Source organism: Vipera ursinii, assembly GCF_947247035.1.
Source record: "Vipera ursinii genome assembly, chromosome: 1".
Classification (NCBI taxonomy): Eukaryota; Metazoa; Chordata; class Lepidosauria; order Squamata; family Viperidae; genus Vipera; species Vipera ursinii.
The window spans coordinates 348,815,527-349,103,884 of NC_139512.1; the positions used below are offsets into that span (position 1 = coordinate 348,815,527).

The 288,358-nt window shown below is 42.8% G+C and overlaps 3 protein-coding genes across 3 annotated transcripts in view; 1 reads left to right on the top strand and 2 right to left on the bottom strand.

Moving 5' to 3' along the window:
* Positions 1 to 7,658: 7,658 nt before the first annotated feature.
* Positions 7,659 to 187,757, bottom strand: KSR1 (kinase suppressor of ras 1). The gene is made up of 20 exons (XM_083350342.1): positions 186,867 to 187,757; positions 91,407 to 91,547; positions 62,170 to 62,317; positions 58,530 to 58,995; positions 56,869 to 56,873; positions 44,535 to 44,595; positions 41,654 to 41,737; positions 40,032 to 40,093; positions 38,704 to 38,810; positions 37,162 to 37,330; positions 32,701 to 32,742; positions 30,565 to 30,619; positions 29,452 to 29,503; positions 28,654 to 29,036; positions 25,879 to 25,975; positions 24,878 to 25,011; positions 19,705 to 19,836; positions 16,230 to 16,365; positions 14,510 to 14,643; positions 7,659 to 8,366 (listed from the first exon to the last, which is right to left on the bottom strand). The coding sequence occupies exons 1-20, from the start codon at positions 187,161 to 187,163 to the stop codon at positions 8,288 to 8,290; spliced, it is 2,784 nt and encodes a 927-aa protein (XP_083206468.1). The 5' UTR covers positions 187,164 to 187,757; the 3' UTR covers positions 7,659 to 8,287.
* A 23,462-nt stretch (positions 187,758 to 211,219) lies between these two features.
* Positions 211,220 to 230,487, bottom strand: WSB1 (WD repeat and SOCS box containing 1). The gene is made up of 9 exons (XM_083348938.1): positions 230,333 to 230,487; positions 226,886 to 227,054; positions 225,430 to 225,698; positions 223,226 to 223,357; positions 222,370 to 222,470; positions 219,399 to 219,571; positions 218,015 to 218,128; positions 214,579 to 214,686; positions 211,220 to 212,495 (listed from the first exon to the last, which is right to left on the bottom strand). Exons 1-9 carry the CDS (start codon positions 230,370 to 230,372, stop codon positions 212,336 to 212,338), a joined length of 1,266 nt encoding a protein of 421 aa, XP_083205064.1. The 5' UTR covers positions 230,373 to 230,487; the 3' UTR covers positions 211,220 to 212,335.
* Positions 230,488 to 260,711: 30,224 nt separating this feature from the next.
* Positions 260,712 to 288,358, top strand: part of NF1 (neurofibromin 1) — a 232,623-nt gene continuing 204,976 nt past the window's right edge. The window contains exons 1-4 of the mRNA XM_083379640.1: positions 260,712 to 260,983; positions 275,306 to 275,449; positions 276,832 to 276,915; positions 287,410 to 287,600. Of these exons, the coding sequence (XP_083235766.1) occupies positions 260,924 to 260,983; positions 275,306 to 275,449; positions 276,832 to 276,915; positions 287,410 to 287,600 (479 nt within the window). The 5' untranslated portion in view covers positions 260,712 to 260,923. The remainder of the gene's footprint in view (positions 260,984 to 275,305; positions 275,450 to 276,831; positions 276,916 to 287,409; positions 287,601 to 288,358) is intronic.

A 288,358-nucleotide genomic window follows, 5' to 3' on the forward strand; every position in this document is an offset into this window, starting at 1 on the left:
TCCAAGGTCCCTTCCAACTCTGTTATTCTGTTCTACTCTACTCTCCCATAACTGGTGGCATGAGACTGCATTTGAAATACTGAGGGGTGTTCACAGGGATGAACCTGCAGCTAATTGCTTTCCAAATTTAGCCTGGGGGGGTGGGTGGAATCTTGCAAGCCAGAGCCTTCCAGTATGATCAAAAGAGGTAGACTACAATCTCCATAACCCTTAGCCTGGGAAGGTTGGTATGAAGCCACTATAACCACTGAAAATTGCTTATTTTTCCTCAGTTTGCATTAGAAAGCCACTGAGAAATGTTTCACTTTTTTTAAAAAAGCATTTCAGCTGCAGAGATTTCAGCAAGTTCTTTCAGCCGATATAGAGCAGTCATTTCCTGGAAAATAAAGTTAACATTTGGCCAAAACCAGACATTACTAAATCAACACATGAAACAGCATGTGACCAGGTCAAAGGATTATTCTTCAAAATCCCATTCTCCTTTAAATGATTATTGCCCATCTCTACAGTTTCAGAGGCAGCAGCTGCTTAATAATCTAAAATTAGTGAAAACTGGAAAAGAGGTCTTTGTTTTTCTGCTAGAATAAAATGGCAGTGTGTGCTGAGCCTGCTTTATAGTTCAGAAAAGATTTGGGGTAAATTTTTAAAATAGTTTTGAAAACAAAGCAATGATATTTCAACATATAAAGAACGGTTCCTGGAATTGGATATGTCTAGTTTAATGAATGAGCTATGGTCTTCCCAAGGGACGCGGTGGCTCAGTGGGTTAGGACGCTGAGCTTGTCGATCAGAGGGTCGGCAGTTTGGCGGGTCGAATCCTGAGTGCCGCGTAACAGAGTGAGCGCCTGTTACTCGTCCCAGCTACTGCCAACCTAGCAGTTCGAAAGCACGTAAAAAATGCAAGTAGAAAAATAGGGACCACTCCGGTGGGAGGGTAACAGCGTTCCATGCACCTTTGGCGTCTAGTCATGCCGGCCACATGACCACGGAGACGTCCTCGGACAAGCACTGGGTTTTTGGCTTTGAAACGGAGATGAGCACTGGCCCCTAGAGTCAGAAACGACTAGCACGCATGTGCGGGGGAACCTTTGCCTTTACCTTTATGGTCTTCCCAGTTGCAATGTATGGCTGTGAAAGTTGGCTCATAAGAAAGGCTGAGCGCCAAAGAATTGAAGCCTTTGAACTATGGTGCTGGAGAAGACTCCTGCCAGTCCCTTGGACTGCGAGGCGATCAAACTGGTCAGTCCTAGAGGAGATCAACCCTGACTGCTCTTTAGAAGGCCAGATCCTGAAGTTGAAACTCAAATACTTTGGCCACCTAATGAGAAGGAAGGACTCACTGGAGAAGAGCCTCATGCTGGGAAAGATGGAGGGCAATAGAAGAAGGGGACGACAGAGAATGAGGTGGCTGGATGGAGTCACTGAAGCTATAGGCGTGAGCCTAAATGGACTCCAGAAGATGGTAGAGGACAGGAAGGCCTGGAGGAACGTTGTCCATGGGGTCGCGATGGGTCAGACACGAGTTCTCAACTAACAACAACAATAACAAGTTGTTATAAAGAAGGACGAGGGGTGACCTGATAGCAGTCTTCCAATATTTCAGGGGTTGCCACAAAGAAGAGGGGGGGTCAACCTAAAGGCAGGACAAGAAGCAATGGATGAATACCAATCAAAGAGAGAAGCAACCTAGAACTAAGGAGAAATTTCCTGACAGTTAGATCAGTGGAACGACATGCCTCCAGAAGTTGTGAATGCTGCAACACTGGAGGTTTTTAAGAAGACTGGACAACCATTGGTCTGAAATGGTATGTTTCCTGTCTGAGCAGAGGGTTGGACTGGATGACCTCCAAGGTCCCTTCCAACTCTGTTGTTCTATTCCAGGGGTGTCAAACTGCCAGCCCACGGGCCAGTTGCATCATGCGGAGGCCGCTCCCACCCCAGTTCCGGTAATGAAAAAAAAAAAAGTAGTGATACGTCGCAACATGTCACGTGACATGGTGAGTTTGACACGTGTGTTCCATTCCATTCCATATTTCTATTTCTATTTTGGTTACTTCAGTTATTTATTATTATTATTATTATTATTATTATTATTATTATTATTATTTATTAAACATATACCGCCCTTCTCCCATAGGACCCAGGGCGGTTCACAAGGCAATTAAAACAACATTACAATACAAAAATTAATAACAATTAAAATAGATTAAATTTTCCTTAATTAAAATCTAAAACCCCTATGACTCTGATTAAAAATCCAATTACAATAAGTTAAAAATTAAAAAATTCCTCTGTCCTGGCCGGAAAGCTCAAAGAGCCAGGTCTTCAGGTCCCGGCGGAACAAACGAAAATCAGGGGCAGTCCTAAGCTCTACGGGTAACTGGTTCCAGAGGGCAGGCGCGCCCACAGAGAAGGCCCTCCCCCTGGGTGTTGCCCGCCAGCAATCCTTTGCTGGCGGCACCCTGAGAAGGCCCTCCCTGTGGGAGCGCACAGGACGAAGGGAACTTGATGCCGGCAGCAGGTGTTCCCTCAGATATCCCGGACCCAAGCCATTTAGGGCTTTATAGGTCATCACCAGCACCTTGAATCTCACCCGGAGGGCAACCGGAAGCCAATGCAGCTCACGGAACAGAGGTGTTATATGGGAGTATCGGGAAGCCCCCATCACAACTCGCGCGGCTGCATTCTGCACCAGTTGAAGCCTCCGAGTGGTCCTCAAGGGCAGCCCCATGTAGAGAGCATTTTTATTTTTATTATTTCTTTTATAACATACTTGAAACGCTAGCAGTATCCCCCAGCATACCACTTTTTTAAAGCGTTTATTGTTGACTGGTGGCTATTGCCTACCTGTCGCACACGGCTGGGGGAGAGAGGGACTGGACTGTGCGAGTGGCAGGCTGGCATGTGTGCAGCTTGACTAGTTGGGCTGTATGTGCATGCACGTGAATGCCAGTCTGCCACTCGTATGAGTCAACCTGCGTGCGTGCACAGGGCACCACTCATGCAGCCCAGTTTCCCTCTCCCCCCCCCCAGCTGAGCTGTCAAGCCGCAAATGTTGGGGACCATTGTGTTACAGGCAATCCTCATCTAAACAAACATTCAATTACCAACTGTTCAATCTTACAATGGCACTGAAAAAAGTGACTCATGAGTGGTCTTCACACTTACCACTCTCAACATCCCCATAATCACGTGATCAAAATTTGGGTGCTTGGCAACCAGCATGTATTTACAGCAGTTGCAGCATCCTGAGGCCACCCTTTATGATCTTCCCAGCCAGCCTCCCACAAGCAGAGTTAATGGGGGAAGCCAGGTTTGCTTATTGATTGCCTGTTTCACTTAACAACTGCAGGGATTTGCTTAACAAGCATGGCAGAATAGGTTGTAAAATCGGGTGTGACTGACTTTTAACAATTGTCCCTTGACTGTCCCAAAGGTGCTCTTCAGAACTGAAGAAGCTTCTTGGATGAGAAGTTAAACGTCTTCAAGGAAACAACCAAGGAAGTACAGCTGCCTTTTGGAAAAGCACCTTTGGGGTAACCATGACCTGGATGATTGAGAGTCTCCATAGACCAGTGATGGCGAACCTTTTAAAGACCGAGCATCCAAACTGCAACCCAAAACCCACTTATTTATCGCAAAGTGCCAACACGGCAATTTAATTGGAATACTGAGGTTTTAGTTTAGAAAAACAACTCATACATTAACATCTTTTGTCTTAAAAGAAAAACACAATAACAAAGCTTTCAATGATAGAAACAACTTTTTACTGAAAGTTTGCATTTGGCATGCTTTTGAACAATGAATGTGATTTTTGCTGTTGTATGCATGCTGATAATTTGTCTAACCTTGGCTTATACTTTGTAAGTTTGAGAGCAACACATGCAGCACTCAGGTGATCTGTTAGTCTGTTTCTGGTGTCAGATTTGATATAATTCAAAGCTGAAAACAGTGTGCTCGCTCCGGAGGCTTGTTTTGGCTAGGAAGGGGCTTGAGAAATGGCCTTTTCCTGTGAAAAGAGCGAGGCGCACGTGCCCACAGAGAGGGCTCCAAGTACCCCCTCTGGCACGCATGCCAAAGGTTCACCACCACTGCCATAGACAATTGCCTTGATTAACAATAGAAATTCTGGTCCCATTTGTGCATGTAGATCAAGAACTACCTATATAACTTCGGGTTGGAGGCAGGCTGCTGTTGTAATGTCTTTGCAAACTATCCATGCTGCCTTCAGGCACCGGCTATCCTTTGCCTTATATTTGTCACAAGTCTCTAGGCCAGCGTTTCTCAACCTCAGCTGTGTAAAACTTGCCGATTTTAAAAAATTCTCTCTTCCGCCTTCATTAGTTCCCTATTCCTGGAAGGCTTCGTCTTCACAGCTTAGGAATGCATTAACTTTTATAAGTTCAGTGTCCATATACCAGGTAGATGCAGAGACTTTGATGTTTTAAGGAGACAAATGGATGTCTTATGCGTAAGGCTTATAAACATACATAAAAGGACTATCACTTTTGGCCTTGCCCACTTTGAAAGGGCCCCAGGAACCACAAAGAGGATCATGGCAAATTACTTGAGCATAAGGTACATTTTAGTCCTCCAGTTTCATTGTACGGCTGTTCAGTTCATTCAGAAATATTTGCCAAAGGATTATTTTTAAGGGTTTGGAAATGTAAGCACAAAGTCTCTCCTGGGCCATCTCTATTTTCAGACTTGTAGATATAGCAATAGCATTTAGACTTATATACTGCTTCATAATGCTTCACAGCTCTAAGCGGTTTACAGTGTCAGCACATTGGCCCCCAACGATCTGGGTCCTCAGTTTACCGACCTCAGAAGGATGGAAGGCTGAGTCAACCATGAGCCAGTCAGGATCGAACTCCTGACAGTGGGCAGAGTAAGCCTGCAATACTGCATTCTAATCACTGCGCCACCACGGCTCATATCCAGAGATCCCTACAGTGGTGTCTTGCGGTGATGTGTGTATCAAGATAACTTCCAAAAATGATGGGATTGTATCTTTTGTATCATGAGGTTGGCTGTGAGAACAGAAGTTGAGTTATTTTACCTGTGATATCGCAAAACACATGTCATTTGCCCTTTATGGGTTCCCATGGATTCCCCCCCCCCCCAAGATCTAAAAACGCAGTATTTTTGCACAAGATAAAAAAGATAGCAGCTCCTTTTCAGGAATGAGGACCCAGATTGTTGGGGCAATTAAGCTGACTTTGTAATAATGCCGCTTGGGGGTGTGTGAAAGCCCTAATAAGCAGGCATATACATAGAATGAAGGCTACTGCTAAGCTTGTAAGCCGCCCTGAGTCTTCAGAGAAGGGCCGGATATAAATGGAATTAAAATAAAAAATAAAAAAAATTGCTGAAAACCATCTGAAGTTTTCTATAGAATCCTCAACTCCCAACTATACTTATTCTAACCCAAGTTACATTTCAGTTACATTCCAAAGCCACAGAAACAGTCAGCATTATTGTTGTAAAAAATGTCATCACACGTGGTGTTTCATCCAGAGCAAAATTTTATTCACTCAAAGAAACTCTAAAATATCCAGAATTTCATTAGCATAGAACGTTCTTTTTCAGACTTTTTTCCTCTGAACAGTTGAAAAAAAAATACAGAACTCTTTGTTAATACTAACCATTTTTAAATTAAATTAATAGCCATTTCAGAAGACAAAACTTAGTTGATAGAAAATATTTATATATTTATATATAGGCATGTGTATTTACTGTACAAAGTTTACATTAAGAAAAAAAGTAAATTTTCTCCAATATTACAGACTTAAAAGTTTACGTACAGGGTTTAAATGGTGATTAGGGAGACTCTTGATGTGCAGATGTGCTTCCCTTTAAAAAGAATCAGAGAGACATGACCTCACAATGTCACAGTGCTAATTCTTTTTCTTACAATCAGCATAAAAAGAATAATTAACAAATGATAGCACAGTTTTGTTTCTTGATTTGTTTTGTGTGTGTTCCTGTGAAATATTACCTTAAGATGAGGGGAAAATGTGATTCCTTCTCTTTACTTTCTGGCAGATGTGTCTCTGGATATATAACAGTGTAAACAGAAGGGGTTTATAAGAGTGGAATCTGCATTGAATGTAGAGATTTGGGCTGCCATGTGAACCAGGACACAGAAATTCAGTTGAGCAAGGACATAACCTAAACTTTGTTAAGTGTTTATTATAATAATTACAATTAGTATGATTTCTCTTGCTGTATTCTGTAATTTTCCTTCCTGGCATATTAAAAATAATAATTGTAATTTGCAGGTGACTTCTCTAAGGAACTGGCAGGCAGAGACAGTCAGACAGAAATGGCTTGTAACCTCAGGTCAGTATTCCTTTACCTTGGCACCTTTAAGATTTGTGGACTTCAGTTCCCAGAATTCCCATGGCTGGCTGGGGATTTCTGGGAGTTGAAGTCCACACATCTTAAAATTGGCAAGGTGTGGTGTTTAATGTCAAAAATGGACTGAGCCCATAATGTCACCTGTGAACCACACTTCTCAGTATATCCAGAACACTCCATGTTTCATTGATCGTACAGATAGAAACATGTTTATACCACTTATATTACTTCCATTCTATGTTTCTGAATGATAAATCCAAAGAATGTTTCAGAAACAAAGGGAAAATAAAATATTGCACCAACAACCTAAAAATTGGGTATAGACAGTAAGCTAAAGCCAATATACCCTGCTTAATATTTATTGTGTTCATAAAAAGGGCAGCTCTGAATACAGAGCTTCCACATTCCTCCACAAGGGGGCAGGAGAAACATGGGTTTAGATCATGGATAAGATTAGGATTGGCGCATGTTACTCCAAATGTGTTTAATCAGACTGTTATCCCTCGTCAGGAGGCCAGGATGATGGGATCTAAAGTCTAACAATACAGAATCTGGAGGGTACAGGTTTCTCTATTCGTGCCTTAAGGTGAAGTAGTTGTTACTTAGGAGAGGGTGGCAGCTGTGTAGAAGAGTGCAGGAACTATACACATGCACACACATGATTACCTCAACCCCCACCCCACTCTTGCCCTCTGATATTGGAGAAACTCTGCTTCCAAACCCATCACATAAATGGTGGTTTACACAGTCTGAAATGAAACAAGACTGGGAGATCACAAAGGAAGGGATTGAGTGGTTAAAAAGATTCCGGAAATCGATAGTAAACCACTTTGTTTGTGGCAAAAAAAGTGACAGGAATGCCGTGGTCACCAGCATCCCACACAATTCTTCTTCTTTACACAGGATTAAAGTTCAGATGGCAATTTTCAGAGGTACAGCCACAACCCATATCAGGTCTCCAGGTAAGATGGCTTTAGGGCATGTATTTTATTTCAGGCTCATTTTGAGTTTGGCAGCTTGAGAGATGCATATACTGTACAGGCTCAGAGGTCCTGTCTACCCAGTAGGATTATCACACTTTCAAACTGCACCCTGGCGGGGGAGGTTGGAAAAAAGGGCCCATAGTTTTCCAGGCCTTCCCCAAGCTGGAATGCTCTTTGGAGGGGAGAAACAGTGTCCTGCAGACAGCTTAGATCAGAGGTGGGGAACTATGGACACTTTATGACTTGTGGACTTCAACTCCCAGAATTCCTGAGCCAGCCAAGAAGTCCACAAATCATAAAGGGGTCTTAGCGCTCTCTCTCTCTCTCTCTCTCTCTCTCTCTCTCTCTCTCTCTCTCTCTCTCTCTCACACACACACACACACACACACACTCTCTATGCACACACACACACACACACACACACACACACAGACCTCTAAAACACTACCATGCCTGCCCTCAAGGCCTATTTTGTCAGTCTTTCAGCTTGACAAAAGGTCCTCTCTCAACGCAAAATTCTTTTGCTTCTTTGCCAACAAAACCCAGGTTTGTTGTAATCCTACGGTTTAAATAGTGCCCGAATAATTTGAAATAAGAAAAGTGATACTGAAAATGCTTGGTGTTTGTTTGTTTGTTTGGGGGGGGGTTTGTGGAAAAAAAGACATCTTTTTATCACGTTTATTATTAACCGTTAATCCACACAGAAAAAAAAGTAATCCAAATGTAAACATTTCAAGAAGGAAGCCTCTGACTTAAGCAAACACATCAAACGTCCATATTGCCAGGGCAGTGTGGGGGCGGGTGGTCCCGCCATCTTCTCCTTCCGTGACTTTGGGGATTTTCCGTTTTAAGATCGCAGGCAGGTTTTTCCCAGGCGTGTGAATGGCACAGAGGAAAAAAAACAAAACCACAGGAGCCAAGGACCATTAAAACACAGCAAGCTATATCTTTTGATTACTGGATTCCAGATCTCCCAGAGCAAATCGTTCAAAACGGATAACCATTTTGCTACTGTTAAGGCTGAAGGAGAGGAGGAGGAGAATGGAAATTAAAACAGTTACATGTTAATTTCTACAGTAAAATGAAATGCCAGTGAACAAACAGGTTCTAATTTCCAACGCAGAAAGCAAGACATGACAGCTCTCCTATAGAAAATGTGCATGCACTTCAAACGTTTTGAACAACTTTGTCCCATAACATTTTCTCATTAAAAAGTAATTTTCAGGATAAGAAAACCTCCATTCACATCCCTCTCTTACAAAAAGGGCCACTCTAGAGTATTTGTGAGTCTTGGGGCACTTTTCGGTCTGGACTACAGGTAGTCATTGACTTATGGCAGGGGTCTTCAAACTTGGTTCTTTTATGACTTGTGGACTTCAACTCCCAGAGTTAGCGGCCCAGGTGTGTAGCATAATAGGCAAGGTATGAAACATTTAACAAGATGGTAATACAGGTAGTCCTTAACTTACGACAGTTCTTTGTGACCGTTCAATGTTACAACAACACTGAAAAAAGTGACTTAAGACCGTTTTTCACAGTTACGACTGTTGTAGTATCCCATAGTCACATGATCAAAATTTGGATGCTTGGCAATTGACTTATGAAGGTCACAATGTCTAGGGGTCATGTGATTATCTTCTGACAAGCAAAGTCAATGGGGAAGCCAGATTCAATTAACAACCATGTTACTCACAACTGCAGTGATTCCCTTAACAACTATAGCAGGAAAGGTCATTAACTGGGGCAAAATTCACTTAACAACTGTTTCACTTAGCAACGAAAATTGGGGGCTCAATTGTGGTCATTACGTCAAGGACTGCCTGTGTAACAATGGTGTTGTGTCATCGAGACTTAATTAGATTTTTCTTTTCTCTTCTGCCTTGAGTTTCCTTTGCTTGCTATTTCTTTTTCTGTGCTCGACACAACATTGTTTAGAGGTAGTCGTTGACTTCTGAGCAGTTGCTTAGCGATCATTCTAGGTTATGATGGACATAACTTAGATTCAAACATCTGATGGCCATCCGCCACCCAGCAGTCGTGTGATTCTATTTTGGGTGTTCAGCAATTGGCCCACATCGACAACCATTTCCAGTGTGTCCGCAGTCACATGACCACAATTTACAACTTTTTTTGCTGGTTTCCAGCAAAAAAAAACCACCCACTGCGGACAATGGTTTCACCTACTGTCTGCAGTATTTGCTTAATGACTGCAGAGTTCACTTTACATCCACCACATTCACTTAATGACAACGGGAGGAAGTGTTATAAAATTGGGTTGGTCACGTGGGTTCCATGACTTACGTCTATCATGACATACGATGGAAATTCTGGGCTTCATTACATTTGTAAGTCAAGGGCTAACAGTACCGTGAAAGGAAATTATTATCTATGGGCTACATTTACATATGAACACAGAAATGGATGCTGTATTTTGCTGCATGCTTTACTCACTATTATCTATGAAAAAATGTGCCCTGGCTATTTAGATGCCCAAGAACCCACTAGTTTTCAGACTGGGGCCTTTCCTTTTGAGATCCTTTATGGAAGAAAAGCTGGAAGACTCTGAATTTCCCATGCTCTAAAAGGCATCATATCATCAATTCAAGGCCTTCTGCAGCCGATTAGCTAAATGGGTGTCATCAATCTCTCCACTGCTTTCTGCTATGAGAAGATTTCCAGGGAGGAAAAAAATGTCATGGGTGAAACTGGAACTGTTGAAATATTTAGGCTGCAATGGTATCCCTCTTACTTTAAAACAGACATAAATAGATTTGGATACATCAGAAGCTCAGAACCGAATTGCGGATTCCTCACTGCGTTCTGAACTTGCTTACAGACATTTCATGACCCAACCAGGTAACATCATCAGTGCTAATGAGTGTGGGGTTTGCTCCCTGTTCAGTCCTCAATAGACACATAGAAATAAACCACATTTAAACACCATTCAAAAGAGACAATAAAAACATTAAGTAAACAAAAAAAAACCAGTATGCATCCTCTCCAGCAACTAACACCCAGATAAGCAGGGATAAATACCAGACAAACAATCAAGCAAAAAACAATAGTCTAATCAAGGAACTACCAAGGAGAAACCACTTCCCCATCTGCACTGGTAGGTCAAACTATTGTATATAGCAATAGAAATTGCAATAGCACTTAGACTTATATACCACTTCACAGTGCTTTACAGCCCTCTCTAAGCAGTTTAGGGATGCGGTGGCTCAGTGGGTTAGGACGCTGAGCTTGTCGATCTGAAGGTCGGCAGTTTGGCGGGTCGAATCCCGAGTGCCACGTAACAGAGTGAGCGCCTGTTACTCGTCCCAGCTTCTGCCAACCTAGCAGTTCGAAAGCACGTAAAAATGCAAGTAGAAAAATAGGGACCACTACAGTGGGAAGGTAACAGCGTTCCGTGCGCCTTTGGCGTCTAGTCATGCCGGCCACATGACCACGGAGACGTCCTCGGACAAGCGCTGGCTCTTCGGCTTTGAAACGGAGATGAGCACCGGCCCCTAGAGTTGGAAACGACTAGCATGCATGTGCGGGGGAACCTTTACCTTTACCTAAGCAGTTTACAGAGTCAGCATATTGACCCCAACAATCTGGGTCCTCATTTTACCAATCTTGGAAGGATGGAAGGTTTCCTGCCTGAGCAGGGGGTTGGACTAGATGACCTCCAAGGTCCCTTCCAACTCATTATTATTATTATTATTATTATTATTATTATTATTATTATTATTATTATTATTATTATCAACCTTGATCCATTGAGAATCGAACTGCTGGCAGTCAACAGCCTGCAATACATTCTAACCACTACACCACCACGGCTTTATATAAAAAGGAGACAAACCCCACACTCACTAGCACTGATGATGTTACCTAGTCACGTCATAAAATGTCTGCAAACCAGCAACCAGGCTCAGAGAACAAACACCAAGGACAATACAGACATAAACAGGACTACACTGGAAATTAGTAAAACGACTGCATGTTCAAATTCCCCATTAAATTGTTGTTCCCATTTCAACTGGACAGCCATTTAAAAATGTTCTTGCTTTTAATACAAATAATAATGTACAAACTACAATCTTAAAAAAAAAAGTCCTCTTCCCCCCTTTCTCTTTCACGCATGCAGTAATGCTTCTTCCATTTACAGAAAGGCAGAATATACATTAAAGTGATAAACAGGAACAGTATACAATATTCTAAAAGACAATGGAAGTGAAACATGCAAAGATATATACCACTTTTGACACAACGAAAAATTAGCCAACTCAGCACTTGTTACAATCACTCATCAGTTCAGGTTTTTGTTTTTTTTAAGACTTGGTCTTAATTTATCCCCTGGCTGGGTGGGATAAAAATTTATACATTTCTAATTAGCTCCACTGGAGCTGTTATGGAAGAATCAACACAGGTTTTTAATGTCTCTCTTGGCTGGAAGTCAAATGCACACTAGAGTTCAACGTGTCTTTATTTCAAAACTCGCCTACCAAGGACAAGCACACAACGCTGTTAGGTTTTTGCCTTTTGTGCTTGCTTACATCTTGCAGACCGGGCTGGTGGTAGGAGTGCAGAGAGTGTGTGTGACAGAGAAAGCACTGGGGGTGGGGGGTGGGGAGGTGAGTTGCTCCAAGGAGCAAGGCGGTTGCGCTTTCAGGAGTGGGGAAATTTCATGTCGTCGAGTGTTAACAGAGAGGCAAGAGTTCTTAACAGACAGGTTACTTCAGTTGAGCAGCCCACACCAAGAAAAGAGGCAGGATGGGAGAAGGAACCGTTAGCAGCATCAGGGGCACTCAAGAGTTAAAAACAGAAAGCAGGTGCGCACACACAGCTTGTGTGCACAAGGTCGGAGCTGCTGGGTAGATTAGTCACAAGTGCTCATGCAAGAAGAAATTCAGCATTGCGGGCCAGGAGCTACAACCTGTAAGAGAGAAGGTAGAAGGAAAACATACAAAAGAGAGGAGAGTTAGTTCACAGTCCAAAAGGTTAAAAGGTCAGAAACACGGGGGGGGGGGGGGGAAGAGATTTGTGTGTTTAGCTATTCAGAGCTCATTTTCCTAACTGAACTGATTCCACAGAAACGTGGGTCTCAAATGGTCAGATTTTTTTTTTTTGCTCTGGGCCAGAGGTCCGAGGAGAAGAACCGCCAAGGTCAAAATTCTGTTTTGTACTTGACTGCACTGAAAAAAGCTGAACGTTAATGCCTTCTTTTTTTTTAACCCCTTTGCCCTACACCTCTCTTTCACCTTTTTTTTCCTTCCCCTCCTTTCCTATTGTCTTTGTTTTCATTTTATCTCATGAAATTAATACATTTATTAAACTATTAATAAAATTCTTGGGGGGGAAAGACCTCCTTCTATGAAATCCTAGGGAAAAAGAGTACAGGTACTCCTTGATTTATGACCATAATTCAGTCCAAAATTACTGTCATAAAACATATCGGTCATTAAGTGGGTCACCATGTGACTGTGACTGATTTTGCAACCTTTTTTTTTTTTTGCTGTGGTGGTTAAGTGGATCACTGTGGTTGTAAAGCCAAGTTCGCCATGCTGGGAACGTCACTGCAAAAGGAGGACAGCCACAGAGGGCAGACAGGAAGTCCACCATGCTGGGAAGGTCACTGCAAGAGGAGGGGGACACACCATAGAGGGCAGACAGGAAGTCCACCATGCTGGGAAGGTCACTGCAAGAGGAGGGGGACACACCATAGAGGGCAGACAGGAAGTCCACCATGCTGGGAGGGTTACTGACATAGAAAAAATAACAGACAGAAAGTTCTTCCCAGCCAAAACAAAATATTACATAGTAAAATCACGTGGTTTGTTTGGGACTCCTCCTTTTTTGTACTCGTTGCCCCTCCCAGAAACAACCCCAAATACTGAGGTATCACTGTATAACAAGTGAACCCAGATGCTGCTTCTCTGATGTGAAATGATGGGAAGCTCAGAAGCAAGACTAATGTTTCAGTGATGCAGGGAGGACATTGTGTGTGTGTGTGTGTGTGGTGCATGTTTCTCACATTTTGTCAGATGCCACAATATTTGTTAGCAGCATGAGAAAAGGGGATTACAGATAGTTCTCAACTTACAGTCACAGTTTTGGGACCAGAATTTCTATTGTTAAGGAAGGCAGTTTTTAAGCGAGTGGCACCTGATTTTACAACTGTTTTTGCCCTGACAAAACTCTGCAGTCGTTAAATGAATCAGGCAGGCATGAAGCAAATCCAGCTTCCCAAATGGACTTTGCTTGTCAGAAGCTGGCTGGGAAGGTTGCAAATGGCGATCTCATGACCTTGGGGTGCTCCAAGCACTGTAAGTACATGCCGGCCGCCAAGCGCCTGAATTTTGATCACAGGAGCATGGGGATGCTGCAACGGTTGTTAATTGCGAGGAGTGATTGTCACATTTTTTTCCAGTGCCACTGTAACTTTGAACAATTAGTAAACAAATGATGGTAGATCGAGGACCACCTGTAAGACAGATACCGCTACCTGCATTTTGGCTAGGAGGGCTTCTATCCAGGCTTCAGGGATGTCCACAGCGTTGTCTCAAAAGTCAAGGTGGCAGTTGAAGCTCTGGTTGTTTTTTATGTGCACTGCACATAGGCAGTGTTTCCCAATCTTGGCAACTTTACAATATGTGGACTTCAACTCCCAGAATTCCCCTTCCTTCCTTCCTTCCTTCCTTCCTTCCTTCCTTCCTTCCTTCCTTCCTTCCTTCCTTCCTTCCTTCCTTCCTCTCTCTCTCTCCCTTTCTTCCTGCCTGCCTGCCTGCCTGTCAGCCATTCAGCCAGCTAGCTTCAGGGATGAAAAAATTACTTTTTAAATGGCACAAGACTCTTTGGAAAACTCTGTCTTGGTGCAGTCACACCCACACTGACAACAAATGAAAGTGAAATAAAACGTGATTGGTGGGAGGAGACAGAGGAGGCAGATTTAAAGTTGGATGATATTATGATTTGTTTAAAGAAGTCCCACTTTATTAAATAGCCACTTTATTTGGGAAACACACACAAGCCTTTCTTATTATTAAGTTGTAATAAATATGGAGGTGTCTATCGAACCTGCCACCCTGGGACCATGACTCATTTCTTCATCAATCAAAAGCCTAATAAAAATGCAATTTTGGGAAATGGGTGAGACAAGGAGAGACAATACGTACTCAGCTGATTTCCAGAAGTGTCCTGGGTGAGAAAGCCTCCGGTTAAGCTTTGGCAATTTTTCAAGCATTTCCATCAAGAGGGTGAATTTGGGCCGCTCAGCCACATCAAAAGCCCAACACGCCGAAAGGATTTCCTACAAGATGACAATCATCTTTTTTTAAAAAAAATAATCCATAGCATCCTTGGAAAAGAAAGCCATTCCAATACAAAGAGCCCAAACGGTACAAGGTTTTTTTTAAAAAAGCCTGGGTTAACTGCAAGCAGCCCAAATAAGTTGCTCTACAACAGGGATCCAGCATGTCAGCAACTGGTCCGCACAAACAATCAAAGCCCCATCCGCAGGAGGCAGGCAGCACACAAAACCACACACCCTCCAGTCCACAGAAAAACCTCCCTCCATGGAACTGCTCCCTGGTGCCCAAAAGGTTGCGGACCTCTGCTCTACAACATCTACAATCCTTTGTGGCAATGGGAGTTGTAGTTCAAACTATCAGTTTGAAGATGGAGGCTTCTAAGAGCTGCTTCTTAACAGGCCTGACTTGGAAGGAATTGCAAAGTCACAGGCTAAACCTGGAGATTTGATAGACTGAATGTAAATGCAGAACTTCTGCTCAGTCATGTCAACAAATCCAGGCATTATTTGGATACAGAAAACATGAGCCCCCACAAGGGGAAAAGGAAGTCAGAAATCAGGCTGGGGATGTCACTGTCCTGGGAAACTGGACGGGGTGAAAAAGGAGAACCTACAGTTGGTCCTGGACTTACGACTGCCAACGGAGACTGGAATTTTTGTTGTAAGTCATGATGGTTGTAAATTGAGGCACCCACACGACTGATCTGAATTTAGTTGGGTTTTTTTTTTGCCGCAGCCATTAAGTGAACATGGCAGTCGTAAAACAAACACTGATTAAGTGAACATGGCAGTCATTAAGCAAGTCAATGCATTCCTGTGAGGGTTTTTTTTTTTGCCTGAAACCAGCCTTTCTGACAAAAAAAAAACCTTAATCGTATCACATGACTGTAGAATATGGCAACTGGTCATAAAGGCGAGCCAGTTGCCAAGCACTTGAAATGGAGTCACGTGACTGTGTGGGATGCCATTGTTGGAACTCCGGAGCTGCGTCGTAAATATAGCCAGCCGTACCAACAGGCTGAAAAATAGCTTTTATCCGTGGGCTGTTAGGCTTTTAAATGGGACATAATCTCTGTGAACTTATGCAGAATTGACTTGGGAGGCCGGTGTGTGGTGTAGTTGGTTCACATGGTGTGGTGGGATGGAGGGTTTGTTGTCACTGTGTGTTGGGGGGAGAGAGCACGGGGGGAGGCTCAGCTAATCTCAATGTACACATGTTGTACTTTGACAATAAAGTTTATTATTATTATTACTGGTTGCTAAGCGATTGATCATTACGTGTATTGCTAATTATTTTAAAGAGGATAGGATACAATGTGGGCCACCTTGAGCTCCTCAATGAAAAGGGAAGTGTAAACCAAATTAATAAAAAGGAGGCATATTTGGATGCCCAAAGAAAGGCTCCTGGAGGTTTGAGAACTGAAATTCAAGTCCCACCTGATAAATGAGACAAAGGTAGAATTTGTGAATGGGAAGCGCATCCTTTGGTACCCTAGGCTCCAGCTGGTTCTAAGATTCCTGGATCCCACTCTGGGACTCCATGAGGTGGAGGTTTGGCCAGGAGGGCAGAGCCCACATCCACTTACCCCGACTTCTTTCCCCAGGCTACTGGCTTGCAGGACTTGCTTCATTCCTTCACCGCTTCCGATCTGCCAAATCAAGGCCTCCGCTGGCTGGCTCTGAAAGGGCCATTCCCTGGCCTGGAGCTCGTACCACACGGTCCTGAGAAGCAAAGCAGTTCCAAGGTGAAGGTCTGCACTGTTGACAGCCAAGTCACCAAATAGGCAAGCAGGCAGTGTTCGTTCATTCATTCATTCATTCATTCATTCATTCATTTGTGTGGGCTCCTTTAAAAATCAGCCAGTGGAGCAGAATGCTACATGAAGTAGCAAATTCTTTGCTAGAGGTCTTCAAATAGAGGCTGGAAGATTAATTCTCACAGGGGTGAACACTGTGTTTGCCACTTGAACTTCAGTAGAAAAGGTGGGGGTCTAAATAAATCATATGCCAGGCCAACCTGATTGAATTTTGTCTTTTTAATCTTTTGGCTGACAGAATCCTGAAGGTGGCACAAGCTGCTGCAAAACACTGCTTTTCTGCTGGCTTTCCAATGGTGTGCTGGCTGGTGGTGTTGGGAATTGTAAACCAAAACATCCCATTGGGAATATTGTTTAACTAGCTGGAGGCAAACTTTGGAAACCAGTACTATGAGAACATGCTCTTGGCATTTTCATAAAATGACTACCAACTCCATATACCAGGAAGCAAACCACACACCCCATCTAGCTTCTGGGCAAATGAATTGTCCAAGATGCTTAATTCTGTTCCTGAATTAACTCAGTGTTCTAGCTTTGTACAATACACTGAACTATTAACTATACAGTGGTAGCTTGGTACTCAACTGCTTTGAAACTCATTGAATTTTGTGGTGATACTCATTGTTTGTTTGGTGTTCAGCAAACCAAACAGCTGTCTTATGACTCACTACATTATTCCTTATTGGAAAAATTTGGTAATTATTGTTTTTGTTTACTCATTGCACCTTCCAGAATCAATTTATAGGTATCACTGTAAACCTCAGAGTCTAGATCAGGGGTCTTCAAACTTGGCCCTTTTATGACTTGTGGATTTCAACTCCCAGAATTCCTCAGCCAGCTTTGCTGGCTGAGGAATTCTGGGAGTTGAAGTCCACAAGTCATAAAAGGGCCAAGTTTGAAGACCCCTGGTCTAGATTATCAGGACACATTTTAACAAATAGAAAATGCACAAATGACGCCGCCAGGTTTCAACTAGCTGACAATTAAGCTGACACACAAATACAGTGCCAATAAACTCTAATATCAATCACATATGTTTGAGACAAAGTGTAATTGCCATGTTTTTGACACATTGTCCTTGGAGTTTTCCAACATACAGACCTCATATGCAGGTAGTACTCGACTTACAACAGCTCATTTAGTGACCATTCAAAGTTACGTCACTGACAAAAGTGACCTAGGGCTGTTTTTCATATTTACAACCGTTGCAGCATCTCCGGTGGTCATGTGATCAAAATTCAGATACTTGGCAACTGATTCCTATTTATGACGGTTACAGAGTCCCGGGGTCATGTGATCCCCTTTTGCGACCTTCTGACAACTAAAGTCAATGGGGAAGCCGGGTTCACTTAACAACCGTGTTATGATTTTACCAACTGCAGTGATTCATTTAACAGCTGTGGCATGAAAAGTTGTAAAATGGAGCAAAACACGCTTAACAAATGTTTCACTTAGCAACAGAAATTCTGGGCTAAATTGTGGTCGTACGTTGAGGACTACTTGTATTCTGCATCCTGATGCTCAAGTATTTTGCTTCTGAAATACACCCCTTCCAGTCTGCGGCCCATCTCAAAGTCTCGGGTGGTAAGTCCCCATTTCTAATTCAGCCAAGGATCATAATACTGAGAACTGTACTACAGGTAGTCCTCAACTTGTGACCACAATGGAGCCAAAAACTTCTGTGCTGAGACAATTAAGAGAGTTTTGCCCCATTTTATGACCTTTCTTGACACAGCTATTAAGTGAATCACTGTAGTAGTTAAATGAGTATCACACTTGTTAAGTGAATCTGGCTTCCCCACTGACTTTAGTTGTTGGACAGTTGCAAAAGGGGAACAGAACAGTGCAACCATCATAAATGTGAGTCAGTTGCCAATAGTCTGAATTTTGATCACATGACCATGGGGATGCTGCAGTGGTCGTAAACTGTGAAAAACGGTCATAAGTCACTTTTTCCGGTGCCGTTGTAACTTTCTATGGTCATTAAACAAGCTGTTGTAAGTCAAGGACTGCCTGTATAAACTATGAAGACAACTCTTAATAATTTAAGTTAATAATAACCAGTAGACAAAATGCCAAATATAGTCTGCACATCTGGCTGACTGTGTGACAAACTATAAAAAATTTTAAAAACCGCCTTAAGTTAGACCACAATTGGGACTGTGTTAGGAGAGAAAAAGCTATTTTTTCCTTTTTAAAGAGAGTTGAAGTTTCCCGGAACAGCAATTTTCAAATGTCATGACTTTTGAAATGTCATTAATTTTCACAAGATGTAAAATATAAAAATCAGTGAATGCAAGTTAAACACCCACACCCACAGATGCAAATATTTCACTTGATTTTTGAAAACACGTTAGCATCTTTCCCAATCATTTTTAACGCTTAATTGCATCGCATATAATTGCTCAGTGAAAGGGAAGATCACCTGACTGCCGCAGCAACCCAGCCACCCTGAGGCAGCCACAGCTTCCCCAAATTTCAGTCCCTTGGGAATCATAGGTCCTCCTATTTTGGACGCATGCTGTAACTTAGCTCATTTGAGGTACATGGTTCAAAAACTGTTGCCCTAGGCCCGGGGTAAGCAACCTTGGCTCTTTTATGACTCAGGGACTTCAACTCCCAGAATTCCTGAGCCAGCACGGCTCAGCTTGGAAACCTCTCCCTTTCCCCTCAGCATGGTTGGCTCAGGAATTCTGGGAGTTGAAGGCCACGAGTCATAAAAGAGCCAAGGTTGCCTACCCCTGACTTAGACTTATATACCACCGCATAGTGCTTTACGACACTCTCTGAGCGGTTTACAAGGTAAGCATTATTTGTATATTGCCCCCAACAACCTGGGTCCTCATTTTACTGACCTTGGAAGGATGAAAGGCTGAGTCAACCTTGAGCCTGTCAGGATCGAACTCCTAGTTGTGGGCAGAATTTGCCACCAATACTGCATTCTAACCACTGCGCCACCAGGATTCCTGGAGGTCCACTGGTTAGAATTCATGATTGTATACAACATAGTAAGATTTTTCAGGGCATGATTTGGGGTGCCATCAAGGCACTGATTGTGTCTTTCTCAACATTCTCCAGCCAAGTTAAAACTGGGCTCTATGGGGGGTCTTCAGATCATCCCCCATCCAAGCGCTAACCCCTTCCAGACCTGCTTAGCTTTCCCCAGATGGCCACACTGTGTTCTTTCCAGAAAGGCAATATATCTTGAGAAGAAGCACCTGCTGTGACCTTTTCTCCTTCTTACCCAAAAGCATAGACATCAGCAGCTTTGGAGAAGGGCAGCTTATCTTCACCTTTCCCTGGAGCCATCTCGCGCACAATCTCTGGAGCCAGGTAGCACAGCCAATCATGGGGCAGCTTCAGTTCATTTTCACGCCTGATGTCAGAAAGGGGGAGATTAAAACAGGGACGGGCTGTAGGAAGAGCTGGCATAATTCAGCAAAGACTGGTTCCCAAACATGTAATTGCTGCACCAACAAAGAGATACCCTGGATGGTATCACTTTACACTCCTACCATCGGGTAGGAGATATAGGAGTATAGCCAGCCGCACCAACAGGCTGAAAAATAGCTTTTATCCGTGGGCTGTTAGGCTTTTGAATGAGAAATAACTTTTGTGAATTTTATGCAGAATTGACTTGGGAAACCGGTGTGTGGTGTAGTTGGTTCACATGGTGTAGTAAGATGGAGGGTTTGTTGTCACTGTGTGTTGGGGGGTGGGAGCACAAAGGGAGGCTCAGCTAATCTCAATGTACACATAGTTGTACTTTGACGATAAAGGTTCATTTCAACAAATAATTCTCTACCATGGTGCTTCTCAACTTCAGCAACTTTAAGATGGGTGGTTGAACTCCCAGAATCCCCCAACCAGCTACATAGTTGCTGAGGTTGAGAAATACTGCTTTATGTCTTAAATCACATGAATTTCTCCCTAGTTAATAGACTAGACTAGACTAGAATACTCTTTATTGGACAAGGAATTTGTCTTCAGTGCATAAGTCTCAGTGTACATACAAGCAAAAAAGTGGTAAGTCATAAATCATAGTTACAATCATTAATCCTGAAGCTTAGTTTCTTGATGTACTCTTCCTAATGAGGAGCAAAACAGGTCCTGCTCATCTGTCCAGATCTGCATCATGCTTCCCATCCATCATGCTCCATAGCTCACTGACCTTCCTTCCCCCTTTCAGGGTTGGGTGTTACCAGCCCTAGGCTCCATCTACCAGGAATTACCTGTCTATAAGGGCAAAAAGGGGATGCCTGCAGACTGATGCAACTGCCACAACCCAGGGGTCAAGCCCCCACTTTAAGTGCTGAAATCCTAGATCCAATTTTTAGTTTAAACCAATGGGGTGGAAGGAGATCTTTTAAACACTCTTTCTCTCCCATTCAAATGACCTACTTAACTAAGGAGACATGGTTTAGCTATTCAAATAAACATGGGGGCAAGCTTAACTCCTTGTTATTATATGACCAGTTCATTGGGGAGTGAGATGATTTCTAGAAATGGGGGACCTTTATGAGAATGCCCACTTCCCTTGCCTTTTAATAAAATAACAGAATAACAAGAGTTGGAAGGGACCTTGGAGGTCTTCTAGTCCAACCCCATGCTCTGGCAGGAAACCCTATACCAGGGGTCAGCAACCTGAAACAGTGAAAGAGCCACTCGGAACCGGTTCCCTCACAAAAGGAAAAACTGGGAGCCGCAAAAAATGTGTGCGCATGTGCGTACATGCGCGCATGCGCAGAACAGGGTTTGACTGAAGAGTGGAGCCAAGGCGAGATATGCACCTACCCTGCATATTTGAATTGATTGGTTGAACTTTTTTAGTCCCACTTTTTTTTTTTTTTTTGGACTGCACATGGCAGAGGACTGGGAGCCGCAGGAGACGGCTGAAAGAGCCGCATGCGGTTCCAGAGCCGCGGGTTGCAGACCTGTGCCCTATACCATTCCAGACAAATGGCTGTCCAGTCTCTTCTTAAAAACATCCAGTATTGGAGCATTCACAACTTCTGGAGGAAGGTTGTTCCACTGATTAATTATTCTAACAGTCAGGAAGTTTCTCCTTAGTTCTAGGTTGCTTCTTTCTATGATTAGATTTCCACCCATTGCTTCTTGTCCTGCCTTCAGGCGCTTTGGAGAATAGGTTGAGCCCCTCTTCTTTGTGGCTGCCCCTTTGATATTGGGGCTATCAGGTCACCCCTAGTCCTTCTTTTCATTTTAGTGAAAAAGGGGTACAGATGGGGAGGGGATACATAAGAGTCTCTTAAGCTTCTCCATAGCAACATCGACTCAAACCTTGTCACTGATTTTTTTAAAATTTTCTGCAATCACTGATCAGCCAAAAAATGAAAATGATGCATTGATGGCATAGAAAGAAAAATCCATTGAGGACAAGAGCAGATGGCCAGGTCATCTGTAAGGTAGAAACACTGGACAATATTCTGACTTTTGCTTCTTAAGATGCTGGATAGTGTTGCCTCAAATTTTAGGCTTTAATATCAGCATTTTAAAAGATGACATTAGCATTTTTAACATGGTAGTCTGGGCCTCTGTTTTTTCAAATTTAAGAAAGCATGTTTTTTTTTCCTTCTTGGCCAAGGCCATTTCTTTGGTGTGCGAGAACTTGCTTTCTTAGGAGCTACACTACACAATAGACAGTTTTTTCGGAAAGTCCTTGAATACTTTCAAGAAAGATGCAAATCTAGCTGGGAGAGGGTAATGTGACCCATAAATTTGTCACTTGTGGAATGTTATCTAGAATCAATGTTTTCTATTGTTCTAACTTCACATGCAATTAGTATCTTTTCCTGTTTGATCGTTTGCTTACTGAAGTATCACATATACAGAATCTATGTATATTTGTTTCTGTACATACTCTATAAAAAGGCAGGAACACCTCGCCCCACCCCTTAATAAATGCTTTTTCCTTTGCCCGAATGACTTGGTGATTTGTATTTTCAGATGGACATAGAAGCTCCTTTGCAAAGGTTAAAATATCTCTCTCTAAGACAGGAGTAAAATTCTTTTTTTTTAAATGGAAAAGTTTTACAAAATTTTTAATAATAACCCCCCCTCCCCATCAACCCTCCCCCCTTCCCTCCCCCCCCCCCGGACTTCCCAAAGCAGAATACAGGGTATTACATATAGCAATCTTATGCAAGCATATGCTAAGTATCTATTACAACATTAGCAAACCTTCCACCCTTTAACTCCCTTATAACAAAACTAAAGTAATTATAATAACACTTCTATAATTGTTAAGAATTATTCATATGCTATTTGAAACTTTTTAGTCCCATATTTGTTCTGAATATAATCAATCCATCTTTTCCATTCCAAAATATATTTTTCTTGTGACTGTTCTTTCAAATATGCTGAAACTTTTGCAATTTCAGCTACGTCCATTACTTTAAGTATCCATTGACAGGAGTAAAATTCTTATTGTGCCTAATTCAGGTGCCTATGTAGCCCCTACCACTCCCATTCCTGAAATGTGTCTATCTGTTTGAATTCCAAGTCTTAAAAATTTATTCCAATAGTGAATTTTAGCCCTGCAAACAAAAATTAAACATGTTTCACTTAAACCTAAGCACTTTGATAGCAACTTCTTTACTTGGATCTATTACTGAGGGGGCGTGGATCCCATTGAATTCAACAAGAGGGTTTGAAACAGGGGCTAACAGTCTTTGCATTGAATCAGTGGCACTTAAGACAGTCCTTATTTGGTCCAAATTATGAGCCTGAAAATACAGAAGGCTGTTTTCAACCAAAATGAGTGATAAAGAACAAGTATATCTTGTTCTTTCTCGGCAGCGAGCTGGAAACCAACAGTCTGGGGAAAAAGTCATTGGCTGCGGCAATCAGATGACGAGTCAAAAGTAAGCTATAAAGTTAGCCGCATCTCATAGAAAATTTAAAATATATGACTCGATGCACATCACACAAGTTTATCAGCATTTTATGTCTGTTGGAATGCAGTGGCTTTCCAGTAATACAATAACCAAGTACATCAGATTAAAAAAAAAACCTAGTCATATCATAAGGCCAGGCTGTAAATTTGAAAGCAGCAAAACTGAGATTTAAATCCAGGAGAATCAAAAAAGCACTGGGGAATTTCTATTTCTATGATATGATAGCACATGATATGGTGATATGGTATGACATGATAGCAGTATTCCAGTATTTGGGGGGCTTCCACAAAGAAGAGGGAGTCAACTTATTTTCCAAAGCACCAGAGGGCAGGACAAGAAAAAATGGATGGAAACTAATCAAGGAGAGAAGCAACCTGGAATTAAGGAGAAACTTCCTAACAGTGAGAACAATTAACCAGTGGAACAGCTTGCCATCAGAAGCTGTGGATGGTTCACCACTGGAGATTTTTAAGAAGAGACTGGACAGCCACTTGTCTGAAATAGTATAAGGTCTCCTGCTTGGACTATTCACTGGAAGATCTCCAAGATCCCTTCCAGCTCCATTCTGATTAGATAGAAATGTCATCATTATGAGACCCTATCACTGAGAAGATCCACATTTTTATTTCCATCTCATCTATGTATATCAAGACCTGAATCTGCAAATCTTTCCCTATGAAAATCCAGGCGAAGTCCATACAGGATGAAATAATTTCCTAATCATAAATGGTTGAGGCATTGAAGATCAGTATCAGTTTATTTTTTAAAATAAACCTTAAACGAAGAAGAAGCCACAGGGCCAATGTTTACATATCCAACCATGTTAATATAGGTATGCTGGCTGGAGAATTCTGGGAGTTGAAGTCCACGCACTGGTGGACAAAGTTGCTAGGACTGACAACCACTGATTTAGAGGCTGCCCCAATTCCAAATAACTCTGGGAGGTTTGCAAAAATAAAAGTAAAAATACAGATGTTATGAATTCAGAAGAAATAGAGGTAGTCCTCTACTTACAACCATAATTGAGCCTGCATTTGGGCTATTAAGTCATGACAGTAATAAGATCACCATATCACTACATCTAATTTTATTATCTTTTTTGTGGTGGTCATTAAGCAAACGCCATGGTTGTTAAGCAACCCCATTGTTGGTTACGGGATGGATTTTTGCTGGAAACTAGAAGTAAATGCTAATTTCTGACAAAAACATAGTAAATTGTGGTTATGTGTCCATGGGGCACCGCAAACAGCTATAAATGTGGGCTGGCTGCAGAAACCAAAATACACTCATGTGGCTGCAGTGTGTATATGTATGGACACTGGAACCTTAAATCCAGGCCATAAATTCCTTTTTGGGGGTCCACTGTAACTTCAAACAGTTGCTAAGTGACTGATCAGAGACTACCTATACTTTGTCGGATGGATTCTGGATTCCACAGCTAAATCAGAGATGCAGATTTTGAACCTGACAGCTAAGAGAAACCAACAATCATAGGAAACCCACCTTCCTTCTTGAACCACGCCAGAAATTCCAAACAGGCCAAAGTCAGTGATCACCACCTTTCCATTTTCATAGAAAATGTTCTTGGATTTGAGATCTTTGTGCACGATCCCTTTTGCATGAAGGTACCCCATGCCCTAGGGTGAAAAAATAATAATAATCATACACATGTGTATGCATGGGAGGAAAAAAACACGTTAAAACAGAAAAATATAAAATTGTTTCGATCCTGCTTGGTGTTAAACAGAAAAAACATACAATTGTTTCAATCTTGCTTCAGTGCTTATTCAAAATCCACTCAACTGACTGATTCATTACACAGGTGAGTTGTGGTGCTTAGCAAATTGTGTGACGTTAGTCGCTGTAAACCACAGTTAATAGCTTTGTCTGTGAATTCAGATTTATTTTATTATATTTATTTGATTATTTATTATCAATTACCAAAACAGGGTTAAATGGCTTTAGCTTAGCACAGTGATGAAATACCTAAACAATGATTCAATGGTTGTTTGTTTTGAAGGTCCCCAGCAAGCAGCAGATCTGTGATTCACATTATTTTAAGACCTCGCCACAGCCAAGAATCATGAATACATATCTAGGTTTGAGGCCAATGAATAAGTCTTCTGGCTTGGGTCAGGGTTATGATTCTGCTCAGGAGATTCAAAGGGAGAGAAAATAGCCTTAAATTAGTGTCTTTTTCCAACCTTAACCAATTTAAGATATGTGGACTTCAACTCCCAGAATATCCCAGCCAGCACTGTAGTCATTACACATCTTAAAGTGTTTGGGATAAACTGCCTTGAATAAATACTGTGTAAAAGGAGAAAGCAATTGGGAAAATAAAAAAAAAACTTTTAATGTATCTAAATAAAATCCGGAGACTCTTTTACAACTGGAGTCCAGCGCAATGAAACTGCTCTCCTCCGCCAGAATGAAGCCTAGGAAGATCAGCTGCCTTATTCAGAAGACACTCAACACAAATCCCTCTGCAGACTCCTTCTTACCTTAATAATCTCCTGAGCTATTTGCCTGGTCTTGTTGATGTCCAGAGGTGTTTTAGGATCCCTGACTACTGAGTGAAGCGTCCTTCCTTTGCAGAAACTAAGGAACAGAGGCAGGCAAAATAGGTTAGAAAGAAAGCTTAACAACAATTGGCATCTGCTGTAGAAGCGGTACAGGTAGTTCTCGACTTATGACCGCAACTAGGACTGGAATTTCGGTTGCCAAGTGATGTGTTTATTAAGTGAATGATCATATATGACTGATTTTATCGTCTGTCTCTGTCTGTCTGACTGTCTGTCTCTATTTATCTATCTCTATCTCTATCTATCTATCTGTCTATCTATCTATTTATCTATCTATATCTATATCTCTCTATCTATCTATCTCTCTATCTATCTCTCTATCTCTCTCTCTCTCTCTCTCTCTCTCTCTCTCTATCTATCTATCTATCTATCTATCTAGTGCATACAACCCGCCTTGCCTACCCTACAAGGTTCCATCCAAAAAAGGTGCCGGAACTCCGTTCTGAGCGTTCTATGACAAAAAAGCCCTGTATCTATCTATCTATCTATCTATCTATCTATCTATCTATCTATCTATCTATCTATCTATCTATCTATCTCTATTTCTATCTCTCTCTTTCTCTCTCTTTCTCTCTCTCTCTCTGTCTACCTACCTACCTATCGCATTTTTGAACTGCTCATCTTTTTTTTTTTAATCCCATTTATATCCCGCCCTTCTTCGAAGACTCAGGGCGGCTTACAATCTAAAGCACAAATCAATGTGCTTAGCAATCTTCCTCAGATGATCGTTTTACCATGGTTGTTTAAAAAAAGATCACATAGTAGTTACGTGAATCACACGGTCATAAAGTGAATGCAGCTTCCCCAGGTGACTCTGCTTGTCGGAAGCCTGCTAGGAAGGTGGCCAATCACAACCAGGTGATTGCAAGATGTTGCAACTATTGTAAATGCCAGCCAGTTGCCAAGTGCCCAAATTGTGATCAGGGAAGCAGGAAGGCGGTGCAACGGTCATATGTCTGAGGTTGGATCATAAGTCACTTTTTCTGAGGCCGTCATAACCTGAAATCGCCATTAGAGGAAGAGTCATAAGTTGAGGGCTACCTTTACACATCAGAGGGATGGGAGGAAAAATGAGTTGGAGGACAGGGCTAAGCAACTCCTTAAAGAAGCTATGTCTTTTCCTGGGGACGCCCAGCTGCCGTCTGCAGCTGGAATACAATCCAGAAGATTCTTGAGTTAAGGAGATGTTGAGCAATGATATTTTTGTGCCCACACAAGCGCTGAGTGGCTTTTTCCCCCTTCTAATTTTGACCTCTACACAGCCTGTTTCATACAATTCCAATATATACCTTCACCCTGACACATCAAAGCTAACTAGCCATGTTCACCATGAAAACACAGCTTGCCCCCCCAACAGAAAACTATGCCAGTTTAACTATGCCAGTAGAATACATCATGGATGATATTCTCACAATTCTACATTTTAAAAGATTTCAAAGCAAATTGCTATTGCAACCACTCACTATGGAAGTAAAATTATACCTTAAAAATATACAGACCTAAAAGAAAATCTCCAGTTGGCTTATGATAAGTACTTAACACTGGCACACTGCAACAATTATTTTTTAAAAACTAGAAATTCCATTATCATTAACCCAAAGTAATAACACAATAGAATTCCTTTCAGCATAGATTGCATAACATTTTGCAAGCACTGATACATTTTATCTGTAGTTTGGTATATTGCCATTAAATGATTAAATATGCAACGCATTTAGGTGTATATCAGCTTAGTCTGTACATTTTTTAATTTTTTTATTGTTTTCATTTTGGTATTACAATTTTACAACTAAGCTGTTGGGCAAGTACATGTTACCATTTTTCTTTTAATTTGATTTGATTTTGTATATTGCTTTCTTTGTATCTCTTTTTTTAACTGCAACCCAATTATTTCCCCTTTTTTAAAAAAATCAGGGAAAACTAGCTTTTCTGAGTTTGCAAAAGATATTACAGGTTCTTTTCTTGAGCATATTCAGCACTTCAGGCTTTCGCATCTCAAGGAAGACTCATATATCACAGAAATTAACACAAGCTCCTAAAAACTCAGCATAGCTGGATATAAAACAGTAGTAACATTTTTATCAAATCTTGGCTGGAAAATGGCTCATGAGCAAAACTCCTTCTTCCTCCTTGTTTTTTGAAGGTCGCTATACAAAATGTTTGTACGGTGACTGGCATTGCCACTAACCCACCTTTAACTTAAACCCAATATACAACATCCAAGCTGCTATGTCTGATGAAAACTAACCATAGTTAAACTGAATTCATACATTTCACTGAAGCATTTCCTTGACTTATCATGACAATTGGGACCAAAATTTCCATTGCTAAATAAAGTGATTGTTAAGTGAGTTACATCTGATTTCGCTATCTTTTTTTGCCATGGTGCAACTGCAAATCACTGTAATTGTTAAGTGAATCACGCAGTCATTAAGAAAATCTGGTTTACCCCATCGAGTCTGCTTGTCAGAGGTAGGCTGGGGAGGACATGAATTCATTCATTCATTCATTCTCTATAGCCACCCATGAGTTAATGACTCAGATGGCTCATAACTCAGAAAATATATTACAATTAAAATCCTATCCTTTGGTGCTCTTGTTGGGTTACATTTTCTAATTGTTTCTGGCATGATGACGAGATGGTGGCCATACAAATTGAAAAGGCCTGAGATTGACCAAGATGATGATCCTTACCTGGTAATGATTGCTAGATGCGGGGGGTTCATGCAAGCACCCATAAAAAGCACCACATTCTCGTGCCTGGTTTGCCGGTAGTTCATCACTTCTTTCTTGAAGAGTTTCAGGTGATCCTGGTTGTTCCCGTCTATCTGCAGCAAACGGATGGCTACCTCGCCATGCCACCTCCCCCGGTACACCTTGCCCCACCGTCCTTGGCCAATAGGGTCACCCAGTTCAATCTGCTCAAAGGGAATGTCCCATTCCTGCAAATAGACGCTGGTTTGGCTAGCCTTGCGTGAGATCATCCCCCGCCATCGTGATCGCCGGGTTGGCAGGTCGTCAATCTCATCTTCATCGTCCTCAGCTTCCAACTTGTTTTGTTCTTGGTCATCCACATGCTTGGGAAGAAAGGGGGAACAATTGCAGTGATGATGAACACACCAGGCTTGGAATCCCACCACATTTTCCCCAAATGGAACCAACTGTGCAACCGAATCTACTTGGGCTATTCTTTATCCCAGGGTTCCTCAATCTTTTAAGATATGTGGACTTCAACTCCCAGAATTCCTCAGGTTGAAAAACACTGCTCTTCCCTAGGTCATTCCCTATGCCTCTTACGTTCAGCTTCCATGGTTACCTACATATTCACCAAACGAGCTATAATCAACAAAGTAGATTAATTGTAGCTCAGGCTGAAAGGAAGGGTCCTTGGTGCTCACTGAGCTTGGTTGTTTTCTTGCAGACATTTCATTACCCAAACTAGGTAACATCATCAGTGCTAGTAGGGAGGACTGCTAGCAAGTGGGAATTTACCTCTGTGTCCCGTTCTTCAACTCCATCAGTCTCTAAGGACACCTCAGCATTGCTGGAGAGAAGAAGAAGAACAAGACAGAATGCATGAACTGATCGAGCAAGATCATCATTATTCTTTGAATGTCCGTGCTGTCAACTCCATTCAGACTCATGTTGCGGAAGAATTCATTTTAAATATTGTATCAAGATAATGCTGCAGCAGATGAGTTACAGGAGGAAGGAAACTCAGAACTGAGAAGACAATTCAGTAGAGTGGTTCCAGTGCTGGTAAGGTTGATACGTGTGCTATGTATTTGTACACTTTTGAGAGCTTTATTTATGCAGGATGTATAACACAACCTTGCTACAATAGGTATAGGTATTTTTTTACTCTTGAAGGCCATTTTTCTCTCCTCTTTTTTCTACCTGCCCTCTCAGCAAGTGTTACTAGGAAGATCCAATCATTCTGGTCAGAACGTATTGCATGCAGAAAGTTGGTGTTTTTTTCCCCCTAATTAGGACAGGGGTCTTCAAAGTTGGCCCTTTTATGACTTGTGGACTTCAACTCCCAGAATTCCTCAGCCAGGCACGCTGGCTGAGGAATTCTGGGAGTTGAAGTCCACAAGTCATAAAAGGGCCAACTTTGAAGACCCCTGAATTAGGCTATAGTAAACACAGGACTTTGGATTAAATGGGGTTCCTCCACTATAAGCCATGAAACCCTCTTTTCACAGGGTACATTTCCTATCCGAGCAAGATAAATTAAGTACAGGGTTAAAGATATCTCATTAAAAAGATTTTGAGTAAGGTTGTCCCAGTACAGCTGGCTGTAGCATCTGGCAAATCAGGTACCCAGATCAAATATTTAGAACTGAAAAAAGAATGTTGTTATATTTGCTGCTGACCACTAGGAGGCACCATACAACTGATTTTGTCCTTGTACTGGAATTTGTAAGAGCCTTCATATATTATATTTACAGTCCTCAACCTATTACTGTAATTGAGCCTGGCAATTACATTCATAAATCACTTTTTTCAGTGCTGTTGTAATTTTGAATGGTGGCTAAACGGCTGGTTGTAAATCAAATACTACACGTACAGGAAAATACAGGAGACAAATAAAAAGAGGCTTACTTAGTACTTTCCGTAGTTTCAGGAGGCTGCGTTATTTGTGGAGTAGCAGGAATTTCTAAAAGAAAGAATATATGGGGAAAAATGGGCTGACGTTCACAATTCTCAAGTTCTCACTCTTTTTAGTAATTCAATAGTATACATCAAAGAAATATTTAGCTGTAGAGAACTAAAAAGTCAAAATGTATAACCCACAAAGCCACCGGATAAAGCTTGCTTGAGGATGGACTAGGTTTAGTTGGGGGGAATCACACAAGCTCTATGAGCTCCTATCTAGAAGCAATGAAATATTTAATAAAGGAAAGTATTTGTAACTCAGGGTTGAGATGAGGAGTCCTTGTGTGAGCCTGGTTGTTTTCAGACCAACAATCAAGAAGTAAACAATACCAGGCCACTAGAACAGGGATCTTCAAAATTGGCCCTTTTATGACTTGTGGACTTCAACTCCCAGAATTCCTCAGCCAGTATGCCTGGCTGAGGAATTCTGGGAGTTGAAGTCCACAAGTCATAAAAAGGCCAGGTTTGAAGACCCCTGCACTAGAATATAAACCGAGAGCAAATCCCATTCCTTTCTAGTACCGATGATGTTACCCAGTTGAGTAATGAGATGTCTGCAAGAAAACAACCAAGCTCAGAGAGTACCGAGGGCCCCCTCAATGATGGATTTATTGGTTTGTTTTCACATGCAGGAATCTTCCAAAACGGGGTTTCCTCTACTGCAGACATGTCAAACACAAGGCCCGCGAAATGGTTTCATGCAGCCCGCGAAGCCATCCTGGAAACAGTGAGGGAACGGACCCACTGCTTTGGCCCTGGCCCAGAGACTCTCCTCCTGCCAGAGACCCCCAGATCTGTCCCACTCCTGCCCAGGCCCCCATAGGCACCCTTGAGGCGAACGATGTAGAGTGCCATACGCACTCTAGCCACGCCCACCCAGTAGGCCACGCCCACCTTGGCCATACCCACCCAGCCCCTTGAGGGCAACCGCAATGCTGATGCGGCCCTCAATGAAATTGAGTTTGACACCCCTGCTCTACTGCATTAAAACTATGACTTTCAATCTGAAAAACCATCAATCTTGATGAGTGGCATTCACTGGAAGAGAGGGGAAGGGTCAAAAAAGGCAATATGGCGGTGTAATGGTGTTGCAAACCCTGTCTGTTCAAACCCTGGTGTTGCAAACCCTGTCTGTGTGGGGCTTGCATTATGACACCACATCTGCCCTCTTCTCTTTCTGACACCATCCTATGGATACAACAGATATTAGCATAGCACTACTTTTATGCACATTGTCTACGTGCCATTAAAACTCTCGTCTCTCTCATCTTTAATCGGGAGAAACAGCACAACAATTTTTGAACCAAGGTACCCCCAAACAGGTTAACTTACAGAACGGGTCTAAAATGTGGGACCCCTGACTCCCCTGGAGTTGAAATTTGGCGAATTTTATAAAACACTTCATGGCACTGAAATGACCACCAAACAGTTTATGACATAATACAAAATGTCATAAAACATTTCTTGTGCTAATGTTCGTGCTATACCAGGGGTAGGCAAACTTGGCTCTTTTATGACTCGTGGACTTCAACTCCCAGAATTCCTGAGCCAGCATGGCTCAGCGTGGAAACCTCTCCCTTCCTCCTCAGCCTGGCTGGCTCAGGAATTCTGGGAGTTGAAGTCCACAAAAGAGCCAAGGTTGCCTACCCTTGTGCTATACAGTCCAAAATAGGCTATTTCCAAGGCAGCTGCATCTCTGAATGTATCCCAACCTTTCCAGCGAAGTCAGCACATCAGAAGCTCTGTCACTGCTGGAAAGACAGTGGTATGGAAATATCTCTCAAAGGATAACCCAGCACCTCACAAGTTCTCAAGTTGCTCATAACAAGGAGAGGGAAATTTATTGAATTGATTTGTGCAGAGGAAGGTCAAAGATCATACTTTATCATGTTGCAATAACCACACAGCTATAAAACTTTCGACATAGAATAAGAGGAATTGGAAGAAATGATGTCTCAAGAAAAACGCAACATGCAGAAGAGAAGTCCGTCCCTCTCTCTTGCTCTCTGTGCTTACATAAAAAGACCTTTGTAGGAGAACAAAGTGATGTCTGAGCAGCTACCTGTGAGAAGATGGACTTACCTGGAAAGATAAACTGTTGTCTATGCTGAATGTAGTGAGCGGCTGTTTATTTTGGTTTAGGCAGAAAAGGAGAAGAAAAGGAAAAAGGAAAAAAAACAAAATAAAAGGTCACGGCAGTTAGCACATGAGGCGATTAGTGTGTGTGTGTGTGTGTGTGTGTGTGTGTGTGTGTGTGTGTGTGTAGTAAATTAATCCCAGTTCAAGAGTTAGTAAACTACAAACAAGCAACCGGTGAGAGTGCTTTTGAGTGGAGGCAGTTAGAGAAGCATGCAGACAGTTGGAAAATGCTTGAGGCAGAAAAATAATAGTTTATAGTTTATTATAGTTTATAGTTTATTAAATTTTTATACCGCCCTTCTCCCGAAGGACTCAGGGCGGTGAACAGGGCATATAATAAAAATACAGAAATACAAAAGTTAAGAGAAAATTAAATTATTGCCCAAATAAAACAGTAAAAATATACAAATATTAAAACCCTAAGTTAACTCCCCATCAGGCCAGGCCAGCTTGTTCAAATAAATGGGTCTTTAGGCCGCGCCGGAAGGAGCGGAGATCCGGGCTCGCAACTTGGGAATCCTCCTAGATTCACGGCTTACCTTAGAAGACCACATAGTAGCCGTGACTAGGGGGGCTTTCACTCAGGTTCGCCTGGTGCGTCAGTTGCGGCCCTATCTGGACCGGGATGCCCTGTGTACGGTCACTCATGCACTCGTGACCTCTCGTCTTGACTATTGCAATGCTCTCTACATGGGGCTTCCCTTGAAGACCACTCGGAGGCTCCAACTGGTACAGAATGCGGCCGCGAGACTTGTCTTGGGAGTTTCCCGGTACTCCCATGTTACACCTTTGCTCCGCGAGCTGCATTGGCTACCAGTTGTCTTCCGGGTGAGGTTCAAGGTCTTGGTGATGGTTTTTAAGTCCTTACATGGCATGGGTCCGGAATACCTCGGGGACCACCTGCTGCCGGCGTCGACTCCCCTCCACCCTGTGCGTTCCCACAGAGAGGGCCTCCTCAGGGTGCCTCCGGTCAGGGAATGCCGGCTGGTGGCCCCCAGGGGGAGGGCCTTCTCTGTGGGCTATCTCTAGTGGAGAAAAAGACTTGGGTTGTATTGCCCCAATTCTCAAAAAACAAAACAACACGAGTTCCTTTCCCCACCTTTTCTGCTACCCACGGGGAGTCCTTGACTTACAACCATTCATTTAGTGACCATTCGGACTTACAACAGCACCGAAAAAAAGGGATTTACGACCGTTTTTCACACTTACGACTGTTGCAGCATCCCCACGGTTACATGATCAAAATTTGGGTGCTTGACAAATGGCCTGGATATAATGACAGTTGCGCTGTCCTGGGGTCATGTGACCTTTGTGACCTTCGACAAGCAAAGTCAACGGGGAAAGCCAGATTTGCTTAACAACGGCCCGATTCACTTAACAAATACAGTGATTCACTTAACAACTATGGCCAAAAAGATCATAAAATGGGGCGCAACTTTAACAGCTGTCGTGCTTAACAACAGAAATATTGGGCTCCATCGTGGTCGTAAGTCAAGGTCTAACTGTACTGCCAGCAATAACCCCTGACATTTCTTAAGCTTCTTAACCGAAGGGACATGTCAACCATCATTATCTTGAATGTGCACTTTTAATCAAGATACTTATGGTGAGATGGATTTTTTAAGTGTAATATAGGTAGAGCCATGAGTTTTTTTTCCTAAAGATAAAAGATGCAAACAGACTTAGAGTTATAATTGAGACTGAAATTTCTGTTGCTAAGTGAAGTGATTTTTAAGTAATCAAGGAGAGAAGCAGTCTAGAACTAAGGAGAAACTTCCTGACAGTTAGAACAATTAACCAGTGGAACAACTTTGCCTCCAGAAGCGGTGAATGCTCCAACAGTGGAAGTTTTTAAGAAGAGACTGGACAACCGTTTGTCTGAAATGGTATAGGGTTTCCTGCCTGAGCAGGGGGTTGGACTAGATGACCTCCAAGGTCCCTTCCAACTCTGTTATTATTATTAAGTGAGTCACACCCAATTCTACAACCTTTTTCCCATGATTGTTAAACAAATCACCACAGTCATTTGGGGAAGCATGTAGTTATTAAGCAAATCCGGCTTCCCGCTTTTACTTTGCTTGTCAGAAGTTGGGAAGGTAGCAAACGGTGGTCACAGGAGCTCAGGATTTTGCAAAAATGCCATTTGCCAAGGGGCTAAATTTGATCACATGACTTCAGGAACACCGGAACAAGGATCCTAAGTCACTTTTTTCAGTACTGTCGTAACTTCCAATGGCCAGTAAACTAATGGTTATAAGTTAAGGATTACCTACAGTACTTGATATAGGTAGTCTTCAAATTACAATAGGAATAGCACCTAGACTTATATACCGCTTCACAGTACTTTACAGCCCTCTTCAAGGAGTCTACAGAGTCAGCTTATTGCCCCCAACAATCTGGGTCCTCATTTTACCGACTTTGGAAGGATGGAAGGCTGAGTCAACCTTGAGCCAGTGAGAATCGAACTGCGGAACTGCTGGCAGCTGGCAGTCAGCAGAAGTAGCCTGCAATACTGCTTTCTCTCCACTGCGCCACCACGGCTCTACAACAGTTCATTTAGTGACCAAAGTTACAACAAGGAGTCTACAGAGTCAGCTTATTGCCCCCAACAATCTGGATCCTCATTTTACCGACTTTGGAAGGATGGAAGGCTGAGTCAACCTTGAGCCAGTGAGAATCGAACTGCCGAACTGCTGGCAGCTGGCAGTCAGCAGAAGTAGCCTGCAATACTGCTTTCTCTCCACTGCGCCACCACGGCTCTACAACAGTTCATTTAGTGACCAAAGTTACAACAGCACTGAAAAAAAGTGACTTATGATCATTTTTCACACTTACGACCATTGCAGTATCCCCGGGGCCACGTGGTCAAAATTCAGATTCTTGGCAACTGACTGATATTTATGACGGTTGCAATGTCCCAGGATCATGTGATTTACCTTTTGTGACTTTCTGACAAGCAAAGTCAATGGGGAAGTCAGACTGACTTAACAAGCGGGTTCCTAACAAATGCAGTGATTCATTTAACAACTGTGGCAAGAAAGGTCGTAAAATGGAGCAAAACTCATTTAACTGTCTTTTTTCAGTACCAATGCTTAGCTCAGTACTGTCTTGCTTAGCAGGAAAACTTTTGGGGCTGAGTTTTGGTCATAGTTTGTAACGTTTGGTTTTTCCAGAAATGGAAAAACATCAGTGTATTTTACAAGGACACAAATTCCCAGATAACATATGGGAAAAGAAATGTATTACAGCAGAAGGTCTTATGAACAGATACCTGCCAAGAATATAAGAACACTGTTCTATTCCACAAAAGTTACAGCCAACTTTGCTGAGCAGACTTGACATTTGAGTGGTCTGCTGGAGACTCACCACAAAAATGCCAGCAGGAAAAAAAAAAGGGTTTGTGGCAGGATTTTTAATTGCATACATCAAGTAGCATAACACTTAAGTTTTTTGTTTTTGTTTTGGGCACTCTTGGAACAAGCTAAAGGCGGATCATTGCCATCATCAAAATTGCAAGATGGGCAGCATATAACTTTAATAAATAATAAATGTGGGTTGGGCAGCTTTATTGTTTACATCTGAACGTCACCCAGAGAACTCTTGTTAGCGGGTGACTGATAAAATAAATGTAAAGCAACGTTTCGACGAAATCCCATCCTTCATCATCAGGCTGGTGGCTTCAGCTTCCTTCTTCTATATATATATATATATATATATTAAGACAAACAGGTTGCATCTTTACTGAATTTTTATTTTTATCTCTTCTTGGGCTGGGCAGACTACACAAAAGGCAATTCACCACTAATAATAATAATAATAATAAGTTGGAAGGTATCTTGGAGGTCATCTAGTCCAACCCCCTGCTCAGGCAGGAAACCCTATACCATTTCAGACAAACGGTTGTCCAGTCTCTTCTTAAAAACTTCCAGTGTTGGAGCATTCACCGCTTCTGGAGGCAGGTTGTTCCACTGGTTAATTGTTCTAACTATCAGGAAGTTTCTCCTTAGTTCTAAGTTGCTTCTCTCCTTGACTAGTTTCCATCCGTTGCTTCTTGTCCTGCCTTCAGGCGCTTTGGAGAATAGCTTGACTCCCTCTTCTTTGGGGCAGCCCCTGAGATACTGGAACTCTGCTATCATGTCACCCCTCGTCCTTCTCTTCATTAAACTAGACATACCCAATTCCAGCAACCGTTCCTTATATGTTTTAGCCCCCAATCCCCTAATCATCTTTGTTCCTCTTCTCTGTACTCTTTTCTAGAGTCTCAACATCTTTTTTACACCGTGGTGACCAAAACTGGATGCAGTATTCCAGGTGTGGCCTTACCAAGGCATTGTAAAGTGGTATTAACACTTCACGTGATCTTTGGCAAACCTGGGCTTTTTGCTCTTCTGAAAACAAACTCACCTGGGAAGTTGAACCGGCTGTCCCGCTGGCCCATGGGAGATGGGTTTGGGGGCGGCGTTGCGCTGGGGGGGTTGGAAGACGGGAAGGGGGCTGGAGAAGACGGTGTGGAAGAAGTGGTAGAAGACGGGTTGCTACTGGAGTCGAGGTGATTGATTGCTGTCGGATGATCCTGTCAGAGATCAAAGCAACACAGAATTCTTGGATATCAGAAACTTCTGAGGAGATGAGACAAAGCTCTCTTCTTGGCTTCCCTTCCTTTGACAGAAAGCTTTGTTTTAAAACTCCGAGATCAAGCCATAACTGGCTATGTCTGGCCAACCCTTTAAGCCAGGATGGGCAACTCACAAGATACTTAAACCCTAATAATAATAATAATAATAATAATAATAATAATAATAATAATAATAATAATAATGATGATGATGATGATGATGATGATGATGATGATGTTGGAAGGGACCTTGGAGGTCATCTAGTCCAACCCCCTGCTCAGGCAGGAAACCTTATACCATTTCAGGCAAATGGCTGTCCAGTCTCTTCTTAAAAACCTCCAGTGTTGGAGCATTTTAAATCCTAAGATGACTAACTCAATAGATCAGGGGTCCCCAACCCCCAGGCCATGGACCAGTACCAGTCCATGGCCTGTTAGGAACTGGGTTGCAGAGTAAACTGCACGAGAGGAATCTGGGTTGTGCATTCCTCCTCCCCCCCACCACACACACACATCCCGGTCTGTGGAAAAACTGTCTACCACAAAACCTGGTGCCAAAAAAGGTTGGGGACCCTCAGTATAGATTACAATGCTGCTAAAATCTGGCAGCTTGATACAGGTAATCCTCAACTTACAACCATTTGTTTAGTGACCGTCTGAAATTACAACGGCACTGACGAAAGGGACTTTGCTCCACACACTTGCAACTGGCACAGCTGCAGTCACATGTTCAAAATTTGGGCGCTTGGCAACTGGCATGTACTTACAATGGTTACAGCATCTTGGAATCGTGTGATTGCCATCCGCAACCTTCCTAGCCAGCTTCTGACAAGCAAACTCAAGGAGGGAAGCTGGATTCACTTAACGACTGCTTGATTCACTTAACAATGGCAGTGATTTCCTACCAACCTTGGCAAAAATGTTGTAAAATTTTTAACTGGGGTTTTTAATTCTAGGGATGATTTAATCTTTTTTAATTTGTTTTTAACTTTTGTATTGGTTGTTTTAAATGCCCTGTAAACCGCCCTGAGTCCTTCGGGAAAGGGCGGTATATAAATTTAATAAATAAATAAATAAATAAATAAATAAATAAATAAATAAATAAATAAATAAATAAATAAATACATACTGAGTGTGACTCACTTAACTACCTTGCTTAGCAACAGGAGTTCTGGTTCCAACTGTGGTCATAAGACAAGGACTACCTGGGCTAGCTTTCAGTAGCACAGGTTTTACTAAAATGTGTCTGCTAAACACTGTGCGGTGGATTATAACTTTGTCCTCACCCCACATGGCTCTGTGCATGTTCTTTGTAAAACTCAATACTGTACCTTTTTAGCTTGGGCTTTGGGGAGGGTCCCAAACTGTGGTTCTAAAGGCCGGTCCACCGGATTATTGATATCGGAAGGGACACTCTCTGTTCTCCTTAACCGTGGTACTATTGAAGCAGAGAGAAGAGAAAGTCAGCATTTTACTTAGCCTTCTTAAAACTACAACAGCAACATGGAATTCAGAATAACAGAGTTTGGAAGGGATCTTCCAGGATCTTCTTAGTACCGCTTTATAAAGCCCTAGTAAGACCACACCTGGAATACTGCATCCAATTTTGGTCAACATATCACAAAAAAAAGATGTTGAGAGTTTGGTAAAAATTCAGAGAAGAGCAACTAAGATGACCAAAGGCCTGCAGACTAAAACATACGAAGAACGGCTGCAGGACTTGGGTTTGGCTAGTCTAAAGAAAAGAAGAAATAGGGGAGACATGATAGCAGTATTCCAGTATCTGAGGGGCTGCCACAAAGAAGAGGGGGGTCACGTTCACCAGAGCACCAGAGGGAAGGGCGAGAAACAATGGTTGGAAACCGATCAAAGAGAGAAGCAACCTGGAATTAAGGAGAAACTTCCTGACAGTGAGGACAATCAACCAGTGGAATAGCTTGCCTCAAGAAATCATGGGCGCTCCATCACTGGAAGTTTTTAAAAAGAGGCTAGACAGTCACTTAACTGAGGTTCTTATGCTTGAGCAGGGGGCTGTACTAGAAGATTTCCAAGGTCCCTTCCAATTCAATTCAATTCAATTCTACTCTACTCTATTCTACTCTACTCTACTCTACTCTACTCTACTCTACTCTACTCCAACCCTCTGCTCAAGCAGGAGATCCTATACCCTTCTAGAACTATGGCTGTCCAGTCTCTTCAGTGTCACCTCCAGGGATGCAGCACCTACAACCTCTGAAGGCAAACTATCACACTGGTTAATTGTTCTCCCTGTTAGGAAGTTTCTCCTTAATTCCAGGCTGCTTCTCTCTGTTTCCATCCATTGCTTCTTGTCCTGCCTTCTGGTGCTTTTAGAAAATAGATCGACACCCACCCACCCGCCTCTTCTTTGTGGCAGCCCCTCAAATACTGGAACACTGCCATCATGTCACCCCTAGCCCCTTCTTTTCACTAGACTTGACAAACTCCATTCCTGCAACCGTTCTTCATATGTTTCAGCCTCCAGCCCCCTAATCCTCTTTGTTGCTCTTTTCTGCACTCTTTCCAGAGTCTCTACATCTTTTTTATAATATGGTGAGCAAAACTGGATATAACTGAACATAAACAGCAAGTAATCCGGTAAGAGGAAGAAAAATTGACAAAGAATAAAAAAAGCACTTACTGGGTAAGAAAGATATTCTACAAGGTGGGGCTTCTTTGGTGCATTTGTTATGACATTTTAATCTGCAAAAGGGAAAAGATAGATTAGGGACAAACTAAGCTAAATGGTGGACAGAGAAAATGCTCCCACTGTTTTTCTCAGGAGAATGCAGGAGGCACGGGGTCAGTGTGTGAAGCTGGGATTGGAAAGACCAAATTCAGCCACAGAACTTGGCTAGGAAGCTTTGTGGGTGTCCAGCTCAATCTCCTGAAGCTGTCTTAGATTGAAATTCCCGTTAACCCCAACTAGCATTGATCAAAGCTCATCCAATGACTTCTGTCATTAAATGGAAATAAGAATGCTTGTTTTTGTGAACCTAAGCCAGCATCCTAACCATTACATTATGTTGGGGTTTTTTTTTGTTGTTTTTTTTTTTTGGAAGCCATGGAAAATATAAGCATCATAATCTAACAGTGCTTTTCAATCTCAGCCAGCCTCCTGGTGACTGGGGAATTCTGCGTGTTGAAATCCACACACCTGTACGGTAAAGATGCTGAGGTTGAGACACCCTGATCTAACTTCCTAAAGTTCTACTTTTAAAAGAGTTCTACTTCAACAGTTCTGATTTACCTTCTTAACCTCATTAGCAGTCTTTCCAGTAACTCATTCAAGTCAGTTTCCCAAAAAAAGGATCAATCCTGTAAAGGGCAACTCAACTCATATGCATCAGCTAAACCAGGGGTAGGCAACCTTGGCTCTTTTATGACTCGTAGACTTCAACTCCCATACGTGTGTGTGTGTCTGTGTGTGTGTGTGTGTGTCTGTGTGTGACAATAATGACTTTTTTTTACTTCTTGTAGAGTGCAACTGCATCATCTCCGCCTTTAGAAATCAACCATCCTAAAATCCCATTTTGCAATGTCTCTTTTTCTTCCCTTGAATGCTCGGGGAAAGTTACACAGAGTACTTTCAGCAGCTCTTGCTTCTAATTGTTATTCTCACCCAGTGATCTCCCCCCCCCCTTTGACCATTTTAAGTTGCTCCACACAGGCATTTGCCAAAGCAGAGACTTTTATTTGAACTGATTAATCACCACAGTCATTCAGTGATTCATTCACTTTTGACTCTCTTCTGGCAGAAAGGCAAAATCTTATAATTACAGGCCCCAGTCCTTTGCTTTTTACTATTCAGGGCATTGTCGGTCAAAAAAAAAAAAAGCTTTCATTTTTTCATTCTCTTCCCAGGCTCTCTCATTTAGCAAAATATAAACTTTTGACTAAAGAAGAAACATTGGTTTGGGATTCTCCCCCAAACTCCCATTGATTTGTACACAACGAGTGAGTGATCTTTAGGAACCTGGCTGCCTTATATTTTTCTCTCTACGATCTCTGCTTACTCAGCAGGTAGGCGTCATTTCGTCACTCGCTGGGCAATCAGCAGCTTTTACACAGCAACTCTTATAATCAGCAGCTATTCAAGGGATGGCTGCGTCTGCTCTAGAGCTGAGTGAGCAGTCTTCAGAATATGCAGCTTCTGTAGTCATTCTCCTCTCTTTCTGTTGCTGGCGTTCTCGTTTTGCTTGCGGTATTTTTATAGATTATAATTTTCCATTGCAAGGGGGAATGCCCTTATCACCTGCTTACCTGCAGTGTTTGCATTTTACTCCAAACATCATGCTTTTCTGACACACTTGGCACACCTGAGAGAGCCAGGATTTTGTAGAAAACCTGAAGGAGAGGAAACAGAACACAGCTGTAAAAGGTGGCGCTGAATTAAACAAAACAATATTATTGGTGAAAGATACACAGGCCAACGACGAGGCCGCATATCAAAATACGGGTAAGTCCTCGACTTACAACAGCTCATTTAGTAACCGTTCAAAATGACATCCCTGGGAAAGTGACTTATGACTGACTTTTTTTTCCACACTTATGATCGTTGCAGCATCCCCAGGGTCACATGATCAAAATTTGGACACTTGGCAACTGGCTCTTATTTATGACGGTTGCAGTGTCATGGGGTCAGCTTTTGCGGCTTTCTGACAAGCAAAGTCAATGGGGAAGCCAGATTCACTTAACAGCCGTGTTACTAACTTAACAACTGCAGTGATTCACTTAATAATTGTGGCAGGAAAGGTCATAAAATGGGGCAAACTTCACTTAACTATCTTGTTTAGCCACAGAAACTTTGGGCTCAGTTGTGATCGTAAGTTGAGGACTATCTGCTAAGCTTGTAAGCCGCCCTGAGTCTTCGGAGAAGGGCGGGATATAAATGGAATTAAAATTAAAAAAATAATAAAAATAAATAAATAAATCTGTATTATGTGGCTAAATTCTCTGGGGAATGTTTTGGCTTTATTCCTTCCCTACAGAAGACCTAATATTTTAGAGCAGTCTTGTAAATCCAGAAAATAAAAATACTAGTAGAAAGTGGAGCTCCATGGATGTTATAGAATCAAAGTCAAATCTATCATGTCAGATATATTAGACCGTTCACTGATCAAGAACCAATTTTTTAAAAAAAATTCCATTTATATCCCGCCCTTCTCCGAAGACTCAGGGCGGCTTACAAGCTTAGCAGTAGCCTTCATTCTATGTATATGCCTGCTTATTAGGGCTTTCACACACACCCCAAGCGGCATTATTACAAAGTCAGCTTATTGCCCCCAACAATCTGGGTCCTCATTTTACCTACCTGGGAAGGATGGAAGGCTGAGTCAACCTTGAGCCTGGTGGGATGCGAACCTGCACTAATTGCAGGCAGCTGGTGTTACTTAAGGAGGCATTAGCCCACTGCTCCACCAAGGCTCCAAATGCTGTACAGTAGTTAGGTTTTGGCCTGTACCTTGTATCTGATGTAACCATCTGTGCATGCAAACTGAACAAGTCACCAGGAGCCTATGTAATGCTGCAAGGATTTCTAGGATGCTTCTTCGTATTCTTATACCGGGTACTTTCAGGAAGGACTTTTAATGTCAAACTAACCAATCAAAGCTGTCATTTCCTTCCCTCTTTCCTTAAAAGGAAAACAATAGATGATGAAGGAAGAGAAGAGTCAAAACAGAGGACAACCGTATCTGAAACCATCGCAAAACACCCGAAAACTCCTAATAAGCAGTCTTTAGATGGGAGTTTGTCTCAGCATAACCTGCCTTATTTCAGATTCTTATAGACCAGTGTTTCTCAATTGTGGCAGCTTGAAAATATGTGGACTTCTAACTCCCTGACTGGGGAATTCTGGGAGTTGAAGTCCACACATCTATAACCACGGTTGAGAAACACTGTTATAGAAGCCTGCCAAGTTTTCTCCACTATTGTTTTTGGGTTGTTGCTGGAGAGAGAGAGGCTTAACAAAAGCATCCATTAAACAAGGGAAGAGTAATGTGAAGTTCCTAATCATGGATAGTATGAGGAGTCCCCTATCAGAAAGCAACCCCCAGATAAATGCCCTTAAATCCACAATGCAAAAAAACAAAAAAAAAACCAGAGCAGACTCCTTTGCAACTATTTCAAAGTCCCTGAATCTGAGTACTTAATTTTGGTAGAAAGCATCCAAAGCTTTGCTTAGAACAAGAGCAGGCAACCTGTTGACCAGGTCGTACTTCGGACTACAGATAGTCCTTGACTTACAACCATTCATTTAGTGACCATTTGAAATTACGGTGGTACTGAAAAAAAGGGACTTACAACCAGTACTTGCACTTTTGACCACTGAGGCATTCTCACAGTCACTTGGTCAAAACTTGGGCGCTTGGCAACTGGCATGTACTGCAGTGTGCCGGGGGGGGGGGGAAGAGGGGGACATGTAATTGCCATTTGCCACCTTCCCCGCCAGCTTCCGACAAGCAAAATCAATGGGGAAAGCTGGGTTTGTTTAACGACTGCCTGCTTCACTTTACTGCAGGGGTCTTCAAACGTGGCCCTTTTGTGACTTGTGGACTTCAACTCCCAGCGTGCCTGGCTGAGGAATTCTGGGAGTTGAAGTCCACAAGTCATGAAAGGGCCACGTTTGAAGACCCCCTGCTTTACTGCAATAATTCACTTAACAAACCATGACCAAAAAAAGTCATAAAATTGGGCCCAACTCACTTAACAACCACTTTGCTTAGCAATGGAAATTCTGGTCCCCATTGTCCTTGCAAGTTGAGGGCTACCTGCGTAACTCTCACAATTCCAGACTATTTCTCATAACAGCTTGGGCTGATGAGTTTTGCAATACAGCATATACCTGGATTAATTAACCCCTCTTCCTTCCCAATTCCGCCCCCCCCCAATAGCCAAATGCACAAGAAAAGTTGTATAAGCAAAAAATGCCATCAGTCTCTTAAGATGATGGTGCTTGTACAGGTAGGTTTTCTTAGGCGGTTCTGGTTACTTCAAACGTTTCTCCTCCCAGCATATTATGCAACTGAGCTGGGAAATTATTCCAGCCCCACCCAGGTCAGTCAAGGACTTGCAGGTGGTCCAAATCACCATGTGACAGAAGCTGACTGGACCTGCATGTTCAACCTTCTGAGATACTTACCTGTGTGTTACAGACAGACCGATATCTCTTCGTACTGTTTGGGGTGATCCCTGGGGGAAATCTAGGAAAAAGAAGATTTTAAACAGTCGACATATTAATTGACGTCAATGTCTTTTGTCAAATGGCCTGAAAGTCGGGAGGGCCATTGAGGTAGAAGCAAATGCGGCAACTTTTCACAACTCGCCAGAATTTCTGATACAAGTCATCCTCAATTTACAACCATTCGCTTAGAGACCATTGGACGTTACAGTGTCCCTGAAAAAAAGTGATTGCAACCAATCTTCAAATGCGTGACCATCGCAGCATCCCATGGTCACCTTTATCGAAATTCAGGAGCTGGGCAATCAGCATGGATTTATGATGGTCACAAAATCTCAGGGTCACCTGATTGCCATGTGTGACTTTCCCTGCCGACTTCTGACAAGCGAAGGCAATGAGGGAAGCCAGATTTGTTTAATGACCAGGTGGTTCATGTCAAGGTATTGGTTTAACAGCTTATGTGATGTAAGGTGTAGGATGTAATGTAATGATGGGAATGACTCAGCAAGGTCTGTGTCTCTTTAAGAGCCTTTGTATAAAGCAGGGGTCTTCAAACTTGGCCCTTTCATGACTTGTGGGTTTCGACTCCCAGAATTCCTCAGCCAGGCACGCTGGCTGAAAAATTCTGGGAATCTAAGGCCACAAGTCATAAAAGGGCCAAGTTTGAAGACCCTCTGGTATAAAGGGAAGGCTCTGCTGATGTGTTCTCTCTCTTTTCCGTTTCCTGCTGTAATTGTGGTTTGTAGGATCCTGCTGTATTACATGTGTATGTATATTGTCACTGGTGTACGATATTGTAGATAGTGTAAGATAAACCAGCGTTTAATACAAACCACTGTTTACTGTGTTTACTCCTGGATTATCTCAGCGCAATAACAATTGCAATGATTTGCTTAACAACTGTAGGGAAAAAGGTTGTAAAATCAGGTGTGTGGGGGGTGTCATTTAACCGCCTTGTTTAGCAATGGAAATCCTGGTCCCACTTGTGGTCGTAAGTCGAGGACCACCTGTATACTGTATGTCAATTAACTTTCTACCCAGGAAGTAAAAGTTGGCCAGAAGGGGATGGGGACAGAACCCTTTGAGGGACAGGGAACTGGAGGTTTTAAGTTAGGAAGTGGGTGCCTTAAGCTTTGCAAGGTTTATAACACCATTTTGTGTTGGGACAAATCCTGGGAATTGAAGGCTATCCATCTTAATTAAACTTTACAAAATTGAGGGAAACTCTAAAAAGTTTCTAGCAGATTTTTTTCCCCTTCACAACTCTAGGTGGCACCAAATTCTCATTTCTCAACCTCTTCTGGTACTGTATGTCTATTTCTCAATAGAATTTTCTTTTTTTAAAAAAATACTTTTTTCCCCCCAACAGTGGTGGAGGGGATTGCCAGCCCAGTCAGTTGCTGGAAATCTGAGAGTAGCTAGCTCATTTTCCATAAATCCATCAGATTGTTTCAAATAACAAGTGCTTCCACAAGCAGAAGCAACAGGTCACCTTAGATTAAAATAAAATGAAAGAATAACAATTTTGAAAGGGACCTTGTTTCTAATCCAACCGACTGCTCCAGGATATTATGTACCATTTCAGACAAATGGCTGTCCAGTCTCTTTTTGAAATTCCAATAATAGAGCACCCACAACTTCTGGAGGCAAGCCGTTCCATGGCTCACTGTTCTTACTGTCAAGAAATTTCTCCTTAATTCTAGGTGGCTTCTCTCCTTGATGTGTTTCCATCCATTGCTTCTTCTCCTGCCTTCAGGCACTTTGGAGAATAGCTTGACTCCCTCTTCTTTGTAGCAACATCTGAGATAATGGAACATTGCTATCATGTCTCCCCTAGTCTTTCTCTTCATTAAACTAGACATACCCAATTTGAGCAACCGTTCCTTGTATGTTTTAGCCTCCAGCCCCCTAATCATCTTTGTTGCTCTTCTCTGTACCCTTTCTAGAGTCTCGACATCTTTTTTACATTGCGGTGACCAAAACTGGATGCAGTATTCCAGGTGTGGCCTTACCAAAGCATTGTAAAGTGGTATTAACACTTCACGTGATCTTGATTCTATCCCTCTGTTAATGCAGCCTAGCACTGTGTTGGCTTCTTGGGGGGCTGACGACTACAGTCAATTTTCAGAGGCAACCTTTGTACTTTCCAATCTTTTTTTTTTTTTGCAGATCTCCCTTTTCATTTTATAGCTAGCACAATCAAGCTGAGGCAGGAGAATTCACAGGACGTTCACGAGTGGAATAATAAAAAAAGGCTTTACAGTGAATGAATATATTTGGAATTTGTAATGTCATGAGACGAACTGCAAAGTTTTGGAAAACTGTCTATATTTATCTTCAATGTGGTGTACGATTGGTATGCAAAATACAGGAAGTCTTCGACTTACGAGCACAATTGAGCCCAGAATTTCCGTTGCTAAGCGAGACAGTTGTTAATTGAGTTTTGCTCCGTTTTATGACCTTTCTTGTCACAGTTGTTGGGTGAATCACTGCAGTTGTTAAATTAGTAACATGGTTGTTAAGTGAATCTGCCTTCCCCATTGACTTTGCTTGCCAGAAGGTCACAAAAGCGGATCACATGATCCCGGGACTCTGCTACAGTCATAAATATGAGCCAGATACCAAGCATCCAAATTTTGATCACATGAACATGGGGATGCTGCAAGGGTGGTAAGTGTGAAAAACGGTTGTAAATAACTTTTTTCAATGCTGTTGTAACTTCAAACGGTCACTGAATGAATGAATGGTTGTAAGTCAAGGATTACCTGTAGTCGTATTTCCAAATGAGGACAAAACTATAATGATCATCTGATAATCAACAGAAATTCCTAAAATTATCCTTTAGCCTAAAAGGAAGATCTGCATCAGTCTAAAAGGTAGGAGAGAAATCTGATCTGAATATTAATACACTTGCAGAAATAAAATATAGAAGTACTGTAGTTGCCCCAATTTCAATAGAACCAGAATACAGGTAGTTCTCATCTTATGACCAATTCCTTAGCGGTCATTCAACATTACAACAGACCTACGTGGTGGTTATTTATGACCCCCCCCCAGCAATCACATGATTGAATTTTGAGCGCTCAGCAACCAGGCTGCATTTTTGGTGTTTTATGATGGTTTTGCTGAAAACTTGGCATTTGCCATTGCAAAAATGGTCATAAAATCAGGTTGGTCACAAAACCAATTGGTGACTGTCACAATTGTTTGTACTTCCTTAGTTGCAGGAGAGAAGCTCTACTCTAGTCAAGTGAAACCAGCAGGATTCTCCAGGAATGTCAACATGCTCTAGTAGAATACAGGTGGTCCTCAACTTATGACCAAACATTTGAGCCAAACATTTCTGTTACTAAGTGAGACAATTGTTCAGTAAATTTTGTCCCATTTTATGACTTTTTACCACCATTGTTGAGTGAATCACTGCAATTGTCAAATTAGTGACACGGTTGTTAACTGCATCTGGCTTCCCCATTGACTTTGCTTGTCAGAAGCAAAAAGGGAATCACATGTCCCAGGGACACTGCAACCGTCATAAATGTGAGTCAGTTGCCAAGCCTTCAAATTTTGATCAGGTGACCCTGGGGATGCTGCAACGGTCATAACCATGAAAACCGGTCATAACTCACTTTTTTCAGGGCTGTTGTAACTTCAAACAGTCATTAAACAAATTGTTGTGAGTTGAGGACTACCTGTATTGACTCCCTATCAGAAACATGTCCCACAGATTCATTCCCAGACTGATTGATTGGTTATGTATCGCCAAGTTTGTTTGGACTCTCAGCAAAACAGACAGATTTTCTGCATTAAGATCAGTCCCTAACCCAATCTTTCAACTCTTCAAACAGCTCAATCTCAGATTTTATTCCTAGTGTTTTCCCACAAATTCAGGGTCTGCATTCTTCGGATTAGCCAGGTGTTGATCCATTGGTTCTAACAGGAATTGACAAACTGGCTAGTCAACTTACAACAATTTGTTTAATGACTGTTTGAAGTTACAGTGGCCCTGAAAAAAGAGTGGGTTATGACAATTTTTCACGCTTACGACCACTGCAGCATTCCCACGGTCATATGATCAAAATTCAGATGCTTGGCAACTGACCCATGTTTATGACGGTTGCAATGTCCTGGGGTCATGCGATTGCTTTTTGTGACCTTCTGACAAGCAAAATCAATGGGGAAGCCAGATTCACTTAACAGCCGTGTGTTACTAACTTAACAACTGCAGTGATTCATTTGACCAGTATGGCAAGAATGGTTGTCAACTGGGGCCAAGCTCACTTAACAAGTTTCTCACTTAGCAGCAGAAATTTTGGGCTGAATTCTGATCATAAGTCGAGGGCTACCTGTAACAGAATAACAGAGTTGGAAGGGACCTTGGAGGTCTTCTAGTCCAACCCCCTGCTCAGGCAGGAAACCATTTCAGACAAATGGCTGTCCAGTCGCTTCTTAAAAACCTCCAGTAATGAAGCACCCACAACTTCTGGAGGGAAGTCGTTCCATTTATTAATTGTTCTAACTGTCAGGAAATTTCTCCTGACCCTGACGTCATGGGCTGAGAGTGTGTGAGTGGACCAAAGTCACCCATGTGGTTTTCATGCCAAAGGCAAAACTTGCAAATGGCTGTAAATGTGGCCTGATTGCTGAGCTCCTGACGTGCAGGAGCAGGTGGGGTGAGTCATGTCGGAACTTCAAATCCAAGTTGTAAGTATCCCCAGATAGGTCTGTCAGAACAGTTGCTAAGCAACAGGTCGTAAGTTGAGGACTAACCGCGTAAACCAGCACATAACAATTCTCAACTAGGAGGCCCAGCAAGATTTTTTTTAAATAGAATTTTTTTCTAACATTCCCATCAGACCAGCTCTATAGCGCCTCCTGTCTGTTGGTATTGCTGTGGCAGCTGGGAAAGCCCATTCGGGCAAACCTCTCACATCTCTGCACAAGATATGATGCTTATAATAAACTAACAGTGTGCCAACCTGGTGGAATCTTATAATTATCAGCAAGCAGAATGACCGTTTTTTACTCAGTGAAATGAAGAGGGGAAAGCTGTGGGGGGAAACTCTTATAAAATGGAGCAGATCCTGGATGCCAGGCAAAGCAGCAGCTTTGCAGATGGACTGTCAAATATTTTATTTCTTTTTTTTAACCTCTCCTTTTGTATCAGTGTTTCTCAACCTTGGGGAAGAATAGGAATAGGAATAGGAATAGGAATAGGAATAGGAAAGGGAATAGAATAGAATAGAATAGAATAGAATAGAATAGAATAGAATAGAATAGAATAGAATAGAATAGAATAGAATAGAATAGAATAGAATAGAATTCTTTATTAGCCTTGGTGGAGCAGTGGGCTAATGCCTCCTTAAGTAACACCAGCTGCCTACAATTAGTGCAGGTAGGCATCCCACCAGGCTCAAGGTTTACTCAGCCTTCCATCCTTCCGAGGTAGGTAAAATGAGGACCCAGACTGTTGGGTGCAATAAGCTGACTTTGTAATAATGCCGCTTGGGGTGTGTGTGAAAGCCCTAATAAGCAGGCATATACATAGAATGAAGGCTACTGCTAAGCTTGTAAGCCGCCCTGAGTCTTCGGAGAAGGGTGGGATATAAATGGAATTAAAATAAAAAAAAAATAAAAAATAAGTGTGACTGGACACACACAAGGAATTTGTCTCCAGTGCATAAGCTCTCAGTGTACATACAAGCAACAAGTGATAATTCATGATTATTATCATCATAAAATACATTCATCATAAATATAAATAAATGAACAAAGATGTGGATTCAACTCCCAGAATTGCACAGTCAGCCATACTGGCTAGGAAAATCTGGGAACTGAGCTCCACATCTTAACGTTCCCAAGGTTGAGCAAGACCTCTTTATATAGTTCCTTCATTTCTTCAGCCACCCAAAACAGCATTTCTTACTACATAATCGCTATCAGACCCAACTGCCAAAAACACAGCGAATCCACACCTCAATCTCATTATGAAGCATTTCAAAGCTCTGAACCATAAAATCATAAGCTCAAAACCACAGATGTATGTGAAATTAGCCTTCTTTGTATTTATATGACTAGGAGCAGAACTAGGAGCCCTTAGGTGACAAAATTGTGCTTTCAGATATATGCATTGCATGTTCCTGCATTAGCAATTTTAACACCTAAAGGCTCAGTTTACATTCATAATCATAATCATAACAGTAAAGTTGGAAGGGACCTTGGAGGTCTTCTAGTCCAACCCCCTGCTCAGGCAGGAAACCCTATACCATTTCAGACAAATGGCTGTCCAGTCTCTTCTTAAAAACTTCCAGCGTTGGAGCATTCACCGCTTCTGGAGGCAGGTTGTTCCACTGGTTAATTGTTCTAACTGTCAGGAAGTTTCTCCTTAGTTCTAGGTTGCTTCTCTCCTTGACTAGTTTCCATCCGTTGCTTCTTGTCTTGCTTTCAGGTGCTTTGGAGAATAGCTTGACTCCCTCTTCTTTGGGGCCGCCCCTGAGATACTGGAACACTGCTATCATGTCCCCCCTCGTCCTTCTCTTCGTTAAACTACACATACCCAATTCCAGCAACCGTTCCTTATATGTTTTAGCCTCCAGTCTTCTGATCATCTTTGTTGCTCTTCTCTGTATTCTTTCCAGAGTCTCAACATCTTTTTTTATATCGTGGTGACCAAAACTGGATGCAGTATTCCAAGTGTGGCCTTACCAAGGCCTTGTAAAGTGGTATTAATACTTCATGTGATCTTGATTCTATCCCTCTGTTAATGCAGCCTAGCACTGTGTTGGCTTTCTTGGCAGCTGCAGCACACTGCTGGCTCATATTGAAGTGATTGTCCACTAGGACTCCGAGATCCCTCCTGCTATTGGGACCCTAAAGTGGCCTGGACTTTTTCTTGAAGACTGTACTTTCTATATAAGATTAAGCAGGGATAGGGAGATTTGAACTCTTGACAAGCCAAACCCTAATCTTAGCTAGAGGAATGCAACAGTAGATGCAGCATGAAAAACAAGAAGCTAGCTCTCAGGCAAATGCATGCAATGTCCTCAGGCTTGATATTTCGGGAATGCTACTGTTTTCAAATGGGTGTTCCTCCTCTTCAGGTAGGATCCCTAAGTAGGTTGGTAGGAATAACAGAATTGGAAGGGACCCTGAAGGTCTTCTAGTCCAACCCCCTGCTCAAGCAAGAAACCTTATACCATTTCAGAAAAATGGTTGTCCAATCTTTTCTTAAAAACCTCCAGTGTTGGAGTACCCACATTTTTTGGAAGCAAGCCGAAGATGATGATGATAATGATGATGATGATATTATTAATAATAATAATAATCTCACAGGAAATTTCTCCTTAGTTCTAGGTTGGTTCTCTCCTTCATTAATTTCCACCCATTGCTTCCTCTCCTGTTCTCAGGTGCTTTGGAGAAAAGGTTGACCCCCCCTCCTTTTTGTGGCAACAGGAATGGTTATTAGTGGTAGATGCTGGGTGCCTTGACACAAAATACTAACTTTGGTTTAGCCACGGTTTATTAAATCCACCATAATGGGCAGGGTTCAATCCATATGCTATAATTCACAGACCATGGTTTACAAACTACAATAGCCGCTTCAGACAGTATGCTATAATATAAGGAAGCAGACTGCATTAATGCTTAGCCTGTATACATAGCCTTGCAGATGCTGCTAAACTACTATTTCCAGAAGCTTCAGCCACAGCCCTGGATTAACCATTAAGCAAAATAAGACTCTGTTTAGGGCATTAAGGAAAGGGGGGGCACCCCAGAGTTATTTACTTATTAAACACATTTGCATAATCGCCCAACTCATGCATGGTAACTCTGGGCAGCTTACCACATTAAAATTCCACAATGTGAAAAACCTATAAACTACCCAACCCCATTTTGATATAATCTAATATTCTAAGATAAAGGTAACAATATCTAGCTGACTTTTGCTGACTTTGAAGAATTAAGCAAGGTCAGAACTACTTGGTAATTGGAAAAGAGACCAACCCCCAAATCCCAGAAGTGTGTACTAAATTCAGGGGTTTTTTTAAAAAAAAATGGAAAAAGCCATTGGCAAACCACACCCATATTCTTGCTAAGAAAACTGGCAGTTTCTATGTTATCAGTTATCAGGGTTGAGGTAACTTTAGCTGTCAGCATCATTCTCAAGGATGTGGCATTCAAACTCTTTTTTGTCTTGATCTCTTTGATCCCTCTGTTCTCAAATTCTTTAAAAACTTGAGTTGTGGCATTCTTGGTGTTAGTCTCTGAGCTTGGCTGTTTGCTTGTAGATGTTTCAGGATCCAACTAGATCAGACATGTCAAACACAAGGCCCGGGGGCCGGATCCGGCCCGTGAAGTGGTTTCATGCGGCCCACGAAGCCATCCTGGAAACAGTGAGGGAATGGCCCCCACTGCCTTGGCCCTGGCCCAGAGACCCTCCTTCTGCCAGAGACCCTCAGATCTGTCCCACTCCTGCCCAGGCCCCCATAGGCACCCTTGATGTGAACGATGTAGAGCTGGCCACGCCCACCCAGTAGGCCATACGCACTCTAGCCACGCCCACCCAGTAGGCGACGCCCACCCTGGCCACACCCACCCGGCCCCCCTGAGGGCAACCGCAATGCTGATGTGGCCCTCAATGAAATTGAGTTTGACACCCTTGAACTAGATAATATCTACGCTCCCTCACACTGATGATGTAACCTGGTTGGATTGTGAACCCTCCGCAAGCAAACAACCAAGTTCAGAGAGCACCAAAAACACCACAGTTCAACCCTGAGCTACAGATTTCTACTGAAAAACTTGAGTCAGAAGTAGGGGTACCTGAAGATTTGTCAGGCAGAAATGGAGTGAATATCCCCACTGCTACAGCAGGTAGAACATAACCCTTATTTCCCAGAAACACAGTTTTAGGAGAAACTTCCTAAAATAAAAAACTACTTGGTAGCTGATTAAGTACAGCGGGGGTCCCCAATTTGTGGGCCTCAGCCCAGTAGTGGGCCATGGCCTGCTGGCCACTGGGCTGCGGGATAGGCTGGCCAGTGTGCACATGTGTGCACGCACACCCCCTCACTTGTGCCAGCGCTGCAGGGCACAAAAATGGGTCGCCGCTGTGCCTCGGGGTGCAAAAACGGGATGCTGCCACGCCTCGGGGTGTGAAAATGGGCTGCCACCGCGCTGCAAGGTGCAAAAATGGATGCCGCCACACTGTGGGGTGCAAAAATGGGCCGCCGTCACACTGCAAGGCGTAAAAATGGATGCTGCTGGCAGAAACAGGCCACTGCCACGCCATGGGGCACAAAAATGGGTCGCCGCTGCTCTGCAAGGCACAAAAAGAACCGCCACCATGCCATGGGGCACAGAAACAAGGCGCTGCGCCAGGCAAGAATGGAGCAGGGCTAGTGACTATCACACGGGTGCTAGGCATGCCCCGTTTGCGGCATGTGAGTGCTCGCGGCCTCCGTGAGCATGCGTATGCACGCATGTAAAATGTTTCCCCCTCCCTTTTCCTCCAGTCCGCCAACTGACAATGGCCCTTGACTTACAACAGTTCATTTAGTAACCATTTAAGTTACAACAACACTGAAAAAAGTGACTTATGACCGTTTTTCACACCTATGACCATTGCAGCATCAAAATTTGGCTGCTTGGCAACTGACTCATATTTATGATGTTTGCAGTGTCCCAGGACCATGTGATCCCCTTCTGCGACCTTCTGACGAGCAAAGTCAATGGGGAAGCCAGATTGACTTAACAACTGTGGCATGATAGGTTGTAAAACTCAGGAAAAATGTCTCACTTAGCAACAGGAAATTTTGGCTCAATTGTGGTCATAAGTCGAAGACTACCCGCATTTAGAGTTTTGAAAAATGCCCGCTGTGCTTAGAAAGAGGAATTGCTAAAGATCACTGTAAACAGCACAAAAGAAATGAATCCTGTTGGGCTACCCAGTGCACCAAGCAACGTGCAAAATGACTTCTACTCCATCCATGGGTCCGATCTGAAATTCTCTTCCTCTCAAAAATGCACTTTGAAAACAATTTCCCTTTTATCAGCTTGAAAGAGAAGCCTTAGGGGAAAAATAAGACACAAGAGAATGCCTCTACTCCTCTCCAAATTTAGTCAAGCTTGAGTAGATAATCATCTGGTAGGAACATTGTAACTGGGTCATTCAGTGTAAAGCAGGGGTCTCCAACCTTTCCAGCTTTGTGGACTGGCGGGGGTGGGGTGGGTGGTGGGTGAGAGGAGATGGTTCTGTGCAAGCAGCGGGTGCAGAGATGGAGCACCGATCACGAGCGCAAGACAAATCTGGGAGCCCTCCAAATGAGTGGTCTTCAATTCCCAGAATTCTCAGCAACAGCTAGCCTAGTTGACGAATTCGGAGAGTTCCAAGTCCATATAGTCTTATTTAATTCTATTTTAAAGTGTACTTATTGTATTGTTTTAACTCGCCCTGTAAACCGCCCTGAGTCCTTCGGGAATAGGGCGGTATATAAAAATCAATTAAATAAATAAATTAATAAATATACTTCGTAGGGGGCCAAGATAGCATAAGGTATGGGAAGGCAACTGCCAAAATTTAAGAGAAGGACCGTCAACATTCCAATTTAAACCCCAAAGGGCCAAAAAGGTAAATTAAACCCCAATGCAAACTTGCTGTGGCAAACTTCATAGAGGTTCCATAGTTTGGATACATTCCCTCTAGAGATCTGTGTTTTTCAAACTCGGCAACTTTTAAGTTGTGTGGGCTTCAACCCCTAGAATTTCCGACCTGGTAAGTTGGCTAGGACGCTGAGCTTGTCGATCAGAAGGTCAGCAGTTTGGCGGGTCGAATCCCGAGTGCCGCGTAACAGAGTGAGCGCCTGTTACTCGTCCCAGCTTCTGCCAACCTAGCAGTTCGAAAGCACGTAAAAATGCAAGTAGAAAAATAGGGACCACTACGGTGGGAAGGTAACAGCGTTCCGTGCGCCTTTGGCGTCTAGTCATGCCGGCCGCATGACCACGGAGACGTCCTCGGACAAGCGCTGGCTCTTTGGCTTTGAAACGGAGATGAGCACCGGCCCCTAGAGTTGGAAACGACTAGCATGCATGTGCGGGGGAACCTTTACCTTTTTAAGTTGGCTAGAGAATTCTGGGAATTGAAGTTCACACACCTTAAAAATTGCCAGTTTGAAAAACACTGCTCTAGACATTCCCCAAAGATGAGAAGAAAAATAAAGCGACAAAGAAAAAAAAAAGAATAGTTCCAGTCCTGTTGATTTCTCTGAGATTGAGGTACATACCCCCTTCAGCCTTCTGAAAAAAGCAATTAGTAATCTGCCAGAATTTGAAAGATGCCCCCTACTCCAAATAAGGTATGGTGGACCCCGTACGGGCAGCATCTGGGCTAGCTGCAGATCCCTAGTCAGACTCCTGAGCATTTCACTGTTAGAAATAAAGGGATGGGTGTACACAGGTGGTCCTTGACTTACAACCATTTGTTTAGTGACTGTTCAAAGTTGCAACAGCGCTGCAAAAAAGTGACTTATGTCCAGTCTCCACACAACCATCATACCATCCCCCAAAGTCATGTCATGAAAATGTGGGTGTTTGGCAACAGGCACGTATTTACGACATTTGTAGCATCCCAGGGTTTGCAATCTTCCCAGCCACCTTCCAACAAGCAAAGTCAATGGGGAAAGCCTGATTTTCTGAACAAGCACATGATTCACTTAATAAGCGCAGTCATTTGCTCAACACCCATGGTGAAAAAAAGGTCATAAACTCAGATGTGACTCACTTAACGATCGCCTTGCTTAGTAACCAAAATGGTGGGCTCAGTTGTGGTCATAAGTTGAGTATTACTGTGTCTTGACTCTCCGAATATTAATACGCATATTTTCAAATACAAATTTCTTGGCTAGATTAATCAAAATAAAAGCCAAACACAATTCCCATCCTCAGACTCGCCCAAGCAAATAAACCAAGGCATGTGTGGTTTTATATTATGGCCTGGTTCACACAACATATTAGATTCCCACAATATGCTACATCACGAAGAACCCAACACCATCTTGGAGAGATTCAAGTTTAAACATGGGTATATCTTGATAATCACTGAAAGTATGAAAGAAGTCAGAATACAGGGACTTAAACACTTTGGGGAAGTACTTTGTTAGCTTTCTCTCCTGCACTTATTTTTTTTAAAAAAGCTGTTATTAAGAAACAGTTGGTCCTACTATTCCGAGGTCAACTTTCTGCAGCTTTTTCACCCCCTCTGGAGCAGGAATAAAGTTTTCCAAAACAAAGCATCTCTTACCAAATCTAAAAAGACACAAAAAGAGAGAAGGGAGAAAAAGTGAGTCACAATCATGTATCATTCATGTTAACGTACAAGAATCACCTTATATTGGAGTCAAACAATTGAAAATATCTGACTCAGGACAGCCTCTCTGTCAGATTTCACAAGAAGGAGATTTTGCAGCTCTCAAAATGCTTAGGGTCAAATCTGAGACTATTTGCATGTGAGTCAGAACAGTGTTTCTCAACCCCCAGTCACTTGAAGATGTGCGGACTTCAACTCCCAGAGTTCCCCAGCTAGCATTGCTGGCTGGGGAATTCTGGGAGTTGAAGTCCGCACATCTGCAAGTGACTGGGGGTTGAGAAACACTGATCTGAGCAAAGCAATGAAAATGCACATATATCAATCTTTCCTGGGCATACTTTTGTTTTCCGATCTAGCTAATGGATTCTGAAGACAGCTAGTCCCTCATTTACGACAGTTTGAGGTTACAATGTTGCTGAAAAAAGTGACTTATGACCCATCCTAGAAGTTACAATCAACCAGCCATCCTTGTGATCGTGTGATTGAGAATCAGATGCTTGGCAACCAGCTCGCATTCACAACGGTTGCAGGATCCTGTGATTACGGGATTGCAATTTGCAATTTTCCCAGCCAGCAAAATCAACAGGGAAAGTTATAAATTGTGATAACAGCAATAGCATTGTAAGTTTATATACTGCCCCATGGTGCTTTACAGCATGTTCAAGCATTACTGGAATATTGCCTTCAACAATCCTGGGTCCTTATTTTACTGACCTTGGAAAAGCGGAAGGCTGAGTCAACCTTGAGCCCCGTAAGGATCGAACTCCAGCCTGTGGTCAGAGTTTGCCTGCAGTATTGCAGTTTAACCACTGAGTCCAACAGGGTTTAGTTGTGATAATGTGGTGCCTCTCTTTAACAACCACAGTGACTCAGGTAATGACTGTGGCAAAGCAAGTCATAAAATTGGGTGCAGTCACATTATGCCTCGCTTAATGATGAATTTTCCAGTCCCAATAGGGGCTGGGGGTGGGATGACACGAAGAGAGCAACCATTGGAACTGGGTTGTAAATATTCCCAGGGAAGTCCATTGTAATTTTGAATAATCACTAAGCAACCACTCTTCTGGCAAAAACTGTCCATTCGGATGAATGGATTTACACTTACAACCATGTGTTCTACTTAACAACCACTGTGAAAAAGGTCTCAACATACAACCCTGTAACGACTTACAACCAGATTTCTGGCCTCACCACACTTGTAAGTTGAGGGCTACTTGTCAGTCATTCTAGGTGGCCACACCCACTTCAAATAAACACCATTGATGACCCAATGAAAAACAGTGAAAAATAACACAGTTCTTAACACGTTTCCTGAGAGTCGGAAGTGAATTTTTCCCAGGCTCAGGAGCAATGCAGAAGGCTTTGAATGGGCTATGCCAGGGGTAGGCAACCTTGGCTCTTTTAGGACTCGTGGACTTCAACTCCCAGAATTCCTGAGCCAGAATGACTCAGCATGGAAACCTCTCCCTTTCCCCTCAGGATGGCTGGCTCAGGAATTCTGGGAGTTGAAGTCCACAAGTCATAAAAAAGCCAAGGTTGCCTACCCCTGGACTATGCTAATATGGATAGCAAGGAGAGGAAAGAAGGACTCTTACTTCATAGGAGGAACTTCATCTATCCGATTGCCGAGTTGGGACTCATGAGATTTGCTCCTGGTGAGGGTTGGGAAGTTAGGCAGCAGCTGGAAAACCTTTCGGCTGGGTGGAGGTGGAGTCCGTGGTGGCTTCCCTCTCTTGAGCTGGGGGGTGGTTGGTGGGGTAATGGCAATGCTGTGAGGAGTTCTGAGGTTCCACCGCCCACAGTGAGTGGGGAAAACAAAGGATTCCAACAGGTTATCGGCAAAGGTAGGGGGACCTTGACTCGTAGGTAAGTTGTCTGAAGAGGGGATGGTGGAGATGGAGACAGAACGGGACTGTGGGCCGTTGCCTTTCAAATGGGAAAGGTTGCCTTGTATCCACGTGAGCCCTGGAGGGCAGGGGGAAAGTTCAGAAGGGGGCATCAGACTGGTTTCCCGGCAAACATCAGGTGGATTCCACATCAGATGGTCTTTGTGCTCTCCACCTGCATGGAGATATGAAGACACAGTTCATGAAAAGCCATACATGAAACAATGAGGCGCACAGGGGACACGACAGACTAAGGCAAGCGTTCCTGAACCTTGGTGACTTCAAGGTGTGTGGACCAGCATGCTTGTGTGGAGAATCATTATGTGGGCGTGCTTTCTGGGGAATTCTGGAAGTTGAGGTCCATGCATTTTGATGTTGTCATGGTTGACAAAATGAGTGGACCACGCATGAAGGGTTAATACATGAAAAAGTATAAAGTACTATTAAAGTACACTTTACAATGACTGGGTAAGACCACACTTGGAACATTCCATCCAGTTTTGGTCACCACAATATAAAAAAGATGTTGAGACTCTAGAAAGAATGCAGAGAAGAGAAGCAAAGATGGTGTTCTGTTCCAGCCTACGACCAGCCCTGTTTGAGTGTCAGGGACAACCCCTTTTTATAGTCAACAAGCTGGAAAAAACCCAACCAAATTTATTTACAAAGAGTTCAAACAAAAGTTAAATGAAAAGTTCAAACAAGACTTAAACCAAAAAGGTTAAACAAGAGTTAAACAAGAATAACAGACCAGGACTCTAGCAGAAGATCTTCAATCGGTTGCCTTCAGCAACCAGCACCTCCCACACATTCCCCTTTTATCAGCAGTCCCAAGGCGTGGCTTCTCATTGCCTTCTCCTGAGTTGCCTCATTGCTTTCCTCTATTCTGTTCTGCTAGATTGCCTCCTGCTCCTAGTGTCCCTGAACAGAGCCAGCTGTGTATCGTCTTCTTCCAATCCCTCATGCTCACACAGCTGAGTCTGAGGAGGAACAAGACGGGAGGGGCCAGGCTGAGAGTTCTGCAGTGCATCAGACCCTTCCTCTGACACCAAAGGCTCTCCAAACCCCTCCTCCTCCTCTTCAGAATCATCCGGCTCAGCTGCCGGAACCACAGGTTGACGCTGAATCACAACAGATGATTAGGGGACTGGAGGCTAAAACATATAAGGAACGATTGCTGAAATTGGGTATGTCTAGTTTAATGAAAAGAAAGATTACGGGTGACATGATAGCAGTGTTCCAATATCTAAGGGCCTGCCACAAAGACGACACAGTTAACCCATTCTCCAAAGCACCTGAAGGCAGGACAAGAAGCAATGGATGGAAACAAATCAAGGAGAGAACCAACCTAGAACTAAGAAGAAATTTCCTGACAGTGAGAACAATTAATCAATGGAATGGCTTGCCTCCGTAAGTCATGGGTGCTCCATGACTGCAGGTTTTGAAGAAGAGATTGGACAACCATTTGACTGAAATGATATAGAATTTCCTGCTTGAGCAGGAGTTGGACTAGAAGACTGCCAAGGTCCCTTCCAACTCTGAAATTCTCTTATTGAAAAACACTGGACTGAGGAGGTGGATTTGGGGGGGGGATGGCAACTATAATTTCACGCTAACACCTACCTGTCTTGCTACAATTCCATCCTCTACCCTTTAGTGGAGAGGTGTTCAAACCTGGCCCTTTTATGACTTGTGGACTTCAACAACCAGAATTCCTCAGCCAGCATGCCTGGCTAAGGAATTCTGGGAGTTGAAGTCCACAAGTCATAAAAGGGCCAAGTTTGAAGACCCCTGCATTAGTGTCTCTTGTATAGAGACAAGTGAGTCCTTGATTTAAATGCATAATGGGCTGTGAGGATAAAGAAGATGAGAGGAAAAGCTGCAGCCTACACAACAGTCAGAGAAGAGATAGCTCACAGTAGGAGCAGGGTAGAAACAGCGTCTCAGAAGGGAACAGCCTAGTTCTCTGGAAAGGAGACGCAAGAAATATTTTCAGACTTACCCAATCAAGTTCATACTAATGGTTTCAATAGAAGAGAGTATCTGTAGCTCAGGGTTGAATTGTGAAGTCCTTGATGCTCTCTGAGCTCGGCTGTTTGCTTGCAGACGTTACCCGTCTAGGCAACACCCTAATAGTTACTTAATAATACTTACTTAATAATAATACCCTAACTAGGTAATATCCTAACCAGGAAACTAGCAAGATGAACAATCAAGTAAAAGACAATACCTTAACTGAGGAACTACCAAGGAGAAAATCCACATTGGCAGGACAAGCAATGGTTATATAAACAGGGAACAAACTCCACCCTTTGATGATATTACCTAGTTGGGTCATGAGACGTCTGCGAGGAAACAAACCAAGCTAGGAGAGCACCAAGAACCGCCACAGACATAGACAGGACTACTTTGTAAATCAGTAGGATGACTTCCTGTTTCAATCCCCCCCCAATTAAAATGTTGCCCCCATTTCAAGTAGGCATGGCTGAGGAATTCTGGGAGTTGATGCCCAAACATCTTAAAAGTCACCAAAGTTGAGAAACACTGCCTTAATGCATGCCACGATAGCTGAAGGCATGAATAAAGTCTTAAAAACGGAAGTGGGGAATCTTTTGTTGTTTTGCCAAGAATCATATTCTTGGGACGGTGAGGGTAGAGAATAGTCCAGCTAGGGCTTCATGGGGATTGTGGGAGATTCTGAACCCAAAGCAGGCAGCCCTCCATAAAGTAGGGGAATAGGAAACCCAAAATAAATAAATAAATAAAAACATTTAATTTCACTTCCCTTGAATTTAAATTAAATGTGGTTAACTGGACTATTTTTTCCAATCAATTTTAATACATTCTCCTTCTTCCAGGTTACATATTTTGATCAGGTATTATTATTATTTGGAACTTGGGAGGTTGGGAGCTTTCATGAGCTCCCTTGAAACTCCCTGCCTCCTAGTGTTCAACCCACCTTAACTCTTCCAGCCACACCTTCCTAAAGTCTAACCTGCCCATGTGCAAAAAAAAAAACAAACAAAAACAAAACCCCACCCCAAAATAAAGAGATGGAGGGGATTTTGGAGGACTTCTAGTCCAGTTCAGGCAAACAAATCCTGAACCATTTCAGACAAATGGTTGTGGAGTCTCTTCTTAAAAATCTCCAGTGTTGGAGCACCCACCACTTCTGGAGGCAAGCCGGCAAGTCGCAACTCCTCCCGCAGCCCATTTTTCACACTCCCCTCTTCCCGCGGCAGAGCCCCAGCTCCTTGTGAACTCAAGGAAAACGTCTCCCTTCCCAATTCCCCTTCTCTTCTCCTCCCGCCTTGAAAAATCCCCATTGTCCCCAGAAGCCTTTGTTTACCCATCCGCGTTGCTTTCCGCAAGCAGGTGAGGGCTCCGTTCAGCCGTGAACATTCTTCCATGCTGGCCCCGTATCTCTTCATCGTGTCTTTGACTTTGGAGTCGTTCATTTCCAAGAAGGCATCGAGGGTGAGGTCCTCTGGAATCCTCTGCGGGAAAAGAAGGGTGGGGAGGGGGGATAATTTCAGATAATTTCCTTCTCCCCACCCGCAGGAAAGTTTTCAGAGATTAAGTTGAGGGTTGCTCTCTGCAGTATTTGGGGACTGAATGAGTCACCCTTTGTGGACAGGCGATGATGAAGGGTCTGACCAGGGTCAAAACAGAGACCTCTACACAATGCATTCAAAGCATGCAGCAGCTGATTTGGCCCGTAATCCTTCCTGCATTTCTTTCTCTCTCACGCTCTCTCTTTAAAACAAGAATAAAGGAAGAAGGCACGGCTTTTGTTGCTGCTCAAGAGTCCAGTCACTTCGGCTTTCGGGCAATGACGAAGCAGAAGCGGGAAAGGCTGGCCGAGGTTCATGCACCATCAACCCTACGCTCTCCCCTACAAGCAAAAGAGCGACATTGTGCGCTGACCTTTGTCGGAATCGCAAGGTTGCCAAAACTTTCCTCCCAGCATCGCAAATAGCTAGATGAGCCTGTTACAGCCAGCTTGCAGGAGCACATGCCAAATGCTTTAAAGAGGCTTGGGGCATGTCTGGCTGGATGGTATGGGTGTTGTGCTCCAGTGCAGTTGGAAGAAACAAAATTAGGGGAAGCAGACTTTAATCAGCCCAATAAAGCTGGGGTGGGGGGGAAGTTTCAATAATCTAAGACTGAAGCTGAGCTAGGGGTTGGTTTCCACCTTCCAGAAATAACAACAACAACAACAACGATGATGATGATGATGATGATGATGATGTAACAGTGATACCCATTGTCATCAGGGCACTGGGAACTATGTCCAGAAACTTTGCAAAATACATGAAGAAATTGCAGCTTCCTGCAATAACTCCAGCAAAGCTACAAAAAACTGCGTTACTCGGAACATCTTACATTTTAAGGAGATACCTGGTTCATACCTGGGATGCTGGCAGCAACCCGTGTCAACCATTAGTGCCAGTCAATTTGAGTGTTCAGTTGACTGAGTTTCATGTTTTATGAATAAAGTTTTTAATAATAATAATAATAATAATAATAATAATAATAATAATAATAATAATAGGAATATCTACAGGAAATACCATTTGCCTGCAGGCAGGTACTGAGGGAGACCACGAAATAGGCAAAGTGATAGAAAATAAAGAAGCTTAAAGGCTTGGCAACTTTAGAATTCAAACACACCTGCCACACAACACCCCAGAGTTAACAACTGTCGATAAGATAAAAAAAAAATCTGGACAGTGGATATGGAGAGATCAGAAAGATAGTAACAATTCTAATAGGTGTCTTGGATGCAAATTCCAAAACTTCTGCAGCACCACTTGAATTACATCTGTACTGACAAAATCACCATCAACCAGTTGCAAAAGGCAGCTTTACTTGCAACAGCTTACATCCTGTGACAATATCTTAAAACCATAAAACATCAACATCTGCCTATACTGGGTCCTTTGGAAGGACTTCTAAAGGTGGACAAAAATGCCATATCCTCTAAAAATCTGGCTGTGTGACAAACCATAATTATAGGGTGATCTATAGTTAGATTCAGTCAAAAACTGGGGGAAATAATTCAAGTCCTAACCAAGGACCTAGGAATTATTGGTAGCATCTGAGGATATAGATCAGGGGTGTCAAACTCAATTTCATTGAGGGCCACATCAGCATTGCAGTTGCCCTCAGGGGGCCGGGTGGGTATAACCTGGGTGGGCATGGCCTACTGGGTGGGCGTGGCTAGAGTGCGTATGGCCTACTGAGTGGGCATGGCCAGCTCTACATCGTTCGCATCAAGGGTGCCTATGCGGGCCTGGGCAGGAGTGGGACAGATCTGAGGGTCTCTGGCAGAAGGAGGGTCTCTGGGCCAGGGCCAAGGCAGTGGGGGCCGTTCCCTCACTGTTTCCAGGATGGCTTCGCGGGCCACATGAAACCACTTCGCGGGCCGGATCTGGCCCCCGGGCCTTGTGTTTGACATGTCTGATATAGATAGTTCCAAGTAAGTTGTTATTCTTTTTTTAAAAAATAGGGCATTTGGGTCTAACAAATTTAAAGTGTCCAAACATCAAGAGAGTTCTATAGATATTGCTCCAAGAACTCCAGTCATGACTGGTATAACAGCAAATTTCTTTTTCTATCAGCATTCAACTTTGATCTGCACGTCGTGATATTTTGTAATTTTTTTCAGATTGCTTTTCCTAAGTCCCAGGTCACTTAGTATACCAACAATGAATCAAACCGTCTTGTTATATCAGACATGTTAAGAAAATTATTCATAATTATTATCACTTACATAGGATCTGACTCCCAACAACTCTAATGCTAGAGGCCAACATGAAAACTAAAATTGATTTATATGAAACTGGCTTTTAAACATAATTCAAATCAATGCATTAATAAGATTACTCTCCAAAAGCAGGCAATTAGTATTATTTAATAGTCTCTCCTTCGGCCCATTGATAATTACAATTTCATAAGGGCTCTGGGAAGCCTTGAGGGGCTTGTGTACATATGCACGCGCATACACACACACCAGCTTCAGTTGTACATCTCAGCAATAAATGTCTATGGAGATTCTCATCGTCCAAATCATGGTTGTCCCAAAGGTGCTTTTTTCAAAAGGCAACTGGACTTTGTTTTTCCTTGAAGACATTTTGATTCTCATCCAAGAAGCTTCTTCAGTTCTCCAGAACCAAAGTGCTCCAGAACTGAAGAAGCTTCTTGGATTGAGGAGCGAAATGTCTTCAAGGAAAAACAAAGTCCAGTTTGCCCTTTGAAAAAGCACCTTTGGGACAATCTTAGCTCCAAGTTATTATTATTCCCTCCAATTTGAGAACCAATTTGTGAGAGGGAGAGAAAGCCTTTTATTTTTATATTTTTTTTTATTTTAATCCCATTTATATCCCGCCTTTCTCCGAAGACTCAGGGCGGCTTACAAGCTTAGCAGTAGCCTTCATTCTATGTATATGCCTGCTTATTAGGGCTTTCACACAAACCCAAAGTGGCCTTATTACAAAGTCAGCTTAATTGCCCCCAACAATCTGGGTCTTTCCGTAGGCCACCGACCCAACCAACTAATCAGTGCAAAGTGCAGATGGGATTCAAAGTGAGAGCATCCAGGTCCGTCTCACAAGGACCGAACTGCCTCAGCTGTCAAAATACAGGCTTTGCCTTAATACATGAAAGCGCAAGGCGGGAGTCTAGAAAGGAATAGGGCCGTGTGCAGCCCAAAAGCATGCCAGGGAGGGTTAGATAACTGAAAGCAGGCCAAGATCCAAGTCACGAAGCTAAGGAGCTGCAGCGTGTGCTAGAAATCTGTTCTAACACCAGATGATGCAAGAACATGGCTTAATGTATGCTGTACTGTCACAAAACAACAGCTTTTTGCTTCCAGAAGGGGTGGTTTCCCCACTCCCCTTCCTTTCATCCCCTGAACAAATAACAAAAAAGAAAGAAAGAAAAAGCCAGCCAGAAGGCATAGAACTGGAATTACCCACCCTGAGCCACATCAGTGAGCTAAAGCAGTGTTTCTCAACAACTTTTAAGATTCGTGGACTTCAACTCCCAGAATTCCCCAACCAGCATGCTTGGTTGAGAAAGATTGACTTATACGCTGGAAGGATAATGATGATGAGTAACAGAATAGAATAACAGAACAACAGAGTTGGAAGGGACCTCGGAGGTCTTCTAGTCCAACTCCCTGCTCAGTCAGGAAGCCCTATACCAGGGGTAGGCAAACCTTGGCTCATTTATGACTTGTGGACTTCAACTCCCAGAATTCCTGAGCCAGCATGGCTTAGCATGGAAACTTCTCCCTTTCTCCTCAGCATGGCTGGCTCAGGAATTCTGGGAGTTGAAGTCCACGCGTCATCAAAGAGCCAAGGTTGCCTACCCCTGCCCTATACCATTTCAGACAACAAGGGTTGTCCAGTCTCTTCTTAAAAACCTCCAGCATTGGAGCACTTACAACTTCTGGAGGCAAGTCGTTCCAGTGAAGGTTGACTAAAGTGCCGAGTGCCCGAAATGCAGTCACGCAACCAGGGGACCATTAGGATTTTGGAACCAGGTCACAAATAATTTTTTTTGGGGGGGGAGGGGGTTCTGTTGCAATTTTCACTGGTTGCAACAGACTCCCCCCCCAAAAATATTTATTTATTTATTTATTTATTTTAATTCCATTTATATCCCGCCCTTCTCCGAAGACTCAGGGCGGCTTACAAGCTTAGCAGTAGCCTTCATTCTATGTATATGCCTGCTTATTAGGGCTTTCACCCCCCCCCAAGCGGCATTATTACAAAGTCATCTTAATTGCTCCCAACAATCTGGGTCCTCATTTTACCTACCTCGGAAGGATGGAAGGCTGAGTCAACCTTGAGCCTGGTGGGATGCGAACCTGCACTAATTGCAGGCAGCTGGTGTTACTAAGGAGGCATTAGCCCACTGCTCCACCAAATAGTATTTACAAGCTGGTTCCAAAGTCCTAATGGTTACCTGGTCACATGACTGCATTTCGGGCACTTGGCATTAACAGCTCTTTGCAGCATCCTGCAATCCCATGACTTCAATTTATGGCACTTTTGTCAAAAACCCTGTTTAGTTCTGGGCTTTGACAAAAACACACCACAGCCAACAATGGGTTAATGATCGACCATGCTAAAACACTGCGGATTCAACCATGGTGTTGTTAATGACCACCATAAAAATAGTAATCAGTCACATGATGAACCACTTTATTACCCTCGTTACGATTATGATCAGCTCCATTCTGGTTGTAAATCGAGGACTACTGTACAGTAGTATGAAGTCAGGAAAAAAACATAACTCAGGTGATCCTTCATCAAGCTTTGCATATTTTGCAAATATAGGTAATTATCTGTATCTTGGCCGGTTAGTTTAATGCTCAGCGTAGGGTGATTCCTGAAAATGGGTTACTTCAGGTTAAGTATGTTGCTTGGAGGACAACAGACACACCCCATTATTTGAGTAAGGCACTGACTATCCTGGATAATTCAGAATAAGAACTGGAAGGGACCTTGGAGGTCTTCTAATCCAGCCCCCTGCTCAAGCAGGAGACCCTATGCCATTTCAGACAAGTGGCTGTCCAGTCTCTTCTTAAAAATCTCCAGTGATGGAGCTCCCACAACTTCTGGAGGCAAGCTGTTCCACTGGTTAATTGTCCTCACTGTTAGGAAGTTTCTCCTTAATTCCAGGTTGCTCCTCTCCTTGTTTCCATCCATTGTTTTGTTGTCCTGTGCTTTGGAAAAATAAGTTGACCTCCTCTTCTTGTGGCAACCCCTCAAATACTGGAATACTGCAATCATACCACCCCTAGTCCTGTAGAATAGAACGGCAATGTCTTCCCACCAAACCAGAAGATGGATTTTCCCTTCTTGTCAACCTGATTCAATCCTGTGTAAGGTATTTCAGCTTCCAGATATAAAGGCCAAACTGCAACATAACCCTGAAGTGGTTTGCAAGTGGCACCTCACAAGAAAGAAAACTGGCTTTGCCACAAGCACGCATTTATCTAGGCCAGGGCCAAACTGGCAGCACCCACATGGAAAGGTTTACATGCCTTTAAGAGGGATTAAGAGAATATTAAAAGGAGTGCCAATGTTGCATTTTTACCAGCAGAGCAAAGAATACCCTTAGAAGCTGGCTGGTAAATATCCATGCACAGTGGAGTACTGAAAGGGACAGACTGAAAACGGAAAAACAGAGAGGAAGAAATTGACAAAACAGTTTTATCTGCCCCTTCCATAAACATACACTTATTTATTTACCTGACAAAGTAGGTTAAGAAACAGTGATGGGCCCCAAGTCACCCCATTAGGGATATGCCAAACATTTCACTGCAAAACATTTACAGTCCAAACGTTTGGTAAATGGCACATTTCAAGCGCAAAGTGGAGTGGTTTCAGAATTTTTTGCCAGAGCTTTGAGCTAGACAAAAAGCTATCTTGGGTATGAAGTACCGTTGGTTGTGTTTGAGACAGGTCGCTTTGTGGTCTTAAATTTGAAACAGGTTGTTTTATGAGTTTGGAGTTATTGCCCATCATTTCCAAGGATGAAAGTGGATGTGCCCTTCATTTTGCCTGCCCTAATGCATCACTGCTTAAGGGCTGCATACCACTGCAGAATACCGTAATATGCCCTATCACCCTACGCCTAATCCTTGGTGATCTCCAAAACCTAAGCAGAGAGGAACCTTGTTAGTTTCTGCATGGGAAACCACCAAAACATCTCCAGGCTCTTGGTCAACGTTTCTTAAACTTGGCAACTCTTTTAAGATATGTGGACTTCAACTGTCAGAATTCCCCGGTCAGGCATATATCAAAACCACAGCAAATGACTTCCATTTTATGACCAAGAAAAGTGTATGGACAAGACCGTGAAATCTTCAGAATCTAAGGTCAACTCAAAGGCGACTTGGTAGATGATGCTGGATGACAGTCACACCCCATAAAATCACACAATCAGCCACCAATCAATGAAATTAAAAAGTAGCATGAGGCCGAAGAAGTCAAGGGTAAGGAGGGCGGCGGGGGAGAGGGATGGAAGAAGAAGAGGATGTAAGATGGTGGTTTGGAACCACGTTTGGGCACCAGGGACCAGTTCCATGGAGAGAGATTTTTCCATGGACTGGAGAAGGTGTGGTTTCGTGTGCTGCCTGCATCCGGGCCGGTTTCTGGCACGCCACAGACCCATTCCAGTCCACGGACTGGAGGTTGCGGACCCCTGGTCTAGAGCAGGGGTCCCCAACCCCCGGTCTGTGGACCATTACCGGGCCACGGCATGCCAGCAACCAGTCTGCACAAACAAGCAAAGCCCCATCCCCACACAAAAGCACACACCCTCCGGTCCACAGAAAAAACTCTCGTAACTGGTGCCCAAAAGGTTGGAGACCTCTGGTCTAGAGGTTACGGCTCCAGGTTAGAAATCATGTGGGAAATAGTAGGAGAAAAGAGTATTGTTTGCCACGTTGAGTTGTTTTAAAAAATAATAAAAGCAGGATATAAAACAAGTAAATAAAAAATGGAGGGAGAAACGGCACCAGCAAACTAAAATCAGGGATTGAAAAGTCACTGAAATTGTTTTAAAAAATGTCTAGACAAGATTGAACATAGAACACAATCTCAGAAATATATCGTAAATAGTTTCAGATAGGAGATTACCATGAAAACCATAATTGTGTCTAGCTGGAGAACCTGCTCCAATCGACTCAACTGCCGCTTTCCTGATGTGCTGGACAATTCCTGCCTTTACCAGCTTAATTGCATATCTTCTCCGGGGATGAGGAGAAAGGTAATGCAAACATCTGGAACATTCCAGTTCAAGGAACACTGATTAGTCTGTTCATTAACATAATTATGCGTGCTGAAAAACTGGCAATCTTCACATTTCATGAGCTAATTTTCTCACATAATCGGTTGCCAGAACTGGATCCTGGAACATGTTGTTAATGCTTGCCAATGGGCTGGCTTGCACCCAGGATCTTAAAAAGATCTGCTACCGATATCAAGTTTGCAGAGGAGGGTGGGCGTACAATAAGTACTCATGCGAATAGTTGGTTTTTGCTCACTCCTATGTCTATACTTATTAAAAAACTTTCAATGTGCAACTTTTGTTTTGGAAAAAGAAAAAAAAATCAGCCAATACTGTCAGCCCAGATCTAAGGACCTTGTTGGTTTTCCTGATGAAAATACACGGTCATGGAAAGATGGCTACAGCCAAGTTCTTTGCAGAGTTGACATACCCCCTCACTATTGTTTTGTCTAAGAGCATGATTTAATAGGGATATACAGCATGGGTCATAGTAAGGAAAATTGGGGGGGTGGGAGGGTGGGGGGAGTAAAAAAAAGTTTGAACTGCTAGGGCTTCTGAGCAATCCAGGAAGATTGCTGGTTACTTAACAACATTAGGCTAGAATACTTGCTCAGCACGCTTAGTAATGCATTCGAATTTTGTGACTGCTGCTTAAGTATCAAAGGTCAGAATTCAGGCTGAGCAGAATCTGGGACACCTGTCAGCCCAAGAGGAATGCACTCTTCATGCACACAACCACACACAACTGCAATATTCTATCTCAAGCAAGCTATTATTAGCAAACAAGATCAGTACCAACTTTGAGAGCTGTGCAGAAGCCTCGTTCTTATTAAGACTTGTCCCTGGGCTACGCTGCCCCAGCTAGTAATTGGGGGAGCTCAGAGGAAGCATCTCATGCAAATATGTTCCCTGAATCTAGAAAGCTAGCATACAGAAGACAGAGAGTAATGCTGGCAAAGACTTAATCCTTAGTATTTAGTTTGCTAAATTATTCCAAAGGGAGGCTGGTAGGCTTAGAAAACTTCTAAGCTAAGAAAACCTATATTGAGAATGCTTGTAATTTAAGGAAGGAGAAAAATTCAAATGAAGACTTAATCCCTGATGCTTGCTTTTCTAAATTCAGGACTGCTGTTTCAGGCCCTTGCTCTTTTTAAATTTGGTGGGTCATTCAAATCAAAGGTTCCCCTCTTGCTCAACCCATCCAAGTTTCATCACAGGAATTTTAGAACATCAGAATGGAAAATAAGGGGAAAAATTTAAACGCAGCCAAGGTGATTATATTTAGATTTTCCTAGTGACTTTAATTTGGCAGGCTGACAGGGGCATTCTGGGAACTGAGGTCCCTACATCTTACAATTGCCAAGATTTGAAATAGACAAGTGGTCTGATGAATTTACCATCTAAGTGTAGGTCTATTATTATGAAGGAAAATCCCACTTTGGGAATCATTAGGAACAGATCTACCAATATCAGAATGCCACTATAGGACAGTGCAGCCATGTTTGGAAAGGTATATAAAATTTAACTCAGCATATCTCAAAAAGGACTTGGTGTGTTTTTCAAAAGAAAGAGAAATCAGGTAAGGAGCTTCAGCAAAAACTGCATCTCTAGCATCGGAAGGATGTTTTAATATCCTTTAACTGGAATTTACAGTCTAGGTCGGCAGTTTGGTGGGTCGAATCCCGAGTGCCGCGTAGCAGAGTGAGTGCCTGTTACTCGTCCCAGCTTCTGCCAACCTAGCAGTTCAAAAGCACGTAAAAATGCAGGTGGAAAAATAGGGACCACTACGGTGGGAAGGTAACAGCGTTCCGTGCGCCTTTGGCGTCTAGTCATGCCAGCCAGATGACCACGGAGATGTCCTCGGACAAGCGCTGGCTCTTCGGCTTTGAAACGGAGATGAGCACCAGCCCCTAGAGTTGGAAACGACTAGCACGCATGTGTGGGGGAAACTTTACCTTTACCTTTAGATTCCAGCACCTGGGCTTTCTACAGTCTATTCTGGGTACATTATCTTTATAAATTACTTAAAGGAGGGAATAGAAGAGACAGTCATGAAATTTATGGATAACACAAAGCTGGAGGGATTCCTAACAGCTCAGAACACGGCCTCAAGTTTCAAAATAATCTTGAGAGACTTGAACCTTGGGCCCTATCCAACAAAACAAGGTTCAATGTTGAGAAATACAAGATCCTGCACTTAGGCAGGAAAAACCAGATGCACAGGTACAAGATAGGCGGGAGCTGACGAAGAAGAATCTGGGTATCTTGGTAGATTAAGCACAAGCCAGCAATATGCAGTTTTGGGCTAAGTCAACAGAGATATAATGTCAAGATCATAGGAACTATTAATATCACTCTCTGCTGGAACACTGCCCAGTTGTGGTCATCAAAACAAAAAGGATGCTGAGGAACAGGAAATAATGCAGACAAGAGTGAAAAAGGTTATAAGAGGCTAAGAGGTCAAATCCTATGAAGTGTGCTGCACTGCAGTGTGCTGCAGCTGCCACAAAAGCCAACACAGTGCTAGGCTGCATTAACAGAGGGATAGAATCAAGATCACGTGAAGTGTTAATACCACTTTACAAGGCCTTGGTAAGGCCACACTTGGAATATTGCATCCAGTTTTGGTCACCACGATGTAAAAAAGATGTTGAGACACTAGAAAGAGTACAGAGAAGAGCAACAAAGATGATCAGGGGACTGGAGGCTAAAACATATAAGGAACAGTTGCTGGAATTGGGTAGGTCTCGTTTAATATCTCAGGGGCTGCCACAAAGAAGAGAGAGTCAAGCTACTTTCCAAAGTGCCTGAAGGCAGGACAAGAAGCAACGGATGGAAACTAATCAAGGAGAGAAGCAACCTAGAACTAAGGAGAAATTTCCTGACTCTTAGAACAATTAATCAGTCGAACAACCTGCCTCCAGAAGCTGTGAATGCTCCAACACTGGAGGTTTTTAAGAAGAGACTGGACAGCCATTTGTCTGAAATGGTATAGGGTTTCCTGCCTGAGCAGAGGGTTGGACTAGAAGACCTCCAAGGTCCCTTCCAACTCTATTGTTGTTGTTGTTAGATCAAGGGGAGAGATGATAGCAATCTTCCAATGCTTGAAGGGTTGTCACAGGGAAAAGGATGTGGACTTATTCTCCAGTGCTTCCAAGAGTAAGAGTAAGACAAGAATCAGTGGGAAGAAATTTTACACTACAGACCTGAAATAAACAGGAATTTCCTGATTCTACTAAGGTGTGGAATAGTTTGTCTTCTGAAAATTATGTGCTCTATCTCTTGAGGATTTCAAAGAAAGTTCAGAGGGACATTTGTCTGAAGCTGTGTTTTTCAACCTCAGCATCTTTAAGATATGTATAGACTTCAACTCCTAGAATTCCCCAGCCAACACTGGTTAGGCCAATTCTGGAAGTTGAAGTTCACACAACTTAAAGTTGCTCAGGTTGAACAATAACGGTGAAGGGTTCTTCCTGGGCAGCAGGCTAGATTAGAAGACCATTAATGTCTTTTTCCTAGATTCCTGTTACCTTAACCACTATGGCTTTGGGTAAGAGATTTTAGCATTCTTCTTTAATCTATGCAGAACAATGAACATTCAAGTCTTGAGTTTGGGTTGTGTCTTTAAAATAAACCATAAAAATGAGTTGGCTAATTTGGGAAATTCTGTGTAAATCACTACAAGTAATCCTCAACTTATAACCATAATGGAACTTGGCCATCACTGTTGTAAGTCACGATGGTCATAAATTGGGTCACCCAAATCACTGAGCCAATTTTATGACTGTTTTGCAGCAGTCGTTAAGGGAACACCACAATAGTTAAGCAAACCAATGTTTCCTGTGGGTTTGTTTTGCTGAAAACCACGAGTCCATGCCAGTTTTCAGCAAAACTGTTATAAAATGCGGTCATAAACTCTTTTAAGTAAATTTACATAAATTGTAACTTCAAAAAGTCACACAGCAATAGCAATAGCCCTTAGACTTATATACTACTTCATCGCGCTTTATAGCCCTCTCTAAGCAGTCTAGAGTCAGCAAATTGTCCCCAACAATCTGAGTCCTCATTATACCAATCTCAGAAGGATGGAAGGCTGAGTCAACCTTGAGCTGGTCAGGATCAAACTCCTGGCTGTGGGCAGCATTTGCCTGTAATACTGCATTCTAACCACTGTGCCATCATGGCTCAAAGCTCCCTCTAATCAACACAAATGAATTTGCCCAATCAGACAAAAATGGGGTTGATCAGTTTCTGGCTTGGGATGCAAACATAGTCATTATCCACTTATTTCTTAGATTTGTGTTTGTCTAGTACAGCAGAGCGCAGTAGCAGTGAAACTTCTCAAAAAGAAAGTTCAGAAGTACAAACCTATCTAAAAATAATTTTTTTTTTACTTGATATGGTTTCCCTGCTTTGGAAATAGGGGAGATTGGTTGCAGTTGTCTAATTGTACAAGCAAAGTTATATCAAAGGTGTCTCTAAGTGTCATATCCTAGGAGCCAACACCAGTACTGATCATGCGGTATGTAAGACTGATGGATTGGTTTCCTTTTGCCAACAATTCAGAAGTTACTTGCTAAAAAAAAACCATGATGTAAATCAGTGTTTCTCAACCTTAGCAACTTTAAGGCATGTGGACTTCAGTTCCCAGAATTCCCCAGCCAACTTTGCTTTGCTGGCTGGGGAATTCTGGTAATTGAAGTCCACATGCCTTAAAGTTGCCAAGGTTGAGAAACACTGATAGAAATAAAAGAAGATCTAAACCTCACTGATCAAATTTAATAAGAAGGTCACTGGAAGTAGAAGGCAATGAGACAAACATTTCCAAACTAACTTTGAACACTGAAGTCTAATGAAGTTTCTTATCAGAGAAGGGGCGGGGGGGGGACAACTTTCAATGCTAAATGTGATGTTTCTGGTACCTGCCATTCTCCCAAATTATCTCACTTCCGACCATTGCAATCTCCCCAATGAATCCAGCTATCAAATACAAAAAACAAAGGGGGAGAAATATTGAAGAGTTCACTTGTTCAAACATGCCTTTGGGTTTTTTTAACTGCTTGGAACATATCCCAATACAACATGTACAGGTAGACAGAGAGAGAGAGAGAGAGAGAGAGAGAGAGAGAGAGAGAGAGAGAGAGAGAGAGAGAGAGAGAGAGAGAGAGAGAGAGAGAGAGAGAGAACAACAACAACAAACATATCCAGGGAAGGATCAGAAGGGACGTTGGAAGATAAAATAATCCGCATCGGGGGTTTTTTTTGCATTATTTGCTTCCTTGCTCAATCTTGTTTCATTAATTAAAATCTCAACAGAAGGTTGCCAAGGATGGAGTTTCGGATAAAACTGTGTTATAGAATAAGCAGAGGATAGAACAGCTTTGAAGGGGGGAAAAATCAGTTTCACCATCTAAAGAACTTCGCCTCCCCCCTCCCGCCCATTCCTTCAGTCTAAAATTAGCTAATTGTGCCGCTGAATCTATAGCACTCGATTTGCTTCAAGTCTGTATTTAACGCTTCACAATTATGAATAGAACTAACCTAGAGAGAGAAAAAATGCTCTTTTTCCAAGTGATAAGGCCAGTTAGGGGACAGCAGGCTGATTACAAAACACTTGAAATTGGATGTATTAGTACAGGGGTCTTCAAACTTGGCCCTTTTATGACTTGTGGACTTCAACTCCCAGAATTCCTCAGCCAGCTTTGCTGGCTGAGGAATTCTGGGAGTTGAAGTCCACAAGTCATAAAAGGGCCAAGTTTGAAGACCCCTGTATTAGTAGATGGTTTATTAGTGATTTGTTTTTATAGGCAGCCCTCCAATTACCACACAAATGGGGCCATAGCTGGATTCCCCAATTGGGAATTGCTGGTTGCGGTGCCCAAATTTGGATCACATGATCACGGGAATGCTGCGATGGTTAAGTACGAGGACCCATTGTAAGTAATTTACCAATTGAACGTTTTCAGTGCAGCTGTAACTTTTATTGTTTGCTAAACAATAAATTCACAACTCTCCTTAGAAGACCATATTGTAGCTGTGACTAGGGGGGCCTTCGCCCAGGTTCGCCTGGTGCGCCAGTTGCGGCCCTATCTAGACCGGGATGCCTTACGTACGGTCACTCATGCGCTCGTGACCTCTCGTCTTGATTACTGCTACGCTTTCTACATGGGGCTACCCTTGAAGACCACTCGGAGGCTCCAACTGGTACAGAATGCAGCCGCGAGAGTTGTACTGGGAGTTTCCCGATACTCCCATGTCACACCTTTGCTCTGCGAGCTGCATTGGTTGCCAGTTGTCTTCCGGGTGAGGTTCAAGGTGTTGGTAATGACCTACAAAGCCCTTCATGGCATGGGTCCAGAATACCTTGGGGAGCACCTGCAGCCGGCGTCAACTTCCCTCTGCCCAGTACGCTCCCACAGAGAGGGCCTCCTCAGGGTGCCACCGGTCAAAGAATGCCGACTGGTGACCCCCAGGGGGAGAGCGTTCTCTGTGGGTGCACCGGATTTATGGAACCATCTTCCGGTTGAGCTCCGGATGGCGGCCGATCTCCGCTCCTTCCGGCGCGATCTTAAAACCCATCTCTTTAAACAAGCTGGCCTGGCCTGATGGGACGGGGTGGGATTTTTATAAACGACTTTAATTTTAAATTTGTATTAATTTTATGGGCATTGTTTAATCATGTTTTAATAATTTTAATTTTTGTACCTAGTTTTTATGTACTGCCCTGTTCACCGCCCTGAGTCCCCTGGGAGAAGGGCGGTATATAAATTAAATTAATAAATAAAATAATAAATAAATAAACAAATGGCTGTAAGTCAAGGACTACCTAGAGTTGTACAGATAGTCCTCGATTTATGACCACAAATGAGCCCAAATTTTCTGTTCCTAAGTGAAACCTTTGTTAAGTGAATTTTGCCCCATTTTGCGACCTTTCAAGCCACAGTTGCTAAGTGAATGACTGCAGTTGTTAAATTAGTATCCCAGTTGTTAAGTGAAACTGGCTTCTCTGTTGACTTTGCTTGTCAGAGGATCGCAAACAGGGTATCACATGATCCTGGGACACAGCAAAGGTCATAAATTTGAACCAATTGCCAAAGATCTGGATTTTTGTCTCATGAGTACAGGGATGTTGCAAAGGTTGTAACTGTGAAAACTGGTCATAAGTCACTTTTTTTACTGCCATTGTAATTTTGAACAGTCACTAAATGAACTGTTGTAAGTCAAAAACTACCTGTACATCATTCATCAGTGGTGAGAGGCCACCAGGAAATCCCATGTTGTAAGCCAGACTGGAAAGTCAAAAGCCCATCCAAGGACCTTGGAGCCAGTGTCAAGCACTCCTCTGCTGCTGGCTAAAAAATACAGATGGTCCTCAATTTACGACCGGTCACTTAGCAACTATTTGAAGTTAGGATGGATATCCCACAGCTGCTTACAACTCAATTTTGAAATGACAGCTGGGGCACATGATCACATTTTGGATGCTCACCTTTATGGCCATTTACAGCATCCCATGGTCACATAACCATTTTTTTTTTTGGTTTCTGGTGTTTATTTTCAGTTTCCAGCAAAAAATGCCCATTGGGTAAAACAGATTCACTTAACAACTCTAACATATGCTTAGCAATCACCTGAAAAAAAATGCCCCAAAATTTGGACCAGTCACACAGTGGCCTGTCTAACAATCGCAATACCTTATCACTGTAATTCCAGACATGATTATAAAGTCTGCCTATAGTTCCAAAAACATGTATAACACATGTATAACAAGAGCAATAGTGCATAGACTTATATACTGCTTCCTAGTGCTTTACAGCCTTCTTTCAGCGGTTTATAAAGCCAGCATATTGTCCCCAATGATGTGGCTCCTCATTTTACTGACCTCAAAAGTATAGAAGTCTGAGTCAACCTTGAGTTGGTCAGCATCGAATTCCTGGCAGTGGGCAGTTAGCCTCAACTTACAACTATTACTTTAGTGACTGTTTTAAGTTACCACAGCATTGAAAAAAGTGCCTCATGACTGTTTTTCACACTTGTGACCGTTGCAGCATCCCCATGGACATGTGATCAGACTTGGCAACTGACTCACATTTATGACAATTGCAGAGTCCCCGGAGTCATGTGATCACCACCTTTTGCAACCTTCTGACAAGCAAAGTCAATGGGGAAGGCAGATGTTAGCAGCATTGACACCAGATTCACTTAACAACCGTGTTACTAATTTAACAACTGCAGCAATTCACTTAACAACTTTGGCAAGAAGGGCTGTAAAATGGGGCAAAACTCACTTAACAGCTGTCTCAATTAGCAACAGAAATTTTGGGCTCAATTGCAATCGTAAGTCAAGGACTTCCTGTACTGCATTCTAACCACTGTGCCAGCAACATATGCTTCGGTCTCTGTTAAAAACCTGAGCCAACTGCTGAGGGGAAAGCCAGTTTTATAGCCTTGTGGAAGGCCAGCAATTTTGCCTACAACCACTTTGTGAGGTAGACAAAACAGAGAGAGACTACTAGGTATTGCATCTGTGGGCCAGCTCCCTCTTATTTTAATCCTAAAGCAATCTTATTTAGTAAGCTGACCTGAGGGAAACTGATTGATCCAAAATCCCACAAGAATGAGCTCCACTTTTTAAAATCCTTTGTTATATATATATATTAAAACAACCTAGCAGTAAGCTTGCATCTTATGTCTCCTAAAGAAAAGAAACGAAGATTCCTCTGTGGTGCTGAGAGTGTTTCCCTTAGGTTATTGCAATAAGATGAATGAAAACCCAGGTCCTAATCTCGCTATGTAGGGTTTTAGTCAGTCCCTGTTTGGAATACTGGGTCCAGTTCTAGAGACCTCACTTTAAAAAGATATGGATAAGATTTTATCCAGAGATGGGGTACAAAATGGTGCAAGGCCTGAGGGACAAAACATATTAGGAGAGATTGGAGGAACTGAAGGAACCTGGGAAACAATACATATTGGAGTGGTTGTCCAATCTCTTCTTTAAAGTTTCCAGCGATGGAGCACCCAAAACCTCTGAAGCAAGCTGTTCTACTGATTAATTGTTCTAACTGTCAAGAAATTTATCTTTATTTCTTGGTTCTCTCCTTGATTAGTTTCCATTCATTGCTCCTTGTTCTGCCTTTGGGTGCTTTGGAGAATAGCTTGACTCCGTCTTCTTTGTGGCTAAAGGTAAAGGTAAAGGTTCCCCCGCACATGCGTGCTAGTCGTTTCCGGTGCTCATCTCCGTTTCAAAGCCGAAGAGCCAGCGCTTGTCCGAGGACGTCTCCGTGGTCATGTGGCCAGCATGACTAGACGCCAAAGGCGCACGGAACATTGTTACCTTCCCACCGTAGTGGTCCCTATTTTTCTACTTGCATTTTTACGTGCTTTCGAACTGCTAGGTTGGCAGAAGCTGGGACGAGTAACAGGCGCTCACTCTGTTACACGGCACTCGGGATTCAACCCGCCAAACTGCTAATCTTCTGATCGACAAGCTCAGCGTCCTAAGCCACTGAGCCACCGCGTCCCTTTGTGGATACCCCTTAGATATTGGAAGACCGCTATCATGTCTCCCCTAGTCCTTCTTTTCATTAAACTACTAGACATATTCAACTCCAGCAACTGTTCTTCGTATGTTTTAGCTCCCAGTCCCCTAATGGCAACAGCGATAGTACTGCTTCTCATCTTACTTTACAGAAATGACTTCACAAAAAAAGTGTAGCGCAAGCTTCCAGCAGAGGTAATGGGTCAATTATCAGTAACTGAGTTTAAACATACTTGAGATAAAGACATGCACATCATCCAACAAAAAATAAAATAAAATAAAATTTAAAAAATAGATATAAAAGAAACTCAAAGGGCAGACTCAATGGACCATTAGGTCTTTTTCTGCCATCGCTTTTCTACGTTTCTGTCTTCTTGCTGCCAGCCACCACCTTCACCATTATTCCACTCTATTCATAGAGGGCTGGAGGAATAGAGGGATGAGCAGATTTTGGTGGTTTCACCTACCTCAAGAACCGCAAAATCTGGGCAGAGAAGGTCTCTCACACTCCGCAGCGTGACGGGCTGAGTGTCCTTCGTGCTGGCAGGAACTTTCCCAGTGGCCCAGTTCCATAAACACTCCATTGTTCAAACTGCAATCTCTCCCCCAAACTAAAGGATCTGACAGCCAGTCATTAGCCTCACTTTAAACATAGGCTTTCCAAATTTAAAATGGAAAGCAAGCAAGCCACCGTTTGAACAGGGCAGAGTTTTCCCACCCCTGAAATCAGGAGCTGCTCGGAAAACATCGGCCTTGGAAAGACTAGCCGCTCTGGGATCTGTGGAGTCAGCAGATATTTTAAATTGTAGTCAACCGGCTATTTATGAAAAAAAAGGGGGGGATGGTCTCGGGGCTTTCCAACCTGTCTGGAAGATTTATTTTTGGAACTGGCTGAGCAGAAGGGAATAAAAAAGCATCCCGATGCTGGAAAAATAAAAGGGCACAGCAAACGAGGAAAAGGGCTGATGGTCTGGAACGCAGCTCTCTTTGCACCTTCCCAGCTGAAGATGACGATGTTATTCATTCAGCTGAGTCCGACTTTCGGCAATTCTGTGGGCCACGTTTCTCCACTTCTTCCTTGCACTATTTCTTTTGAATTTTTCTACGCTCTGGCTGGTGTCAGCTTTGATGCTGTCCAGCCACCGTGTTCTTTTACTGCTGGGTTTCCTTTTAGCGCTAACTCTTCCCTCCACATGATGTGGCAAACTAAGTGAGACCCCTTTTTTTTTTTTTTTGCCTTCTAGTGACAGGTCTGGTCTTCTGAACCTGCTCTGGGGATATTTGCAAAAGGGTCTGCACTGTTAAGGAAGTGGAGATTGTCCTGGACCGGAACAAACACTGACTGGACATAGGTGGTGAAAGTCCCTCCCTGAGAAGCGGGATGCCCCAAAACCACGACCGGTACCCAAGGCCCACAGCAGCACTCAACTGCTTGCTTCAAATGTGGAAAGGAGGGGAATCGCACAGCCAAGTGCTGAGCCAGCCATGCGGGGAAGAAACCAACCCTTAAGCCCACAAAGAAACCCACCAAGCCACCGCCACGGACCTGGAGGGAGTACAACTCATAGATGTCTCTGGAGATTCTCAGTCATCCAGGTCAGTTGTCCCAGTGGAGATGGACTGCTGAATCTTGTCCAACCAATCCAGGACAAGATTGAGCAGTCCACCTGCATTTAAAAGACAAAGGCTACACTTTGGAAGACAGCAAAGTCCACATTTTGGACAGAGAGAACCGCTGGTTTGAAAGAGGGGTCAAAGAGACCATCTATGTCAAAATTGAACAGCCCTATCTCAACAGAGGGGGAGCGATTCAACATCATCTATCTCCAGTCTACAACACGGTCCTTACAGCAGTTCCAAGAAGGCTCCACACCCATTTGCACCACTCAGGTGTCCCTGAGGACACAAACAAACCTCCACGTGGCCTCAATGACTCTCTAAAAGAATGCAAATGACCAGCTGTCTTCAAGGAGTATAAATCCTGCCATTCCACACCATCCAGTCAGAGTGGAAGAAGCTTCTTTGGATGAAAAGCAAAACGTCTTCAAAGAAAAACAAGAAAGTCCAGTTGCCTCCTGAAAAAGCACCTTTGGGGCAAGTCGTAGAGTTCTCCCAACTGTCCATGGGTGGTGATGGAACTCCGACCAACCCAGCGGAGGGCCCTGGAAAAATCCGATACCGACTCCGACGGGAGACAGCTAGAGAGACCAGTGTGAAGACACACAGAGCTTTCTAAAACGGACATGCATAGAAAATGGGTCAAAAGTAAAAAAGAAAGAAAAAAAAGCAGTCAAGAAATATGCTGCACGGTTACTGGTGGGACAATATTGGAAGAAGGATAGTTTGCCCACTATAGAAGAATGGGTGTTTAAAGTTTCGAATCTTGCAGAAATGTCTAAGATTTCTGCTTATTTGAAAGATCATTCACAGGAAAGATATATTTCAGTTTGGAGGAGATGGATAAATTATATTCAGAACAAATATGGGACTAAAAAGTTCCATTTAGCTTATGAGTAGATTTTAGTGGGATATTGTTATTGGTACTTTGTTTGTAGTTATGTTAAAGGGGAGTTAAAGCACATTATGAATTTGGTTAATTGTATATTATGCATAATTTTTATTTAGAATATGATTATTGTAACTATAATCCTGTACTTAGCTCTGGGAAGTGGGGGGGGGAAGTGGGTGGGTTTGGGGTGGGAGGGATTTGGGGATATATTGTAAAATTTTGTTTTTGTAAAACTCTTTAATTAAAAAAAAAAGAAATATGCTGCAGACTGACAGTTGGAAAGCCTTGGAAAAATACTCAGATCTATGCCCTCAAATATCAGAAATGTGCAAGTCATGGTTTTCCCTGTGATGTTCTCTGAAAAAGAAAGTTGGACTTGGAAGGAGCAGGATAGGAAGAGTACAGGTAGTCCTCGACTTAAAAAGGTTTGTTTAGTGAGTGTTCAAAGTTACAACAGCACCGGAAAAAGTGACTTGTGACCATTTTTCACACGACCGTTGCGGCGTCCCCAGGGTCACGTGATCAAAATCCAGGTGTTTGGAAACTGACTCATATTTATGATGGTTGCACTGTCCTGAGATCATATCATCATCTTTTGTGACCTTCTGACAAGCAAAGTCAATGGGGAAGCCAGATTCACTTAACAGCCAAGTTACTAACTTTTATATACATACATTCATACACACACACGGAGGGACGCGGTGGCTCAGTGGGTTAGTACGCTGAGCTTGTCGATCAGAAGATTGGGAGTTTGGCGGGTTGAATCCCGAGTGCCACATAACAGAGTGAGCGCCTGTTACTCGTCCCAGCTTCTGCCAACCTAGCAGTTCGAAAGCACGTAAAAATGCAAGTAGAAAAATAGGGACCACTACGGTGGGAAGGTAACAGCGTTTCGTGCGCCTTTGGCGTCTAGTCATGCCGGCCACATGACCACGGAGACGTCCTCGGACAAGCGCTGGCTCTTCGGCTTTGAAATGGAGATGAGCACCGGCCCCTAGAGTCGGAAACGACTAGCACGCATGTGCGGGGGAACCTTTACCTTTACCTTATACACACACACACACACACACACACACACACACGTGTGTGTGTGTGTGTGTGTGTGTGTGTGTGTGTGTGTGAAATGTTAACTATTTACATTACCTTGCTAGGCCCCAAACATGGGGCAAATCTGACCTGGTCTGATGGGTTAGGGAGGGGTTTTAATATATTTTAATTATTGTTTTAATTGCGGGCATTTATTTAATTCGTTTTTAACTTTTGTATTCTGTTTTTATATTTATTGCCCTGTACACCGCCCGGAGTCCTTCGGGAGAAGGGCGGTATAAAAATGTAATAATAAACAATAATAAAAAATCTTTATTTCCTGTTTTCAGCCTACCTTGAAGGCCATCAAACAGGCAGTAGTCACACCGGACAGCTCATATACTGTATTTGTGTAAATTACTAACAAAGAATTAAGGGAGACTGAAATGCATTTCTAACTTATTAGTTTTCATGGCTGACTGATGAAAACTAATAAGTTAGAAATGCATTTCAGTCTCCCTTAATTCTTTGTTAGTAATTTACACAAATATATATAAATAAACATAATCACCTTGATATTTGATAAACAGTGTGTTGTCTGGGTTTATATTTACAAACAATCAATAACAATTAGTTTCTATAATTCCATAATCCACATAGTAGCTTTCCTTGATTTTCCCTTCTTCCAATAATATTCTCATTTATCAACCTTAAATTAGTACATTTCTTAGTATTTTAATAGACAACAATTGAGTATAAACATTTTTCTAGTATTTCTACACGTGTTACTAACTTAATAACTGCAGTGATTCACTTGAACAACTGTGGCAAGAAAGGTCTCAAAAGGGGGCAAATCTGACTTAGCACCTGTCTTGCTTAGCAACGGAAACTTTGGGCTCAACTGTGGTCTTAAGTTGAGGACTACCTGTACTGAGGCCTTTGAACTTTGGTGCTGGAGAAGACTCCATGGACCGTATCATGGACAGTCAAGAAAACAAACCGACGGGTCATTGAACAAATGTAATGGCATGTGGGAAGGCCTTGGGAGACAGTAAGGCTGACGTCAGCCTCCTGAGGTAGTCCAGACAGGAGGCATCCCCAGAAGAACTAAATATATTTTACAGTAAGTTTGCATTAACAGAAACTTGCAACTCTGAAAACACTTTTCTCCTCTGTTGTCTTTCCAGCCCAAGAAACTAGAAGAGGTCCCTTCTGAGATTTTTGCCATGACCGTATTTCTGTTGGCGGGTCTGAGCTGCCTTTTATCAGAGCCTTTTCCCCGGGATCATTCCCGTTACAACAAAACAACCCAGAGTACTCAGTCGAGGTACAAAAGATCTAGCTCAAATTATTCTATTTTGGACACATTATACAAAGACCCAACTCTCTGAAGAGGTGAAAAGGAAAAAAAAAGAAAGCAGAGTGACCAACCACAAGGTTGAGGGACTCAGTTACAGCACAATGGGTGCACCATTAGAAGACTCAAAATATCTGAATAATAATAATGATGATGATGATGATGAAGAAGATGGAAGGGACCTTGGAGGTCATCTAGTCCAACCCCCTGCTCAGGCAGGAAATCCTATACCATTTCAAACAAATGGCTGTCAAGTCTCTTCTTAAAAACTTCCAGTCTTGGAGCATTCACAGCTTCTGGATGGAGAAAAACTTTCAACACATAGTCCTTGACATATGAACATAATGGAGCCTGCCCATTACAATAGTATGTCAAGATGGTCATAAAATGGGTCGGTTACATGATCGACCTGATTTTACAATGTTTTTTATGGCAGTTGTTAAGCCAAGTGTAAATGTTGAGTATTACCTCTATGTGGTCACTAAGAGTAGACCTCAACTTCCTGAACAAATTGACATTAAATTTTATATGGCAAGGGGAAAAACCAAGGATTAAAATGAAACATCTGCAGGATGTTAAAGAAAATGGGGGTTTTGGACTACCAGACTGGGAAACATATTATCATGCAGCAGCATTAACTTGGATTAGAGAATGGATAATTTTAAAGAATAAAAGATTATTAACTTTAGAAGGCCATGGTCTGCAATTAGGATGGTATGCATTCCTATGTAATGAGAAGCAAGGGTTATATCAACATTTTCAAAACCATCGGATTAGACAAGCGCTACTTAAAATTTGGAGTAAAATTAGAAAACAAAATTACATTAAATTACCAGTCTGGTTGTCCACCCTTGAAGCGATAGTCTACCCAAATTTGTTTAATTTGGAAAACAGTACTACATATAAGGTTATTACGAATGAAATGGGAGAACTGAAATCTAGACAGGAACTAGAACAACAAGTGATAAAACTGGAATGGTGGGCTTACCTACAGATACAAACACGATATGATATAAGATATAAGATATAAGAAAGAGTGGGGGATAAATATTCAAGAAACTGCATTGGATAAAATTTTATTGGGGCCAGATGAGAAACAAATAAGGAAATTGTATAGTTTGCTATTGGGGTACAAAATGTTTGAGGAACAAGTTAAAGAACCAATGCTGATATGAGCTAAAAATTTGGGATTTGGCATAGATTTTGATATCTGGCAAACTCTGTGGGATAGAAATAAAAAGATAACGCTGGCCTCAGCTTATAAAGAAAATTTATATAAAATGTTTTATCGGCGGCATCTCCCCCCAGCACGATTAGCCAAAATGTACAAGACAATATCCCCTAGCTGTTGGAAGTGTTCCAAAGAATTAGGTACTTATCTTCATGTTTGGTGGTCCTGTAATAAGACGCAAAAGTATTGACAAAGGATTCGGACATGGCTAGAGGAAATATTAGGATGGAGAGTCGAATGTAGACCAGAATTTTTCCTGCTTGGCATAACAAAAGAGAAACATAGCAAAGAAGAGTTATATTTAATAATACATATCATCACAGCAGCGAGAATGACGTTCACCCAGAAATGGAAAAACAGTGAAATACCGGAAGAGAGTGAAGTGACAAGTAAAATTTGGGCGTGCACAGAAATGGACAAGTTAATTTTGGAAATTAAAAATAAAGACCAGTCAGATTACTACAAAATTTGGAATAAGTTTTACTCATGGTGGGAACAGAAAGGAAGGTCACAACAGAAACACACAGGATGCTGATTTCACATATTACTAGAATAAGGTGGTTGAGAAGATTGAATATTCTATAACTGTATATAAATGATATGTACATAAAGTGTATATATGTATATAAAACACAAAAATGATGTAATGACAAGAAGGATTGTCAGACCATCAACACCTTGTCCAAAGTTTTAAATAATAAAATTTGTTATAAAATAAAAAAAAAATTTAAAAAAGAGTAGACCTCAACTTGATAGCACATAATCAATCCATCAATTGAAAAAGGGACGTATAAATAAAGACGGATAGAAGAAAATGACCAGAAATTGTAGAGATTAAGCTGAGGCCTGCAAGAAATGTCTCATACAACAACAACAATTATCAAGGTACAGAAGGAAAGGCAAAGAGATTTTGGAAAGGGGTACATTGGCAATGGATGAGAGCAAGAAGGCAGAGTGCGGTAGCTCACATTTTTAATCTCTCTTTTCTCAGGAGAAATGAAACTGTGGCTGGCCATTGTTGTGCGCCTAGTGGGAGGGAGCTGCAGCTCAGAACAGACCGAGAACGCATAAAAGAACTCTTAGCTAATTTAAACAAATGCCCGTCTTGAGGGCCAAATGGTTACATCATAGTGTACTGAAGGAACTAGCAGAACTGCTAGCTGTAATCTTTGCGAAAGAACTTGCCAAAAAAAAAAAAAACCTAGGAGTGCAAACACATTAGCAGAAGGAGTCAGAAAGATTCTAGACAGACTTCAACTATGTGCTAAAAAGAATGAAATTACTAAGAGGAAATATAAAATTCTCCACCAGGGAAGAGAAGGGAAGGATTACCCAGCTGCTTTCATTCCTAGGACAGGATTAGAACTCACAGTCTCCTGGTTTCTGGACCAGCCTCTTTAACCAGTAGACCCCCAACTCCCCCACAAGCCATAGCCCACTATCGGGCCTTGAGCCGATCAGAACCGGGCTGCAGAAGTGGCAGGCAAGCAGGTGTGCATGTGTGCATCCCTCTTGCACAAGCAGTGGGTGAGAGCACATGTGCACATGCTTCATTTGCACGAGCAGCGGGAACGGAATGATCCTTTCTGTTCACACACACACACACACACACACACACACACACACACACACACTAGTCCACAAAGGCTGAAAGGTTGAGAAACTCTGTACTAGATCAAACTAATCTAATCTAAACTAAACTAGCAAATTAGTCACAGAAGCACAGAAGTAAACTGACAGCTATCTACAGATATCAAAACACCTAGAGTTCCCTTTGGTGAGATGGGCAGCTCTATAAATTTGATCAATAAATACATGATTAATAAATCAAAAGATTACTGCATACCAAAGGAGGTAACTTGTTTTCTATTTTTCAGAGACTATGAATAAAATCTATAGGGAGGTTAGAAGGAAATTTCCCAGTAGTAGGAACTATTAACAGCCGAATACACTGCCTCGTGAAGTATGTTCACTCAGCAGAAGTCTTCAGAGCCTGGATCTGCACTGAAGGGAAGTTAGACTAGATGACCTCTGAGGTTGTTTCTAATGAAAATTAGTCTACATGTGATTTGTTGCCAGTTATCACATCTGTATAGTCCAGTATGACTCTATTGAAGATTCACACACAAGTTCCTTGTTTGGAGCTTAAGATGTTGTGCAAACCTAACCAACTATGTTTTATTCAGCAAACAATTAACAAGCCATGGCTCAGCATGCTATAGAAACTACATCTAAACCTCACTGCTTAAAAGAAGTGTATTCTTTTAAAGCAGCATTCTGGGCTGGCTGAGGAATTCTGGGAGTTGAAGTCCACAAGTCTTAAAGTTGCCAAGTTTGAAGACCACTGTTTTAAAGATTGAAAACAGCAATTCTGAGAAAGGAAGGCTAATGAGGATTTATTAATATGGTGAAGCTGGCAAAAGCCTTGTTACTGGACAAGGCAACCATCCTTGAGACACTGGAAGTGTGACTAGCAGCATTTTCTGTGAAATATTGTTGGGGGATGTATGGCACAACTCTAATTAAGTACTGTGCAGTAATCTTTGATTTATGACCACAATTAGGACCAGAATGTCCATCGAGAAGTGATGCGATTGCTGAATGAACCCAATTTTACGGCATTTTTACCACAGTAATTAAGCGAAACACACAGTGGAATCTGGCTCCTCCCACTGACTCTGCTTGTGGAAAGCTTCTAGAAAGATCACTTGCCTCCGCAGGCTTGAAGGGCTAGAAACTTGCCATTTTCCTCCCAACAGAAAAGCAGACATTCACGAGTTAAATTCCCCAGCTATCAGCCACTCTTTCTGCCCAGTTGTAAAATAAACATAAGGATTAGATCTTAAGAGTTCGGGAAAATGTGTTGCTAAACAAGATTAATTTTTCCCCTAGTGGAAAGTTGAGCAGGGAAATTGGTTAGACGTGATAACATCTCACGCATTCTGCTGATGTGTGTCTTTTACTTGAAAACCCAGGAAGAAGTCAACAAAATTGTGCAAAAGCTGTCAGACCTCATCCCGCAGAAGGAAAGGCTGACATGAAATACAATGCATGACGATGAACAGATATCTTTCCCGCTGCGCTCTTCCAAATAAAAGAAGACGTGTGATAGGCAACTGGAAAAATTACCTTGCAGTGAATGCTTGTGTGCATTCCAACACTCTTTTCCAACACCCTTTTCATGCCAACACCTTTCAAACCACTCTGAGGGAGGGGAAAAAACCCCACAAAGTTTCCTCTTTAGAAAGAAATTACCGTGTAAAGCCTCGTGGAGGGAACATTACACTAACAGCTGCCAGAAAATCCTGTAAAGTTTTGGTGAGGTTGAAAAGCAAACTCATTCTACGGACAACAAACTCTGGAGATTATGTATTGAGGAAGAAACTATGTCATAAAAACAGACGACCAAAAAAACAATCAAACCTCCCCACAAAAGCCATAAGAAGGCATAAGAAATCAGGGCATTATGCACTGAATACCTTTCTGCACAAATAGAAACGTTACAGTTAGTCCTCAGCTTATAAACACTATTGGGACCAGAATTTTTGCATTAGAATAGAATAAATAATAACTCTGTTTTTCACTTTGAATGTACGCTAGTCGGCATACATTAAAATGAAATTTTGTTGCATGCAGTTCTCAAAGGGTCACCACCTCCAATATACACTACGTAAATATGACAAAAATAAATACAGAATTATGCATATACCCACATATATTATATGACACAGAGAGACAACACAGTCTAGTTCTGGTTATGTATACATATGCATGGCGAGAAAAATGAATCTTGCGAGTTCACCTGACGGATGGCATAAATTGAATGTGTCGTTGAGGCCACCTGGAGGTTTACCTGTGTCCTCAAGGTCACCTGAGTGGTGCAAATGGGTGTGGAGCCTTCTTGGAACTGCTGAAAGGACTGTGTTGTAGACTGGAGATAGATGATGTCCTACCCCATAACTCTGTTATTCTACTGTATTATTCTATTGCTGAGCAAGGCAGTTGTTCAGTGAGCAGTGCTCAATTTTACAAACTTTTTCCCCATGGCTGTTAAGTGAATCACTGCAGTTGTTAAGTGAATCACATGGTCATTAAATGAATCTGGCTTCTCCCATTGACTTTGCTTGTCGGAAGCTGGCTGGGAAGGTCAGAAATAGTGATCGTGTGATTCTGGGATGGTGCAACCATCACAAATCCCTGCTGGTTGCCAAGTTCCCAAATTCTAATCACATGACCACAGACAACCTTTTTCAGCGCTACTGTAATTTCAAATATTTTATTTATTTTATTTATTTTAATTCCATTTATATCCCACCCTTCTCTGAAGACTCAGGGCGGCTTACAGGCTTAGCAGTAGCCTTTATTCTATGTATATGCCTGCTTATTAGGGCTTTCACACACACACCCAAGCGACATTATTACAAAGTCAGCTTAATTGCCCCCAACAATCTGGGTCCTCATTTTCCCTACCTCGGAAGGATGGAAGGCTGAGTCAACCTTGAGCCTGGTGGGACTCGAACCTGCACTGATTGCAGGCAGCTGGTGTTACTTAAGGAGGCATTAGCCCACTGCTCCACCAAGGTTCAATAGCCGCTAAATGAGTACCGTATATACTTGAGTATAAGCCGACTCGAGTATAAGCCGAGACCCCAAATTTCACCCCCAAAAACTGGAAAAAGTTGTTGACTCGAGTATAAGCCGATCCGCCGTTCTGCAAGCCTCTGCCGCCAGCAGAGGCTCGATCCGCCATTTTGCAAGCCTGAATACACAGTCGCCGGGTCTCCGTTCCTCTGTGCCCTGCCTGCCTGCTTCTTTCCACAGCGGAAAGAAGCAGGCAGGCAGGGGGCGGAGGAACGGAGACCCGGCGACGTTTGGGGAGGTTTGGGCGCCTCTCCAAATATCCCCAAACGTCGCCGGGTCTCCGTTCCTCTGCGCCCTGCCTGCCTGCTTCTTTCCACAGCGGAAAGAAGCAGGCAGGCAGGGGGCGGAGGAACGGAGACCCGGCGACGTTTGGGGAGGTTTGGGCGCCTCTCCAAATATCCCCAAACGTCGCCGGGTCTCCGTTCCTCTGTGCCCTGCCTGCCTGCTTCTTTCCACAGCGGAAAGAAGCAGGCAGGCAGGGGGCGGAGGAACGGAGACCCGGCGACGTTTGGGGAGGTTTGGAGAGGCGCCCAAACCTCCCCAAACGTCGCCGGGTCTCCGTTCCTCCGCCCCCTGCCTGCCTGCTTCTTTCCGCTGTGGAAAGAAGCAGGCAGGCAGGGCGCAGAGGAACGGAGACCCGGCGACGTTTGGGGATATTTGGAGAGGCGCCCAAACCTCCCCAAACGTCGCCGGGTCTCCGTTCCTCCGCCCCCTGCCTGCCTGCTTCTTTCCGCTGTGGAAAGAAGCAGGCAGGCAGGGCGCAGAGGAACGGAGACCCGGCGACGTTTGGGGATATTTGGAGAGGCGCCCAAACCTCCCCAAACGTCGCCGGGTCTCCGTTCCTCCGAGCCCTGCCTGCCTGCTTCTTTCCGCTGTGGAAAGAAGCAGGCAGGCAGGGCGCAGAGGAACGGAGACCCGGCTTCGTTTGGGGAGGTTTGGGGAGGTGCGCGCGCACCTCCCCAAACCTCCCCAAACTTCGTCAGGTCTCCGGACGGCGGTGGCTTGGGAGAGGTGAGCGCGATCCCGGAAGCTCCAAAGCCTCGGCCGCGCACAAGTCCTTGGTAAGTTTTTTTGTTGACTGGAGTATAAGCCGAAGTGGAATTTTTCAGCCCAAAAAGTGGGCTGAAAAATTCGGCTTATACTCAAGTATATACGGTAGTTATAAGTGGAGGGCTACCTGTATAGCAATTGCAACAAAATTAAAGTTCTTAAAGCCTCCAGCTTGCCTCCAGAAATTATGAGCGCTCCATCACTGGAGGTTTTTAAGAAGAGACTAGACAGTGACCTGTCTGAGACGGTATAGGTTCTCCTGCTTGAGGGGGCTGGACTAGAAGACCTCCAAGGTCCCTTCCAGCTCTATTCTATTCTAAAGAGAGAGTAATATTAAATAAAAAATAGGAAGTCACCTATATCCATTAACCATGACAATTATTCAGTTATACCCATGAGAAAACCACGGACTTTGTTCGTCTTACCTGGATGACGTCCTTCCGCAGGTTAACTAGATATAACCAGTCGCTAAGCCTGGGATAGCTGTTCAGCTCCACCGTCCTGTCATTTAAAGGGAGGCTGAGCTTGCACTGTAACTGGATACTAATATAACGGACCAGTTTCACCTGTGGAAGGAGGAGAGAAAGATTAAAATGGCTCCAAGAAGTGAGTCCGAAACAGCAGAATGGGAAGGAACTGGCACGGATTTCATCACATTCACAAACTGAAGTCAGGCGGCCTTTCAGTGTCGCTCATTCTGCCAAGGGTTAGCAGCGCATCAAGGTATTTTATCACTGTCCCTTTGCTTGGGGATCAATGCTCAGCCTCAGGGTCTATGGAGATTCTCAGTCGCCAGGTCATGGGTGTCGCAAAGGTGCTTTTTCAGGAGGCAACTGGACTTTCTTGTTTTTCTTTGAAGACCCTCTAAAACAGGGGCGTCAAGCTGCGCCCACCCCATTGCCGGCAATGGCAAAACTGTCCCGATACGTTGCGCGATGTCACGTGACGTGGCGAGTTTGACATGTCTGCTCTATGACCATGCAAATGACCTGCTGTCTGCAAGGAACATAAACCCTTCCATTCCCCACCATCCAGTCAGAGCTGAAGAAACTTCTTGGTTGAGAAGCGAAACGTCTTCAAAGAAAAACAAGAAAGTCCAGTTGTCTCCTGAAAAAGCACCTTCGGGGCTCAGCCTCAGTATTCCACGTGTGTAAAATGGGAATGATTGCATTTTTATAACTTGGAGAGAAAACGTAAGTGGTGTTACATTCCTTCTTGTCAAGACAAAAAACATGTGATCCAGTTGGATTTCTTGATGTTATTTTCCTTCAAAACTTTTTTTTGCTTTCTCACCCTCCCATCTCCCTTTTCCTGTCTTAGCTTTTAAGCAAATACAATTACCAGGCCCTTCTGAGTACCTACAGTTTCAATTCTACAATGTGATCGCTTGACTTAGGAGATGCTGCATCTTTTCTGATAACAGGAGCAAGTAAATTTTCTCCTGGTTCAGCAAAATTAATCAAAATATTATAAATATATGCCTATATGTTTATACACACATAGAAGTGTATGTGTACGCACACACTAAGTAACACCTTAAAAAGTAACGAGCTTAAGATCAAAACCTCTATAACAATTCTGATATGAGTTGTAGTGGTTTCTTTTCAATGCTATACTCAATTTTGGATAAAAAAGCAATATAATTTTATGCTTATAATATTATCAACTGAATTGTAACTAATATTTTTTTCTATTCTCAGTATTCTGCTGTTTAAATACAATATTAATAATTTTTAAACACATTATACAATCAACGTATAGAAACAACACAAATGTACTAAGATTTATAATATCATAAAAAGGGGGAAATAAGTAAGGTATCCTGAAACTGCCTTGATTGGATTTCCTGAGATCAGGACTAGGAATAGAGTACTGTACAGGTAGTCCTCAACTTATGATCACAATTGGGACCGGAACGTCTGTCACTCAGCAAGGTGAGTTATGCCCAATTTTACAAACTTTTTTGCCATGGTCATTAAGCAAATCACATTTGTTAAGTGTCTTCCCCCATTGACTCTGCTTGTTCAGAAGCTCCCTGAGAAAGTTGTAAATAGTAGTCACATGATCCCTGAGATGCTGCAATCATTGTAAATACATGTTGGTTGCAAAATGCATGAATTTGATGTGATGGAGGGATAGTACGACAGTCATAAGTGTGAGGATCGGTCATAGGTCACTTTTTCAGCACCACTGTAACTTTGAATAATTGCTAAACATACGTCGAGGAATATTTGCACTTCCCAATGGTGGAAGAATTAAAGTCTACAACATTGGGAAAGAGCGAGCTGAGATAAGATACCTCCAACTAGGCATTTGTTGATTTGTTCTGTGATTTTAGAAGCCACCTTAGTCCGTAAGACTCTGGACAACTTCTAAGGTTAAAAGCAGAAAAACCATAAGACAATTATAATTCAGACTGCAAGCATTGGTAAGATAACAATAGTGTATCAGAGGAAATCAACAGGGGCTCGGCATCCACCCTAACCAAGGTCTGTTGAAGGAACAAAGGTTTTCAGGCTGCCTTGGAACATCATCAGGGTAGAAGCCACATGATGTCTGGAGGGATGCAGAGGGCAGGTTTTGCAACAGGGAAGAGAGATGATGATAATGATGGTTTCCAATCCTACAAAGTTAATTACAGTTATTATCTTTCATTCTAGAGACTGGGAGAGAGAGAGAGAGAGAGGAGAGAGAGAGAGAGAGAGAGAGAGAGAGAGAGAGAGAGAGAGAGAGAAAGCGCCTGCAAGAGTATGTTGCAGTGTTTAAGGGTATCTACTGTAGTTAGGTGACCTTGAATCATGGCTGACCCCTGGTGAGGATCTAAACCAGGGGTCTTCAAACTTGGCCCATTTATGACTTGTGGACTTCAAGTCCCAGAATTCCTCAGCCAGCGTGCCTGGCTGAGGAATTCTGGGAGTTGAAGTCCACAAGTCATAAATGGGCCAAGTTTGAAGTCCCCTGATCTAAACAAATACCATACACATCACAGTGTTTTTCAACCTTGACAAATTTAAGATGTCACAATGTAGGCCTGCTGCCTGGGGGATTCTGGGAGGTGAAGTCCATCCATCTTAAAGTTGCCAAGGTTAAAGAATACTGTTCTATCTGTTGCAGTTCCAGGATGTTCCAATCAGTGGTGGGATTCAAATATGCGAACAACTGGTTCTCTGTGTGGATGCCGCTTCCGGAAGTCCATTCTAGGCCTGGGCAACAAAAAAAGTAGCTACTGGTTCTGCCAAAGTGGTACGAACTGGCTGAATCCCACCACTGGTTCTAATGATATTCCCAACACTGTCTTCCCTTCTCCTTCGCTCAGCCTTGCCAAGCATAATCAGTTTTGCTAGCTCATTATCTCTTTGCATGACATGTCCAAAGGCTTTTCCTTCTCAACTGTCACCTCCATGAAGCCATCAGCTTTTGGCTGGCCCACCACCAACTGACAACCATCTCCAGATTTAAACTTTGAGGGCATCTACCTTCTTTCTTTCTGCTTTTTCTCAATGTGTAAAGTAAAATCTTGAAATCAACTATTGTGATTTATTAAAGGTAAAGGTTCCCCCGCACATCCGTGCTAGTCATTTCCGACTCTAGGGGCCGGTGCTCATCTCCGTTTCAAAGCCAAAGAGCCAGTGCTCATCCGAGGATGTCTCCGTGGTCATGTGGCCGGCATGACTAGATGCCAAAGGCGCACAGAACGCTGTTACCTTCCCACCGTAGTGGTCCCTATTTTTCTACTTGCATTTTTACGTGCTTTCGAACTGCTAGGTTGGCAGAAGCTGGGACGAGTAACAGGCACTCACTCTGCTATGCAGCACTCGGGATTCGACCTGCCAAACTGCCGATCTTCTGATCGACAAGCTCAGCGTCCTAACCCACTGAGCCACCGCGTCCCTTTGTGATTTATTACGCTTCCATATTTGTGCAACTCAAGATAGCACACATAATGCTTCCTTCTCCTATTTTCCATACAACAACAATCTTAATAAGGTTGAGAAAAAGAAGCTAGCCCAAAATTACTCTGTCAGCTTAAGGGAGAACTAGGATTGGTTGTTGTTTTTTTAGTCCAACAATTTGCCATTATAGCAAACTAGCTCTCTGATCTTCGCTGTTTATGAAAAAGACCAGATGAGAATCCTATACAGGAAGTCCTCGACTTATTACGATCATATTGGAGCCTGTCCATTATGGTCATAAGTCATAAAAGATCATAAAGTAGCTGAGCCATGCAAAGAACCTGATTTTATGACCTTTTTAGCAGTGTCATTAAGCAGCTCTGGTTGTTAAGCCAACAACCAAACCCATTTTTCACAAAGGGTCATTTTTGCCAAAGGCTAGAAGTAAATGTCAGTTTGGGGCAAAAAATGTCATAAACCACAGTCACATAAATGTGGACCTGTTGCCAAGTGCCTGAAATGTGTCACATTGGGGGGGGGGGGAGAGACAGAACCTCAGAACTGGGCTATAAATTCTATAAAATATGAATATATTTTTATGACTATAAGCTGCCCAGAGTTACCTTATGGCAAGATGGTCAGCCAATAAATTTAATACACAAACAAACAAACAAACAGCTAGCAAGCTTGGGGGGGGCGGGTCCGTTGAGGATTACCTGTAATACCGTAAGATTATTAGCCTCAATCCAATTTATATCATAGATTCTCAATATTTCAAGTATTTTTTTTAACATGGAAACTTCTCTATTCGCTATCCTTTGCAACTTTCCATAATGTGGGCTGTTAAAGTTTTTGTTTTTTTTTAAAAAAAAAAATAACATCACCACAGGGATGATTAAAAAAAAAGAGGTCAACTGAGACTACAACGCTGAAGCTCCACCCTCTTTAATGTATGACATATTGAAAAGGGGACAGGGCTTTTTTTGTGTGGTCACTGATGCCATTTTGACTTTTTGGAGCAGTTTTGTAGACACACCTGTCTAACCTGGTTTTTAAAATCACAATTTTCCTAAATGAATCCCTTTGTGTACAAAATTTTGACTTGATAAGAGGTTGACAGCCCAAATCTTTGCAGCCCACAAAAAACATAAAATAGGGAGATGGGGAGGATAAGGAAATGGCTTCCGATCTTCTTGACAGAGATTATATGCAAGTTACATTTATATTTTGCCTTCTGTCTTAATTTCATTCTTTTCATAAGCTAACCTCTCTGATCTTCAAACTCATAAATCACATGCTTATTTTTCTCTTTTTTTCAGCAAAAAATCCATAAAGGGCCAACTCATAACTTTTTCTCATGGCTTTTGCACTATGTCAGCTTAGGAAAAAAACAAGTTGCATAGTCATATCTGAAATCAAATACTCTTCCCCCTGGGGCAATTAGAAAAAAAAAATCTGAAATGACAAGCTACAAATATCTTCTTTGTTTGATAAATAACATGCTCAACTTTTCCTATGCCTATGGCCATAACGTTTTTCCTGTGCTAATTTTCCAGTAATTTCAGTAAGAAAAGCACACGGCCCTCTAGGCCAGAATAAATGTGTCAGGCATTAAAATGTTATAAGACCACTTTTATTTTGTTTGTGGAAAAAAGTTTCAGTTGCCCTAAAGGAAGTTTGAAAAAAAACAACCATGCAGAGACCTTCTCAGTGTTATCTGATTTTCGTGAACTAATTGTTTTTTTCTTCCATTTTGTTTTCTGCATCTCTTTCCCTACTCCTCCCAAACCAACTAGACCAGGGGTGTCAAACTCAAGTTCACTGAGGGCCGCATCAGCATTGCGGTTGCCCTCAAGGGGCCGGGTGGGTAATGGCCAGGGTGGGCGTGGCCTATTGGGTGGGCGTGGCTAGAGTGCGTATGGCCTACTGGGTGGGCGTGGCCAGCTCTACATCGTTGGCATCAAGGGTGCCTATGGGGGCCTGGGCAGGAGTGGGACAGATCTGAGGGTCTCTGGCAGAAGGAGGGTCTCTGGGCCAGGGCCAAGGCAGTGGGGGCCGTTCCCTCACTGTTTCCAGGATGGCTTCGCGGGCCGCATGAAACCACTTCGCGGGCCAGATCCGGCCCCTGGGCCTTGTGTTTGACATGTCTGAACTAGAGGAAAACTACTTAAAGGCGGCTTGAATCAAATTTCTATCATCTGGATGGACTTACCCAAAATCCTCTTTGTTGCCTGCCTGCCAGGAAGCCAGGGTTGGCCAACTACTCTCATTTGCTAAGTCCAATTCCAACAATATATGGAATCATTCACAAGTGATGCTTTATGACATCATCGAAGTCTAGAATCTCCAGTTAAAATAATCCAGCACGCTCTTGGTTCATCTGAAACAACTAAGAAAGTTGGATCTGGTTACTAATGGGTAGAAATTAGGAATAATCAGGACTATAGGTTATTTCACAGCCTTTCCTATGGGAGTAGGAACCTAGTGATGGGTAAGCAAGTCTGGACTATGGTAGACCGTAATGAAAGTTCTTGAGAACTTCATGGCACCAGGTTGGAGAAGACTGAGCTAGATCTAGAAGGAGGAAAGTTTGAGTGCTCCAGAGCTGAAACTGTTTAAACAGGTCCTTCTCAGAGTAAAATTGAGGTGGGAAGTAGAAAGACAGAGGCAAGGTTTTATTTGTCCTGGGTTTATGGACAGAAAACCCAGGTGTCTTCCTTCCATTTTCCAATGCAAACAACTCAAGCTTGCTTTAGGGTCCACACTAAAATTTTCATAAATTTCCTCTCTCAAAAGGCTGAAAAACCACACACCAATTTTCAGTAACTGAAGCCACAAGTCTTTCCGGGGAGGGTGGGGTGAGAGAAAAAAAGGTTGGGGGGCAGATGGTACTCCAGGTTGCCCCTCCCTGATTTAGACTATAACATTTTAAGAAGAAATTCTGCATACCTCTTTCTTTTGCAAAACCATCATGTTTGGAGATGTTATCTGAGAACTGGATAGGACTTGCTCATCAGAACAGAGACTCACAGAGCTGAGAGAACGAGTGAATGACTTGAGCAAACTGCCAGGATATTAAACTCCCACAGATCTTGCCCAGAGTCAGCTATGGGAAGAAGGGAAAGCTGCCTATTTAGATAATAGCCAACTGTCAGCCCTTCGAGGTAGACCCAGCCAGGAACCACACTCCACAAGACTGCTGGAAGTCTAGTTTACTGACATAGACTAAAGCAACAGAATCTTGAAAAATCTGCTTGCATTTTCCCTTCCTTTTAGACCTAGGAAATTAAGACAGCATCTGTTTGAATTTCTTTTTAATGTTTTCTTTGTTCCCCAGGCTTAAAATATATATTTATAACTGTCACCACTTAGTTTCTCCAAGATTCTATGGCTCTCAGAATAACAGAATAGGAAGGGACCTTGGAGGTCTTCTAGTCCAGAGGTCCCCAACCTTTTGGGCACCAGGGACCGGTCCCATGGAGAGAGGTTTTTCCGTGGACAGGAGGGTGCGTGGTTTTGTGTGCTGCCTGCATCCCACGGATGGGGCTTTGCTTGTTTGTGCGGATCGGTTGCTGGCATGCCACAGCCCAATACTGGTCCACGGACCGGGGGTTGGGGACCCCTGTTCTAGTTCAACCTCCTGTTCAAGCAGGAAACCCTATACTATTTTGTACAAATGATTTTCTAATCTCTTCTTAAAAACCTCCAATGATGGAGCACCCACAACTTGTGGAGGCAAGTTGTTCCACTGATTAATTGTTCTATCAGGAAGTTTCTCCTTAGTTCTAGGTTGCTTCTCTCCTTGATTAGTTTCCATCCGTTGCTTCTTGTCCTGTCTTCGGGCGCTTTGGAGAATAGCTTGACTCCCTCTTCTTTGTGGTAACTCCTCAGATATTGGAACACTGCCATCATGTCCCCCCTCGTCCTTCTCTTCATTAAACTAGACATACCCAATTCCAGCAATTGTTCTTCATATGTTTCAGCCTCCAGTCCCCTGATCATCTTTGTTGCTCTTCTCTGCACTTTCTCCACAGCACTGCAAAAAGCATAGCCAGGACAGTATGACCTGGTGTGGATCAGGGAGGGGAAAGGACGGGGGAGGCAAAGGTTTGGATCCTCCAAATTTCACTTCACATGGATCTTATGGAAGTATAGAAATGTATACGGTGAATTTGGCTACATACATTCACTCTCACCTCAACCTCCCTTGCTCTAGTTCAGGGGTAGGCAACCTTGGCTCTTTTATGACTCGTGGACTTCAACTCCCAGAATTCCTGAGCCAGCCATGCTGAGGGGAAAGGGACAGGTTTTCATGCTGAGCCATGCCAGTTCAGGAATTCTGGGAGTTGAAGTCCACGAGTCATAAAAGAGCCAAGGTTGCCGATCCCTGCTCTAGTTGCTGCACTACATGAAGGGAGCATCCCAGGTCAGGTGGAATGTAAATTTAACAAATAAATGCTGCTAGATGACCCAGGACCTACTGTGACATGCTTTCAGAGATATTTCCTTACCAGATCCCTCAATGCTTTCAACAATGCAGAGATCCTAATATACTGTCTTCACTGGATTCCACTTGGGGTACTTTCAGAGACACATCTGCCTTGAAAATAGCCCATGTTGAATAATCTAGCACAGTCAGCATGGGAGCTGTTTTATGACATTTTGTATTACATCATAAAATGCTTTGTGATCATTTTTATGTCCTGAAATGTTTTATAAAATTGGCCAAATTTTATAAATTTGCCAATTCCATTGTGAGTTATAGCCCCCAGATTTTGGATGCATTCTGGACACATTTTATAAGTTAACTCATTTGAGATACCTTGGTTCAAAAATTGTTACCTTATGAGTTTTAGTAATATATAGATGGTGGTGAAAATGCTGGATTAGGAGATAGGAAATAGGACTAGGGGAAATTTAGGTTTTTAGTCCCCATCAGCCACAGAAGCTCCCTGGTGGAAACTTGACTCAATGTCCCAAAGGTGCTTTTTCAAAAGGCAACTGGACTTCCTTTGTTTTTGCTTCTACATTCAAGAGGCTTCTTCAGTTATTTGAAGAAGCTTCTTGGATGAGAAGCGAAACATCTTCAAGCAAAAACAAAGTACCGTATTTTTCGGACCATAAGACGCACCTGACCATAAGACGCACCCTGTTTCTAGAGCAGGAAAACAAGAAAAAAAATATTCTGAACCAAATAGTACCGGTATACTAGGAAGGAAGGAGGGGAGAGAGAGAGAGAAGGAAGGAAGGAAGGGAGGAAGGGAGGGAGGAAGAGAGAGAGAGAGAGAGAGAGAGAGAGAGAGAGAAAGAAAGAAAGAAAGAAAGAAAGAAAGAAAGAAAGAAAGAAAGAAAGAAAGAAAGAGAAAAAGAAAGGAGAGAGAGAAAGAAAGGAGAGAGAGAAAGAAGGAAGGAAGGAAGGAAGGAAGGAAGGAAGGAAGGAAGAAAGAGAGAAGGAAGGAAGAAAGAAAGGAGGGAGGGATGGAGGAAGAAAGAAAGAAAGAAAGAAAGAAAGAAAGAAAGAAAGAAAGAAAGAAAGAAAGAAAGAAAGGTAGGTACCGGTAGTTTCTTTTCCCTGAATAGGTTTTCTAAGATGCAGAAGCAATTTCAAACAATTAGCAGTATTATCTTGCAAATGGGAAATCACTTCCAATAAACTTCGCAGAAAAACCTGCAGGGACAACTCCTCACGGCTTTGCTGGGGCAAGTCGCCTATGAGGTTTAGTTCAGCAAAAACTATTTCTTTAGCAGCGACGTAAAAGAAAGAAAATGTGCGCGCGCAGGGAGGGGGAGGCAGTCAGAAGGCATGGCAGGCACGTCTGTATTTCCTCCCCTGCCGACCAATCACACGGGCGGGGCGGAGAATTCCACGTCTTCATTCAATCACGTCTCTCCAATGGAGCTGATGGACTGCGTTGACTGAACGGGAGACAAGTGTTTTCGCTTACCTTCGGACCATAAGACGCACCTCGTTTTTCCACCCACTTTTGGGAGGGGAAAAGTGCGTCTTATGGTCCGAAAAATACGGTAAGTCCAGTTGCCTTTTGAAAAAGCGCCTTTGGGATAATCGTGACCTGGATGACTGAGAATCACAATAGACATCAATAGTCAATCTCCTTCAATCCAAGGCCCAACAGGGTGTAGGGTTAAGATGTTAGGCTTAGGACAGTAGTAAGTACCAGCACCAAGAAGGAAGCCCACTAAACTACTGCAGTTTAGTTACTCTCAACCAACTTAAAGAGTAACTGTTATGAAGAAAATTGGGAACGCTAAGCATATTACCTTTGAATGAATGAATGAAAGGTGGAATACACATCTAATATACATTTAATAAATAAATAGTCATTAGTGATGTTTCTCAAGAGAATTTGGAAAGTGAAAACATCCTGTGTTAAATCTTTACATGCCTGTTAATGCCTCTGACACAAATATCCACAATGTGTTGCCTTTCATCACTTTCAGGCTAACATCCTTACGAAGAATGAAAATGTTTTTTCTCAGAACTGGGTAAAGATAGTCTTTCCCCATTTATCCCCATCATCCAGCACCATTTACCGCTTTCTGTGTTTCAACATTTCCTTCCACGTTGCCTACTTTTTCCAGAGACCCCATGGCTATTGAATTTTGCTTCTTAGTTAAATGAAATGGGGGGGGAAATAAACACTCCTCAGCTTCACATAGTATTTTATAATTTAATTAATCTTCTTAGGAACAAGCATCTGGAACCTCTAGATTTTATCTAAAACTAAAATCTTAAAAGTAAGATTTTGTCCAGGTAATGATTTAACAGCTAACCAGCTTATGTAATGCAAGATGTAAGATGTAATGATGGGAATGACTCAGCAGGGTCTGTGTCTCTTTAAGAGTCTTTGTATAAAGGGAAGGCTCCGCTGATATGTTCTCTCTCTCCCGTTTCCTGCTGTATTAGTGTATGTATATTGTTCCTGGTATATGATATTGTAGATACTGTAAGATAAACCACAATTTAATATAGACCACTGTTTACTGTGTTTTCTCCTGGGTTATCTTGCGCAATAAAACTGTGCACCCTCTGTCAGATTTTACCTAAAATTAAAAGTAAAATCTTAAAAGCAAGATTTTACTTAAAAGTCAGTGCAGTCCTAGGCTTCTTTAACACAGGGATAAAACCAAGACCACATGAAGTGTTAGCACTACTTTCTAATGTCTTGGTAAGACCACACTTGGGTCGAGTTTTTGTCGCCATGATATCAAAAAGATGCTAAGACTCTAGAAGAGTGCAGAGAAGAGCAGCAAAGATGATTAGGGGCCCAGAGGCTAAAACAAATGAAGAACGGTCGCAGGAATTGGGTTTGTCTACTTTAATGAAAGCAGTGGCATAGCGTCGGGGGTGCAGGGGGGGCCAGCCGGACCGGGCGCAACATCTGGGGGAGCGCGCTCGCACTCGCAGCTCTCTGCCCCTGCCTGGCTCACTCACTCTCTCTAGCGTGTGCTAAAATCGAGTGCTAAAATCCACAGGTTAGGGGGCGCAAATTACTTGCCTTGCCCCGGGTGCTGACAACCCACACTATGCCACTGAATGAAAGGACTAGGTTTGACGTGATAGCAGTCTTTTAATATCTAAGGGTCTGCCACAAAGAAAAGGGGGTCAACCTATTTTCCAAAGCACCTGAAGAACAAGAAGCAATGGATGGAAACTAATCAAGGAGAGAACCAACCTAGAACTAAGAAGAAATTTCCTGACAATTAGAAAAATTAATCATTAGAATGACTTGCCTCCAGAAGTCATGGCTTCTGACTGAACAACCATTTGTCTGAAATAGTATAGAGTTTCCTGTTTGAGCAGGGGGTTGGACTAGAAGACCTCCAAGGTTCCTTCCAACTGTTAAGGTTGATGCTGAACTTGGAGCTTGTTGCAAGCCCAGCAAACTGGCTCTCCCTGCCTGTTTTTTTTTATTTCTTGTTATGAGAACACACAGGAAACTGCCTTAGAGCAAGTCCAACAAGCTGAATATGTCTCTCTTGTCTACCGAATTTGTCCAACCTAGCAATTTTCAGAGTGCTGGGACAACAATTTTGCTAACATATCTGGAGTGTTCTCAAACAGATGCAAAATGTGATTATCAAAGTGTGTTTTGCACAAGCCATAAAACTGATGAACACAATTGCTTCTGTTGCTTCCTTGGGAGTTAGAAGAGCCCATGAATATCTTCAAGAGGCCTCATCTTTGCTTCCTGGACAGAAAGTGCACTCTAAAGTACGAAGATTGAATTTAAAAGCATGTAACAGCAAGAGAGGTTGTGTGTGTGTAAGAGAGAGAGAGAGATACAAAAAAAAAGACAAGAGAATGAAACTAGCACACCAACCCACACTATGTTGCTTTTCCAAACTAATCTGCAAAAACTTCTCAGTTCTCCATCCTATAAACTGTATGAAGGTATAGCCCCCCCCACTTGCCGTCCACTTTTTCTATTTAGTGGTAGACTGCTGTTAAATTTGGAGGCTTACATAATTTTCCCACCCAGCAAGCTTGCCTTCAAAAGCTGTGGATGCTCCAACACTGGAGTTTTTTTAAAGAACAGATTGGACAAGCATTTGTGTGAAATGGTTTAGTGTTACCTGCCTCAGCAAAGGGTTGGACTAGAAGACCTCCAAAGTCCCTTCCAGTTCTGTTATTCTGTTAAGCTTATCCAGAGATAAAGCCTTACCACCTTGCTCTAATTCCCTGCTTTGTTTAATACATTTACTATATAGAGCAATGTTTCTCAACGTTGGCAACTTGAAGATGGGTGGACTTCAACTCCCAGAATCCCTCAGTCTACCCACCTTTATGTTGCCAAGATGCATTGTTTAAGTTTATTGGATTTATATACCGCCCTTTTCCCGTAGGACTCAGGCTATTTCTTCCATCAGTTCCAGGCACCACAAATTTTATTTCCTTTCCCAATTATAGTTCCATAACAAGATTTGGCCAAAGGTCAGCAACCAGACTCTGCAGTCTGAACCACAAACGCCCCATTTAATTTCTCCATGAATATCTGCACTTTTATCGCATCGGGCACACTGGACCAGATTAGGAAATACAGAAGAAGTAGCAGATCTTAGCTAATCGCAGAATACAGTTATAAACTAAACATCGGGATGGTCATATACATAAGAATTGAGCCTTTAGCCAACCCCATTCTATCCCAGTTCAGAAGTCAACCTCAAATAGGACTTAAAAACAGTTCTTCTATCTTCTCTTCTGTATCCACTGAAATAAGCAAAGTGGCAACTTCTCTATCACTCTGGGCCACCATCGGTTTAGCCCCCCCCCCCAAGCACCCCTGTTCCTCCTGAGATTGGTACACAAACCATCACATCACTTCACAAGCAATTCTCAACTTCAGGTTTCAGCCCAGCGAGTTACACAGCCTGGCTAGCTAAGGAATTCTGAGAGTTGAAGTCCACATGGCTTAAAGTTGCCGACTTTCAGAAACATTGAGGTTACAGGTGGCTTCAGCTAGTATCCAGGTAGACGAGATTTTCTACTCTTCCACTTCAGAGACCCAATGAAATCACTTTCGGCTGAAACCTGTTATCACACCGTTGCTGTGCCTGCAATCTTGCAATCCACATCTCTGAAATTGCAAGCAGAGATGGTGGAAAGCAGGGGAAGAAGTGGGTCTGGCCCATGGACATTCTCATGGCTTGGATTTGGGGTTTCACGGCAGTACTTTCAATCAATCAATCAATCGGAACAAAGCTGTAAGAGACCTTGGAGGTCTTCTAGTCCTAGCTCAAGCAGGAGACCCTGTACCATTTCAGACAAGTGACTGTCCAGTCTCTTCTTGAAAACCTCCAGTGGTGGAGCAGCCACAACTTCTGCAGGCAAAGCTGTTCCACTGGTTAATTGTTCTCACTGTTAGGAAGTTTCTCCTTAATTCCAGGTTGCTTCTCTCCTTGATTAGTTTCCATCCATTGTTTCTTGTCATGCCCTCAGGTGCTTTGGAAAATAAGTAACTTATTGGAAAATAGGTTACACTCAAGAAAGTGTAATAGGTTGAGCCCCTCCTCTTTGTGGCAACCTCTCATACGCTGGAACGCTGCTATCATGTCTCTCCTAGTCCTTCTTTTCTGTCGACTAGCCAAACCCAAATCCTGCAACCACTCTTCATACGTTGCAGGATTTGGGTTTGGCTACTCTAGAGAAAAGTAGGACTGGGGGGGGACATGATAGCAGTGTTCCAGCATTTGAGTGGTTGCCAATTTCCCACAGAGGAGAGGGTTAACATGTTATACTTTCTTGAGTGTAATGTTCCAAAGTATGATCCATAACATTCCCCAAAACACAGTTCTGTTTTATTGGAAGAGGACATCCGTGCCTTGCACCAAGGAATAAAAACATGGCTCATCTTTTTTGATCCAATACGGATAATTTTCGACTTACGACCACAATTGCCACTGCTAAGCCCAGGGGGCTGTTAGGTGAGTTGTGCCTGATGTGATGACCTTTTTTTGCCATGGTTGTTAGGTGAATCACTGCAACTGTTAAGTGAATCGCACAGTTGTTAAGTAAATCCAGTTTCTGCTATTGACACTGCTTGTTGGAAGCCAATTGTGAAGGCTGCAAATGGCAATCACATGATCCAGGGACACTGCAACCATCATAGATAGATGCTGGTTCCCAAGTGCCCCCAAATTTTGATCAACTCACTGTGGGAATGCTGCCACGCTTCTATGCGCAAGCAACGGTTGCAAAACATTTTCTTCCTTGCCGTTGTAACTTTGAACAATCGCTAACAAATGGTTTTACGTCATGGATTACACGTACAAGGGGCTCCATTCCACTTAACAACAGAAGCAACAGAAGCAGAAGCATGATGAAAGACCCAATAAAAAACAGAAGCACCTAAAAAAAAACCAATCCTGCATCCCCCATCTTTAGAAGCCCCTTTATACAAAGGGCCTGCCTTAACAGAGGTAGTCCTCAACGTATGACCACAACTGAGCCCAAAGATTTATGTTGCTAAGTGAGAAACTTGTCAAGTGAGTTTCGCCCCATTTTTCTTGCCACATTTTGTTAAGTGTAATCACTGCACTCGTTAAATTAGTAACATGACTGTTAAGTGAAACTGGCTTCCCCATCGACTTTGTTCGTCAGATGGTCGCAAAAGGAGATCACGTGACCCCGGCACACTGCAATCGTCATAAATATGAGTCAGTTGTCCAGCATCTGAATTTTGATCACATGATCATGGGGGATGCAGCAACGCTCATAAGTGTGAAAAATGGTCATAAGTCACTTTTTCCGGTGCCATTGTAACTTTGAACAGTCGCTAAGCAAAATGTTGTAAGTCAAGGACTACCTTTATAATGGGGTTACCTAGAAGCCAAAAGATAAAATCCTCACCGCCCCCGTGGCTATTATTCTACCCAACTCCCTCCCAATGATTCAGGGCAATTTTAATCACACTGCAGTCTTGGCAACTTGCATTTAAGCAAGTCAACTTCTAAACTAATTCCTTAAACTAACTTCTCCCTGTTATTATACAATACGTTACTGTGTTTTTGTGGGTTTTTCTGCATGGCTGGTCAGCCCGTGCTCTGGGACGTTCACATCTTTTATTTATTTATTTATTTATTTAGTTATATTTATATACCGCCCTATTCCCTAAGGACTCAGGGCGGTTTACAGGAAATTAAAAAATCCAAAATACAAAAATTAAGAACCAAATTAAAAAATATTAAATTAACCCTGTAGTCAATTAAAAAGAACCCCAAATTAAAAATTCCTCCTCAGTCTGGGCCCGAGAGCTCAAAGAGCCAGGTCTTCAGGCCCCGGCGGAATGATCGAAGGTCGGGGGCAGTTCTCAGCTCCACCGGCAGCTGGTTCCAGAGGGCAGGCGCTCCCACCGAGAAGGCCCTATCCCTGGGTGTCGCCCGCCGGCAGTCTCTTACCGGCGGGACCCTGAGCAGACCCTCCCTGTGGGAGCGCACTGGGCGAAGGGCATTTGATGCCGGCAGCAGGTGTTCCCTCAGATATCCCGGACCCAGGCCATGTAGGGCTTTATAGGTGATAACCAGCACCTTGAATTTCACCCGGAGGGCAACCGGAAGCCAATGCAGCTCGCGGAGTAGAGGTGTTACATGGGAGTATCGGGAAACCCCCATTACAACTCGCGCGGCCGCATTCTGCACCAGTTGAAGCCTCCGAGTGGTCTTCAAGGGCAGCCCCATGTAGAGAGCGTTACAGTAGTCCAAACGGGAGGTCACAAGCGCATGAGTAACTGTGCGTAGGGCGTCTCGGTCCAGATAGGGACGCAACTGGCGCACCAGGCGAACCTGGGCAAAAGCCCCCCTGGTCACGGCTCCTATATGGTCTTCAAAATTGAGCCGTGAATCCAGGAGGACGCCCAAGTTGCGAGCCCTATCGACGGGGGGTAACACCTCACCCCCCATCATTAAGGATGGAATAACTTGGTAAACCCGAGATGCCGATATGCACAGCCACTCAGTCTTGGCGGGATTGAGATGAAGCCTGTTTCTCCCCATCCAGACCTGAACCGCCTCCAGGCACCGGGACATCACGGAGAGGGCATCACTGGGTTGGTTCGGGGTGGAAAGAAAAAGTTGGGTATCATCAGCGTACTGATGATACCCCACCCCAAAACCACGAATGATCTCGCCCAGCGGCTTCATATAGATGTTGAACAGGAGAGGCGAGAGAACCGACCCCTGAGGGACTCCACAAATGAGAGACCTCGGGGCGGATCTCTGCCCTCCTGTCAACACCGACTGCGAGCGGCCCTGGAGGTAGGAGGAGAACCACCGTAAAACAGTGCCTCCCACTCCCAGCCCCCTTGATGGACAAGAAGGTCTTACGCAAAGACCTTTTGCATTAGTTACCCATTTAAGTTACAGGAAAGACTGGCTCTAAAGTAGGGGAAAGGAGAAAGCTGCTTAGGCAGTGGTACACTGGGAAGTCCTCCACTCCAGGGACATTGTCGCACTGCTCGGAAAGGCACTGAGGCATTTATCAGATATATTTGCGGGCCCTCCCAGCAACCGTTCAATCTCTGCCTCTCCCTTTGCATCCTTAGCCCAAACTGGCTACGAGCCAGATGAACATGGCCTCCCTGCAGAAAAGGTTAAATCATTAAAAGGAAACACTGGAACAGTTAATTAATTAATCAGTGGAACGACTTGCCTCCAGAAGTTGTGAATGCTCCAACAGTGAAAGTTTTTAAGGAGAGATTGGACAACCATTTGTCTGAAATGGTATAGGGCAGGGGTCGGCAACCTCGGCTCTTTTATGACTCGTGGACTTCAACTCCCAGAATTCCTGAGCCAGCATAGCTGGCTCAGGAATTCTGGGAGTTGAAGTCCACGAGTCATAAAAGAGCCGAGGTTGCCGACCCCTGGTATAGGGTTTCCTGCCTGAGCAGGGGGTTGGACTAGAACAGAGGCCCCCAACCTTTTGAGCACCAGGGACCGGTTCCTGTCAAAACAGGTTTTTCCGTGGACCAGAGGGGGTGTGGTTTTGCATGCTGCCTGCATTCTTGTTTGTGCAGAGCGGTTTCTGGCATGCTGCAGACCGGTGACAGTCCACGGACAGGGAGTTGAGGACCCTTGGACTAGAAGACCTCCAAGGTTCTACTCCAGTTGCCCTCCGGGTGAGATTCAAGGTGCTGGTGATGACCTATAAAGCCCTAAATGGCATGGGTCCGGATTACCTTAGGGAGCACCTGCTGCCAGCATCAGCTTCCCATCGTCCTGTGCGTGCCCATAGGGAGGGCCTCCTCAGGGTTCTGCCAGTTAGAGATTGCCGGTGGGTGATTCCCAGTGGGAGGGCGTTCTCTGTGGGTGCGCCCGCCCTTTGGAACGAACTGCCGATGGAACTTCGGACTGCCCCCGACCTTCGCTCGTTTCGCCGGGACTTAAAAACCTGGTTGTTTGAATTGTCTGGCCTGGACTGAGGGATTTTAAATTAGATTATTAAATTAAATTAAATTAAATTAATTTTAAATTTAATTTTAATGTTATCTTAATTTTGTGGGCTTGTATTAATTTAATCTTATTTTATTCTCTCTTTTTGTATTGTTTTTAACTTGCCCTGTGAACCGCCCTGAGTCCTTCGGGAATAGGGCGGTATATAAATTCAATAAATAAATAAATAAATAATACTCTACTCTATTCTACTCTATACTATACTCTATACTCTACTCTATTCTCTATTCCAGGGCTTTTCAACCTTTTCAGCCATTGTACCACTTTTAGGATATAACAACATCCGAGTATCACCAGTCGCCTAGCAAGGTGTCAAAAACTTGATGACCAAAAAAAAAAAGGAAAAAAGTGATGAAGTACAGGTAGTCCTCGACTTACAACAGTTTGCTTAGTGACTGTTTGAAGTTACAATGGCACTGAAAAAAGTGCCCCCCAAGCCACAGCCGAGCAAGACACCTGCCTGCCCGCCTGGTGGCGCTCTTCCTCCTGTCCAAGGGTTTCATTGTTGTGAGCGTTTCTGATGATGATTGACAGCGGGGGTGGGGTTTTTATTTCTCCCATCTGCTGGGTGGTTGCAGCAGGTTTGGTCACTTCACATGACCCTGGGACACTGTGACCGTTATAAATATGAATCAGTTGCCAAAGATCTGATTGTAAATGACAAGACCCTGGAGATGCTGCAACATTCCAGCTGAATGGTGCTTCTTCTGGGCTCAAAAGCGCCAGGATCAGTGCCGAGCTCCAGCTGGAGCCTGATGCTGATCCTGGCGTTTCCGCTGAGCCCTGACAGCCCTGCAGTTTCAGCCATGTCTCGGTCAGGCTTTTGAGGTGCTGCCACCGGTTCAGCTTATTCCCTTCCCCCGCTACCACTTTTCTAGGATGGTCGCATACCACCTGCCAGGTGCCAATGTACCACAGGTGGTACCGTACCACTGGTTGAAAAGCCCTGCTTCTATTCTATTCTATTCTATTCTATTCTATTCTATTCTATTCTATTCTATTCTATTCTATTCTATTCTATTCTATTCTATATTCTATATTCTATATTCTATTCTATATTCTATTCCATTCTATATTCTATTCCATTCCATTTATTCCTATTCCTATTCTATTCAAAACTTGCAAGCATTGCCAGTCTTCATTTCTTTCGTCTTTCGCTTGATTGCATTTATTCACTCCTATAGGAAGTTAGAGTTGTCAATGCAGGTACTCCTCGACTTAGAACCATTCATTTAGTGTCTATTTGAAGTTACAACAGCACTGGAAAAAGTTATTTATTACCATTTTTCACACTTACGACCGTGGTAGTATCCCCCGATGGTCATGTGATCAAAATTCAGATGCTTGGCAACTGCTTCATATTTATGAGAGTTGCACTGTCCTGGATCATGTGATCACCATTTATGACCCTTCTCAGCTGGCTTCCGACCAGCAAAGGTGGAAGCTGGATACCCTTAATGACCATGTGGTTCGTTTAACAATTGCAGTGGTTCTCCTAACTGCTGTGGCAAAAAAAGTCATAAAATGGGACAAAACTGACTTAACCACTGCCTTGCTTAGCAACAGAAATTTTGGGTTCAATTGTGGTCATAAGTTGAGGATTCCCTGTATATTTCTGCTGGATTTTTCCAGTCCAGATAGCTGTATTTTGGATGTTACATACAGGTAGTCCTTGTTTAGAGAGAGGAAGGGAGGGAGGGAGGGAGAGGGAGAAGAAAGAAAGAAAGAAAGAAAGAAAGAAAGAAAGAAAGAAAGAAAGAAAGAAAGAAAGAAAGAAAGAAAGAAAAAAGAGAGAGAGAGAGAGAGAGAAAGAAAGAAAGAAAGAAAGAAAGAAAGAAAGAAAGAAAGAAAGAAAGAAAGAAAGAAAGAAAGAAAGAAAGAAAGAGGGTGGATGAGTTTGAGGGAGGGAGGGAGGGAGGGGAAAGAATGGAGGGAAGAACAGGGAGAGACAGAAAAGGAAGGAAAGAAGGGAGGGAGGGAATAGGGTCACACATATAGACACCACAGATCCCCTCTAAGCCTTAAAAAAGCAGATTATAAAAACAAAGCAATACATTCCCTTCTGCTTGTTAAGTCAAACTACGCAAAGAAAATCTTTCTGTGCCAAAAATTTCAAATAATAGCATGTCTATAAACACAGAGGATTGAAAACATCTGTCGAAAATGTAGAAATACACAATGAAAGGGGCAGAGGACTGTTCCTAATTGTCTCAATGGCATATTTCTTAATGGAAATTGTTAGCTATATCAATTGCTTCTCTCGGTGAATAATTATATTTTCTGAAATGCATATTTTACCAGAAAAAAAAGTTCACAAACCAAAAGATTTTCCAAGTGACACTTACTGAAATGTCAGAGCTCATTTTCGAAGGGTTGGGAGGAGGACAGATAAAATACAGTAGTTTAAACTAATACAATTGACAAGGTAGAAAACTGAATTAGCTGCTCTGGTTTTCAGGCTACTGTGCTATGCATTGACTCAATTTATATGTTGCACGTGCTAGGGTCTATTTAATCATGCTGTAGTTTATTAAATAAAATTCAATTGGCTGAATTCGCATATGTCTGTAATATTTTTCAAACTGGGCAACTTTAAGATGTGTGGACTTCAACTCCCAAATTCCCCAACTAGCATGCTCAGTGAGGAATTCTGAGAGTTGAAGTCCACTCATTTTAAAGTTGCTAAACTTGAAAAATATTGCTCTGTATTATCAATTATAATATCAAGCCACAACAGCTGGTAAGGCAAAGCCAGCTAAATGAAATTATCGCTTCACAAAGGTTTTTCAACTTTGCTGGGCTGGATAGCCCATTTCAGATTAGGAAAAAGATCTTAAGGGCTTCATACCAAATCTCTGAATCAAGATCATGTGAAGTGTTAATACCACTTTACAAGGCTTTGGTAAGGCCACGTTTGGAATATTGCATTCACTGTTAGTTGCCACGATGTAAAAAAGATGTTGAGACTCTAGAAAGAGTACAGAGAAGAGCAACAAGATGATTAGGGGACTGGAGGCTAAAACATATAAGGAACACTTGCTGGAATTGGACATGTCTAGTTTAATGAAGAGAAGGACAAGGGGTGACATGATGGCAGTCTTCCAGTATCTCAGGGGCTGCCACAAAGAAGAGGGAGTCAAGCTATTTTCAAAAGTGCCTGAAGGCAGGACAAGAAGCAACAGATGGAAACTAGTCAAGGAGAGAAGCAACCTAGAACTAAGGAGAAATTTCCTGACAGTTAGAACAATTAATCAGTGGAACAACCTGCCTCCAGAGGTGGTGAATGCTCCAACACTGGAGGTTTTTAAGAAGAGACTGGACAGCCATTTGTCTGAAATGGTATAGGGCAGGGGTAGGGAACCTCAGCTAAAGAGCCGAGGTTGCCTACCACGGGTATAGGGTTTCCTGCCTGAGCAGGGTGTTGGACTAGAAGACCTCCAAGATCCCTTCCAACTCTATTGTTGTTGTTGTTGTTTGATCATAGTCATGTGATCAAAATTAGGATGCCTGGCAACTGGCATGTGTTTATGACGGTTGCAGTGTCCCAGGGTCATGCAATCAATTTTTGCTACCTTCTGATAAGCAAAGTCAATGGGGAAGCCAGATTCACTTAGCAACCAGGTTACTAACTTCACAACTACAATGATTCACTTAACAGGTCTGGCAACAAAAGTCATAAAATGGGGCAAAACTCATTTAACAAGTGTCTCATTTAGCAATATAAATATTGGGCTCAATTGGGCTCATAAGTCGAGGATTACCTGTGCTGTTAGGAGGGAAGTACACAGTGTGCCAATGTCTAGTCTTAACCATAACACCAAACTAGCACCAACTGAACTACAAATAGTTCTCAACTTAGAACCAATTGTTTAGCGATCATTTGAAGTTACAACCACACTGAAAAAAAGTGACTTATGGATGGTCCTCACAATTACGACCATCGCAGCATCCCCAAGGGCACATGATTAAAATTTGAGTGCTTGGCAACTGGCATGTATTTATGACAATTGTTGTGTACTGGAGTCATGTGAATGCTATTTGCAAACTTCCCAGCCAGCTTCTGACAAGCCATGTCCATGGGGGGAAGCTGCATTCGCTTAATAACTATGTGATTCACTTAACAACCATGGTGGTAAAAGTTGTAAAATCAGGCGCAACTCACTGAAGAATTACCTTGCTTAGCCATGGACATTGTGATCCCAATTGTGATCCTAGGTCGAGGACCATCTGTATTTTGATACTTCTTGCAATAAGCATAACTGAAGGATCTGTATTCTTGCTTCAGTGCTTGTTAGCTTCTACTTCTGATATACTGTAGACTGGGAGAAAATTTATTCGTTTATTAGATCTATGTGCTGCCTATCACATCTCCACCCTGACAACATGTCTCCAAAGAAAACACTGGGTAACAGCTACACACCCTAGGACCAATTCATGTGGCTGATAGTCATCTATTAAAAGGGTTAAGAAAGGGGAATGAAGATGCTACAGAAACGTTGAGGGCATGCCTATGACAACAGGCGGAAGGGATGTTCAGTGTGAAAAGATTTCCACTATGTGGGAGAAGAGAATTTAGGATGCTGTGCATGAAGAGTCTGTCTTCTGTCTATCTATCTATCTATCTATCTATCTATCTATCTATCTATCTATCTATCTATCTATCTATCTTTCTATATACAGTAGAGTTCCCCCATGTTTTTTGGACTGGTGGGGGGGGGAGGGTGGTTTTGTATGAGTAGCCAGCAAGCGCATGCACAATTTCATTTGCGTGAGTGGCGTGAATGTACACCTGCTGCTGACTTAGAGCGTGTGTGCACCCGCTCGCCTGTAAGGATGCGTGTGCTTGCCAGGCATTTCCGCAGCCCAGTTGAAAACCTCTCACGGCCCATAGTGGGCTGTAGCCCATAGGTTGGAGACCCCTGAACTACAGTATATCTACTTTTATCCATCTCCATTCATCCATCCATCCATCCATCCATCCACCCACAATATATCTATATCTATATCATCTATATCAACTATCCTATATCATCTATATAAATATCTATTTGTCTGTGGGTCTGTCTATCTCCCCTTCATGGATTACTGCCTTGTCGTGGTGAAGGGGCTTGCGTAATTCAATGAAGCTGTGAGCTATGCCGTGCAGGGCCACCCAAGACGAAAAGGTCATAGCAGAGAGTTCTGACAAAACGTGATCCACTGGAGAAGGAAATGGCAACCCACTCCAGTATCTTTGCCATGAAAACCCTATGGACAGCACCAAAAGGCAAAACGATATGACGCTGAAATGATCTCAGTTTGAATCCAAGGCAAACCATTCAATATCACGGTAGTCCAGGTCTATGCCCCAACCACCAATGCTGAAGAGGATGAAATTGACCGGTTCTATGAAGCCCTAAAGCACCTTCTAGAACTAACACCCAAAAATGATGTCCTTATCATCATGGGGGATTGGAATGCTAAAGTAGGAAGCCAAAAGATAACCGGAATAACAGGCAAGTTTGGCCTTGGAGTACAAAATGAAGCAGGGCACAGGCTGATAGAATTTTGTCAAGAGAACACGATGGTCATAGTAAACACTCTTTTCCAACAAGCCAAGAGACGGCTCTACACATGGACATCACCAGACGGTCAACACAGAAATCAGATTGACTATATGCTCTGCAGCCAAAGATGGAGAAGCTCTATACAGTCAGTAAAAACAAGACCAGGAGTTGACTGTGGCTCAGACCATGAGCTTCTCATTGCAAAGTTTATGCTTAAACTGAAGAAAGTAGGAAAAAGCACTAGGCCACTCAGGTATGAATTAAATCATATCCCTGTTGAATATACAGTAGAGGTGACAAATAGATTTAAGGAATTAGATGTGATAGACAGAGTGCCTGAAGAACTATGGACAGAAGTTCGCAACATTGTACAACAGGTAGCAACCAAAACCATCCCAAAGAAAAAGAAATGCAAGAAAGCAAAATGGCTGTCTGAGGAAGTTTTGCAAATAGCTGAGGAAAGGAGGGAAGCGAAAGGCAAGGGAGAAAAAGAAAGATACGCCCAATTGAATGCAGAATTCCAGAGAATAGCTAGAAGAGATAAGAATGCCTTCTTAAATGAACAGTGCAAAGAAATAGAAGAAAACAATAGAATAGGGAGGACCAGAGATCTTTTCAAGAAAATTGGAGAGATGAAGGGAACGTTTCATGCAAAAATGGGCATGATAAAGGACCAGAATGGCAGGGACCTAACAGAGGCAGAAGAGATTAAGAAGAGATGGTAAAATTACACAGAAGAACTATACAAGAATGAGCTTAACATCCCTGATAATCTTAAAAGATGATGCAGTAAAAGTGCTACACTCAATTTGCCAGCAAATTTGGAAAACTCAACAGTGGCCACAGGATTGGAAAAGATCAGTTTACATTCCAATTCCAAAGAAAGGCAGTGCCAAAGAATGTTCAAACTATCGCACCATTGCACTCATTTCTCATGCTAGTAAAGTTATGCTTAAAATCCTACAAGCTAGACTCCAGCAGTATGTGGATTGAGAACTACCAGAAGTACAGGCAGGATTTTGAAGAGGCAGAGGAACTAGAGATCAAATTGCCAACATACGCTGGACCATGGAGAAAGCTAGGGAGTTCCAGAAAAACACCTACTTCTGCTTCATTGACTATGCTAAAGCCTTTGATTGTGTGGATCATAACAAACTGTGGCAAGTTCTTAAAGAGATGGGCGTACCAGACCATCTTATTTGTCTCTTGAGAAACCTATATGTGGGCCAAGAAGCAACAGTGAGAACTGAACACGGAACCACTGATTGGTTCAAAATTGGGAAAGGAGTCCGGCAAGGCTGTATACTGTCACCCTGCCTATTTACGGTAACTTATATGCAGAGCACATCATGAGAAAGGCAGGGTTAGAGGAATCAAAAGTTGGAATTAAGATTGCCGGAAGAAATATCAACAACCTAAGATATGCAGATGATACCACTCTAATGGCAGAAAGTGAAGAAGAACTAAAGAGCCTCTTGTTGCGGGTGAAGAAGGAGAGTGCAAAACTTGGATTGAAACTTAACATTAAGAAAACCAAGATCATGGCATCCGGCCCTCTCAATTCCTGGCAAATAGATGGGGAAGAAATGGAGGTAGTGGCAGACTTTATTTTCCTGGGCTCCAAGATCACTGCAGATGGGGACTGTAGTCAAGAAATTAAAAGATGCTTGCTCCTCGGGAGGAAAGCAATGACAAATCTAGACAGCACACTAAAAAGCAGAGACGTCACCCTGCCAACAAAAGTGCGTATAGTCAAGGCTATGGTCTTCCCAGTTGCAATGTATGGCAGTGAAAGTTGGACCATAAAAAAGGCTGAGCACCAAAGAATTGAGGCCTTTGAACTATGGTGCTGGAGAAGACTCCTGCGAGTCCCTTGGACTGCAAGGCGATCAAACCGGTCAGTCCTAGAGGAGATCAACCCTGACTGCTCTTTAGAAGGCCAGATCCTGAAGCTAAAATTCAAATACTTTGGCCACCTAATGAGAAGGAAGGACTCACTGGAGAAGAGCCTAATGCTGGGAAAGATTGAGGGTAATAGAAGAACGGGACGACAGAGAATGAGGTGGCTGGATGGAGTCACTGAAGCAGTAGGCGTGAGCTTAAATGGACTCCAGAAGATGGTAGAGGACAGGAAGGCCTGGAGGAACGTTGTCCATAGGGTCGCGATGAGTTGGACACGATTTCGCAGCTAACAACAACTGTCTATCTATCTATCTATCTATCTATCTATCTATCTATCTATCTATCTATCATAGATAGGGAACATGACAGTTGTGTTCAATGAAAGCATAGTCTTATCCTAGCTAAGATAATTGCATAATAAACACAGAATTACTGCTTCAGGCAAAACTATGCAGTTTTATTTATGCTCATTCAAAACATTCCCAAGATAACTTTCAATGTTAGAAATCCTCCCCAAGCAACTCACAATAAAACTCCATGCTATGAAAACCACGTAATGACAAAAAGCACTCAGTACTGATAAAATCCCCAGATGAAAAGAGTGAAAATTTTTCACCCAGTCAATACAGTACTTAAAAAAAACAAGACATAAATGCAGTTCAAACTAGAATAGATTTATACAGTTCAACATAATAAAAATATTTTCGAGTTTTCTCTTTAAAAACTGAATGGAGCCACTGCAGAAAATATGTTCAGATGCATTGATGGTTGGATGAATGGATGAATAGATATACTGTGGATGGATGGATGGAGATGGGTATAGATGTACTGCAGATAGACAAGACAGAGAGACAGACAGACACTAGACAGGCAGACAGACTCCTTATGCACAGAATCTACAGCACCCTAATTCTCTCTCTCTGCACATTGGAAATCTGATCCAGGTATACCTTTAATATTTGAGTTTTCAGCAACCACTGGGTACACTATCTGAAACCTAACTTTGCAATTAAATCAAGGCATTCAGACTATATGCATTTATTTTGCAAATTGTCCAGTTCAGTTTCTGTCTCCATTATATCCATGATGCACAGAGTGATACAAAAAGCCTTGCAAAAATTTAAATTCCTCAATCTTTGTGACTAGTTATACCCATCAAAAAGAAATACAGTTTTTAGATTTAATTTGAAAAGCAAACTTCCAGCTGTGTGACTGGTAAAGTCAGCAAAAGAGCAGAGCAGGGTGTTTGGGGATCAACAGATAATGGGAAGATTTTAAAAATTACAGAAAACATGGGTATTGTTCTGAATCATTTACAGAAACGTAAAATGGCCATAAAAAAGGCTGAGCACCAAAGAATTGAGGCCTTTGAACTATGGTGCTGGAGAAGACTCCTGTGAGTCTCTTGGACTGCAAGACGATCAAACCGGTCAGTCCTAGAGGAGATCAACCCTGACTGCTCTTTAGAAGGCCAGATCCTGAAGCTAAAACTCAAATATTTTGGCCACCTAATGAGAAGGAAGGACTCACTGGAGAAGAGCCTAATACTGGGAAAGGTTGAGGGCAAGAGAAGAAGGGGACGACAGAGAATGAGGTGGCTGGATGGAGTCACTGAAGCAGTAGGCGTGAGCTTAAATGGACTCCAGAAGATGGTAGAGGACAGGAAGGCCTGGAGGAACGTTGTCCATAGGGTCACGATGGGTCGGACACGACTTCGCAGCTAACAACAACAAAATGGCCAACTTTAGCACAATTCTGCTTGTGTCCAAAAAAGCAAAAGCAAAAATCCAGCTCCTATAATAGTTCAAATATTAATATTTTGTTTAGTTTGCAATCCGATTTAACAGATAAATACAGACATGCAATTTAACTCAGGATGGGCTGCCAAAAATCTTGGTTATTAAGCAGAGCAGATCTGATAGCTGGAAGTCAGGGTTAGCTTATGTGGGCAAAAGAACCAACCTGATCCCATCTTTTCTGATTAACAAAGGGTATTAAAAAGCAAAAGCTTTTGTGAGTTGAAGCTCATTGATTGATCAAGTCATTTTTGATTCTTAAAGACCACACAGATCAATTTTCTTCATGATGATCAGTCCCTACCTTGTGTTTCAATGGTACCCAACATTGTACAACTAGTCCTCGACCTTCAACGGTTCATTTAGTGACCGAAGTTACAATGTCACTGAAAAAACTGACTTACGACTGTTTTTCACACTTATGACCACTGCAGCATCCACATGTGATCAAAATCCAGATGCTGGGCAACTGACTCATATTTATGACGCTGTCCTGGGGTCACGTGATCCTCTTTTGCGACCTTCTGAAAAGCAAAATCATTGGGGAAGCCAGATACACTTAACAACTGTGTTACTAACTTAACAGCTGCAGTGATTCATTTAACAACTGTGGCAAGAAAGGTCGTAAAATGGAGCAACATTAACAACTGTCCCATTTAACAACATAAAATTTTGGGCTCAATTATGGTCATAGGTCGAGGATACCTGTGCCCGCATTACCACTCCACAGGTAGTCCTGAACGTACAACCATTCGTTTAGCGACCGTTCAAAGTTACCAGGGCACTGAAAAAAGTGACTTAGGGACAGGTCCTCAAACTTATCACTGTGGTCAAGTGAGCACAATTCCCAGAATTCCCCAGCCAGCAGACATTTTAAAGTTGTCAGGTTTGAAAAACACTGACTCAGCGATTCCACGCATCTGACAAAATCAACTGGCAGCTCACAAAACTTTTTCATAACAAGGGTACGAATGAAGAGTTTATGAACTCTTTTCGTAAAATTCGTTAGTCAGAAAAAGTCCTTCTAAACTCTTGGTTTTTCCGTGGATTAGAAATAAACGGGTAATACAGAAATACGATATACAGCAGAAAAAAGTATGCCATAATTAAAACAGAACATAAAGTAGGGAAGTGAAGAAAAATATAATTCAAATGTTGTAATGCATAAATTAGAGGCTGGGAGGAAGGGGATAGGTTTATATTTTACCAAGAACAGCTTAATCCACACAAAAATCAAGAAGGATCAGTGAATTTGGGGGGGAATATACATTTTCCAAAGTATTCTTTAACTGCTCTCTGAGGACTGAGCAGACATTATGGTCACAGAGTGAATATTAAGTCTCTTTTACAGGCAGGCAAACAAATTAAATAACAAATATTTATTCTTCAGAATGGATAATAAAACAGAATATCAAGGAAGAGGCTCAACCAGCTGTGTGACTCACCAACCCTGAGCACTGCAACATTTTGATGCAGCACCTATTGGTTCCTGCCCCAACATATTTGAGGTTATCCAAGCATTGCAACACAACCCTAAAACTACCCAGGAAAACCCAGACTTGAGAAAAAAACACACCAAATATTGCCAGTGTTTGCAACTGTGGCCAAGATGCATATTTTCCATTTGTAATATGCCCATTAAAAGGAGCCTTTTTTTTAAAGTTCCACTTTTAATTCTCAGGGTGACGCAAGAGTTATGCAGAATGGAGGAATCATCACGTGATTTTATTTTATTTTTTTAGCAAGAAAATAGCTATTTCCCCCATTGGGTAAATGCCATGGTAGTCTCCAAAAATACAGCTCTAGTTTGAGAGCTTTGCCTCATTTGCAATCATTCACTCCGCTTCTCTGGTCAAATAGAACAATGTTGGTATTTGATTCCTCCATTTGGTCCTTGTTGCATCTGCAAAATACAGGTAGTCCTCGATTTACAACAGTTTGCTTAATGACCGTTACAAAGGCACTTAAAGAAGTGACTTATGATCGTTTTTCACACTTACGACTGTTGCGGCGTCCCCATGGTCATGTGATCAAAATTCATATTTATGATGGTTGCAGTGTCCCAAGGTCATGTGATCCCCTTTTGTGAACTTCTGACAAGCAAAGTCAATGGGGAAGCCAGATTCACTTAACAACCGTGTTGCTAACTTAACGGCTGCAGTGATTCACTTAACAACTGTGTCAGGAAAGATTGTAAAATGGTGCAAAACTCACTTAACAACTGTCTTGCTTAGCAGTGGAAATTTTGGGCTCAATTGTGGTTGTAAGTCAAGGACTACACTTATGTACCATTTACATTCTCTGTCAAGAACAGATACATGCACAGCACAAGCCAACACATCACTAATCTTACCACAAACATTTCTTACATACATTAAGCATGCGGGGTGTTAAAATGACCTTGTCTTATAGGCCACACTTAGCAATCACAATTGGGACCAGCAACTCAGTCACTAAGAGAAATATCACATAAATACGACTGACTTACGATGTCATTTCCAATTGGACAATAAATAAGTCACCATGAATTATTAAGCAAGACATCATGTAACTGCAAATGGCAATTTTACTGCCAACTTCTCCACTCACTGTACTTGTCAGGAGATGGCCATGAAGCATGCAAATGCTGATCAAGTGTCTGTGCGACATTGCAATGGTCATAAATGCGAGGACTTATGATAAAATTATTTCTTCAATGCCCTCATAACTTCAAAGAGTTCCTAAACAGGCCTGATGTTAAGGAAGGTTTTACCCGTACTCCTTAATAAGTCTTAAACCATTCGCTAAGCATTCATTTAATTCATTCAATCAAATGCTTCATTTCCATCATCTAGTGCTATCACATTCAGGAGCCAACCTTAAATTCTATATTTACACATTTAAAACAATGTTCAACTCATGCTTATTAATGCTATTGCACCCCTTTTTCTAAATCAACAAATATGCATAACATTCCTGCTTTTGTCAAAAATCCAACTGGTGCCTCCCGCTTTGTCTGGTACACGATCACACTGCGCTTTCCAAACTGTGCTGTTTTGTTTTTTATGATATCCCTTTTGATCATAATAGCTTCACAAGTGCACCTTTAACCCAGGACACAGAAACATATCAAGCTGGCAGGAATAGCCAATACTCCAGAAGATAGGCTTAAGATACAGGAGGATCTGGACAGACTCGAACACTGGGCACTATCTAACAAAATGAAATTCAATTGTGAAAAAAGTAAGGTTCTGCATTTAGGCAGGAAAAATCAAATGCACAGGTATATTATAGGTCAGGGGTCGGCAACCTGAAAAAGGAAAAGAGCCACTGGGAACCGGTTCCATCACACATAAAAAAAGTGGGAGCCGCATGCGTGCGTCCATGCACGCGCATGCGCAAAAAACATTTTGCGCATGCGCAAAATGGGTTTTTCTTGCGCATACGTGGACGCGCGCAGTTGCCATTTTTTTATGTGTGATGGAACCGGTTCCCGGTTGCGCGACGGCGACGGCCCGTTTGCAGAGCTACCGCCTTCGGCAGCCTGCAAATGTGCCGTGACAGCTTTCCCAAAGAGCGGCGCCACTGCCCGTTCGCATGGAGCTGCGTGCGCACCTCTCCAAAGGTTTGGGGAGGTACGCGCGCACCTCTCGGAATGGGCAGCGGCGCCGCTTGTTGGGAAAGCTGCCGCGGCCCGTTTGCAGAGCTGCAAACGGAGAGGTGCGCGCGCACCACTGCCCGTTCAAAGAGGTGCGCGCGCACCAGGCGGCTGGGAGCCACAGGAGACGGCTCAAAGAGCCGCATGCGACTCCGGAGCCATGGTATAGGTGGGACCTTGCTCGATAGTAGTAACTGTGAGAGGGATCTCGGAGTCCTAGTGGACAATCACTTAAATATGAGCCAGCAGTGTGCTGCAGCTGCCAAAAAAGCCAACACAGTGCTAGGCTGCATTAACAGAGGGATAGAATCAAGATCACGTGAAGTACTAATACCACTTTACAATGCCTTGGTAAGGCCACACCTGGAATACTGCATCCAGTTTTGGTCACCACGATGTAAAAAAGATGTCAAGACTCTAGAAAGACTACAGAGAAGAGCAACAAAGATGATTGGGGGACTGGAGGCTAAAACATATAGGGAACGGTTGCTGGAATTGGGTATGTCTAGTTTAATGAAGAGAAGGGTGAGGGGTGACATGATAGCAGTGTTCCAATATCTCAGGGGCTGCCACAAAGAAGAGGGAGTCAAGCTGTTCTCCAGAGCACCCGAGAGCAGGACAAGAAGCAATGGATGGAAACTAGTCAAGGAGAGAAGCAACCTAGAACTAAGGAGAAATTTCCTGACAGTTAGAACAATTAATCAGTGGAACAACCTACCTCCAGAAGTGGTGAATGCTCCAACACTGGAAGCTTTTAAGAAGAGACTGGACAGCCATTTGTCTGAAATGGTATAGGGTTTCTTGCCTTAGCAGGGGGTTGGACTAGATGACCTCCAAGGTCCCTTCCAACTTATTATTATTATTATTATTATTATTATTATTATTATTATTATTATTATTATTATTACTATTACTATTATCTATTTCTTTCTTGGATTCCATTTAGTAATTTATTCTCTTTTTTCAATTGCTCTTCTCACATTCCAAGGTGCAAGTTTCCATAATTATAGTGAACACCAATGGATCCATAAGAATCTGATTCCATACTCCACCATGTCTTTGGTCAATTTCAGCTTTTGCATGCAGTAAAATTTGTGGTGGAATCGGGCTAAAGGAATAAAGAGGCATTCCAGCATACAGGCGCTTCATTCTATGGGTGAAAATGACATAGAGCATAGGCTGTAGGAGATGATCCAGCTGAGCCTGAGGGAGGAGTCAAACAGATCATAAGTCACGAGTCCCTGCACACTCACAAGAGATCTAAGTCTAGCCAACCTGAATGCCTCTGTCAAGGTTGAATTGCTAAGATGCTTGCTAACCTCTGTTGCTACTCAACTTGCCATAGAAATAGGGGTGGGGGGGAGAGAAAGCCTGGGAAAAGAAATGGCAGTGTCAAGAAACCGTCCCCAGACCATGAGATCCAAGGTCATCAAAAACAGGCATCTGACGGAGAAGTGGACCGTTCCCATAACAAACCGAAAGGATGTGATTGGGCTACACGAACACAACATGGTGGGTGGGGATTATGGAAAGCCATTGTTAGCTAACCAGAATTTCGTGTGGGAAAACTAGAGCTGATTTTGCTTCTTCACTGCCGATATATGTATTCAATAAAGCTGATCTCTTATGGCACCTTAAGACCATAGAGTTTCCTCAATGTTGGATTCGCTAGCCGGACGGTTGACAGCCTTCCTTATGTGCCGTTCATTTTCCTTAGCGATCAGTTGGTCAGGTTCTTGTAGAGCAGGGCTTTTCAACCAGTGGTACGGGTACCACCTGTGGTACATTGGCACCTGGCAGGTGGTACGTGACCATCCTAGAAAAGTGGCAGCGGGGGAGGGGAATGAACCGAACCGGTGTCAGCACCGCACAAGCCTGAGCAGGAGATGGCTGGAGCTGCAGGGCTGTCACGGCTCAGCAGAAGTGCCAGGATCAGTGCCGCTTTCCAGATGATCGGCGCTTCTTCGGGACTGTCAGCTGGAGCTTGGCGCGGATCCTGGTGCTTCTGCTGAGCCCTGAAGAAGCACCAATCATCTGGAAAGCAGCACTGATCCTAGTGCTTCTGCTGAGCCCAGAAGAAGCACCAATCAACTAGAATGTTGCAGCATCTCCAGGGTCTTGTGTTTTAGATTCAGATGCTTGATTCATATTTAAGACAGTCACAGTGTCCCAGAATCATGTGACATGACCAAAACCTGCTGCAACCACCCAGCAGATGGGAGTAATAAAAACCAAACACCCCCACCCCACCCCACCCCCACTGCCAATCCTCAACAGAAAAGCTCACAATGAAAACCTCGGACAGGAGGAAGAGCGCCGCCGGCCGGGCAGGCAAGTGTCTTGCTAAGCTTTGGCTTGGGGGGGGGCACTTTTTTCAATGCCACTGTAACTTTGAACAGTCACTAAATGAACTGTTGTAAGTCGAAGACTACCTGTACTTCATCACTTTCCCCCCCCCTTTTTTTTTTGGTCATCAAGTTTTTGACACCTTGCTAGGCAACTGGTGGTACTCGGATATTGCCATATCCTAAAAGTGGTACAATGGGTGAAAAGGTTGAAAAGCCCTGTTGCAGAGAGCTTAAGCTTGCAATCAATCTTTTATTATTGTTATTATTAAAGAGTTTTACAAAAACAAAATTTTACAATATATCCCCAAATCCCCCCCACCCCAAACCCGCCCACTTCCCCCCCCCCACTTCCCAGAGCTAAATACAGGATTATAGTTACAATAATCATATTCTAAATAAAAATTATGCATAATATACAATTAACCAAATTCATAATGCGCTTTAACTCTCTTTTAACATAACTACAAACAACATACCAATAACAATATCCCACTAAAATCTACTCATAAGCTAAATGGAACTTTTTAGTCCCATATTTGTTCTGAATACAGTATAATTTATCCATCTCCTCCAAACTGAAATATATCTTTCCTGTGAATGATCTTTCAAATAAGCAGAAATCTTAGACATTTCTGCAAGATTCGAAACTTTAAACACCCATTCTTCTATAGTGGGCAAACTATCCTTCTTCCAATATTGTCCCACCAGTAACCGTGCTGCCGTTATCATGTTCAACATCAAGTTAGTTTCTTTAACATCACAATCTACAACAATACCCAATAAAAACAATTGAGGAGAAAACTTTATCTTTCTCTTAAAAATCTTTTGAATGTTCCACCAAATTTTGATCCAAAAAGCTTTTATATTTCTACAAGTCCACCAGAGGAAGGCAATGGGGCAATCAATCTTTATACTCATTCGAACTGGCTAAATTTCCTGATTCCCCCGACATTGAGGCCGGACTAATGAAACCTTCACCTACCTGTTTCCAAGGGAATGCAATCAGCCTGGCAAGATTATGGTAAAATAACTGGTCAACAATAAAGAAACTGCTTTAGCCTATTCACAGAGTTATTATTCTAGTTCTTAGCTCCCCAAAAATTTTTTTTAGTAGAATAGAAGATGCAAGGAGTCCTTGAAGTACAACCACAATTGGGACTGGAATTTCCATCACAAATCATTGTGGACATATGTTGAATCGGACCCAGTTTTATGACCATTTTTACAATAGTGGTTAAGCAAATCACTGTGGTCAAGTGAATCAGCGGTCATTAAGCGAATGCCACAGTGGTAATGCGAACCCATTCTTCCGAATTGGTGTTTTTGTCATAAACCAGCAAAACAGGTCACAAATTGTGATCACATGACTGCAAGACACAGCAACCAGTCATAAATGCGAGCCAAGTGCCTCAATTGCAATCACATGTCCATGGGGATAATGCAATAGTTGTAACTATGAGGACTGGGTGTAAATGCGAGGAATGAATTTTTTTTTCAGGACCACCATAACTTCAAATGACCGCTAAACTAATGGACATAAGTTGAGGACTGCCTGTAGTAGATTATCTTTACTCAGACCTATACCTAGTAATGCACTGCTAAATATTCAACAACTGCCTCTGGCATTTCTATAGCCTCTATGATGCCAGGCTGCTAGCCACAGAAAGAATGATTGGCACACCAACACTGGAGGGTTTTTAAGAAGAGAGTGGACAGCCGTTTGTCTGAAATGGTATAGGGCAGGGGTGTTCATACTTGGCACGTTTATGACTTGTGGACTTCAACTCCTAGAATTCCTCAGCCAGGCAAGCTGGCTGAGGAATTCTGGGAGTTTATTTTATTTATTTTGAAGACCACAAGTTATAAAAGGGCCAAGTTTGAAGACCCATGGTATAGGGTTCCCTGCCTGAGCAGGGGGTTGGACTAGATCAGGGCCTTTCAACCTTTTCACCCATTGTACCACTTTTAGCATATGGCAACATCCGAGTACCACCAGTCGCCTAGCAAGGTGTCAAAAACTTTATGACCAAAAAAAAAAGGAAAAAAGTGATGAAGTACAGGTAGTCCTCGACTTACAACAGTTTGCTTAGTGACTGTTTGAAGTTACAATGGCACTGAAAAAACTGCCCCCCAAGCCACAGCCGAGCAAGACACCTGCCTGCCCGCCTGGCGGCACTCTTCCTCTTATCCGAAGTTTTCATTGTTGTGAGCATTTCTGTTGAGGATTGGCAGCAGGGATGGGGTGGGGGTGTTTAGTTTTTATTCCCCCCCGTCTGCTGGGGGGTTGCAGCAGGTTTTGGTCACTTCACATGACCCTGGGACTCTGTGACTGTCATAAATATGAATCAGTTGCCAAGCATCTGAATGTAAATCACAAGACCCTGGAGATGCTGCAACATTCCAGCTGATTGGCGCTTCTTCTGGGCTCAGAAGCGCCAGGATCAGTGCTGAGCTCCAACTGGAGCCTGGCGCTGATCCTGGTGCTTCCGCTGAGCCCTGACAGCCCTGCAGGTCCAGCCATCTCTCGCTCAGGCTTGTGTGGTGCTGCCACCAGTTCAGCTCATTCCCCTCCCCCGCTACTTTTCTAGGATGGTCACCTATCACCTGCCAGGTGCCAATGTACCACAGGTGGTACCCGTACCACTGGTTGAAAAGCCATGGACTAGATGACCTCCAAGGTCCCTTTAAACAACATTGTCGTCGTCGTCATCATCGTTATTGTTATTGTCTGCCACACCACCAACCAGAAGCTAAATGCATTTTGGTCACATAAACCAAGGAAGGCACTTATTCCAAAAGTTTAAAGCATCTGGACTAAAATAGACAAAATAAGCAATATACGTAATTCAATGCTGAGCACCTTTATGAGCTGAGAGATCCATTATCCAAAATAGTGACCGAGTTTTGAAAAGTATGTTGGTGGAACAATATTTCAGGATCAAAAGGCATGTGCACATGTGCACTCACCCACCCATAGACGAATGCAGGATTCCCGCCAACATTAAATATTATTTATTAGCTATTTATACCACCTCAGCAACTGGCAACACCTGGTCTAGGCTTGGAAGCTAAGTGGAGTCAGGCCTGGTCAGTATTTAGATGGGAGACGATGTCATGGAGACCAAAAATTACACTGGGAAATCTTAAAAAAAAATAAAAATCCCAGAAGGCAGTAATTAAAACCATTTCCGAATCGCTGCCAAGAAAATTATACGGGTATATTCAAGGAGCTACCATGGGTCAAACTCTGAGGGAGCTGATTTTCCTTCCTTGCTCTTTATACAATAACTGAGCAAAACTTTCAGTACACAAGCTTAACTTTGAAGGAAAAAAAACATGACGTCAAACCAACAGAAAAACAACACACACCACAGGAGGGCAAAGTTTGCTGACATGATTTTATAACTAACTTTAGAGATTTTTGTTTGCTGACCTGGTTTCTTCCAAAAAATAAAAAGCTACACTAGGATTTATTTATTTATTTATTTATTTTTAATTCCATTTATATCCTGCCCTTCTCCGAAGACTCAGGGCGGCTTACAAGCTTATAGATTTCAGAATAGATATTAGAATCCAATCCTTGATTTAAATCGACTTCAAAACAATAACAAAACTTCAAAGCAAGAAACCAGAAAAGGCCCTGGGGGAAATGCAACGAATGTTCACAAACACACTCACACAAACACACACACCCTTCGACATATGGATGTCAGTCGGGTTTTTTAAACAAGGTTTTTTGATCTCAAATATGTTCTGTTCAAAACTGAAGACCAGAAACTTCTGAACTTCAAAAGGAAAATACACTCGGTAGCCAATGAGGTCAAGCCAACAATCTCACAGCCTCAATTTTCCACTACTGAGAAAGATCTGCCATGTGTTTTCACACACACACACACACACACACACACACAAAGGGGCTGGGTTCATCCAAGAAGCTTTAACCAATTTAGTGAACTTCTTAAGCGGCTGAATGCATTCAAGATGCTAAATCTGTTTAGGATTAACACTAGTTAGGTGTTTGTCGGCTTAGTCTGTTGGGCAGACTCATTATTTTTGGGGTTGAAGTACAGATAGTCCTCGACATACAACAGTTCATTTAGGGACCGTTTGAAGTTACAATGGCACGGGGAAAAAGTGACTGATGACCGTTTTTCACACTTATGACCACTGTAGCCTCCCCATGGTCACGTGATCAAAATTTGGAGGCTGGGCGACTGGTTCATATTTATGGTGTTCGCAGTGTCCTGGGGTCACTTTTTGTGACCTTCTGACAAGCAGAGTGAATGGAAAAACCAGATTCACTTAACAACCGTTTTACTAATTTAACAACCACAGTGTCTCACTTAACAATTGGGGCATGAACGGTCGTAAAATGGGGCAAAATTCACTTAACCAATGTCTCCCTTAGCCACAGAAATTTTGGGGTCAATTGTAGTCTTAAGTCAAGGACTATCTATACTGCGTAACTCCAGAAAGTGGATGAAGTCAGCCACTGTGGTTAGTTAGCCATGCAGTCACGGCTGTATCTTTTTCTAGGAAGATCTTAAAGCCAATAAACAGCAGAGATGATAAAACAAGATTTTTAAAACCCTTAGATTTTACTACCAAATAATTACAAAAACGTTCCAGGTTTCTCCTATTCCTGCTGAATTATGACCATTCTAAACCCATACAAGTCTGCATTAAACCTTCTGATGAATTCATGCGTAGGGCATGGTGGTTACCATCTTGGCACTGCAGGATTTCAAGCTTCCAGGGTTATCTGGATGCCAGCTAGTCAGCTAAGTAGGATAACAACTAACTAACTCCACTTCTTTCCCGCCCTTAGCATCCAAAAGTACAGGTTGTCCTTGACTTACAACCATAATTGAGCCCAAAATTTCTGTTGCTAAGTGAGACATTTCTTAAGTGAGTTTTCCCCCATTTCACAACCTTTCTTGCCACCGTTAAGTGAATCAGAGCAGTTGTTAAGTGGGTAACACGGTTGCTAAATGAATCTGGCTCCCCCATTGACTTTGCTTGTCAGAAAGTGGTCAAAGGGGATCACATGGCCCTGGGACACTGCAACCGTCATAAATGTGAGCCAGTTGCCAAGTGTCCGAATTTTGATCACGTGACCATGGGGGATGCTGCCAGGATCGTAAGTGTGAAAAATGGTCATAAGCCAATGATTTGCAGTGCCCTTGTAACTTCGAAAAGTCACTAAACAAACTGTTGTCAGTCGAGGACTACCTGTACTGGAAAATGATAACCCACTACTATGACTATGACATTCCAGGTTTCTCCTATTCCTGAGAAACAATGGTTGGAAACTGATCAAAGAGAGAAGCAACCTGAAATTAAGGAGAAACTTCCTGATAGTGAGGACAATTAACCAATGGAACAGCTTGCCTCCAGAAATCATGGGGACTCCATCACTGGAGGTTTTTTAAAAAGAGACTGGACAGTCACCTGTTTGAAATGGTATAGATTCTCCTGCTCAAGCAGAGGGCTGGACTAGAAGACCTCCAGGGTCCTTCCAGCTCTATTCTATTCTATTCTATTCTATTCTATTCTATTCTATTCTATTCTATTCTATTCTATTCTATTCTATTCTATTCTATTCTATTCTATTCTATTCTATTCTACTCTACTCTACTCTACTCTACTCTACACCACACTCTATATACTATTTTTTTCTTTCCAACAGGAATGGACCAAAACAGAGAAAGTGGCTTATAGCAAGTGATAATAGTAACTCTTTAAGGATTTAACACCAAGGTCAAAACAAAGAGATTATTGTGTTTGAACAAACAGCCATTGCCTGCTCTTTGGGCTTTAAAGCATCAAAGAAGGCTTAACAGTCCAGATGTGGGCGAGTCGGCTAGAAGGCAGGGAGTAACTTCTACGTTAGGGTTGACTCCTTAGCAGGTTTGGGGAGTTGAGTTATCTCAGTGCAAAGGACAATTATTTAAAAAAAACCACAGGTGTAAGGATAGATGGAAATGACCTTGGGCAGGGATAGGCAACCTTGGCTCTTTTATGACTCGTGGACTTCAACTCCCAGAATTCCCGAGCCAGCCATGCTGAGGACAAAAGGAGATGTTCCCATGCTGAGCCACGGTGGCTCAGGAATTCTGGGAGTTGAAGTCCACGAGTCATAAAAGAGCCAAGGTTGCCTACCCCTGACCATGTGGAAAGAAGGAAAGATATGCTGCCCAGGGGACTATCGGAGAACAGAGGGTGTAGCTCCCAGCTACATAAGCGGCAGAGAAGGAAAGGATCCTCCCTAACTTACCGGTATTAGGCTATAAAAAAAGAGGCTGGCAGCAGATCTGAACTGTCAAACGTGCAAGATTCTGTTAATGTAGCCTTACATAAAGTTGAATTAACTCATTAGTCTGCTTCCTGTCTGGCCTACCTAGGAAGGCTGACATCAGGTTGCTAACCCACATTGATAAAGCTATTAAATAGGAGTAGAACTTGAGAGTCTAGCTCAGGGGTAGGCAACCTTGGCTCTTTTATGACTCGTGGACTTCAGCTCCCAGAATTCCTGAGCCAGCCATGCTGAGGAAAAAGGGAGAGGTTTCCATGCTGAGCCATGCTGGCTCAGGAATTCTGGGAGTTGAAGTCCACGAGTCATAAAAGAGCCAAGGTTGCCTACCCCTGGTCTAGCTTTATATTTCTGTTCAGACTCAAATGTCAACCAAACAACTTTGAACCAATTTTTTGTCCAGCCAGGTTACTTACTGACATTTTAAAGTGAAATCTGGTTTTCCTGAGACCTTTGACTTAAGCAGATGCACAAGCTCAGATGATCTCAGTTGGTCTTAAAACTGGATCAGACCTGATCAGTACTTGGATGGGAGCCATCAGGAAATCTCAGAGCTGATTGTGCCCATTTAAGACAGAAAAAAAAAACACAAAGGAAAATGAATTTCCCAGAAGAAACTATAAACCCCCTTTCATATCAATATCAACAAAATTACAATGTCAGCTCGAGAAAGAATTTACTTTTATGGGAGAGGCAAGACTAAAAAAAACAAGCAAGTACAACCATGCTGGGACACTAGGAATAAAAAAAAACAAAATACAAAATCCTCCATAGAATTTGGTGCAACCCAAATTACACAAAAGTTTGCAACACATTTGAACAAGTCAGTGACAAACCTAGCAACTGCATTTATAGTACAAATACTCCTCAACTTACCAGTTGATTAAGTCAGCATTTCCCGACCTTAGGAACTTGAAGATGCGTGGACTTCAACTCCCAGAATTCCCCAGCCAGCTATGCTGGCTGGGGAATTCTGGGAGTTGAAGTCCACGCATCTTCAAGTTCCTAAGGTTGGAAAACGCTGGATTAAGTGAACGTTTGAAGTTACAACGGCACTGAAACTTTTTTTACACTTAGGACCACTGCAGCGTCCCCTTGGTCACATGATCAAAATTCAGACGCTTGGCAAATTGACTCATATTTATGACAGTTACAGTGTTCTGGGGCCATGTGATCCCCTTTTGTGACCTTCTGACAAAGTCAACAGGGAACCCAGATTCACTTCACAACCCTGTTACTAACTTAGTAACTGCAGTGATTCACTTAACGATTGTGGCAAGAAAGGTCATAAGATAGGGCAAAATTCACTTAACATCTGTCTCACTTAGCAACAGAAATTTGGGGGGGGGGGTCAATTGCGGTCATAAGTCAAGGATACATACAGTGCTTCTTTTGTAAAAGAAAAAGGTGCCGGAACTCACACATGTCATACAACCCGCCTTGCCTACCCTACAAGGTTCCATCCAAAAAAGGTGCCGGAACTCCGTTCTGAGGGTTCTATGAGAAAAAAAGCCCTGGATACATGTATAGATGTAATCCTCAACTTACAGTCCCAGTTGGGACCAGAATTTCCATTGCTAAGCAAGGCAGTTGTTAAGTAACTCACACCTGATTTTAATGACCTAATGGAAGCTGACGGGGGAAGGTTCACAAGTGGATCCCAGGATGCTGCAACCATCATAAATACATGCCAGTTGCCAAATGCCTGAATTTTGATCTCATGACCGTTGGGATGCTGCAAGGGTTGTAAGTTGCAAGGACTACTCTCGTGAAGCACTTTTTTCCAGTTCTGTTCTAGCTTTGAATGGAAAAGGGGAAAAACGGAAAAAGCTTTGAACAATCGTCCTAGCAAATGCCATTTAAAAAGTGGGCAAACTTTCAAATTCTCTAAAGCTCAGAACATAACCAGATGTTACAGAAAGCAACCAACAAACTCAGTTGTTTCAGACAAGATCTCAAATTAAGGACCTTGATTAAAAGCACTGATCAAACAGACGACTACTGAATTAAATAAATATAGCAACTGACAGAGCCCTTTTTCACAGCCAGCTGAAAGAAGTCACTCAAAACACTGGGTTTGGGATTGTGTTTTAAATAGTTAAAAACTTTTGCAAGAACGCTAAATCTGATTTCAGAATTAACTGATATTCTGAATTCTCACAATAGGGTAAACTCTTGATTTTCAAGAACTAGGTTTAATGGACATTGGATTCAACAGACCAAATTCGACTAAACTTTCCCCAGAAGAACAAGTCCAATATTTCTGAACCAGGATGGGCAACCTGTGTAATAATATAATTATCGGTCCCCACCCTGTTCAATATCCTCCCCCCCAAGTGAGGCAGGGCCCCTCCCCCCAAGACTCTCCTGGTCTTCTATAAAGGAATTAAAACATGGCTCTGCAGCCTTGCATGGGGAGCTCAGAGGAGCATGCAGCTGTGGGGCTGGTTGGTACCCAGAGAAATCTCCTTTCACCTTTGTAACTAAGTTTTGACAGATTTTAATCATCTTTACCTGCTTTTCAATTCTAAAGTTCCTAAACTTTTAATATTTATATGCTGTTTTTATATTTTAACAATGTATTGTACACTGCCCACAGTCCCACCCAGAGGGAGATGGGTGCTTCAGAAATGTGAAAAATAAACAAACTCTTCCTCCATTAAGTTATTTTTCTTCACCTCCAGAATGGCACAGTAAATGACATCATTTATATCGTACCTACATAACTATATTTTCATTTTTGCATAAAGAACAATTACACGAACAACATAAATTACGTACATCGAATGGATATATTTTTTAATGCAATGGCCTCCAACCTTTTGAATGTCAGGGACCAGTTCTATGGAGGGCATTTTTTCCACGGGGAGTGGTGGTGCATGGTTTCACGCGTTGCCTGGATCCTGCGCATGTGCAAATGGGATTTCGCTCACTTGCATGGCCTGGTTCCTGGCAGACCACAGACTGGTGCCACAGCCCAGAGGTTGGGGACCCCTGCTTTAATGGACATCCTTTCCCCCTCCCCACAATTGATGCATTGCATCAATCTTCTACTGTACACCGAATGATAAATTATACTGGACCTGATTTTACAATCTTTTTTTTTGCTGCAGTTGTAAAGTGAATCGCTGTAGTTGTTACGCAGGACATCACATGATTGCAACTTGTGACCTGCTGGCTTCTCTAATGAGTTTTTCAGAAGCCAGCTGGAAAGGATGCATACGGTGATCATTTTGACCTGGAGGCTATGCCAAGCATCCAAATCATAATCATATGATGATGGGCATGCTACAATGGTCGTAAGTGTGAGGACTGGTCATAAGTCATTTTTCTCAATGCCATTGAATGGTTACTAAGCAAAATGGTCATCATCATCATCATCATAATTTGGAAGGGACCTTGGAGGTCATCTAGTCCAACCCCCTGCTAAGGCAGGAAACCCTATAACATTTCAGGCAAATGGCTGTCCAGTCTCTTCTTAAAAACTTCCAGTGTTGGAGCATTCACCACTTCTGGAGGCAGGTTGTTCCACTGGTTAATTGTTCTAACTGTCAGGAAGTTTCTCCTTAGTTCTAGGTTGCTTCTCTCCTTGACTAGTTTCCATCCATTGCTTCTTGTCCTGCCCTCAGGTGCCATGGAGAACAGCTTGACTCCCTCTTCTTTGTGACAGCCCCTGAGATATTAGAACACTGCTATCATGTCACCCCTCACCCTTCTCTTCATTAAACTACACATACCCAATTCCAGCAACCGTTCCCTGTATGTTTTAGCCTCCAGTCCCCCAATCATCTTTGTTGTTCTTCTCTGTACCCTTTCTAGAGTCTCGACATCTTTTTTACATCGTGGTGACCAAAATTGGATGCAGTATTCCAGGTGTGGCCTTACCAAAGCATTGTAAAGTGGTATTAGTACTTCACTTGATCTTGATTCTATCCCTCTGTTAATGGAGCCTAGCACTGTGTTGGCATTTTTGGCAGCTGCAGCACACTGCTGGCTCATATTGAAGTGATTGTCCACTAGGACTCCGAGATCCCTCACAGTTACTACTATTGAGCAAGGTACCACCTATACCACAGGTCTGCAACCCGCGGCTCCAGAGCTGCATGCGGCTCTTTCAGCCGTCTCCTGCGGCTCCCAGTCCTCTGCTATGTGTAGTCCAAAAAAAAAAGTGGGACTAAAAAAGTTCAACCAATCAATTCAAATATGCAGGGTAGGTGCATATCTCGCCTTGGCTCCACTCTTCAGTCAAACCTTGTTCTGCTCATGCACGCATGTTTGCGCATGCGCACACATTTTTTGCGGCTCCCAGTTTTTCCTTTTGTGAGGGAACCGGTTCCGAGTGGCTCTTTCACTGTTTCAGGTTGCTGACCCCTGACCTATACTATACCTGTGCATTTGATTTTTCCTGCCTAAATGTAGAACCTTACTTTTTTCACCATTGAATTTCATTTTGTTAGATAGCGCCCAGTGTTCGAGTCTGTCCAGATCCTCCTGTATTTTAAGCCTATCTTCTGGAGTATTGGCTATTCCTGCCAGCTTGGTGTTGTCTGCAAATTTGATGAGTTCCCCATCTATCCCCTCGTCCAAATCGTTAACGAAGATGTTGAAGAGCACTGGGCCCAGAACAGAGCCCTGGGGCACCCCACTACATACTTCCTTCCATGTAGATGCGGTTCCATTGAGGACCACACGCTGAGTACGGCCTGTCAGCCAGCTACGAATCCATCTGGTGGTGATGCTATCTAACCCACATTTTTCTATCTTATCAAGTAGTAGGTTGTGATCTACTTTATCAAATGCCTTACTGAAATCCAAGTAAATTAAATCTACAGCAGTCCTCTGGCCCACTAGTTTTGTCACTTGGTCAAAGAATGTAATAAGATTTGTCTGGCATGATCTGTTTTTGACAAACCCATGTTGACTTTTAGTGATGACTTTGTTTGCATCAAGGTGTTCGCTGATTTGTTGTTTATCTTTTCCAGAATCTTCCCAGGTATTGAGGTCAGGCTGATAGGTCTGTAGTTTCCAGGATCTATTTTTTTTTCCCTTTTTTGAAGATGGGAACTACATCAGCTCTCTTCTAGTCCTTTGGTAGTTCCCCAGTGCTCCAGGATCTTTGAAAAATATAGTTCAGTGGTTCTGAGATCATGTCTGCCAGTTCCTTGAGAACTTTGGGGTGTAATCCATCTGGTCCTGGTGATTTGAACTCGTCTAAGCTGGATAGGTGTTCACTTACCATTTTGTTACCTATCTTAACTTGCGTTTCTATTCTGTTTTTTATGGCACTGGTTTTAGTAGATTGGACTGTTTTTTCCCTTTGTGTAAAGACAGATGCAAAAAACGAGTTAAATAGTTCTGCTTTCTCCCTATTGCTTGTCACCTTCTTGCCACTTTCCCCCACTAATGGACCAATCATTTCCTTAACTTTTTTCTTGTTTTTTTATATGTTGAAAGAAGCTTTTTTGTTATTTTTGACTTTGGTTGCAACCCTTAGTTCATTTTGAGCCTTAGCTTTCCTCACTTCATCTTTGCAGGCGTGGGCTATTTGCTGATATTCTGACTTAGTTATGTGCCCCTCTTTCCAATTCTTATACTTGTCCTTTTTATCTTTCAATTTATCAGAGAGTTCTTTATGCAGCCATGCTGGTTTCTTTTGAGAGCTGTTATTTTTCTTCTTTGTTGGTATTGTACTAGACTGGGCCTTTATTATCTCACTTTTCAAAATTTCCCAAGCTTCTTGAGTTGTTTTCCCCTTTAGGATTCTCATCCATGGAATTCTTCCCAAGGACTCTCTAAGTTTATTGAAATTAGCTCTTTTAAAGTCCAAGACTCTAGTTTGGCTGTGTTCTATTGCTTGTGCTTCCAGAATGTTGAATTCCAATATTGCATGATCACTTCCCCCCAAGGTTCCTGTGGCTTCGACATTTTCTATCATTTCATCTCTGTTTGTGAGAATTAAATCCAATATGGCTGATCCCCTAGTTCCCTTCTCTACTTTTTGGGAGAGAAAGTTTACAGCACAGACAAGGAAAGGTGCTTTGGTACACACAGTCTCAAAAATCAGCGCCCTAATCTGCTTCTAACCCAATTTATTCTCCTGAGTGATGCAACTGGAAACAGGGAATGAGGAAGCAAAACATTCTGGGTGTTAAATGAGGATATGGATATGTAGAAAGCTAAGTAAAAACCGGTCTTGTTGGCACTTCAGTGGCAGACTTCCAGAGAATCCCAAAGCTGTAAATTAACTGAGACATTAAAAAAAAAATCCCACAAGCTAGGGACTCATCGCCAGCATACTGTGCCCAAGAAATCTGCATGGAAAGAGCCATGGAATTGCCCTCAGGAGCACAACTAGAGACTTTATTGTACTGTTACTATTTTTCCCCCTCACGTGCTTAGGGCATCCTATGACATAGGAGAGCCCAATTTCTACTATCTTCAGAAGTTGGCCAGCCTTCAACCCAAGGCCTGCATACCAGTTTTGACTATTCTCTTAGAGATTCCACCGAAAAAACAAAATAACAGAATAACAAAATTGGAAGAGACCTTGGAGGTCTTCTAGTCCAGCCCCCTGCTCAAGCAGGAGACCATATATACCATTCCATACAAGTGGCTGTCCAGTCTCTTCTTGAAAATCCAGTGAGAGAGCACCCACAACTTCTGAAGGCCAGCTGTTCCACTGGTTAATTGTTCTCACTGAAATTTCTCCTTAATTCTCTCCTTCATTAGTTTCTATCCATTCTCGTCTTGCCTTCTTGTGCTTTAGAATCTACAGGGCTTTCAACCAGTGGCACAGGTACTACCTGTGGTACATTGGCACCTGGCAAGTGGTACGCAACCATCCTAGAAAAGTGGTAGTGGGGGAGAGGAATGAGCTGAACCGGTGGCAGCACCGCACAAGCCTGAGCGAGAGACGGCTGGAGCAGCAGGGCTGTCAAGGCTCAGCGGAAGCGCCAGGATCGGCGCTTCTTCGGGGCTGTCAGGCCTCAGTGGAAGCACCAGGATCAGCGCCGGGCTCCACCTGGAGCCCGGCGCTGATCCCGGTGCTTCTGCTGAGCCCAGAAGAAGCGCCGATCAGCTGGAATGTTGCAGCATTTCCAGGGTCTTGTGGTTTACATTCAGATGCTTGGCAACTGATTCATATTTATGACAGTGACAGTGTCCTGGGGTCATGTGAAATGACCAAAACCTGCTGCAACCACCCAGGAGAAGGGGGGGCGGAATAAAAACCAAACACCCCCCACCCCACCCCCGCTGCCAATCCTAAAAGAAATGCTCATAACAATGAAAACCTTGGATAAGAGGAAGAGTGCCACCAGGCAGGCAGGCAGGTGTCTTGCTCGGCTGTGGCTTGGGGGGAACTTTTTTCAATGCCATTATAACTTCGAACAGTCTCTAAGCGACCTGTTGGACTACCTGTACTTCATCACATTTTTCCTTTTTTCTTTTTTTTTGGGGGGGGGGTCATTTTTGAAAACTTGCTAGGCGACTGGTGGTACTCGGATGTTGCCATATCCTAAAAGTGGTACAATGGGTGAAATGGTTGAAAAGCCCTGCTTTAGAAAATACGTTGACCCCCTCTCTTCTTTGCGGCAGCCCCTCAAATATTAGAACACTGCTATATCACCCCTAGCCCTTCTGTTCACTTAGAATATAGACATACCCACGTCCTGCAACCATTCTTCATATGTTTTAACCTCTACTTCCCTAATCGTCTTTGTGGCTTTTTTCTGCACTCTTTCCAGAGTCTCAACATTTTTTTTACAGTATGGTGACCAAAACTGGATGCAGTATAGTTAAAGTGAAATGTTAAAGTGGGACCAGGAGAAAATCTAAAGTTGACTGAACATTATTTTACACACAATTAAAAGAATTCTATCAAATCCATATAATCACTTCCTGGATATTTCATTATTTATCTCTTCTCTGATACATTTAAAAATTACTATTTAATGGTAAACTTTGAAAGAGCATTGAGGGGGCCACAGGATGCCCAAAGAGCTGCAAGTGATCCAGCTACATCCTATAAGATTCTTCTCACAGAATTCCTAGCCTGGAATCCTAGGAGTTGAAGTCCAAGAAAGCTGATTAAAAATGGCTCTGCTGTAATACCATTTAATCATTTAAAAGTATGTGATCATCTGCTAAGCATGCCAACACCACAGGACTGAATTTTATGGCCATCCTGCCCAGATGAGTAAATCATGTTGGAAAATGTGGCATTTTGCTGGAAAATGGGAGACCTCTGAGAACTGGGAGTGGAACAGTGAGCAGCAGAAGGGAAAACACACACCTCTTTCCAATTACACACTTTCCATAGACATCCTTTGTAGCAAGCCATAATCACTTTAACCGTAGTTTACTGAACCAGTCCCCTTCATGGATTACTGCCTTGTCATGGCGAAGGGGCTTGTGTAATTCAATGAAGCTATGAACTATGCCGTGCAGGGCCACCCAAGACGGAAAGGTCATAGCAGAGAGTTCTGACAAAACGTGATCCACTGGAGAAGGAAATGGCAACCCACTCCAGTATCTTTGCCATGAAAACCCTATGGACAGCACCAAAAGGCAAAACGATATGACGCTGAAAGATGAGCCCCTCAGGTCAGAAGGCGTCCAATATGCTACTGGGGAAGAGCAGAGGGCTAGTACTAATAGCGCCAGAAAGAATGAAGCGACTGGGCCAAAGCTGAAAGGACGCTCAGCTGTGGATGTGTCTGGTGGTGAAAGGAAAGTCCGACGCTGTAAAGATTTTTTCTCCATAGGAACATGGAATGTAAGATCCATGAATCAAGGAAAGCTGGACGTGGTCAAACAAGAGATGACAAGACTGAACATCGACATCTTAGGTATCAGCGAACTAAAATGGACAGGAATGGGTGAATTTAATTCAGATGACCATCAGGTATACTACTGCGGGCAAGTATCCCTCAGAAGAAATGGAGTAGCCTTCATAGTCAATAAAAGAGTAGGAAAAGCAATACTGGGATACAATCCTCAAAATGACAAAATGATCTCAGTTCGAATCCAAGGCAAACCATTCAATATCACGGTAGTCCAAGTCTATGCCCCAACCACCAATGCTGAAGAGGATGAAATTGACCGGTTCTATGAAGCCCTAAAGCACCTTCTAGAACTAACACCCAAAAATGATGTCCTTATCATCATGGGGGATTGGAATGCTAAAGTAGGAAGCCAAAAGATAACCGGAATAACAGGCAAGTTTGGCCTTGGAGTACAAAATGAAGCAGGGCACAGGCTGATAGAATTTTGTCAAGAGAACACGATGGTCATAGTAAACACTCTTTTCCAACAAGCCAAGAGACGGCTCTACACATGGACATCACCAGACAGTCAACACAGAAATCAGATTGACTATATGCTCTGCAGCCAAAGAGGGAGAAGCTCTATACAGTCAGTAAAAACAAGACCAGGAGTTGACTGTGGCTCAGACCATGAGCTTCTCATTGCAAAGTTTAGGCTTAAACTGAAGAAAGTAGGAAAAAGCACTAGGCCACTCAGGTATGAATTAAATCATATCCCTGTTGAATATACAGTAGAGGTGACAAATAGATTTAAGGAATTAGATCTGATAGACAGGGTGCCTGAATAACTATGGACAGAGGTTCGCAACATTGTACAAGAGGTAGCAACCAAAACCATCCCAAAGAAAAAGAAATGCAAGAAAGCAAAATGGCTGTCTGAGGAAGCTTTGCAAATAGCTGAGGAAAGGAGGGAAGCGAAAGGCAAGGGAGAAAAAGAAAGATACGCCCAATTGAATGCAGAATTCCAGAGAATAGCTAGAAGAGATAAGAATGCCTTCTTAAATGAACAGTGCAAAGAAATAGAAGAAAACAATAGAATAGGGACGACCAGAGATCTTTTCAAGAAAATTGGAGAGATGAAGGGAACGTTTCATGCAAAAATGGGCATGATAAAGAACCAAAATGGCAGGGACCTAACAGAGGCAGAAGAGATTAAGAAGAGGCGGCAAAATTACACAGAAGAACTATACAAGAATGAGCTTAACGTCCCTGATAATCACAATGAGGTGGTCACTGACCTCGAGCCAGACATCCTAGAATGTGAAGTGAAGTGGGCCTTAGAAAAGCTGAGCAACAACAAAGCTAGTGGAGGTGACAGTATTCCAGCTGAGCTATTCAAAATCTTAAAAGACGATGCAGTAAAAGTGCTACACTCAATTTGCCAGCAAATTTGGAAAACTCAACAGTAGCCACAGGATTGGAAAAGATCAGTTTACATTTCAATTCCAAAGAAAGGCAGTGCCAAAGAATGTTCAAACTATCGCACCATGGCACTCATTTCTCATGCTAGTAAAGTTATGCTTAAAATCCTACAAGCTAGACTCCAGCAGTATGTGGATCGAGAACTACCAGAAGTACAGGCAGTATTTTGAAGAGGCAGAGGAACTAGAGATCAAATTGCCAACGTACGCTGGACCATGGAGAAAGCTGTATACTGTATACTGTCACCCTGCCTATTTACGGTAACTTATATGCAGAGCACATCATGAGAAAGGCAGGGTTAGAGGAATCAAAAGTTGGAATTAAGATTGCCGGAAGAAATATCAACAACCTAAGATATGCAGATGATACCACTGTAATGGCAGAAAGTGAAGAAGAACTAAAGAGCCTCTTGTTGCGGGTGAAGAAGGAGAGTGCAAAACTTGGATTGAAACTTAACATTAAGAAAACCAAGATCATGGCATCCGGCCCTCTCAATTCCTGGCAAATAGATGGGGAAGAAATGGAGGTAGTGACAGATTTTATTTTCCTGGGCTCCAAGATCACTGCAGATGGGGACTGTAGCCAAGAAATTAAAAGACGCTTGCTCCTCGGGAGGAAAGCAATGACAAATCAAGACAGCACACTAAAAAGCAGAGACGTCACCCTGCCAACAAAAGTGCGTATAGTCAAGGCTATGGTCTTCCCAGTTGCAATGTATGGCAGTGAAAGCTGGACCATAAAAAAGGCTGAGCGCCAAAGAATTGAGGCCTTTGAACTATGGTACTGGAGAAGACTCCTGCGAGTCCCTTGGACTGCAAGGTGATCAAACCGGTCAGTCCTACAGAAGATCAACCCTGACTGCCCTTTAGAAGGCCAGATCCTGAAGTTGAAACTCAGATACTTTGGCCACCTAATGAGAAGGAAGGACTCACTGGAGAAGAGCCTAATGCTGGGAAAGATTGAGAGCAAGAGAAGAAGGGGACGACAGAGAATGAGGTGGCTGGATGGAGTGACTGAAGCAGTAGGCGTGAGCTTAAATGAACTCCAGAAGATGGACAGGAAGGCCTGGAGGAACGTTGTCCATGGGGTCGCGATGGGTCGGACATGACTTCGCAGCTAACTACAACAACAACTGAACCAGTGTGCAATAGCTGATGCACAACATTGAGCTGTAAACCAAACCCATAAAGTAGGCTATTTTTATTTCCTTCCAATTAAGAGGCCTCAGCCTTAAAACATTTGAATACATTTGTGGAAGTTTTTAATTGTAAATTCAACACCACAGTTCAATCTTTTTCATTGCAAACTTACTTTTCTCCCAAAGTAAGTAAAGTAAACCTACCAACCGAATTCATGAGTTGCATAACATGGCCCGCTGACTTGAGTTTTGCAGATTGTGCGAATCCAGCTAATATATGTGTAAGCCACCATTCATAGCTTCTTAGCCCAGTGTTTCTCAACTTTGGCACCTTGAAGTTGTGTGGACTTCAACTCCCAGAATTCCCCAGTCAGCATGCTTCAAGATTTACTTTAACTCCCATGCTAGTTTATGAATTCTGGGGGTTGATATCCACACATCTTCAAGTTACTGAGGTTGAGACCTATTCCACAAATGACAGCTTAGTGCAGCAAGTAATCTAGCTGTGAATCCAGGTGTAATCTTTCCTGATCAAAAGCATGCTTTCCTGGTCACAAGGCTCCTTCTTTGAACATAAATATACATTTGATTGCCCTACAAACCAGCATACCATGCTAAATTAACAAAGGATTAGATTTAATTAAAGTAGTATTTTCTCCTACATAACTTTGAACCATTTACTGATGAAGATTTTCTGCTCTTAATGGAAAGTCGTTGTTGTTTTTCAGAAAAACCATGCTCTGTTTAGCGTGGCTGAAGGAAAGTGGAAAATGTTTAATGAACTGCACATGCAATAAAATAAAATCCATGAAAGCAAGAACAAAAACAGGAAAATGTGGGGGTTTTCAGAGCTTTGCCCCCCCTCGTGTTATCACCCACAAAGACAAAAACCCTGCCCACCCCCCACCTCTTACTGAAGTCTCACATTCTTCTACAGTACATTTGTACTCTCTCAGATGTGCCTTTCCTGTTATTGAGGCCCCGCACAAGTTTTTTTCTCGGCCCTGCACGCCATCCCATCTCAAAAGCAGAGGGACAAACACACACTTTGGGAATGTTTAGAAGACCGACCCCCAGATCCGGGTTGCAAAATTCCAAACGAGCACTAAAAAGAGCTGCAAAAAACTATGCAAAGGACTCCCCAAGCCCATGCTGCTACCTGCTGATCACCTGGATTTTTGCAGCCCTGTGTTATTTGCTCCTAAACAACAACAACAACAACAAAAGATTCACAACAATGAATTCAAGAATTATGTGTTCCCCTCGCCGGGACAGGGGATTCCAAGAGCTGTAATCTCACCACCCTGCCGGCGCGGGCGCATAAAAACCCAAACTTCTAAAATGGAAAGGTGAGATTGTCTCCCACTTTCCTTGGAGCAGGAAGCCGAGCGGCTCAGCCCTCATGAGAAGAATACAAAGAAAGCCCAAAGCACAGGCACTGCAATGAGTCAGAGGTTTACTCCCACAAGCTAAAACCCTGCAAACTCAGCCAGGCTCCAAACATTCAAGAGATTTCTGAACGGGCAGCCTTCACACAATGTCCTTTGACTAAGAAGTGGATCCATGCCTCGTCAGCCCCTTCCTTCTCTGATCCAGCCGCCTCTCCCAGATGCTGGAGCTGCAGGCGTGGAGGGATCCCAGAGTCACAGCCCCTTAGGAGGGAGAGCGAATTCTCTTCTGTTTGGGTCTCTTACCTGGCACAAACCATGGCTTCTCCCAGCTGTTAGTAAGTGGCTGCCCTTCCCACCAGGAAGTCCACCGCTTGAGAGATTTACCTGGACTCTCTCCCAGATGCTGGAGCTGCAGGCGTGGAGGGATCCCAGAGTCACAGCCCCTTAGGAGAGAGAGGGAATTCTCTTCCGTTTGGGTCTCTTACCTGGCACAGACCATCGCTTCTCCCAGCTGTCAGTAAGTGGCTGCCCTTCCCACCAGGAAGTCCACCGCTCGAGAGATTTACCTGGACTCCTGGCTCCAACTGTATAGCAGTTTATCAATGGCAGGGCAGCTAGACCGGTCCAACCCTGTCAGCTGTGTCGTCACAGCCAACCCCCCCCTCTCCGCCCTTCTTCCTGTTCCCCCCACTGCTACCGGATCAGCATGAAGTCAGTTAGCAGATCTCAGCCAGCTTTGTCTGCGGGGCCAAATGGTTCGGCTCCCTGGGGAAAGAAAGAACCAAAGCAAGCCAGGCATCCTTTGGCTCTACCCGGTGAAGCTCAAAAGGATCCACTCGCGTTTTTTTCTTGCCATGGGCCTGGAGGATTCATAGTCCTCGTGCTGTCACGCCAGAGGGGCTGCGTGACGACCCCTTTGCATCGGGAAAGGGTTGGAAGAGAAAAGCAAGGCACCGGGAGGTGTCAGTCACGCCGAGTCTCAGGAATTCAACTCTGCCTATAAAAAGGGATGTTAATCGCTTTCCACCCAGAAGACAAAGAATAACTCGGCCAGCTGTGTGAGTAGGCAGACAAAGGGAAATGTTAGGTTCTTAAAGGGTGCACAAAGATGGAAAAATACAGAAAACGCTTACAGTGAGTAATGGACTGTGAAGATGGTAGAAATTGCTGAAATAGCTCGGGGGGGGTGTCTTCAACTTGGCCCTTTTATGACTTGTGGACTTCAACTCCCAGAATTCCTCAGCCAGTAGAATTTTCTCTGTTTTCAGCAAAAAGTCCATACAGGTAGTCCTCGACTTACGACCACAACTGAACCCAAAATTTATGTTGCTAAGTAAAACATTTCTTAAGCGGGTTAAGTGGAGTTGAAGTCCACAAGTCATCAAAGGGCCAGGTTTGAAGACCCCTGAGCTACACAGACCTTCTCTAAAGGGATTAGGGAAGGAACAATTCTGTAACTACTTTTATAAAAAAAAAAGTCTGAAAACACCTTACAGTACAGGTAGTCCTCAACTTACAACAGTTTGTTTAGTGACCATTCAAAGTTACCACAACACTGAAAAAAGTGACATTATAACCAGTGTTCACACACATGACTATGGTAGCATCCCCAGGGTCACGTAATCAAAATTCAGACACTTGGCAATTGGGTGATATTTATGACGGCTGCAGTGTCCCTGGGGTCACGTGATCCCCCTCTTCTGTGACTTTCTAACAAAGTCACTGGGGAAGCCAGATTCATTTAAGAGCTTGTCTAATTTAACAACTACCGTGATTCACTTAACAACTGTGGCAAGAAAGGTCGTAAGATGGGGCAAACCCGCTTAACAAATGTTTTACTTAGCAACATAAATTTTGGGTTTAGTTGTGGTCGTAAGTCGAGGACTACCTGCATGGACTTTTTGCTGAAAACAGAAAATTCTACTGTTTGGCAACTGACTCATATTTATGACGGTTACACCGTCCTGGAGTCACGTGATCCTCTTTTGCAACCCCATTGACGAGCAAAGTCTATGGGGAATCTGTGTTACTAATTAATCGCAGTGATTCACTTAACAACTGTAGCAACAACTGTAAAATGGGGCAAAACACACTTAACAACTGTCTCGCTTGGCAATGGAAATTTTGGCCTCAATTGTGGTCATAAGTCAAGGACTACCCATCCTGTAAATTCCACTATTCTGACTTTATTTATCAAATTTGTATTATTCTGGAAATGTAACCGTTGCCAGTTATGTTTGTGCGCCAGCGTTTGGCCCAATTCAGCAATTTCCTCCCTTCCTCCCCCAAAAGAATATTAAAGGAAGGCATTTTCTCTCCAGCCACCAAGCAGAACATTCCTGTCTTCTCTCAGCATACTTTCCATGGAGGTGAGGTAATTGCTCCCTTGTGTCAGTGCAGCAGTGAATAATTTATTGGCCTCTCTTGGCTGACACTGATTGAAAGAAGAAAGACCATCTAATTAAAAGAGATGGAGGAGAGGGTAGATGAAATCCATTAGAAGAATGGATGGACAACCACAGTCTACCAGCCAGCCAAAGCATTTCCGAATCCAGAAATGATAAAGAAAGACTGGCATAAAAGTACCTAGCGGCAGGATTTCTATCACCTACCAGTAGATGTTTTCTGTTCAAGCAAATACCAGAAACTGAAAGCCAGCCTTCCTTCCTTCCTTCCTTCCTTCCTTCCTTCCTTCCTTCCTTCCTTCCTTCCTTCTTTCTTTCTTTCTTTTTCTTTCTTTCTTTCTTTCTTTCTTTCTTTCTTTCTTTCTTTCTTTCTTTCTTTCTTTCTTTCTCTTTCTTTCCTTCCTTCCTTCCTTCCTTCTTTCCTTCTTTTTCTTTTTCTTTCTTTCTTTCCTTCCTTCCTTCCTTCCTTACCGCCCTCCATGTTTTTCCTTTCCTTTCCTCCCTCATGCCCTCCCTCCCTTCTTTTCCTTCCTTCTTTCCCTCCCTCCATGAACTTCCTTCCTTTCCCTCCAATCCCTCCCTCCCTCCCTTCCTCCCACCCTCCATGTTTCCCCTTTCTTTCCTTCCTCCCTCTATGCTCTTCCTCCCTCCCTCCCTCCTTAAAAATGTATGCATTGCCAATTTGCAAGGCGGCCCACAATCACTTTTTCTTCAGTCACTTTTTTCCTAAGTTGCAACCCCTCCTTCTCAACTGATGAGAGAGCTGGCTGAGCAGCATACATTACCTTTTCCAATTCGATAATGTAATTCTTAGGCACGCGTCGCTACATGGAATAAAAATTGTGCCAGCATGTGTGCTGAAGATGGAGCAGGGCACATCACATTTATATCAAACTAAGTTTTTGCCAAAGCCTTAGGCCGCTCTTTAGCAGATCCTCCCAGTGCTGAGCTCCACAAATTCGTTCCTTTCTCCACAAATAGATGTTTGGGATAAAGAAATCATCTTATCTGTGATTTACTAGCTTAGAAGTCACAATTTTGAGAACTGTGAGGTTATCGGTCTTTTATGAACAAATCTAATCTCCTCAAGGCAACAGATGCAAAATCCTTGATTATCTAAAAGTAAAGACTCTGCTGAGTCAAGCTCAACTCTTTTGTGGCAACAATAGCTAAGTGGTTTTGCATAGCCTTCTTACGGGATGTGTTTTTTTTACTCCCTGGCTAGTCCCAGAATTTCATGGAAGTATTGTCATTGTATATCAGAAGTTCCAAGCAAAGAGCTTTTTTTTTTTGGCAAGTTCAATAGCCCAAAGTCCAATAAATTTAAAAACATCCAAATATTTAATAAATCCCTCTAGTATGACTCCAAGAACTCTGATTGTACTGGTATATTGTTTTCAATAGTAGTAGCAGTATTGAGTGTACATGCCACCCGTCAGGCTCATGGTGGTTTACAACAAGGATCCCCAATCCAGGGGCTTTGGCGGAGACCTGTTTGGAACCGGGCCATGTGAGTGGCAGGCTGGCACATGCACGTGCCATTCAACTTGTGCGAGCAGCAGGCCAGCACGTATATGTGCATGAGCGCAGTTTGACTTGTGCGAGCAGCGGGCTGGTGTGTACCCATGCATGCAGCTTAACATGCATATGCGCCAGCCGGCCACATTTACTTCTCTTCCCCCACCCCAGATTGCCAAGCCTTAAAGGTTGGGGACTTATGCCCTACGCCATTTCAGATAAATGATTGTCCAGTCTCTTCTTAAAAGCCTCCAGTGGTGGAGCCCCCACAACTTCTGAAGACAAGCTGTTCTATTGGTTGCTCTCACCGTTAGGAAATTTCTCCTTAGTTTTAGGTTTATTATTTATTTATTTATTTATTTATTTATTTGATTTGATTTGTATACCGCCCTTCTCCCGAAGGACTCAGGGCGGTGAACAGGGACATAAATATCAAAATGCCCAAATACAGAAATTGAAAACAAATTAAACCCTAGTGCCCAAATGCAGAAGATAAATTACATTAAAACAATAATTAAAACAAAACCCATCAGACCAGGCCGGATTGTTCAAACAGATAGGTTTTTAGGTCACGTCGGAAGGAGCGAAGGTCGGGAGCCATCCGGAGCTCAACCGGTAAATGGTTCCACAGGTCAGGCGCACCCACAGAGAATGCCCTCCCCCTGGGGGCCACCAAACGGCATTCTCCGAACGGCGGCACCCTGAGGAGGCCCTCTCTGTGGGAGCGTACTGGGTGGAGGGAAGTTGATGCTGGTCGCAGGTGTTCCCTAAGGTACTCCGGACCCATGCCATGTAGGGCTTTGTAGGTCATAACCAGTACCTTGAATCTCACCCGGAAGGCAACCGGAAGCCAATGCAGCTCACGGAGCAGAGGTGTAATATGGGAGTATCGGGAGACCCCCAACACAACTCACGCGGCTGCATTCTGCACCAGTTGAAGCCTCTGAGTGGTTCTCAAGGGCAGCCCCATGTAGAGAGCATTGCAGTAGTCTAATCGAGAGGTCACGAGCGCATGAGTGACTGTATGTAAGGCATCACGGTCTAGATAGGGCCGCAACTGGCGCACCAGGCATAACTGGGCGAAGGCTCCCCTAGTCACAGTTAAAATATGATCTTCTAAAGAGAGCTGTGAATCTAGGAGAACTCCCAAGTTACGAGCTCTATCTACGGGAGGTAATAACTCACCTCCCATAGTCAGAGATGGAATGATGGTTGTTTCTCTCTTAGTCAGCTTCCATTCATTGTTTCTCGTCTTGCCTTTTGGTGCTTTGGGAAATCATTTGACCCCTTTCTTTTTTGTATGAGCCCCTCAAATTTTGGAACGCTGCTATCATGTCTCCTCTAGTCCTTCCTTTCATTAAACAAGACACAAGTCAGGAAGTCACAGTCTGGAGAAAATGTGGTCTGTCTAATCACTAAGAGTCAACACAGACTACAGATAGTTCTCGACTTATGACGGTCATTTAAAGACTGTTCGGATTCACGGTGGCTTTGTAAAGGACCTGGCCTCCATAAAATGTTACCTTCCCCTCTGATCATGTGACTGTATTTGGGATGGTTGGCTACTAGCCCACATTTACAACTGGTTGCAGTATCCTGCAAGTATGTGACTGTGATTGGTGATGTTTTTTGCCGGTTTCTGGCAAAAAAAACCCTACCCCATTCCAGAGAATGGATTTGGAATTATGACCATGGGATTTGCTTAACCACCACCACAAAATGGTTGTAAAATTGGGCTCCCATCATGTGGGTGCCCTAACTTATGATCTTCATGACTTGCGACTAAAATTCCAATCCCAACTGTGGTCATAAGTTGAGGATAATTGTAGATGGCTTTTCATTATTGTCATCATAGGGGAAAGTCCTGATTTGTAGATTTGAGAGATTTTCATTATATTAATGCAGTGAAAGCCAGTTTGATGTAGTGGTTAAGGCACTGGCCTAGATAACAGGAGACCCCAAGTTCTAGTCCTACCTTAAGCACAAAGCCAGTTGGGGAATCTGGGATCAGCCTCTCTCTCTCTCTCAGCCCTAGGAAGAAGGCAATGACAAACTATTTCTCAAATCTTGCCAAGAAAACTACAGGGACTAATCCAGGCAATCGCCAGCATCAATGCTGACTCGAAGGCACACACACATACACACACACACACACACACAAAGCAGTGAGGACAAGGTAGAACAATGCTATAACAGTCTTTGCTATTTTGAGCAGGGAGAACATTCTTTTTATAACAGGAAAAGCAATCCTTTTGTTTAAACTTTCCTTGTGTCTCCAGAATGATAGACGCGGCCCTTTTTTACATACTGATCAATGATGTTGTTGTTTCTGTATTACTGTGTTCCTACTATGTAAACTTTAATATCAAGGTAAATGTCTACTGTCATCAGTTTGCAACCTCTAGCTCAGGGCTTTTCAACCTTTTCACCCATTGTACCACTTATAGGATAGGGCAACATCCGAGTACCACCAGTCGCCTAGCAAGGTGTCAAAAATTTGTTGACCCCCCCCAAAAAGGAAAAAAGTGATGAAGTACAGGTAGTCCTTAGTGACTGTTCGAAGTTACAATGGCACTGAAAAAAGTGCCCCCCAAGCCACAGCCGAGGAAGACACCTGCCTGCCCCCCCCCCCCGGTGGTGCTCTTCCTCCTGTCCGAGGTTTTCATTGTTGTGAGCATTTCTGTTGAGGATTGACAGCAGGGATGGGTTGGGGGGGTGTTTGGTTTTTATTTCCCCCCCCCCCCCGCTGGGTGGTTGCAGCAGGTTTTGATCACTTCACATGACCCTGGAACACTGTGACCATCATAAATATGAATCAGTTGCCAACCATCTGAATGTAAATCACAAGACCCTGGAGATATTTACTTTATTTTATTTTAATTCCACTTATATCCCGCCCTTCTCCGAAGACTCAGGGCGGCTTACAAGCTTAGCAGATGCTGCAACATTCCAGCTGATGGGCGCTTCTTCTGGGCTCAGCATCGACCCACCACTCGCTCAAGCTGAGCTGCACAAGTGTGTGCCAGCCCACCACTTGCGCAGCCCGGTTCTGAACAAGCCACACTCCAGCAGTGGGCCGTGGCTCAGTGATTGGGGACCTCTGGTATAGAGTCTCCTGCTTGAGCAGGGGGGTGGACTAGAAGACCTCCAAGGTCCCTTCCAACTCTATTATTCTACGTTCTATGTATAGGCTTCACAGGAGGCCAAGGAAACGTTCTGGCAATCCCCGTTTTCCTAAGCCCTTTCCGCAGTTTGATAAGGTCAACACAATCATAGGGCTTTTTATAATTAATGAAGCACACAGGGACTTACTTTTAGTATTCATTGGCTTTCTCAACTGTCCAGTACGCATTAGCAATAATGTTTCTAGTTCCTCAATCTTTTCTCAAGCCAACTTGCACATCTGGCATTTCCCTTTCCACGTAGGGGTCTTTGAGTTATACAAACAAAGAACACTCACAATATATCCTTAATGAGAATTCCCTTCCACTTCATCATCGTTCTACTTCTGCAAAACTAGGACTGCTTTAGCTTTATCTAATGTCTAGTATATAATGTCTAGTATGGAGCAGTGGGCTAATGCCTCCTTAAGTAACACCAGCTGCCTGCAATTAGTGCAGGTTCGCATCCCACCAGGCTCAAGGTTGACTCAGCCTTCCATCCTTCAGAGGTAGGTAAAATGAGGACCCAGATTGTTGGGGGCAATAAGCTGACTTTGTAATAATGCCGCTTTGCGGGGGGGGGGGGGGCGAAAGCCCTAATAAGCAGGCATATACATAGAATGAAGGCTATTGCTAAGCACATTGGTTTGTGCTTAAATTGTAAGCCGCCCTGAGTCTTCGGAGAAGGGCGGGATATAAATGGGATTAAAATAAAAATAAAAATAAATACACTTATGCTCCCAAACACCACAATCAGAGGCTATAATCAGCAGGGCGGTTGCACAAGATATGAGACTAAATCACCTCTAATGCTCAACATTCCTTATGCAATCTCTACCTACAATGAATGCCCTCCCTTAAGGATTTGCATGCCAAGAACACTACATAAATTCATATTTTTACAAACAACAAAGTGTGCAATGAATATACCTACATTGCAGGGAACAATAATTTTCTGCCTACTTTACATTTTTAAAAGTCTATAATAAACCGGAGTTTTCAGATATCACACGCAACTGCACAACTGCACAGCCATCAATGCATAATAAAAATACCCCCTATGGGTAGTTTTCAACTTACAACCATTTATTTAGCAACCGTGTGAAGTTAAAATGGCAATGACAAAAGTACCTTACAAGCAGTCCTTGTACTTACGACCATTACAGGCATCCCCTAGTCACATGAGCAAAATTTGGGTGCTTGGCAACCAGCATGTATTTACAACCATTTCAGTGTCCCAGCATCATGGGATCACGTAACTTTCTCAGCTGGCTTCCGACCACGTGATTCAGTTAACTGCAGTGATTCACAACAACTGCGGCACAAAAAGCTTATAAAATTGGGTGCCATTCGTTTAACGACCACCTCGCTTAGGCAAAGAAATTCTGGTCCCAATAGGGGGTTATAAGTTGAGAACTTCCCGTATTGCGTTCAATACGGGATTGTGGGTCTCTTATTGGATTTAGGAGTCCTTCAAACATCTCTTCCCTTGCATTTGGTTCTCTGAAATATTTCTGGGATATCATAGGAAGTGAGTGCCTTACCCTAGTCTGTACAGTGCAGAAGCAAATCCCAGCAAGTTTCATTAACAAGCCTCTAGGAAGCATTTCCTTATCCCAGGGGTCTTCAAACTTGGTCCTTTTATGACTTGTGGACTTCAACTCCCAGAATTCATAAAAGGGCCAAGTTTCAAGACCCCTGCCTTATCCAATGAAAGGGAGGAAAACTAGTTAATGAACTATGCAGTCTTATACATTTGGAAGGCAAAACAGTGTTTCAGAGGACATAAAGACACTCCCATGGCACGTGTCTCCTTATAGCTGCTGCGTCTTTTTAAAGAAAAATTTGTTCATTTTTAATTTCATGTTATTGTACTTCCCTTGTTTCTTTTTATTGTTTTATTCCTTTGTTGTTGTGTTCTGCATTTTTATCCTTTTTAATTTTATTTCATTTTATTTTATTTATTCGATCGTTTTATATATTTCCACCCCCACTTTATTATTGTAAGCTATCCAGAGGAGCCCCACGGTGAGTTGGTTGGCAAATAAATAATAAAAATAAATAGTTTTCTTTGTTTTTAATGTTTCTATTGTTATATGGTTGCTAGAGTGGGGGGGGGTTTGGGGTGGGGGAATTATTTATGTTTTAATGGTAAGTTGCCCAAAGTCACAAATGTGAGATGGGTGGCGGTTTAAATTGAATACATATAAATTAAATAATTGAATAAATACTTTATCAGGACTGCGCAGCCATCTTCTGCAGTTTGATCTTGGGAAAAGATACCCCCAAAATACCTTTTCTTCTTTGAAACCTCTTAATCTGAAATGCTAGCCCACTTCAGTATTTAAGAGAGCCGTGCAGAATTAATTCACTCATGACCCTTTGCTATTTCCCACTGTCAAAACTCCAGGCAAGGCTCTGACTGGCAACTTGCACACGCACGCGCGTACACACACACACACAGAGACACACCAACAAAGGTGTTTGTCTAATGCTTCACTCAAAAACTGTGTCTTAAGAAGCTGTTCGGTGCTCCAACCGACTGCCAAGACTCAGAGACGTGCAGCAGCCTTGTAAGGTTTTCGGCAAGGGGAAAAAAACACCTGTCAAGGATTGAGAAAGACAGCATGTCGCAAGCTAAGACGGCCCCATCATTTCCCTTTTGCCTGTAGCAACATTGTAAAGACAGGGAAAGTACCCCAGAGATAGGGAAGCTGCTTAGTCACTGCAAAACCAACAGAGTTATTGAAAGAGTGGACAGGCTGATAAACCATCCCAACCAGAGCATTTCAAGAAAGTCATAAAATACTTAACAGTTCATATAGTGACCTGTTCGAACGGCACTGAAAAAAAAGTGGGTTAGGACCATTCTTCACACTTACGACCGTTGTGTTGTGATTCAGGGTCAGCCTGTGGGTTCGGCAGTTGGGTCGGATGACTCAGAGGAGGAGGAGGAGGGGGGTGTTGAAGAGCTTGATGAGAGTCCTCAGCCAGGCCCCTCTCATCTGGTCAAGACGCAGACCCAGCTGTGTGAGCCTGACAGCGTGGATGAAGATGACCCACAGCTGGCCCTGTTCAAGGACGCCCGACGCAGGAGGCAGTCAATCAGGAGTAAACAGAGGAAGGCAATGGGGCTCCTCAGAAGGAGGCAGAGAGAAGCCATGCCCTGAACTGTATTTAAGGGGGAATGCGTGGGAGGGCTGGTTTGCTGAAGGCAACCGCTTGAAAAGCTCCTGTTTCTTGGTTTGTGTCTTGTTCTATTTGTTTTTGTAGCAATAAATTTGGTAGGCGTAATTCCAGCCTCTTGCCTTCTTGTAAAAGGGGTTGTCCCTGCCTTTTCTGCAGGCTGGTACAGAACATGTTGCAGCATCCTAATGGTCATGTGATCAAAATTCAGAGGCTTGGCAACTGACACATATTTATGACTGTTGCAGTGTCCTGGGGTCATATGATCCCCTTTTGTGGCCTGACAAGCAAAGTCAGTGGGGATGCCATGTTACTAACTGAACAACTGCAGTGATTCACTTAAAAACTGTGGCAAGAAAGGTCATAAAATGGGGCAAAATTCACTTTACAAAGGTCTCACTTAACAATAGAAATGCTGGGCTCAATTGTGGACATAAGTTGAGGATTACCTGCATCAACAGGTGGAAGGAACAGGGGAGTTAAGGCCATCCCACACTTGTCACATCTTGAACTGTGAAACTGCCCATCTTGGTTCCATCTTGGGGTGTTTTACCCCTTCTTCATGCAGGAAGAATAGCAAAGCTCTACCTCAGGTTTAAGAAGACCCCCTCTGACTCAAATGCAAACGTAAGAATGGGCTACCCAAAACTCACAAATCAAAACTCATGTTCATTTAATACCCACCACAATCCCAAGATTCTTTGTGTTCCTATTTAGAATAGAACAGAATTCTTCATTGATCAAGTGTGATTGGACACACAAGGAATTTGTTTCTGGTGCATAAGCTCTCAGTATACACATATAAGGGACACGGTGGCTCAGTGGGTTAGGACGCTGAGCTTGTTGATCAGAAGGTCAGCAGTTTGGCGGGTCGAATCCTGAGTGCCGTGTAACAGAGTAAGCGCCTGTTACGCGTCCCAGCTTCTGCCAACCTAGCAATTCGAAAGCACGTAAAAATGCAAGTAGAAAAATAGGGACCACTACGGTGGGAAGGTAACCGCGTTCCGTGCGCCTTTGGCGTCTAGTCATGCCGGCCACATGACCACGGAGACGTCCTCGGACAAGCACTGGCTCTTCGGCTTTGAAACGGAGATGAGCACCGGCCCCTAGAGTCGGAAACGACTAGCACGCATGTGCGGGGGAACCTTTACCTTTACCTATACACATATACTAAAACATAGTGATAGGTCACAGATCATAAATCATAGTTACAATCATTAATCATAGGATACAAACAAGTGATAAATTATGCCAATCGGAGAAGATAGTAGGAACGATGAGAAAAAATGAGAAAGATGAGAATATAGCAATACAGCCTACTGCATGGGTGCTGTGGGAATTACTGTAAGTGTTCAGCAGTGTGATGGCACGGGGGGGGGGGGGAATCTGCCTCTGAGTCTGGTTGTTTTGGCATGCAAAACAAGCCAAAATTACTGTGCAAAAAAATGCACAAGGAATCAACATTAACCGATCACAATTGATGTGCTTTATAACATGAAAAGGCTATCATTCAGCATGTAATTCACGGTGCACGACTATGCTTTAACATGATGCTCTGGTACAATGTATGGGTTTCTGACACTGAGCTAGAAACTTTCCACGTCCATCTTAGCCTAGTCTAGCTTGTTGCACAATTGATTATGGGCCAACCAGTTGTAGTTGATACTGAGGGACCACACAGGTAAGATTTTTTTCTCCAGGATAGTCTGTCCATATCTGTTGTGATTCAGGGTCAGCCTGTGGGTTCGGCAGTTGGGTCGGACGATTCAGAGGAGGAGGAGGGGGGTGTTGGAGAGCTTGCTGAGGGGGTTGGAGAGCTTGCAGAGGATAGCCTTGAGGCTCCGCAGAGCCCTCAGCCAGGCCCCTCCCATCTGGTTACGAAGCAGACCCAGCTGTGTGAGCCTCACAGCGTGGATGAAGATGACCCACAGTTGGCCCTGTTCAAGGACACCCGAAGCAGGAGGCAGTCAATCAGGAGTAAACAGAGGAAGGAAATGGGGCACCTTGGAAGGAGGCAGAGAGAAGCCACACCTTGAACTGTTTAAAAGGGGAATGTGTGGGAGGGCTGGTTTGCTGAAGGCAACCGTTTGAATAGCTCCTGTTTCATGGTTCGTGTGTTGTTTTGCTCTGTTTGCTTTTGTGTCCATAAATTTGGCAGGCTTAGTTCCAGCCTCTTGCCTTCTTGTAAAGGAGTTTTCCTTGTCTTTTCTGCAGGGCCGGTAGTAGGCTGGTACAGAACAATATCCTGTTCCTTCTGCTCTTCCAACTGTGTACCAGTTGCCACTGTAACAATGTCCATTCACCTTGGCACTGGTGGTCTTCTCTTTCCTTTCATCTTTCCCAGCATCAGGGCTTTCTCCAGAGAGCTGAGCCTTCGCATAATATATCCAAAATATGCTAATTGGAACCTGACTGTTTGTGCTTCAAGTGAGAATTCTGGGTTAATTTGTTCAATGATTCATCGATTTGTTTTCTTAGCTGTCTACGGTATTCTCAGGAGTCTTCACCAACATCAAAAGCATCAATACTCTCCCTTCTTCAAACTCCAATGTTCCCTTCCATCACAGTAAATATTATGGTTTGCACAATTCTGATCTTTGTAGCTATGGTTCAACGTTTCTCAATTTTGTCACCTTTAAGATGTGTGGACTTCAGCTCTCAGAATTCCCTAGCCAGCTTGGCTGGCTAGGGAATTCTGGGAGTTGAAGTCCACATATCTAAAAATAGCTAAGAAAGGAAAACACTGGTACAGACGTATCACACAACTTGAGTATCTTTTCCTAGGCCTTCATGGCTGCTCTTAGTGCTGGTCTACAACATATTCCTTGACGGCTTGTTCCTTTACTGTTGATAGTTGAACTAAAAGGCAGAAACTATCCGCCATTTTGTCATCTTCATTGTCAGTTCTGGTTGTTGTATCTGTTATCATTAGTTTGGTCTTCTTTATATGTAATTTTAGTCCCATGTTTTCACTACATCCCTTGACTTTCATTAGATCTTGCAAATCCTTTGTGCTTGTGGCTATTAGACAAATGTCATCAGCACAGTGCAGGATGTCACGCACACCCACCCATAAAATTGGATAAGAAAAAGATATCGAATTCACCTTTTGCTGTCATACAAGTTTTCTATGTACACAAAAGATTATTTGGGTGTGTATTTCTCCCTTTTCCTCAAATTATTCACTGTATAGGCAGAGATTATGAAACGTTTTCCTCTTGAGATCTGCCTTGACTAGATAGGGGTTACTCTAACAGGCCTGGCCACAGGCAAAGATTGGGCAGAGTCAACAAAGGTGAGTGTTATCTATATTTAAGATGTGAGACGGTGAAAAATAACTGCATCCAGGCATTGACCTTACCATATTTGTGCAAGGCATCCTCTACCAATTTTGCAGCTACAAGAACATAACAGGACAAAGTAAAGTTCACACACTGTGATAAACTGTACTTTATTTCATCACGAATTACTGGATAAATTACAATTTCCTGAAGTCACAGAATAGCAAGTCATAAACCAAGGCTTTTGACTGATTATATGCTGGAATAGGACAACTCACTGCAGCCAACCCACAGCAGCCAACTCAACTGCTGGACAACTCACCACAGGACAACTCAATAATTCAATTTAATTATTTAAAATAATTTTTAAAATATTTTAATTTTTGTCATTCACATTTCATTTTGTCCCTCCTTTGGCATCCTTTCTTTAATGATTCTTTTCCACCATTTCTTTGATATTAGTGTAACTCTTGTCCCAGGGTGCGTTGGCCATGGCGAAGTGTCTCATGGTGAGTTGGCTATGGTGAATTGGCCACAAGTTGGCCATTGTGAGTTGTCCTAGACCAGGGGTAATACAGTGACATATAAGGGTCTAGGACAGGGGTAGGCAACCTTGGCTCTTTTATGACTCATGGACTTCAACTGGGAGTTGAAGTCCATGAGTCATAAAAGAGCCAAGGTTGCCTACCCCTGTCCTAGACCCTTATATGTCACTATATTAGTGTCAACTCTCAGCAATGACACAAATAGACACTCTCCATGATGAGCTGTCCTTAATCTGATCCTTCAGCAATTCCAAAGATACATCATTGCTATTGTAACTGGGTGTGTACACCGTCGTCTTCTCTCTGCTTCCACCTTTCCCAGCATTTGAGCTTTCTCCAGAGAGCTAAGGTGGTTGTATAAGGCATCCAAAGTAAGATAATATGAGTCTGGACATTTGTGTCTCAACGTAGATCTCTGGCTTGAATTGTTCAATGATCCATTTGTTTGTTTGCTTGGCTTTCTACAGGGAGTCCTCAGCTTAGGACCAGTCACTTTACAACTGTTCAGAGTATGACAGTTCAGAATGGGTGCTTCACAGCCCTTAACGCACTTCTGATCATCATAAAATGTTGTTCCTTCTTCCTACGGTCACACAATCACATTTTGGGCACTTGGCAACTGGCTTGCCTTTAACAACCAGGAGCAGAGTTCTGTGATCACATGACCGTGATTTTCAACATTTTTTCTTGGTTTCTGGCAAAAAAACACACCCCATCCATTCAGACTGTGCCATTTGCCCAGGTATTGCATGATTCATTTAATGACCACAATGATTCACTTAATGATCATTGCAAAAAATGTTTTTTTTTAAAAAAGGGACTTGTCACTTGGGCTTACAACCAAGCAATTTACAACCAGATTTCCAGCCCCAACTGTGGTCATAAGTTGAGGACTACCTGTATAGTATTCTCAGGAATCTTCTCCACCACCAAAATCCAAAAATATCAGTACTTCTCTTATCTTGCTTCTTTAAAGTCCAACTTTCACTTCCATAGAACGTCAGAGAGAAAACCACCGCCTGCACAATTCTGATCTTTGTAGCTACAGACACATCGTGGCATCAGAATATCTTTTCTAAGGTGTCCCTTGCTGCCCTATCAAATCTTAGCCTGAGGCTTATTTCTTGATCGCTGATTCCTGTTAACACAGTAGTCCTTGGTTAACAAGGGTAATTGGGACTGGAATTTCCATTGCTAAGCAATCTGATCACAAAGCACAATGTCACATGACCACATCGCTTAATGAAGAGCAATCTTGGCACTCCCCAGGAATTGCTCTTGCTAAGTGAGTCCCAGGCCGCTAGCAGCTGGCAGGGAAGAGTGTAACCAACATACCGGAGCAACATGCAACCTTCCCTGCTGGTTTCCACATTGAGGTTACTCATGGGAAGCCAGTAGGGAAGCAAAGAAATAGTGGCTGCCAAGCACCCAGATCACAACTGTATTACCTCACGGGTGCTGTGACAGCCAAAACTTAGAGGACTGGTTCCAAATCTTCTTTTTCAGCAACATCATAATTTCCGTTCCTGAACATATGGTTGGTAAGTGAGGACAGCGGTCCCCAACCTCCAGTGGGAAAGGAAGGTCCAGCACGAGCAGCGGACAATCGTGCAAATGCATGCAGCTCCATTTGCACAAGCGGCAGGCACCCACAACCAATACTTGAAGGAGTGTAGCTGTGTAAGCACACGTGCTCACCTTCTGCTTCCACAGCCCGATTCCAAATGGGCCACAGCCCGGTACTGGGCCGTGGCCCATGTGTTGGGAACCCCTGATCTATAAATCAATCCTAAAAGGCAGAAACCACCTATCACCTCAATATCCTGTACTGTTCAAGTAGCATCTAACTAATCAGCTTTCTTTGCAGAAATGTTTTTAACATGTGTCTGTAGTAGACTGCTAAATACTTTTACTTGCTTAAAAGGAACAATAAATATTTTTGGCCTTCCACTACAATAAGATTTGGGAACAGCCCATGATAGAATGTTAGAATGGAAATTACAAAAATCAAAAAGTCATTCGTTTCTGTTCTTTTATTTGCTAAAATGCAAAATATCATATCATTGGTATAGACTTGACTTTTTTCTTAAATCCAAACTAAGTATTGAGAAATGTATGGCATTTGGTGGAGCCTTGGTGGAGCCTTGGTGGAGCAGTGGGCTAATGCCTCCTTAAGTAACACCAGCTGCCTGCAATTAGTGCAGGTTCGAGTCCCACCAGGCTCAAGGTTGACTCAGCCTTCCATCCTTCCGAGGTAGGTAAAATGAGGACCCAGATTGTGGGGGGCAATTAAGCTGACTTTGTAATAATGCCGCTTGGGGTGTGTGTGAAAGCCCTAATAAGCAGGCATATACATAGAATGAAGGCTACTGCTAAGCTTGTAAGCCGCCCTGAGTCTTCGGAGAAGGGCGGGATATAAATGGAATTTAAATAAATAAATAAATAAATAAATCCCTCCAAAAAGAATGTTCCAGATTTATTCTTGTTCCAGGTTTGTTCTTGTCATACACAATATGACCTGTTGTCATTAATTTGGGCTTTATACTTAGTTCCATTTTTTTCACTGCGCTCTTTCACTTTCATTTCTAGAGTTTAACAAAAAAAAAAGAACTGAACAACCCTATAACACACACAAAAATAAAACTGGGTGGGAAGTCCTGATTTGGCTTCAACTTGGCCTGGAAGCAAAGCAAAAGACAAAAGAAATAATTGGAAATCATGTCTTTCCTACAGCTATGATCGCAGGAGAGCTCAGCTGAGCTGTTGGGAAGCTCAAGTACAGAAGAGCAGAATAAGCTGGCATGTCAAGGGAGCAGTTCCAATTTTTTGATGTCTTTTAGAAAACGATCCTTTGCAAATAAAAAGCGCAACTGAGGCCAAATACCAAATATCCAGAAGAGGATATTTGTAGCTCTGAGTTGAACTGTGGGGTCCTTGGGGCTCTCTGAACTCATTTGTTTCCTTGCAAATGTTTCATTACCCATCTAAGTAACATCATCAAGCAAGCTGAGAGAACCAAGGGCCCCACTGAAGCAAAATGTTTTACTTCGAAATCCTGATACACATTAATGAGGAATTACAGGACCCCCAATGATTTGCATGGACACAATCCTGACTATAAATCTTGCAGAAAATTTTGGAGGAAATCCTCTCTGCTAAGTTCTTGGCATTTGTTAAGCCGTTGGTCTGCGTTAAAACAAAAATATGTCGCAATCTTGTAATGTTATAATAATTTAGGGCACTGGAGAATGGATTCAAACACCACTCATCTAAAAAGCACTCTACCTTTTATCTAATTCACAGGCCAGAGTAGCAAAACACAGCCTGGTCCCATAAAATTGTTCAGAAAGCGTTTGACATAGGTAGTCCTCACCTTACAATCACAATGGGGGGGGTGGGTGGTTTGGAAAATTCATCAAGTGGTGCAGTCATTAAGTGAGGCACCACATAACCGCATCTTATTTAATGGACTTTTTGTGATGGTCATTAAACAAAACAACACGTAACCAACATTCCCACCAGCTTCCCCACTGATTTTGCTTGTCGGAAGCCGGCTGGGAAGGTCTCTAATGGTGATCACGTAACTGCGAGACGCCATGATTGTTGTAAATATAAATATAAATAGCTGGCAACCATCGAAATCATAATCATGCGACCACAGGGACATTGCAATGGGCCATAAATGTGAGGATTGGTTGTGAGTGTCTCCTTTCAGTACTGTCGTAACTTTGAATGGTCACTAAGCAAATGGTTGCAAATTGAGTACTATCTGTATTCCATTCTCTGGATTCCCGAGACAGTGTGAGATGAGGCTGAAGCTCCCATAACCTAAAAATAAAGCAGCAAGCAGGCACACAGGACAACAAAAGCCAGGAATCTTGACCAAAAGATTCTTTAAAAGATCCCTTAATGCATTATTAAGAACTAAAGGAGAAATGTCATCAGAAAACATCGATAGATAAAAAAACCCAAATCATCAACAGGTCCTGTGGCTGAAGAAAGCAAGGGCTTTTGGAGAGAAACTGAAGCCCATCTACTCTTGGAGAGTCATTCAGGATCTAGCCTTGGAGGCTTCTAACCCTGTTTCCCAAAAAGTAAGCCCTACCCCGAAAATAAGCCCTAGTTTTGGGGTGAGGCACAAACCTAAAAATCAAGATAGGGTGGGGGTGGGGGTGGAGATGCCCCATACCCACTCACCTTGCAGCCAGGCGTCTCCTCGCTAGCCCACTTCTTCTGTGGCATCTCCTGCAGCCAGGCCTGTATTTCTCAGTCACAGGCCTTTCCGGAAGGCCACTGCAGCCGAGAACCGAGCTGTGGATTGAATCCATAGCTTGGTTCGCGGCTGCATAGGTCTTCCAGAAAAGCCTGTGGCTGAGAAATGCACGCCGGAATGCAGCTGCAGAATGAAGCTGCTCCTTCAGTCAGAATAATTGGGCCGGCTGGGTGGGGCTGTCAGTGCCAGGGTTGAGTATAAAAGACACCCCGTGGAAATAAGACCTGGTGCCAATTTGGACACAAAATAAATAAATAAATAAATAAATAAGACCTGGTCTTATTTTCAGGAAAATACGGTATCTCTGAGGCTCAGTGTTTTTCAAAGTTGGCAACTTTAAGATGTGTGGACTTCATCTCCCAGAATTCCTCAGCCAGCAACCTGTTCTAGCTAGTGCCTGGTGGCTTATTTGAGGAAGACATGGTGGCTGGGGAATTCTGGGAGTTGAAGTCCACACATCTTCAAATGGCCAAGGTTGAGAAACTATGCATTTTACTTCCACAGCAAAGCAACAGAGAGAGCTATTAAACTTCAGACAAAGTCCACACGGGGCCATGTCAGAAGAAAGACAGATAACAGCTCTTGCCGAGCTGCTGCACTTCATTCCACCCCAGCTGGCTCATCTCATTTGCTTTGAAAAGAAGGGGAGAGACCACAGGATATTTTTAGCAGCCAAACCACAATAGAACAGTCACAAGTTCCCAGCAGCCTATTGGTAGAACTTTCTCCCTTCTCCTCAACACACACACACGCACACACACACACACACACACACACACACAGAGAGAGAGAGAGAGAGAGAGAGAGAGAGAGAAAGAGAGAGAGCGCCACAGCCTATGAGGCTGGAAGGATGGCGACTAACAAATGGTTGCAGATATCTCCACACCATCTTTTCCCACTTTGTTTAGCGATGTGCTGGATGAAAAACAGGAAAGTACGGTACTGCAATTTTCTTTCTTCCAGGGGCCACAGAAGCGCAAGTAGAAGGTAACATAGGCAATGCCATGCGAAGGAAGGAAGGAAGGAAGGAAGGAAGGAAGGAAGGAAGGAAGGAAGGAAGGAAGGAAGGAAGGAAAGAAATAGAATAATAGGGGCTGGAAGGGACCTCAGAGGTCTTCTAGTCCAACACCTTACTATTCCAGTCAAATTTGTTTTAACTTTAACAAATTTGTTTTTAACTTTTGTATCTTGGTTTTTTAATCACCCTGTAAACCGCCCTGAGTCCTTCGGGAAAGGGCGGTATATAAATGTAATAAAATAAATAAAATAAATAAATAAAATAAATGGCCGTCCAGTCTATTTTTGAAAAACCCCAATAATGGAGCACCCAGAACTCTGGGAGGCAAGATATTCCAGTGATTAATTGTTCTCACTGTCAGTCTTTTTTTCCTTACTTCTAGGTTGGATCTCTCCTTAACAAGCTTCCACCCATTACTTCTTGTCCTATCCTCTGGTGCTTTGGAGAATAAGGCAATCCCCTTTTCTCTGTGACACCCCTCAAATTGGAAGACAGTTATCAAGGAAGGAAGTGTGGGAAGTCAAACACCACCACCCCCCAGAGAAGAAAATATTAAAAAGGCAGAATATTATATTTCCTCAAAGGATCTTAAAAAGGCAAAAAAGCATGCCCAGTTTTTCTTAATAGCCCCAAGTCTCCCTCCCCCAAGCAGAAACCAGCCTTGTAGAAATGCAGATATCATAATCCTTTCAGAAAGACTGGCACCAGGAAGCTTAGAGCTGATGTGATTAGAAAGACAAAGATCCCTAGAGCTAACAACCCCTCACCCAAACAAATCCAACACAGGACATAGCCATCAGCCACAGCCCCAGGGAAGCAGGATATGATCTTTAGGACATAATAGGATTATCCCACCACCATCAGAATACCAGAAGGGCACACTGAACCCCAGGTCAAAGTTTATGCCACAGAAACAACTCCAAACACAAAAGCCCAAGAAGGTATAAAAATCCACCACTCCCTGCTCCATGTGGTCAGCTTTCCCAGAGCCACGCTTCTCTCTGGCTGTGCTTTTCAATAAACTACAATCTTCTTTCTAAAACAGTCTCCATTTTGTTTATTTCCAGCTTGGACTGGATCCTGATGAAGATTTTTCTTTTGAAGGAAGGAAGGGAGAGAGGGAGGGAGGGAGAGAGAGAAGGAAGGACTCAGAAATGAAAAGGTTCATTTCTCATCTAACAGTCAAGCCTTTCTAACAGCATCCTCAGCCAGATATATTTCCCTCTGCAGAAACTGGAGACTCAGCTCCCTACTTTGCAGCATCTTCCTTCAATGTTGTTTTTCAGTGGTGCTGCACTGCAATCACCAAAACAAAATCCTATAAACCCCCTTTTGCATTTTAGTTTGTTTCTTTCTAAAAGGAAGCCCCTCCTAAGCCAGCAGTCCACACTGATGCCACATGATCGAGGCAACGCCTACCAAATGCCAAAAAAAGGTACAGTTCATCCTGTACGATAGCACTGTCGGGCACAAGTTTAAAAACAAAATTATCAAGGCAGCCTTTTTAATAAGCCCATCAAAGGTTTCTAGAATTGGGGTGAGGGTAGGGGTTTCCAAGAACTCATCCAGCAGACGCAATAGCTTAAAATAATAAGCCATGACCAGATCAGGTTTCATCCTTTGATAAAGCGAAGCAGAATCGCCAGCCATGCAAATGACATTTTTTCAGATGCAGAGATGAGCAGGTTTGTCTGAAGGATTATCCAAAGTTTGTTGAAATAAACACAGGGTGACTGGACTCCCGTCTCTGAAAATATGCAGGATAAGAGCTGGATGGGAGACCACCAGGGAATCCTACAGTTGAAGGCTAGATCAGTGGCCCCCAGCCTTTTGGGCACCAGGGACCAGTTCCATGAAGAGAATGTTTTCCATGGACCTGAGGGAGTGTGGTTTTGCACGCTGCCTGTATCCTGTGGATGGAGGTTAGCTTGTTTGCGTGGCCCGGTTTCTGTCATGCCGTAGCCCGGTGCCATTCCATGGACCGGAGTCTGGAGATCTTTTTCTTTTAACATATGCCTTGTCTGGTTGTAGAGGCCACCTGTTGGCACTGTACTTGTCTACTGTAGTCCACAAAGCCATCAACGACTGATGCAATGGAAGGCTTATTCTACAGTTAGCTTCTCATCCCGGCAGGCTGATACTGTTTGGGGCTGAGAGAGGGACTGGTTCAAAGTGACTGAGTGGGTTTTCCTAGCTTGAGTCTCTGTCCTCCTAGTCTGTCACCTTCAATACTGCCTCTCAGCTGCAAGCTAGCCTAGAAAACCAAGAAAATATCCCAGACGTCTGCTCATCACTTCTGTATTTTTGCCAAGAAAACTCCAGGGGACTGTCATCAGAAGAAGACAAAGTTTATCGTTTATTTATATTCCAGTCCCCAAGTCAAAACTGTACCCGTGTTTTGCAAAGCGCAAAAAAATCAGTAGGTGAAAGAAATACACATGAAAGGAGTTATGGGAGCTGAGAAGAACGGAATTTGAAATTCTGTGAGCAGAAAACACTGCCCGGCTAACGAGCAAAAGTGAAAAACAGCACCTCTCCAGAATTCGTATCAGTTCAAGTGCAGAGACAACATTTCTACACCCCTTTTCCTTTTGGAGGAAGGAGAACATGGGGGAATCAGCACACATACCACATCCTCAAGACATCCATTTTTTGCATCTTCGCATCAGTCAGTCTCCCAGTCCTCACCAAAATACACACACAATTGGAAATATGTTGCCTGAACAGAACAGAAGAAAGGGAGGGACTTTGGAGGTCATCTAGTCCAACCCCCCTGCTCAAGAGGAAATCCTGTACCATTTCAGACAAATGGTTGTCCAATCTCTTCTTGAAAACCTCCAGTGTTGGAGCGCTCACAATTTCTGGAGGCAAGTCGTTCCACTCCATGTGTCTAAATTTAATTTTGGCTTACACTTCCATCCAATATTGGTTACCAGAGATATTTGATAAGAGTTTAAACCATCTTTCGTCTCATTCTCCCATGGCTCCTTCTTATTCTAAGAAGATGTGTGGACTTCAACTCGCTGACTTCTCCAGCCAGCCACAACCAGGATGGGGAATTCTGGGGGTTGAAGTCAACATATCTGAACTGTGGTGGTACAGTGGTTAGAATGCAGAATTGCAGGCTAATTCTGCTGACTGCCACTGGTTCGATCCTCACCAGCTCAAGGTTGACTCAGCCTTCCATCCTTCTGAAGTCGGTAAAATGAGGACCCAGATAGTTGGGGGCAATGTGCTGACCGCTTAGAAAGGACTAATAAAGTGTTATGAAGTGGTATATAAGTCTAAGTGCTATTGCTATCTTAAGGTGGCCAAGGTTGAGAAACACTGGTGTAGTCCAAGCTTCTGGAATCCACTACTACTGTCAAAAAGCAAGTCAATTTCTGACTTCTGATCTTAAAGTAGGCAGGCTGGGGGATTCTGGGAGTTGCGAAGGTTGAGAAAGACTGTTCTAGGGTGCCCACAAGCACAGCAGTACTGCAGTATTTGAGGGGCTGCCCCAAAGAAGAGGGGGTCCAATTATTCTCCAAAGCACCAGAGGGGAGGACAAGAAACAATGGTTGGAAACTAATCAAAGAGAGAAGCAACCTGGAATTAATGAGAAAGTTCCTAACCATAAGGACAATTAACCAGTGGAACAGCTTGCCTCCAGAAATCGTGGGTGCTCCATCACTGGAGGTTTTTAAGAAGGGACTAGACAGTCACTTATCTGAAATGGAATAGGTTCTCCTGCTTGAGCAGGGGGCTGGACTAGAAGACCTCCAAGGTCCCTTCCAGCTCTATTCTATTTTATCTCCTCTGACCCCAAACCACCACAAATGTCCTGAAAGCTGCAGCTTCTATAAATCACTTTTATTTACAGGCATCTCTGGGTCCACTTAGTCATTCTTAGAAAATAAAAATACCAGTGACTGCCTTATCTTGCAGATTTTACTAAACTCTTGTCTGCCCACCTAGAGGAAAAGAAATAAACAGCGTGGGCATAGAAGAAACAGCTTTACAGTAATTAGGTATAAGGCAACCACAATATCTTCCACTTTACTCAATATTATAAAGGTGTCTCTTGGTCAATTTAACCCAGCAGGAAAATTAGACTTTTTTTAAAAAAAAAAAGCCCATAAAGCTGTTTCCATCTGATAAAACCAACCCATACAGTCAAAAATATACTAGTGCAGCCTCAAATCGGGAGATCTTTAGGAGTGTCGTTCCAGTGAAATCCCCTGTAACTCCAAACCACATCCTTCCTTCCTTTTCTTTTATATCCAGCTCGCTGACAACTCCCAACCAAGTTTTAACAAGCTGTAAATTCAGTTCCCCATGCAGCTCTCAGCATCAGCCAATTCTGAGCTTATGGGTCCCCAGAGAGCTTTCTGAAGCCGCAAGTCTGTTTGTAGTAGTTAAATATGCACAGCAAATAGACCGAGTGGAAATATCCAGCAGGTGGAAAACCAAAGGAGACCTAGGCGAACATATGCTCGGTTCAACCTACAACGGCAGCATGCGCTATCCTCTTTTAGCTATGCCCCACGACACTGACCCAGTTTGTCCGATCTCTGCACAAAAGACTAAAAGGGGGGGCAAAAATGGCCCTCGGGACTGGGGTGTGTGTGTGTGCTGCTTCTCTCCCCAGGCAGCCTTTGCAAAAAGGAATTACAAAGACCAAATCCCTCTCTAAAGCTAGAATTCACCAGCCCTAAACACCATGACCGGCAGATCAAAAGAAGAAGCGAGACACCTTATGTCACCACCTGTGTTAAGTAACCATTTGGTGTGAAATTGTGTCATGTTTAATTACTAGTTTATTTATAAGCCCTCAATGTCTCTCCTCTTACTTTTCACCATTCTTGATCTTCCAGAAGCCACAGGTCCAAAAGACCAGCCCAATATAGGTAATCCTCGACTAACAAAGTCAGCTATTGTTCAGAGTTACAATAGCAATGAAAAAAGTTACTTATGACCATTTTTCACAATTAAGACAGACTCATGTTCATGTGATAAAAATTCAGACGATTGGCAACTGACTCACATTTAGGATGGTTGCAATGTCCCGGGGTCATGTGACAAGCAGAGTCAAGGGGGAACACCCAGATTCACTTAACAACCGTGTTATTAACTCAACAACTGAAGTGATTCACTTAACTGTGAAAAAAGAAAGACCGTAAAATGGACGTTTTTGGCTCAACTGTCATCATAAATCAAGGACTACTTGTATGGTTGAATCTATTATACAATGTCTTGGTCACTGTATTATGATTGGTTTAAGTCTGGTTGTTTTCTTGCTTGATTTATAGAGTTTTTATTGTAGTACTGTATATTATTTTTGTTGGTTGTGGTTGACTGTCCAGAGTTCACACATAGGATGGGTTGCCATATATATTTTGTAAAACAAGTACAATAAAATAAATACATTCACCCCTCCCCATCTCATTTCCTTTTTTTTCTTAAGACTACTAGACCCTTGAACATCTGATGAAGGGATTGTGAGCTTCCATTACAGTGCTTGGTTCCTATTCCCAAACCTTCCGAAAGAATTCCAACATTCCTTCACCTGGAAAAGCAAAGAAGGTCTCGAAAATTATCTGGGCAACTTCCAACTGAACAACCATAGGCGTAAAAAATATAATAGCATCCAAACAGTGTCAGTTTGATTTGGTTTTAGAACATCTGAGCAATCTCTTTCAGGGCGAGTCTGCAAAACCACCATGATGCCATTCATCTTATTAAACAGCAGAGAACTCATAACATGTAGCAATGGTTTCTTGTCATCTCTGGGGACAGCCCAAGGAGTGAGGCAAGAATTCCCACCAACGGCAAAGCAACTGACAGTTAAACTCTGCCAAGTTCCAGCACTTCAACGTTTCTCCAGCTGAACTACAGCAAAGCCAAAAATACCGGTAAATCAGATGAGCTGCTGAACATAGATGCGGGAATCACTGAGGCAAGGAAGAGCTAATCTAAAATAGTGCAAATGCACTTGTAGATATGCCAAGTGATCCATGGAAGCTATTCAAGGGTCACTCCAGATGCCACAACAGTTAAGAATTGACAAAATGTTGTGTTCTGGAGTTGGAACATTCCAAAGAACTTTGGCACATTCCATTTTCATTCTAGACCAGGGGTCTTCAACCCTGGCAACTTTAAGACTTGTGGACTTCAACTTCCAGAATTCCTCAGCCAGCAAAGCTGGCTGAGGAATTCTGGGAGTTGAAGTCCACAAATCTTAAAGTTGCCAAGGTTGAGGACCCCTGTTCTAGACCACATCCACTCAGTCATTCCAGAGATGGTCCAGCAAGTTTCAAAAGGAAAACTGCTGGAACAGACTATTTTGAACATCTTACTACAGGATTTTTCTTTATAAAAGACTTTGAGCGAGCGGTCACTGCTACCATCAGCCTCATCAACTACCCCTACGGTGACACGAACTGTAACAAGTGATCTTCCACTAGTGCCAGCTTTAGAAAAAGATCTACCATCTGCAGAGAGTTTACCACCACCTCTGTGTGAGCAGTTTCTCCTGCTCTTCTCATTCTGTAAGACAGAAGGCTGCAGTAAAGCCTGCCCTCTGAGCCTTTTCCCACCCTACATTCACCATCCTATAAGGCCACCTCACCTGATCTCCTCAAAGGATTGCCTCTGTCTTCTACCAGATTTGGGATTTGACTTATTGGACTTATTGGAGGTGTTACGTTTTCCTCCTGTGGATTGCCAATATAATCCCGTTCATAAGATCCTTCCTATGTGGTCTGACTTTTCTCAACAGGAATCAAGCACTTAAGGATCCATTCGAAGCAGTAGCTAAGCAGCTAAATGTTATGGACAAATAATACTAGGCACAGCTAATACCCACCTTCTCCTGCAAGCTCCCACCCCTTCCTTTCCCGGGCATGAAATCCTGTTTGTCAGCAGGAGACCAGTTTCACAGACACCTTATGCAAAGAACAACAGCCTTACACCAAATCAGATCTTTCAGCCTTACTCTGTCTAATGACAGGGAAGGCTTCTTTGCATGCTAATTTAGGAACAGTCAGCGCGGTGGTCTACTAAGTGATGTTTATCCAACTCAGGAGGTCCTCTCTGGTTTCAATTGAGGTTCAAGAAGATGCCCTACAATTTCACATGGAAGAGAAAGAAACGGGAGAAGCACATAAGGACAGACTTCCAGGTTGTATGCTAACCCATAGTTTGCTGCTTCCGCCACAATTGGTCAGGTTCATACAAAACACTGTTCATCTTAGGTGAACAGCAAGATGTTGACACTCTGCCTCTCTCTTTCATGCATAGCTTTTTCCCCTTCCCACTCTGAGCTTGTTATTGCAGGTAATCTTCGATTTACAAATACAATTAGGACCAGAATTTTCACTGTTGTTGTTGAGCTAGCCCTGCTCAGTTTTATGATGTTTTTTTTTTTGCCACGGTTGTTAACTGAGTAACTGCAGTTCTAAGTGAATCATGCAGTCATGGAGTGAATCTGGATTCCCCCATTGACTTTGCTTGTCAGAAGACAGCCGGAAAGATCATAAATGACAACCACATAAGATACTGCAACCGTTATAAATATATGCCGGTGACCAAGCGCCAGAATTTCAACTGTGGGAACGTTTCACACATAAAGAACATTATTTGGGAAGCACCTGGTAGTCACAGGCATTATGTCACATAAGCCTGAAATAAGACACTCAAAGAAGTTTTATAATGTCATTCTGAAGCAATGGCTCTTACAATTTCTGTTTACAGTGACCATGTTTTCTTGGGGGAAAACAGGACAACGACATTCATAAAGATAAAAAAAATCAAGTATTTATAACTTTGCTTTATAAAGGAAAATTCAGTTGTAAAATCAAGAAAAACATTACAGAAATGCTAATAATAATGCTAATAATGCTAATGATGATGATGATGTCGTCGGGGCATGGGAACTATGTCCAAAAACTTTGCAAAAATACATCAAGAAACTGCAGCTTCCTGCAATAACTCCAGCAAAGCTACAAAAAACTGCGCTACTCGGAACATCTTACATTTTAAGGAGATACCTGGTTGATACCTGGGATGCTGGCAGCAACCCATGTCAACCATTAGTGCCAGTCAATTTGAGTGTTCAGTTGACTGAGGTTCATGTTTAATGAATAATTTTTTTAATAATAATAATAATAATAATAATAATAATAATAATAATAATAATAATTTGGAAGGTACCTTGGAGCTGGGGGGCAAGTAACAAGAGCTCACCCCAATGTAAGGAGTTCAGGTCTTGAACCTGGGCTTTCAGCTGACAAAATCAGTGTCTTTAACAGCTGAGCTACCGTGAAATGGGTACTATATTTGGCCATTCCTTTTGCCAAAAACAATTTAAAAATTGCAGCCCCACCTCTTGCTTTCACAGCTTTACCTTTTGTTTTCCCCATAATGGAAGTTCATTGTTAAAAAAAATAAATTATAAACCACCTGAACAAATGAAAGCTACCTTTCAATAGGGGTCAGAAGAGTTCACCTGTTTTTTTCCCCCGCCCACAACTTTGCCCAAATTCACTCAGTGCCACTGTAACAAAAGCAGTCCAAAAGAACAAAAAAGAAAATTTATTAACGTTGGCACTCAGAAAAAGGTGAAAGGATCAACTCCCATCGAAGAACAAACAAGCAAAAAGAGACATAATATACTAATAAATTTCCTAGAAAATAACAAGCAAAATTGTTTAGAACAATGATAAGCTAGGATCAGATGAGCAATATTAAATTTATTTAGAGTATGGCAACAATATAAAGAGAGATGAGCATAAAGTTAGCAGACATTTTTATTGTACGGTTTACTTCCTGAACCAGCTAGCACAATTACAAAACAAACCAATGAAATAAAAGAAGAAGTTGGACCCTAACCCTGAAGATGGAACTTCTCACAAAATTACAGTTACTGTGGGGTCCTTGCTGCTCTCTGAGCTTGGTGGTTTTCTTGCAGATGTTTCATTACCAAACTAGGTAACATCATCAACACTAGAAGACTGGGGGATTTGCTGTCTATTTCTATACAAGTGGCTTGCCCTGCATTAATGCGACTGTTTTTGGTGGTTCCTTGATTAGGTTGTTGTTTACCATTGGCTTCTTTGTCCTTGATTGGGATATTGTTTACTTCTTGATTGTTGGTCTGGTATTAACCTTGGTGTTAATATAAAGCAACTTTATTTAAGAGTGTCTTAACTGAATTGATGACCCTCCCCGAGCACACAAGGTACCCATAATTGCCCATGGAAACCCAGGTTTTTATTTTGGGTTGTATCAGCAGCAGCCTGATTTCATTAGGGTCTCTGGAGAATTGGGGCTCCCAACAGGGAGGGTTCTAGGCCTAAGTATGGTAGGCCAGGGGTCCCCAACCCCTGGTCCATGGACCAGTACCAAGCCGCAGCATGCCAGCAACTTGGCTACACAAACAAGCAAAGCCCCATCCGCGGGATGCAGGCAGCACACAAAACCACACAGTCTCCAGTCCACGGAAAAACCTCTCCACGTAACCGGTCCCTGGTGCCCAAAAAGTTGGGGACCTCTATGGTAGGCAGTCACCTATGATGTGAAACTTTAGGGAGCGCCAAAATTGAAAAGACTTCCAAAATACAAAATGCTGATAATCTTTCCTCGTTGCTTTAGAACTTTTTCTTTCTATGCTTTTCGAAAACACCCTCAACGTCAGTCAAGTGATAGTGAAGAGCACACGACCCAGATGTTGCAAGTCACACACACAAAAAAATTGTGATTACCGCTATGGACCTCAGGAAGCAGATAATGTCAGCCTGGGAAGGTAATCCAGACAAGAAGCATAGTGAGAAGTACTAGCTGTATCCTTATTATAAGGTTACATTAACAGAATTTTGCAAGACTACTCCCTCACCTTTAAAATCCAAGAAACTAGTGTGTGTGTGTGGGGGGGGGTCCTTCTGAGATGTTTACCATGCCTCATTACTTCTGCAGATTCATCTGCCTCTTTCTGAATGTTGTCTAGTTTGCAATTCTTCCCTCTGTCTCCAAAGGTCATTCCCACATGTCATTACTGTAAGCCTTCGTAGGTGATTGTTTGGTGGACTGTTTTTGATTTAAGCAATGGCTTCTAGGGACAGGATGTCAAAAGAGCAGACCCATTTCCCTTGCCCTTAAGAATCTGTAAAAGCGTTTCCCACTACCCACCCAGCCCCCATTTCGAAGGAGATATGTTCCAAATCTTTCGGGCAAGCTCTGGAATTCTGGAAAAAGATGTCCTGAATTCTATGTACAGGCTACCCCAGCCGTTTTGCAAGCCATGATGCACCCTGAATGCTCCAGGATCCAGAGACAATGAATTACAGCTTTTCTACATCTTTGGAATGCAGTGTTTGCTTTCTTTTATTTGCAAGTCAGATCCCCACCTCACTGCCTACAAAGGACTTTACCACACTTGTATCTGAAGTGGGATGCTGGCGGGAGCTAGTTAGTGGCTCACCCACAAAGTGCAAGCAAGAGTTCAAGGCCTCACCAATGGTCCATATCTGCATCTACAAACATTTACCAAAATGGCAATGGTCAAACCCAGACATTCACTAAGCAGAAGACAAACAGCTGCTGCTGATCCTCTTCCTCATCTTTAATCTTTCATTACCTGTTAAGATATCAGATCTGGAATACAATACAACCCTTTGGATGATCGCTAGATGGAAGCAAAGAGACATCCAAACAACTAGCTGTTGTGCTGCCATCTGTTGGTCAGGTCTGAAAGTTCATATATGGTAACCCTATTATGACCTCATCGGCTTTGTTTTTTTTCCCCTCCAGGCAGAGATGCACAATCTCAAACAAAGTACTCAGTTACACCCACCATCGTTTATGTTTTCTGAGAGTTATCATAAGGCCGACAGAGGGTCCAGTTGTGTAACCAAAGATTAGGCTGCGACTGGGGCTGTGCAAGTCCGCTTTCTTCCCCAATGTGCTTTTAGTAGACACCAGGAGGCATCAGAGACATTCTCACAGGCATTGTATTCTCTATCAGCTGCAAAAGGAACAACATGAAAAAGTGGGAGGACTGGATAATCCTTCCACCAAAATTATCTCCCATATTTGTCGCATATTTGTAGGAGCCAGATGTTCTTGGAGAAATGCCAAGGTTGCTTGGTTTGGATTGTTTTGCTGGAAAGCACAAGTACTGCAAAGGAAGAAAAAAATCCATCTTCCCACCAAATACTCCCAGTTGATAATTTAAGACAAAATTCAGCAACAAGGCATTTGGGGATATGGTCTGAAATACTTAAAATGAACTTTTTTTGGGGGGTGGGGGGTGAAGCATCAAATCATACGAGATTTCAGCATTTTTACATGAAATGAATTACCGGTAATGTCTCATTGGATGTGGCATCTTGAAACTTCAACCAACATAGTAATTAAGTTTTTTTCTTTTCATCCTGCCCCTCTCTCTACAACCTTGTTTCAAGCTATGAGTAAGGCAGGAAGCTTCAGAAATTATTCACCAGGTGTTGCAGATGAGACAATCCAATTAAACTACAAGTGAGAGAGGGAAAAGAAGGGACAAAGCATATTGGCACCTATATAAAGGGGTGGTGATAAGTAAATTAAACTATTATAAAACTGCTCTAAAAAGAAGATTTAGTTTACCAACCAAATCACAACCATCACAGCTGCGCCCGTCCCATTGCCAGCAATGGCAAAACCGTCCTGATACGTTGCGCGACATCACATGACACCGTGAGTTTGACATGTCTGATCTATCACACATCCTCGAACCCCTTTCCCAATATCAATAGAAGAGTTCAGGGTTGAACGGTAGGATCCTTGGTGCTTTCTGAGCTTGGCTGTTTTCTTGCAGACATTTCATGACCCAACTAGGTAACGTGATCAGTGCCACATCACTATTATTACCTAGCTGGGTAATAAAACATCTGCTAGAAAAACAACCAACCTCACAGAACACTAAGGGCCACATTATTCAAGATGCTACAACAAAGCTCTGGGAAGTCGGGGAGGGGGGAGGGGGGGGAGGGGGGAGGGTTAGGGAGGGTTAGGAAGGGTTGGGTGGGGGGAGGGGGGGAGGGATTGTTAAAGATAAAATGTATTGTAAAACTTTTCAATAAAAAAAAGATGCTACAACAAAGAAGAGGGCATCCAGTGCTTTCACGTGAACAGCCATGGTCAGTTTGACAGTTTGGGTCACCACCTCCCATCTCTTTAATTAAATGGTGTCCTTTTTTGGGACTGTTATTTACTGGGCTTGTGGTGATATACCACGTGTGTTGCTGGAGCAGCTAATGGCTCTCCAGTAACCCAGACTAGCTGTCTCCTGTCCTGCAATTGGCTAGCTCCAGGCAGCAAGAGTGGGTTCAAACCTATTGGCTGCTGCCTAGGGGCTATTGTGGCTGGTTGCAGCCAAGTTTCAGTACAGTTCTAGCAAGAATAAAGTATGTGTTATCCTGTACTCAGCCTCATGTCTTCCTTCCTGCACCAAAGAGCCCATTACTTAACAGTGGTGATGAAGGTGGGATCCTGTTTCGCCGATTAAGAGCTGAAGTCAACGAGGGGTCGGCAGCACACGCCGGAGGGAAGAGGCATTCCCCCCCCCATCTAGGCCAGCTAGCAAGCCACACTAGCAGCCTCGCGCTCAGCGGACGCATTCCCTGAGCCTAGAAGCAGAATCCGAAGATAGCAGGAATCTGAAGGAAGAATGCCAAAGGTCAGCAAATTAAGAGAATTTGACATGAAGCATCCGGAAGAATGGCCATCTTACCTTTCGCAAGTAGAAAACTATCTGAGAGCAAATCAGATCGCGGAGGAAGGTCTCAAGGCCGCAACATTGCTTTGTGTGTGCGGCCCAGCAACCTTCGACTTGGCAGAGAATCTTTTCGTGCTGACGCCCATCGAAGCAGTCTCATACGCAGATCTTAAGAAGAAGCTAACCGGGCACTTCCAGCCCAAGATGTCTGAGATGGCTTGGAGATTCAAATTTGACCAAAGAGTGCAGCTACCCGGGGAGACAGCTTCAGAGTTCATTGCGGGCCTAAGACAGGCCGCACGCCTTTGCAACTTCTCAAACTTAAAAGAACGACTAAGAGACCGGCTCGTCTGTGGCCTTCGGGACAGAACGCTTCAGCAAAGACTGTTTGCTAGACCCAACTTAACATTTTCCGAGGCACAGAACGAGGTGATGGCCGACGAAGCTGCCGGGGGCGCAGTGCAGACTGTTCAGCTTACCAAACCTTCAAAAGTCGAATCGGTCCATCCTGAGGTCGCCAAATGCGCCAGAGCATCGTCAGAGGAAGAAGAACCCGAAATCAACAGACCTCAAAGGCAATCCAATGCGCAACACCACAACAACCACCAGCGAGAGGACGGTTACAAGGCAGTTCTGTTACCAAGATGTAAGAGGTGCGGAGGCAACCATCTTCGCGCCAATTGCAGATTTTGTTCGGCCACATGTAGAGCTTGCAGAAGAACAGGCCACATCGCGGTGGTTTGCAGAGCCCGCCAGAGAGACCGGCCACCCAAACACCAGTCGGAAGAACTGACTAGGAGAGGTACTGGGGCCCAGGGTCCAGTTAGTGTGGGATTCTTCAGAAGCCGTAGAAGCATATGCTGCACCAGGGCTCGACGCCCCCTCAAACCCAAACTTAAGCTCTTGGTAGAGCTACAAGGAGTTCCATGTAAGATGGAATTGGACTCCGGCTCTGCAGTCTCAATCATTTTGCAAGACACATTTGACTTCCTGTGTAGGTGCAGTAATAATTGGGCTAAACTAAGACCCTCAGATATCATTTTAACGGATTTTCAAAACACTCACGTTAAAGTTAAGGGTGAAGCCACATTATTGGTAAAATTTAAAGGGTTTTTGGGGCACTTGGATGTAATAGTAATAGGGGGCCAAAGAATGAGTCTTATTGGACTTGATTGGTTTGATGCCTTAGGTATTCAGATTACTGGCATAAACTGGACACAAACTGCAGACCTCATGTCAGTGTGCGAAGAATACGCGGATGTTTTTGATTCAACCCTATACACAGGCCCGCCTATTTCTTTTAAGTTAGATCCTAACATTGTTCCAATTAGGGTTAAACCTTGCAGGGTCCCCTTTGCCTTAAAACACAAAATTGATTCCGAAATCGATAAGCTTGTAGAACAGGGCGTGTTACAGCCTGTTGATGGGGGAGAGTGGGAAACTCCTATTGTCACCCCACTGAAGGCCAACGGGGAAGTTCGCATTTGCGCTGATTATAAATGCACATTAAATAAGGCCCTCAAGCAACACGCTTACCCGGTCCCAGTGGTGAACCATATTTTAGCCTCCTTGCAAGGGGGAACCATTTTTGCTAAACTTGATTTAGCACAGGCCTATCAGAAATTGCCAGTTGATGAGACCACAGCTACAGCTCAAACGATCGTGACTCACAGAGGGGCGTTCAAACTTAAACGCTTACAGTTTGGAGTCAGTGTTGCACCGGGTATTTTCCAAGGGATTATGGAACGGACACTTAAGGGCATCCAGGGCGTCTGCCCTTATTTTGATGATGTTCTTATTGCAGGGGAATAAGGCTCAGGGCTGTTTTGCAGAGGCTTCGCAAAGCAGGCCTCAAATTAAAAAAGAACAAGTGTAGTATTGGGGTTTCATCAACAGAATTCTTGGGGTTCCGAATTGATGCTAATGGCATTCACCCCGCTGATTCTAAAGTGAAGGCCATTAAGATGGCTCCTAGGCCCAAATCAAAAGGAGAGCTTCAAGCATTTTTGGGTCTCCTAAATTTTTATCATACATTCCTACCGCATAGCAGAGCCCCTCCACAGGCTACTTGACAAAAAAGCTCCTTGGAAATGGACTAATTTACATGAAAAAAGTTTCCAGGACTTGAAAGCACTACTGTCTGAAAAATCAACTGTAACTCATTACATAGAGTCTAAACCTGTATGTCTTGCAAGTGATGCATCTCCCTATGGGGTGGGGGCAGTCTTAAGCCACACAGAGAAAAATGGGAAACAGGTTCCTATTGCATTTTACTCAAGGACCTTGCCCTCTGCTGAGCACAACTATGCCCAGATTGACAAAGAGGCCCTGGCCATAGTTGCTGGAATTAAAAAATTTCATGATTACTTATATGGCAGGGATTTCACTGTCTACACTGACCACAAACCTCTGTTGGGACTGTTCACAACAGACAAACAAACCCCCACATACTATCTCCAAGAATGTTGAGATGGTCTATTTTTCTGTCTGCATACAATTTTGAACTAATTCACAAACCAAGGAAGGAAATGGGCCATGCTGATGGCCTCAGCAGACTACCACTGCCACTAATGGATCCAGCTCCAGCTCCTGCTGCTAGAATACTGTCCATACAGGACATACCTGAGTTTCCCCTCCATGCAGGGGACATTGCTGCTGAAACTGCCACAGATAAAATACTTAGTAGAGTGTTGTCATGGGTATACACGGGCTGGTTGGAAAAAAGTCCAGGCTCTGAATTTCAAAGTTTTTTTGTCAGGAGACATGAGTTGTCTGCACATAAAGGGTGCATTTTATGGGGGGACAGAGTCATAATTCCCACTTCCCTAAGAGACAGGGTTTTACACTCATTACATGAAGGCCATCCAGGCATTGTCAGAATGAAAGCTTTAGCTAGAAGCTACCTTTGGTGGCCTAGCCTTGATAAGGCCATTGAGAGTCAAGTCTATGGTTGTTATACATGCCAGCAATCTAGGCCTGAAATGCCTCAGGCCCCAGTTCACAGGTGGGAGGAAACGCACACTCCCTGGTCTAGGATTCACATAGACTACGCTGGGCCTTTTCAAGGGCAACTCTTCCTGATAGTAGTGGATAGCCACTCAAAATGGCTGGAAGTAATTCCAGTTCCTAATATGACTACTGCTAGGACCATCCAGGTGCTGAGAAAACTCTTTGCAACACATGGGTTGCCTGATGTCTTAGTTTCTGACAATGGGGCCCAATTCACTGCTGCTGAATTTCAGGCTTTCCTTAGAGCTAATCTCATCAGACATGCAACGTCTGCAACCTTTCATCCATCTTCTAATGGTCAAGCTGAACGCATGGTGAGGACAATGAAGGAGGCACTCAAGCGCATTGTCACAGGTGACTGGCATCACAGATTGGCAGATTTTTTACTCTGCCAGCATTTTACACCCTGCACGGCCACAGGTAAAAGTCCTGCAGAACTACGTTGGTGGAGGTGTTTGATTACTAAACTGGACAGGTTGCATCCAGACAGAGTGGCAGCAGAAGCCTCTCGACCAAAGCCTCCGAGGGGGCTGCACATGGGCGATTGGGTTTGGGCCAGGAACTATGGTCAAGGGAATTTATGGGTTCCTGGTCAAATAACCAAGGCATCTGGACCCCTATCTTATGAAGTGGGGTTGGAGGGAGGGCGAGTTGTCAGAAGACGCATTGATCAACTTAGGAAAAGGTTTCCAGAATGGCCACTAAGTGAGGACTGCATCACAAGTCCCTCCCAAGGTCCTCAAACTTGTGGCCAAGCCAGCCCTCACTTGGACCACCAGGGTTTTTCCTTCTCAGCGGAGATGGAATCTGAGGAAGAACTGGGTAGCACGGGAGTGCAACATGGAACCCCTGATGAAGCGAGCCAGCCGAACTTCAGCAACCGCTGTGTCTACTCTGCTGGACAGACTGACTCTAGGGTGCGCCAACCTGGTGAGGCCAGCCAGAGCGTTTCGATTCCCCTTGACACAGGAGCACAAAGGGACATGGGTGTACCCAGCCCACTGAGTAAGCTGGTAGACCACAAAGTGATGGGAACTCCAAGACGTTCCTCTAGGCCACACAAGCCTCCTGCGTACCTCACAGATTACATTTTAAAATAAAGTGATGTATAGTGTTGTAAAACTTGTTACCACTAACTACAGAAACTTGTGCATTGTGAAACTGCCATTACTGCAATGTAAGCCTGTTCATTAGATGTTGTTTAATCTCATTGTAGCCACAGTGAATTTATTATTTATTATTTTTATTATTATCACCACAGTTGTATGTGAGTTGATTAATAAGTCTTGACAGCTGTCAAGACTAATCGCGGTTGTCATAGTCTGATCTAAGAGGGGAGGGGTATTATGTACTGGTCTTGTGGTGATACACCACGTGCGTTGCAGGAGCAGCTAACGGCTCTCCAGTAACCCAGACTAGCTGTCTTCTGTCCCGCAATTGGCTAGCCCCAGGCGGCAAGAGTGGGTTCAAACCTATTGGCTGCCGCCTAGGGGCTAGACTATATATTGTGGCTGGTTGCAGCCAAGTTTCAGTACAATTCTAGCAAGAATAAAGTATGTGTTATCCTGTACTCAGCCTCGTGTCTTCCTTCCTGCACCAAAGAACTCACTACTTAACAGGGACCTAGGAAGCACACCTTCCCCATAACAGCACCTGTCCTCTGGAGTGAGATTTCTCCCATCCCCACACCCAAGAGCTGCATGGCTCCTACTCTGTTGACATTCCAAAAGGCTATAAAGACCTGGCTATTCTCCCAGGACTTGGTCTAGGGTAGACAAACTCCCTGTTATAGACTGTATGTGGTCTGGATTGCTATTTTCTAACTTACTTTGCAATTTCTTATATTACTTTCATAATAGTATTCGTATTCATTTGTGTGTGTGTGTGTGTGTGTGTGTGTGTGTGTGTGTTTTAGTTTGTGAGCAAATCAGAGTGAGTAGGAATTGGGGCCACAAACATCAAATCAAATAAAAAGACATACCTATCTATGACTTTCACATTATCTGCCTTTGCACAAAGCATGGAACATACACTGATCCCCTGGGCTCAGTTTGCACAACACAGAGTGATGTGGAATTACAGATACTGCAAATCAACACTCCTTATCCCTGGATATTGACCACGTTGGCTGAACATGACTAAAATGAACCACAAATGGCAGGCCACAAGGTGCCCATATCAGCTCTATCATAATCCACTCAACTCCCCCCACCAAGCATCTCCAATGGACACCAATGACCTCATTTTCTTGTCTTCTGTGGTTTCTCACAATACAAGCCAAGCACGTAATTACACAACATCACAGGATAATGTAAGGACCAAGACCGGAGAGAGAGCCCGTCTGGTATAATGGTGAAGATAATGGGTTAGAAGCTGGGGGACCATGAATTTGAGTTCTAATCCAGCTTCGGGCACAAACCAGATGGGTGACCTCGGGCCAGTCCATCTCTCTCAAATCTAGGAAGGTGGAAGCCACTTCTGAAATCCTGCCAAGAAAACTTCAGGGGCTTGTCCAGGCAGTCATCAGGAGTCAACACCGATTTGAAGATACCAAAGAGAATGGAAATACCCCCAAAGAAAGTTACCAAAGAAAAGTTGGGCGCTCCAACAGAAAGAAGCAGAGCATGTAGAAGCCACCTATTTATACTCTAGCCCAGGAGTAGGCAACCTCGGCTTTTTTATGACTCGTGGACTTCAACTCCCAGAATTCCTGAGCCAGCCATGCTGGATCAGGAATTCTGGGAGTTGAAGTCCACGAGTCATAAAAGAGCCAAGGTTGCCTTCCCCTGCAAGTTATCTGCAAACAGAACAGTGATTCCAATTCTGTGATTCTGTGTTTTCCAGCCAAAATTTATCTTGGTAGCACAACAGCCCAGCTTCCCGTGATGTAATCTTTTTAGGAAAGGCTTTGAAAGGAAAGCATCTCCGCTTGAAGTTCTCCAATTAAGAGGTCACCACCTCTCTGGGTCACTGATTTCACTGCCGACCTATTCTAACAAAGAGGAACATTTCCAAATATGACACATGTTCTCTGCTGATAGTCCAGGACTGATAATGGGAATGAAGAATGTTTGTATTAGATAGCTTCTTATTACATACCAAGCAGGATAACAATAGCAAGAAAGCAGGAAAGCAAACCCTGATGGTGGCACAGGGAGTACTTGATTTATCACCCCTGTTGAGACCAGAATTTTCTTTGCTAAGCAAGGCAGTTGTTAAGTGAATCGTGCCCAATTTTATGATTTTTGCCAGGGCTGTTAAGTGAATCACACAGTCATTAAGCAAATCTGGCTTCTTCAATTGACTTGGTTTGTCAGAAGCCAGATGGGAAGGTAGCAAATGGAGATCACATGACCTTGGGACGCTGCAACTGTCATAAACACATTTATATTTATATTTATATTTATTAAATTTTTATACTGCCCTTCTCCCGAAGGACTCAGGGCGGTGTACAGGGCAATAAATATCGAAATACAAAAGTTAAAAAAGAATTAAATAATTATGCCCAATATAATACAATAATTAAAACTATGCTAAAACCCAAACCCAAACCCCAAACCCATCAGACCAGGCCGGATTGTTCAAATAAATAGGTTTTTAGATCGCGTCGGAAGGAGCGAAGGTCGGGGGCCATCCGGAGCTCAAACGGCAAGGGGTTCCATAGGTCTGGCGCGCCCACAGAGAAAGCTCTCCCCCTGGGGGTCATCAGACGACATTCTCTGATCGGAGGCACCCTGAGGAGGCCCACTCTGTGGGAGCGCACTAGACGGAGGGAAGTTGACGCCGGCAGCAAGTGCTGCCGTAGGTAGTCCGGACCCATGCCATGTAGGGCTTTATAGGTCATTACCAGCACCTTGAATCTCACCCGGAGGGCAACTGGCAGCCAATGCAGCTCGCGGAGCAGAGGTGTAACATGGGAGTATCGGGAGACCCCCAACACCACTCGCGCGGCTGCATTCTGCACCAGTTGAAGCCTCCGAGTGGTCCTCAAGGGCAGCCCCATGTAGAGAGCACTGCAGTAGTCCAAACGAGAGGTCACGAGCGCATGAGTGACTGTACGCAAGGCCAGTTGCAAAGCACCAAATTTTGATCACGTGCCCACGGGAACGCTGTGAGGACCAGTCATTTTCTTCACTGCCATCATAACTTGGAACAATTGCTAAACGAATGGTTATAAGTTGAAGACTACCCACAATGCCCATTGTCTTGTTTGGGCCAACACAACTGGAGGGCGGCATATTGCCAAATCCTGGGAATAGTATACAAAATGACCACAACCAGGATCCAAACACTCAGACGGATGAATTATAAGTCACTGCGTCACACAATCTAGCCAAGATTAACTACCAACCTCACATCACATAAAAATCAAGCCCTGTCTCATTTCCACCCAAAGAAAATAAACTCTGTGAAAACCATGACATATTTGTAATATTTAATCCAGCCAGTCACTAACCCGGTCAGGGTATCTTCTCCTGACAATAAAGGATCATATTTACCAGATGAAAAAGCTGCCACTCTAATAAAATGGGGATTCCTGCGTACTTTCTACATTTTTGTTTGGGTGATCTTGTATACTAAATACTAAAACTAATACTAAAAGAATACTGAGGATGATTTAATATGCAAATAAACCTTTCCCTATTGTTTGAGTGTGAGAAAGGAGTTGAGGAGTGTGCAGGTAAACCATCAGTTAAGGATGCCATGCTGCTCAATCTTAATGGAGAGTTTGCAACAACACACCCTTGCCTGTCTAGCCCTCCAGCTCTTTTTCTTGGAGGACTGACAGGTAAGAAGACTGCTGACCTGCTGCTTAAGTTTCCAAAGTAAGCTTACCCTGCTATTGACCTGGTTAAGCATGCCAGGCTAATCCAGGCTGGGGGAGAGGGGAGGGAGAAAGGGAGGTGGGCAAGGGGGTTGTGCAAGTTCAGAAGTGTGAGCATCAGGAAGTGCTAATTGAATAATTTGCAAAACTGAGGTGCCCCTCTGGAATGAAGGTTTTGCAGACGATTGTCTGGTTTGCCTTGAGGGCATGAAGAAAAGAAAATAATTTCAACAGACTTTAGCACAGTCTTCTTGCACTTTGCTCATTTATTTAAGAGCAGTTAATATCCTTTTACCTTTTGGAATTTGTAAGTGAGGGTTGGGATGCTTTGACGTGACAAACTTAACACCCAAACCAAAATAAAGCCTGTTGTTCTTCATGGATAGAAGGATACACTTATCTATAAAAAAAAGCAAAGACTCTGCAACTCAAACGTGACCCCAGGTGATCCCTATTTATCGTAGTTATCTTGACACCCGTATGAAAATCTTTCCCTTCTTTCAGAATTTTCTTTCAATTTTCTATTTAAGCCCACAACCTTGGATAATAATGGACTAGGCTCCTTCCTATCTATGTATCAAATAGGTCCAACCCTACCCTAACTTGTTAACTCCGAACATTTTAACCCTACTGTAACTGTCACAATGGAGGACAAACCGGCAGAAGACTAGCAGAGCAAATCCACGAATGCCAACTAACAACCGGAAGACATGATGAAAACTCTTTAATTGCACAACACAACTGTGAACATCCAAAAACTCTAGGGAATTTGTGGAAGCCTAATACTCAGACAAATCAGCCACTAATAAGCACACAAGATAACCTACATTCACACACTATTCAAGAAAGACAATCAAAAAGCTAACAAAGAAATGAAATGACCAAAACACCACTTGGCCAGCAATCAACACCTGAATAAACAGGGATTAACACCAGGATTAATACCAGACCCGCAATCAAGCAGTAAACAATGCCCTAATCAAGGAACTACCAGCTCAGACAAACAACAAGAAGAAAACAACACTCCCACCTATAACAACAAGCCAAGTCATCATGTATAAAGAAAGAGCAAACCCCACTCCCTTTTGACACTGAAGAGGTTACCTAGTTGGGTAATAAAATGTCTGCAAGAAAACAACCAAGCTTAGAAAGCACCAAGGACCCCACTTAACTTTTTCTTCTGAGATCAGCCAAGGTGCCAGACTAACTTAACCATGTTCACTCAACCCACTTTTCAGAATTTGCACAGCCCCACTATACAGGTAGGCCTCGACTTACAACAATTTGCTTAGTGACCATTCCAAGTTACAAGAGCACTGAAAAAAGTGACTTATGACCATTTTTCACATTTATGACCGTTGCAGCATCCCCATGGTCATGTGATTTACATTCGGATGCTTGATAACTCACATTTATGACGATTGCACTGTCCCGGGATCACGTGATCGCCTTGTGCGACCTTCTGACAAGCAAAGTCCATGGGGAAACCAGATTCACTCAACAACCTTGTTACTAATTTAACAACTGCAGTGATTCGCTGGACAAATGTGGCAAGAAAAGTCGTAAAAAAGGGCAAAACTCACTTGACAAATTTCTCACTTAGCAACATAAATTTTGTGTTCAATTGTGGTTGTTAAGTAGAGGACTATCGGTGCCACAAATCACCAACATAGGCTGGGATTACATGTTAAAATATGGTTGGTTGGTTGGTTGGTTGGTTGGTTGGTTTGGTTCAGCATATTATGTAAATACAGAGAACACGAAAAAAACCAGGAGCTAATTTTGTTCAAACCCCCTCCACCTCTAACAAATAAATGCACCCCAAGATGCCAGAGTGTATATCCTGTCTCAGCAAAAGCCATCAAGGGGAGTCAAAACTATCCAAGCAAAAACAGGGCAGAGGAATCCCCTCCCTTAAAAAAACCCTATTGTTGCAGGAAGATAAGTCACTTATCTCTACCCCTCTACAAGTCAAAAAGAGACTATTTCCTTTCCTTGCAGCATGGAATGCATTGAGACACTCCGTTATATACACATTCCTTTTTTTTTTCTTCCAGAAGAATTTATAAAAGCATTTATAAAAATAAGCCAGTTTAGGAAAGATTGGCAAAAAGCCATTTGGATCTGTCTCTTGGGAGTTTCTCTATTATCAAGTGTTTTCTGTTGTTTAGGCTGCTTGATCCGTTGCTTGGAGGAATTTATTTTCAGGCAAAATAAGAACGGGGGGGGGGCGTCTATAAACCAACACGCTTCAATAAACAGCAATATACACTGAAATTGAGAATATAACACCTCTTTACTGCAAGGAGATTTACCTTTCCACAACAGGTGGGAAAAGACTGAAGGGGTAATCGATTCTCCAGGAACGGGTATCTATAATTTCCATGGGGGCAGAGGGCGGGGAAGAATGATTTACTGGATGATGGCAATATAAATTAACTCATCTATACAGGAGAAAGATGGGTGAGCCCAATGGGTTAGGTTAAAATAGGACTGGATGAGGCTGACTCCTCAACGTGTGGCCCGAACTCAGATCCCTGGCTCAGTATGTCTTGTGAACTCAGCGCAATGGATGAATTCAGTTAGCCATGGTTAGGTCAACCAAGGATTTAGTATGCCTTGCCAAAGCAGCCAAAGAGAATAAGATCAGCCCGCAATTACAGCCAAAGAAAACAACATCAGTCGCACTAAGGAAAACAGTAGCAGTTAACCGCTGGGTAAATGGCTCCCGTTCCCAGGAAAGTGAAGATATTTTTTTAAAAAAAAATAAATAAATAAATCCGGGTAAACCAGGGGTCTTCAAACTTGGCCCTTTTATGACTTGTGGACTTCAAATCCCTCAGCAAGCTGGCTGAGGAATTCTGGGATTTGAAGTCCACAAGTCATAAAAGGGCCAAGTTTGAAGACCCCTGGGGTAAACTATGTTGGAGGGGGGGGCGTAATGAAATGAGATACAACCTTCCAGAGAGATCCAAACGCGCTCGTACATTACTGTCTTAACGCCTTTTCGATTCGTTAAGGACAAAACCCAAGTACGCTTCCATTCCCGTCCCTTTTTCGCTCATCACCTCCACTAGTCGCAAGAAACCACGCGCAACGTGCCTCTTTGTGGCATCTACTTAAGCAACCGTCTTCCAAAATTGGCTTATTGAAGAGTTCTTTTGAGGGGAGGGAGGGGGTTATCTCCTTAAGTAGCCTCATGACTCCCCAACCTGAAGTAGGTATCCCTTCCCCCCACACACACACCTCAAAAGAACTCTTCAATAAACCAATTTTGGAAGACGGTTCGGGTTGCTTGAGAAAGACAGGGAAAGTTTACCACCACCCGCCGCACATCTCCACATTTCTGGGGGAAAAAAAAACACACCTCCGTGGGGAGGAAGCTGGAGGGGATCGGACACCCACCTCACCCATCAACCCCACTTAATAATAATAATAATAATAATAATAATAATAATAATAATAATAATAATAATAATAATAACAACAACAACAACAACAACAACAATAACAATAACAATAATATCATCATCATCATCATCATCCCTCCGGCTGCTTCCCAAAGCAGGACCAAGGGAGGCGAGCTGCAAAGCTCCGAGGAACCTCCAGGGGGCAGCCAGGAGCCAGGGGAAAAAAACAGGCGCTTTGCTGCGCCCTGGTGATGGTGGGGATCTTTGCAAGCGAGACGCCGAGGGGCTACCCCGCGGGCGCCCTTCGCGGCGGGTGGGGCCGAGGGGGCGCCTCGCTCCGCGTACCTCCAGGGTGCGGATCTCCTGCTGCGTGAGGTCGTTGGATGCGGCGCACTTGGTGCGGAGCCCCTGCAGGCTGGAGAGCGAGATGTCGATGAGGTCCTGAAGCTGCCCGCATTGCTGAAGCGCGTAGCCGGCTCGGCCCAGCCCGGCTGGCCGGGATCGCCGGCAGCCACTGCCACTAACGCCGCCACCGCCTCCTCCTCCTCCTCCTCCTCCTCCTCCAGCTGCTGTCCCGTCGCCGCCTTCCCTCCTCTCGACCATCTTCTGGGCACCTCCACGCGCGACCGTGGCTCTATCCATGTCTCGGCATCAGGGCGGCTGCTGCGAGAGGGCTGCCCTGCGCCGGAGCGAGCGAGCGAGCGAGCGAGGGAGAGAGGGCGGGCAGGAGGGAGGGAGGAAGGGAGGGAGGGAGGGAAGGAAGGGCTCTGGCCCGGCTCCGGCTGCCCCTTCGAGTCCGAGGGAAAGGATCGAGGCTGGAGCTTTGCAGCGCCGCCGCCGCCGCTTTTATTGCCTCGGCCGCTTGCTCAGCGCCCGGGAAGATGCCCCCTTCGAGTTCATCGGGGCATCCGCGTTGAAAGGAACGGAGGGCACCGCTTGCACATCACGGAGACCCAGCAAGGAAAGGAAGGGAGGGGGGTGGTGTAAACATTGTTTTTGTGTATGTGTGTGTGTGTGTGGGAGGGGGGGTTTAAGAACAGCAAAATAATTGCTCAGCCGCCGCCGCTGCTGCAAACTCGCCCCGTCTGGCTTTCTCTCCTCAAGGCTTCTTTTCTTTTTTCTTTTTTTAAAATTATTTAAATAAATATATAAATAAATCCCTCTATCAGCTGGCGCCAGGTCAAAGCCGACTGGGATGCTGGGAGTTGTAGTTTTAATGGGAGAGGGAGGACCGGCTAGGCCAGGGGTAGGCAACCTCGGCTCTTTTATGACTCATGGACTTCAACTCCCAGAATTCCTGAGCCAGCTTGGCTGGCTCAGGAATTCTGGGAGTTGAAGTCCATGAGTCATAAAAGAGCCGAGGTTGCCTACCCCTGGGCTAGGCCCAGGGGTAGGCAACCTCGGCTCTTTTATGACTCGTGGACTTCAACTCCCAGAATTCCTGAGCCAGCTATGCTGGCTCAGGAATTCTGGGAGTTGAAGTCCACGAGTCATAAAAGAGCCGAGGTTGCCTACCCCTAGGCTAGGCCCCGCCTCCCCCGTCTCTCTTTCTCTCTCTCCCCGCCTCCCGCGTCCTCCTCCTCCGCCCACTTTGTGAGTCTGCAAGCCAAAACAGTCCGCAGCATTGCGAGCCTGCCTGGGCGGGACGTTATAGTAAAGGCCCGTTAGAATGGGGGGGGGGGTGTCGGAAGTGGTTTTGGAGGCGGAAAAGTGCCCCCCCCAGTCCTGTAAGCTCCCTTTGGTCGGCCCCTCCCCTGCCAGCTTAGTCTCCCTTACACAATTGTGTTGTGATGGGAGAAAAATAAGTTTTGTACTGCATTTAGTGATAAGCACATAACTCAGGGGTCTTCAAACTTGGCCCTTTTATGACTTGTGGACTTCAACTCCCAGAATTCCTCAGCCAGGCATGCTGGCTGAGGAATTCTGGGAGTTGAAGTCCACAAGTCATAAAAGGGCCAAGTTTGAAGACCCCTGACATAACTAAACAGATAGAAGTAATACAGGGGTTGACCAACCTTGGCAACTTTTTTAAGAGTCGCGGACTTCAATTTCCAGAATTCTACAGCCAGGCAGGCAGGCTGGCTGGAGAATTCTGGGAATTGAAGTCCACGCCTCTTAAAATTGCCAAGGTTGGATACCGTTGTTTTTTTACTACCGATAGGCCCGTCTGAAGTTTAAACTTTTCCTCTGCTGCGAAGCAGTGGTTGGCTTTCAGCCCACCAGCTTTGATTGATTCTACTTTTCCAGTTTCACATGACACAATGAATCATAAACTTGGATGTCTAGCTTGGCTCTTTAATTTGTGGTTCAATGTCTAGTGCAATCCCTGGCACCCAGGTCCATTCAGCAAACCATGGTTTAGTTAACCAAAGAACAATGTGTTTGTTTTTACTTTTATTTTTTTAATTTGTAGCCTGCTTTTCTTCCTGGAGGTCAAAGCAGCTTGCAACGAGAGGCTTCTTTCATTTTATCAGATAATATGTTGTCGAACACAGTCTTTCAGTTTTGTGGGGTCCACCCCATGGTTTTCTCAGCTGTTTTTCACAAAACTGTAACTAGGCACATGGGCTGGTTTTACACAACTCATGCTAAGCTCAAAGGTGGTTGACCAACGTGTGACTCAGTGTGCTATGGAAATATAGCACTTGTATGATTGATTTATGGTTTGCTGTGTTATGCAAATCCAGGAAACAAGACTTCTCAGAAGCTAGCAGAAGAGCAGTAATACCCCACATGACACAACTAGGATAATTGGATGATGTGATATGCAAAGTCTTTGTACATTAAAGCAAAATGTGTACACGTAGCCCAAAATTTCTATTGCTAAGCGAGATAGTTGTTAAATGAGTTTTGCCCCATTTTTCTTTACCTTTCTTGCCACAGTCAAGTGAATCACTGCAATTGTTTAGTAATAGGGTTGTTAATTTAATTTAATTTATTAATATTTCTATACCGCCCTTCTCCCGAAGGACTCAGGGCGGTGTACAGGGCAAGAATAAAACACAAAGCTACAAAAATTAAAAAGTAATTAAATACATGCCCAACAATAAATACATTAATAAAACCCCAATAAAATGATAGTAAAACCCCACCAATCCCCCCTCAGGCCAGGCCGGCTTGTTCGAACAGGTATGTTTTCAGATCGCGGCGAAAGGAGCGAAGATCGGGCGCCGTCCGGAGCTCAACCGGTAACTGGTTCCATAGCTCCGGGGCGCCCACAGAGAAAGACCTCCCCCTGGGGGCCACCAATCTACATTCTCTGACCGGTGGCACCCTGAGGAGGCCCTCTCTGTGGGAACGCACAGGGCGGAGGGAAGTTGACGCCGGCAGCAGGTGTTCCCTGAGGTACTCCGGACCCCTGCCATGTAGGGCTTTAAACACCATGACTAGTACCTTGAATCTCACCCGGAAGACAACTGGCAACCAATGCAGCTCACGGAGCAGAGGTGTAACATGGGAGTATCGGGAAACTCCCAACACAACTCTCGCGGCTGCATTCTGTGCCAGTTGGAGCTTCCGGGTGGTCCTCAAGGGCAGCCCCATGTAGAGAGCGTTGCAGTAGTCTAGTCGAGAGGTCACGAGAGCGTGAGTGACTGTGCATAGATCATCCCGGCTTAGATAGGGCCGCAACTGGCGCACCAGGCGAACCTGGGCGAAAGCCCCCCTAGTCACAGCTCCTATGTGGTCTTCCAGGGTGAGCCGTGAATCTAGGAGGACTCCCAAGTTGCGAGCCCTATCTACGGGGGGTAATAATTCGCCCCCCATAGAAGAGATGGAATGTCCGAATAAACCCGGGATGAAGGTATGTTAAGTGAGTCTGGCTTCCCCCCCCCCCACTGGCTTTGTCAGAAGGTTGCAAAAGGTGATCACGTGAACCTGGAACGCTGCAGCTGTCATAAATGTGAATTAGTGGCCAAGCATCCGAATTTTGATCACATGACCGTGGGGCTGCTGTAACAGTCGTAAGTGTGAAAAATGGTCATATGCCATTTTTTTTCAGTGCTGTTGCAACTTTGAATGGTTACTTTGTTTCTGTATGGCATTCAGGGCTTCTGTTCAGACAGGACCCTTGACATGTAGACTTCGACTCCCAGAATTCCCCAGGCTGGCAGATTCTGGGACTTTTAAAGATGCCAAAGTTGAGGAACATTGGCTTTAGAGTCTCATGTGGCTGTGGATTCCATATCCAGACCATAATGTTCTCTAAATGGGGTCTTGCCGATACATTGTTCAATGTTCAATTTGCAATCAGTGGAATGCTTGCATTAGCCCTGTAAGGTAGGCAGGATTAGGGAGCAAGAGTTGCTAGGAGTCACGAAGGTGATTTAGTGAGCTTTGAATGTTGTAGTAAAATATTTAAAGCCTATTAAAGCATTTCTCTATTTTAACATGTACCGAACACAATCAAGGCAGAGTGGTTTTGAGGTTCTTATTCTTTCCACTTCACTGGAAATCAATCATATGTTTTGTAATGGCTAAGCATCCTCCTTCTTTTCTCTAGTCAAACCACATTTCATCATAGCATGGTTGAAACATGATTAGCTAGTTTGTGCTTCTGGGTGTCATCTTCAAACCACTTCTGTCAAGATTAAGATGGTGGCTATGACTGAACCCTCGCCCTTTTTTTAATGGGGTCCTGGCCACCATCTTGACTTTTTGGATGCCTTCCAGACACCCTGGCTGAGTTCACACACACTTTTGCTGTGTTTACAGAACAAGCTTAATGGGGTTTTCACACGACTACTGCAGCATCCCCATGGTCATGTGATCAAAATTTGGACACTTGGCAACTGGCTTATATTTGTGACGGTCACAATGTCCTGGGGTCATCACCTTCTGATTAGCAAAGTCAATGGAGAAGCCAGATTCACTTTTTACTAACTTAACAACTGTAGTGATTCCCTTAACAGCTGTGGCCAGAAAGGTCGTAAAGTGGAGCAAACTATCTTACTCAGCAACAGAAACTTTGGGCTCAATTGTGGTCATAGGTCAAGGACTACCTGTATGTTGGGCAAACTTTAGTCTATCTCGTTGATTTATGATTTAACAGATTATGTGACCCTCCCAATTGAATTCATTCAGTAACCTTCCCCTCCCCCACTTCAAAAAAAATCCCATGTTAGGCCAACCCATCTGCTGAGCCCCAAATAAAGCACCTAGGATTAGCCCAATATTACCGTATTTGATATTTATTGATCTGTTTAGGATCTAAAACTGTTTGGTACCTGAAGAAGCATGTGTGTTTGTGTGTGTGTGTCAGTTGCAACTGTAATTGAAGTCCAGTCCCAAATGTGCATTGCATGCCCAATTCATATAAAAGTGGGCAGGGCTTAAGTTGCATAATTGCATCCATTGTTTGGATTTTTGATCTCCTGTAGACCTTCCTACTCTCTCTACAGGAAAAGCCCATAAAAAATACAAGAGGACAAGTCAGCTATGCGTCACACTGAGCTGTATAGATTCCCCTCTTACCTTTCAGTTTATTTACCTGGAGCTGAAATCATAATATTTTTAAAAAAACAGTTATTAAATGTGATCTGTTTAAACACAAGCAGCCGTAATGTTATTTTGAGAAGCTGTAGAGCACCGGATTTCAAGAGCTGGGATGTTAATTGTTTTCAAAGAAAGATCAATGTCTCTTTTCTTAAATTTGCAATTTTCTTTGAAAAACTGCCTCCCACATGCTCATTTAAGGTATTTTTTTCTCTGCTCTATGGCTGCTTCACATTACAATGAGACTGAGCTGCATATCTGCAGTGCTGGCTTCAATTATTTTAAGAAAGAGTTCTTATTTTTAGACTTGTTAATGGCAGTCCCTAATCAATGCCATTCATCTTGTCAACTGCCTATTTGTCTGCAAGCAAATCCCACAGAAAAGGGTGACGCTGACTTCCGAGGAGGAATCTTGGGGGCGGGGAGGGGGCGATAAACTTCCTGGCAAGGTTCATTCAGCAAAGTTGAGCCATTGGTGGCTTAACAATAGTTTGTTGGGGGTGGGCAGGATCACACAACACACTAAACCATGTATAAGAGAGGGCCTCCTCAGGGTGCCACCGGTCAAAGAATGTCGACTGGTGGCCCCCAGGGAGAGGGCGTTCTCTGTGGGCGCGCCGGATTTGTGGAACCGTCTTCCGGTTGAGCTCCGGATGGCGCCCAACCTTCGCTCCTTCCGGCGCGATCTAAAGACCTACTTGTTCGAACAAGCCGGCCTGGCCTGATGGGTGATGGGTTTGGGTTTTACTGTTGTTTAATGTATTTTAACTTATTGCTGTAGTTTTGGGGCATCTTGTTTAATCTCTTTTAATATTTGTATTCTTGTTTTTTAACATGTATTGCCCTGTTCACCGCCCTGAGTCCTTCGGGAGAAGGGCGGTATACAAATAAAATTAATAAATTAATAAATTAATAAATAAATAAATAATTGTTGATAAATCTGCCAGGCCCATAAGATTGACCAGATCAGGAAATCAACTCCACGGAAAGGCTAAAAATACTTTTTGTTGAGATTGGCTATAAGAAACTTTCAGATCTAAAATAGTCCAATCAGTTAGGGAGGCATCTACCTGAGTCACTTCCAAATATTATCTGGATGTTGTGACTTCAAAACGCTTTGGCCTCTTTTGTCAAGGCATCTGATTTTCCACAAAGAAGATAGAAACTAAGCCCAACTAATAAAGCATAAAAGCAGTAAAGAAAGGAATAAGAAAGTAAAAAGGAAAGATGTAAAAAGAAATAAATGAAGAAGCTTCAGATTTCCTTTGCAGCAATTATAAGTACAATTACAAAATTACCTTTTACTCTTTTACTCACTCTTTTCCATTATCTACTTTTGTTTCCGATAATCAAAACCACAATTCCCAACTGCATTTCCCCCACTATATTCCAAAAGCCTGTAAGTTCCCGGTCAGGCATAAATGTGCCTTTTGCACATCTCTATCAATCTCATATTCTTTATTCTCTGCAAGTTACAGTAATCTTACAATAAAAATAGTATTAACATTCAACACTTTGATTTCTTACTCTGATCTACCTCTTAGGGCTAACTCAGGGGTAGGAAACCTTGGCTCTTTTATGACTCGTGGACTTCAACTCCCAGAATTCCTGAGCCAGCCATGCTGAGGAGAAGGAAAGGTTTCCATGCTGGCTCAGGAATTCTGGGAGTTGAAGTCCACGAGTCATAAAAGAGCCAAGGTTGCCTACCCCTGGGCTAACCTAAATCTTGTAACTTATACCTCCTCTGCTAGGGGGCACTAGGGAGGAGCTAGTCTGAGACTTGCACCAATTACATTTCTGCTTTAGACTCAAGTTTCTTTTATCTAACAGAATAACAGAATTCACACAACCAACATAAAAAAAGAAAAAAAGGCACAGCTTTGATCCCACCATCAATTTGACCCCGTGGATCACCTTGGGCAAGTTGCTTGCAGGAGTTTTTGTGGATAACCAAGGCAAACCATTCCTCTCCCATCTGTTTTGGGACCTTTTGAATCTGTCACAAAGAAAAAGAACTTGGCAGAACTAGGAGCTTGTTTTGCTCCAAGTCTGTTCTTGAAATCTGTCTTTCAGGGAACATGTACAGTCTGTGCATCCTCAGCAGAGCAGAGGGAGGGAGGAAAAATGTGCTGTGTTAGGACAAAAATGGCTCCTTTGCTGCTGCGGAGACAAACACATGTGGGAAGCACTTTAAGTCTATTGTTCAGGGAGTTGGAATGGGAAGAAAATTTAGGTAGTCAGCAATATATAATCCATGTCACATGAAGATCCCTCCTGGCCATACTGCTTCAAGAGTAACAGCTCCAATGATAACAGGGCCCTGTTCCAGAAAGTCCTTATTTTGGGTAACTGTGGAAAGGACATAAGTCCTAAACAAGCATTTCCGCAGAAAAGTGGGGAAGGTGGGGATAAAAAAATGTCAGGATGGCATATATGTTCAATACAAAACAGACGCAGAGACTCTAGAAAGAGAAGAGCAACAAAGATAATAAAGGGCCTGAAGGCAAAATCGTAGGATGAATGGTTGAGGGAGCTAGATTTAATTTAATTTAATTTAATTTAATTTAATTTAATAATTTGATTTCTATACCGCCCTTCTCCCGAAGGACTCAGGGCGGTGAACAGGGCAATACACAATAAAAATCAGATACAAAAATTAAAAAACCATTAAAAAACCATTAAACATCATGCCCATAAAATCAATACATATTAAGTTAAAAACTAATTTTAAAAACCCAACCCCATCCCGTCAGACCAGGCCAGCTTGTTCGAAAAAGAATGTTTTAAGATCGCGCCGGAAGGAGCGAAGGTCGGGGGCCGTCCGGAGCTCAACCGGTAAGCTGTTCCCTCCCCTCCCCCTGGGGGTCACCAATCGGCATTCTTTGATCGGCGACACCCTGAGGAGGCCCTCTCTGTGGGAGCGCACTGGACGGAGGGAAGTTGACGCCGGTCGCAGGTGTTGCCGTAGGTAGATACAGGTAGTCCTCTATTTATGACCACGATTGAGCCCAAAATATTATTGAGACATTTGTTAGGTGAATTTTGCCCCATTTTACGATCTTTCTTGCCACAATTCCAGGCAAGTCATTCCACTGATTAATTGTTCTGTCAGGAAATTTCTCCTCAGTTCTAGGTTGTTTCTTTCCTTGATAAGTTTCTATCCATTGCTTCTTGTCCTACCTTCAGCCAATTTGGAAAGTAGCTTGACTCTCTCTTCTTTGGGGCAGCCACTTAGATTAAATCTTAGAAACTATAAAAGTTTCTCACTCTCCTTTAGAGTGAATTAATTGAGGCGGAGTCTTTTTGACGCTTCTTTCCAACTTTCTCTATACCTGGGCTGAGTTTCTGTTTAGGAGATCACCTGGCAACTGATTCCTATTATCTCTTGGTTATGTCTAATCCTATCCTTCCACCCTGTTCCCAGCCTCTCCATAATCTCTCACAGCTGTTCCTCTTGGTTGTTTGCTTAAACTTTTACCAAAGGAAAAAAAAGCAGTAAAAGATCTGTGGTCAGAGTCTTGCCTTCCATATTTGCTTTCACTTTACTCCCTTGCTGTAGAGGGGTAGGAGATGGCCTTGAAGAAAATATGTGGCAACCATTTGTAAAATCTGCCTTGGTTTTCTTTGGTACAGATAGTCCTCGACTTACATTCACAACTGTCTGTTGTTAAGTGACATATTCATTAAGTGACTTTTGCCCCATTTTACAACCCTTCTTGGACGCGGCGGCTCAGTGGGTTAGGACACTGAGCTTGTCGATCAAAAGGTCGGCAGTTTGGCGGGTCGAATCCCGAGTGCCGCGTAACAGAGTAAGTGTCTGTTACTCGTCCCAGCTTCTGCCAACCTAGCAGTTCGAAAGCACGTAAAAATGCAAGTAGAAAAATAGGGACCACTACAGTGGGAAGGTAACAGCGTTCCGTGTGCCTTTGGCGTCTAGTCATGCCGGCCACATGACCACGGAGACGTCCTCGGACAAGCGCTGGCTCTTCGGCTTTGAAACGGAGATGAGCACCGGCCCCTAGAGTTGGAAACGACTAGCACGCATGTCCAGGGGAACCTTTACCTTTACTTTACAACCCTTCTTGAGGACTAAATATAAGCTGGAAGGTAAGGAGAACTACTGTGAAGGTTTAAAGATTCTGTTATTAGGGTCTCAGTTAGTGTTTCTCAACTTTGGCCACTAGATGTGTGGACTTCAACTCCCAGAATTCCCCAGTCAGCATGTGGCAGGAGTCAATTTATGGAGCTGTTGTCAGCTATCTCTGTTTCCTCTATTTAAATACTAATTTTAAATTTCAAGCAATTTCCAACAATAACTAACCGTCCAATAATACAGTTGGCTCCTTATTTTTAAGAATAGCATTTGACTCTATAAATCAATGTTTTTCAATTTAGTTACTTTAAGATGTGTGGATTTCAATACCCAGAATTCTCCAGTCGGCATAAATTCTGGGAATTGACATTCACACATCTTAAAGTGGCCAAGATTGAGAAACACTGTCTTAGAGGATAAGGATGAAGCTGCATCACCTAATTAACCAAGCTTAGCATGTTGTGTTAATACAGGCAGTTCTCAACTTATGACCCATAACTTACCAACCATTTGAAGTTATGATGGACTTACCAGGAACTACTTATGACCCGGATTCAAAGTTCCAGCAGTCAGCTGCCCACCCTCCTGTGGTCACCTGACTGAACTTTGGGCACTTCACAACTGAGTTCTGTTTATAGTCATTTGCAACACCTGTGGTCCTGTGGCAACATTTTACAACAATTTTGCCCAAAACCAGCATTTGCCTTCATTTGGGACCATTTACTTGGGGTTTTTTTGGTGAAACTGTACCCATAGCTTTGGTCACTTAACAACCACAGCGGCTGCTTTACAACTACCACATTCCAACCTCTCCAAAAAATAGGTCGTAAAGTCAGATTGATCACATGATCATCGCAACTTACAACCAAGATGGGCAGGCTCCATTACGGTCTTAAGTGGAGGATTACCTATTACATCTGAAGCCTTTACTGGCACTTCCAAGCATATTGGATGAATCCAACCATTGTGGCTTAATGTGTTTAATGTACCTAGCCGATATCAACTTGTTTGGTGCACCCTGTCAAATAAAATCATGGTATGATAAGCCATTCCTTGCTTAACTGCGGCTTGTTGAACAAAGCACAATTGGCTGTGTGATGATTTGCAGTGCTGCATTTGCAACCTCCAAAAGAGGCTATGAAGGATGGAGAATCCTGCTATAAGGTGCCACCAATGGGCACGGCATGGCATTCATGCTCCCACACGCTCCCTTTGGCTGTGCAAGAAAACATACCCAATTACTTAGATCTACCAGTTAGTTTTGCATATATGAAAACAATAGAGATGGGTGTGTTGGTCCACCAAAAAAAAACTTTGTTAACAATGCCTTTATTAGGGTTCACCAACGTTCAAAACAAAAGTTTCAGGTTTTAAACCGTGGCACGGGGTGGAGAGAAGACCTTGCACAAAGAATTGGGCACAAAGAATAGTTTTAAGCCTGCCCTAATCGGAGTTTCCCCTTCAATTGGAGGAAACAAGATCTTGGAAGCCACTTCAACAAGTTCTGGCTTTCTTCAGTGGCACTGATAAGGATAAATGTCCTGGGCTCCTTGTGCTGTCTGGGTTTACAAGCTGTGCATGTCTCTGCTGCCTGCAGAGTTGTCATCACAGCAGATTGCTCTGTCTGGTAGGGTGTTTATTTGCAGAAATGGCTTTTACTGGATTTTAGGGGGAAATTGTGTTGCTTATTGTTGTGGGCTGCTTGAGTCATCCCCAAGCTAAGAAAAACTCAGGCCAGCATTTTCTAAGCTGATGCCCTCCAAATATGTTCAGCTGTAAGCATTTCTCTGGTCTCTGGTGGTGAGTTGTGCTGCTTTCTACCCAACCTTGAGTTGACACAAAAATATAAAATGTGCCATCCTCACGGAATTTGCCATTACTCTAGACTTCACTTCCCAAAATTCCCCAGCCAGCAAAAATAATCCTTTGAGCTTCCTACCATAAAGTGATTCCCTTCAACTTAAGGCTTTTCTACTCTGTTTGAAATCCATTTTCTAAAAAGCAATTTTTTTTAGATCAAAAGGGAAATGTCTTTCCCAATGACAGATGTTTCCTAGCTTTGAATTTTCCTACCGAGAAAAACAAGTTGATATTTCCCTGTTAATCAGGTGTGGATTTTTCTTTAAAGCTCTCCCAGTTTAGGGCTACCAGATCTGAAACTCCAGATGACCACTAGAGGCAGCAAAGTTATTGGTTTGGATGACTCTTTGCTGCCCTCTAAGGTCAAATCCTCCTACATTTGCAGCCAAATTTGGTAGGGATACAGATTATCCTCAGCTTACAACCACAATTGGAACCAGAAATTCCACTGTTAAGCAAGGAGATTATTAAGTGATCCCCACCCAATTTTACAACCTGTTTTGCCATGGTTATTAAATGAATCACATGGTCGTTAAGCAAATCCAGCTTCCTCCCTTGACTTTGCTTGTTGGAAGCTGGCTGGGAAGGTTGCATATGGTGGAGCAGTGGGCTAATGCTGCCGGCGTCAACTTCCCTCCGCCCTGTGCGTTCCCACAGAGAGGGCCTCCTCAGGGTGCCACCGGTCAGAGAATGTAGATTGGTGGCCCCCAGGGGGAGGTCTTTCTCTGTGGGCGCCCCGGAGCTATGGAACCAGTTACCGGTTGAGCTCCGGACGGCGCCCGATCTTCGCTCCTTTCGCCGCGATCTGAAAACATACCTGTTCGAACAAGCCGGCCTGGCCTGAGGGGGGATTGGTGGGGTTTTTACTATCATTTTATTGGGGTTTTATTAATGTATTTATTGTTTTTTATGGGCATGTATTTAATTACTTTTTAATTTTTGTAGCTTTGTGTTTTATTCTTGCCCTGTACACCGCCCTGAGTCCTTCGGGAGAAGGGCAGTATAGAAATATTAATAAATTAAATTAAATTAAATTAATGCCTCCTTAAGTAACACCAGCTGCCTGCAATTAGTGCAGGTTTGCATCCCACCAGGCTCAAGGTTGACTCAGCCTTCCATCCTTCCGAGGTAGGTAAAATGAGGACCCAGATTGTTGGGGGCAATTAAGCTGACTTTGTAATAATGCCGCTTGGGTGTGTGTGTGTGTGAAAGCCCTAATAAGCAGGCATATACATAGAATGAAGGCTACTGCTAAGCTTGTAAGCCGCCCTGAGTCTTCGGAGAAGGGCAGGATATAAATGGAATTAAAATAAATAAATAAATAAATAAAAATAAATCACATGACCTGAACCTGGGACACGGCAATTGTCAGAAATGCATACCAGTTGCCAAGTGCATGACCGTGGGAATGTTGCAACAGTTGTATGCGTGAAAACTGGTCATAAATCACTTTTTTTTTCAGTGCCACGTTAACCTCAAATGGTCACTAAACCTCAAATGGTTACTAAACTAAGTTGAGGATTACCTGTATTCAAGTTCACCTTTTAGTTCCACCCTCCTTATTTTCTTCTAGGAACGGGAACGGGACAGATTTCATGACATGCGGGTCATTTTTTTTTCTCATGGGAAAATTAAAAGTAGGATGGAAACTTTATGCCAGGGCAATCTTAAAACCAACAAAAGAGTCCATTCGATACAGCTTGCTTCTGCTTCCAACCAAACCATCAGTTGCACAGAAGCTGGGAAGGCAGACATTAAGCCATTGTTTTCAAATATAATAGCTACTTTGGGGAAAGTTGAAAAAGTGCATTTTATTTTTCCTCTCTCCGGACCAGGCAGTCTGAACCACCACAGCCTAAGGTTGCCTTTCTGATGTCATTTTTTGGCACCTGACCAAGAGCCTCAGCCAGCCTTGGCTGTTTGCCAGGTCTGAGTGCCTGAAGCGAGGTCCCTTTGAATGGGTCACCAGCTAGGCAAGATCTGTGACAGGCCAGCTCTCTTCCTGCAGGATTTCTCTGATTGGATTAGTGAACAAACAAGCAGGATCAGAAAATACATTTTTCCCAATGCATTCCTCCTGACACTAAATTTTGTGCCATCTGTAATTCAGAAGACAATAAATGTCTTGGGGGAGTTTGCTGTGACACAGTTTCCTTGCCATAAGCCAGAAATTTTCCTAGTGAGAAAAACAATCATCCACTATCACACCACACCGTCGCGCAATGTGTCTGTCAGTTTACTCCATATTGCATTGTCCAAAGCTAGATTTGGCAGCTTCTGCACCCTGGTTTATTCAGTAAACCTTGATGAAACAAACTCTGGGTCGATGTTTCTGGTGAACAGAACCATAAAAGGGGTCATGTCTGCTTTTTAGACCTGAGAAACATTTGAAGCTAAAGAAACATTTGAAGCTATACCAATGCACAGGTATAGAATAGGTAGTACCTAGCTCAATAGTAGTAACTGTGATGGGGATCTAAGAGATTGGCATAAAGAAGAGAGGGGTCAAGCTATTCTCCAAAACACTTGAAGGCAGGGCAAGAAACAATGGATGGAAACTAATCAAGGAGAGAAGCAACCTAGAACTAAGGAGAAATTTCCTGACAGTTAGGAAATTAACAGATTAATCAGTGGAACAATTTGCTCCCAGGAGTTGTGGGTGCTCCATCGCTGGGGGGGGGGGGTTTAAGAAGAGGTTGAACAACCATTGTCTGAAATGGTATAGGGCACAGGTCTGCAACCCACGGCTCCGGATCCGCATGCGGCTCTTTCAGCCGTCTCCTGCAGCTCCCAGTCCTCTGCCATGTACAGTAAAAAAAAAGTGGGACTAAAAAAGTTCAATCAATCAATTCAAATATGCAGGGTAGGTGCATATCTCGCCTTGGCTCCACTCTTCAGTCAAACCCTGTTCTGCGCATGTTTGCATGTATGTGCATGCGCACATATTTTTTGCGGCTCCCAGTTTTTCATTTTGTGAGGGAACCAGTTCCGAGTGGCTCTTTCACTGTTTCAGGTTGCTGACCCCTGGTATAGGGTTTCCTGTCTGAGCAGGGGGTTGGACTAGAAGACCTCTAAGGTCCCTTACAACTCTGTCTCAATCTGTCAAAGCCTCAAGTGAGACCTTGGTGCTGTGATGGGCCATTAACATTTCTCTCCTGATCTTCTGGTGCCATCTACAGCCAATAGTTTTGAGGAGAAGTTCAAGAGAATATTCAGAAGAGCAGAAATAATTCTCTCTCTCTCTCTCTCTTGAAAGTTACTCTTTCCAAGAGGCTGGGCCATAAGCCAAGATGAGGGCAGGAAGTGAGTCAGCCAGTAGGCAGAAGGGGAATGGCTATTGTGTTGAACAGTGAAACAGGAATCCAAAACAATAGCCGGAAATGGCTGTGATGGGAGAGGAGAACGCAACCTTGTAGGGTGAATGCCTATTGGCAATTCCTTGCATTTTTGAAACGTTGCCCTGAATATCTTCGTCATAAACGTTCTCAAGATCAAAAGGGTTGAGGTCAGGATGCAACGGACAATATGAAAGATGGAGCCCCATTCCTACCAACCAGTTAGATATACATATATATATATATTCATATCTAAAGAATTTAGCTCTACAGAATAACAGAGTTGGAGGTCTTCTAGTCTAACCCTCTGCTCAAGCAGGAGACCCTATACCATTTCAGACAAATGTTTGTCCAGTCTCTCCTTAAAAGCCTCCAGTGATGGAGCACCCACAACTTCTGGAGATAAGCCATTCCACTGATCAATTGTTCTCACCGTCAGGAAATTTCTCCTTATTTCTAGGCTGCATCTCTCCTTGATTAATTTCCATTCATTACTTCTGGTCCTGCCTTCAGGTGCTTTGGAGACTAGGTAGACCCCCACACACCTCTTTGTGACAGCCCCTCAAATATTGGAAGACTGCTATCATATTATTCCCACTTCCTAAAAGTGTATCTTACTATGGAATAATTCTTTTTCAATAGGTCTCTGTCTCTGGGTCATGTGATTACCATTTGCAATTTTTTCAGCCAATGGGGGAAGCCAGATTCACTTCAAAACTGCATGATTCACTTAACAGCTGCAATGACTTGCTTAACAACTGTGGCAAAAAGGTTGTAAAACGGGGTGCAACTTACTTAAATGTCTTGCAGAGCAACAGAAATGTTGGGCTCAGTTTTGGTTGTAAGTCAAGAGCTAATGTGTTTTTTTTTGAAACATGGAAAAACTACTTTCACCTCAAAAGTGTAAAAAGAAAGATCTCACGGGACTGGACTTTCGTATCTCTGGGTAAAAATGGTCTATGGGTAAAAATGGTCTTTATTATGAGAATTGTTCTTGGAAAAGAATTGGATTTTGGAAACTGCCCAATAGCCTAATATCTGTTTTGTTACAAAGAAAGCTGGAGGAACTGGGCCATTTGTTCACCAGCAGTTCAGAGTCTGATTCAAGGCAGGCTTTACCTAGCTTTCTATGTAGCTAAATCATTTAGGCCTCTTTTTCTTAAGGATCCGATCTGGGTGGGTCACCAGGACCAGAGGTTTTGTCTTCTGAGCATTTGGACTCGTGCTGGAGCCCATTGTATGTGGCTTTTTAGATGTTGATTGGGGTGTTGATGACTGGCTATTAAGTCGCTGGTTGTTGTTTACTTGTGCTGCCAAGCCCTTGCCTCCAAAGTACTTGATAAACTGGTGGTAAATCAGCACTCTTGTTGACTGACAAGGGGCCTCAGGCTTCAATCACTTCCCTGGCTGTTTTTGTGCCTGCTCTTCCAACAATCTTAGCTGCAAACTTGAATGTTCATCCTTGTTTATTGCAGCTTGAGGCTGATGTTGTTGTTGTTATTGTTGTTGTTAGTTGTGAAGTCATGTCCGACCCATCGTGACCCCATGGACAGGCCTTCCTGTCCTCTACCATCTTCTGGAGTCCATTTAGGCTCACGCCTACTGCTTCAGTGACTTCATCCAGCCACCTCATTCTCTGTCGTCCCCTTCTTCTATTGCCCTCAATCTTTCCCAGCATTAGGCTCTTCTCCAGTGAGTCCTTCCTTCTCATTAGGTGGCCAAAGTATTTGAGTTTTAGCTTCAGGATCTGGCCTTCTAAAGAGCAGTCAGGGTTGATCTCCTCTAGGACTGACTGGTTTGATCGCCTTGCAGTCCAAGGGACTCGCAGGAGTCTTCTCCAGCACCATAGTTCAAAGGCTTCAATTCTTTGGCGCTCAGCCTTTCTTATGGTCCAGCTTTCACTGCCATACATTGCAACTGGGAAGACCATAGCCTTGACTATACGCACTTTTGTTGACAGGGTGATGTCTCTGCTTTTTAGTGTGCTGTCTAGATTTGCCATGGCTTTCCTCCCAAGTCAGGGTTGATCTCCTCTAGGACTGACCAGTTTGATTGCCTTGCAATCCAAGGGACTCGCAGGAGTAGCGTGAGGCTACTTTTTGTTAAAACTGAATCTTCATATCAATGAATAACCACCAGAGGGCACTGATGACTAAAATGACAATCCAGAATTATTGAATTGGTAGCAAGGCAATTCTTTTACTATGTTAGGTCAACCGAGAATTTGTAAATTAAGATCAGGCTTTTCGAAAATACTTAATGAGGAAAATGTCAAAAATGGGGTTGGAAGGAAGATTTCTGGATGTGATATTCTGGACATGATATCCATATTGACAAGGAAATACACGCTTATCTAACCAAGAGATTTTGATGTATAAATACTGTAAAAACTATTTAGTTGATGTAATCAGGGTATAGCCTTGATATGATTTTTTAAATTTTTATCTGAGGGAGAATGGGAAATAAAAATATATGAAAAAAGGAAAAAATTGTTATTCAACAGGAAATGGAGGAAAGACACCCAGAAGTTATAGCATCAAAAATGGAAAACTTTAAAACATACAAATGGTTAATCTAGCTCTAGATTCTAATGTGAGGATTGCATTAAACTTTGTCATTTCATAAAGTTGTATAATTCTATCCCATCACACTGTAGTCCACGACTTATGACCACAATTGGGACCAGAATTTCTGTTGCTAAGCAAAGCAACGTTAAGTGCCTGATTTTATGACCTTTTTTGCCATGGTTGTTAAGTGAATCACTGCAGTTGTTAAATGAATCACATGGTTGGTAGCTGCCCAGAGTCATTGGATAGGAGATGGGTGGCAAATAAATGTCATAATAAGTTGATTTTGCTTATCTGAAATTGGCTGAGAAAGTCAGAGATGAGGATCACATAACCCCAGGACACTACGACTGTTCTAAATGCATCCCAGTTGCCAAGGGTCCAAATTTTGTTCACATGACCATGAGGATGCTATGACAGTTATATGTGTGGGGGCTGGTCATAAGTCACTCTTTCAGTGCTATCATAACTGAATAGTATGGTTGTAAATGGAATACTAGAATCTAATTGAAAGGTTCGGGTTCCCACAATACAGACAGCCAGCCCTCTCTGATGAGGTAACCCATCAGTTTCAAACTCTTCCTCACTGCTGGAGGGAAACAGATCAGGGATGCAGATCAGCTTCCACTGCCCTCATGTCAATGGAGGAAGGCCAGTAGAAAACAGTCCTTCATTCGTGAAGGCTGTGTAAGAGTCTTTGGAATTCCTGCCTGCCAGCCAGTGCCCCAACTGGTCACTTTTCAGCCATTAATTTATTCAAAGCTCTGAACGGGCAAGTCATCATGTTAAGATATTTAACTGTAGCTGCTGGAGCTGTGGGGTTGTGCAGTGAGCCAGAACACACAGTTGTGGTTGACTGGTTGGAGAATGCTGGCTCCTGCGTGAGGCAATCTGCACTGTGATTGGTTGCTGTGTGGGTGTGGAGGTGTCCCGCCTTTTTCTTCTGTCTTTTTTACCTCATGATGTTCCTGTTTGCCTGACTATCTAGTTCACGTTGTGACATATCATGACTGTTTTTGGCATTGCCGGAGCTGGGGTGGGCACGGCTTCCACATGATGCAACCAGCCCGTGGGCCGGCAGTTTAACACCCGTCTGTGTGTCTGTGTGTCTGTGTGCAGATAGATACAATAGATAGATAGATAGATAGATAGATAGATAGATAGATAGATAGATAGATAGATAGATAGATAGATGTAAAATATATTTATTTATATAAAACTACAAGTTCATACCAGCGTCCATGACTTCATTTGGACATCTCCTATGCAATTCCCTGACACATCAAAATAATTCATTAACAGATAAACCTGTAATTAATTGGCAAAATGCACTTTGAACATATTGGAGCTCAGGACCTGCCAATATTCAGTTTAATGAGGCAAACTGGTTGCTACTTCATGGTAAGGCAGCCAAACACTAAATACGGGAAACCAACAGAAGCCACCAATCCAGAAAGCGCGCAGTGGCATTAACTTGGTACCGGTAGTTCTCAACTTACAAAAGTTCATTTAGTGACCGTTCAAACTTACAAAGGCACTGAAAATTGGCTTATGACTGTTTGTCACACTGACAACCATTGCAGCATTCCCATGATCACGTGATTAAAATTCAGAAGCTTGGCAACTGGCTCCTATTTATAACAGTTCCAGTGTCCCGGGGTCATGTGATCACTTCTTGTGAACTTCTGAAAAGCAAAGTCAATGGGGAAGCCAGATTCACTTAACAACCAGTTTAGCAAGTGCTGTGATTGCCTTAATTGTGGCAAGAAAGTTTATAAAATGGGGCAAAACTCACTTAACAAATGTCTCACTTAGCAACAGAAATTCCACAATTGTTAAGTGAGCCAATGGTTGTCTATGGGTCAGTTTTGCCAAAAAAAAATGGAAGTAAATTCCAGCTTCAACAAAAACACCATAATGCATGGCCATGTGATCTTAAGACACTGCAAACTTCTATAAATGCAAGCTGGTTGCCGAGCACCTGACTTGTGATCACTTGACTGCAGGAGGGCTGTCAGAACTTTGGAACCAGGCCATAGATACACTTGCGGAGTGCTACTGGAACTTCAAAGGGCCACTAAGCAACTAGTCATAAGTCGAGGACTATCCCTATTGCTGTTAATCAATGCTTTGGAGGTGTGTTCTATCCGGGGGCCTCCAGCACTGGCTGAGGTATTCTGGGAGTTGAAGTCCACAAGTCGTAAAGTTGCCAAGGTTAGAGACCCTAGTTGTATACTACCAGGACTTGTTGGTAAGTTCTGTAAGGGAGAAGTTTTCTTTTCCAACTGCTCTGCATCTCCAGCTCTTTGTCTTGGTGGACTAGGTCAGGGGAACATCTTGGTTTACAACATTAATCATGCTCTGCACAATCTTGGTGGTTAATTGCTTGGGGCAACCAATCCCTTTTTAGTATTCTCACACAACGTATTAAGTTACCCCTTTCCACTGACCCAGTTCAGCTGGTTGAGGAAATCACTGACTGTGTTGTTAAGAAGCCATCGTGCTTGCAAACTTTGATCTCCAGCAAAAACCAGGTCCAATTCATGAACTCGTTATCAGTGGCTGGCCAAGAAGGTGCACTTAGATAATTTCCTTTGAATTGATAACCTAAAGTTGCCCTTACTAGTTTGTTTGCCTAGAGACCTTGGCAAACCAGATGTTTATTTAAGCTACTTGTGCCTAGTTAAACAAACATACCGGTACATACCACAAAGTGTATAAAGGGCTAGTTTTTTAGATTTTTTTGCTGCAGCAAATTAATAGGGTGCAGCTTTGCCAATATTCAAAAGGGACGCGGTGGCTCAGTGGGTTAGGACACTGAGCTTGTCGATCAGAAGGTCGGCAGTTTGGCGGGTCGAATCCCAAGTGCCGCGTAACAGAGTGAGCACCTGTTACTCGTCCCAGCATCTGCCAACCTAGCAGTTCGAAAGCGCGTAAAAATGCAAGTAGAAAAATAGAGACCACTATGGTGGGAAGGTAACAGCGTTCCGTGCGCCTTTGGCGTCTAGTCATGCCGGCCACATGACCACGGAGACGTCCTCGGACAAGCGCTGGCTCTTCGGCTTTGAAACGGAGATGAGCACCGGCCCCTAGAGTCGGAAACGACTAGCACGCATGTGCGGGGGAACCTTTACCTTTACCTTTTACCTTGCTAATATTTAAAGAACATTTTGGGAAATACCCATTTAGTTAATCATTAGGCACTAAGGAAGATACTTAATACAGGGTTACCAGAAGAATTAGGTGGCCCAAAGTCCATCAAGTTCAGTTGGTCATAATCCAGATTTGTTAGGCTTCACACTCATCCATCACATTATTCCCTCTTGAAATAAGCAACTTTATAGAAAGCTGAGCAAGAGGATAAAGCATAGTAAAGAAAATTCAAAACATGAAGTAAGAAAAAGGAAATGGCTTAAATTTGCATCAAATCAACACCATTCTCTACATCCTGTGTATCTTTTTGACCTTTGCTGATCATTTTACTTCCATCACAGAAGTACCTACTTCCCACTTTGCCTTTTGTTCTTTAAACTCCTCACCACTTTCTGAGGATCTCATCAACTCCACCCATCCCTCACTTTCTCTGTCTTCCCTTGATTCATTTACATTTCTCCTTCATGTACTGTACTTGTTTGGAAGCTTCATTATCTCTGTGGTACTTCTTTCATCTTTATCACTCACTGTTGTATTTAGTCCACATTCATTGAAGCCCCCAGATATTTTAAATCAAGTCTTGCCTTACCACACACACTTAAGAAACCTTTTCCTACTCCGTTCAACATACATTTCTGTTTCACTGAATCCACCCAGCTCTCACACTTCCATATGACCAATCAATCAACTAATGGAATAGCTTCCTTTCAGAAGTTGTGGGTGCTCGATCGCTGTAGGCTTTCAAAGAGACTGGACAGCCATTTGTCTGAAATGCTAGGGTCTCCTGCTTGAGCAGGGGGCTGAACTAGAAGACCTCCAAGGTCCCCCAACTCTGTTAGTCTATGTTTCTAAGTTATCAGACCTTAGGTAATATCATCAGTGTTCAAAAATCTTCGCTGCACTGGAGATGTGACCTAATTGGGCAATGAAACATCCACAAGAAATCTACCAAGCTCAGAGAAGTACCAAGGATTCCATATTTCTTCAGTCACTTCCAATATTTATTTAATGAAAATAGCTTTTTGTAAGGTAATAGCAAGGGACGCGGTGGCTCAGTGGGTTAGGACGCTGAGCTTGTCGATCAGAAGGTCAGCAGTTTGGCGGGTCAAATCCCAAGTGCCGCATAACAGAGTGAGCGCCTGTTACTCGTCCCAGCTTCTGCCAACCTAGCAGTTCGAAAGCACGTACAAATGCAAGTAGAAAAATAGGGACCACTACGGTAAGAAGGTAACAGTGTTCTGTGCATCTTTGGCATCTAGTCATGCCGGCCACATGACCACGGAGACATCCTCGGACAAGCGCTAGCTCCTCGGCTTTGAAACAGAGATGAGCACCGGCCCCTAGAGTCGGAAATGATTAGCACGCATGTGCGGGGGAGCCTTTACCTTTTAAGGTAATAGCAATAGCACTTAGCAATGGCACTTAGAGTTATATACCACTCCACAGTGCTTTACAGCACACTCCAAGAGGTTTACAGAATCAGCATTATTGCCCCCAACAATCTGGGTGCTCATTTTACCAACCTCAGAAGGATGGAAGGTTGAGTCAGCCTTGAGCCATCAGGATCAAACTCCAGAATTTACCTGCAATAACTACTGGGCCATCAGGATTCACTAATAATGAATTTATATATAATGAAGCTATAAGCCAGGTTTACTACTTGGTTGTACCTGTACCAAATGCATCATTCCCTGATAATGGTCAGCATCAGCTCATTTTGCTAGTACAACTAAACTTCATCTTTATAGCCATGGTAGAATCCCTTTTGTTGTGTAGTGGGTTCTGGAGAGCAGGTCACAGGAAGGACGCCGGGATGATGAGTACAGCATAGCGGCTCTTTATTAGGTGGAAGTGACTGTACTGGGGGATAGGGGTTTACCTGCACTCTTTATATACCTGACCAGGTATGCAGCCACCCAATCGGATTGAACCTCTGTTTCCCGCCGAAACTAATTCCCGCCAAAACAGTTACAGTTCAACGCCTCCTGGTGGTGACTGTTATACAAGTGCTTTAGGTGTTCCTTTAAACCTAATACATAACACCTTTCACCTATTAAGTAGACCTAACCCTGCCTAGCTTCCAAGCCCAGCCAAGCTTAAACAGCTATTGCCAGCTGTCAAGAATTATCTGTGTTTATATAAGCTTCCAAATGATGCTAGCTTTTTGCTTTTGTGCAGTTTCTGGTTTGCTTACTTTCTTGTTAATACATATCAGGATTACATTTTTAATGTAATGTTCATCTTTGTTGATCAGTGCATGTTTGAAAAATGTGTGAAGTTTAAAACAAAGTAGCTCAAAATAAACTTGCAAAAAGAAAATCCTGATTCTTGAGCCGTGTTACATTAAAAGAATTTTATGGTCCATTAGACTAGACAGCAGCGAAAAGAGGCACGGAAAATAACCAATTTCTGTGGAAATTCGTTTCTATTTCTCTTTAATTTGCTATTGCTTCACTCATTCCTCAGAAAATACTAAACCACAATACTTTATTAATCATTGACAGAGAATTGCATTATGCAAACATTTATTGGATGTTAAATCCTAGACGAAGCATTTTTTGCAAAGAAAGCAGAACCGCTGTAATTCACAAATATGCAATACAGCTGCTAATTTATGGGCACAATTTGTGTACATAAATACTTCTGTGAATTTCTGATTTCCATGTTATTATGGGGGTGGGGAGGAGGATCCCTCTGGTACTAGGGGCAGAAGAACCAAATCCCTGACCACAAAGCAGCCACTTCCTGCCTTCCCCCCCCCCCCTTATTCTTCAGGAAATGCTTCTTGAGTCATCCTTCTAGCCTTGGAAGATTTCCATCGTTTTTGTTCTCCTGTCCATTTCCAATATTTTAGTGGGCCCACCAGTTTACACAAAATTGTGGTTTTCTTTTCCTTCCATCCCATATGCCAGGGGACTTCAAACCTGGCCCTTTTTATGACTTGTGGACTTCAACTCCCAAAATTCCTCAGCCAGCGTGCGAGTTAAAGTCCACAAGTCATAAAAGGGCCAAGTTTGAAGACCCCTGCTATATGCCATTTTTCTCCAAGCTAGGCCATATAAACACTGGTACTTTTCCAGCTCTGAATGCCATCGTGTTGTCTGTGTAGTGGAATCTCCAGCTATATTAAGAGGGAGGAGTCAAAAAGGGCCCACGTTTAGAGTCATTGCACTGCAGTAAGTGGTACCAGCTGGACACCCCCCAGCCACCACCACCCCAGAATACTTAGAAGCCATATCTCACCATTCCCAAGGGAATACAGTCTGGCCAGATTCTTGTAACATAGTTGATTAACAGTAAAACTATTGTTGAAATTCTTCGCGAGTTCCGGTTTGTCTACCTCCTGCAAATTCATGGAAGATGATTTTCAAAATCTGATGTGAACTGCCAAGCTCAAGATTCTGTGGTTCTCAGTTTAAGTTAAGACAGCTGGGTCATTCATTCCATTTTTGAAATATTGTGCTTTACCTACCCATCAAATGAAAACTGTCTTTCGCCATTTAAATCTATTTTTCTGTGGCCTACTTTCTGGACATCAAGACATGGATTCTTTTTGTATTCTTTTGTCGGATGTTATAAATTTATATATTATGAATTTATATGGCTGCCTGCTCACTAGAGATATCCTGAGCAGCCAAGAAATCATTAAAATCAGTTGTTAGAAATAATGATTGGAAGGAATTGTGTGTTGAAATTTTAAAAAAAAGAATTCATTTCAGGATTAAAAATAAAACATATTTAAGATGGATTTAAGATGACAACTACTTAATAGAAAGGAAAGCACAATTTTGCAAATCCCCATTTCTTTTTTTCTCTATTTATTTTCTATCCCTGTCTGAACCCCTTAGTCTTGTCCTCTCTTGGCTATATACATCCAGTTCCTCCAATCTCTCTTCACAGGGCTTAAAAACTAACTCTCTGATCATCCTCACTGCCCTCTCCAAATCCGGAGAGTGGAAAGTGATGCCAAGAACTGGATACCATATAGCATTTGTCCATCATAGAAAGTAGTAGAAGAATCAATCCTTAGGATTTGGAAATATTTGTTTATCCAGCCTAAAATAGCATTTGTCCTTTAAAAAAACATAATAGTTGGTACCTTGAAAATAACTATCTTTGGTGGCAACACAAATTGCACAAATCTTAAAATCCCTTCTTGTTCTTTCCACATGTAAATAACCAGCCTTTGAATTCTGATGTTTTTTTTGTACAATGATTTAATATACATATAAAAAAAATCAAACAAAATATAGTCAAGCATTTTAAGCAATGCATACATTCTTTGTATCTGCATGTCCAGATAAGCTAAGAAAAACTAAGTTGTCTTTGGTAGTGCACCTAGTAGTTTGCCTTGATATGAAAAAGCCTCACAGGATAGTGAAAAAGAGAGCTTGTGGATAGCTCATTTATGGGAAGCCTTCAGGCAGGAATTCAAAAGTTTGAGGACCTCCCATGCTCCCAAACAAACTTTTGCTGCAAAATTAAGGCCTCCTTGAGAAAGGAGATGTCCCTGCTAAATGAACTGTCCAGCCTGTGTTGGGGGCTTTGACAAAACTTCCAGCTTGCACCTTGTAAGATCACAGGGTGGGCCACTAAGGCCCCTTTATGATCTGTGGACTTGCAACTCCCAGAATTCCTGAGCCTGGGAACTGAAGTCCGCAGGACATAAAGGGGCCATAGCTGCCCATCCCTGTTGTTAGGTGAACGCAGGGTTGGATTTGTATAGTCCACTTAATGTATACGACAGAAGCTGCTCAAGATTTTGCCAGCATTTATCTAAGATGAGAATTACTGTTCTATTTTACACAGCACCGATTTTGCTGGTGGCTCCGGAGACAACAGACGCATGAATGTATGACTTGGATGTATTGTGCAAGTTGATATAACAGTTCTTACATCTGGGGGGAAAGAGGCAAACACTGGTGAATTTTAGAGGCTTTTATATTGTGAATATACCCTCATGCACACATTTATATACACGTGAACTGTCTGTGCATGCACACTACATACTTGTTAAAAAAAAGCAATCTCAAAAAGATATACATGGATAGCACATAGCAGCTTACATCCAATTATGTACAAGGTTTCACAGTTAGAGCTTTCTTTTGAAAAAGCTATTCCACAATTTCGGGAAACAGGCCTACTCTGTTGTTTTTCTATAAATAATACCTTTAGAAATTCAATGTGGTCAATATTTGGGATCTTGATTATCTTTTCTCAGGAAATAAAGCCATGTTAAAACCCGTGGACCACTGAAGCTCAAAAGGCTTTTTAAAAAGCCTGATGCTGTTTTATTCATTTCTGATTGTTTTTCTAACTCCGGTAGCAAAGGAAAGAGATGATGGCCGAGGGAACAGGCAAGGTCTCCACTTTTCTTGTAGGCATTACCCGTCTGATAGCCATCCGACACAAATGCTGGAGGCTGGGGATGTGTTTAGGAGAGGTCCAGAAATACGCACTTCCGTCCTGGGTTCTGAAAGAAAAAAACATCCATAAGAAATGAATTAAGTACCATGCACTTGCTTTTTCTCCAAAGAATATGAGTTGTAGTATAGACTGCCATCCTCATCCTCAGCTGGAGGGGGTGGAATCCAATCTCTATATAGAGCAGTGTTTCTTGACCTTGGCAAGTGTAAGATGTTGGATGAGTGCAAAGTGTAGCTGTATGAGCTATGCTGGGTGCCCAAAGGGGGGCAAAATAACATCCTTGCTTTGTGAACTGCATTGGATGCTGGTTTGCTTCTGGATCCAGTTCAAGATGTTAGATATAAACCTATAATGCCATAGCTGGTATAGGGCTACCTACAAAACTGGCTTTGCTCCATCGTATCCCACTTGATCAGGCAAGGAAGGTACGTTGTAAACCCCTTCAGTCAAAAAATCCAACTGGTGGGATCTAGGAAGAGAGCCTTCTCTGCTGTTGCCCCCCTCCACAATGGAATATCCTTCTCATGGAGGTGAAGCCCCCTCCCCGCTTTCCTGCTTTTCCATAAAGGAGTGGAATTGCATGGGAGGCACAAAAGACCATCCAATCATGGAGCTGGTTGGTGCTATGAGACCCCTCCCTCTGCTTTTATTAATCAATTTTAACAGCTAAATTGCCTTCTTGGAATTTTTTGTCGCTTTGAAATTGTTATAGTTTTGTGATCTCATCACTTTTTAAATCTTAGCTCAATTTCAATATTTTAATTATAATGTTATTTACTATTTTATATGATACTGTTGCCCAGGGCTCCTCTTTAAGGGAGATGCATGGTCTACAAATATGAAATATTACATACATACATACATACATACATACATGTTTTCTTACTCTTGCTAGAGGACAATGTTGGATCCGGAAATACCCATCTAACTCATCTGCTGCCAAAGTTATTAATATCCCCCAGCTAACGATTATGCAACTTCTGTCATACCAAATACTTTTTTAAAAATAGCCAAATCTTGAGAGATTGCCAATCTTGGCTAACTGTAGGATGCCCTACAAAACAGAGCCTGTATGATGTTATGGGGTCAGAAAAGGACCTGGCAGATGGACATGCTTTGTATTCTGCATCGGGTTCCTGGAGGATATAAAGGTGGGACCTAACCCTAATAAATAAGCAAACATGGTAGCTCTTCTTTTAAATTTTATGCACTGAGCTGCCCTGCTCCAGTGTTATGAGACTGGGAGGTGACTGTTGTGATTCAGCTCAGCCTGTGGTTCTGGCAGCTGAGTCTGATGATTCTGAAGAGGAGGAGGAGGAGGAGGAGGGGTTTGGAGAGCCTTTGGTGTCAGAGGAAGGTTCTGATACACTGCAGGACTCTCAGCCTGGCCCCTCCCATCTTGTTCCTCCTCAGACTCAGCTGTGTGAGCATGAGGGATTGGAAGATGATCCACAGCTGGCTCTGTTGAGGGATGCTAGGAGCAGGAGGCAATCTAGCAGATCAGAACAGAGGAAAGCAATGAGGCAACTCGGGAGAAGGCAATGAGAAGCCATGCCTTGGGACTGCTGATAAAAGGGGAATGTGTGGGAGGTGCTGGTTGCTGAAGGCAACCGTTTGAAGATCTTCTGCTAGAGTCCTGGTCTGTTATTCTTGTTTAACTCGTTTGAACTTTTCGTTTAACTTTTGTTTGAACTCTTTGTAAATAAATTTGGTTGGGTTTTTTTCCAGCCTGTTGACTATAAAAAGGGGTTGTCCCTGACATTCAAACAGGGCTGGTCGTAGGCTGGAACAGAACAGTGACAGCAGAGCCATATCACTACAAAAAGGAAAGCTATTCGAATGGCGCCAGTTTGATAAAGTGGCAAAGTATCCTAGAAACCAGGATACGGAAAGTTTTAGTCCTGTCTTAGGAATGAAAGCCCACTGGTCTAGTCACTCACTCTCAACCCACTGAGATGGGTTGTTCTTGTTGTGGGGAAAGCAGGAAGAGGAAGGAGTATCATGTATGTTTGCCACCTTGCCACTTATAATAAAAGCGGGATAAAAGTCAAATGAATAGACAAACAAACAAACATAGAAGAGCAAAAGTAAGTGATCATATAATATTTTCTATCGCAAAGTCTCCTTACCCAGCAGCTAAAACACTGCCATCAGTAGAAAAGGCACAGCAAAGTCCATTCTTTAAAGGTGCAACTTGCACAGGGTAATCCTCATCAATTCTCCAGAACCGAACCAGCCTGAAAGAAACAGTAGCAGATAAGTTAGAGGCCTGATTGATATGTCTCTTGCAAAGTGTTTTGCTTCTCCCGTGTGTGAGATGGCCTCCAGAGTTCTTGAAGGAACTGAGGATTCATGAAAACAACATCAATTCACGGATTAGGTGTGGCTACGGATCAACCAATTGGATCCAAACTATAAAAATAATTTTGAGTCCAGGCCAGAACTGTAACCCAAGTAAGCACCTCAGACAAGACCCTTCCTAGTTCTCATAAAGATAAAGAGAGGAAGGGGGGAGGGAAACACATTCAGACTTGCAAAATTTTGTTAATTAAAACTTTATAATAAAAGTGATAATGTATACATTGTTTTCCTAGTTTTGTGTATGTGGGAGGGCTGACACCTGCTAAGCAACAAACCATGATATTTAAACTACAACTGGTTCTTGCAAAATACTCATCCAAAGGCAGACAAAGCAAAAATTGGCTTCGCATAACATGTACATGCAACCATGTACAATCCAAAGTAATACACGCCTTTATAGGAGCAAAGGGAAAGTTATTTTTCTTGCTGAAACGGAACACTGAGGCTTGTTTTTTATTTCTGTGCTTGAAGTCTCATGCTTCCACACAGCTTTGGTGATGGGCAGGGAACTGTCCCCTTGTACCCCAAACCAATTTACGGTCATTTTGTGAAATATGCAACTAAAATATGCACTACCTTGGTGGAGCAGTGGGCTGATGCCTCCTTAAGTAACACCAGCTGCCTGCAATTAGTGCAGGTTCGCATCCCACCAGGCTCAAGGTTGACTCAGCCTTCCATCCTTCCGAGGTAGGTAAAATGAGGATCCAGATTGTTGGGGGCAATAAGCTGACTTTGTAATAATGCCGCTTGGGGTGTGTGTGAAAGCCCTAACAAGCAGGCATATACATAGAATGAAGGCTACTGCTAAGCTTGTAAGCCGCCCTGAGTCTTCGGAGAAGGGCGGGATATAAATGTAATAAAAATAAAATAAAAATAAAATAAAATAAAATTGGCCACTGCCAAATAAGATACAATTTGTCTTTATTTAAAAATAGCATTTTGGACTTCAGTAAACTTCGTATGTTCATACCCAAATCTTGTCTTATCTAATTTATGCATCTTCTACTCAACTGTCTATGGAGATTCTAAATCATTTAGGTCATAGTTGCCCCAAGGTGACTTTTTCAAAAGGCAACTGGACTTCCTTGGTTTTTTCCTTGAAAACCTTTTGCTTCTCATCCAAGAAGCTTCTTCAATTCTAAATGACCAGTCAGTTAGAACTGAAAAAGCTTTTTGGATGAGAAGCAAATTGTTTTCAAGAAAGATAAAAAACCAAAAACGTCCAGTTGCCTTTTGGAAAAAAAACACCTTTGGGACTTCCATTCAGCTGTATCTCTAGAAAGTCTTACAGTGACAATGGGCTCTGGCTTATCTTTTCCCCCTGGAGACCATGAAATTGAGAGCATTCTCCCAGGAATGATCTAATGCAGGGGTGTGAAACTGGCAGCCCACAGGCAGGATGCGACACGCGCAGGCCATACCTACCCAGGCTCTGCAAAGGTTAAAACAAAACAACAACATTGTGATATGTGCTCTAATGTGTTGCTAACCAGAACAAATCCCAGTGAAAGATTGCAACTGTACTTGCAAGTGTGATGAACCAGATCTTTTAGATCAGAGGTCTTTAATCTTAGCCCTTTTATGACTTGTGGACTTCAACTCCAGGAATTCCTCAGCCAGCATGGCTGGCTGAGGAATTCTGGGAGTTGAAGTCCACAAGTCATAAAAGAGCCAAGTTTGAAGAGCCCTGTTTTAGACCCATCTTCCTCATCTGCTCCCATTACAATGGCAGGTGATTTTACAGTTTCCTTACTAGCTGAGCTCCAGAGGTCCCCAACTATTTTTCAACATCTGTTAGCAGACAAAAATGTCCAACACATATATAAAGCTGCTACGTTATGCGCTGTGGTTCATTAAACTTTTGACAGTTTTTGCTTTTCCTTTATAATATGAATTAACCTGTGACATTTAATGATTACCGTAGTCACTGAGTCATCACAGTTCTATTTTATTTCCTGAATGGGCGCACTTTCTGATGCAAGTCTTGTGATCTTAATAATAAAAGGAAAACGAAATAAATTGGGAAGGTAATGCTCTGGTTGTAAGGGCCTCAGCAGATCTGTTGCGAGAAAATGTGGCCAAAATGACAAGGTGACCAAATAATATTACACGACAGCTTCTCAACACAACTTCTGCTGAGAGGCAAAAACAAAACTGAGTCTCACTGACTCTCCTGTGGTAACACAATAGGAAGTAAAGGTAGTCCTCGACTTACGACCATAATTGAGCCGAAAGTTTCTGCTGTTGAGACATTTGTTAAGTGAGTTTTGCCCCATTTTACAACCTTACCTCAGTTGTTAAGTGAATCACTGCAGTTGATAAGTTAGTAACACAGTTGTTAAGTGAATCTGGCTTCCCCACTGACTTTGCTTGTCAGAAGGTTGCAAAAGAGGATCACATGACCTTGGGACACAGCAACAGTCATATTTATGAACCAGTTGCCAAGCATCTGAATTTTGATCACTTGATCGTAAGGATGTTGCAAAGGTCATAACTAAAAATGGTCATAAGTCACTTTTTTAGTGCCGTTGTAACTTTGAACAGTCACTGAATGAACTGTTGTTAAGTCAAGGACTACCTGTATGCTCATGGAGAACTAGTGTGCTTGTGCTGACTAAAGAATTTGCTGCAAACATTATTCTTGGGAAAACACCCTGTGCAAACAATTTTCTGCAATCATTTTCCCTTTTTAAAAAAAAACAGAAAACAATTTCCCCATTCAATCCAACAAACCGCATTCAAATCAGAGGTCCCTTTAGATCAGAGATGGGGAACTATGGTTCCTTTATGACCAGTGGACTTCAACTCCCAGAATTCCTGAGCCAGCATGCTCAGGAATTCTGGGAGTTGTACTCTACTGGTCATAAAGGAACCATAGTTCCCCGCCCCCAATCTAGATTATCCCACAACTTTCCCAGACATGGCTGATGAGGATACAAGGCTAATCCATTCTATAACAGCAAGCAGCAACATTTGTTAAATCCTGTCGTGAACACAACAGCTGACACCCTTCCCTTGATTTTTAGGAGAGCTTTCAAAGCATTTTTAAAACCCAACTTTGGCTTTTTAAAAAAATCATTTCCCTCTCTTGCTGATTATACTTGACATTATCTTGCCTCTGGCTCAGTTACTGGATTTACCGAACAAGATTATTTTCTCGACCAGCAAGAACTAGCAAAATCCAGCATGCTTCGTGGTACGTACTTATCATCAGCAAGTGTTGCAATATGCAGTCCATCATGACTGAAAGATACAGATCTGACCCAGCGGTCATTTGCTCCTCCAGCAAATATTGGAGTTGGAGGGGGAAACAGATGCCTGTGGATAAAAACAAAACTTTGTTACATCAAAGCTTTGGAAGCAGTTGCTTTTTATTTAATCATTAAGATTTATAAGAGGTCCCTGTGCTGTGACCAAGTGCTTGAGAATGAAGGAAGACCTATACAGCTATCAAGCTTCAATAGCAGATCTCTTCCAAAATCTTTCCTTTTTAATCTGCATGGACAGAAGCCAACAGTTAAATTAGCATTCTTTCTGTTTACTTTTAAAGGGGAAGAGACGTTGTCAAAAGCATCTTAGGGCTACTTAACAACCTACAAGGCGATTAATTTAAAGCAATGCACCGAATGACATATATGTAGTCCTTGACTTACAACAATTAAGCCCAAAATTTATGTTGCTAAGCGAGACATTTAAGTGAGTTTTGACCCATTTTACAACCTTCTTTGCCACAGTTGTTAAGTGAATCACTGAGGTTGTTAAGTTAGTAGCACGGTTGAAAAGTGAATCTGGATTCCCCATTGACTCTGCTAGTCAGAAGGTCACAGAAGGTGATCTCACAAACCAGGAACACTGCCACTGTCATAAATATGAATCAGTTGCCAAACATTTTAATTTTGATCATGAGATCATGGTGATCTGCAAGGTTTGTGAAAAACGGTCATAAATCAGGTTTTGCCAGTGCCGTCATAACTTCAAACGGTCACTAAACGAACTATTGTAAATCAAGGACCACTTGTATTGATGTGCAGAAGTCATCAAATTACCACCAGCTTTAAAAGTTCACAGAGTCCTAAGGCTCCCAGTGGGCCAGAGCTTTCCTATATTCTTTCGATCTCCAAAATGCTTCCCACTGCTGCCCCATAAGAAGCAGGCACCAGTGCTTGTAGCTGTTTCCAAATTGCCCAGGGAGAGGGGTGGTTTTTTGGGGTGTGCATGTGTGTGTCTAGAGCAGGGGTAGGCAACCTTGGCTCTTTTATGACTCGTGGACTTCAACTCCCAGAATTCCTGAGCCAGCATGGCTCAGCTTGGAAACATCTCCCTTTCTCCTCAGCAATGCTGGCTCAGGAATTCTGGGAGTTGAAGTCCACGAGTCATAAAAGAGCCAAGGTTGCCTACCCCTGGTCTAGAGTAAAGAGAATCTCCAGATGGAAGAAAGGGAAAATCCATTCTGCATGAACAAAATTGAACACATCCTATTATTCCCCTGCTGTCACTGCTTTGCGCCTACACATGCTGATTGGGGAATTCTGGGACTTGAAGTTGCCAAAGTTAAGAAACAGTGGACCAGACCAAGGCACCAACTTACCCAAACTCCATCAATATTGCTCCAATATGGGGGTCCCAGACGTAGACACGGGTGTCGTGAGATGCAGTAGCCAGCAAGGCTCCATCGGGGGAAAACTCACAGGCTACAACATCGTTGTGATGTCCCTCCAATTTTCGGATGAGGGTGTATTTATCCATATTCCAAAGCAATACCTGTAATCAAAACAAGGCCATGTTATAGTTCTGCTCAACTCCAGTGGAAGCATTTTCACACCCTCCAACCCCTCCCCCACCCCAGAGCTTTGTACTAGTACTTGGAATTAAAATTAAAGGCCAAGCGTGATGAATTACTACAATTAAAGAATACGCTCAGTGTCGTACTCTGAATTACAGAAATTAAAGTATACATGCAATATACTAACATGTTAAGTGTTATTCGTAATGTAAGCCAATAATACATAAATGTCAAGTGGAATTTTAACAGTGTAGGATTCTTAACTGAAAGGCATGTAATATTTATCGACTTCTAAAATAACAGTAATAGGGTTAAGGTACTAACATCCCCATTCTGTTCAATTATCTACCCCAAATTTAAGAAATATACAGACAGAAAAAAAAGGAAGGTTAATATATTGTTACTCCCGTGGAATTCCCTGTGAGTTTAAGACCACTTGTTTACAATAGGCTTGGATCGCCAACGACAGCCTACGAAGAGAAACAGATACTGCAAGCAAAAACAGGTATTGTCACAGCCAAATGACATGACTTGGCAAAACAAAAATTAATCCAAGTTACTAAAAGTATGCACATTCTAAGCTTACTTTTAAAGCATAAAAATCAAACATTGCCAGGCTCTTTCCTTAAATAAGGTTTCAATAAATAAGCATTTCTACTGGCAGGGATGGCTCAAATACAGTTCACGTGCATTTAAATGTTTTGTCACATTTCGTCAATTTTAAGCATGTCTGGGAGAATCTAACTATCAAATTTATATTACACATTTCTGTGTATTATGAACAGTCTAGCAACGAAAACAAATCTGCACAGAAGATTGGTTGTGGTTATTTTAATAACAGTTTTTTAAAATATGTATATTACTCTGAGCCTTAAGAATCGGCAGAGCTTTTAAACATACCATTGCACAACATGAATTTGTGCATAATATGTAGAGCAAATGAGTTCTTAAGTCTCCGTTTTGTTACTATAACAAAACTTTCTTAAATCAGCTACAGTAAACTGATAATTGCCTCAAAGTTATGACTCCAACATTCCCTAGGAATGGAAAGCTAAGACATTAAAGTTGGTAATATATATATATATATATTTTAAAAGGAGTCAACGGCTCTCACCAATGAGAAAATAAAAAAGAAAAGAAAGGGAAAAAAAAGCAGAAGGTGGACATCAACCAGCACCTGCGTACGTACAGTACACCCTGCAGTCGAATGCAAGGTTACTTCGTCCTATGGTAAAGTTCGCCTCCAGCCTGGTAGCCGGAGGTGCCAATCTTTCTGCCCAGCTAACACCATTGTGCGCTTGTCTGAGTGGTGCCAGCTTACCCTCAATCACACCAATATTGCTGCCACCACCTGTGACAGGGAAAGCAAGAAGCTTATGGAAAACACACAGCCTAAAAGATCAAGGCATACATCCACATCTGTTCTGTTTAAGACTTTATTGACTAGTCTGCCCTCCCTATGCCGCTGCTTCATAATGTTAAAATATGTTCTCCCCCAACTCCCAGCATGCTAACCTGGCTAAGCTGCTAAGATGAAGCCAGGATTCTTACTAGCCCAGAGGATGGACAACTTGGTCAACGCTGAAGGCCACTGCAGAAGAATGTAAAAATTGACTAATAGCCGCAGAACCCACCAAAAGCCAAAAAATTCTTTTTGCAAGAATTTGGCTGGGGTAAGTCTGTAATTAAGAGCTGTGCAATTAGGCAATGCCATAAAATCAATTCTGAAGTGGTGGCTTTCAAGTATGATACACAACCACATGCCAACTTTTTTCTATTTTTGTTTTAAATAGGATCTATTTAAAGAAATGCTTAGCCCAAAAGCTTTATGATGGTGAATCTAGGCCATCCTCCCAGCTCATTGCAAACCTTGGATTTTACTCATTTTTCCAGGCTTACAGCCAACCATTTATTCTAGAAATTTAACTTTTTGCAGGAAATGTAGAATTCCCGATCCCAACAAAACCTTTGACTCCATATAAATAAGCCTCAGGAGACACAAGTTGCCCACCCGTATACGAGTTCAATCTGGAATTATGGTATATATAAGAAAATCCATCTCACATAGGCTTCTCAAAACTTAATCCCACTGATTAAAACTAATGGATTCCCCTCCCAAGCCAGCTCTACAATTTCCAGTCTTCACAACCTGAATCTCTCAAGATGTTTTTCCAATATCATCACTGACCATTTGCCATCTTGACTGGACTATCCCATGTTAAAGAACATCTGGAGGGAATCAGGTTGGAGAAGGCCCTTTATGTTGAAAATTATCTTAATTCTGAACTTTGCAGCAGGGCATTACAATTTTATTTAAAACTAACATATCATAGCACTCTTTATAAGGCACCAAGACACAAGGGTTGCTTGTAGTTTAAATACCAACCAAGAATACTATTGTATTTTTAAATAGGAGAGCAGCCCAGGCTTTCGGAGGAAAATATAAGAGGCATCAAGAACAAAACATGTTATTTCTACTAATATTAAAACATTTCTTAAAATGGAATTTTTATTTTATTTGTAAAGAATTATGGAACAGATGGAGACATGCAAAAATTCATTTTCTCTGAATCTAAAAGCAATGCAGTGTCAGCTCAGTAACACATAACTGAGCAGCCTTATGCTAATTACTGTAAATATTTTGGTCATGCAAACCCTTACATCATCATCAAAGCAGCATGACACCAAGCACAAACATGTTTTATTTTAAGATTCCAAATTATTCTTTGCTCACAATTGAAATACAAGTTGAAGATCATGAAACTTTGATACCTACTGTTTTATTGGCTCCCACAGAGCAGAGGATGGAAGAATCAGGAGAAAAAGCACAGCTATACACCCAGTTTGGGTGTCCTCTTAATACTTTCATCATATTTCCTGGAAAATTACAGAAGAAAATAGATTGGTATCAATCACTCTCTGAATAATAGTGATTTGGGGCTTTGTCTACATAATTCCCACTATTCTTTGCCTGCCTGAAATTAAACTAGTTGCCCACTTAAAAGGAAGATTTTAACACCATAACCAAGTAAAAATGATGAAAAATCCAAATATCAAAGTGTTATATTATAGAATATACTAGCCCAGTTCTTATCATATTCCCGATGCTAGCAAGACATTGGTCATTCTTTAAAGTGAATAGAAAAAATAATCAGCTTTCCATCTTCTCACCAAGAAGGTGGCACAATTTAAAAAGCACCATCAACGTTTAAAAGTGAATTGTAGCAACTTCCATACAAATATGGAATCCAATTTCAATACATCTGAGGTTGAACCAGGGTGGGTTTCACGTGTACAGAACATCATTTCAAAAATCCACTCAATTTATTTGGAACATGCTGCCGTTACTGAGTAAATGGCTCCCTGGTCTTTTATTATCCCAGATAGTAAAAGGATCTGTAATGTATTTCCTGCCAAGGATCACATATAATCTTTAAGAAGCGTGCTTACAAGGTACAAACCAAAAAGGACTGTGTCTTTTATATGCCTTAATTTTAATTTAAGATAGTATGTGGTAATTTGTGGTGTATTTGTTATTTTACCACAGTGGCAACTTCTAGGAGAATTAGAGCACCCAAGATTTTAGTGACTGTAAGCTCTATAACACAGTTGTCCCTTTCCCGAAAACATACCATCATCCTTTAGGTCCCACACTCGTAATGTTTTGTCTCTTGAGGCCGATACTAGTATCAGGCTGCCATCAGGGGCAAAAGTCAAGTGTCTGACAACTTCAGTATGGTCCATTAAGTTAAGGAGGAGCTTCCCTGTTGGAAAAAATACATTTTAGTCTTCAAATTGCACTTACATCTATGAGCTTGATATTCCATAGTTAAGGCAGAGGACAAAGATCATCCTATGAAATTAGAATAGCTCTTGAAATAGTTTTAAATTAAGAAGCTGTAATAGCTTTTCCTTTTATATTATTATTTGAACATATAATTCATATATATTTATAACTCCTGAAAAGTAATTGTGGTAGCCAATGTCATGAGGCCCAAATTTGTATATTGTGGTCTCCGCTTGCAAGCAACTGAATTTTATTTTATGTTTTATACTATTAATATAGGAAGTTTTAAATCAAATGCATATGCAATCCTACCTACTATTACTACACAATAGCTCAAACACCCTGTAAATTCTGTGGCAAAAAAGATGATGATTTTAGGTAGCACAAGTTTCCACATTCTTTAGCCAAAATAAGGAGTAAATTCTTGCACTGAGCCTTTGAGAAAGAAATATCTATTTTGCCCTCAGCATTCAAAATTCTCATTCCCAAAACAGGCCTAGAACCTCTTCGAGAATTCCTAAAATTTAAAAGTTAAAATACAAACTTGACACCCCTTCCCCCCCAAAGGCTGTCTGTCCATGTTGCCACGCAGAAATGTTTGCTCCTGCAGGAATGGGTAGCCATTCTAAAGTACATGCACTTTTGAGTTCTGACAGCATGTGGCAGGCATTTTCACAAAATGGCTGCCTGAGAAAACCTGCTTATTCATAAAATGTCTGACAAGATAGCCATAGCCAGTTACAAAACAGCCATTTATCAGAGGGTGAATTAGAGGACCAAGATATTCTCTACCGTGATAATGGGATCTTTGTGGGGCCAACACCTGCCCACCCCCATAAATAAGGGGTTTCCCCTATTAGAAAGAGTTTATTTAAAAAATCAGGAGCAGAGAGATTGACAGATAGAATGACAAACATCAGAGAATTTAGTATCCCAGGGATGTGCACACAATGGAACAAATCACTTTAGGATATTCTGCCAAATCATTCAGGGTTGGCTATCGTTCAGCATAAAAAAAATGTTACTGTGGTTCCAGATTTGGGCTGGGGAAAAACATACAGGAATCCCAGATTTTACAAAGGAGAAGGCTGGTGCACCCATGCCTCACTGGTAGATCCTCTGTAATTTTCCTAACATGATTTCTTTCCTCCACTCTGTCCCAGACTCCCACATCTTTGCTTTCTACCTTGCTTTCTACCTTCCCCAACGAACACTCCCACCTGGAAAATTCCGGTTCAGTCTGTATTTGGAACAATCCCCATCCCCCTCGCTCTCTTATCCAGACCAAACATGCATGTTACAGCTTTTATGTGAACCACCCAAAACCAGCTGTGTTTGTACAGAACAGTTTGCGCACACATTATTTTGCATGCATTGTGTTGCCTGTCCCTGACCTTCATGGCAGTCCTTCAAATATTTGAAGGCGGTTATTGTACCACCCCTGGTTGTTTTTTTCTGGTGCTAAACAAATCCAGTTCTTTCAATGTTCCTGTTGATCTCCTATATTTAACTAATGAGGTATTACACATAACTTAGGTTTTTTTTTTAAAAAAAAAAAAACCTCTGATCCCAAACAGGCCTCCTTTAAGTCAATATACTTGAGTTATCTACTGGATAAACTTTATAAAAAGCTGCCAGGATAACTTATCTCCCAAGCAGTTTCAAGATTCTAACACAAAAGCCACTGGTTCAACATTTAAGGCTTATGCAGCACAATGCTGTTTATGTTTCAGTTTTGAAGAATTGGGCATCAAATTGTATTCAGGTTAAATAAAAATTAAACTGGATGAAAATTACAGCTGCAGACACTTTTCAAGAAGTGAAATAATTTATACTAAAGGAACACATACAACAGTGCCTTGGTTTGTAAATAGTGATAAGCCTAATATAAGTAATAGAGAGATGGTCCTTCAAATAACCCGGTCCCAAGTCATGTAGGTGTAAGACTGGTGGAAGCTGTACTATGGCAACATCTGAAGAGGACTAACCTCATTGTCATTTTAGAAGGAAAGCAAGACCCATGAGCTCTGTCAAAATGTCCTTCCTTACCTGTATAGGCATCCCATATTTTGATACGTCCATTGGCTAAGCCTGTTGCTAATAGAAGCTGGTCTTGACCAAATCTGAACCGATGCCATTCTATATTCACACAACGACTCCGTTTCTCAGGTACTGATGATCCAAATGCAAGACTCCAGACTATGTCGCCACAATCTATGACCTGCTCACAGGGCTTGTTTTTCTGGTTGCCATCACTGTTCTGCCTTGAAAGCTTGGAATGATTTAAGTTGGCAAAATTCTTTACACCATGCAATGAGCTGTGGGTGAGAAAATTAAGTGTAAACCTTTCGAAAGAGCAAGGTCCTAAAGGCATGCCAATTTTTTTTTAAATGTCCTGTTACAAAACATTGTAACATCCCAGCTTTTTGGACTTTAAGCCCCAAGAACGTCAAGACGGATAATCACTGACAAGGGATTGTGGTTTTCTAGAAAACACATATAAAACACATACATTCTTTATGGAATTGGTCAGCAGACAACACTAACATCAATCACCCTATAATGAAGAATACTTCAATCCACTGTTTAATACATGAAGAAAGATGATGAATTCTAGCTAGAAGAAAGCATTTTCTGTCTATCCCTAAGAAACAGGCCACTGCTTTGGACACAAACAAAGCAGAGGGCATACCAAGGCCAAGGTAAAAATTAATCCAAAGATTCAAGTCCAAATGTCAACCCACTGAGCTACAACTAGCTTGCTTCATCACGAGGAAGTATGATTTAATTAATTTTTAATTTAATTTAATAACATTTATATACCGCCCTTCTCCCTGAGGACTCAGGGCGGTTCACAGGGCAGAATAAAATAGCAGATACAAACATTAAAAAAAGATTAAACAATTGCCCTAGTTAAAAACAATGGAAATGCAGCGCTAAAAACCCCAAGAAAAATTAAAAATTAAAAGATTAAACTGAAGAACCACATCTTTTTCTTTCATTCCCACAATCCTTTCAGGAAGCACTCTCTAAAGCTTATTGGGTTAGATACTCTCTTCTGAACAGAGCAGCTTTTCCTAAAATGAAGCCGGTAACCAGGGATTTGGGGAATTTATCCAATAGAAGACCAAAAGGTGGAGATGGTTAGAATGGATAATTCCCATGAAGCTAATGAGAAAAGACACAACAAACTTAAACCATATTTTTACCACTGTGTAACAGTGCGGTAAGACATAACACAGATGCATGGTAAGTACAGTAGTGTGTTATGCAGACTTAGATATTGTGGCTTTTTAAAGTTATACTTAATGTGTCATGACATAAGCTATGTGTAAGCAAACCATAATCTAGCACAATGTATATATTCAGACAAAATATAACTGAGTTCAATCTGCTATCTTTCCCTGATATTGTATTTAAGTTAAAAAAAATTCCATAATAGGAAGATTGTAGAAAGGTTTCAGACAAATAATCAAACAGACTTTTCTAAGCCAGCCATACTCACAAGTTCTTAAGGCACTGAGACCAGGGGACAAGCTTTACTATGCGATGGCCTTGTGACCAAGCGAAGTAGGAGCCATCTGGAGCAAAAGCAACTGTCCAGTTCTCACGTCCACACTTCTTATCAAAAGGAGAAGCTGGAGCTAAGAGTTCTCCTACTGTCCGTGATCTTCCTAAAAAATAAGGTTTGTGTGTAAGACATTCAATATATACAACTTCATAACAGAAGTTAAATGTTTTGTGCATGTGTAACCTGATTCTGCTTTCAAGTTACACATGCACAATTCCCCACAACAGAATATATATATATATACACAATTTCAAAGTCAGAAACACGATAAACAACATAAAGCTGAATAGCATCTAAGCATAACATAAAGAAAATGGCTTGTCATTTCAAAAATTACAAAGGATAAAAAGTTGCAATTCCTCTTGCTACCACATGCAGCACAAGTTAGATACTACAATTGAGGATCAGAAACTGTGTGGGTTTTTATTGTTGTTGTTGCTGTGAGTCAGATAAGACTTCTGATGACTACATAGACAAACCCATGAAGGTTTTGGGCAGCATTTTCAGAAGTGGTTCGCCCTTGTCATCTTCCAAAGACAGAGCAAGTGGTCACCCAGCCAGGTGGCTTCATGCTAAAGGGAGGACTTGAACCCAGGTTTCCCTGCTCCTAGACTAGCACCTTAACCATTGGACCAAACTAGATGTAGCAACTGTGAAGTAATTTGTTGCACTATTTATTAATATACTACAATTTAAACAACTTTAGCATCAATGAAAAGTCATATTACTTTACAGATCATTTTACAAAAGCAAACAATTTGCATCCTGTATGTGTTTGAGGTTTTCAAGCAATCTTGTTCCTTTCAAGGACTTGTGAAATTGGATATGGAAGTTTTAGTTTGAGATATTCATACATACTTCCTGAAATTATGATTAGTCTGCTACAGCAGACATGAAGTCTCTTTGGGTACTATAAAGATTAACAAAATTATCAAAAAGCTAAGTAAGGTACAATTAATTTATTCACCTTCTGAATCTGTGCTTCAGTTGAATTCTCATATCTGAATCTGTTATTTTAAACTGCAACCTCTTTTTATGTGTACTGTATACTATAATTTCCTGAGAACATTCATTAAATATGTAGGTAGTCCTCAACTTACAACAGTTCATTTAGTGACTGTTCAAAGTTACAATGGCACTGAAATAAGTGACTTATGACCATTTTTCACATGACCATAGCAGCATCTCCGTGGTCAAATGATCAAAATTCAGATGTTTGGCAACTGACTCATATTTATGATGGCTGCAGTGCTTATGATCAGCTTCTGCAACCTTCTGACAAGCAGTCAATGGAAAAACCAGATTCACTTAACAACCATGTTACTAAACTGCACTGATTCAATTAACAACTACGGCAAGAAGTCATAAAATGGGACAAAACTCACTTAACAAATGTCCTGCTTAGCAACATAAATTCTGGCTTCAACTGTGGTCATAAGTCGAGGACTATCTGCATCAAATATCTACAGAGATTCTCAGTCATCCAGGTCATGGTTGTCCCAAAGGTGCTTTTCAAAAGGCAACTGGACTTTGTTTTTTTCTTTGAAATGTTTCGCTTCTCATCAAAAAAAGGTTCCTTCTTTGGTTCCATTCTTCAGAACCAAAGAAGCTTCTTGGATGAGAAGCAAAATGTCTTCAAAGAAGTCCAGCTGCCTTTGAAAAGCACCTTTGGGATACAGTATAGCAAGCAACACAAAGAATTATTGGCTATTATGTAGGCTGAAGGAAGCATTTTATGCTTTGCCATTATCTAGAGATGAAAGAAAGTGCAGACAATGGCAAAAGTCTTCAACCTTCTAATACTGGCTCCCATTTGATCAAATCCCCAATGCCAGCCTCTTCCTCACCATTACCTCCACTCCCATGTTCCTTGTCCCTTGATTGGGCTCCAAGTCCACTCCCACCCAACCTCCATTTCAATTTGGAACCCAAGTATAAACCAGAGCTAATTTCATTTTCTTCAGCCTTGGTTTCTCCAGATGGCCTAAACCACAAAGCCCACGTCCAAACCCAAAATAGGGTCAACTCATTCCCCAGATGCACCCTGCCAGCTGGAAAACTCCATTCAACAATTACATCTGCTCAACATCCATACATGCCTTCTCCAGACATGTTGGACTACAGTCCACGTCATCTCCTTTTTAGTGTGCAAAGGGGGAATGGTGTGAACCATCTTTCTATAGCTGCAGAGAAGACCACAAAGGCTCTTCTGTTCTTCCGTCAACATGCCCCAACCTCCCCTTCGATCATTACACCCACCCAGATCCTTCAAATAACTGAGGGGTCAAGAGGAGTCTCCTTAGCCACTATTTTTAGAGTGGCAGAGCCGCTAAGGGCAAAGCAATAAGAGCAGGGGTCTTCAAACTTGGCCCTTTTATGACTTGTGGACTTCAACTCCCAGAATTCCTCAGCCAGCCTGCCTGGCTGAGGAATTCTGGGAGTTGAAGTCCATAAGTCATAAAAGGGCCAAGTTTGAAGACCCCTGCAATAGAGTCTCTCTTACGGTGGAGCTATTAGGGTCACCATAACCTTCTCCCTATATATAAATGAAGGGCTGCTTCCAACATCCACCCAGATGCAATTCCCCTGAAATGGATTGGATCATTCCTATTAAGGCTGAAGGAACCTGACCCCACATCAAGTTCCTCTTCTCCGGCTTGCAAAGGGCTTCTTTGCGTTGCTTTCTTCGCCCGTACACAATTATTCCTTTTAAGACATGCCGAAGCGCTGACACTTATGTTTATTTATATTACACAAATACAAGCATGCCCCGACGAGGTAAGCCAGGGGTCTTCAAACTTGGCCCTTTTATGACTTGTGGACTTCAACTCCCAGAATTCCTCAGCCAGCAAAGCTGGCTGAGGAATTCTGGGAGTTGAAGTCCACAAGTCATAAAAGGGCCAAGTTTGAAGACCCCTGAGGTAAGCCATGCCTACTGTGAACCATTGTTCTTCCCAAGAAAACGAAGCTTTTGTTCGCAAGGCAGCAGAGCCAGGCATTTCAAACGTTGCTTCTTGAAGTGGCCTTAAGGGCCAGCCTAGATAGATTTGCCCTTCCCCAACCTGGCGCCCGCCAGACTGGTTAGGCTCCCCGCATTTATTTGTCTCCCCGGTGACTGAGACCAAACATCAGCTGCAAACCAAATAATCGGGAAAATGCCAGACGGGAGGAAATCCGAGCTTACTTACCTGGGAGTAAGGCCGTCCCTAACGAAATCGAGCATTTCTTTTAAGCAAGCATCCAGAACATGAAACTACCCTCGCGCAGGCCGACCAATACACCCAAAGGATTTCCTTCAACGGTCCCCGCCGTTTATTAACCATAACCCTGGCAACGAAACTTTTTTTTTTTTAAAAAAAAAGTGAATTGGCTCTTTCTTACCAATGAGCTTCTCGTTAACACTCGGAGGAAAGCTGGCCATCTACGGGGCGGCCCTTCACTTCGGCTCTGAATAAGATTTTTTTAAACAAAATAAAACAAACGGTGGAGGGGGGAGAAAAAAAAAAGGACAGATCCGCCAGCCTCTCCCACTCGCAGCCAAAGAAAGACAGACAAAATGGCCGGCGCGGAAAGCCTTATAAAAAAGGGGGCGTGGCTTGGCGGGAATCGGCCAAGCCGCGCCCCTGCGTGAAGGGCGTGGAGCGAGGAGAGGAAAGAGGCTCGTTCGGTCTTCCGCTCAGCCCCTTAACGCAGGGGTCTTCAAACTTGGCCCTTTTATGACTTGTGGACTTCAACTCCCAGAATTCCTCAGCCAGCAAAGCTGGCTGAGGAATTCTGGGAGTTGAAGTCCACAAGTCATAAAAGGGCCAAGTTTGAAGACCCCTGCCTTAACGGGATGAAATACCTCCCCCCCCTTATTTAGCTAGAATACGACAGGCCCCTCAGAGAAGATGCTGCATTGGAAGAGTCCATTATGTGAAGAAAAGGAGGCATAGAGGCTATTACAAAGGCAAAGGAAATAGTTAAAGCGGGGTTTTTTTTCTCAATGCATTGGGGCATTAATTTCCACTCTGATTGAACTCTGTTACGTTATCTCTAGGAAATAAAGCCTCTCAAGCTTGAAATTTGTACCCATGCAGAGCTGGATGGGTACTTGGTTGGGGAAAGATGGCTTATAAGCCATATTCAATCTAGAATCCACAGGTTTACTAGGTGTGTGTCATTTAAATCAGTGTTGACTCCTAGTGACTGACTGGACTCCTCCATCGTTTTGATAACATTTTTTGGAAGCGATTTGCCCTTCCCTTCTTCCTAGAACTGAGAAAGAATGACTGGCCCAAGATCACCCGGCCAATGGCAGAATTGACATTTGGGTTTTGAGCCTGGAGAAGAGGTCCTCCAAGTTGGCCACTTTTAAGACTTGTGGACTGCAACTCCCAGAACTCCCAAGCCAGCCACTTCAAATCTGGGAGTTGAAGTCCACAAGTCTTGAAAGTGGCCAAATTTGAGGACCCCTGGCCTGGAGCCTTAACTACTGCACCAATCTGGTTTTTATAGTGGACTTAATTTCTCCAAAAATCCTTCAATAAATGGCCAGTGTTGCTAGCACATCACAGATGGGTTTGCACAACCCATGAAAGATGTTGGCTTCATTTTAAGACTGATCAGTTTCAATCTTGGATAGACTGGCTTATGGCATGTTGTGTTTACTTAGTTGAGTGCTTAATGCAGAGTTTTATTACTTTAGACGTGTGGATGTCATCTGACAGAATACCCCAGCCAGCCCAGTCACCAATGCTTAAGTCTATTTATCTTAAAATTCAGACCCAATATATTTCTATTGGGATATTACGTGTTAAAGCCTATCATAGTCAAGTAGCTAAGATGGCTGTTGTGGAGGAAAAAAGAAAAGAATGCTGTATGCTACCTCGAAAAGTATGAAAGGAGGATAACATCTAAGGAATAAAGAAATAACTACTAATTTATTTGTATCTTTCTTTTCCTCCAAGAATTTAAGGCAACTTACATGGGATTTTGTAGAAAGGTCTACTGTAGTTTTCATATCCAATTGCTTTTGATCCACACATTGCACATATTCTCTTGCTTCATTTTATCTCTGCAACAACAATCCTGTGAGGTTGGTTGGGCTGAGAGAATGAAGGGTTGGTCCAAAATCATTCTGTGAATTTGCACTGGGGATATTAATAATTCCAGTGCTTTTTTTGTAAAAGAAAAAGGTGCCAGAACTCACACATATCATACAACCCGCCTTGCCTACCCTACAGGTTCCATCCAAAAAAGGTGCCGGAACTCCGTTCTGAGCGTTCTATGAGAAAAAAAGCCCTGAATAATTCTAATCTGTCAGTTGTGAGCAAATGTTTCAGTCTGTGCTAACAACTGTTCTGAGATTAGACTTTCATTTTGAGCAACACAGAATTTTCTCCTCCCATGTATTTATTGTTCTGCTTTTAATGAAGACTTCTAAAGTCCCTTCCAGCCCTGTGATTTTAATGTTTTGATCCTAACAGTAGAATCCCAAGCCAAGGGGGATGTGACTCAAATGCCCTGAAATAATATTTTCATTATGCCAAGAGGGAGTTTAACCACACCCTTTTTTTTTGGCATTTGGTAAATATTCGAGATCTGGAAACTTTTTCAATATGTCTCTGTTCTGTGAAGATGTATGGCTGTCAAAAAGTACCCCAAATATGTACTCCCAGCCGCGAAGAAAGTTGCAGCAAGCAGATTTAGCTTTTCGACTATGAATTCTTGTGAAAGAGCTCCATTTTAAAAAGCAACTTCCGTCAACCTTAATTTCACAAGGCAAACCATTTCAACAATGCACCAAATTACAACTTCAGGTTCCTATTGTGTTCAAAATTCCTAAATGAAATGGTTTAAGCAGCAGTGGTGAAGCTTATTTGCTGACACTAATGCTGATTTGAATAAGATCCCCTAAATTGAAATGCTTATGGGCCTTAGCTATCCAAGAAACAAGCGGCACTATTTTTAAAACTTAAGGCAGCCAAAATTTATGTAGGAACTATTCAGGATGCTGTCACAGGGTGAGACTTTGACATTCAAGTCCACAAACTGGTTCTGCAGAATAGGTAACTGGACTCCTGAATCCAGGAGGGCTTCTCACTGTATTTAGAAATAAAATAAATAATGCATACTTCTATTTAAAGTGTCTTTTACTCTCTCCCCAAACCATCAAACACTGATTCCAAAATACTGTCTTAATATAGCACCTGTATTAAATTACAGGTAGTCTTTGACTTATTACTGCAGTCGGGACCAGAATTTCCATTGCTAAGTAGTTGTTAAGTGAGTTACACCTGATTTTATGGCCTTTTTGCCATGGTTGTTAAGCAAATCACTGGAGTCATGAAGCAAATTCAGTTTCCCCCATTGACATTGCTTGTTGGAAGCCAGCTGGGAAGGTCACAAATGATAATCTCATGAACCCTGGACAGTGTAATCATCATAAATACACGCTGGTTGCCAAGTGCCTGAATTTTGATCACATGACAGTACGGATGCTGTGATGGTCGTAAATATGAGGCCTGGTCGTAAGTTATTTTTTTCAATGCTGTTGTAACTTTGGTCGCTAAACAAATGGTTAAGCCAAGTACTACCTGTATACCAGACAAAAATTCCTCAAGATAAGGATGCATGACTGACTTATTTCTCATTCTGATATTAGCTAAAAAGGCTTCCTCAATGAACTAGAATGTTTATTATTAAAATTTTTTGACTGTATCAGCAGGAACATGCTTGGGAAATGAATCACCCCAGCCACTCAATAGTCATTCCCAGAAAGAGTCATGTGGAAGATGATATCCTTCAGAGCTGAATGACTTGATGCACGTTCTCACAAATGTTTCAGGCCGAACAGAAAGAATATGCCTTTGCATTGAGTAACCTCTTGATATTCTTTAAACAGACAACAAAAACGCCCGGGCTGTAGTTCAGTGGAGACTTTTTTTTTTTGCATAGAAAAGTAACACTTCAATCTTTGGTATTCTGGCTGAGGAAAAAAAGTCTTGGTTAGCAAGATTAGGAATGAACTGTAACAATCAGAAACAACCAAACTTTCAGTCCTGAATTTTTTCAAAAGTGATTCAAAGATGCTTTTCTCTGCATAGATGGGGATGACCCAGTTTTTGCTTCTGATTCTTCCTTGGGAATCTCATGCCTTAATTGTAGAAATAAGAGGTAAAAGTGCGAAAAAATTATACATGACACATGAAACAACACATCACTGGGCACGCTGTTCAGTCGGTGTGAGAATAGATTGCCACAGCAGTTGGAAGGTGTAACACACTTAAAAAACAGGCAGCCTTTTGATCATACCATTGGGGCTACCATTCTGACATTTTTGACCTGTGGAAACTTCAGGTACAGAAAAGTATTTTGGAATCCCTTTGGGTTGAAATAGGGCTATAATAGTTCCCCTGTATATGAAGGGGGAAAAAATGGACGACCCTGTCAATTATAGGCCATTTAGTTTGCTATCAATCCTGGGAAAACTTTAAGGTAAAGGTAAAGGTTCCCCCGCACATGGGTGCTAGTCGTTTCCGACTCTAGGGGCCGGTGCTCATCTCCGTTTCAAAGCCGAAGAGCCAGCGTTTGTCCGAGGACGACTACGTGGTTATGTGGCCGGCATGACTAGATGCCAAAGGCGCACGGAACGCTGTTACCTTCCCACCGTAGTGGTCCCTATTTTTCTACTTGCATTTTTACGTGCTTTCGAACTACTAGGTTGGCAGAAGCTGGGACGAGTAACAGGCGATCACTCTGTTACGCAGCACTCAGGATTCGACCCGCCAAACTGCTGACCTTCTGATCGACAAGCTCAGCGTCCTAACCCACTGAGCCACCACGTCCCTTGTGGGAGAACTTTAGCTAGGCATTAACATGAAAAATTAACCTCTTCCTTCAATTAACATTTTGTTTTAATCAATGGTCTGGCTGCTTTTAGAAAAGGCAGATCAACAGTTGTGGAAACTGGATTTCACAATTTGTGAGAAGCTCAAACTACATTTGGCTCAGAGGGAAAAGTAACAGAAACTTCCTGCAGGATCTTTATTTTTATGAACATTGATGGGGTAACTATCATTGGCAGGAGGTAAAGGGCAGAAGAAGGGCCACCCGCTCATTTGTTTTTCTAATGATGTAATCGTATATGGCAGGGGTAGGCAACCTTGGCTCTTTTATGACTCGTGGACTTCAATTCCCAGAATTCCTGAGACAGCATGGCTCAGCATGGAAACCTCTCCCTTTCTCCTCAGCATGGCTGGCTCAGGAATTCTGGGAGTTGAAGTCCACGAGTCATAAAAGAGCCAAGGTTACCTACCCCTGGTATATGGGAATAACCTTGAGAGACTGGAGGAAGAGCGGCTCCAGACTAAGAGAACTGATAAGTAAAACTTCCACAATGCTTGAATTGTAATGAACATAAAAAATTAATTTAGAGTTTTTTTCTTTCAGATTGTTGTTTTTGGCAAACAATAACCCTGTTTGCTTTCAAGTACAGATTAACCAAGTCATCCCTAACATGCTTGGCCATGAGATAATAAAACTCAGTGTCACGTTGTCCAAGCACAACGTTTAGTGAAATAAAAATATCACTAACAATGACCCACCACAGGTAGTCTTCTACTTACAACCATTTGTTTAGTGACCATTCAAAATTACAACAGCAGGGAGAAAAGTGACTTATGGCTGTTTTTCACATGACTGTTGTAGCATCCTCATGGTCACATGATCAAAATTCAGATGCTTGGCAACTGGCATGTATTTATGACAATTGCAGTGCCCTGGGGTCATGTGATCACTTTTTTGCAACTTTACCTTCTGCCAAGCAAAGTCAATGGGGAAGCCAGATTCACTTAACAACCATGTTACTAATTTAACCACCTCAGTGATTCACTTAACAACTGTGGCAAGAAAAGTCATAAAATGGGCCAAAACTCACTTAACAAATGTCTCACTTAACAACAGAAATGTTGGGTTCAGTTGTCATAAGTTGAGGACTACCTGCAAATCACTTATTCTGAAAGCAAACTAGATAATCAGAAGGTGTGTTTGGAGTAGTCTTTCCTAATTCCTTTGAAATTCAAGGAGCCATTTGTATTGGGAACTATAAACAATATGTACTGTTTATTATACTACATTATGGTATTATATATTTTTTTTATTTTTACAACCCTTTAATCCTTTTATTCAGGGTGGAGTAATAAATTATTATATTAATCTGTCCACCTCTAGCAACTTTTCTGTTAACTGCTGTTTGTTGTCCATAATACATATAGGTTGAATTCAAACAACCTTCTAAACCTGGATTCAGAAAAACACAACTGAGGGTGCCACATAACATGCTATAGCCAAAGAAAGCATATTATGCGTTAATGTGATGGCTTTGGTCACGTGCAACTTATCAAGAGAACACCTGGTATTCACAATATGATGAATCTCGAAAGTATACAAAAACCCATTTCAGCCTAATCTAAACTTGGGAGAAAGAAGATAACAGTACCTAACCCAGGAGTCCTCAAACCTGGCCACTTGAAGACTTGTGGACTTCAACTCCCAGAATTCCCCAGCCAGGCTGGGAGCTAAAGTCCACCAGTCTTAAAGTGGCCAGGTTTAATGACCCCTGACCTAACCAATTTAGGCTCATTCCCTCAAAGCTAAGCAGTTTGATCGAAGGCTACCATCCCAGAAGCAGCAATGATGAACAACTTTTGTATGAATTCCAAGAAAACTGTATGGCATGACCATGTATTCATCAGGGATCAAGCTCAAATCAAAAGGAAATTTGTTAATGTTGTGAAACCACAGCCATATGTCCTGTAATAGCCATGTGGTTAAAAAAACAAACGCTTACAAAACTTTCCTCTATATGCTAAATATCTTTCTGTCAATGTTCTTAGAAGGGAACTGGTAAAGCAGAAGCTGGAAAAGTTGAGCAGTAAACAGAAATTAACTTGAAACAGAATCTAGGAGGGCTTTAATCTTAAAGATTAGGAAGAGAATGAATTTATTAGAAAACTGACCCATTTAGGACCAAGCCCTGCCTGTCTGCTCAAAACTGTAACCACCACAATATTGGCTGTATTTGGTAAATAGCAGTTTGAGTCACAAATAGCTCTGAGCTGAGCTTTAGAAATATACTGTCATGTCTCCAAAACAAGTTAAGGTACCTCCTGCTTTATTTTTTTTTAAACAAAAGATGATGAGTTGAAATTTACATCATCTAGATCAGCATTTAACCCAGTGTTTCCCAACCTTAGCCATTTTAAGATGTGTGGACTTCAACTTCCAGAATGCTGGCTAGGTCAGGAAACACTGCTTTAATCACTAGAGTAACCCCTCCATCATCCCCAAAAGGTTGATTTATCCATTTTGGATTGCTTAAAGAACCCGAACTATTTAGCAAATTACAATTTATTTAATCAGCTAGGATTAAACAAACCCTGGTTCAGCACAATGCTGAACCTAGCCACATTCACACATGTCCATCTGAGGATTTTCCTTTCCAAACTAGAAAACAGTATTAAGCCATTTGTCCTCCAAGTGAATCTCAAGTACACAATGACTTATTTGACTCCTTAACAAGTTAAACTTGCCTTGCCGACTGAGGTATATAAATATATGAAACCAAACCTTGGAGTTTACAATCTTAGAATAAGCACAGTGTGATAAAGGAGGGAAAATTAAAGAAATAAGAAGCAAGGATACATCAGCATAAGCCATGAGCTAATTGCAGACCGACCGACCTTCCTTCCTTCCTTCCTTCCTTCCTTCCTTCCTTCCTTCCTTCCTTCCTTCCTTCCTTCTTTCCTTCCTTCCTTCCTTCCTTCCTCTCTCAGTATTTTGGAACCATAGTCTAACCCTGTTAATGGTTAATGAATTTTTGTTTGTTTTGATGGAGGCTGAGACAGGAGGATTCAAAGAAGCAGAAGCTCACAGCCTGGAGAAATCAGGGCATCCTGGAGGTGAAGTTGGAGCCAAGGATGACTCCCCGTAACTGGAACGGAACAACTGTAATAGTGCCTGGTCTGGAATGTCATAAATAACCAGAGATCTGAGGCTTGGTTTAAATCCACAAGCAGCATTAGAATTTTCTTATCCCACTATTCCATCTTGCCTGAACAGTTTCTCCTTTACTCATTGGTAGGCTTCAACATATAACCTTTTATTTAATGACCCATTTGAAATTACAATGGTGCTGATAAAAGTGACTTATGACCAGTCAAAATGTGAGTGCTTAGAAACCAGCATCTATTTATGATGGTTGCAGAGTCCCAAGATCACGTAATCAATGTTTGTGACCTTCCCAGCGAGCTTCCGATAAAGTCAGTGGGGCAAACCAGATTTGCTTAATAACCATTTTGATTTGTTTAATGTTCACAGCAGAAAATGTCATAAGGTTAGGTACAGCTCACTTTAACAACTGCATTGCTTAGTGATGGACATTCTAGTCCCAGTTACGGTCTCATAAACTGAGAACTACCCAGGGCTTTATTTGTCATAGAACGCTCAGAACAGAGTTCCGGCACCTTTTTTGGATGGAACCTTGTAGGGTAGGCAAGGCTGGTTGTATGACATGTGTGAGTTCTGGCACCTTTTTCTTTTAGAAAAAAAGCACTGGAACTACCAACTATCAGTATCTCAGGCTGCTATTTAATTTAATTTAATTTAATAATATTTCTATACCGCCCTTCTCCCTGAGGACTCAGGGCGGTTCACAGGGCAAAAGTAGAATACAAAATACAAACATTAAAAAGAAATTAAATGATTGCCCAAGTTTAAAACAATTGATATACAATTATAAAACCCCAAAGATAAAATTAAGAGTACAAAAAATAAAAAACCCCACCAATCCCCATCAGGCTAGGCCGGCTTGTACAAACAAAAACATCTTGAGATCGCGACGAAAGGAGCGAAGATCGGGCGCCATCCGGAGCTCTACCGGTAACTGATTCCACAGCTCCGGAGCGCCCACAGAGAAGGATCTCCCCCTGGGGGCCACCAATCAACATTCTCTGATCGGTGTCACCCTGAGGAGGCCCTCTCTGTGGGAACGCACAGGGCGCAGGGAGCTTGATGCCGGCAGCAGATGTTCCCTGAGGTACTCCGGCCCCATGCCATGGAGAGCTTTGAACACCATTACTAGTACCTTGAATCTCACCCGGAAGGCAACTGGTAACCAATGCAGCTCACGGAGCAAAGGTGTAACGTGGGAGTATCGGGAGACTCCCAACACAACTCTCGCGGCTGCATTCTGTACCAGTTGGAGCTTCCGGGTGGTCCTCGAGGGCAGCCCCATGTAGAGAGCGTTGCAGTAGTCCAGACAAGAGGCCACGAGCGCATGAGTGACCGTGCATAAATCATCCCGGCTAAGATAGGGCCGCAACTGGCGCACCAGGCGAACCTGGGCGAAAGCCCCCCTAGTCACAGCTCCTATATGGTCTTCCAAGGTGAGCCGTGAATCTAGGAGGACTCCCAAGTTGCGAGCCCTATCTACGGGGGGTAATAGTTCACCCCCCATAGCAAGAGGTGGAATATCCGAATAAACCCGGGATGAAGGTATGCAAAGCCACTCGGCGGGGAAGCTACCCTCGTTCAAAGAAGCCGATATAACTGCCTGGAACCAGCTGCGTGTCCTCTCCCGGGCTGCATAAACCAGCCAGGAAGGGCACGGGTCCAATAAACATGTGGTGGTACTCAACCTCCCCATGATCCTGTCCACTTCCTCCGGAGTCACAGAATCAAACTCCTCCCAGGTGATATCGACAAGACCGCCCGTGTCCTGATCGCCAGACTCTGCCCAGCTGGAGTCCAAACCGGTCCGAATCCGAGCGATTTTATCCGACAGATGCTGGTTAAACTCCTCGGCATGACCCTGCAAAGGGGTCCTCCCTCACCTCCTGATTTAGGAGGGAGCGAGTCACCCTGAACAGGGCGGCCGGGCGATTATCTGCGGACGCGATAAGGGTGGCGAAGTGGTTAGACCTCGCCTCCCTTATCGCAGCGAGATAAGACCTAATGTGGGCTCTTAGTCGCAATCGGTCGGATTCGGATCGGCTGGATCTCTAACCGCTCTCTAGGCCCCGTCTCCGACGCTTCATCTCCCGGAGCTCCGCAGAGAGCCATGGAGCTCGACGGGATCTGCACCGGGTCAGGGGCCGCAGGGGTACAACTCGGTCAAGAGCCTCAGTGGCCGTCCTTTCCCAGGCTTCCACTAAGGCATCTGCCGAGCTGTGAGCAAAGGAGGCAGGTGGGGACCCCAGCGCCGCCTGGAACCTCTGGGGATCCATTAAGCGTCTGGGGCGGTACCATTTAATTGGTTCCATACACCCACGGCGGGGGGTGGCAAAACGGAAGACCAGCCGCAGGAGATGATGATCGGTCCATGACAGGGGCATAATAATTGGAGAGCCCCCACCAAGATCATCTAACCACCGTCCAGATAAGAAAACTAAGTCAAGGGTGTGGCCTCCCTCATGAGTCGGTCCCAAAATTACTTGCGTCAGGTCCATGGCCGTCATGGAAGCCATGAACTCCCGAGCCAACTCAGATGATCCTCCCAGCGATGGTAGATTGAAGTCCCCCAAAACTATAAGTTTCGGGAACTCAATCACCAGCCCAGAGAGGACATCGAGCAGCTCAGGCAGGGCTGCTGCTGCGTGACTAGGCGAAAGGTACACCAGCAGCAAGCCCAACTGCGCACCAGTTGTATATCTGGGCTGCAAAATTCGGAGTCACTGCAAGGATTGAGGCTTTCTGTGTCTTTTTGCTACCATCTGATGGTAATCCATATCTTTGCAGTTCAGGAATGGTTTTCTGTATTTGTTTATTTTCTATAGCTGTCCATCTTAGCGGGTGGCCTACAGTTCAAAAAGAAAAAAAATACAATTGAAGATACTAAGAACATTTTAAAACGATAAATACATAAAGCATCCAGATTAAATATGCATAGCAGCAGTTAGCAATACAGTGAAGAAATGGGCCCTTAATACATTCAGTACCCTAGCCATGGGAACATAGTAAGGTTTTTAGGTCCTTATGAAAGGCTAACAGGGTTGGGGCCCTTCTGAGCTCCGAAGGGAGGATGTTCCATAGAGCAGGGGTCACTGCAGAAAATGCTCATGTTCTGGCCATTGCCAGCTGACACTCTTTGGCTGATAGATCTGCAGCTTCCCCATTCTGCTTGACCTGGTTGGATGGATAGAAATTCTTGGGGAAAAGAGATCCCTCAGGTACCCCAGTCCCAAGCCATGTAGGGCTTTAAAGGTAACCACTAGCATCTTGAATTGCACCCGGAAACACACAGGTAGCAATAGCATTAGCATTTAGGCTTATACGCTGCCTTATAGAGCTTTATAGCACTCTCTGAGCGGTTTACAATGTAGAAGAATTATTTGCAGATTGCCCCCAACTATCTGAGTCTTCATTTGGTCAATCTCAGAAGGATGGAAAGCTGAGTCAACCTTGAGCCCATCAGGATCCAACTCCTGGCAGTGGGCAGAGTTTGCCTGCAATACTGCTGTTTAACCACTATGCCGTCAGGGCTCTAATCAATGGTAAGCATTGATTACTGTGATAACTAATGCGGCTCACTCAGAAGTAGTGTCAGTGCGCCATGTATCTGGAACCATTTACTACCAGTGCAATATGTTCAGTACTGCAGTGTTCTTTATAGTCACGTGATTAAAATTCAGGTTATTTGGCAACTGGCATGTATTTATGACAGTTGCAGTGTGCTGGAGTCACAAGATTTCCTGTCAGGACGCACCTCAATCCACATCTTAGGAAATAAGAACTCTTGGATGCAAGTTTAGTCCAAAAGGAAAATGTTTACTAGGATGGAATCGATTGTGGCAATACAAGACGGAATCTAACAAAGTTACATTTCAATCCTATGTAAAGCATTCCCATTTCAGCCCCCTCCCCTCATCCATTTAGTCAGGCTCCCATCATTTACTTAGGTGTCAGGCCCTTCCGTGGGAAAGGGAACTCTCCTTGTTTTTATTGTTATTGCTTCTTCCTTTTCAGTTGTAAATGAAGATGCGATCCAGTTCCGTCTCTCCCCCTCCCTCCCCCAGATCAACCGTTTCCCTGTTGTTTGAAGATCGCCTATTTCAATCTAAGTAACCATCCTCTCCCCCCCCCCTCGGAGAGATGGCAGAATCCCCAGAATAAGCACAATGTTCTACCTATACATTTATGAAATGTGATATAAATGGATTCTGACATTTCCATTTGCAACCTTCCTAGAGGGCTTCTGACAAGCAATGTCAATGGGGAAGACAGATTCGTTTAACAACCATGCGATTCACTTAATGACCACAGTGATTTGCTTAACAACTATGGCAAAAAAGTTTGTAAAATCAGGCTCAGCTGATTTATGACCACCTTGCTTAGCGACAGAAATTCTGATCCCAGTTGCGATTCTACATGGTAGCAGTGCAGGATCTCTCCATTTCTATAGGAGAAGAACAGGATGCAGATCGTTTAATGGAAATCAAGTGTTTCTAGGAAAGTTTTTCAACGGCAGATGCAACCCAAGGTTTCTTTCACAGGGAGACTGAAATTAAAACTTTAAAATGGAAAGGAAAAAAAAATTCTATTAGCAATGGTTCCAATGCTAGAAAGATCACACTTGTTCATTCATGTTTGCAAACTATAGTATTTGGAAGAGTGAGGAAGATTCTCAGGGATGACTCACACCCTGGACGGTATCTCTTTACTCTACTACCATCCAGTAGGAGATACAGGAATATAGCCAGCCGTACCAACAGGCTGAAAAATAGCTTTTATCCGTGGGATGTTAGGCTTTTAAATGGGACATAATCTCTGTGAACTTATGCAGAATTGACTTGGGAGGCCGGTCTGTGGTGTAGTGGGTTCACATGGTGTGGTAGGATGGAGGGTTTGTTGTCACTGTGTGTTGGGGGGAGAGAGCACAGGGGGAGGCTCAGCTAATCTCAATGTACACATGTTGTACTTTGACAATAAAGGTTTATTATTATTCAGAAGATATCTATCAGCTGGTCAGCTTATCAGTCACAAAGGGTTTACATCTGCAAAGCACTAACTTTTTTGTGATTTGGATAAAAGGGAAATGCCTGCTTGATTTGACTGTTGAGGTCAAATGCTAACCCACCCACCCCCAGCTAAAGTATGGGCAGAATGGAAAATCACTGGATTTGGCCCCAGCCAGTTTTTCCATCCGCCCTCAACCCCCAGTTTGCAAGCTCTTTGCCCTGGATCCAGAATTGTAGCTGGTAATTTATTAACAGTAGGAATGATGGGAAAATGTAAAATGTTCACATCTTTTTTCTCTCTGCTGTTTTGTGACTTCCAGCGAACTTGTTTTTCAATTTCACATGAGCGGGCAAAAAAGAATGAGACACCCCCCCGGGGGAAAAAATGCAGTCTAAAACTTGAAAAATTAATACTGGTGGATTTTTTTTCAAATTGGAAAGCTAAAATGCTTTTAAGTTCTGGCGTTCATTCTGAAACAGTGATAAGCAAATCGATCAGCTGCCTTTTGCAGTTTTACCCAGTAGCTATTTCTAAAGTGAGCGTTTTGTTTTAATTCCCTTTTCGCTCAAGATTACATAAATTTGCAAGTTCCAAAAGCTTTTTATAGCAGCCCTGCCAAGAAGTATGAAATGTTGTGCAGCTGTAATAAACAGCTGGTTAAAAAAAAAGAAATCCTTTATATTTGTTTCTATTTCAGAGGCTGCTTTAGCAGAGAACTCTAGGCAATGACTATGTTTGTCTCCCGAACACATGGATTAAACTTTATCTGCAGTGACCTTTGGCTGATTCATCTATATGATATCTTTTTTGTAAAAAGCTGTTATGCAGGAACACTTTGAAAGTGGTGCAGTTAGATCCGTAGACAAGAAGTCCTGTGAAGAGGCACTAAGGAAATGACTTCTAGTCCTCAACTTACTACCGTAAATGAACTCAGAATTAAGCAGCTGATGACGTGACCGCACCTAATTTTACCTTTTTTTGCAATTGTGAACATTGTAGTTAAGCAAACTACTCGATCACATTTTTTGCTGGCAATTCATACAATTTGCAACTTCCTCATTCTGTGCATATATATATATATAGTATGTGTGTGTGTATGTACTCACCCCTTTGCTTTGTTCGGTATGCATTGGAAGAGAAGGAAACAAATGTTCCCTTTTTTCTGAATCCTGGGGTTTCTAAAAATTATTTAGATGATTAGGGGCCTGATGGCTAAAACATATGATAAACAGTTGCAGGGACTGGGTATGTCTAGTCCAGGGGTCTTCAAACGTGGCCCTTTTGTGACTTGTGGACTTCAACTCCCAGAATTCCTCAGCCAGGCACACTGGCTGAGGAATTCTGGGAGTTGAAGTCCACAAGTCATAAAAGGGCGAAGTTTGAAGACCCCTGGTCTAGTCTAACGAAGAGAAGGACTAGAGGTGACATGGTTGCATCTTCCAATATCTGAGAGGCTATCACAAAGAAGAGGGGGTCAAGCTATTCTCCAAAGCATCTGAAGGCAGGACGAGAAGCAATGAGTAGAAGCTGGTTAGAGAGAGAGCCAACTTGGAAATTAGGAGGAATTTCCTGACAGTGAGAACAATCAGTGGAATGGCTTGTCTCCACAAGTTGTGGGTGCTCCATCACTGGAGGTTTTCAAATAAAGACTAGACAGCCATTTGTCCAGAATAGTATAGGATTTCCTGCTTGAGCAGGGGGTTGGACTGGAAGATCTCCAAGGTCCCTTCCAACTCTGTTTTTCTGTATTCTGTATTCTTCTTCCCTGTAGTAGCAGGCCTATTATATGCTATGGTATAAGAAAACCGGCATAAAACTTAAGATTATTTAGGCTAAAGGTTAAGCACTTGTATACAAATTCCAATTTTTAAAAGTGTGTTAGAAGTCTATGTGACTGTAATATCCCTGAGCCATACCATGGTCATTGGAATTGTTTGTTAAAAAGTCATTTGCTGAAATGGGCTGCTGTGGAAATCAAATCACAAAGAAATAGTTAATTGTTCTTGTAAACTGTAGCAATCTCAAAGTAATAATGATTTCTCCTTTGTATTGGTAGGAGGAAGGTAGATTTTTTTAAATAACTTATTGCAAAGACGGCTCACATCATACAAAATAACCATGTTGTCTCTTTTTTATATTTTGCTTTTTAGTGACCTCACCTAAAGAGACTAATCCAAAATCAGAGTAAAATACAGACAAGATAAAACAAACTATGGTAGAATAAGCTGCATAAAAGTGCCTAAGACTTGATAATACCTACAATAAGCAATTTAATATTTCATGCTCAGATATTGGAACTCCATACATATACGGGTGACTTACAATCACAATTGAGCCCAAAATTTCTGTTGTTAAGTGAGACAATTATTAAGTGAGGTTTGCCCCATTTTACGCTCTTTCTTGCAATAGTTGTTAAGTGAATCACTGCAGCTATAAATTAGTAACACGGTGGTTAAGTGAATCTGGCTTCTCCATTGACTGTGCTTGTCAGAAGATCACAAAATATGATCACATAACCCCGGGGATACTCAACCATCATAAATATGAGCCAATCTGCAAGCATCTGAATGACCATAGGGCAGACATGTCAAACCTGTGACATTGTGTGATGTCGCGCAACGTATTGGGACAGTTTTGCCATTGCCAGCAATGGGATGGGTGCAGCTTCTGGATGACGCATCCAGTCCGCGGGCCGGCAGTTTGACTCCGCTGCCATAGGGCTTCTACAAGGTTGTAAGTGTGAAAAATCGTCATCTTTTTCAGTGCTGCTGTAGCTTCAAATGGTCACTAAACGAACTATTGTAAGTCAAGGACTACCTGTATCTGAGGAGGTGGGGAGATGGTTGTTCTTTGAACACAGAACATAGAATAATACGTTTGGAAGGGACCTTGGAGGTCTTCTAGTCCAACCCTCTGCTCAAGCAGGAGACCCTATACCAGGTGTAGGCAACCTTTGGCTCTTTTATGATTTGTGGACTTCAACTCCCAGAATTCCTGAGTCAGCTATGCTGGCTCAGGAATTCTGGGTATTGAAGTCCACAAGTCATAAAAGAGCCAAGCTTACCTACCCCTGCCCTATACCATTTGGGACAAATGGCTGTCCAGGCTCTTCTTGAAAACCTCCAGTGATGGGAGCACCCACAACTTCTAGAGGTGAGCCATTCCATTGATTAATTGCTCTTAGCTTTTTGTCCCACTTAGTTGCAACATCTGCCTGTTTGCACTGTGCTTGCATAATTCACCTGGGGAAGACATCAAAATGCAACAAGGTATTTGTTTTTCAGTTGCTTGAGAAAGAGAAACTGGACCAAGTTCACCCAGAAGCCTTCTGGGCCAAAGGAAAAAAACTAGAATCTGGCTCTCCATCTTTTTAGCCGAGCACCTTCCCTAGTAGATCACACCGGATCTCACACATATGCATGCAAGAAATGTTGCAAATGTACTCAATATCTGTATTGGTAATACTGTATGCTGACAAATGCCATCTTTGGTACTACATACTGTAGTTTTAAGGTACAGATAGTACTTGACTTGTGACCACAATTGGAACCGGATTTTTTGTTGCTAAGCAAGGTGGTGATCAAGTGGGTTGCACCCAGTTTTACATCTTTTTTGCCCAGTCGTTAAGTTGAATCCTTGCATTTTTAAGTGAATCATACAGTTGTTAAACAAATCCGGCTTCCACCACTGATTTTGTTTGTCAGAAGCTGGCAGGGAAGGTCCCAAATGACAATCACGTGACCTCAGGATTCTGCAACCATTGTGTATACATGCAGGTTGCCAAGTGCCCAAATTCTGATCATGTGACCATGGTGACACTGCAACAGTCATAAGTGCAAGGAGCTGGTTTTAAGGCTTTTTTCCCCAGTGTTATTTAACTTTGAATGGTTGCTAAATTAATGGTTGTAACTTGAGGACTACCTTTACTTTTAATGAAAGAAAGGGAAACCTGGCATCCTGTAAAACAAAAACATAGGTCCCACCATCATAACCCCATACAGAGATTTCTAGCATTTTACAAAACAAAAAGCAGTATTTTGAAATGTGTTCACTTGCTTAGAAAAAGAAAAGAAACAAGTTAGCTGGGGTGTTGGATGATATTCTAGGGATGTGGAGGAGTCCTTGGTGCTCTCTGAATCTGGCTGTTTCTACAGATGTTTCATGACCCAAGTAGATAACATCATCAGTGTGTATTCAATCATAATGATCAGTGCACCATCGATGGCATTGACGATGTTACCTAGATGGGTCATGAAACATTTGTAAGCAATAGCAACAGCAACAGCATTTAGACTTACATACAACTCCATAGTGCTTTACAGCACACTCTGGGCGGTTTATAGTATCAAAATATTGGCCCAACAATCTGGCCCCTGATTTTATCAACCTCAGGATGATGGAAGGCTGAATCAAAACTTGGAGCCCCATCAGGATTGAACTCCTGGCTATGAGCAGTTTGCCTGCAATATCACACTTTAACCACCGCATCAGGGCAATCAACAAAGATCGGAGTACTAAAAACTCCGGCTTCAACCATGAACTACAAATTCCAGTGGTACCTTGTTATTCAATTGCTTTGAAATTCATTGAGTTTGGAAGTCAATGTATTTTTGATGCAAAAATTTTGTCCTGGTACACATCGTTTGTTTGGTACTCAATACACAAGCTAAAACTTATCGGTGTTGGCTGCCTTGTAACACATTACGTTATTCCTTATTGGGAAAAATTGTTTGGTACTCATCGTTTTTGGAATTCATCGCATCTCCCGGAACCAGTTAATGATGAGTACCAAGGTACCACCATACTCTGTATTGTATATCCTAGGGGACTAGACTGAAAAATGGTGGGGTGTCACCTCACTGGTTTATCTTCTGTTCAATATTTTTTATCCCCTGGCCCTGCTCATTCTGGCAACAATTTTATGAACCTCGCATTGGCCTCATGGCAGCTATTTTATTTATTATTTATTTATTAAAGAAATTTATATAGCCACCCAACTCACTCATGATGACTCACAGTGATATTTGGAAACTGTCACCACAAGCGCTCTCAACATTCCAAATTGTGTCCACTGGCTCAAATTTTGCATAATCTGATCCAGAGTGACATCATAGCAGATGTCAGAAGAATGTCGCCGAAGGACAAGCGAAAGTCTTTTACGGAAACCGGATGAACTGTGAGAAAAGTTTCCGTTTCTTGTTTATCACCTTCAATTTAATTTCAGACAAACAAGGAAAGAAGCAAAGAAGTACGTATCAGATGACATACCGGTGCAATGTTGCATGATACAAGCAGAGGGAATTTTGTCCAACTTGAAGTTGTGCAAAGAGCCTTTGACTTACAAACATACATTTGGTGATCCCAAAGGTGCTTTTTCAAGAGGCAACTGGACTTTCTTGTTTTTCTTTGAAGACGTTTCGCTTCTCATCCAAGAAGCTTCTCCAGCTCTGAGCTCCATAGACATTTATCTATGCATTCGTTGAGTGATTGTTCAAAGTTACAATGACACTGAAGAGACTTAGAACTGATTCCTGCACTTACGATCATCACAGCATCACCACAGTCACGTGATCAAAATTTGGGTGCATGGCAACTGGCATGTATGTACAACAGATGCAATGTCCTGGGGTCGTAGGGTCACCATTTGCAATCTTCTCAATCAGCAACATCAATAGGAGGAACTGGATGCACTTGATGATCACATGATTTACTTAATTGGAGTTAATTTGCTTAACAAGCATAGGAAAACAGTTTGCAAAATTGGATGCAGCTCACTTAACAACCGCCTTATTCAGCAGTGGAAATTCGGGTCCCAATATTGGTTGTAAGTTGAGGATTACCTATACTGTAACGCAAGGGTCTCCAAACTTGGCAACTTTAAGACATAATAGACTAGACTAAACTAGACTAGACTAGACTAGACTAGACTAGACTAGAATAGAATAGAATAGAGCTGGAAGGGACCTTGGAGGTCTTCTAGTCCAGCCCCTGCTCAAGCAGAAGAACCTATACCGTCTCAGAAAGGTGAATGTCTAGTGTCTCTTCTTAGAAGTCTCCAGTATTCCACTGGTTGATTGTCCTCACTGTCAGGAAGTTTCTCCTTAAAGTCCTTGTGGACTTCAACTCCCAGAATTCTCCAGACGGTCCACGAGTGTTGAAGCTGCAAAGTTTTAGAGACCTCCTCCTATAATGGATCCAAACCTATGTGTTGGTGGGTCCAAATATGGGAGAATGAATACCCTGTGTTCTGTTCTGTTCTTTTATATTTGAGCTTTAGAGCACTTTCCTGCCCCACTGAAGTGGACATTGCTATTTTCCAACCAATGATAGAACGAAACAGAATGTTTTTTAATTTTTTTATTGTTGTTCTGGAAGACTAAACCAAGAAGAAAATAGCAGTAATTCACTATGGAAACACAGAGAGATCTACTCAGATCCGTTCTTGTTTTGATGTTTTTGTAAATTGAAGATATTAGGCCTTCAAAATGTCCAAAAATAAGTTTAGTAGAACATGTATACCAGAAGAATCCCAGGTCCTTTAGGGTGAGTTCTGTGGAGTGTGTTGGTTGAATCTATATAACCCAGATAAAGTTGCTAGTTGAAACCTCCCACAGTGCAAGCCACCTGAAGGATTTAGAGAAGCTTTTTTTTGAGTTTGTTCTCTGTTCTTTGCAGTGGGAAGTCGGGCTAATGTGACACAATTTCAGCTACTGTTATTGCAACTATTTTGAAGAGTTAAGTACATTTTCCATAATTATTTGCCCGTGATTCCTTATCTAGGTTTGTTTGGCTTAGGGTTTTACAGTGTTCCTTGGAAACCTAGGATTCTGCAAAAGCTTACAAAAAAGGCTAGGAATAAGAAAAGAAGAAGTGAACTTCACTACAGGATAGACATTTTAATCAGTAGAATTTTGCCTTTTAATTAAGGGTTCCAGGTTGTTTTTGTTCTTTTCATGATATGCTCCAGGGCCTCAAAACTTTTGAAAACTTCATAGCTTATTTCCCTGCTACATGACCATTTTTTCCTAGTGAGATAGATCAGGATCCTGACCGATGGGAGAGTTACAAGCAGTGTCTAATCCCATCCCTGTATTTTAGCTTGTCTTGCAAATGGAGTTCATAGGTCTGGACCTCTCTCACTGTGGCACCCAGAAATGCAGGTGGTACAGGCAGCCCTCAACCTATGACCACAATTGGGATCAGGACTTCTGTTGCTAAGGAATATAGTCATTGAGTGAGTTGCACTATATGTTATGACCTTTTATTAATTTTATTTATCTTGCCACCCATCCCACTCATACAGCAACTCTGAGCTGCATGCAATATGATAAAAAGCTAAAACAAAGTACTACAAGACTTTTAAAATTAGAAGAATTAAGTAGAAAAACTGAAAACCAAGATGATGGGTAGCCTAGGGGTGGGGTCTTCTCTACCTTATCAGCCACCCCCAAGCTAACAGGCCCCTGTAGGGGCTCCAGGCCAAGCGGCAGAGCCAAGTTTTGAAGCTCTTCTGAAAGATCAGGAGTATGGGGGTAGCCGTCGTCACCAACGGGAGAATATTCTAGAGCAGGGGTGTCAAACTGGCAGCCCACAGGTCAGATGCATCACGTGCAGGCTACACCCACCCTGGCTCCCCAAAGGCAAAAAACATCGCAATACGCCACAATACGTCATGTGACGCAATCGCGTTTGACATCCATGCTCTAGAGCAGGGGTGTCAAACTACCAGCCCACGGGCCAGATGCGTCATGCCGAAACCACGTCCACCCCAGCTCCGGCAATGGGGAAAATGTCGCAATATGTCGCGACATGTCATGTGATGTGGCAAGTTTGACATCCCTGCTCTAGAGCAGGGGTGTCAAACTGCCAGCCCGCGGGCTGGATGCGTCATCTGGAAGCCGTGCCCACCCCCATTGCAAAACTGTCCCGATACGTTGCGCGACGTCGCGTGACATCGCGAGTTTGACATGTCTGCTCTAGAGGATGGATCATAGCAGAAAAGGCTCTTCTCCTGGATCCCGCTAGCTGAAATTCTTTGGCAGATGGGATCCCAAGTAACCCTTTCCGACGGAACAGGTGGATTTGGCTAGTCCCATCTGGGTGAGACGACTCCTTAGACCAGGGCTTTTCAACCAGTGGTATGGGTACCACCTGTGATACATTGGCACCTGGCAGGTGGTACGCGACCATCCTAGAAAAATGGCAGCAGGGGAGGGGAATGAGCTGAACCGGTGGCAGCACCGCACAAACCTGAGCAAGAGACGGCTGCAGGGCTGTCAGGGCTCAGTGGAAGCGTCAGGATCAGCGCTTCTTTGGGGCTGTCAGGGCTCAGCAGAAGCGCCAGGATCAACGCCAGGCTCCAGCTGGAGCTTGGCACTGATCCTGGCATTTCTGAGCCAAGAAGAAGTGCCAGTCAGGTGTAATGTTGCAACATCTCCAAGGTCTTGTGATTTACAGTCAGATGCTTGGCAACTGATTCATATTTATGATGGTCACAGTGTCCCAGGGTCATGTGAAGTGATGAAAACCTGCTGCAACCAACCAGCAGAGTGGGGGGAATAAAAACCAAACACTCCCCCCCCCACCTCAATAGAAATGTTCACAACAATGAAAACCTTGGACAGGAGGAAGAGCGTCGTCGGGCGGGCAGGCAGGTGTCTTGCTCAGCTGTGGCTTGGGGGGCACTTTTTTCAGTGCCATTGTAACTTCAAACAGTCACTAAGCAAACTGTTGTAAGTCGAGGACTACCTGTACTTCACTTTTTTCCTTTTTTTTGGTCATCAAGTTTTTGACACCTTGCTAGGCGACTGGTGGTACTCGTATGTTGTTATATCCTAAAAGTGGTACAATGGGTTGAAAAGCCCTGCCTTAGACCTTTTCGCTATGGTTGTTAAGCAAATTGCCTTGCTTATTGGACAAGTTGTAAATGGCACTCATATGACACTAGGACATTATCTAAGGATGGTTGTAAATACAATGCTGATTGCGAAGTGCCCAAATTTTGATCAAGTGACCACAGGGACACTGCAGACACAGTTGTAAGTGCGAGGACCAGTCATAAGTAACTTTTTTCAGTGCCATTGTATCTTGGAACTATTGTTAAACTAATAGTCGTGTGTCAAGGACTACCTGTAGGCCTGTGGATCCTCTCTTGGTGTCCAGTTTATGCTGTTCCTACGTCTTGGAAATGTTGTAAAGCAGAGCCCTAACCCTCATTTATCATCTTTTTTCCGAGAATGCCTCTGAGAACTGAATGGCTTCAGTACTTGCTTAAAAACTTTAAATTGACTGTCAGGTGCGATCCCACGCTTTGTTGGGCTTAACTGTTCAAAGAAAGGCCAGATGTGAACAGGAATAGTCATTGTCTCTCATCCTAAAGGTAGGATATAGAATAGTAGATTAAAGAGACGTGAATGGATTCACCGCTGACCATTGCCTGGTCTCTCTGAGCCAACACGATTTCTACTGAACAACATTTAAAAAGGTAAAGGTTCCCCCGCACATGCGTGCTAGTCGTTTCCGACTCTAGGGGCCGGTGCTCATCTCCGTTTCAAAGCTGAAGAGCCAGCGCTTGTCTGAGGACGTCTCCGTGGTCATGTGGCCGGCATGACTAGACGCCAAAGGCGCACGGAACGCTGTTACCTTCCCACCGTAGTGGTCCCTATTTTTCTACTTGCATTTTTACGTGCTTTTGAACTGCTAGGTTGGCAGAAGCTGGGGCGAGTAACAGGCGCTCACTCTGTTACGCGGCACTCGGAATTCGACCCGCCAAACTGCCGACCTTCTGATTGACAAGCTCAGCGTCCTAACCCACTGAGCCACCGTGTCCCGGAACATCATTTAGGAGGCCACAAATTCTATAATTTCTCTCATCACAGTGATTATAGGGGCACATATAAATATATATTGACAGAGACACACCCATACCCTTATGCACATACATGCACGTATTTGGAAAAATATGAGAAGTATTTCTTATTGTCTTGCAAAACCTTACAAAGACTTTAAAGGCAACCCTCAGCCTGTGATGGAGCAATAAGAACTTTTCTGTTTGCAATAACCATCTCAGTGTAGGAAGGTAAGATGCTGGCAGCTGTCTCCCGCTCCACCCGGCTAAAGTCCTGGAGGAATAGCAACTGCTATCAGTATGAAATCTGGGCCAGTTAAAACAGGTGATGTTAAAAATTAAACTTTGCACACCTTTTTCTAGAGTGCTAAGTTCAAGAATCTGGGGGGGGGGGGGAACAGGTTCTCTGTTTATGGGCCATTCTTCCTGCTTAGGAAACCCTGATGGTTATTTCATGTTTTGATTTTCGTGCCAAACAGTCACTCAGACCTGTCTGGCCTTCGCAACCTGCTTAGCAGAGACTCAGCCATACCCTCCAGCTGAATGTGTGGAATGCAATCTGGGATCGAGTCTGGAAGCATATGAAAATGCCAAAGACAGGTTTGGTGAGAAAAAGTAGGAGGGACAGGAGGCTCCTGTGGACACAGATATACCTGCAAGTTACCAGGTGTAGTCATAATAATAATAAACCTTTATTGTCAAAGTACAAGATGTGTACATTGAGATTAGCTGAGCCTCTCCCCCTGCTCCCTCCCCCCAACACACAGTGACAACTAACCCTCCATCCTACCACACCATGTGAACCCACTACACCACACACCGGCCTCCCAAGTCAATTCTGCATAAGTTCACAGAGATTATATCCCATTCAAAAGCCTAACAGCCCACGGATGAAAGCTGTTTTTCAGCCTGTTGGTACGGCTGGCTATACTCCTATATCTCCTACCCGATGGTAGGAGAGTAGAGATACCTTGATATGCCTTTCAACAGATCCGTGAAGGCTGTGCTGGGTGGATGGGTGGTCATTAACTTTGCTTTTTTTTCTATGTGTGTGGTGGTGGTGGTGATGGCTACAGGTAGTCCTCAACTGACGACAGTTCATTTAGTGACAATTCGAAGTTATAACAGCACTGAAAAAAGTGACTTATGACCATTTATCACACTTATGACCGCCGCAGCATCCCCATGTTCATGTGATCAAAATTCAGATGCTCAGCAACCGGTTCATATTTATGACGATTGCATTATCCCGGGAATCATGTGATTCCCCCATTTAGAACCTTCTGACAAGCAAAGACAATGGGGAAACCAGATTCGCTCAACAACCATGCTACTAATTTAACAACTGTAGTGTTTCACTTAACAACTGTGGCAAGAAACGTTGTAAAATGGGACAAAATTCACTTAACAAATGTCTCACTTAGCAACATAAATTTTGGGCTCAGTTGTGGTCATAAGTCGAGGACTACTTATCCAGCTGATTTAGTTTATGGTGCATTGTGGAGTAGAAGTACAGAAAAGGAGTAAATTTAGTAACCAACCTATATGCTTCGTGCAAAGCCAGCTAATGACTCATCCATATTACAGGTAGTCCTCAACTTACAACAGTTCATTTAGTGACCATTCGAAGTTGCAATGGCAGTAAAAAAAGTGAGTTACGACTATTTTGCACATTTATGACCATTGCAGCATCCCCATGGTCATGTGATCAAAATTCGGATGCTCGGCAACAGGCTCATATTTATGATGGTTGTGATGTCCTGGGTTCATGTGAACACTTTTTGTAATCATCTGACAAGCAAAACCAATGGGAAAGCCAATTTAATTTAACAGCCACGTTACTAACTTAGCAACTGCAGTGATTCACTTAACAATTGTGGCAAAGGGCATAAAATGGGGCAAAACCCATTTAACGATTTTCTTGTTTAGCAACAAATTTTGAGCTCGATCGCAGTCGTAAGTCAAGGATTACCTGTATATTAGTGTGACAAACACCGCGAAAGTAGCTTCCATTGGGCAGTCAGTAGTTATGCAGGAAACCCCATTGTCCACTCAGTCCAGATTGGGCCAAATCTCACCAGAGTTTTGAGGTGTAGAGCAACCATGTTTCATTGCCTGTTGCTTAACCCTCTAAAGCAGTATTTCCCAACCTCAGCAACTTTCAACTGTGTGGGTTTCAAGTCCCAGCTGAAGTCCACGCAGTTTAAAATTGCTGAGATTGAGAAATGCTACTCTAAATTGAAGCTGAAACTTTCCACCTAACAAAGGAAATATACATTGGGAGGCTGAGCCTAATCATTGGTCCTTAAAGTTCATATATGTCTTCCTGGACATTAGAAGCTTACACTTTTCAGGGCCATTGTGTTATTGTTGTTCTTTATCTTGGGATCTACAATATCCCACTTTGTTGTTAGGTCTCCTGATTTCCATGATGATTTTAAGTATGAACTTCATTCTCCTGGTAAAAATCAGCAAGAGTTCAGTGATGAGTCTGTAATGGCACAGTGCCCAAACTGAGTTCAAGTGCTGGAATTCAAGGAGAGTGGAAGAAACAGAATGTTGGCCACCAGCCAACATTCGGGAAAACTATGCCAGTCATTCAGACTGACTCGGATTCAGATCAAGACTTTTGGTTCTGCTATAACATCATTCTATAGTACAGGGGTAGGCAACCTTGGCTCTTATATGACTCGTGGACTTCAACTCCCAGAATTCCTGAGTCAGTCACGTTGAGGGAAAAGGGAGTTTCCAAGCTGAGTCATGCTGGTTCAGGAATTCTGGGAATTGAAGTCCACAAGTCATAAAAAAGCCAAGGTTGCCCACCCCTGCTATAGTACCATCTCCATCTTGTTAAGAACACAAGCATTTTTCTGTAACATGCTGGTTCAGGAATTCTGGGAATTGAAGTCCACAGGTTATAAAGAGGCCATAGTTGCCTCCCTCAAATCAAAGATAATATAATTTCAGAATCTAAGCATGCTCCTCAGATCCTAGGTGCTTCCAAACATGATATGACAGCTTTCATTGCATCCTCTATTCCAGGGGTCTTCAAACTTGGCCCTTTTATGTCTTGTGGACTTCAACTCCCAGAATTCCTCAGCCAGCGGGCCTGGCTGAGGAATTCTGGAAGTTGAAGTCCACAAGTCATAAAAGGGCCAAGTTTGAAGACCCCTGCTCTATTCCAATGTTTCTCAACCTTGCGACTTTAAGATGTGTGGACTTCAAATCCTAGAATTCCCCAGCCAGTTCTACTGATGATACCTCACCCTGAACCAGCAAACCTCTTTGCAGTTTCTTTCTGATACTAAATAGGACATTACATACAAGCTAAGCTTTTTTTCTGTAAAGTATATAGTTATGTTACATAATAGCAATATAATTATACTATTTACCATCATATTACATAATTATATGTAATGCCTTTCAAGTGATGTTAATTGCAGTGTTTTTAATATTTGGTAAAATCATACAGGTAATCTTTGATTTACAACTGTAAATGACCCTGTAATTATGGTCATAGGTCATGATAGTCATTAAATGTGTCACTGGTTTTATGACTTCTTTTGCAGCAGCCGTAAAGCAAATGCAGTGGTCATTAAGCAAATACAACGGTTGTTAAGTCATCCCAGGGTTCACTATGGGGCAATTTTTCTAGAAACTGGAAGTAAATGCCTGGTTTCTGACAAAAAAGTAATACATGCTCCAACGCTGGAAGTTTTTAAGAAGAGACCGGACAACCATTTGTCTGAAATGGTGCAGGGATAGGCAACCTTGGCTGTTTTATGACTCATGGACTTCAACTCCCAGCATGGCTGGCTCAGGAATTCTGGGAGTTGAAGTCCACGAATCATAAAAGAGCCAAGATTGCCTACCCATGGTATAGGGTTTCCTGCCTGAACAGGGGTTGGACTAGGTCCCTTCCAACTTATTATTATTATTATTGTTATTTTGGGGTCACATGACCATAGGATGCTGTGAACAGGCATAAATGCAGTTCAGTTGTTGAGCGGCCAAAATGACTGGGGAGTATCATGTTACTAAGTGACTATCCATAAGTCGAGGACTATCTATATTGGAAAAAAAATGCTGTTCCTACATTGCTCCAAACAGATGCTGGCAGATGCTTATAAGAAAGATCTCTTGTCTATCTTTTGCGCCTATTGGTGTTCAGAATGTAATGGATTTATGTCAAAATTCTAACAAAAAAAAAAAGAACAACACAAAAGGAATAAAACACGAGTATAAATACATGTGCTTAAAAATAAATAAAAATCAGAAAGAAGAAAATCAAAGTATAAAATCAAACATTTATATTAAAAAAGAATGTAATGAGTATCTCTTTGTTATCTATCTAGCATCTTTACATGCAGGAGGATTACAGTGTTATTTATCGTAATGTGAATACGCAACGAATCGACTTCATCTTTATGGAATGTCCAAGTCACAAGGTTCTTAATCACACAACCTGTCTGGTTTCCAAATTCTTCCCTTCCTGCAATTGTTCTTACCCTGTACCTGAATCTTGCACCATAATGAACGTACAGGTACTCTTCAACTTATGAACGCAATTGAGCACAACATTTCCATTGCTACGCAAGACAATTGTTAAGTGAATTGTGCCTCATTTTATGAACTTGTTGTCACAGTTCTTAAGTGAATGACTGCAGTTATTAAGTTAGTAGCACGGTTGCTAAGTGAATCTGGATTCCCCATTGACTTTGCTTGTCAGAAGGTCACAAACTGTGATCAGATGACCCCATAACACTGCAAATGTCATAAATACAAGTCAGTAGGCAAGCATCCAAATTTTGATCACCTGACCAACAGTTGTAAGTGTGAAACCGATCATAAGTCACTTTTTTCGGTGCCATTGTAACTTTGAACAGTCACTAAATGAATAGGATCCACACTGACACATATACAAATTTGTTCTTATCTTAATCCTAACAAACCCTGCGCTGTCAAGTTACATTATATATTTGAAGGAGGGGGGCTTTTACTAAGTCTTGATTCTTGAGGATTACGTGGAGCCCTGCAATTTTATTAGTACAATTTCAGAAGTGATTTGCCCTATCTTTTTTCTAAGAGAAAGCAACCTGCCAAAGTCACCTAGCCTGCTTTCAATGCCAGTCTTCTGGTTTCTAGGCTGGTGCCTCAAACCACCACATCAGGTAGCTCTTTAGATTACAATACATTATTTTACATTGCATTATACTATACTGTACTACATTTGATTCAAAGTAAAAATAATAAGAACAGAAACATTTGTGTAGTTATACTTTTTTTTGTGCAGAACATGAGTTGTAGCCTCAGTACAATTCTTTTTAACTTTTGTATCCTTGTATTTTATTGTTGTTAGCCGCCCTGAGTCCTTCGGGAGATAGGGCGGCATATAAGTCCCAAAAATAAATAAACAAATAAATAAAAGTACTGAAATACAGAACAGGTAATACCATGATTTGAAATGTTAAACATCCTAAAGTGACTTTTGCAAACTTCTAACAAGCAAAGTCAATGGGAAAGCCAGATACACTTAACCATGTTCCTAACTTGACAATTGCAGTAATTTACTTAATAACTGTGGCAAGAAAGGTCATAAAGGGAGCAAAATTCATTTAACAAATGTCTCACTTAGCAACAGAAATTTTGGGCTCAATTTTGGGCTCTCAAGTCGAGAGCTATCTGTAATGAATTAAAAATATGAGCTTAATTATTTATGTCTCAAATAAGAACTTCAGATTGATTTGTTTGATAATCAGTTCGTTTTCTTGGCTATTCATGGCATTCTCCAGATTGTTTTCCAGTAGCCAATTGGAGAAAGTTTGAGATTTATATTTAGATTTCTTATTGGTTAAATCATCTGGATTAAAGAGATTCAAGTTGGCAGCCATTTTGAGTTCAAACAAGAGTATGTCAAAACATTGTATAAAACAAGGATTAAAAATATTGCATATGCTTGTTACCTAGAGTTTTTACCTCAATGTAAAAGTTGATCCTGTCTTTTTTGTTATTATTATCTATCTCTGCATATGAATTCATAAATTGAAAGGAAACAAATTTTCATTGAGAATAGTTCTCCTTTTAGTCTGGTTCTCATCTTTACATTTAACATTTCTTTTTTATAGCAATTTCCACAATACAATCCAGTTGCAATTCATGGCTTAGAAGGGAGGGATACACATTTGCATTAAGCAACATGATTGCCTCTGAGCAGAAGGATGAACAAAATGAAGGAAATTAAAAAATGCAGCATTCCAGTACTTTTAAACAGATAAAAGCCAATTTTTTTCCAGACTTCTTCCTCATTATTTCCAGGGTGAAAAAAGCTTTGGTGACCTCTAGTGGACAAAGTCACTACAGAAATTTGCTGCTAAATTGAAAGAAATTTCAAGATTAATCTAGTTTTGAAATAGGAATGATTTGCCAATTCAAAAACCAGGCATTTGGAAGAACTTTAAAATAAATGGTCAGTTTCAGTTTAAAATTCTGTTTTTGGTTGTAAGTGGGAACAGTTCCCATCTCCTGCATAAAATAAGTAGGATAAAACAAGTAGGATAAAATGGTATGGTTATTAGGATACTCTTCCATTTAAGGAAGAGTTGATCAGGGATCTTTTCATCTTTTCTGACTAACAATTTTTATCAACAGGCCTCATTCCATGTAGTCCCTGTATCATCCATCTTTATATTATGCAACCTTCTGAGTTTTTGGGAACTGGGGTAGGCAAAATGATAAGCAAATCAGAACATGAAGAAGGAGGAAAATATCTGATGTAACAATGGAGATTTGGATGCAGTGTAAAGCGATTTCAATACTCAGTGGAGTATCTGATACCTCCTATTCCATTTCTTAAAAACAAAAAACCAAGTACGGTATGTTATGACACCAAAAGGTCAATAACCGGTTTCATTACATAAATTTCCAAAGATCCTACTCTACTTCTAAATAAACTGATTGGAACATAGCCCATAGTTTTGATAAAGCAGCCTTAATGACCTGTGGGTTAATATTTGAATCATCTAAACTTTTTTTTGCTGTTAACTAGGTTTTGGAAGCCACTGTATTTTTTAAGGCACTAATAAAATGCAAAATCCATTATTCCAAATCTATCTTGTTTTTACTCAACTGAGAACATATTTAGGAAAATGTAGAAACGTTCAGTTTTCTGTTCCTGAACTGATTTAATTAAGATATAACCATAATATGCACTTGATATTTGACATATATTTTATTCATCCTAGAACCTGCCGAGCAGTTAAGTAATTTCTCCCCCGACGTTATTTCTTTTCCGCTGAAATACTGTATGAGTTAACTAATTTAATAATCCCGGGATTATTAACAACCTGGAAGACGCCTCTTTGCTTCTGCGCCTGCGCAGCACTTCCCCCCCTCGCTGCCTACGAGCGAGTCAACGCGTGCGCAGTGGCTGTCATCGCCTTCTCCGACGCGCGCCGCTCATTGGCTCCTTTATACGCATTCCCTTCATTTCCGGGTCTCGGCTAATTTATTGCACATGCGTATTTCTTACATTCTCCGCGAGCAGACGCTGTGCTACTCGCGGGCATGCCTCGAACCTCGCCCCGCCCAGGGGTCGGTAACCTCGGCTCTTTTATGACTCGTGGACTTCAACTCCCAGAATTCCTGAGCCAGCATAGCTGGCTCAGGAATTCTGGGAGTTGAAGTCCACGAGTCATAAAAGAGCCGAGGTTGCCGACCCCTAGCCCGTTGCGCAAGCGCCACTCCTCCCCCTCCCTTTTGCGCCTGCGTATGGCTCCTCGAGGGTTCCCTAGCTTCTTTGCTCTGGGGCGCCTGCGCCGGGCCTTCCGTCTGCCCGTCCCCCCCTTTTTTTTTTTTTTTGCCGAGCTCGTCACGCATGCGCTTTTCCTCTTTTCATCCCCCCCCTCCCGCTTCTCACTTGTCTCTGCCCTGGCGGCCCGGGCTGGTGTTGGGGGCGGACTCGGGTTCCCGCTTCCGGTGTGGTGTCATGGTGGCCGGTGGGCTTTGATGGCTGAGAAGGCGGAGGAGGAGGAGGGGAGCTGAGAGCTCGGCGGCTGCACTGAGCCGAAGGGAAGGGGGCGCCGGACCCTTCTTGTCCCCCCCCCTTTCGGCCTGGCGGGCTGCGGGAGATGGCGGCCCACAAGCCGGTGGAATGGGTGCAGGCGGTGGTGAACCGCTTCGACGAGCAGGTAAACCGGCCTGCGCTGTGGGAAGGGCCCGCAAAGTAAATGGGCTCCTCTGAGGGGGAAAGAAGGGTGTGTGTGTGTGTGTGTGTGTCTGTGTGGGGGGAACCGGTGAGAAGAGGGGGTGTGGAAGGGGGTCGCGCCTTTCCTCCTTTTTTCCTCAGCCCGAGCGGCGCTCTTCCCCCCCCCCCCTCCCCGCTCCCTGTGATGGGAAGCGGCGGAAAGGATGGATAGCTGCAGGCCAGTTCTGGTGAGGACGAGCCCAACCGGGCTCCTTGTCTTGGGAGAGGGTAGGGAAGGAGCTGGGCGGTTGGGGAGGGAAGGCCTCCAGGCTGGGTGTGTTCTTCACCTCTTACGGGCTTTCACGAGAGGAAAAGGGGGGGGGGTCGACTTTCATGCCTGGAAGGGGGATGTAAAAGAGAGAGTGCTCTTTCAAAATAGTCTTGGATGGGGATTGTTAGGATGGATGGATGGACGAACGGGAGCAGAGCGTCCCAAGCAGGAGCTCTGCAGATTCGTTGGAGAACAACTACAGTACTATTGTCCCCATCCGGTGTTCCTTGAAGTTAGAAGTTCATCCTGATGAGAAAAGAAGCAAAAGAGATCTTTCAGCTCTTTTGCCCTCAACTCAAAACTTCATGTTTTTTGTCCAACGCCACCCATTACTTTATACAGAATAGAATAGCTAGAGTTGGAAGGGACCTTGGCGGGGTCTTCTAGTCCAACCCCAAACTCAGAGGTATTCCGATTGAGGGAAAGCTGTACCCACCCTGCACCCAAATTGCGCAAGAACGGCTCCACTCAAGTTTGAGGAAGGCTGGTTGGCATATTTCATTTTTCTACTTTTTTGAGGCAAGGAGAGCACCAACCTAGAACTAAGGAGAAATCTCCAATTAATCAGTGGAATGGCTTGCCTCCAGAAGTTGTGGGTGCTCCAACACTGGAGGTTTTTAAGAAGAGATTAGACAACCATTTGTCAAATGGTATAGGTTCTCCTGCCTGAGCAGGGGGTTGCACTGGAAAACCTCCAAGGTCCCTTCCGTTATTCTATTCTGTATACAGTGGCGGCATGGATAGAATGGGTGGAGTTGGACAAAAAAAATTTAAGTTTTGAGTAGAGGGGAAAAAAGCTGAAAGATATCATTTGGTTGTTTTCTAATTAGGATGAAATCAGCCAACTTGTGGGATGACTTCATGGTGGTTTCTTCATCTCCTGTGGGGAGAAACAGATATTGTATATATTTTGGTTATATAGGAACATGCCATTTTTCATGAATATAGGCTGAAGGAGGTCTTAATTTCTAAATTTTTCTTCTCTTTTTTATTAATAGCATGATGTCATTCTTGCTCATGGGATGCCTGGGATGACATAGAAAAAAGCAGATGATCTGGTAGTTTTTTTCTTAGTGAAGTTTTGAGATGGGCTGTGGGTAGCTGAGTGATGTTTTACAGCTCCTCTCTATGAGGAAGACTTTAAAGAGGAAAGCTTTGTTGAAAAACTTAAGCATGTTGGTTACTTTAAGTCTCCTGATGCCACTTGAACTATTTGATTTTGAAATGGTCTGGGATAGGTGGTTGCTGAATTGCACAGAAAGGGTTTTCTCAAAATGAGTCTGTGGAAAAGCCAAAGAAATATTGGATACATTTCTTTTGAATGAGATGGAAAAATACCTGGATGTAATATAGTTCATCCTAGTTTAATTGTTGTTGTTGTTCTCCTTCTCCTTTTTCTTTCTTTTTCTTTCTCTTCTTCTATCATCATCATCATCATCTCTGTACAATGAGAGAAGTACAGGCAATGCTTGACTTAAGAACAGTTTGCTGAGTGATTGAAGTTACAGTGGCACTGAACAAAATGACTTATAACCTTTTTTCACATTTGCGATTGTTGCAGCAGCCCCGTTGTCACATGAGCAAAATTCTGACACTTGTCAACTTACATTTATGATGGTTGCAGTGTCACCGTCTGACAAGCAAAGTCACTGGGGAAGCCAGGTTCACTTAGCAACCATATTACTAACTTAACAACTGTAGTGATTCACTTAATGGTCGGTCCTCTCTCCCCTCCTGTTCAACATCTATATGAAGCCGCTGGGTGAGATCATTTGTGGTTTTGGGGTGGGGTATCATCAGTATGCTGATGATACCCAGCATTTTCTCTCCACCCCGAACCAACCCAGTGATGCCCTCGACGTGATGTCCCGTTGCCTGGAGCCAGTTCGGGTCTGGATGGGGAGCAACAGGCTTCGACTTAATCCCGCCAAGACTGAGTGGCTGTGCATACCGGCATCTCGGATTAACCAGTCTATTCCATCGTTAACTATGGGGGGTGAGGTGTTATCCCCCGTAGATAGGGCCCGCAACTTGGGCGTCCTCCTGGACTCACGGCTCAGTTTGGAAGATCATATAGGAGCCGTGGCCAGGGGGGCTTTTGCCCAGGTTCGCCTGGTGCGCCAGTTGCAGCCCTATCTGGATCGAGACGCCCTACATACAGTCACTCATGCGCTTGTGACCTCCCAGATAGACTACTGCAATGCTCTCTACATGGGGCTGCCCTTGAGGACCACTCGGAGGCTTCAGCTGGTGCAGAATGCGGCTGCGCAAGTTGTGATGGGGGTTTCCCGATACTTCCATGTAACGCCTCTTCTCCGCAAGCTGCATTGGCTTCCAGTTGCCCTCCAGGTGAGATTCAAGGTGCTGGTGATGACCTATAAAGCCCTAAATGGCATGGGTCTGGATTATCTTCAGGAGCACCTGCTGCCAGCATCAACTTCCCATCGTCCTGTGTGCTCCCACAGGGAGGGCCTCCTCAGGGTGCTGCCGGTCAGGGAGTGCCGGCTGGCGGCCCCCAGGGGGAAAGCATTCTCGGTGGGCGCACCTGCCCTTTGGAATCAGCTGCCTGTGGAACTCCGGATGGCCCCCGACCTTTGATCGTTTCGCCGGGACCTGAAAACTTGGCTATTCGAGCTTGCCAGCCTGGACTGAGGGTTTTTGGGTTAAGGTTTTATTTTTTAATTATTTTGGGGTTATTTAATTTTATTTTATTTTAACCTGTATATATATTGTATTGTTTTAATTTGCCCTGTAAACCGCCCTGAGTCCCCCAGGAAAAAGGTGGTATATAAATCGAAATATAAATAAATAAATAAATAAATAAATAAATAAATAAATAAATTTGCAGGACCGTCTGCTACCGGGGACGACTTCCCATCGCCCAGTGCGCTCACACAGGGCCTCCTCAGGGTGCCGTCGGCCAGACAATGTCGGCTGGCGACCCCCAGGGGGAGGGCCTTCTCTGTGGGAGCACCAGCCCTTTGGAACCAACTCCCCCTTGAGCTTCGGATGGCCCCGGACCTCTGGTCCTTTCGCCGCGACCTTAAAACGTTCTTTTTCCATCAGGCTGACCTGGATTGATGATGGGTTTTTAAATATGTTTTAATTTTTAACTGTGTAGTTAATTTATTTTGGGGCTGTTATTTAATTCTTTTTTAATTTTTGTATTGTTTTTTTATTGTTGTTAGCCGCCCTGAGTCCTTCGGGAGATAGGGCGGCATATAAGTCCCAAAAATAAAATAAATAAATAAATAAACAACTGTGGCAAGAAAGGTTGTACAATGGGGCAAAACTGTCAGTTAACAACTGTCTTGCTTAGCAACACATTTTGGGCTCAACTGTGGTCATAAGTTGAGGACCACTTGTATTTATCCTTTGGGTGTGGTGGCACTGGGATAAAGAGTTGAAGATTGTTCTGGGCTCATTGTAGGGAATGTATTAAGAGAGTAAACAGATTTTTCTGTTTTAAATTTGGTGGGTTTAGAATGTATAATAAGCCTGCTGTTTGTCAAATTTGGAGCCTCCATAGATAATATGGGGAAAGGCCTTGCTGCCACTATTTCCTTATGGGATGCAGAAATTCTCTGTGGAATAAAGTTATAATTGTGGGTGTGTTTGAACTCCATTCAATGGGGTTCCCTTATATAAAGAAGCATAAAAAACAAACTGTCTAAAGAGGGATTGGAAGAAACAAATCATTATTGCTAACCATTCTAGGGGTCCTTTAAGTGGGAGAGATTGGGGAATATATCCTACCTGTCACCAAGAGACAGGTTTTTTTTAGTATCTTTTAAAGATTTAGAAAGGAGTGATCCTAATTATCAGGAGTGATATTGTTAGCTTATAAAAAAACTGGGGAACGATTTTTTTCAGTCAATTTGTTTTGTACTTGTTTTTATTTTAAGAAATATTGAAATTGGTCTTTGTTACTTTTAGGATGATGAAGATGATATAATAATAATAATAATAATAATAATAATAATAATAATAATAATAATAATAATAATAATAATAATAATAATAATAATAATATAATAGCGTTGGAAGGGACCTTGGAGGTTTTCTAATCCAACCCCCTGCTCAGGCAGGAGATACCATTTCAGACAAATGGTTGTCCAGTTTCCTCTTAAAAACTTCCAGTGTTGGAGCGTTCACAATTTCTGGAGGCAGGGTGTTCCACTGAATAATTATTATAATCAGTTCAAGAAACTTTTTTGGGTCTCCGTGGACAGCTAAAAACTGCCTTGGAAGGAAAATAGGTGCTTAGATTGTTCCTCTCTCCTATCCCATGGGGGACCCTCGGTTAATCCTCTGTTTTCCGATGTCTGAGGAGAAATGTGATACATTCTTATTTCATTTTGCTGTAATGGTTGGATCTATTACAGCTTATGCACAGAAACATATATAGATTAGAGTGCTGCCATATGCTCAAGCAAATTTAGAAACTAAAGAAAGAGTATATGTGTATGCGTGTGAGTATTTAAATATTTATTTATTTATTTATTTATTTATTTATTTATTTATTTATTTATTTATTTATTTATTTAAATTCCATTTATATCCCGCCCTTCTCCGAAGACTCAGGGCGGCTTACAAGCTTAGCAGTAGCCTTCATTCTATGTATATGCCTGCTTATTAGGGCTTTCACACACACACCCAAGCGGCATTATTACAAAGTCAGCTTATTGCCCCCAACAATCTGGGTCCTCATTTTACCTACCTCGGAAGGATGGAAGGCTGAGTCAACCTTGAGCCTGGTGGGATGCGAACCTGCACTAATTGCAGGCAGCTGGTGGAGAGCACATTTTATTTATCCTAAATCAGATCTTTCAGAGTTTTCTAAAAATGGAGGCAGTCAATATCATAAGGAGGATGCTGAGTACCATACCACATCATAGGTTTATAATTGTTCACCTGAATCGAAATGTTTTTGGTCTATCTCGAGGATCAAATATTTTCCTTGTTAACGTAAAAAAAAAATCTAATATTTATGTTGGGTGAGGAGGAGGATGACAGACACCAAAGCAGGATTCAGAGAAATTTTTAGGTGTACTTAAATGATTCAGCTAAGATAGGACATGGTTTATTTATTTAACTATTTGCAGCTGCTGAAATTAAATGTAATGATGCTCTGGATAAGATAGGTGTATTTTGTAAGAGTAATGTAATGCTTTTAACATAAGTCATGGTTTAATATATCAGTTACCTGTTACACATAACAAGCTATGATAGATGTTTTACAATACACAGTAGCTTATTTCTCACATGACACAAAGCATATGATGACATTACAGTGTGTGAATCCATTCTCTTAGTGACTGAGCAATCCAACCTTTTTTTTTCAACCTTCTTATTAAAATGGGAATTGTTCCCATTGAAAGAAGAAACAATACAGCTTCTGAGTGATGTAGATTCAATTGTTTAATTACAGACACTGGGAAATGATTGCCTTTGTTTATAATAGATTGGTTTAATGGTTGCTCATTTGGAAAATATTGTAAGCTTAAATTGACATTTTTTTAAAAAAAACAACCTCTTTTGCCCTAAATGTTCTAGTGAAGAAATGTACAGTGTGCACAGTGATAGATTATGACTATTGAGGTTGTCTTGTTAAAAGTTAAAAATCTGATTGATTTGCTTGTGTTTTGTAACAATGAGAGTATTTAGAGGCCACTCATATTTGTTCAATGAATTTTTATGTTACTGTTCAGTGTGAAAGTACAGTCAATGAGAACAAGACATTCCCTATTCATAGGTTTACTATAAAAAAGAACACAAAAGAAAAAGAAAACGATGGGAAAGATGAAAAATATCATCTATGGACAAATTTTCCAAGTTAAATAAACTTCTCATTGTGCAGCTAAACATGGAGGGAGATTAAGAGTGAGAGTCCAATAGAACAGAACTTTTAACTGAGCAGAGGTAATGGCTGTTTAATCCAATTTCCTTCTTCTGAATCCTCCTAGAAGGACTTGTAGGCTGGTCTTTCTGGGAGGTGACGTTTATGCTCCACATTTGGTTGCAAAATGCCAGAATTTTTAACTTGTTTAATGATCAACATAATTGGGGTTGTTTGTCAGAATCCAATTTTCTGGCTTACCTGATTTTCAACCATTTAGAGTTATGTTTCTCCCTCCTTTCTAAGTGACATAAAAATTACCTCTCTGAGCCTAATTTTAGCAGGCAGAATTTTGTAGACTCTGTATGTGGCATAGCAGTTTAGAAAGCATTTCTACTTCATTTCTAGGAAGAATTAATAAATTATGTCTTTACTTTGGAGTTTAAAAATAAATTGGTCAGCATTTCTTGGTTTAAATGTATATTCCAGGTTTCATATTTCTTGCTTGTGTTGAAGACAAAGGCACATTCTGAGCATCCAGAGTTACATTTAGAGGTAGGCAGGAGTAGAGAGTAGCACAGCTTAAGAAATTATGCAGGGTTTTCTGAAATTCTGGCTTATAGTTTTATGTGAATTCAATTAGTGTGCCCCATCTGTCTTATTTGTAATATACAGCTGTGGAGGTGCAATAGTGCTTATGGCCCGAGGTATAATTCCTGGCATTTTCATATTTTTTTAAACCCATGATTAAAAAGAAAGACATTTATCAGAACTTTTGAAGACTGGTTAGAGCATATCATCTGGTTCAGATGAACCCGAATGTGTCTTTGTACAAGGAACATATGCTAGCAAATTTATAAAAAGTGGTAATTTACTGCAGGTAGTCCTTGACTTGCAATTATTTGTTTAGCAACGGCACTGAAAAAAGTGACTTACAACCAGTTCTCACATTTATGACCGTTGTAGCATCCGCACAGTCATGTGATCAAAATTTGACAACAGGCATGTATTTATGATGAGTGCTATTTGTGACGTTCCCAGCTGGCTTCCAACAAGCAAAGTCAATGAAAGAAACTGGATTCACTTAACAATTATGTGATTCATTTAATAACTGGCAAAAAAGTTGTAAAATTGAATATGATTCCCTTAACAACAACCATCTTGTTTAGCAATGGAAGTTCTGGTCTCAAGTGTGTTCATACATTGAGGACTACCTGTAGGTAGTTGGATTGGCATGGTTGTGGTTTAATAAAATAATATGTGGGTGCCTATATACTAATGCTCAAAGTTTAGGGAACAAACAGGGTGAACTTGAAATATTAGTACATGAAGTCTGATATGATATAGTTGCCATTACTGAAATTTGGTGGGATGAAACTCATGACTGGAATGTACTGATAGATGAATACAAACTATTCAAAAGAAACAGACCCAACAAAAGAGGAGGAGAGTTGCATTATATATAAAAGATCACTACATCTCTCCTGAAATACACAAAATCAAGGATGAAAACCACCAAGAATCCATATGGGTCAATATAAAAGGAAAAAAGAAAGACATTGCTATAGGTGTATACTACAGGCCACCCAACCAAGCAGAAGAAATAGATCAGACATGTCAAACACAAGGCCCGGGGGCCAGATCTGGCCCGCGAAGCGGTTTCATGCGGCCCACGAAGCCATCCTGGAAACAGTGAGGGAACGGCCCCCACTGCCTTGGCCCTGGCCCAGAGACCCTCCTTCCACCAGAGACCCTCAGATCTGTCCCACTCCTGCCCAGGCCCCCATAGGCATCCTTGATGCGAACGATGTAGAGCTGGCCATGCCCACCCAGTAGGCCATACGCACTCCAGCCACGCCCACCCAGTAGGCCACGCCCACCCTGGCCATACCCACCCGGCCCCCTGAGGGCAACCGCAATGCTGATGCGGCCCTCAATGAAATTGAGTTTGACACCCCTGAAATAGATGAACTCTTTGCTAATCAATTAACAAATGTATGTAGGAAACATAGCACAATAGTAATGGGAGACTTTCATTATCTTGATATCAACTGGGAGACAAACTCTGCAGCAAGGGGGAGATCGAACAGATTCTTAACCAACTTAGATGACAGCTTTGTCATGTAAAAGGTAGAGGAGAGAATTGGAGGAAAAGCTATACTGGACCTAATTCTTACTAATAGAAAAGAAATGATAGAGGGAGTTGAAATTGCCAGAACTTTGGGCGAGAGTGACCACGTCGCACTGGAATTCAATGTAATGCAAACACAAGCAATAGAATATAATCCAACCAGTTTCTTAAACTTTAAAAGAGTTGATTTAAACAAACTCAGACAGAGCCTAAGCAAAATTTCATGGATAAAAATCCTAACAGGGAAATCAACTCAAGAAGGGTGGGAAACACTGAAAAATATCATAAAAGCCCAGTCCAACACAATACCACTAAAAAAGAAAAACATCCAAGAAGAAACCAGCATGGTTGCATGAATTTCTCTCTGATAAACTGAAAGACAAAAAGGACAAGTACAAAAAATGGAAAGAAGGACACATAACTAAGACAGAATACCAGCAGATAGCCCAAATCTGCAAAGATGAAGTCAGGAAAGCAAAGGCTTAGAATGAACAAAGACTTGCAACAAAAGTCAAAGATAAAAAAAGCTTTTTTTCCCAAAATATAAATAGTAAAAAAAAGTCAAGGAAATTGTAGGCCCACTAAAGAGAGAAAATGGCAAGGAAGTAACGCAGTAGGGAGAAAGCAGAGCTACTTAATTCATTCTTTTCATCAGTCTTCACACAAAAAGAAACTATAGCCCAACCTACCAAAAACATAACTGTAAAAGACAGACTAGAAATAAAAATTTAAGCAAGAAAATGGTAATAGAATACCTGTCTGACCTTGATGGATATAAATCACTGGGACCTGATCATCCCGGATACATCCCAGAGTTCTGAAGGAGTTGGCAGAGGTTATCTCAGAACCATTGTATCATATTTCTAAAAAATCTTGGAGCACTGGGGAACTACCAGAGGACTGGAAAAAAGCTGATATGGTTCCCACATTCAAGAAAGGAAAAAAGAGCCAGATACAGGAAACTATAGACCAATCAGTCTAACATCAGTACCTGGGAAGATACTGGAAAATAATCAAAAAAACAGATCTGTAAACATCTAGAAACAAATAAAGGTATAACTAGTAGCTAGCACGAGTTTGTTAAAAGCAGATCATGCCAAACCAATCTTATTTTATTTTTTTGACAAAGTAACTAAATTAGTAGACAAGCGAAATGCTGTGGACATAGTATATTTAGACTTCAGCAAGGCATTTGACAAAGTAGACCACAGCCTACTTCTTAGTAAGGTAGAAAAATGTGGGATAGACAGCATCGCTACCAGATGGATTTGTAACTGGCTGACAAACTGTACTCAGCGAGTAGTCCTTAATGGTACTACATCTACATGGAGGGAAGTAAGCACAAGTTTCCATATTAGGTCCAATACTCTTCAATATCTTCATAAATGACTTACATGAGGGAATAGAAGGGAAATTCATCAATTTTGCAGATGACACTAAACTGGCAGGAATAGCCAATACCCCAGAAGACAAGCTTGGAATACAAAAAGATCTCGACAGACTTGAACAATAGGCTCTACCCAACAAAATATTTAATGTGGAGAAAAGCAAGGTTTACACCTGGGCAGAAAAAAACAAAGGTACAAGTAGAGATTGGGCAAAACCTGGCTCAAAAACAGTAACTGTGAGACGGACCTTGGAGTCCTAGTGGATGGTCACTTGTACTATGAGCCAGCATTGTGCAGCAGCAGCCAAAAAAGCTAACACAATCCTTGGTTGTATAAACAGAGACAAAATCAAAATCAAAATCACATGAACTATTAGTACCGCTTTATAAAGCTTTATAAAGGCCGTACCTGGAATACTGTATCCAGTTTTGGTCACTACATTACAAAAAAGATGTTGAGACTTTAGAAAAAGTGCAGAGAAGAACAACTAATACGATTAAAAATCTGGAGACTAAAACATATGAAGAACGGTTGCAGGATTTGGGTATGGCCGGTCTAGGGAAAAGAAGGACGAGGGGGGACATGATAGCAATATTCCAGTATTTGAGAGGCTGCCATAAGGAGGAAGGGGTCAATTTATTTTCCAAAGTACCTGAAGGCAAGACAAGAAACTAATGAAGGAGGGAAGCAACCTGGAATTAAGGAGAAACTTCCTAACAGAGAGAATTAACCTGTGCAACAGTTTGCCTTGAGAAGTTGTGGGTACTTCATCCCTGGAGGTTTTTAAGAAGAGACTGGACAGCCACTTGTCTGAAATGGTGTAGGCTCCCCTGCTTGAGCAAGAGGCTGGACTAGAAGGTCCCTCCCAGCTCTATTATGATTGATAGATTGACTTGGAGAAAAAATGGGACTTCCTAGTAGATGGTGGAGTAAAACAATTTCTCCCAGCCCATATAAATATGTATATCTGTGAAACCTGAGTGTTAGTTGATCATTGATTATCTGACTAAAATAATGCCATAATGCAGGTAGTCCTTGATTTACGACCAAAATTGAGCCCAAAATTTATGTTTGCTAAGCGAAACATTGGTTAAGTGAGTTTAGCCCCATTTTACAGTCTTTATTGACATAGTTGTTAATAGTTGAATCACTGCATTTGTTAGGTTAGTAGCATGGTTATTAAGTGAATCTGCCTTCCCCATTGACTTTGCTTGTTGGAAGATCACAAAAGGGGATCACATGACCCTGGGGACACTGCAACTGTCGTAACTATATGTCCGTTGTGAAGCTTCTGAATTTTGTTCATGTGATGCTGCAATGGCTCTTAAGTGTGAAACATGGTCATAAGTCACTCTTTTTAGTAACGTAACTGAACGGTCATTGAATGAACTGTTGTAAGTCGAAGACTGCCTTCTGAGACTTAACAGTTGGATATAATTGCTTTCTTCAGTGGCACAGAGTTCCTGTGTGTAGACTTGAGTATTCAGAATTTTTACTAAGGAGCGAGAGGAAAGTAATGCGGTGAGGTTCCTGCCACTAAAAACCATCCATATTTCTCGTTAAATATTTATTTTGGGGGTTAAGTACAGCTGCATATATTGCTCTGATCCAAAGCTGTTGACTTTAATCCAAAATCCAACTTCCTCAAAGTGGACTTTTCAAACGAATTTCATTACAGAGTTGAAGGTTACTTGCATCCAACTGACTGGTACAGTACATGACGCATAAGGGAAATGATTGGTTTGTGACCTTTTAAAGAATGTATGGATGCAGCTTGGAATAAAGGAACCAGTGTTTATGGAAGAGGATTAGTGTCTTGGTGGAATCATTACACACCTTATCTCTAATACCATGGATTTCTCCAGACTTTGAATTTTGACACACGAGTTTCATAGAGAATTCTTTTGTGAATCACAGGATTGGAATTTCTAAAACTGGACAGTTCTACAAGCTCTTGTATGAAAGATAGAGGATGAATATAGATAGATTGAGTTAAATTTCAGATATTCCAGGTTTTAAAGGTTCTAACAATGATAGTCTCTTTTTCTTAAATGCTGCACAGTGTAGCCTGATTTTATGGTAAGCCCTAATGAAGTTTGTTTTGTTTTAGTAGCATGTGTTTGTGCAAATCCAACCAAATGTAGTTGATTCACTAAATTTGGCTTGAGTAACCCATACTCCCATGTGCCCATTTCCAGTTTTGCACCCTCCAAAATTATGCTGCTAAAATTTGATAGCAAACTGTTGATTTTTGCAACTATTTTACTTAACTGATGCAATACTTAAAATCAATGTCCCAAGTCTCTGGCCAGTTAAAAGTAATTATTTTGAGTGAATTCCTTTCCAACATCCCAAAACTAATTTTCAAAAAGATTGCAGATTTGTTCCTGCAAATGTGGACTTTAGAGCCATTCTGCCCCCCCCCCCCAAGAGAACAGGAAAATGATGTGCAGCTCAGAAAAAAAATCATTACCTTTGTGGTAAACCATGGTAAAAATGTAAAAGAGAATCTGGAATTGAAATTTGGCTAAGTCTACTCTTTGGAGCTTTGGAAGTCTCAAAGGTGTTGCAGATTGGCTGTTTATGTCATTAAAGTCACAATTTTTTTGCTTTCTTGCATTAAATTATAGTTTTGGTTTAAGCTGCCATTTTATTTTCAAACTGTGGTTTTCAAGGAGATTATAGCAAACAAACTGTACTCTGAAATTTGCTTACCTAAGTTTAAATTAAGCAAAAACTGAAGTTAAAACCTTCCAAAGTCTCTTCATGGAAAATAGGAGCTCTTCTATATAAGCTTAAGGTCTTAACTGGGCTCATTTCTTATACAAGTAATCCTGGACTTACAAGAGTTTGTTTAGTGACCATTCAAAGTTAAAACAGCACTGAGAAATGTGACTTATGACCATTTTTCACAGTTACGACCTTTGCAGCATCCCCATGATCTTGTGACCAAAATTCAAACACTTGGCAACTGGTTCATATTTATGGCAGTTACAATGTCCCAGGGTCATGTGATCACCTTTTGTGACCTTCTGATAAGCAAAGTCAATGGGGAAGCAAGATTCACTTAACAACAGTCATAAATGTGAAAAATGGTCATAAATCATTTTCCCTCCAGTGCTGTTGTAACTTCAAACAGTCACTAAGCAAACTGTTGTAAGTTGAGGACTATCTGTAGAGAATGCATGTTTCCTGGAACCCACAGTGTGACATTCTTTACTGACAGGATCTGGAGCTTGCTCACTCATTTAGGATAGGCAGTAACCATCACTGTGACTCTAGGCCAGGGGTAGGCAGCCTTGGCTCTTTTAGGACTTGTGGACTTCAACTCCCAGAATTCCTGAGCCAACATGGCTCAGCATGGAAACCTTTCCGTTTCTCCTCAGCATAGCTGGCTCAGGAATTCTGGGAGTTGAAGTCCACGAGTCATAAAAGAACCAAGGTTGCCTACCCTTGCTCTAGGTCCTAGGAGGATCCTAGAGGGCATACCAACTCAGTCTGAGAGAGTATTACTCCATCCAGAGTCAGTGATGGATAAATACTACTTATGAGGAGCCCTAAAGCCCACAGCTACTTAGTCTTGTCAAGGTTGAGCTGAAGCCAATTTTCCCCATGCAGAACCCAAACCTCCAGGCATTGGTGGGAAAGCGTTTAGATGGGCTCACTTAGTGACCCGGGGCAGAGGTCACTAAGTGTTAATGGGTTAAGTCACCCAATACCTTCATGTAGGTGATAAAAGAGAAGTGGGAGAGAGTAAAAACCCTGTGAAAGTGATAAGGTGCATGGAACTTGTTGGTTGTCCACTTCTACTGTAAATATTTGTTCAGAAGTCCTGTTGAGTTTAATGAGCCTATTTTTGGGTGGGGATTAAATATTGGATACATTTAAATCAAAGTTCTTCATTTTTAAAGAAGTAGTTACTGGTTACTAAAAAGAAAACTTGGATTGGCCGTGGCCCTCTGCCCCTATGTTAGATAATTTAGCTCTTGTCTGGCTGGGTCAGAGGGGTCAAATATCCATTAAAAGTTGCCTTTACTCTTAGTGAAGTCAGTATAGCAGTCCTTGGTGTGACTCCAAAGATGGAGGGGAGACCTGGGATCTGCTTACTCAGCGCTGTGCTAATTTAAATAAAGGTTAAACCATGTTAATTTAAAAAATAAAATATCCTTAAAGTTGAGGTTGATTTTTTGATGCTACATGGACATGTTTGTTTTGTTTTTGGCCGGTCTGGAAGTGGTTGCTATTGCCTTCCTTTGGGATGCTTTGATTTTACAAGATTTAAGAAAATGAAAAGGTGGTGACAATCAGAAAATGCTGATGGTTGACTTATTGTGCATTTATTTGTTTATTTGATTTTTATCCTGCCCTTATTACTTCGTAAGTAACTCAGGGCAGTGAACATACATAGTACTCCTTTCTTTTCCTATTTTCCAGACAAAAGCCCTGTGAAATGGGTTGGTCCAAAGTCACCCATCCGACTTTCATACCTAAGGCAGGACAAGAATTCGCAGTCTCCTGGTTTCTAGGACAGGAACTTAGCCACGGGGCCAAACTGGCTCTCTAATCCTTGCATAATAAACTGTCCTACTGTAAATTTTGTTCTGTATAACAGCTTTCCAAACTTCCTTTTATTGCAGCTTCCGATCAAAACCAGCCAGCAGAATACTCACACCAAAGTCAGCACGGAACATAACAAGGAATGTCTCATCAACATTTCCAAGTATAAGTTCTCTCTGGTTATTAGTGGCCTCACAAATATCTTAAAAAATGTTAACAACATGGTAAGTGATCTTTTCTCATTGACTTAGTCTTCTTTTGTTCTGGAGGAAGAGAAATATTTTTTTTAAGTCTAGGTAGATAAATATCTATTGGCTTATTGTATCTTTAATGTGAACCGGAATGCATATTATAATTTGCAGCTCTGAGAAAATATGATACATTCATTTCCTATCTGTAAAGTTATATGTCAAAAGCTCCCCCCCCCCAACCTATCAACACCAGTTAAAACCAGGATAAATAATAACATTGTTCTCATCTATACAATGGAACTTTTCATAAAACCAAAAAACCAAGAAAAATACAGTGTAATTTCACATAAAACATTGGTGAACTGAAGCGGATGTGAGATGGAATAAAATGGTTGCAGTAGAAATTGATTTTAAATATTTGATTCTGTAACAACCAATACACAATTGGTTGTGTATTTGATGTATGTCTTACTTTGCCCTCCTGGCTGTATCCATTCCTGAGGGAAAGTACTGGATTTTAACTAAAGCTATAGGGTCTTCTTGCTGGAAACAGTAGGTCTGTCTTGACTTTTTGGCATTTAATGTTAGGGGAATCATAGCTCCATATTTTAAAAGTTACATAACTAGTACATGCTAGTTTGTCAGAGAATCGGAATGGGATAGAAGAGAAACCGTGATAGGATCAGGAAAGAATTAAAATTAAAGGCTACCAGCCCATCTATATTGCAACTTCTGCAACCTCGCATCTCATTACAGGTTTCTAACGCCCCTCATTAGGTAACTTCCTGGATAACCAGAAGAATTTTATGCAAAATTCTGGCAGATGAAAGATGCAAAATCAACACAAAGTTGTCATTAAATTTACTTTTGCAGTCTGCACAAATTGTACTTTGGGATTGATTACTGATTACTGTGTAGAGCAGGGGTGTCAAACTGCTGGCCCGCCGGTGGGATGCGTCATGGCAAAACTGCGCCCACCCTATTGCTGGCAATGGAAAAAAAGTCACAATACGTCGCAACACGTCACATGACGTTGCAAGTTTGACACCTGGTGTAGAGGATAGATTGCTTTTACTTTATTTTGCTCTACATTTTACCTTATTCTTATTTTGATATGTTTGGAGGATCTATGAACTGTAATAGAGTTACTCATTCAAAAGCTATAGACCAGGCATGTCAAACTCGCAATGTCGCGTGATATTGCGCGACGTATCGTGACTTTTTCCCCATTGTCGGCAATGGAGTGGGCGCGGTTTCGGCGTGACGCATCCAGCCCGCAGGCCGGCAGTTTGACATGCCTGCTATAGAGGGTATCAGAGAAGTTATGTCCTTTTGGAAGTAGCAGATGGGTGACAGTATAAGTCAGCTTTGTTACCAAAAGCTAAACTGATCTTTTGATGTTTTTTTTCTTATAGAGAATATTTAGTGAAGCGGCTGAAAAGAACTTGTATCTTTCTCAGTTGATTATTTTGGATACACTGGAAAAGTGTCTTGCTGGGGTGAGTAGCCTGCTTAATTTTCTTAACAAAATTTTGACATAGACACCAGTTAGTATAGATTTTTTATTGTTTTAGTACAGCGTTGGTCAACTAGGTGCCTTCCAGATATGTTCTAAAGTGCAGTCTGTGAATCTGAGAATTGTAATTGAATTCTGAGAGTTGTAGCTGGACAAATCTGGAGGTTACTTTTAGTAACCTGCAATGTTGTGTTGTTGCTTTCCTGAAGTACAAAGTTGCAAAGTTGTAAAAAGTGAGGATTTTAAAATGTGGAACAAAAATCTGTTAACATAAATTTTTAAAAAATCTGCTATACCTCAGGTTGGGAAACGTCGTATATTTATTCTCAGTGTCTATATGGCTCTGCTCTGTATGGGTTTTCTTATGCTCTTAAAAAGGAATAGTTTTCAGGTGATAAGTTTTTAATTTTTTTTTTGTAAATTGGGAATTAACACTTTGAGTGTCTGATATACCCCAGGCATGCTGGCTGAGGAATTCTGGGAGTTGAATTCCACAAGTCATAAAAGGGGCAAGTTTGAAGATCCCTGCCTCAGATGGATGTAAAAAATTACATTTGACTGGTGTAAGAGAAACTTCAAACTGCCAGTGCTCCCAAGTTGCTATCCAAATTTATTTGAATTGTAGGTGTCTGTGCTGGCAGAGCATCATAGGCATTGGATACAGATGGTCCTTGAATTGCAGCCATTGGTTTAGCAACTGTTCTAAGTTCAGTGACACTGAAAAAAGTGATTTACAGTGATCCTCACACGTATAACTGTTGCAGCATCTCTACAATCACATGATCACAGTTCAGTGTGCATAGCAATGGGCATGTATTCATGATGGTTGCAGGATCATGTGATTGCAATTTTTGACCTTCTTGGCCAGTTTCCAACAGTCAGTGGGGGAAGTTGGATTTGCCTAATGACCCCATGATTCACTTAACAATTGTATGATTCACTTAATTGTGGCAAAAAGGTCATAAAATCAGACATGACTTCTTAACAGCTACCTTGCTTAACAGTGGAAATTCCAGATCCAATTCTGATTGTAAATTGAGGACCACATTTACAGCAGTAAACAGATCAGGAGCACTCCAGTTTAGTGACTGCAAAATAACTTTAGTGTTCCCCATTGACTTTCTGGTTTTATTTTGGCTTGATTCAATTTTGCATTATAATCATGAAACATCTGTCCCATTGCTAAAGATGACTTTTGCAGGTGCTTTTTAGTTTATATTTCTTTGGTTTGTTAAACTTCCAGAGGGAATGTCATCTTGTACTTTCTGGGGGGGGAAAAAATCCAATTTTCATTTGGTTCCGTTTTTGGAGACAGTCAGCTCTCACTCCCCTTGCCCCCTACCCTTGTTACTTTGGGAGTGTCACTCATGGGTTAGTGTCTTGTATGAAGCAGGAGTGTAACGCTAAACCTGGGCTTTGTGAAATTGAAGAATATATGTTTATTCCTGAAGGTTTCTCAATGCAGTTCCAAGTTCAATGTAATCAGATCTTCCATAAGCTGCCTGTGATTCTCCACAACTGGTTTTGAAAGATTGATTGGTAAACCATGGCAGACAAAAGACTTGGGTTATTTGATGCTTTTATAAACAACATTCTATATTACCTTTCCTGATCTCATTGTTTATGTTGGACACATCTTCCCATCATTCCCTTGTGAAGTGAATTCTATCCCAACACATCTGCTTTCATGTTTGGGGAAAATGTCTTCCCAGTGGCTTGTGAATATTCAGTTGAGGGAAAAGCAGATGAGGCACTGAAGAGAACAGATGCAGAGAGGCTGAGCTTATCATTAATGACCCTTATTGCTTTACTACCAAAAATCCAGAATCTGAACCCAAGCCTCATCTACCCACCTTGCAGAAACTTCACCATCTTCATAAACAACTAGGAAGGAAGGATATGTGGGTTGACTTGGTTGCATGTCAAAGCATCTGGAGAAGGTTGGTCCAATTGAGAATATTTGCACATTGACTAAACTGGCTGTAAGAATCGGGTGGCCTGTATTGGCTTCTGATGGTCTAGAGCTCAGTGTTCAACTGTGGCAAATTTTTAAGACTTGAGGACTTCCAGAATTCCTCAGCCAGAATTCTGGGAATTGAAGTCCACAAGTCTTAAAGTAGCCAAGGTTGGACACACCTGGTCTAGAGTCTCTTCCTGGGTGTAGGCTCTGCTTTCCTTTTTCCTTTGTGAAGTCTGTTTTTTCTTCACCATCAGATGGTTGCTAAGCCACACTTTATTTTGATGGTCGCTTCCAGTCCTACACGGCCAACTATTTTGACACTAAGGAGATCCTGGAAGAATTCATTGTTTGAAAACAAATCCTTCAATTGGCTTATGAAAGGCAATTAGCTGAACATTTAGGTGTTCAATTTTATAGTGAATCCTAGATAGATTTCATTAGTCAGGAAGAACCAAGGAGGTCACCCAATATTGTTGGACTTGTCCTGAATGACAACTACGTAGAAGAACTAAACCCCCAGCTGTGTTCATTACAGAAAACCAAGATAGAACCCCAAACTACTGATGCAATATCAGGCTTGTGTATTTTAATGCCAGGTCCGTAGTTAATAAGGCTCCTCTCATCCGAGATTTGATTGAGGAGGAGTGTGCGGACCTGGCTTGCATTACGGAGACCTGGTTGGGCCCAGAGGGTGGTGTCCCTCTGATTGATCTCTGTCCACCAGGTTTCTGGGTGCTTCACCAGCCTCGGGCTCAGGGTAGGGGCAGGGGTGTGGCGGTAGTTGTGAGGGAGACCTTATGTCTGCGGGAGGCCACCGTTGTCCAAATATCCGGGTGTGAGTCTCTCCTCCTGAGATGTGGCCCTAGGGCTCAGTTGGGCTTGCTGCTGGTGTACCTTTCGCCTTGTCGCGTAGCAGCAGCCCTGCCTGAGCTACTCGATATCCTCGGGGTTGGTGATTCAGTTCCCCAAATTTATGATTTTGGGTGACTTCAATCTGCCATCCCTGGGGGGATCATCTGAGTTGGCTCGGGAGTTCATGGCTTCCATGATGGCCATGGACCTGATGCAAGTAATTCAGGGCCCGACTCATGGGGGGGGTTACACGCTCGATTTTGTTTTTCTATCTGGACGATGGTTAGATGATCTGGGTGGGGGTTCTCCAATTATTATGCCCCTGTCATGGACCGATCATCATCTCCTGCGGCTGGTCTTCCATTTCGCCACTCCCCGTCGTGGGGTTACGAAACCAACAAGATGGTTCCGCCCTAGGCGCTTAATGGATCCTGAGCGGTTCCAGGTGGCGCTTGGGTCCCCACCTGCCGCCTTCGCTCACAGCTCGGCCGATGCCCTGGTGGAAGCCTGGGAAAAGGCAGCCACGGAGGCACTCGACCGAGTTGTACCCATGCGGCCCCTGACCCGGCGCAGATCCCAGTGGGCTCCATGGTTCTCCGTAGAGCTCCGGGAGATGAAGCGTTGGAGACGGGGCCTAGAGAGCTGTTGGAGATCCAGCCGGTCTGAATCCGACCAATTGCGACTAAGGTCCTCTATGAGGTCTTATCTCGCGACGATGAGGACGGCAAGGTCTAATTACTTTGCTACCCTCATCGCGTCTGCAGATAATCGCCCGGAGGTGAGGGGGGAGCCCTTGCAGGGTCGTGCCAAGGAGTTTAGCCAACATCTGTCGGACAAAATCGCTCGGATCCGGACCAGTCTGGACTCCGACTGGGCAGAGTCTGACGGTGGTGACATGGGCGGTCTTGGTGATGTTATCTTGGAAGAGTTCGATCCTGTGACTTTGGAAGATGTGGACAGGATCATGGGGAGGCTGAGCTCCACCACGTGTTTATTGGACCTGTGCCCCTCCTGGCTGGTTTATGCAGCTCGGGAGGGGACACGAGGCTGGCTCCAGGCAGTGATAACTGCTTCTTTGAGTGAGGGTAGCTTTCCCGCTGCCTTGAAGGAGGCGGTGGTGAGACCCCTCCTCAAGAAGCCTGCCCTGGACTCGGCTGTTTTAAACAACTATCGTCCGGTCTCCAACCTTCACTTTCTTGCGAAGGTTGTTAAGAGTGTGGTGGCGCATCAGCTCGCTTTGTTCCTGGAGGAAGCTGATTATCTGGACCCGTACCAATCGGGCTTCAGGCCTGGGTACAGCACGGAGACGGCATTGGTCGCGTTGGTGAATGATCTCTGGCAGGCTCGGGACAGGGGTTGTTCCTCTGTCCTAGTCCTATTAGACCTCTCAGCAGCTTTCGATACCATCGACCATGGTATCTTACTGCGGCGTCTCAGGGGGTTGGGAGTGTAGGGCACTGTTCTCCAGTGGTTCTCCTCCTACCTCCTGGGACGTTCGCAGTTGGTGCTGGCAGGAGGGAAGAGGTCGGCCTCGAGGCCTCTCGTTTGTGGAGTTCCTCAGGGGTCGGTCCTCTCGTCTCTCCTGTTCAACATCTATATGAAGCCACTGCGTGAGATCATTCGTGGTTTTGGGGTCGGGTATCATCAGTATGCTGATGATACCCAGCTTTTCATCTCCACCCCAAACCACCCCAGTGATGCCCTCGATGTGATGTTCCGTTGCCTGGAGGCGGTTTGGGTCTGGATGGGGAGGAACAGGCTTCGGCTCAATCCCGACAAGACTGAGTGGTTGTACATGCCGGCATCTCGGGAAATTCAGGTTATTCCATCTTTAACCATGGGGGGTGAGGTATTACCCCCTGTAGATAGGGCTCGCAACTTGGGTGTCCTCCTGGATTCACAGCTCTCCCTGGAAGATCATATAGGGGGGCCTTTGCCCAGGTTCGCCTGGTGCGCCAGTTGCGACCCTATCTGGACCGGGATGCCTTGCGTACAGTCACTCATGCGCTCGTGACCTCTCGTTTAGACTACTGCAATGCTCTGTACATGGGGCTGCCCTTGAGGACCACTTGGAGGCTTCAACTGGTGCAGAATGCAGCTGTGCGAGTTGTGTTGGGGGTCTCCCGATACTCCCATGTAACACCTCTACTCCGCGAGCTGCATTGGCTTCCAGTTGCCCTCCGGGTGAGATTCAAGGTGCTGTTGATGACCTATAAAGCCCTAAATGGCATGGGTCCGGATTACTTACGGGAGCACCTGCTGCCGGCGTCAACTTCCCTTCGTCCAGTGCGCTCCCACAGAGGGCCTCCTCAGGGTGCCGTCAGTCAGAGAGTGTCGGCTGGCGGCCCCCAGGGGGAGGGCGTTCTCTGTGGGTGCGCCAGACCTTTGGAATCATTTACCGGTTGTGCTCCGGACGGCTCCTGACCTTCGCTCCTTCCGCTGTGACCTGAAAACTCACCTATTTGAACAAACCGGCCTGGTCTGATGGGTTTGGGGTATTTTAATTGTAATTTTAATTAACTTTTACTGCAATTGGGCTATTCTGTTTAATTCTTAACTTTTGTATATTGTATTTTTATTGCATTTTATTGCCCTGTACACCGCCCTGAATCCTTCGGGAGAAGGGTGGTATAGAAAATAAATAAATAAATAAATAAATAAATAAATAAATAAATAAATAAATTTAAATTGAAAGGATGGTTATAGTCCAATCCTCATGGAACTGTTCAGTATATACAGATAGTCATCAAATTGCAACCATTTGTTTAGTGACCATTCAATGTTACAATGGCACTGAAAAAGTGACTTACGACCATGGCAGCATCCCCATGGTTGTGTGATGATCACACGATCAAAATTCAGATGCTTGGCAACTGGCATGTATTTATGACAGTTGTTAGTGTCCTAGGGTCACATGATCACCGTTTACAATCCTCTGGTAAGCAAAGTCAGTGGGGAAGCCAAATTCATTTAACATGGGTGGCCACGTTACTAACTTAACAACCACAGTGATTCACTTAACAACTGTGGCAAGAACGATTGTAAATTGATGTCAGGGTAATTAAAGTCCCCCATTGCTATTGTAATTCCTGCATACACACCTTAGTTAACTGACTAGCAAAGAGTTCATCTCTTTCCTCTTTTGGGTTGGGTGGCCTACAGTATACACCTGCGGCAAGGTGGTCCCTCCCCTTTTTATATTGATCCAAATGCTTATCTTGAGCTATTGTTCAGTCATCTTCAAGTTAGTTGGCCTCTCTTGCTATCGGATGATGATCTGACCTGCTGCTGAAGCATTGGCTTTGTACAGTCCCTCAGTCTGTTACTTTTTTTGGAGATGGTGGTTGAAGGAGGGTGCTTTACCAGCAGCTGGGCATAGCTGTCAGCATCTCTGAAGTCGATGGGCTGTGCTTTATTTTTCAACTCAGCTGCTGCAGACTTGCCGAAGCCCATGTCTGCTCTTCGCTTGGTTTTTGAGTTGCACCTTATTCTACAGGCAACGAGAGTCCTCACTTTCCTTTCCTCTGTTCCCTTTTGCTTCCCCTTCCTTCCCTTTCTCTTTTCCTTCTCATTCTCCTTCCTTCACTTTTGCTTTCCCTTTCCCCTTCCTTCCCTTTCCCTTTCTTTCCCCTTCCCCTTCCTTCCCTTTTGCTTCCCCTTCCCTTCCTCTTTCCCTTTCCCTTTCCCAGGTATGGTCTAGTGCAGGGCTTTTCAACCTTTTCACCCATTGTACCACTTTTAAGATATGGCAACATCCGAGTTACCACCAGTCGCCTAGCAAGGTGTCAAAAACTTGATGACCAAAAAAAAAAAAGGGGGGGGGGAAAGTGATGAAGTACAGGTAGTCCTCAACTTACAACAGTTGGCTTAGTGACTGAAGTTACAGTGGCACTGAAAAAAGTGCCCCCCCCCCAGCCACAGCCGAGTAAGACACCTGCCTGCCCGCCCAGCGGCGCTCTTCCTCCTGTCCGAGGTTTTCATTGTTGTGAGCATTTCTGTTCAGGATTGGCAGCAAGGGTGGTGGTGGTGGTGTTTGGTTTTTATTCCCCCCGTCTGCTGGGTGGTTTGCAGCAAGTTTTGATCACTTCACATGACCCTGGGACACTGTGACCATCATAAATATGAATCAGTTGCCAAGCATCAATGTAAATCACAAGACCCTGGAGATGCTGCAACATTCCAGCTGGTCGGCGCTTCTTCTGGGCTCCGACAGCCCCGAAGAAGCACTGATCCTGGTGCTTTCACTGAGCCCTGTCAGCCCTGCAGCTCCAGCCGTCTCTCGCTCAGGCTTGTGCGGTGCTGCCACCGGTTCAGCTCATTCCCCTCCCCCGCTACCACTTTTCTAGGCTGGTCGCGTACCACCTGCCAGGTGCCAATGTACCACAGGTGGTACCCGTACCACTGGTTGAAAAGCCCTGGACTAGTGCTCTTTGACCGTCGTTTTCCTCTTCCCAGGGGAAAAAAGAAACGGAAGCGCTCCTGCGAACCATTGCCAGCTTTTCCTTCCACGCTACTTAATGACTCACCCAAAATATAGTATGATGCTGCAAATGCCCAACTTTGAAGACTTTGTTTTGTATTTGGATGCAGATCTTTTCAGAAATCTCAACTCTTGTCCCAAACCGATGATGCTAACTGCATTGCCAACCACTTGGTCTCATTTCAGCTTGGAGTGGAATAAAAATTTTTTTCTTTCTTTCTGTTGATGTTTACTTCTGCTGATGATTCTTTCGACTTGGTTGCTATTTAATTTGGGAGGGGCAGGGGGCCCGGACAGAAAAGGTGCTACCTGTAATTGTAAATAGTGTTGGGAAACTAAATTGCACCTTTCTCTGAGGAACAGAGCAATCTAGCATACCGTTTCTAGGCCTTTGAATGCATTGTACTTTTCCACGGTGCTTCTACCTGGCTCCCCCCAGGGCTTGAATTAATTATTTACACTAGAATTTCCAAAGGGGGGGGAAATAAAAACCACAGTAAAAGAACCAAGTGCAAGTAGAATTGATGGGAAGCATTAAATTTCCATAAAAAGGAAGTAGTTTGAAAATCTGGGCAGGTGAAATCTGGTCTTCCTGCCCAGGCTTTGCGTTATCTGAGCGTCCCTGGGAAGGGTGCTCTGCTGGGAAGGGGTCACCACTGAAAAGACTTTTGTTTGCTTTAGTTACTGTTTACCCACTCTCTGGCCGTGCAGGGTAGCACCCCAAGGAGCCTTATTTTAGCCTGCAAATTCAAGGAGAATAAATACAAGGCTAACTGGAGCTGTGTGGTTGCATAGGGCCATAGGCATTGAACTGACTACAGGCAGTTCTTGACATACAACCATAATTGGGCCTGGTAATTAAGCTCGTAAGTTTGTGACAGTCATAAAGTGGATCGTCACATGATCACACTCAATTTTGCAATCTTTTTTTTAAAGCATTTAAGTTTGCTATGGGGCATTTCTCCCCCCCCCCCCCCAAAAATGAACATAAAGAGCAGTTTCTCTCTCTCTCTCTCTCTCTCTCTCTCTCTCTCTCTCTCTCTCTCTCTCTCTCTCTCTCTCTCTGTGTGTGTGTGTGTGTGTGTGTAATGTAAATTGTGGTCATGTGACCACAGGACACTGCAAATGCGCATTTATTTGAACAAGCCGGCTTGGCCTGATGGGGGGGGGATTGGGTTTTTTATTGTTCTTAACATTTGTATTTATTGTTTTTACCTTGGGCATTATGTTTAATTCCTTTTAACTTTTGTATTTTTTGTATTTTATACATTTGCCCTGTTCACCGCCCTGAGTCCTTCGGGAGAAGGGCGGTATATAAATAAAATAATAATAATAATAATAATAATAATAATAATAATAATAATAATAATAATAAAAAATAATAATAAATTATTATTATTATTATTATAGAGAAGCTGGTTGCTGTGTGCCAAGAACGTAGTCACGTGACCAGGGTTGGGCAGATCCTATAACTTTGGAACTGCATCATAAGTTGCAGGTTTTTTTTGGGGGGGGGGCATCTTGACTTCAGGCAGTAGCTAAGCAATTGGTCATAAGTTGAGGACTATCTGTATCCTCTTCCTTGACAGTGTCTCTTGTCAGTCTTGTTCCCTCCCACAAGAAGCAGAAATGCCTCCAGGCAGACAGATGTTCTAAATTGGGTAGGCAACTATGGCAACTTTGCAACTTGTGATCATTAAAAGTAATCATAGTTGCCCATACCTGCTTTAAATACTATTCTTCATTTTGCTGTTATCCTTTCTGATCTTTTTTCTTTCAAAGAGACTGCAAAACTAATGGAAAGAAAGGCACTATGCAGTTATTTTATCTACTTGGCTAGCTGGAAAAAAGGAGCATAATTTAGGGATACAACCAGCATCTGAAGGGAATAAAAATAACATCTCCTTTTAGATCATAGTCTTGAGGATTCCTAGAAAGCTATGCCACATTATTAATCCTAAATACATACTCTATTAACAAAAGTCACTATTGCTTTCACATATGATGCTATGACCCTGAGATTAACTATGTTTTGGCTTGGCGCCAGTAGTTTGGTTCACATAGCATGCTAAGGCAGTGAATGAGTGTCTCGTAATATGTTGAACTGCAAGCTGGCTGATTCCATTTTAGCCCATCTGACTTGCTGTAGAAAACTAGTCCTTATGTGGATAAAGAGAGAAATGTACAGTTTCCTCTACAGTGGGGTGCTACGTTAAAAGGATCAAAGAGTCTCGTTTTGCTTTCCTCAGCCATCTTAAAGGTTTCTGAAGAGACAGCATCAATTCCTGCGGCAAATTATCCTGATGTGAGCGTGGCCCATGTGCTGTATTTTTCTACAATTAGCTAAGATATTTCCCAATATTACAGACATTAGAGTGGCCTTGTTCATATATCAAGTTTAATTGGTGCATGCCGGATGTGGCCAGGACATTGTGTGAACAAGGAAACAAAGTCGGTGGAATCAGTCAACTAATCCTAATTTAGATTTAGCTTCAGATAGCTCCAGTTCTGTTTGCAATTAAAGGTGCTGTTCAAAAGGCAACTGGACTTTCTTGGTTTTTTTTTAAAAAAAATCTTGAAAACGTTTTGCTTCACATCCAAGAAGCTTGGTGAAACCCTTTCAAGGGGAAAAAAACCCCCCAAGAAGGTCCAGATGGCTTTTAAACAGCTCCTTTGGGGCAACATGATCTGGATAATTGAAAATCTCCATAGACATGTGTGCAATTAAAATATTCCTCTCAATCAATCCCTCTGAATTGAAAGAGTGTAGAGTCTGTGCCCTAGTAAGTAAGCAAATAAATTAGCTATGTCAGTGAAACACTGGGGATTTAAATGACCCTTTTTCCTAGAGTCCTCTCTAGAAACTGTCTCTGTAGCAGTTCCAGTTTTCACCCACTTACCTCCTCCAGGAGAAATATTGATCTTCCAGCCTCTCTTGTGGTGTGTGGAAAGACAGCTAACATGGCTACAGCACATGGTTAACAGAGACGTTCCCATCTGGGTCCTAGAAGCACACATAGTTGAGGTAAATAACTGGAAGAGTAGAGGTTTTAAATCAGCTGTGCTTTTGAACATTTCTGTAAATACTTGGATACCTAATTAGCAAAGGACACTTCCTTGGTCTCTGGAGTATCAGAGCTATGGAAATGCCACAAGGCGATTCCATCTCAACTTTTGTCTTCCAGCAACCCAAAGACACCATGCGGCTGGATGAGACAATGTTGGTCAAGCAACTGTTGCCAGAGATCTGCCATTTCATCCACACCTACCGCGAAGGGAATCAACATGCTACAGATCTACGCAATTCTGCCTCTGGGGTTCTCTTTTCTCTCAGCTGCAACAATTTTAATGCAGTGTTCAGCCGCATCTCTACCAGGTGAGTGCTTGAAGAGCTCTTACCTCTGGGTCATTCTTAAAAATGTCACTGAAGTCGTGCTGGCATCCTCTGTAGTCAAATAGGATCACGAAATTGTTGAATGAATCAAGATATTGCTGCCCAAGATAGCTTGTCTCCTCTGCCCTTGTCAACTATTTATAGTATGCTGTATGCCTGGATTTCAATTATCAGTGAAGGTTTACATTAATTTAGTCATTTGAAAGGGCACACGTGAAGATGAGTAGAAAGAATTGAAAAGTGCAGCAGTGAAAACAATAGAGCTCACTAACATGATTGATTTCTGTCACAGAGGCCATCAACGCTTAAGTCTCATTTCCGCTCCATACTGCCTATCCTTGAAAAAGTCTGACAGCCTTTGGGCTTTGCATGGCCCGTTTCAAGACTGCACAACTGAGATCTGATGGTCAGCAGCCCAAGTTTGGTGATTTGTTTTCTCCTTCAAAAATGAAAGTGGAAATGGGGCTGGGAGACAAACTACTGTATACTTAGAGTCTCCTTCAAACTTGCCCTTAGGAATAAATGACTGCTGTGAAAAAAAAAGTCAAAATAAGGTCTGGTCATAGCAATAGCACTTAGACACCATTTTACAGCTCTCTAAGCAGTTTTCAGAGTCAGCATCTTGGCCCCAACAATCTGGGTCCTCATTTTACTGGAAAGATGGAAGGCTGAGTCAACCTTAAGCTGGTGAGAATTCAACTGCCGAATTGCTGGCAGCTGGCAGTCAGCAGAATTAGCCT

Coding starts and splice junctions, on each gene's coding strand:
- KSR1 (XM_083350342.1), bottom strand. CDS start 187,163: ATGGATAGAGCCACGGTCGCGCGTGGAGGTGCCCAGAAGATGGTCGAG. Junction 40,094..41,653: donor GTAAAATGCAAACACTGCAG/GTAAGCAGGTGA, acceptor TCCCTTTTGCAG/ATTAAAATGTCATAACAAAT. Junction 32,743..37,161: donor CAGCCGGTTCAACTTCCCAG/GTGAGTTTGTTT, acceptor CAAAATAAACAG/CCGCTCACTACATTCAGCAT.
- WSB1 (XM_083348938.1), bottom strand. CDS start 230,372: ATGGCCAGCTTTCCTCCGAGTGTTAACGAGAAGCTCATTG. Junction 227,055..230,332: donor TGTTAACGAGAAGCTCATTG/GTAAGAAAGAGC, acceptor CTTATTTTTTAG/GAAGATCACGGACAGTAGGA. Junction 222,471..223,225: donor GTGGGACCTAAAGGATGATG/GTATGTTTTCGG, acceptor GTAATTTTCCAG/GAAATATGATGAAAGTATTA.